Source organism: Drosophila erecta, unplaced genomic scaffold (genome assembly GCF_003286155.1).
Source record: "Drosophila erecta strain 14021-0224.00,06,07 unplaced genomic scaffold, DereRS2 tig00000021-arrow-pilon, whole genome shotgun sequence".
NCBI classification, from domain to species: domain Eukaryota; kingdom Metazoa; phylum Arthropoda; class Insecta; order Diptera; family Drosophilidae; genus Drosophila; species Drosophila erecta.
Window position 1 is genome coordinate 14,389,342 of NW_020825198.1, and position 240,187 is coordinate 14,629,528.

At 40.2% G+C, this 240,187-nt stretch overlaps 11 protein-coding genes across 28 annotated transcripts; 7 read left to right on the forward strand and 4 right to left on the reverse strand.

Moving 5' to 3' along the window:
- Positions 1-44,514: 44,514 nt before the first annotated feature.
- LOC6545700 (SOX domain-containing protein dichaete) lies at positions 44,515-46,288 on the reverse strand. Its single transcript, XM_001972677.3, has one exon. The coding sequence runs from the start codon at positions 45,987-45,989 to the stop codon at positions 44,841-44,843; it is 1,149 nt and encodes a 382-aa protein (XP_001972713.1). The 5' UTR covers positions 45,990-46,288; the 3' UTR covers positions 44,515-44,840.
- Positions 46,289-55,394: 9,106 nt separating this feature from the next.
- Positions 55,395-58,785, reverse strand: LOC6545701 (transient receptor potential cation channel subfamily V member 5). The gene is made up of 9 exons (XM_001972678.3): positions 58,166-58,785; positions 57,817-58,043; positions 57,459-57,738; positions 56,889-57,402; positions 56,603-56,829; positions 56,399-56,550; positions 56,225-56,333; positions 55,737-56,159; positions 55,395-55,683 (listed from the first exon to the last, which is right to left on the reverse strand). The coding sequence occupies exons 1-9, from the start codon at positions 58,562-58,564 to the stop codon at positions 55,510-55,512; spliced, it is 2,505 nt and encodes an 834-aa protein (XP_001972714.1). The 5' UTR covers positions 58,565-58,785; the 3' UTR covers positions 55,395-55,509.
- Positions 58,786-60,066: 1,281 nt separating this feature from the next.
- Positions 60,067-102,484, forward strand: LOC6545705 (rab11 family-interacting protein 3). Of its 17 annotated transcripts, XM_015158481.2 has the most exons (12): positions 60,067-60,800; positions 69,031-69,185; positions 69,248-69,530; positions 69,924-69,992; positions 71,119-71,163; positions 81,616-81,654; positions 82,500-82,614; positions 99,701-99,835; positions 99,899-100,355; positions 100,412-100,560; positions 100,827-100,865; positions 101,154-102,484. In XM_015158481.2, the coding sequence occupies exons 2-12, from the start codon at positions 69,053-69,055 to the stop codon at positions 101,280-101,282; spliced, it is 1,593 nt and encodes a 530-aa protein (XP_015013967.1). In that variant the 5' UTR covers positions 60,067-60,800; positions 69,031-69,052; the 3' UTR covers positions 101,283-102,484. The 17 variants fall into 17 exon arrangements, with proteins under 17 accessions (XP_015013967.1, XP_015013965.1, XP_015013972.1 ...); XM_015158479.2 differs by lacking the exon at positions 100,827-100,865; XM_015158486.2 differs by lacking the exon at positions 71,119-71,163.
- On the forward strand, positions 72,845-73,689 carry LOC6545703. Its single transcript, XM_001972680.3, has 2 exons — positions 72,845-73,128; positions 73,182-73,689. The coding sequence occupies exons 1-2, from the start codon at positions 72,910-72,912 to the stop codon at positions 73,608-73,610; spliced, it is 648 nt and encodes a 215-aa protein (XP_001972716.1). The 5' UTR covers positions 72,845-72,909; the 3' UTR covers positions 73,611-73,689.
- On the forward strand, positions 87,669-88,519 carry LOC6545704 (peptidyl-prolyl cis-trans isomerase). Of its 2 annotated transcripts, none has more exons than XM_015158476.2 (2): positions 87,669-87,817; positions 87,872-88,519. In XM_015158476.2, exon 2 carries the CDS (start codon positions 87,910-87,912, stop codon positions 88,402-88,404), a length of 495 nt encoding a protein of 164 aa, XP_015013962.1. In that variant the 5' UTR covers positions 87,669-87,817; positions 87,872-87,909; the 3' UTR covers positions 88,405-88,519. The 2 variants fall into 2 exon arrangements, with proteins under 2 accessions (XP_015013962.1, XP_001972717.2); XM_001972681.3 differs by having other exon boundaries at positions 87,671-87,817; positions 87,910-88,519.
- Positions 102,485-102,554: 70 nt separating the features above from the next.
- On the forward strand, positions 102,555-104,208 carry LOC6545706 (splicing factor, arginine/serine-rich 15). Its single transcript, XM_001972683.3, has 2 exons — positions 102,555-102,741; positions 102,803-104,208. Exons 1-2 carry the CDS (start codon positions 102,711-102,713, stop codon positions 103,855-103,857), a joined length of 1,086 nt encoding a protein of 361 aa, XP_001972719.1. The 5' UTR covers positions 102,555-102,710; the 3' UTR covers positions 103,858-104,208.
- A 430-nt stretch (positions 104,209-104,638) lies between these two features.
- LOC6545707 lies at positions 104,639-105,383 on the reverse strand. The gene is made up of 2 exons (XM_001972684.3): positions 105,054-105,383; positions 104,639-104,994 (listed from the first exon to the last, which is right to left on the reverse strand). The coding sequence occupies exons 1-2, from the start codon at positions 105,079-105,081 to the stop codon at positions 104,684-104,686; spliced, it is 339 nt and encodes a 112-aa protein (XP_001972720.1). The 5' UTR covers positions 105,082-105,383; the 3' UTR covers positions 104,639-104,683.
- Positions 105,384-106,082: 699 nt separating this feature from the next.
- Positions 106,083-107,718, forward strand: LOC6545870. Its single transcript, XM_001972685.2, has 3 exons — positions 106,083-106,237; positions 106,508-107,470; positions 107,529-107,718. Exons 1-3 carry the CDS (start codon positions 106,216-106,218, stop codon positions 107,594-107,596), a joined length of 1,053 nt encoding a protein of 350 aa, XP_001972721.1. The 5' UTR covers positions 106,083-106,215; the 3' UTR covers positions 107,597-107,718.
- Positions 107,719-138,215: 30,497 nt separating this feature from the next.
- LOC6545871 (frizzled) lies at positions 138,216-227,587 on the forward strand. The gene is made up of 5 exons (XM_001972686.3): positions 138,216-139,680; positions 168,902-169,021; positions 175,973-176,167; positions 176,407-176,632; positions 226,209-227,587. The coding sequence occupies exons 1-5, from the start codon at positions 139,009-139,011 to the stop codon at positions 226,739-226,741; spliced, it is 1,746 nt and encodes a 581-aa protein (XP_001972722.3). The 5' UTR covers positions 138,216-139,008; the 3' UTR covers positions 226,742-227,587.
- Positions 188,979-189,791, forward strand: LOC26526711 (histidine-rich glycoprotein). Its single transcript, XM_026976817.1, has one exon. The coding sequence runs from the start codon at positions 189,092-189,094 to the stop codon at positions 189,362-189,364; it is 273 nt and encodes a 90-aa protein (XP_026832618.1). The 5' UTR covers positions 188,979-189,091; the 3' UTR covers positions 189,365-189,791.
- A 929-nt stretch (positions 227,588-228,516) lies between the features above and the next one.
- On the reverse strand, positions 228,517-229,288 carry LOC6545872 (E3 ubiquitin-protein ligase RNF181). Its single transcript, XM_001972687.3, has one exon. The coding sequence runs from the start codon at positions 229,151-229,153 to the stop codon at positions 228,623-228,625; it is 531 nt and encodes a 176-aa protein (XP_001972723.1). The 5' UTR covers positions 229,154-229,288; the 3' UTR covers positions 228,517-228,622.
- Between the last annotated feature and the right edge of the window lie 10,899 nt (positions 229,289-240,187).

Consider the following 240,187-nt stretch of genomic DNA (forward strand, 5'->3'; position numbering starts at 1 on the left):
AGGTGCCACCATGGGGAGTGAGCTTTTCGGGAGTTTGTCGTTTATTTACCGCATTTGCTTAGAGACCAGCAAAGAGCGTCAGAAAAATAAAAAAAGAGCTGAAAAACAAACTATCGAAAGCAAAATCAACTAATCTTAATGGACATTTATTTCTGAATCGAGGTGAACTGTGCAGATCTGAGCCTGACATCTGGCCCGCAACTACGATTCGCCTTTGGCTAATTTCCAAGCTCAAAATGGTGGATATGTTGGCCAAGGTGGCCATAATACGAGCAGAACGCTTTGGAACACTTTATATTTCGGTTGTAGGTTCTAACACAGTTATAAACAATTCTGGACTTAAGAACTCTAGGAGACTGTTTTCATATTGTCCTATATAGACGTACTGCAGTACTTTTTCTTGTAAATATTTAAAATACAACTAAAATTACAACACACAATCGAGTGTTTTGACCCACACGAAATGTGTACCATTCCCATAACTTAATTTTTGTATACCTCTGCATAATTGCACCTGTCTTATATCACGGTTAGCATATATAGAAGTCCTGCAAAGTGCCTGCCATTGCATCGCATTTTTCATGTCGACATTATTGTTTTGTTAATTTGCTTTGGTGTTGGTGGAGTTGCCAGGACAACGGCTCGTAACTCCGGAGTTCCAACTCCACTCGCATTTGGTCGGGCTTTGTTCCAGGACTTTTTGTGTAATGGGTTTTGGGTGGGACAGGGCATTACGCAGGTGTTGCCATTGTTTCAGGGCGGTTTTTAGCGCATTTTGATTTCCATTCAGTCTGTCGTGTCGAGTTTTGTCGTCTGGCACTTGGGCTTCGTTTTAATTAACAACGAACTAATGACAAATGCAAACAGTGTGTACCTGCTATAAGATTTAACTACCTACGTACTAACACTCTAATATAATTTGACTCTAATGACCTAAGCCTTTCCTACATGGCAGATAGTGGAAAAGTCTGAGAAAAGAGGAGTACTTGCTGCCTTTTTGCCGATTGTCGGCAAACAATTGCAAGTTGGAAACAATGGTGCACATTTTTCCAGCCCCAACTTGACGAACTGAGTGGGTGACGAAGGGCGGACTGGCTGACTGGATGGATGGATGGATGGATGGTCTGCAACTGTTCCATTTACTTGGACCCGTTTCTGCCCTCTCTCTCGCTCTCGTCTTCTACCCCTCCTTATCGCACTCTATGTACTGGTTGTGTCCATTGTCTTTGGCTATGTCCCCTTCTCTTTCGCTGCGTCTGTCTCGCTTCCTCAGTTAGTCGGCCATTGTAATTATACACTGCACTCACCTGAATGCCTAAAATGGCTGTGCTGGCTATGGAATGGGGTTTGTCGGACATTGAAGCTAAATGGATAATTAGATTTTGCTTAAAGTATTATTTGTTGGTGTATACTTCTTAAGCTCGTATCAAGCTTTAATGCTATAATATATCTAAACACTTTTGGCACGGGCGTACTTCTAGGTATAACATTAAGTGATTTAAAATCTCTCTAGTGATAAAATATATTTTAAAACACCTGACAGACATAAGAAATGTATTTCTGATGAGGAACAGTAAGATTTCTCCTTCCATGTCGACCGTTTTCTATCCCTTTCCATCACCTTACCCCCTTTTTTCGCGGTGCATTTCCCCATTGTGAGTTTCTGTTTTCTGTTTGTCTATCTGGCCATTGTCTGTTTGTCATATTTATCATGGCAGTTGCTTTTGCATTTGCCATGGCATTCTCTGCACTTGCAAATAAATGTTAATGAGTAGTTAGACAAAAAGCGCTGACAATGCACCGACTGCAACTTAGATACAGAATAATGTGATGAGCACAGCCAGATGGGGGATTTGCCATCTTGTTGAGCCCGTCTTCAAGGCCCCAAACCAGGCAGAATGAAGCTCCACAATCGCAACGAAAAAGAAAATTTCAATAGAGCTCTAATGCCTAAATCGTTATTGTTGGGGATGGATAGGTTGCCGAGGTGGATGAGGCATCCACACACTCCTGACAAGCTCCTGTCGCGGTGAATGGGAGATTTTCTAAAGACCGGGACAACAATGGGGGCAGAGAAGCCGCCGTTGCCATGTAAATTTTTGCACTTTTTGTCGCTCATTAATGTTAATCAAAAAGCAAAAAGCACGAGGAAAATCATTCAAATTTTCGGTTGTGTTTGGCAACCGCTTGGGACTTCTAAAAGAAGCCCCTTTCCCCTTCCGCCATATACTTCAGCGTACGGATTTCGCTCTCCCCTCATAGATAAACATCGGATACAATTTCATAGGCCACAAGGCAAACAGATTTGGCTCAAAAACGATCGAAGCCCCGAAATCAGCATCGATCCATCGATGGCCAAACAATTGTCGCAAACAAATGAGATTGCCATCGTCGAGCCTGAGTGCGTTTAATCCTTGCGAAACCTTCCAGATACACATCCCAAACAAAGCCCAGATTTGCAGCAAATTGATAGACCAAAGGACGAAAAAAGACCGTACGGAAACTGACAAAACCAAATGCAGTTATGACACACCGATTGATAGGCCAGATAGCAGTTAAACAGGAACTCATATGGTTTCGGGGTTTGTTCTTGGGACATGTGGGGAATTTCGTAGGAAAACCACAAAAGGTACATGTACTTTTACATTCATGCTTCTAGAAAAAAACTGTTGATTAGAACTGAAGAGCAGCAGGAAAATTGGTCGAATATAAACTATCTGATACTAAAGCAAAAATGGCATTCTTTGTTCCAGATCAAAATGAAAAGAAATACTTACAATTCTAGTAAATATTCAATATTGTAGCTCAAAATTTTTAGGGGAAAACACATTGAACCATATCAATCCAGACTGCCTGTCGTGCTGACCAATTGATTAGCGGGGCTACCTTTTCCTCCTTTTTTCCTTCTGATTGTACAACGTATGCAATCAAAATGCTAAATCATGTTGTTCACAGGCCTTCAAAAACCAGTTGTTTAATGTCCCAGACATGCTTAAAAAATGGTATTGGAATGGTCTTTGCTAATGGACACGCAGTCTGGTAGTCTGGGGTAGTAGCCTTGGTCAGGACAGACTGTCCGTCGATCGATCGATTTGAATGCAGACGATTACGCGGCAAGAAAAGGACATGATGATATAGGAGCTGCAGGCATGGGAAAGATTGCGAGATATCTCTGGAACAGCAAAGGAATTGAAAGCTGCAGTTTCGCAATTCAGATTTCGAAATTCTTGAAATGGGAGTATAAGAGTATGAGATTCACTAAAAATTCAGTATCCAAAAAAAATCATTTGAACAAAATCTTACTTTTCTGGTTCGAAATTAAAATGTGTCTTCCATGTAAATAAGCACATTAAATATGTAAATAGTTCTAAGAATTGCATTATTTTTTAACATAAAAGTAACACAACTAACTAAACAACAATGCCATATAATCTTATTAAACTGACAGTTCTGGTGAACTCTGCGATTAGGATTCTAGCACAAAAAGTTTTAATCCGGTTTGTAAGCCTTTTGTAAGTCGTTTTGTAAATTAATTCAAAATTGTTTCAATGGCAGATGCGATGCATTTTAAATGTTTTATAGGCCTTGTATGCTTTCTTTGGCCACTGGGCCCTGGCCACTTGACCTTGCCTGCGTTGTTGGCCATAATGCAGGCGTCGGCTGGACTTTGTTAGCGTTTATTGGTGGCTCTTCTTGACGGCTTCCTGCGCCGAGTGCCTTTCACGGCACCCTGCCCTTCTTCTCCACGTATTAGTAGTTGCATCTAAGCCTGTCCTTTTCCCCTTTCGTGGCATTATCCTGTCGGCCATTCGTAACGCTCGCTGCCGTTGGCCCCCACCCGCTGGGCCATTGTCCTGTGAGCGGGCAGCGGGGGAGCGGGGAAGCGGGCTTAGAGACAATGACGCGGACAAAAAACACCTACGTGCCCGAATGAATCGAATGGCCAGAATGGTCAGAATGGCCAGAATGGCCAGAATGACTGGAATGGTCTGAATGGCAGGACGTTGTGCCGGTTGCCAAGACAATGGACATGCAGCAAATTGAAAATTCATTCATGTGAAACGAGGCAGGCAGGCAAGGTGGCTGTACTGTGCTGTGCTGACCACGTCCCGGGTTTTCGGGCATTAAAACACCTAAAAGCGGATTATAGGAATTTTGACACTTTTTCGGCGTATCCTTGGCCGAGAGTCGAGTGCACAGACGTTGCGCCATTGAGAGATTCGTTCGGGATCCTAAGGAAATAAGCAGCTGAAAAGAAGCGAACGGCATGGATGGGATGGATCTGCGGGTTCCCTTGGGTTCCGCCGCCAGTTTGTCTGGATGATGCTCAATGAATTGTCGCCTCCTTGGACTCTCTCCTCATGAATGGCTGAAAAATGCCGGGCACAAAAGTCAATTACATGCATTCTCCTGGCTGTTCGGTCAGGTATTATATTTTGTTATACTTGTATTTTTGTTATTTTCTGTCTTGTTGCGCTTTTCATCGGATTCTTTGAATTTCTATTCGATTTTTCTTTTATAATCTGCAAGTTGAAGGGTTTCTCTTGGTTCGTCTTTAATATGATTTGTCTGTCACTTGGTTTTCATATTCTTGGCGGAGGCGTTAACTGGTTGGCTCTGTGATATGTTGTTCTTTTTCAGGTGCTATATACTTTGTAGCTAGTTGAAGAGGGTTCTATCATGAATCGGTAGAGCTGATTTGGATTAAGCGAATTAGGCATTGAGTGCCAATTGTGCCCTTCAATGGCCTTGCAAAGGTGTCAGGAAAGTTGGACACATAATAATAGAATTAAGTGTAAGTAGAATTTACTAATCTATTTATTGTGCATTTTATGGCGAAATGTTTTTTACGCAGGCATAAGATCCTGTGGGAATCTATTCATTTATTGTTTTCAGATGTCAAGTTGTGATACGTTAAGATGGAAGGAAGTTTGGAAATTGGCTTACGGAAAAAGAAAACATTTTGAATCATTTAAAAAATATCTTATCATTGTGCACGGCAACAATATATACAATAGTTAATCCTATTGCTTATTTATACAAGTAAATATAGTAAATATATTACTTTATAATCCAGGATAGCCTTCTTTTCACCACAATGCTTTCATATGTAGATTAAAGGAAAACATAAAAACAATTAAATATAATTCAAAATTTGATTTAGTAAACTAAAAAAAAGTGTTTTACTTGTAGCCATTTAATAACAATCTTATTTGATTGTAATAATGTTAAGAGCTCTTTATACACCCCCTTTAAACCCCCTACTTACCAAAACGGCAAGAAGTAAACTTAGTTAACGTTTCAATCCTCGAAGCTCACAATGACTAGTCAGCAATTAGCGGGCACCATTGTGATCGGAACCACCGGGCAGCTGGCGGGCATTAAAAGGCCACTCGAGAGCCATGATCAAGATCGAGATCGGGAAAAGAGGAAGAAAGATATAGAGGTATAGAGGAGCAGGAGCAGGAGCAGGAGTAGCGGCAGGGGAAGGCGAGATCAAGTCAAGTAAATTAGCGCGCCCTCGGCCCTGGTCACGGATCCTTTTGATGATGATAATGATGATGATGAATTCGCTCTCGAAGAGTTACGCATCGTTTTGTGTCAAGAGTGTGTCGGCTTGATTGCTTCTGACAGCGCGCGAACCTTGGAAGGACTCGTCGCGAAAGGACAAGACACACGGATGAGATGAGGCTGACTCACCCCGGTAAAACTGCGAAATCAGCAGCTGCGCGCCACACCGCGATCATCTCGATGAAGATCCCGATCTCGATCTCGATCCCGATCCCAATCCCGCTGAAGATCTGGATGATCATCTCGCCGCCGCCGCCGCCGATTGCCGCAGAATGATGAACTGCCCAAGGCGACATAAGTGTAGCAACTCTTTGTTTATTTGTTTGTGTTGCAGGACCGAGGGTCAGCGCATCCATATGCAAATCATGGCGTATCCTCGAATGCTGATGAGCATTGATTGTTCCCAGTTGCAGGGCAAAAGTGACCGTGAGGAGCCTGAAGACCTGAATCAGACCCCTTGATTGAATACAAATTAAGTCTAAAACCATTCCAGTTGCTTTTATTTTCGCATTCTGGTTCTATTTCCATTTCCATTTCCATTTCCAGTTCTGTTTCGGTTTCTGTTTCTGTTTCTGCGCCCAATCTAGATCCGTTTTTTGGTTGTAACAAGTGTGAGTTGGCCAACGGTTCGCGTTATAGGGCTTCTAACATTTTTGGACAAGATTTGGCAATTATAATTTGACAAAAGCAGAAAACTTTCAAAGGGGCATGGCGAAATTTAATGGCCAAACTTTGTCATTATGAACACGCGGCCGAATACCAAAAAAAAAAAAAGGAACAGAATAAAAAGAAACCAAAGTTGTAACCGACATTTAACCCTTTATCAACCCCGCACTGTCCAAAAACACAACAATGAAATGCATTTCTCTATGAATCTATGGATCTCGGAAGGCGTTCCCTGGTAGCCCATTTAAAATTTGCCAATTTTCAAATTTCACAAATTTTTATTTCACGGCAACGCCCAGCGATTGACAAATGTCAAGAATCGAGTAAAATCTTTTAATGGCTTCATTAAACTGGTGACTCACCCCCCTCAGCCCCTGTCACCCCTTCCCCGCCCTGGATGCCCTTTCAACTGTAACCCCTTTGCTAATTCAATTTGCATTTGGTTATAACAAATATCGATTAATGGCCGTTACAAATGTTTTCCATTTGTCTGCGTGTGTCGCATTTTACTCGGCGCCTTTTTTTGCAAATTTATCATTGCTGGAAAATTTGCGTATCGATTTTGCTACGCCCTGCCATAATTTATGCGAATTTATGATACGCATCTAGGCAAAATGTAAAAATAGCAAACTTTCCATTGAAAGGCATTTAAAAGGAATACGAATTGAATGCGGCTTGTACCACATGCGAAAAAGAACAAACCCCATTTTCAAATTCGAGACATATGTCTAATGGTATATCATTGCTAAATCACCATGAAATCTGATCTAGATACAACACTGCGACCAATAGGAAACTTATACAATCGATTAAATCACGATGAAGATAGGGTAAGATAGGCTTATGAAGTTAGTACAATGAGATTGGTAAGAAAACTGTAAGGGTAGAATTGGATTAATTTCAGTCAATTTAAAATGTGTTAGGAAAAAGTTAAATGAAATTAATTGTACAATATAGTTGTTGCTTAAATGTTGACTAATCTAAACTCCGTATACAAATGGTTCAAATACTCGAAAATTTATTTTTCTTTCCCAATTTATTGATATGTATTCTAAGCCATATAAATGTATTTTAATGGATTGCCAAGATTATCAAATGTATTTGATTATCGATGTTGTTCAATTGGACTTGTCATATTTTTAATGCTGGTGTGAAACTTTAACTTTAAGTAACACCTTACCGCAAATATTTTAGGCAAACATAGTTTTGAACTTTAGTGGTAAACAAGTTATACTACAATATACATATATCCAGCCCTTACAATTTAATAAAAAAAACAAGATGGAATGCTAGAATGGAGTTCCCCGGCTATCAGAGAAGTTTCAACATTTTCTGGAATATCCGTAGAAATTGGGAAAAAGTAATAAAATTTAAAAAAAAAACTTAAAAATTGTTTAAAAGTGTGGGCGTGACAGTTTTGTGCAGTTTGTGACGGACATGTCCAGTTCGACTCGGGTATTGATCCTGATCAAGAATATATACACTTTATATGGTCGGAAACGTTTTCCTCTGCCTGTTACATACTTTTCAACGAACTTAGTATACCCTTTTAGTCTACGAATAACGGGTATAAAAATGTAACCCTTTTGAAACTTAGATTCTCAGAAACTGCGCTGTACTTATAGGACCATATCGGCGTTGATCTCCGAGTGAAGCTGACCAGTTTATATTGCCCAGCCCGTCGTCACGCATCCCGGATTCATTAAGTCTATCCTACGAGCTGTACGAGTTTGTTGTCGTCAACTTTTGAACCTATGAATTTAATTTAATTTAAACTTTGGCCCCGTGTCTGTCAATCGGCTGACGAACGGGGGCACAGAGTCTGACCCTCCTCATTGTTTTATACCTGACCTCGGTCGGGATGTGGTCCTTGTAAGTCCTGTGCAACCCCTTTGTCACCTAACCATTTGATGAACTCCTTTCGCACTTCCGGCCAGCCTCCGTAACCCTCGCCCCGCATCGCATCGCCTCATCTGGATCATCGGAGGGATCTCAGGACCTGATCTCGAACCGCTCTGCTGCCTTGTCAGTTTTGATTAGTTGAACCACTTCAAGTCGTCCCGATGTCCCGTGTGGGAATCCTTATATGTACATACGTACTTACCTTCCTACCTGGCGAGTTCTGATCGTTCTGCGATAACGCGATCGCTGCAATCTTGTGCAATTTTGTTACTCAAGTTTGTTTGCCTGCTTTCCATAATTTTCACATGACCAAAACAGCTTAAGATCAAGTTAGCCATCTAAGCTGACAGCTGGCAGTCCTCTCAAGATACCTGGCAAACAAAAAATAAATAAAAAATAACGGAGAAGCCAAGCCGTATTCGAAGAAAAAATTAAGCAAGATCGCTAATCCCGTCATACGGTAAGCTCCGAGTGCCATGTCCTATCCATTTCCACTTCCATTTCAATTTCATTTTCATTTGTTGTTTATTGCCCCTGGGTGGATTGTTTGCTGAAAAGTTTTCCCAAAACATTGCCTAGTTAATCTGCAGAACTTGTTCGTCATGCAAATGAAGACAATCCGAGATCCAGTCCAGTTCTGTACTCACTTCTCTTCGCGGCTGATGATCAATAATAATCATAATGACAGTCTTAAGTGGGTTACTCTTCCAGACAGACTTTCGAGCCCGAGAACGGCGAAATTTGCATTTGAAATCGATGCAGTGCCAGCCCTTGATGGATAGCTAGAGTTCTTACATCATCTTTGGCAAGAGCCATCAATCAGCTTAGCTTCGGCACAGCCGGGGCTTCATTACGATTAGGGGCATATTTAAATGGCAATTTTTGCGGCAAGATTGTCAGGCCGTAATCCCTCCCAAACCTCAAACTCCCTTTGTCCTGAATCTGTCTTTTTTGTGTGGTTTTCCCAATGCTCATTGTGCTTCTTTTCTCTGCCTGGATCTACCATTAATTCCTTTATAATTTGCGCCTGACTGACCAGCCAAAGGAGCTCCACCTACGCTCAACCTTCTCTACTTTGGGACAACAAATGGCAAAAATATGAAAGAAAATCTGCCACAAAGGGACGGGCTGGATAAAAAAGAAAACTCAAGTGCACATGAGTATTTGTCCAATTTTTTTGCAATGACCAGTTTTTTCTTTTTCACCGGGCTATCAAAGAAAGAAAGCCAAGATTTTGCGGGTGTCCAGTCTGGCGGGGTTTCCTTGGAGTGTTCTTCAGATACTCCTCACCGCAAATCGGATTAGCCCAAAAGCGATTTTGGCACTTGTCCCAATTCAATTAGGTTGCAGACTGGGAAACTGGGAAACGGATTCTGTGGGTGGTTGGGTTGGAAAATTACCTCCTTGTTCTTGGCTTCGTGGGACCCTTTTATCCAATCCTGCCATTTGCAGCCACTAATTGGCCACACCTTGAAAAAAAGGAGACAGTTTTCTGTCCCTTCTCCGTTCTCAGCCTCATAAATTACAAGTTTGCCAATGTTAAGAAGAAGTCAGAAGAAAAATCAAAAACAGGAAGGAAGGAGGTGCGAGGAGTCAAACGAAAATTTAGCGCATCCCATTGCGGTGCCTTCATAAATTTCCTTTCTTTTACCCTAATTTAATGATAATGACGATGCTACCCCAAGTCAAGGCCCATAAAATTTTCAACTTACAAGCTGAGAAAATGTGTTTTCCCTCGGTGGTTGCTGCCCAGCCCAGTTTTAGTTTCAAACCAGACAATAGCCAAACTGGCTGACTGACCCAAACGGCCCGTTGACATCTTTGCTAAAAAAAAAGGATATAAAGTGCAAAGGAAATTTGTAGCAATTTTATAGAGGCCTCAGTTGAAAGGGAGAGGAGCTGGAAAAGCAGTCCGTCCTGTAGCATAGCGAATTAAATATGTTTGTGATGAAATTGGAAAATGCTGTTTAAATTAGGAGTTCTTCAAAACGAGAGCAAATCTGAATGACAATTATTAAACTATTTAAAAGTTAATATTATCAACAGCACTTTAATAATATCATTAAACGGATTTGATAAAGTACTTACTGTTCCTTTGATTACGTGGCTTATAAGAACAAATGCATATTTGGCATTGCAATGTTGTTCTGATTGTAATGCGTCTTGCATTACAAGATTTCACATAAACAACTTACAATTACCTTGCGTTTTTACCAGTCAAAGAGTGCCGAAACTTACTGAATCAATGTAACAAGGGATATTTTCATTATTTGTAGGGCTTTTCTTTTATTTCACATTTTTCTTTCGTTTTCATTCTTTCCTGTATCTGTCGGCTTAAAGGCGTGAAGCACAACAAAAAACTCGTAAATATTTTGTTGGTTTTTTGTTTCTGGCTTTTGTATTGTTTTTTGGTCATTTTTTCATATGCAGCCTAAGTTGTTGTGATTGATGCGTACGAACGTGCTGAAAGATGCAGCGCGAAAGTGATTTGTATCTGTAAGATGCGCCCATATGGCCAGCGGGTTCGGTTTTGGGGGAGGGGAAAGGGTAGCGGATTTGCCTTGGTTGCTGCTGTGAATTAATAATTTCCATCTTTCACGCTGTTTCTGAGACAAAAAGCCAACTGAAGTGGGGTGGATCACGCGGTCAAGGTTTGACATCGGTCGTAGCTGTAAATAAAGTTACAAGCCAGACTGGTTCGAAAGCTTGGAATTTTTACTGTGTTCTAGTTATGAAACTTACATGGGAAAAAATATTTCCTTTGTTTAAGAAAAAACAATGGAATATGTGTTTTACTATATATTGTTTTCCTTGGCGAGTGTTACACACTTGTTCAGAGTGATACAAACATAAGTGGATAAGGCCATTTAATATAAATTAAATGAAATTAAAATAAGAAGACATAAAAGTAGACGTAAAAGGCCATAAAAAAGTATGCGCAAACCGGGAAAAGTTTTCCCACAGCTAAACATTTTTCCTACTTCTCAAGAACTCCGATCGGCATTGATAAATGAGCTTACCAATGCGATAGCAACAATGACAATTGGCTTTTTCCTTCGATATTAAGTTGCTTATAATTAAAATTTCCTAGTACAAACAAAGGCTAAAGAAAAACGACAGCCAGAAAAGGGGAGGCAGTCCGAATGGGAAAAGAAACGGCCCGAAAGAGTAGCGAAACGAAAGCCACAAAGGCCGCCAGAGAAAGGCAAGACAAAACAGCTACAGCAAGCCAATCGAGTGACAAAAGCCCCCAAATCGGATTGCGGCCCAGGGTAGCCTATTCATGCCGCTCAACAACCGCACAACAAATATTTGTCATTTTGCCCGGTAATGTGCCACCAAAAGCCCTGCTTAGAAACGAGCCAAAGAGCAGGGTATCTGTTATCTGGAGCCCCAAAAGCAACGGTCGCTCGGACGTGCAACAACTTTTGATTTCGACTGATTTTAAACGAGTTCCGTTCTTTATAGCGGTGATCTCCGAAAAGTTACTACTTCATCTTCATATTTGTTACAAATTGAGACAACTATGTATTTAAGTATAAACGATCTTCAGAACATTGGAAAATCAAATTAAAATAAAGAATAATTTTAATTTTGTGCAAAACACATATTTTCACAGCCTTCTGTTGCTAACTTGTTCACATTTCACTTGAACCTATCAACATGTAGTGCCTTTATTTAATAATATTCTTTTATGTACATTTCGTTTGGCAATCAATTCACACTATTGAATTGAATATAAGATTTCCTAGAAACTTTAATTCGACCTTTATGTTTTCCCATTATTTACTTAACTGCTATTTATAAATTAATTTATTTTAATCAGTAAAACCTCAAGAGTATCAAACTGTCAGTCTTCCCCTGAAACCCAGTTTAACTCTCCTATTATCGCGCTTTTGTGGCTGCTATTATAACTACTTGCTGTTCACTGTTGATTTTATTGAATTGTTTAATTATTAAGCAATATATGATTGATTGCGAATTTCGTGCCATTTGTTGTTATGTTTTCTTAAGCTTTCTCGTGCTGCTGCCACCGTTCGTGGTTAATGTTGTTACAGTTGTTATAAATGGTTATATGTGTTTTTCTCTATTTTTGTGTTATATCTATTGATCATTTTGTCGTTCGCTCTCATTATTGCTATTACTTTTCAATTATTATTTATTTTGTTCATTTATTTGCTTCTTTTTTTTTCAGTCATTATTGCGAACGCTTTTTGACCCAATTTCATGCAAACATTTGGCATTGAATGGCAATTTCCAAATACCTCAAACATGGTCTGATCAAAAAAATAAACGGCTGAAAGTTGACTTGGCTGAAAGGTTCTGTTCTGCATATCCCATTTTCTCGACGACCTCTTTGGTTATAAATTTTCAGCCATGACAATGTTGCCAACTGGCAACTGCTGGGCTCAGAATGAACTACCATATGAACTACAAATGGCCATTAAACGTTGGGGCTCGCAGTGTTTAAGGTGGAGTCGGGAAGGAAGCGTAAAAACATCCCAACAATTCTTACACATTTTTTCTAGCTATTTTTCCATTCGGGTTATGGTCGTTTGTATTGGCTGCGCATTTTTATTTTGTCGCACTTTGGATGAGGAGCGAAATGGCAATGCACAGTGGAACTGAATCGCTTAAAACGGACTTTATAAAATGTCAAAAGGCGATGTACATATTCTCAATTTAAAGAAAAAATGTTAAGAGGAAAAATTAACTCATAAGTATAGAGTGTAATGAATATATGAATATATTTTATTACTTAAAATATCGAAAAAAGGAAAAGTTATATGTGCTAAAACCAATTTTATATTTGTGGACGACAATTTCAGTATAGTGCTTATAGTGGGTCTGTTGACCCAGGGTTTCATCTGTGGCAGTCGTAATTCAGCCATTTCGCTTTCATTAGCTGCTCACCCATCCAGGCCGCCCAGATTTCAGTTGTTGTTGATGCTGCTGTTGTTCGTGTTGTTATTGCAGTCAGACATTATCCTTTTTGGCGCTGATAGGCGCAACATTTTTGGTTTTTCGCATTGATAAAGTGTGCCATAGCTTGGGGTTAATGTCGTGCCAATGATTTAGCACCTTGTTACAGAGCCCAGGGCCCAAAAAAACGCAGCCCAGAGCAGACCAGCCCAAATGCGACTAAAAGCCCAAGCTCAAGCTCAAGCCCAAACCCAAACCGAACCCGATCCGATCCGATTCGACTCTTAATTGCACTGATCGTGTGGACAGGCTTGTGGAGCCCTGAATTGTGGATCCCCAGGGGGATGAGAGGGGTGGCCCACCTTGGGCGCGTGTCGAATCGGTTTTGTGTGGGTGCTCGCACTGATTTGTTGTGATAAATAAGTGCCAGTCTATAGTTCTACGTACAGATATGAGGTTGGTGGAGATGCAAAGACATAGGGATTTATATCGTGAAGTAACAATCAGTTCAGTTCCATATTAGATTATAATTGAAAGAAATAGTTTTTAAAACCGACACATATAGTACCTTATTAAATCTATTAAGGCTATTAAATCTTAAATTTAGTTATTACCCATTTTACCGATGCTAAATATATTTTATAGCATATGCAATCGAACTTTTATACATTTCAAGATATTAAAATATACATATAACTTAGATTTCCTTCACTAGATTAGGTTTCATGTACATTAAAAATGTGATATGCCAGCCGTAATAAAAAGGTATTAGAGAGATGGTCCCAAGCTGCATAACTTCTCATCTCGCTGATGTGGATTTTCATTAACATTTTTAAGATTTTTGTGTAGCGGCCGCCTTCGCCTTTAATAAGAACAAACAGGCCGTTGAGTATGGACAATCGGTTGGCGCCCCATGGTGCCCCATATATAAATATATATGTGTACACCGGATTCTTTTCTTGGTTAATCCCCAGAAGAGCCCGCGAAAGTCATAAAATCTGATTATTTATGGATGGCACTGGGCCAGCATATCCTGCGGCCGTTCTTTTCATATTTCCCCATATGTTCATTGGCATTTATGACACGACCAAAAGATTCCAATTGTTTCTGCCGGCCTCCCGTTCTGCCTGTTAGTCTCCCCCTCTCCCTGTCTCCCTGTCTCCCTCTCGTCCCTTTTGCCGTCTCCCTCTCGGTGTCCAAGTGTTAAGGCATTGCTGGAATGGGCTTTGATTAACCTTAAGCGCATAAATAGTGGATTCAATCAGAGACAGCCGAGCACAAGCGGTCATGAGGTACAGTGGGATAATGTATTAAAAATGCACATACAATGCACAAACAAAAATCCGTTAGTTACTTTTTAAAATCGGAATGATTATGTATAGATATAATATGAAATAATATGAAAGACTAAAAGGTTAAGCTTATAAACAGATAAAAGATAAAAAATAGTACTCAATTCAATTGTTAAAAATGTTAAACAAAATGACTAAAGCAGCTCATATCATTAAGAAATATTTTATTAAAAAAATGTATCCGTTTCATTCCACTGCACTTTGCACAACCGGTCCGAGTCGATCGGTCTCCGAAGTGCTGCTCTCCAACTCATTAGGTTCGATTCTTCTTCTGGGGGCCTTCATAAGAAACTTTTTGCGGCAACGTCATTGTTATTGTTGTTGTATCTGGGAAGGAGTGACTCCGAGTGTGGTTGTTGTTGGCATTGTTTGTCCATACAGTGCCACGGATACAGTGAGGACTGTGTGCGCTTTTGTCATTTGTGTGGATGGATGCAAATGCATGAATATACATATGTAGATACATGTGCTGGATGGAAAAATGGAAATGTTGCTGCTCTATTGATTATTGGATATTGATTGCTGGTGCTGCCTTTTAATTCGAGGCAGGCAGCAACAAGCAGCCGAAAGAAAGAAAGAAATCATTTTCCCCCGTGAAAACATTCCAAGACAAGTGGTTGGTTGCCAGTGGATGGGTCGCCACTTGGTCTGGCCAAGACCAGACAGGCTGGAACCACCAGCTGCGTGCTGGTACTTTTCCCCCTTTCAAAGCACACAGAAAGAAATATTTTATCACAGAGGAGACTTTAAAAGGAGTACATTTTACCTATATACATGACATAATGTAAGCCAGCACGAGGGAATTATATGTTTATAATATCTTTAGGGCAAAACGTTGTTGATATCTTTATAGAATGGAACAATTTAGTCTTCTGTATCTCAATACAGCACTAGCTTTTTTCCTGTGCACCCCACTTTAATGCCATCGAAACGCATTTCATACAAAGTCATCGTGGTCGTTGTGGAAATGACAGTCGCCACTTTATGTGGGGCTGATCAATGGCTGGATCGCTTTGGTGTGGCTCTTGTCTTTGAGAAATGCATTTCCATATTGTTTTGATCTCGAAATTCGTTCGAATTTCCAACGCACGACAACAATTTTGACAGTTGCATTTGAAAATTCCGTGGAACTCGCCGGCGAGATAAAGTTAATTGAGTTATTTTGGCCCTGACAGTTGATTAGTTGGGGCACTGATCCCGAATACCCGGCCAAGACCCCGGCCAAGACACCCGTCCGGGCCTGGCTAAGTGGAAAATTATTATTCAAGTTGCCCCATTAGGCTGCTCCTTGGCATTGTGAAAAGAGAGAGACCCCCACGCATCCAACGCACACAGGGCAAATTTCATGCAAATTTATATGACTTTGTGGCATGCCCTTGTTGAAAGTGTTGTTATTAAGTTGGGAGGTTTTAAACGGGCGGAGGAGAATATCTGCGAGACCACAATGTTTAAATAAAGCTATCTAACAAAAAGCTGTTGTGTTCTTAGGATTTTTATTATATTTTTATGAGAAGGTTCAAGATGATAAATTTAAAATATACTGTACAAATAGATATTGTGTATAATAAAATATACCATATTTTTTATATTTTAAAAGATTCCGTTTTCAAATGGAAGTGCTCCTTTGTTTTGGCTAGATACAGTTCATGTAACTTCGTCTCTTAGCAACATAGGTTTCCTTTCAAATCATATGCAAAAGTTTCCCAGAGATCTTCAAGGCAGGATAAAAGATTCAATTACAGAGATCCGTGTGACTTTGGGTCCGTCGAGAAGGCACAACATGTAAACAAGCAAACACAAACGTTGCGCAAAATGCAAAAACCCATCAAAATGATGGATGACACTTTGATGGTGTGTTGCACTTCAGGAAACCGCAATTGGCAAACGCCAGCTGCCATGGCAAAAAATCAAAAAAATAAATTTAAAATCAACAAACAGTAGTCAAGACGATCGATGTCAATGAATTTGAGATGCATGCAAATGCCAATTGTCTTCGATTCGCATTCGCATTCCCTTTCGGATTCGCAAAAAGGAAAATAGCCTTCTTGGCTGCACATCGAGTTCAAATGTCACACGATCGATCCCCGATTGGAAACGAATGAAGCGAATGACGGGTGGTAGTTTTCCCCCCCATCCGAGATGATTTTCTTTCATTGATTTTCGCCACGGTTGCAATTCGCCTTTTGTTGTGCAATGAAACTGAATCTTTGAGTAAACTTCTCCAGCAACATTTGCATATAGATCGTTTTGCCAAGATCGCACACTCACACTTGATTGGTTTTGAATGGCCATAAAAATCCATGCAAATTCTGACTCCAGCCTGGGGGGTAAATTGATACTTTATTGAATTGTTAGTTAGCAATGCTCTTTTTTTTTGCGATACTTCGGTAGCGGCTCTGTGATCTTTAAGTAAAATGTCATCTGCCACATGGCCATTGCTCATTTTTGAGGGGGAAAAACCGCTAACGACAATTTAAGTGATCGCAAAAATGATTGCAATCAATCTGTGGCAGAGTTGAAATAGAGACCTTAAGTGGCCTCAAAGATTTTCAGTGCTCCATTGTATAATTGATAAGTTTGAGTGATGGCTGGGATTGATTATTTAATATTTATTATTTATAGGTTAACCATTGCCCATTTAAAAACTATAAACTTTCTAGAACATGAAGTTACTGATATAGATTGAATAATTTATTCACAGGGGCTTAATATCATTTCAAACACTTACCTTTCAAAAGTAAAATTAAATTAGTACATCAGTTTCTTGCAAAAGAAACTCAATTATAGTATTTTGAAATTTGTGCCATTCATAATTTGCATACATTTCTTGATCCTTATTTTGTTATACGTATAAAGCCAGGATCAGCCTAGAAAATCCCTTGAAATCCAATCATATTCATAACTCTTTTTATTATATTTCTCCTTTGGCGCCAAATTTCGAGAACAAAACGTAGTTTTTCTTATTTTTGCTTTGCATGTTATTGCAATTACGATTTCATTGTTCGCATTCGAATGCAAAAATCGAACCCTTGCCGATTCTCAGACTGATCTGCTCTACTTTAATGCCAGGCCAAGATCTGATGCCAATAAATAAACAACAAAGGAGTTAAATTCAAGTCTGCCGTCGACGGCGCGACCTTCCAAAAAAAATACAAAAAAAAAAACTGAGGAGAGAATTGACAATTACATGCTTGCAAATTTTTTGTTCGCAACCTTTCGAACTCAATTATTTTGCACCTTTTGATCCGATCGAAAGGGCAGGATCTTCGATCGAAGATCACCGAGCACTAAAACTCAATCAAGTCGAAAACCCATGACCTCGACCCCGCGAACCCAGCCCCTTCACTTCTTTATACTCCTTTTGCAAATGCAAAAAGGTGCGTGACCCTTTTTCATTTCCGATTTCAGTTTTGTCAACTGCTCAGGTGAGATCAACCTTCGCGAAGATCTTACGCAGGGTTAGATGAATCTAGGGCGCATCGATTTGATTTTCTGACGGCGAATACAAAAAAACCAATGCAAAAAAGGGGTTTGATATCCGCGACCTTTCCGTGACAATCGATTCCCTAACGAAGGCGAATTTCGCAATTTTCTTTAATTTCGTTTGACATTTTTGTCGGAGTTTTCTGGGTCATTGTGTTGGATCTGAAAATGGTTTTGAATTCGATTTGGATCTCATAAATCATTTTATTGAACTTTAACCCAATGCCGATGAAACTGAACTTTCATTTTGGTTATGAGAGTTTAGGAAATATTACGAAAATATTTAGTTCCCACATTTTGTGTGGCTATTCGTGGACCCTAAAGAATTTATGGTATATTATTTTTGCAAGACCAAAAATCACATTTTCGTTCTCTTTCCCCACACTTTATTCATCTTAGGTCACTCACCCAGTTTAATAAATGAATTATCAGCGTGTAAATAAGGTTTATATAGTATTATACTAACGCCCCTCCCCTCTGTACACCCACCCATTTGACGGTGAAAAATCGGTGGCTCAGTGAGGCAGAAATTCCCACAATTTGCATGCGGCTTCTAATTATACAAATCGCTGCTGAGCTGCGGTCATTTAAATCTGGCCATGGCTAACTAGCCAAGTCCGTTCGATCCTATCTGTGGGATCTGTCGTTTTGGGCTGATAAGTAAAAGCCGGCTTAGGGAGCGGCTTACTCCTTCCTGTCGCTCGATGGTTGTTCTTGTTTTTCCTGCAGAAACACCAGCTGGACTAAAATCGAGCCTGGGAAAGTCCGTTGTGTGCCGCCTCAGGTGTTTTTCCTCGTCGGTTGACTATGTCACCGAAGGACTGTACTCGTATGGAGGGCTCTACCTGTTCCACTGTTGGCATTGTCTTGGCTTTAACTACCTTTTATTTGGGAATTTCCCAAAACAAATGAAAATAAAGTGCAAGGCTCAACAAAAGTCAAATGGCCGCGGGGCACGGGCCCGAGAATCGGAATCGGAGAGATCGTAGAGTTAGGATCCGATCCGGGATCTGAACGAGATCAGTTACCACTGCTGAGTAGGAGGCCATTGTTTTGTATAGCGGTCCTTTTCTGTTAAGTGATCCTCTTGTGCAGTGCACATGGTTTTGTCCCGCTCTCATTGTGCGTGTTATTGTCGATCGCCTGCTACTTTTTGGTTCTTTCTTTTGTGGCTCCTCTTCTTCTTCTTTCTTCTGTTTCTTCTTCTTCGGAGTCTTCTTCTCTTTCTTCTGGCGACAGACTGTCTGGCGCGTCGGCGTCTGGGCTTCACCTTATGTGTGTACTTGATCTTTTATGTACCAGGAGTTTACATAAGCAAATGCTCCCGTCCCTTTCTTTCATTTCCATTTCTCGATCTGGCATCATTTATATTATGGGATTATTGATTCAGACTCGAGTGCGCACTCATAGATATCCATGAGAATTGTATTTCCCTAACATTTCTTTTGATCTGAATTGAGCAGGATTTGCTGCTTTGTACTTCGATTGTTAAATGAGGCAAGAGAAGTTTCAAACACCGCACAAATCTTCCCCAAATGAGCCTGTAATAAATGTTATTCTTAAAACTAATCCCTCTAAGCAAAACAGATTTTTTCGAAATGGGGTCGTTCTAAATTATTATTAATTGTATCTAAAAAGAAAGAGAACGAAAAAATACCAATGAGTATCAATGTATAAACTCGCAGATAATAAATAGACTTAGTTCTTAAGACTTAGTTCTTAACTTTAAGTTCTCGTTATAGTAGTTGAAGCAAAATAATTGTATCGTACTAAATATTTCTAGATAAAACTGATGTTTATAGAATTATCAAAATATTTGTTGTTCTTAAATTTTTCTTTATTGTTATAATTATAATAAAAAAACAAGTTTGGTTACCTGACCGTACTTTACAACGTAGTATAAAATATTCTCAGTCATTACTGCAAAGACTTCAAAGCAAAATCATATGGTTATACGACAATATTCCATATTAGTTTTCTATTATCATGGTTTCCCCTCAATCAGTGGCACTTTTAGCATGTCAACCTCGATAAAGTGAATGTCGTTTGAATTGTAACCATTTCCATTGTGATCAAACTGAATATTTCCTTTCACACTCTTTTAATGTGTCTGGTGGTATATAGTATATCTATAGGGCGATATAAAGCGGGGCGAAGTTCTACCCTAGCAATTTGGTTGGGCATTGATGGTGGATCCTTTTGTCTCTGGCCATCGCTATCAGACCAAATGACACTCCAATTTGGAGAGGCATTTCCACATTAATAAGCAGGCAAACACATTGGGCATAAAGGCAGCCAAATAAATACCTATAATGGATGAATATGAACATTAAGATGGGACAGGGAGGTGAACAGACAAATGCAGAGAAGTCGTTTCTTCCAGTGTCTTTTTGTGTTTTGTTCCACAGTTTGTTGCTCACTGTTCTACGAAAAGCGTGTGGCCAACAATGGGATCGGTTCGGATCGGATCGCATCCGTGGCAGACGCATAAACCAAGATCTGTGGACAATGGCCAGAGCCGCATGAACTTCCTTTCCTCCAGAAGGGAATGGGAATAGGAATAGGAACGGGAATGGGAATGGCAGTAGGAGTATCTACCTGCCACCCGATGGTTTATTGTTGGACGATCGCCGTCGCCAGCATGTCTGGCAAGATCAGCAGTTTCGGACCGACACACAATGGGCCCTGCTCTGTAGATTAGTGAAGAATTGCTGAGATCATTCTCAAAATTTCATTTCGTTTCATTTCATTCATGGTATAATCTATTTTCCTTTAAATGCTTTATATGCATTTTGTTTCTATTGCTGTTGCTGCATGGTTTCCATGTCCGTCTGAATGCTTCAATGAGCCCTGGAGTGGCGACAAACTGTCTGGCAGGATCTCGATGTCATGACCAACTGGTTCGAGCCACCTTGTGTGCGTCGTCTCATTCGGCTTGTTAGCCATCTTATGTCTTAGGACGATGACAATTCACTATACACTAAATGGATCACTTTCGAGGCCGTTCACTTGGAAGGAGAGGTCTCTCGGGTCACTCAGCTCAGGTGTCATCTGTAGATCAAAGCTTACCAATCCATTCTGACAGTTACATTTTGACGCATCACCCCGCTCACCCAATATTTTCAGTGAGACACCCTCCCCAAAGCGACCCTAAAATGTTAAACTCCTCTATGTAGGAAACAATCGACAGGACAACCCCTCTTCAATTGTTGAACAATGGCGAGTTTTAAATCCCCGAGCTTAGTATAATAAAAATTCAAACGAGCGTAAAACGCTAATCTCCGCCACAGAATATCTATGTATCTTCTGGCCTGCATCCATGAGTGCGTGTATCTATTCCATGTGCAAATTTGTTTATTGGTAAATCTGTGCAGCGATGCATTGATTGTCTACCAAATGTCAGATTAGATCAGCCTGGAACATGCTCCGGAACATCCGGTCATCGGCTGGAGAGTTTTTCACAGTGAGAAGTGGCATTGTTGAATGGGTGTGAGCCTCGATTGATTGGGTACAGTTATGCCTGCTTATCAGTGCACCGTAAGAATTTTAGTTAGGCTTCCTTATATTCAAATTATACAGTTTATACTGTTTTCTTCCTTGTAGCTTGTAATGCATTAGTAGTTAATAGTACGATTTTTAAAAATATTTATTATTACCTGTTTCAAATACACATTTTTACAATATTCCTTTCCAGTAAGTTTGCTGTTTTAAGACAACATTAATGAAATAATTATCATAAAATTAAATTAAATCGATTTTAAGAAAACGTTGGCTTTAAATTCAAAGTTCGATAATTTTTCTAAGTGCAATCTGGCTATAGTTGGGGTAGTCGCTCAATTAACCCATGGCAAATGCTGTCATAATGCGCACTTAGTTGTTGCTCCATATATAAAAAATAATGCTTTCCAATTCCCATTCAATATAAAGGAAATATCAGGGATAATAATGCCGAGGAATACAACAAATAAAGAACGCGAACAAAGCGGAAAAAAAACAACGTAACGATGACGCTAACTCTGATGCCCTCTCTGTCTAACCGTGCATCCCTGTCTCTTTCGCCCTCTCGCTGACTGAATAACACCCAGACAATAATGAAAGGCGGCAACAATAACGAAAAACAACAACAAAAGTTATACATATATTGCGCAGGATACACAAGGATATACATGAGGACTGGAGTGGAGGGGTTGGGGGATTTATGTTTCAACATTTTCAATTGTTTCCTAATGTTTTTGTATTGCGTTTTTACCTTTTGTATCCCGGATTGTCTAATATGTCAGGATATTTTATTCATCCGATGGGGTGTGGGGGGCTTTAGAGTTCGGAGATTACGCAATCAAGTATCAAATATCGGATACACTTAGCCATCTGTAGGTCGAGACATGGAAGCCAGGAGCCCAACCTTGATCCCCGCCCTCGCAAGGATGTGTGAATTTTCCATGGAATTTTCACAGTGAAGAAATCAGCTAGAAGAAGCGCTAATCGTTCGCCTTCTCGGAAGTTGGGATTGGGTTAATTTCGGAATTTCCTGCGTTCAATAAAACGGTCGCACTAATAAGGCCAAACAGCCAGAGGAACTGGCCGAGTGGAATTAGCATTAGCCGGACAATGGAATGGGCCAGGCATTTAGCTTTTGTCCCTGGACACGCGACCTTCCCACCCATCCGAAAAAATGGAAATACCCACAACAGATCGCGCGACTCTCGCGTCTGTTTCTACTTATACCTCTTGCTGATCTTAAGTCTGCGATCACCGAACGCGAATACGTTGAGTACTAATCCGTCATAAAAATCACACTCTTTGCCTAACAACTTTAGCTCACCGAAAACGCCTCGAAATCACTCCTACCCGAAGCACTGACTGCTGATCAAGGTCAACTGACCTGCAAGGGATCGGGGCTTTATGATGATCCTTCGCTAGTGGGAGGCAAAAGTGGGTGGGTTGTTTCAGCTTCTCATCATGGCAGCATTGAGTGGCAGAACTAATCGCAAATGTGCCTAGTTGTATAATCTACTAATGATAGCGATCAACATATCAAGAAAGAACTTTAAATGCCGTTATTACTGGCGATAAATAAAGATAATAAATGACCTAAGAAATGGCTATAAAAGATATTTATCAAAAATATATAAAACTTAGTTATTAAAAATTTTAAACATGTAACATAATAGGCAAAACCTTTTATAACTTGTCTAGCTATTAAACATCAATATACCTAGGTTAATAACAAAAAGTAAATAGAGAATTCACACTTTTAAATTAGCTTGAAGCTAAATCAATTTCAGCTCCCGTTCAAGGCATTTTTAATGCGAAAGTCTTTGGCCGCCCCCGCCACTGATATTAGCAAACCGACGCCCACCGCAAAAACCAACTTCCTGCAACTCAACGTCTCGCGTCCGATGCCAAAATAATAATATCTAAGCAAGAATATTTATGTATTTTTATTTATTTTTATGAACCCATTCTGTTTCAGGCACTTGGCGTTGGGGAGAAACAATGGGGAATGCTTTATTACCCAACGGAAAAAGCACGTGCAGCCTGTAAAGCGAACAAAAAGCTGGTGACCCCGACGGCCAAGATCATCGGGAATCGGAAAAATACGCAGGAGTACGGCTATATAGCCCCACAGAAAAAAGTAAAGAAGCGAAATGAAAAAAAGGGGAGAATACAAAAGGTGCTCGAGGAGATGCTTTTGGTGGCATTTTTGCACTGCTGCTAACAATATGAAAATTTATACGACAAGTCTGTCATATTTTTACCAACGTTATAAATCACACCTCGCAACAGTTACACTTGGATGGGTGATGGCGAGATGGTGAGATGGCGATGGTGATGGTCGAAGAACAAGGCAATGCAAATATTGCTGCAAGGCACGCGATTCTCAAGCTGGTTCACTTTTATTGCCCTGACTCTCGTCTCGTTGCAAGAGTTTTATGAGCCTCATTTTTGCCTTGCGGTGGGTCTCAGTTCCTCACTTTTCTTATGGCACCAGTTCTAGGGAATGAGTCGCAACGCAACTTGGTCGAAAATGCTAATTTTCAGGAAGACTCAACTCCACTCAACTGAACTGAACTGAACCCCGTACCGAGTTCCAAGCCAGGACAATTGTCATTGTCAATTGTTTGGTTGTTTGGTTGTCTTGTGTCGCGCGGTTCGCTTCAAAAGACACTGGAATAGAGACAGTGGATCGGCATTGGCAGGACAAAAAGGACAATTGCGTATTTAAAATTTTAATTTTGCGTTAAAGAATTGTGTCTTTGTCTAGAAGAAATTTACGGGGAGAAAGGAAGCGAAAGAGACCACATAAAGTCATATTGGGAGGTCCTTCGGTAGCAAAGAGACAAAGGCAGCGTTTAGTGGTAAGTGTCCATCAAAATAGAGCAGGGAGTGCCATCCTTTAAAAACCACTTGTGCACCGCAGTGCCCAGATGTTCGGTCCTCAGTTGTATTCACAAAATATTCATTATTATTATCAGTTAATAATGTCAGCAAAACGAAAGTATCAGTGGATTAAGCCAATTGTCTCTTTCGGGCACTGGACTTAGGGATTATGGAAATTAAATATAGGTTTGTTAAAGGGAATTTCATGATTTTTAGGGAGACAACGAAATATCTCTATTTAGTCCCATATATTTTATTCATTTTCATACTCACTTATTTATTAGAAAATGCGAAATAAGTTCAGCAAGAATCTAATAACCCCTTTTAGCAGCAGCAACTTGCAAATTTGCCTTAATTACATCCAACTGCTAATCCCCACCTCTTCGAATATGCAATTAAAATATTTCGCCACGATTTCCCTAAACAAAACCAATTCTTTAAGTGCCAGCCACCTAGGCAAGCCCAAATCGAAAACGGAATGGAGCCGAGAGCCCACCGAGCATTTAGAGCAATTAGAAGGCCTTGGCAACAGAATGTGGGCTGGGTAGCAAACAAAGCCATAAAAGTAGATATATCAGGAAGGCCCCACACACTCGCACAGTGGGTGCTGTAATTAATTTACGCCACTTGAGTTTTGAAAACGATTCGGCAACAGGAGAGATGCGAGTTGGCGCCAAGCGGAAACGGAAATGCCAAAGCATGTGGAAACATTTGCCAATGCTGGTTCGCATTCATAACCGTATGAATCCGACGTAATTAAGAGCTCCATCCAGCCAAGCCGGCGTTCAATGTGCTTTGGAGAGGATGGATCCTCCGGATTCCCATCCTCTTGTTTGACCTTTGTTCGTATTCCTGATGATGTTGTGGGGCTCAGAACGCGTTATTTTTACGCGTCACTCGGTCTGCTAATTGAACAATTGCCAGTTGGGCAGTCTATGCAATCCGATGCAATCAATCTGGACATTAGTTAATATCGAAACGCCATCGTTCATAGGCTTGCAACAGCAAATCCTAGAAACTTTATTTGAAAGTTAAAAAACATCAAATCGAAATATAACTTATAGGTGAAACAGTGAATATGTATGTATCAAGTCGTATGATGGCAAAAATGAAATTGTTTTCTTTTCCGTAAATCATAACCAGCCAAACATACACGATGTTTTCCCCCATTAGAAAAAGGAATCTCCCTACTCCCAAAACCGAACTTCCGGTTCCACCCCATAAACATAATAGAAGAGTAATTAACACGAAAATCCCAAATTATAACAATCCCGGCGACAACCCTCAACCAGCATAAAATCACAAAAAAAGTGAAGAAACTTTGATACTTTTTGCGATGTTTTCGTTGCTTCTACTGAACAACCATTTATCATAGGAACCCAACCAAGCCCAACCAAATGACTACCGATTTGCGACAGGAATAGAATTTGGCGATTCGCACAAAGGGCCAAAGTGGCCATATGATGGCATCCAGTTTGGCCGGGCAAAGTATCTCGTAGATACGCTTAATGTCATCGGGCTTTTCGTCTGAGAACGAGGGAAGTACGAGTATGTGCAACAATTTGACCGCAGTTGCGGCACATTTGAACCCAAATTACTTGAGATAAATGCGTACTTAATTTGCTAGACTTTTGAGTGGTGGTATCAAAATAATAATCAATGTTTCATTTATCCCCCTTGGCCAAAGCCCAGGCTCTTCGTTTCTGGGGACTGCGTGAAGATTATAAGCGACACGTCCCTTGTCTTCTCCCCTCCGCCTGCCAAATGCAAATTCCAGTCGAACCCGTTCCGTCTCGGATTTTTCTTGGGGGGTTGAGGCGAACCTTCGCCTGGGGCAAAAACTCGGGCTGTGCGAAAAGTTTGTCGGTGCGAAAATTTGGACATGTTATGTGTTTGCCAAAGTTAAATAGCTGCCGGCTAGAGGGCAAAGGTTAAACAAGGATTGCCCGTGTTTTCTTTAGGCCGTCTCATGAGCTCCCCTCTGCATTCGCATGATAAGGGGTTCGACTGGATTCTGATTGGTAAGGCTGTAGGGTACGGCAAGTTCGTACCTTTTCTGCAAAATACAATCTATGCCTGGGCATGAGTATATGCACAAGCTTTGCTCCACTTTAATAAATAACTGAACATTAAATAATATTTAAATGTGATTCCTATCAGTATAGTAAATCCTATTATAATATAAAAACCATGATATTGTAAGCAACGTGTTTATTTATTCAGATAAGCCAATCAACTTGTTCGTCTCCCATTTTAATAAACATGTAAAGCAAACATAAACCAAATCACACAGCTGTCATGGAAATGAACTCAACTAAAGAGATTTCGGTCAATCTTGAAGTTGTTCGGTCTTGACCAATCAAGTGTGCTCCTCTCGACCTTAACTAGAGAGATATTTTCCGACTTAATGCCTTATGTAAATCCAATGCGATCAAGACAGGTAGGCGTGTTAGGTTCACCAGCGATCAGATCGCATAAAATCAAGTTCGAACCACGTGAACAAAAGCAGACCGCGACATTAAAACAAAAGTAAATCAGAGCTTAGTGTCAAAGATGTTAATTTTATTGCCGGGTCGCTCGCTACCTTTTTCGGTTTGTAGATATATATTTTTTTGTTCCCAGAAATTTATGCAGCTGAAGGGGGCGTGGCAGGCACATAAAAATTTATTTCAAACGTTACAAATCGATCGATTTGGTTTCATTTTTTCATTCGATGTGATCTCTTAACGGTCAGTGGCTGTTGCCGCCCTTTCCCTTGCGTTTTTTCCCGCATCTAAAATTTTGTCAGATGTGGAAGAAAAGGAAATCAAATTAAATGGCAAAAAAACAGCGTCATTAGCATGGTTTCAATCAGTTTATTGATGATCTGACTACCAGCATTTAGTGAATGGTGACCAGGATTCGGAAATCTTCCACTGTCTTACAATTGCGGGTCAGTTGTTTGGCAGCTGTAATGACTTTGGCTAATCAATGCTAATGATTTTGGTACTATTTCGGGAAAAATGCTGCAATTCACATACCCATTGACAAACCACTGTTTAGGCGCTTAGCCAAGCTCCTTTGACCTTAATCTTTTCCCTTTGATTTGAGCTCTACGTATTAAAACTTTACGTACATAGGGCAACACTTTCAGGGCCCAATCAATCTAAAGCCATTCAGTTGCATTGTCACAGATTGTTATGTATATTATAAGATTGGTTTGTAAAGAAACCTTTCTCTAAACAAATGCGAGCAACGGTTTCACCGATCACAAAAGCACGTGCCACTTGAAGACACAAAAATACTCAAACAAAACACACAAGAGATATTCGGTGTCCGAGCTCAGAAACCTGGCTCACTTTTTAATTTGACGCAATTGTTATGGCATCGATCTGAAATGAATTTCGAATTGTCAAGGGCTAAGGAACGCACACAATTAATGTCAAAAGATATTCATATGCGCATGGATATTGGGGCCTTAAAGCGCTTTCAAATGTCACAGCGCATGTCACGGAACAAAATCGTAAAACCAAAATGGCCGCTCCAAAAAGCCAAAAAGAATGTATGAAACTATTTTTGCTACTGACCAGGCGGCTACCGAGCTGATCCCCAGATCCCCAAATCCCCAGATAATTCGCAGCGGGCGGTTCGGACTTTGAGAACTCGAAACGATCCGAAATGAGTTTGGGCCAAAGCTCTTATTTTGGCACGAAGACTATCCTTGATTCTTGAGTCATCGCAAGGGGAAGCTTAATGCTGGATTATCTTACTATTTAAGGAGAGTTCTTCACTTACTATTTAATACTTAAATATTAAATTAACCTATAAAACATACATATCATTCAATTTTGGTAAGGCTTAACTTTAATCATTGAAATTGACTTTTAAATTTGGTTTAAGTGAAACCTAGTTGAGCTAACCTTTAAGGTTTAACTTTCTGTTAATCGTTTTTTTAATTTAGCAAAAAGGTAGAGAGCATTCCAAATTCGACCTGCTACTGCTTCTAAATTTTCTGGCATTCAGGCGGAGCTTAAATTAAGTTTTTAATTGGCTTTTGTTAGGAACGCATTGTTGTTGCCTGGTTGGCCTCAAGTCGGGATTGTTTCTTTATTTCGGATTTCGCTGAGAACGAAAAGCAATTCATCATAATTCATTATACGATTTTTGACACTTTTTCGAGTGTCGGCTATGCAGTGTTGTGGAAACTAATAAAGATGTCATTGGCCATAGAAGAGAATCGGGCCTCGAGAGACAATCCTAAACGGGTAGATCGCAGCCTGTGTCAGCCATAAAAATGGTTTATATCCATGGTTACGCCGAGGGCAATTCATAATTTTCATAATTTACGCTTTGTTTGCCAAAACATTTGGCGCCTCCGAAGAAATTTTCCAGCAAATGGCAATGGAAAATGGGCTGGTAATAGGGTGTGTTTTCCTCTCCAGGAACCACAGAGGTTTCCTCTTCAATAAGTCAAATTTATGACTCCTCTACCTACGCCATAAATCATAGAAATGCCTTCGCCCAAGTGCAGTAGAATTTCAAAAATTCATAATTAATTTTTAATGCTTGACTGCCCTCGGTACTCACTTCCAATCCCCCACCCAACCTAACTCACTTTTACTCACTCTCTTTTTTTCCGCAATTTGATTTATAATTCTTTCGTTTTCCGTTTTTTATGCTCAACAACTCACTTGAAATGTTTTCGAGTGCATTTCGGGCACAGAGTTGAAGCCGTTTAATGCCCGCGCAATATTATATTGTAATTGCAAAGTGAAATGTCATTATGTATTGCATATTGTAGCCATTGAAGCAGCGTCAAGTGGTTCGGCCCGTTGCGGAACCGCAATGATGCACTAAGAGAAAAAGTGCGGCGCTTTATTATGACAATCGATATATGACTGCCATAAAAATACTTGTATAAACTAATGCTCATTTTATTGCAAGAGCTTCAAAGGGATGCTTAATATTCGGTTTATATCCAATTCCGCCTGATAGAAAAGAGTTTCTATTCATGATCCTATGAAAATAGTTATTACACGTTTGGTAAGTACTTTTTAAAGCAACCAATTGGTTTTGGAAATTACATTATTATGCTATATAAGTTGAAACGACTGAAGTAACTACGTGGGATATTGCAATTTATTGACTATTGTCTTAATTTCCTCAGTGCAGCTCTGAACTTGGTGCTCCTGTCGCAGTGCTCCTGCCGAAGGTTTCGAGCTCACTCTGCCAGCTGGTCGCCTGCCAAGTCAAGTGGGCGAAAATGGCAAACTCAACTCGACGAGCCGAACCTTCCAACTCCAGTGCAGATATTTCACCGCCGGCAACTCGAGTTAAGTGAAGTTGGGGGTTAAGTCGCGACCAACTCACATGTGTCAACTTTTGACGGTGACTGTGCTGTGGACCCACACCTTCCGTTGTTCTTTTCTTTGGCTAACTGTCAGCTGTGGCTAATTAAATGAAAGCCCCTCAAGTGCTGCAACTCTCGCTAGTTGACGTTATTTCTGTCCCTGGCTTTTCCTTTCGTCGTTTGGTGGCTGCTTTCCGCTTACAGGGGCGCATAATTATCAAAGGCTACAAAAGCCTTTGGCTAAAATGGATGTTTTGTGCTCGCATGTGTGTTTGTGGCCAACACCTAAGCATAATGCTTGTGTGCCAACTTTGGGTAGGTCATGTTTGTTTAAGCTTTGATTAGCATGTACAAAAACTATGTATTATTTCAAAATGAACACACCTTTGTCTAATGAGTTCCCTTTTCTTATGGAAAAATTATGTGAATAAAGGTAAGCATGCTCTTTAATTATTAGCAATAAACTGTGCAAAAGAAATATAATCCCCTTATTTTGAAATGATTTAAACATCCTCGAAAACAATTCAACTAACTATAAAAAGAACATCAATCTACCGGAAAAGCACTCATAATTTTGCTTTTCCATCAGCATAATTTTATGTAATAGGTACTTACTTACTTAACTACTTATGTACTTAACATACCTTACAACCATATTTGTCTTTATTACAACATGAAGACACTAAATCGTACGCAAATATAACCCTTAAATATATTATTTTCACATGGAACGGCTTTTAAAGCCTTTTTAGCGTTAATAAGCATTTATTTTTGATTCCCATTTTGCAACAATAACTCTTTGAGCATATTTTGTACATTGTAACCCCTAAATGCGATCCTAAAGCCTAACCGATTGAGTAAGCCCAATTGTCTGTCTAATTGTGCCCGCCACAGCTGGCCCCCTTCAAGTTTTCAAGGACTTTCGAGCCACAGTCCATGAACAAACATTATAGAATCTTTTGCTGAATTTCACATCCTGCACTTCACCCCCTTCCCCACTAATACAGCTGCATTGGAGTAACGTAAAAATACGCAAGTAGGAAATGAGAAAATTGTGTGTGCGTCAGTGGTGTAGGCAGCTTAAAAAAATATAAATATATATTTTTTTTCACCTATAATATTTCAAAATATTCCTAAAATAATATCTTAACAATAAGAAATATATAATTTGTTTCATGAGACTTCTTTTGCGCATCTAGCTGTTGAACAGTATTATTGAATCCCCCCGTTAAATCCTGCCTACGCCCCTGTGTTAAGTGCTCCTGTTTTCACAGGCCTCAACTGCGTTCAACCTCTCAATTATCGTTTTTCGGAAAATCTGACCCCGCCACGGTCTTGTACTTTTTTATGCGAACCGAAAAAATGGTGAGTTTCCTTTTGCTTTTTTGATAATTGTTATTTTTCGCGCACACTTGAGCCTAATGAATAAATAACATTAAACATGCTCTAATGGGCGAGCGATTTTTGATGCTGTAGAGCGGCGGAGAGGGTTTGGAAAAGGCGGGGTGGAAAATCCGGGGCAAAATATTTTCATTGTGCAAATACGGCTAAAGTGGACCGCAGACGACGCCGCCCACTTGAGTGCAGTGAGAATAGATTTTCCAACCGGATTGCCATTTTGGTATTTTCAGCAACCCAAGCACTGACCTCAAAGCTCAATGAAAAGCGCCCACAGGTGATAATAGCGCCCATTCTCGACTGGAAAATCGAAACTGATACACTTACCAAAAAAACACTTCGCACAATTATCTACTGGGTACAAAGGCGAATTGTCGCCATCGCATTTCTGGCCGAAACCAGTGCTAATTGGCAACGCAAATTGCGATCGTCATAGGCAAACACACTTAGACACAGCGATCGCCGACAATCATTGGCCAATATAATATGGAAAATTTTAAATGCCAGCTTCAACAGGGCTGCCAACTTTTTAAGAAAAAAGTTGCACAAATTCGAGGTCTGTAGAATCTACAAGCTTTATCTTAGCTTTTTGGCTAGTTCCGGAGATCTAGAAGTAACATACGGACAGACGGACGGACAGGCGGACATAACCAGTTTGGCTAGTGATCCTGATCTAGAATATATATACTAAGTATGATGGAAAATAATATCTTCTGGTATCCTTGTACTGTACGAATACCCGGGAAAAAAGTCAAATTTAAATCTCCAACAGTCCGCAGTAAAAATTGTTAAACACTGCTAAAAATAAATGTTAAGACAAAGAATGACATTAGCCCTGAATCTAAAGCAGCTCACAATGATTAAGGTAGTAAACAAATTCGTAGCTCGGTCTACATCAACAAAAGAATGTAGCCAGAAATTAGCGCTCTTGGTAACGGACTACAAAAGGCATCACACAAAAAGGGCAACAAAAATTATGGAAAATAAATTCAAATCCCCAAAATACATACAGAAATATGCGATTTTCTGAATGAAGAAAGAAGATGTTCAATGGGGCCTAACAGAATATTTTGGTTCATTCACTAAACCAGATCACCGATCAAATCAACAAGCCAAATTAGTCGTTTAAAAAACCAGCGAATGGCGGCGATAAACGCGTGTGAAAAGAATTTTACCAATTAGTGGGGAGTGGGATTAGGGCCATTATAAAGGGGACAAACCACCGCAAAAAGCTAAAACACACACACCGCCCCTTCGGTCATTGGATAATTTCGATAGCATCCCGCGATAAACATATGGAATTAGCTTGAGAAACCGAGCAACTGATGGTTCGGTTTAGATAAGTGCAGCTGAGGCCTGTGCCCTGTACTTTGCTCTTTCAAGTGGACGGCAATTAGGGGTTGCACTGTAGCTGCGGAAATCATCCTCGAACAAATGACTCGCGCCCCAAATGAAAAAGAAGGACAAAAAAAAAAAAAAAACGCAACAAAGTGTAAATAAATTTATTAAGGCTATACGCACTAGGGGTAAAAATAAAATCATAAAGAAGTGGAATACATAGAACTGAAAGCGCAGTTTTCGCACCATTTGAGCAATGGCACAACATCAAACTGAACAAATAAATAAATGAAACAAACACAAATAGCGATCGTAGATCAGACAATGCCAACTGCTTTTGTAATCGCAATTGTTTCGATTTAATTGTACTTCTTTTCTATTATTTATCTCGTTTTTTTGACCCGTCCAAATGCGTAACAGCAGCAACAGGCTAGGCTCAGAGATAAAAAATCCCCTATGACAACGAAATCGATCCGGGCTGTAAGATACATATGTATAGATACAGACACACCTGTGCAATCGCCAGTTGGTGCCCCACAGTACCATTCCAATCGAGTGACGCAGTTGCTGTTACCCATTTTTCTCTGTTTGTCCGCTCCATTGCGTAATCGTTGAACAGAAGCTGGAGCTACAGAAGTTAACCCAGTAACCGCCTTGAACCAGCTTGCTCGAGAACAACACTGCCATTCAATGTTTTTGCGCTAAATTTTGCAATTAAATTTCCACAAAGGACTCTTAAGAATAGAGAAAATAAAAATCGAAAGCTGTTTTAATAAGCTAGCAGAAAAATCCAAATCAATTTAATGGGCTTCGTAAGGCTAAGAGCTTTGGTAAACATGAAACACACTTCGGAATTTCCAAAGCGGTAATTCTTTCAAAATATGTATAATAGTTTTGTGTATCAATTGTCCGTATAGGAATTATCGTTTCTTAAAGTTCATATTTGCTTTTAACAAGAGACATCTGTTGATTATTAGAGACAATGTTGATTATTAACATATAACACATAAGCGAAATTATGATTGAATAGAAACCAGGTGGAAAAATAATAAAAAGTCTTGCTCCAGAGCCTAGTAATGATATATGGTTCACGTGAATAAATAATGCATTTCTTAAATCTGTACAATAAATAATCTTTTAAGACTTTAAGTCTACTGCGAATCGTCAACGTCTGCTGCTGGCGGTTATTACAGCCATAAAATTCGATTTGATTTCCGCGTGTGCAAAATATAATTTGCGTTATGTAACCTTTTGCCATAGTAACAATTTTGTCGGCTGCTAATTGGTTTACACGCCCCGATTGGCGACAATCCTTTATGCCACTCTCCCCGATTTTCCACACCCCCTTTTTTAGCCCATCGGCCCTTTTTTTTGGCGTCAGTAGCACCCATATTGCCATATTGCTTGTATTTTGTAGATGAATGCAGCGAAAAATGTCTCGTCAAAAGTTTGCATTTCTCTCAATTTTTTCGCATGGAACTCGCACTCGATTGAATGCGATGCCATCGAAGCCTTTTTTTTGGTGTGACAGCATTTTTGGAATGGCTGCTCCTTGCCAGGCTGCTGCTCCTTTTTGTGACAGTTTCGAGTCCTTTTGTGAAAGTTTTCCAGCAACTGGAAGATTCGGTGCACTTGAAAAAATGTACCTGGAATTATAGTTACATTTTAACAGCTATATGGTAGGTTTTCTAATATACAGATTGAATTTTCCGAGGTGTAGTCCATGTGCGTTTTAGTGGACATCAGTGAATCGGAGATCTTTTTGATGTTGTAACCGGAGACCGGACAAGCGTAATGTTTTGTCTAATAAATTCCGAAACACTACACTTCCGTCACATCATAAATCAAGCAAAAAAAATATATATTTTTGGAGAGGGAGGGATGGAGAGCCTATTGCGATATCGGATCCGATGCTACCCTCATGCCCGATGACGATGATGGGCACGGAGAATTAACGTAATTATGTTCGCAACAGAGTTTGCGCCATAGAATTTGCAATGGTATCGAGCGTAAACAAAAACAATATCAAACAATAAACAATAAACATGCCAAATCAAACGGAATGCAGCGGGAAGTATAGTAGAACACCTTTTCCCCTGGACATCGAACATAATGAACCCTAATGACATCGAACAGGGGCACCCAGGCAGCTGTCATGGAGTGTTGAGGGTTCTCCTCGAACTCGGACCATAGGTAGCCCTGATCGGGCACTGGCACTCGTGCTAAACAACAAAACCAATCGAGTGTTAAGCGGAGCTACGAATTACAAAGTCAAACTACAAATGGCCCAAAACAAACAGTTAGAAAACTACTCCCATTGTATGGGCTCATTTGAATATTAGAGCACAGAACCAGTAAATTGCATATGATTGCCTGGCGCGGCTATCAGATACCCGGTACTCATTGAATATGGCTCCTTAAAACTATTAAGCTATTTAAGGGCGATTTGTTATATATTGATGCGTATTTCCTAAGTACTTAACTCAAGGCCTCTTTTAGTTTCGTGATGGGCAGAAGAACTGCGTTTGTTCTGACACTGAAAACAATATACCCTTTCATATTTGGTATGCAAACTTTGAACTGCAGTTGCAAGATCCAGTTGACGCTTCCACAGCCGATTGGCAGCCAATCGGGCCTGTTGCTCCTCTGTTTGCCATCGTTTAGTGGCCAGCAGTCAAGTCAAACACTATAGCATATAGCGAACGGATCCGATCCACACAGTAGTTGGCCCTTGTAATAGTCGTGAGTTGGGTGCATCGCAAACTGTTGCTAATTGATTTGTACACACGTTGGCAGCGTTGTTCTCCTCTCGACTATTAACTGGAATTTGTCGCTTCGTTTTTTGTCTGCCGGTTCAGTTATTTCTGTAATTAACATTCGGCCAAGACCTCAAGGCTCGCCAGGATTCTCTGTCAATTGGCTTTGTCGCGACTTTGTTTGGCCTCTGGGGAGACAACTGGTGACGCTGGAGATTCTACCGATTCAATCCGATTCTCGGTAATCACGGGCTTCGCTGACAGAAGTGCAAAGATAATGGGTAACGCCAACACAGATTGTATAAATATTGGTATCCTTTTAACTAAGCAAGTCCTTCCACTGCTCATTTGAATTTTAAACATGTATTGTTCATCTCACATTTAATTGATTCTTAATTAGCAACTTACAATTATTGTCTTTGCTGCGAGTTTTCTTCGTTACTCCAGGCTTATTAGATCATTAAACAACATGTTACTACTATTTCAAAAACCAATTCAAGCGCAAGCCATATGTAATTTATTCATAGATTTCATTTAACATCTATTTAGCCAAGACAATATAAGCTTTTTGACTTTATTATAACTTCATTTGACTAACATTATATCTCCGAACGACTGAAAAGAAATTCGTTAGAATGCGTTTTGCAAGCCAAAACTTCTATTCATTGAAATCACTTGTTCGACATAAATGACCGAAAAATTGGGTCAATCACTGGCCGAACCTTTCGTTTTTGCTCTTTACATAATTATTGGAACGTAACATTTGTCACACAAACGGATAGATAATGGGATAATGGAGTCGGCTCGAAGCGAAAGTGTTTGGCCCAACCCAACAGAACCGGACAATCGCAAGCCCAAAAACCCAACCCAACAACCAACTAACCTGGGCCAAATAGCTTGGGTTTGCGTGCCAAAATGCAACCAGAAATGTTTATCTGCCGCCGCTCATTTTTCTGTTTTATAATTTGTAATGACAAAATGCAATTAATTGCTGGGATTGTCCGGACACAGATGAGTTCTGCCAGATTACAACTAATTACGCGTTGCCTTATTTCACAGATTTTGTGAACGATTTAGTTGAAGATCAGGCATTAGTACACAAAATAAAAGAACACGAAACGCGATGACTCCCCGCCGTTGTTTATTACTTCATTAAAACAGCATTAATACCGCTCTTCACTTGCTGTTCGATTTGTTTAAATCAATAATGAAAACAAGCAACAACAATGAGCTTTTCGGGCCAAGAAAAAGGCCAAATCAAAACACCAATTCGAACAAGCCCCAGCAGTAAGGTATAGTAAACCAATCCCATCCCATCCGAACCGATCGGTTCCAAAGCGAGAGGCTTCCACCAGACAATGCCGATAAATTAGAAAATAATGCGCACCCATTGTCCGCTGGCTTTGTTTCATTTAAGCGCTTTTGTTGTTTGCGTTTTGTTATTATTGCGGGGCCCCCAGCTCGCCGCCGATGACCCCCACCCCCTGTGACCCCACTCCCAGCCCCTGGCTCCTACCACAACAGCCAACAGTGTTGACTGGTGGGAAACATCGGTGTCTTGGCCTCCCGACTTATGAACAACTTTTGTGGGTGCCCGTGCTAAAATGAAGTTTAAAAATGCTCTTACTCGAAATATTTTAAAAGCTTGCGGTTAATGTTTTCCTAGCATTTCTAACTTTAATCAAGAATAAGCAGAACTCATTTAAAAACTAATATGCTATGATTTAAAATTATGATGATACGATCAAAATTAAATTGTTATTTTTCCAATTATGATGTTTTAAACGGTTTTTAGCTTAGAGATGTAAGAAAAACTTGTTAATTCACATTCCCAACTATTATAATTTGAAAAGACTGAAGAGTATTCAGATCCTTAACTTTTTAAAAAACATTTTTAAAATTCATTTTCGTTATTCCGCCTTTTGCTTCCTAGTTCCCCCCGTTCGTCTGTGTTTTTGCTACACGTTTCTCAACTCTTTTCAACTTTTGTTGAATGAAGCTGATTACTCAAATTTGGTTTTGTTTACGATTCGTCAAGGTGTTGATGAGTTGAGCAGTCCGCTTTCCCCTGCCCCCGCCCCAGCGCCCGCCAAACTGTTGCCAAAAAAATTGTTATTAAATGTGATTAGTGCCTAACAAAAAAGAGAGCACAATTCCGTTGCCCCCACTGGATTCTGTTTTTGGGCCTGGTCGAGGGCTACAGTTATAATCCTAAGCTATTGGCAGTTAACAGAGGAGGGGCTCCGCCAGCAGCTGGTGGCGTTTAACCCATTGAGCAGATCGGAATCCGACAATGGGCGAAATGCAGTTATCTATAAAGACGGCTTTTCTATTTTCAGTTTCTATTTATGTTGCCATTGCTGTTTCTCCACTCTTAGCCGATGTTTTGCTTTCTTTTCTGGCCTCGGCTTTCTTCTGGATCCTAAACGGTGTGTGTCGCATCGAATTCGGGCAGATGGCTGCTCTGGGATGTCCATTGTGAATGGACCTTTGTGCTACCCCGTACCCATACCCATCCCAATCCCCATCCCCATTCCCATTCCGATTTCAATTCCGAGTCCTGTAGCGTACGGGTTATTTGTTTGGCCAGGGCAGCCTGCATTTACGTTTGTTGTTTGCCAAAAATGTAAACAGTTTGCGTTTTGTGCGTAATCGGCTGCGTAATCCCCTCCGCCCTTTCGGCTAGTACGCGTTATGTAATCGCTTGTCGGGCCAATTCGAGGAGTTAATTATGTCATAATAGACCTGGTACCAAACTCGTTAGGTCCCTCGACTCATCTGTTTGCCTTGTGGCAGTTATTGGTTTTGTTCAGCCTCCCCCTTCTTATTATTCTCTTGCAGTTTTGGGGCCCTGCAACTCCTTTGTGTGAGGATGTCTGGCCTCGTGTCCTGGGACACGGACAAATCAGTGAGCTATCCAAGCAAAAATTAATCCACTTCCTTCCTAGAATTCAACCGGAATGGGGAATTGTTCGTGACTTTAGTGGGTTCCGCCATGTGTTGTAGGGATTTATTTGCTTTGCCGGAAACGAAATTCCATTTCAAAAGCTAACAAAGGTGTGCTTTGTTGAATCCGAATTGGCGGGCGAATTAAATATTTTAATCGGTCTTCGATTGCAAATCTAGTAAATTAAATAATAATTATTGCTCAACATATACCTCGCCGCTTAAAGTCCTTTGGAATGGAATTTTTTCAGTTTTACAAAATAATTCCCAAGTGCTCAGCTCTTCTAACTCAAGTGCCAAAATGTTCGCCGCCTGCCCTAAAAAATTTCCATTCGACTGCTCACTTTTATCATTCGGCGCCCATTTATCATAATCAGCTGCCATTGAGTGGCATCATGGCAGAAGTGACAAATTTTAAACAAATTAATAAAAAATTAAAAACCAAGCCATGAAAACGAAACGAAAGCAAACGGCATAGACACCCGCAACAGGCCGCAAATCAAAGCCATGAAAAAGGGGGAGTTTTTCATCTGCGGATGCGAGGGCCACGCAACATGCTAATAAAACCCAAATTGACGATAAAATTATTACAAATTTATGCAAATATTTGGCTGGCAGGGGAGGGCCAAAGTAGCTGCAATGGAACACCCTGGCCTCGGCAAATTAATGGGCTAGCACTCGAGTTTGAAGCCGACTGTGGGTGCTCCCTCCTAGTCCGAGATGCACCGGCGGCGTCACATGGGTCACATGGATCTGGGATCTGGGATCTGGGATCTCGAGTCTGGAATCTGGTATCTGGTAACTGGTAACTGGTGGTGGTTTCCGTACTCATCGCTGAGCCTTGATTCGGGCAATAATTTATACGCCAATGCGCACGCGAGGCGAAGTGCGATGTGCGATGTCCTGCTGCGCGTAAACAGGAAACAAATTACGCTCGAGAGCAGTTATGAAATGCCATAAAGAGTAAGACTCCCGGATCTGCTCCTTCTCCCGCTGGTGTTGTTGTCCTCGTCTCACTGGACAGGAACAATAATGCATTAGGCGGCCGCAACGATGCCGTGGATCGCTGCCAAGTACACTGGGAGAAACCTCTGTGGAGTCTACAACGGGATTGGTCAAGAATTAGTTAAAGTAAATATTGAGAACCAAAATGCATAGCATAGTACTTATAGTATTTATTTATTATTGAAAATAACTGGTTAACAGCAGCTCAAAAGGTTCACAAGGGCGTTCCAATATAACAAACTCAGTGAATGACAAGAAGTGCACACATTTGCTGCCAGTGCAGCAGACCACCCGAAGCAGAACGGAACTGAATAGACAATGTGGCGACGGGCCAGAGCTGCGGGTTTAAGTCCAATCCAATCCCTCCTCCGCTGCCCCCGCGCCAATATTTTCCGACACGTGGTGAGGAGCGGCCAGGAGCACGAAACGGAAGTTTTCCACTCGGCTCGCGTCATAAAAATCCTTTCATTTCGCTGGCCCATTGTCATGCGAACGCTGGACGCCCGCCAAGAGCCTCAAAATATAATGGAGTGCCCTGGGATCAATTGGTGAAATTTTAAAAAGTATAAATATGCGCCATCGCATTATTGCAAAAAATGAGAACTAAGCTCTATGGGCAACCGATACTCGATATGCGCAGTTTTGTGAGGTGAAAATTGGGGGTTTTCAATGGCAACAAATGCCAATTAAAGTATGCGTTGCCCTAAGCCTCTTTCACATCATTATTATGAGTTTTAACGTAATTATGGTTTATTTTTTACCCCACTTTACTCGTCAATTAACAGGGCTTTTCCTTGAAAAGTAAACGTGTTCAAGATTAGTTGCAGTATACGAGTATATACAGACAATTGTGTATATCAGTGGAAAATGGCTTTGAATTTGATTGATTATTTGAAAATATTCCAGCTGCAGACTCCAGACTAGGCAAGTTCAGTCACCTAATCCAGCATATTGGCTGATTTAGCTGCTCTGCCAGCCAATTTGCGCACTAATGACGATGATCCTTTGTCAGCTTTTCACCCTTTTCCGATTAAAAGCATGTGTGATTTTTCAATTCCCAGACGACGATCATCATCAACACATCAAACTCATATGCAGGGCGTAAGTGTTTTGGCACTCGACGTCGAGCGTCCAGCTCAGAAATCTGAATATCTGGCGTACTGAACAAAAAACTTCGAGCTCAGCTCATCAATCGCTGTCGCTTTGGGGAGGGAAGGGTTGGATGTGAAAAAGCGAGGCAAACCACTAATTTGTCGGCCAGGTCGGGGCGCACTATTCTCATATATTGCTTTGACAAATGTCTCGCACCTAATCAAATTTGATACAACTGAATGAGCCTCGAACGGCATACGTGTGTGTGTGTGCCATGTGTATGCAAATAGGTCCTGTTTTGTGGCAGGCACTCCTGTTCTCCTGCAATCAGTTGTCAAGTTGCGGCTGGTTGCAAATTTATCATCATTTAATTTCCATTTGGCGTTCGTGCCAAATGTTAATGACGCTGTTGAGTTGACAACAACTCAACTCGACTCTGCTCTTCTCTTCACAACTCGACTTCACTGGAGGCAAATCAGCGTTATCCTTGCACTTACGTCTGCAATTTCCTTGCTGCTTTGACGCCCTGTGCTCGCTGACAAATTATGTCCCAGTCGACATCGCGCATTCGCCCCGTGGGCCGTCCGCTTTTGCCGTCGCTGCTCATTTGCCTAAGTGCGCCGTGCTTTTTGTGCGGTGGAGGCTTTTAATTAATTGTTAGCCTGCGACTTATTGACGGTCTGGTTGGTTGGTTAGCATTGCGCAGCACCACTGCACTGCAGCCAAGCCAAAAAGGGCAGCAAAAAAAAATGTCAAACTAGCACTTAAAAAGCCGCCACGCTTTGCTACTTGTCAACCACGCGCCACAGTCGCACTGCCAGTCGCATAAATACGAGTACGAGTATCCCCAGCTATACCCACGACTATAGCCACCCTCGACAATATGCTGCACGTCCAGACGAAGCGGGGGTTGGGTGGGGTAGCTGCTCGAGGGGGTGGGGGCGTTTGTCGATTTTGAATGAAATATGAGACACGACACTGAGCTACCAAACATATTTACCACTATAGAAAGGTTTTGCTTAATTAACTATTAATAATATAATGCACAGCATTGATTTAAAGTAATAATTAAATACAAAGAGCACTAGCCATACATTAAATATTAATAATGTAGTAAAACAAGCACAGGTTTCAGTATTATTATTATTATTTATGAGCTCAGATATTAACACTTTTTAAAGGACATAAAGATTTCATTTAGGTAAGTACGACACACAAACTTTGCTTATCGCCTTTTTTGTTAAGGGTAGAAATTATATCTATAAATACTTACTGAGCTCGCAGATCCTCTTTTCCTTTTTAAAATATTTTTTTCCCCTAGCAAGTGCCCAGTTTTGTAGCCCAGTGTAGCGGCTAACAACCCCGTTAAGCAGTTGCAAATATGAAACAGTTTGACAAAAAGCCACCACCCACAAATTAGGCTGCATACCGAGTGACACAAAATGGGGAAAGGGGGCTTATGACAGACGACAGACATCGCCGCCATGTTTAGGATATACACTGCTATTGGGGAGAGATACTTAGATACACAGAAAACTACCAGGGTTACGAAACAGACAACAGCTTGACCCCTTCGCAGGACGATCTTGGTAGAGTCCCTATCCAGCCCGTTAATGTTTATGGCACCCAGAAACCGAACGAAGGACATAAACCGAACCTTCCGCGTAAGAAAGGCATATGGAAATTGCAAGGAAAATGTGGAAAATGAGAACAGACGAGGTCGTTGCAATGATTTCGCCGACAAATTGTATCAGCGTTATTAGCTAATCCGTCTGGTCCTTTGTCGCTAATCCCGCGGATTAGCGCGTGCATCTTTCGCCTAAAAAAGTGCACAAAACATACGGATTTTTGGGAAAACTTGATGGAAATCAATAGTGTGGCTAATCCGGGTCTAAAGTTACCGCAGGTAGCCAAAACACTGCACGAGAAGAGCAACAACAACCCAAACAGCCAGCACTAGAAGCATAAAAATCTCGCGACATTTCGCACACTCCTTTCTGCGGACCGGACGCTAATCCCAGCCATAAAGTCGTAAAAAATCGAAGCACCCGGGAGGCTGCAAATTATATTTGTATACAGACGTGACCAAATGGGACGAAAGGCGTGGCGTTTTGGGAGTGGGAGGCGTAGGAGAGATGGGTCGTAAAACGTTTTCGACCATCCTTAAAAACCCAACGAGTTCAAATGGAATTTCAATCATTCGTGCATCATTTTTTCGATGATATATACTGGGGAATTACGGATCAGGAAGGCGTGAGCGGGGTTATGTTTTAAGCTTGGCTTAGTCGGTGGGATGGATTAGGTCTTTCGCGAAAGTTAATCACTTCCGTTTGGGTTCGACAGAGGTAGCATGCGATATTAAATCATAGACTGATTATGGTTGTAAATAGTTTTATGACCAGCATGTTATGATGTGAAAATAATCATCAAATTTGTAAGATTCAATAAAGAACGTGTATTATGATCATTATGATATTATTACAATCATAAAACTCAATTTGTAAGTTTTGTAAGATTCAATATAGATATCTTGAGATATATATATCTTGCGTGCTACTTTAGCAGCGCGAATTCTTGAGCAGCTATCTGCAGGATGTCCATATAACATGCTAATTTTTAATGACCTAAGAAAATAGTTATAAAATCGAAATACTTTGGAAGCCCATTACCTTTTCAAAACAAATGTATTGCCTGAACCTTTCTGACGACTTATGCACTGTATACACAACGCTTTTCAAACCCGAAGCGAAACAATGTTCCAAAGAGCTAAACCAGAGGAATCCAATTTTTATATAATTTTTCAATATCACGTCAATGCTGGGTAAATATTTGTGAAATGTAGATATCGAATAAAGAACCGAGAGCAAACGGAGAATGGAGAATGGAGAAACAAGGCACGGAAAAAAGACCAACATCAACAATACGCATAATAACAACAATAATCAATATTTGATATTTTAACACATTTGACATACACTGTGGAAAACGGCGTGGAGCGGGGCCAAGGGTTTGAATTGACTCCAAAGACTTGAAAACGGCAATCGAAGTGCCAGAGTTCGGGGGTAGACAATGCAAGTGGATTTATTAATGACCGCAATTATTCTTATTATTATTATTAGGAGAAGAAGCCAAAAATCAAAACGGAAAAACACGCGTTGATTTCTTTCGCCAGGGTATTCAGTTACACTGAATAGTGAATAGTGAGGTCTTAGAGGGGCCAGGCCCCCCGTTGATCCCGAAAAAAAGAAACACAATGTGACCCCCATCCAAAAAGCGAAGAGGCGACCCTTTGTTCAAACTATCGAATTCTGGCTCGAAGGCGCAAAATAAACAGCGCATTAATCAATAGAAATTAATACACAACGGCAAATAGTTGTATAATGGCAAATCAAATTTTAGTTTTTTCATCTCCCAGCGGGTGTAAACTAACCAACAAAAACTCACACAAAAATGAGCGAATTAATGGTAAAGACACCCAGAGACAAGGTTAATTTGATCAGCAAAGTGATAGCAGTTTGATATTAAACGAATACTATCCATGACCAAAAAAAAAAACATAAAAATTCGTACCCATTATTAGGTGATGATGAAATGATTGTTTTTAAGCTTCAGCCGAATGACTCACTCAATACAGTTGAGAATATTATGTTAATGGTCTTATGAATATTTAAATTCGTAATTAATTTCGTTGATAATGTCGATCCGTGCTCAGAGCACGACCTTATATAATCTTAAACTTTATGAAAACGACATGGACACAAATTCGTATTTAAATATGATAATCCAATTATGGAGAAGGGAAAATAATCGGCCGAAAATTGAAATTGCACATAGCTTAGCCAAATATTTATAAGGTAAATATAAGAGAATGTGAAATGCATGCAATGAAAGGTTTAAATATATTTTTTAATTTTTAATAGAATTAAAGTAGTGATAACTTCTTCTGATTCAAGTCATTCAAATACAGAGAGCTCGACTAATGATCTTAAATGTGATCATAACTGGTATAAGATCCAGGTTTCATCAATCGGGGGATTTAATTTTAAAATAAATTACCAGTTTCCGAGCTGTAAATTATTTGAAATGAATAAAGCAGGTTTTCAAATTTGGTTTTCTTAAATCATTTTGTTTTTATTCATTTTTAAATGTCTTTGTTTTGTGTTGGCCTTCATGAACCATTATTCGCTTAGATGATAAATTTTACAATACAATTAATAATACAATAATACATTGATGTACGTTTCTGTCCTTGCATTTGGGCTACACTGAGACTATAACGAAATGTTGCAGGGATATTTACAATTTGAGAGGGTTAGACAATTAAAACTATAAGCTACATTTTAGGTAGGTGCTGATGCGAAATAAACAACAAGGAGGTGGCGCTCGCTCAATGCTTAAAACTAAATAAAATTAATTTACAATTACGTTTTTTCTTTCATTTTCCATTTTCTTTGCGGTGTAGTGAGTGCGCTAAATAAATTATAATTTATAGTTTGTGTATTGGCTAGGAATGTTTTGTGTGTGTGTTTGCCTTCCTTAGTCTCTAGATTTGAAGTGCGCGAAGATTGTACTAGAATTAAGCGGAGTGGTTTGGAGGATTGGCTTACTTAGAGCTTTTGAAGATTTAAAACCAGTGGATCACTTTGGGAATGCGTCAACAATTGTACTCTACTCTGTACTCTACCCTAAAACGCGGCTCTAATAGAGCACCGGAACCGGTCGCCTCAGGGCGCTGTCCATGGATCCGTCCATGCCATTTGGCGTGATGGTTCCGGGCGATGATCCCGGCGAGGAGGTGGACGAGGATGGGTAGAGTCCGGCGGCATTGGCGGAGTGTGCGGCGTACAGCGAGGGTGCCGAGATGCCGGAGTAAATGCCCGAGTAGAAGCTGCTCAGCGAGGTGGGCGGCAATTGGGGCGGGGCTTGTCCTTGCTGCTGACCCTGATTGTTGACCGCCGCCGCCGCCGCTGCCTGCGATTGATGCAATTTCGATAGGGCCAGTGGGTCAAATCCTCCAAAGTACGGCACTGGATAGCCCTGGTCCAGATGGTGTGAGGGTGCGAAGTATGGCGGCAGCTGATGGAAGGGATTGTAGCCCCCGGCTCCAGCGCCCGGTCCAGCGCCCAGCTTCTGTTGACCCATGCCGCCGGCCTGCATCTGCAGTCCACCCTGGGGTCCAGCGGTCAGTGGGTTCTTGGGCTTGCGGCGTGGCCGGTACTTGTAGTCCGGGTGCTCCTTCATGTGCAGGGCCCTCAAGCGCTTGGCCTCGTCGATGAATGGTCGCTTCTCGGACTCGGCCAGCAGCTTCCACTCGGCACCCAGGCGCTTGGAGATCTCGGAGTTGTGCATCTTGGGATTATCCTTGGCGATCTGACGACGCTGCAGGCGGGACCAGACCATGAACGCGTTCATCGGACGCTTGATGTGACCCTCCTGACCCGGCGATGTGGCCAGACTGTGCATGCCGGCGGACTGGTGTCCGGAACTGGAGTTCAGACCACTGCCATTGCTGCCCAGGCTGCTCTGGCTGCCCAGACTGCCGGCGGATCCGATGGAACTGTTGGGCGACAAGGTCTGTTGGGCGGAGACCGCCTGGTGCATGTGGTGCGGGGTCATGTGACTGGACATGTGGTGTCCCATGCCCGTGGATCCGTTCACACCCTGGCCGGCGGGTCCATTGGGCGATCCGCCCATGGCCGCCAGGCTTTGGGAGTAGTGCAGCACACGCTTGATATCCATGTCCATGCCGGGACTCAGCTGGAGCTGACTTTGCTGGGCGTAGTCCTCCAAGCCCTGGGCCTGGCCCAAATGGAAACCGTAATTGGGGTGCGTCGATAAGGTGGCCATTCCAGCTATTTTGAACACTTTGTTTAACTTTCGCTTCTTTCAAGATCAACACTTCACTTTCCAGAACACAATATGTCTGTATGTGGTTCAACTGTGATTTCTCAGATTTTTGTCTTTGTCTCTATGTCAATTACTGTCTTGCTTTTGCTTTTGCCTTTGCTTCTGCTTTGCTCTTGCTATGCTTCTGCTCGGATCGACTGCTTTTTTGTGACTGATTTCAGTAGTGTTCCAGTGCGGCGTACACGACTGCAACCAAATCCCGTTTCTCTCGGAAGAGAGTTAAACACGAAGTGCGAGCAACCCTCGCTTTGTTACCTTTACGTAAGCCAGGCGGGTGCGAACGGGACAGAGGCTGGGCTTCTTACCTGAGAGAGAGCTGCGCCGTCGTCGCGCTTTCACTCACACATAGCGCCTTCTCTCTTTCGTTTTGCGGACCATTGTTCCACCGGCTTTGTTCCATTGGCTCCTTTATATCGGTTATAGTTGTTCGCCCATTGAGGGGTGTGTTCAATAGAGGAGCTCAATAGAGCCAAAAGCCAGGCAGCTCTCGTGTTCGGCTGTGCTTCGTGTTATTCGATTTAGCGACCCCATTTCTGTGGGGCATGGTAGGGGGGGCTCAAGGTATAGAGAGAGAGAGAGAGCACATTGATTTTCGCACAGTGGGCACACAATTTCCGTTTTTGTTTGCACGGCGGCGTTGCACTTCCGCATCTCGTATGCAGCTAGAACGAGAGAGGGAGAGAGCGCAACTCTCTCCTCGTGTTTGTGTGTGTGTGCGTGTTTGTTGGGCCAATCACAATGGGTCTTTGGTGTGAATTTTTGTCCATTGTGGGTGTCTGTGTTCTGCTATATACCGTTCTCTATGTGTACTGTGTAGTCGGTACTATGTGTGTGTGTGAAAGGACTTTTTAGTTTGTGAAAAGGACATGGAAACACGCTTTCCATTCTCTCGCCCGCTCTCCATTCTCGCATTCTTTCATTTCGCTCGCCATTCTTCTCCATTCTTTTCCGTTCCCTTTTTGCCACTTCTTCCTGGCCGCTCCAGAAAGGATATTACTGCAATTATTTACTTATTTGGCCATAGAAAGAAGCCCACAAAGGAGCCAGTGGGAAGTACGGCAAATCTTCACCCAGATGCATGTAGAACGGTCCTCTGTGCTTTATTATAATAAAGATGTTTTAGCCAGCTTTTCTTTTTGGCCTGCTAAATAAGCAGCAGCATAAGCAAGGAAACCTTTTTTAAATTTGATTGAAAGGACAAGGGCAATCAAATAGTTCGCAATTAAATTGACTGCAAACTAACGTTTTTCCGGCATCTATCAGTTCTTTCGTCACTAAAAGGGTTTCTTAAGCCTTAACACAAAGTTTTCAAACTCCTTTTACCTTTCCAAACAGATATATTATTATCGGCTCTTGTGATACACAAGTTTTAAAAGTTGTACTTTGTTTTAACAACTGCATGTAGAATAAGTTTTGATTTTCTCGTACACTGTTAAAAAATCCACGGCCCAAAGTGAACCCATCACTTTTCCCCCCTTTGAGTGATCCCCCACCCTTTCTCTTTTCCTTTCTCCTGCACATGCACACGCACCCACACACCGATGCACCAAAGCTTAGTGCACTTTCCAATTGCATTTACAAAGCTCTTATACCTGGCCCATGGCGTAAGAGCATAAAAAGCTTTCAGCGCTCGCAACGTTTCCTTTGTGTCTGCTTTCCCCCAAAAAAGGAAGAAAGGACAACGAAGAACGGCAGCAACAACGAATCTCAAATAATAATGAAAGCAAAAAACTGTTGTACGTTGTGTAATGGAAAAAGTTTTGTCTGCGCCACATTTTTCTTTCCGAGTATTCAGCATTTCACTTAGCAGACGAGGACACTAAGTGAGTGATAATAGCACACAGTGTACGATGAATGCAGGATCCTGTTTCCTAAAATCGCTCCACTCACATGCGGTATAAAGAATTATTACATTTGCGATACAGTTTATGATGAATTCGTTATTCTTTCTAAAGAGTACTAAGACAAACCAAGATTTTGTAGCCCCCAGTTCGAATAGGTGGAAACTGGAAATATTTTTAAAAATATATTCATGTTTTATATATAGGCTCTAAATGTGGTCTTACAGCCAAATTAATAAATACTTATGCTCATGATAGCGTGCTTTCCTACCCAATTAAATAATTACTAAAGCTAATAATAGCTTTCTGTGTTACCCTTCTTCCATTGTTGTATTGCCATGCAAAGTGGAAAACATTTTTTAATCCAAATATCTCATCAAAATGTACAGGTGACAGTTGAAAATGTATGTAATGAATGTAAATTTAATTTGATCGCTCAATGGCAGGTGAGAGATGAGTCAAGTTGCGCCGTGATTACTATTATTCGAATACAATATTAACCATTATCCTGTCGCCAGAAATCACCCTCGCCGCTTAACCCATTCGGAATTCTCCGATTCTCGGCGGTGAAAGAGAAAAACTCGCGTTTTATTGTTTGCTCTTCAATTGTTGTTGCTTTCGATTGTTGCTGGTTGTTGTTTTCATTCAATTGTCATTTGGGGAGCGGGTTTCATTTTTATTTTTTGTATTCCGCAAATATAATTTTTGTCATTCATTCTTTTTTAATTAAATTCAGGAACAATGCCGCAAATGTGAGACTTGACAATGTCCAGAATGGATTCAATGATAATGGCAAAAATGAAACGAACATAAAAGCCAAATGAGGTTACGTTCCCATTATTGTTCAGTTGATTGAATCGTTCAATTATTGATACGGCATATATATCGTATACATTATAGTATCATTTTTGCAAGTTATACATGATTTTTCCCCTCATTTGGAGTGATATAATTCAGTTCGCCTCGCATCTGTCGTCGGCATATGGAAAAGGAATCGTTTTGACTGAATTTTCTCACGTTTTTGGTTGGGTCTTTGTTCACTTTGCATTTCCATTTCCATTTTCCACCCACTAGAGTTCTCCTTTGATTTTCTCTGGTTCCTGGCGTACGTGTCCATTTGATTGCCTCACAGATTTTGGCGCTTTTCACATGTCATTCCAGTTAAGAGCATTTTTGGCATGCTCACGAATTTCCCTTTCTCTACTTTGAATTTCTGGTGCCTGCATCGCTTCGCTTTGGTCTGGAAAAATGAAAAATTATAGCGCATTTATCGTTTGATGTTAATGGAATGTGGGAAATGGGGGAAAGGCAGGTCCTGCTGGGGATAATAAAACCATTTTCGTGGTAAAACTAGCATTAATCGAAGAGAAATATGTGAAATGCATACAACATTTGTTTCGGTGTAATAGTTAGGATAAAATTCTGGAAAATAATTGGAACAGAACGCTTTATTAAATGTGGTAAATACATTTTTCAACATATTAGATTTCTCTAGGTGTTCCTACAACAAAGCAATATAATGAATTATAATTTTGCACTTCCCATCATATCCGGTTATCCGGTGCGGGCGTGATTATGCGACAAGAAATGGCCAAACTGTCTCGGGAATTTCTCCTCTCGGCTCATCCCAAGCTCAGACCATCAGGGAAACAAAACGAGCCATTCATCGAAGGATACTATACTGTAGGAAGAAAAACCCTATAGCGGTGGAAGGACGCCCACATGTGCTGTCGACTTCCGTTTCGGCCTCACCTGATGCAAACCGGTTCCACTTCTGTCATGGATGTTGCACAATTCAAGCAACTTTTGTATCCGCCTTGTGCATCCTTTGTTTTGGCCCGTTTCTGGGGAACTCGGGGTAAACAGTCTAGCTGTTTGTATAGAAAACTATTTCCGGGGTCAGTTATTGTCATTAGTATTGTTCGCAAATCACTGATAATATTTCGCAATATCATCCCAGGAAAAACAATCGACAATCACTTTTTTTCCGAGCAACCGAACTGCGGTGTTTGCTAAAAAGGATAATTGGTGTGAAAAACATGTGTAAGCCCGCAGCGAGTTATTCTGCTCAGCTGTGGATGAATGTGTGGGAAAATGCGAGATGCAAATCCAATTGTCGGAGCTGTCAGAGCGTAGGTCTTCGATGGCCACTCATAATCCTTGCTCGATTTGAGTTCATTACGCTACCAGGTCCTAGATGTCATAACAGATTAACAGAGAAACCTTAACACATCTCCCCCACCACCTCCTCGGTCCGCATTGTTCTTAACCCTTCCACGCCGATTCCATCATCCAGCCACTTGGACTAAACGATGTTAATTTCTTAAACGGAGTTCGAGTGCCGGTCCGGTGGGGTTAACCTACGACTTGGTCCTGGGATCTCGTCTTGAGGCCTTTTTTCACTCGTTTGTAATCGAAACGAGCCACTTAAGGAACCGCCGCGATCCTTGAGTCAAATTTCTTTATGCCTCGTTTTCATATTTCATTTCATTTCTATTCTTTTTGCATATTTTCCTCCTGGCGAATTTAGGGGTTGACTTCTAGGGGAGTGGTGGTGTAGTGTTTGAAGTGCGCGGCTACACTGCGAACAAAAAGTAAGCTTTATGCAAAGGCAGGAGAAAAAAATGTATCTTAAAGGCAGCTTTGAGCATAGGTGTCCCACTGAATGGGGTAACTTGGATCTCTCTCCTCAAAGATTGGGTAAGTTAATAATTTATTCTCAATTCTTATAGTTCGTTTAGAACTACATATATGCCTATACTATAAGCTATATCTCTGAGCCCTAGATCTTTTGCCAGCTCGGTAATAGATTTTCCTTCTAATCCATTTTTTTTTTCAGTGTGTGCCTAATTTTTGTTGTCGCTCCTCTCCGAGCAAATCGTCGCCGTCAAAGTGCCCACTCGATGCGACTTTCGTTTGAAGTGGGTTCCGAGGCTCGGAACAGGCGGACGGAGTGGAGTACAGAGGATTCCGGAATCGAGTGGAGAAGAGGTGAGTTTCCTTCCTGACCGACGTGCCGAATCCCACGGTGTGTGTTTACGACCAACAAGCACAGTTGGAACGGATTCCTCAGTCCAATGTACAGCCTTCCAACGATTAGCTGCAGAAAACCCCGAAATTTGTGTCCAAATCTTGCGGCTGCGTTTTGTAGCCCGAGGGCCAAACACCATCGGTTTAATGGGCGGGTGGGCGTTTGGTCGTATGGGCGTGTCGCTGGGAAAACCGCTGCCAAATGAGGTCCACTCCACCTGACGGGCGGCTGTCAGAAGCAGTTTTCCAACCCCCCACAACTCGAATCGTGTTGACAACCTGCAATCTTCTGCACTCTTTAGCTTTAGCGCCGATTTATGACTTCATTAGCAGCCACAGCTCAAAATATTGAAATCAATTTTAAAGATACAAAACATACCTCCTACTGCTAGTGAAGGTTGTCGTTCTCCTGGTATTGTCTAATTAACTTGAACACACTATACGTACTATTTATCATCATATAAATCAAGCGAAAGTCTTTGAAGCATTTCAAAACCTTTCAAATTGCAGTATAGAAATTCGTGAGTTACTATTTTGTAAGATTGTACTTTAGTAGTCAAAATTAAAAAGTCAAAATTGTACTTTTGTGGTCACCATGAGTTTTCGGATGAAGGGCTTTTGTCAAGGCAGCAGTCGTTGCTTTTTTCATTTCCCATTTCAATTATCCTTTGGTGCTTGCTAGAGCTTTACTTTGATTTATATTCCTGCGGCTTCCTCGATTAATTAATTTCAGTCATTTGGCAAATGGTTTCGTCAAAGCCAAAGGGTTTGATTGAGCGCGTTTAATGCTGGCAGAGATCAAAGCGGTCTTTAAGCAATTGAAAGACACCTTGTGCCACCACCGCCCCTTTAGCCGCCTTACTTTGTGTTTACTTGTGTGTTTTCCTATTTATTTTCTTTGCCCGAATGCAACATTTTCACTCAAGTGATTTGATTTGGCGAATTGAATTTGCGCTCCAAGTGTGTATGCATATCTAGACCCAGGCAAGGCTCACATCCCCATCCATTCCACAAGCATTGCCATTCAATCGCCCCGTCAATCAGTCAGTCAGTCATTCAGTCAGTCATTCAGACTTGGCGGCGTCACCATCGACGTTTTTGTGGCTCTTGTTGTTGTTGATTGTTTGCTTAGCGTCCTCCCGCGAGACTCAAGTGGCAAAACATTATTTTGTTCAGGAAATTCAATTAAAACTTTGCGGTTTTTTTTTGTTAGAATTTGTTTTTATTTTCGCTTCCCTTCGCTTCTCAAGTGGTTTTCAATCAATTCGAGGCGCATTATTCAAGCGGCGTAGAAGACGTGAGATGGGAGACTAGAATCCGATCAATAAATTGAAGGTGCGCTTAGGACATTAAATTAGAAATATGTCTATAAAATATACTGGGTCCTAACATACAGAAATGTGTACAAACACAATTGTGTTTTAAAACACTTAAAAAGAAACAATTTAATTTCTTGAGTGTTATTACGCTTTTTTATTATTTTATAACAACTTAAAAATTCCTTTCGTATCGATTTCTTAACATGCCCCTCTAACGATCTGTTTACCACTGATTTATGGCCATTCTAAGCTCATCGCAAGCAACCCCGTTTCGTATCTATTTGAGCTCATAAAAGTTCCGCTTTATGAGTTGGCAAACAGAGGAAATTCGCGGCAAGTGGCGGCCATTTGAATTAAGCCAACGACTTTTATGGGACGCGTCTGGGCCAATAAAGATGGAGTCCAAATGGGGGAGGACGATTTGTCGGGGGGAGTGGACATACATCCGTTTATCGATTTGCACATCATGATAACGATTACGTAATTGCAATTGTAGCAGCAGCACAAAGACCCAAAGAAAAGACGAAGGTTGAGCACTGAGGCTGAAAAGAAAAGATACAGATACAGATACAGATTCGGATACAAAGGCCTGACACCTTGCATTGTTGTCCTGCTGGAGAGGTATATCAGAGTATCAGAGATGGACATCAATGGGATCGTTGCCGAATATGCGGAATGCGTGGGATCGCATCGGATCGGAAAACCTTTGGGATCCGCGCATCTTCGCAGCACCGGAAGCGTTTAGCAGCCGTCTTTGTTCGGGATCGGGCACAAAGGACAATGGAGCGGCATTCGCCCTCCATCCGAAAGTGTTAAGAGCAGGGATCACTCACAATCAGAGCTCTCTTTCGGGGCCGCAGCTTGACTTTAATTGAGTTTGAATAGAGCAATTTAGTGCCCGCTGCGATCGGGGCTTCATAACCGATTCGGTTATGGAACTGGAACGTTCGGTGCACAAAATGTTCTCAGACCGAGTACCGCTGGAAAAATTGTTTTCATTCGCCGTGGCGCTAATGATATGGTGTCTAAACCCCTTAAGGTCACAACAATAGGGGTTAGCTTAACCCCTCACCCTGCCCCCACAACCCCACAAACAGAGTCCGCCCCTTTTTGGGCGAACAATTACCATCTGAATGTGTCACAGTGTGGCCAAAAAGTATGTTCCCAGCTTTGGCGATTGGCTTTGCCATTGTGTCCTGGCCATGTAATTACACACCTTTTGATCCGGAGTCTGGCTCGGAGTTTTAGGTGTCGAGTTCGTTGCGTAATCATATGTTTTGGGTTCTGCTGCGCTGGCAGCTGTGAATGGTGCGGCCACGCCCACAGGCCAAATCAACGCCCACTTCCCCTAATGGCTGAATGTAAATGTATTTTTCTTGGTCTTCAGCTAAAAATTGAAAACTCTTTTTAGCTCTCACACAGAATTGAATGAAGCTTTGATTTGGAAATCATAAGCACTCATTAGTCAACTTTTTTGCAGACAATGGCACATGAGTAAAGAAATCATACACAAAGATTTCTGTAAAAATAAATACTTTAATCGAAATTAGTAAATAAAACATACGTTGTTTTTTTCTTAAAGAAAAATGACTTTAATCGATTTTGTATTTTATTTTTTGGTTTAAAGACGAGCTAAATGTTAAATCAAATTGTTGTGTTTCATTTGTTGGTTTATATATGAGGTAAAAGCTAAGTAGAATGTTAACTGCTGGCGGAAACAGCGCATAAATAAATGCATTCACCTATTCAGATACAGAAAATAAAGGTACACCTTAGATATGGATCTCGTTTGCCTCCCGACTTGTGAAATTTCCAGTCATAAAAAAGGCTGAGAAAGCTGTTTAATTACGCCCCTCGGCACATACAAACATTGTAAAACAATAACAATAAAAGCGCTTGAAGGTAATGGGCCAAGGGAAATGCAAAATGCTGTTGCGAACGGACAGTTTTTCACCTTCTAGGTGTTCCCGGAAAATCGGGCTGGTTTATGATCCTTAAGCAACATCGTTTATAGCGCAATTTCGGTGAGGGGCGTTTGCCAAATGACTTTTAAATGCCGTCTGTGATTTGGCCCTAACTATCGTAATTGTTTCGCTGGGCATGTACTTTTACAAAAATTGTAAAAAGAAACCAAAGAATTATAGCCAACTCAGGTTGAATCCTTTTGGGATTTGGCATTGCAAGGGAAGGGCCGAAATGGTTAAACAAGCATTCAAATAAGAATTATGGACCATTCCCGGGTGAACTGCCACTAGAAGTCAAAAAGAAAATTCGATTTTCCTCCGACTCCTTTTCCCCCTCACATTCGTCTGCCTTTTCTTGGCTGAACATTTCCTTACCTTCGTTCACCGATACTCAAGAGTTTGTTTAAAGTAAATTATTTATGCAAATCAAAGTGCAAAAGAAAGCAGAGTTTGCCATTTATTTTGCCGTTTTGGGGTCTTGAGTGTGAGGGTTGTCAAGGGTTGAGGGTTTGACCTTTGTTAACTCTGTTTGCATTTCAGCTTTCCTCTTTGATTTAAAACTGTCAACGCACACGAGTGCCGGAAAAATGTGCTACTCGTTGAGTTATGGTTATGGCACCCACCCACCCACATGCAAATGGAAAAGCATATTTACATGGGCCCATTGTTGAACATTTTTCTTCGTGTGAACTTCATAAGCACATTGATTTTGTTAAATGTTATTTTGAGTGAATTCGAATTCGAATTTGAGTTTGATATTTGTTTGTTTGGGCCAACTGTCATTCGCATGCATCGACACTTGTGCCACAGATTTTGCGTCGCTTGTCTAAATTAGTCATCGATTATGTGGCAATGTATGTGTAATGTTCTATATATCTCTATTTCTAGCTATGCTATATAATAGTTATTATGAATTATAATAAAAAGTAATAGAGTCATACAAATAATGATTTAGATCGTCGTATAATAAACAGAAGCAATAAAGATTTCAAAATTACTTATTCTGTGGTCAAAATTGATTTGTATATTAATATTTTGAGATGTTCTATATAATACTTATGTAAATTAGGATAATAAAAAAAGTAACAGGCTTATAAAAATAAACTTTTAAAGAGATTGCTTTAATCGTAACAATTAAAAGAAACAGTTTTGATTTGAAAACTACTTATTCTAACAAGTAAAAACGCTTTAACTCGAATCGTGAAGCGCAATGTAGTCTACATTTATTGCCCAAAAAGAACACATATCAACATGGCCCAATAAAACTTGAACTAAGTAAGTGACTCTGGTGTGTCCGAGTGGAGCTTCAATAGTTGTTATTGTCGGAACTTTCCGATTTGGGGGCGGTCCCGAAGAACTTCTCGTACTCCTGCTGACGTCGAAGGGCGCGGGCCTCGCGCTCCATTTGCCGCTTCTTGGCGAAGCGCTGATGGATGCGCTTCATCTCCTGCACCTCCTTCATCTCCTCCTTTTCCTCGTCCTGAAAGTAGCTATGTAATATCCTTACTTAAAGGTTAACTACTGTGCACCTACAGTCATGTTCAACCGGAGGACCAGGGCTCTTCTGCCGTCCGACATGGACTGACTGTACTGCATGAAGTTCTTCAGGCGCTCGGCGGGAGGAACACTCCGCTCCACGACGAGGACGATCCGGGCCCATTGGCGCTGCCACTCGTTCCGGATCTCGGCGATCTTCTGATAGGTGTTGCCCATCATGGCGATCAACATGTTCACCAGCAGCACACTCACGATCACCATGAACAGGAAGAACAGGATCTTCGCCTCGTACTCGTGCTGCGTGGACACCATGGCTCCATAGTAGTCGCCGAAATTTGTGAGCGACATGAGGAACATGGCCACAATCGATTCCATGGGCGAGGGCATTGGGTTGGACTCCGCGTCCTGATCCTCTGGCGACGATGGGTTGTCGAAGGTCAGAAAAATGATGTAAAACGCCTGGCAGAAAAAATAGGAGTCACAATGAGAATCCCGTCTTAAGTAAAATGAACATGTATCCATACCTGGGAGAAACCCATCACGAACACCAAATAGATGGAGACGAATCGGAGTAAGTCTCCCATGACCATGCGGTATATCATCACTACGAAGGGACCGACTGTTTTGAAGCCGCTGCCAAAATTACAAATTATATTTAAAAATGTGTATAAAATAGGTAGATAGATAGTCCATCCTACCGACAAAAGAATAGAAAATAGGGCGCAGTGGTTAGCATTATCACAACGGTGACGTGATCATCGATTTCGGTGAGACAGGAAGCCCTCAACCAAGGTATGGTCATCATCAAGGCACACGAAAACAGAAACATAACTCGCGAAGGTGCCGTCATCTAAGGATCAGATGTAATCAGTTATGAAAATTCAGTACACGAGTTTACTTGCCAAGTTCTCAATGAACATCTTAAGGCCCAGGAATCGAGCCTCTCGCAAGGCGACTAGCAGATACAGTATAGCACCCACAAAGTTCAACAGTTCTGCCATAATGCGAAGCTTGGCCAAGTCGGATTCGAGGTTCATCAGAGGACACTGAGCGTAGCTCTCCCACCAAGCGGGCAAGACCTCAACCTCCGACGGATCGTAGTAATCAGTAAAGTTGAGCCAAAAAGTTTCTGAAACAAAACAGTCTGTTAGAACACAGAATCAATCTGATTTTGCGACCACACTCAACTGTATTCGGTAGTCATTGTAGCCCTCTTGCCGTGCCGATGGTACGAGTCCGATCCATTTTGCCTGTACAGATCACTTTTAGCCATAGTGCTATTGGCGCCATCCTCGTCCTCGTCCTTGGCGTCCGGACCTGGTCGCAGGATGAAGCTGAACAGCGAGATGAGGAAGTAGAGGGCGAACATGTAAAACTGCTTGTAGAACCGCGACTTGCAGAACGTGTCCCATTTGGTCTTGAGCAGATCTATGACCACCCCATCGAGCAGCTCCAAGTGCTCCAATTTATCGCCAAATACCACGAAGTTCAGCACGGAGTCCTTGTTGATGTTGCCGGTTTCCTCATTAATGGTGTCTATCATCAAAAGCGGATATGCCGCACATGTGATGCTACCCAATTGCCAATAGATCTCCCGTTCGATGCTCATCACGTGGAAGAACATCTCGACTCTGCCCAACTTGGCGGCCAAAGTAAGGGGCGTGAGATTCTGAATGTTTTTTATGTGGATGTTTGTTCCGACCTGAGGAAATTACACTTTACATTAATTACCCATCCCTAAGTGGGAAATGGCTTTACCTCGTAGCCAACATCGAACATTTCGATCTTCTCGTAAATGACCAGCATGTGGAGAACGGTGTTTCCGTTGGTGTCCTGGAAGTCGGGATCGGCTCCTCTGGCCAAAACCAATCGGAAGCACTCCTCCTGCGACAGACAGGCGGCAAAACTCAGTGGGTATTCTCCCCAGTAAACATAGCCATCGTAGTTGGTCATGGGACAAAGGGCCACATACTCGTGATCCGGCGAGTCCGTCCGGGAAAACTTTGTGTCCTCTGCCGACATAAAAGCTCCGCAGCACCTAAATTTCCATGTTTGTTTTCAAGTTTTGAAATGTATGCTTTTGAATGATAAGTAGGTAATTAAAGCCAACTCTTACCGCTCTTGAACATCTGCGTTGGCGTCCAGCAGATACTTCACCATCGCGGGATCTTCGTTGACGATGGCAATGTGCAGGACACTCTCTCCATAGTACTCGTCACTCATGTAAATGTCCAGGATCAGTTTCGGGTAGAATTTTAGCAATCTCTTGGCGAGATCAGCGTGCAGCGAAGATGCATTTAGCAGGCACAAATGGAGAATGGTTTCGCCCACAGCGCCACGCATCTGAAAAGATCAGTATATTTCAAACTAATTAACCAAAGCCACAATTCTAAGCTTAAATTGATTATCCAACAAAGCAGTGATTCAAAAATATAGAAAGCATCGTTGCAAATATATCCACTCACATTCAGATCCCAGCAGACGAATCGATAGGCCGTGGGATTGGAGATATACTCGGCCTCCGAAACCTCGGGACAGTAGTCATGGATGTTGAAGTCGTCGTCGGGATTCTCGAGGGCTCGGATTTCGGGCAATTGGCGAGTGCGGGGGCGATCCCGATTGCGGAGCAGTACGAGCTTCGAGATGGGCAAGTACCGTCCTGCGCCCTTGTTGTACAGAAAGGGCTCCACCTTGGTCTTGATGGCGTGATCGATCTCAGCAAACTGCTTGGTTTGGCAGGCTCTTTTCATCATGTCCACGAGGAGGCCACCGCCCTTGAGATTCACGAACTTGTACAGAGCCTGGGTGGAGACTCCGGCCTGCTTCTTCACCCCGCTGGTTACATTGCTCTCCGTATTCCCCATTATCCGATCCGGAATACACTTTGCCCGTGGGTTTTTTCAATTTCTAAACGCTTTTGAACCGCGACATTGCTGGAGGAACTGTCTGCTCTTGGAATTTTCTATTTGTTATGGCGAGGTCCTTGTCCATTGGTGGCTATTGATAAAACATTTCCTTGCACGTCCGTTGCCAATGCAACAGCTGAACTTGGGCTCATTTGCATTGTTTACGCTGTGTTGCTACGACATCGTACCTGTTGCACCTGTTCAACAAGTCTCGTTGGCCTCTTCATTTGTTTTTGTTTGCTTGCCATGAATTTATCAACGACATGTAGGTTAGTCGTTGATTTCTTTAAATCTACCTGTTTCTTACATATATATGAATTTTACGTTTTAGGTTCAGTAACTGTTTTAAATAGGCGTTTTAAGGTGTGGCAAATTAAAAATATACTTCAAAAAATAATATGTAAAACTTGAAATACATCTTAACAATTTGAGCAATTTATTTTTGCATTATTCTTGTTTGGCAGAAAATACGTGCGTAAAAACTTATTTTGATTTCAAAAACTATTGACTCACTACATGTGGTGTGTGTCTTCGCTGTCTAATTTTAGCCGTGCCAATATTTTTGACATCTTATCTACATACATGCCTACGCAACAATATTTGTTACAAGGCGTTCACACCAGAGTTAGAAAACAGAAGTCGATATTGCTTATAATATCGATAAGTTTAAAGGTAACTAAAACTTAAAATCTAAATGAGAATTAGATCCCGAAGCCTAATCCCATTTTACTATCATTTATAAGCAGCCAGAATATTTTATTGGAATCTATGTATCTCACAAATAAACTACCAGAAAATAAGTGCTAGTGACTTTATAGAATATATATTGATATCCGATAATTACGTGACTAGAGGTGGCGGTTAGATGAGCATTCTTTGTATTCAATACAAAAACTATTAAATTTAAATATGTTAAAAACTATGTTATTTAAAAAGGTTTGGTAGTTGGATAGGCCTAGCGGGGACTTCGTCCGATAACGATTGTTCGTTATTGTCTACGAATGTCCAATCAGATAGTCGGCTTAAGCTGAAAATGGCTAAAATTCAGACTGGAAATTGACTGGAAATTCCTAAGGAAAAAAAAAAGAGGACAGCTATATAAAAATAGTTATATAACTATTAAAATGAGGAGATAATTAATAAAACATTAGATAAAACACAAAATATGATGATACACATTTTTAAATATACGTTAAGGCAACAGAATGTTGCAATAATCCGTTACTATGTTAAGATGTTATTTTGAAAATCTTAACATAGTAACGGATTTGCAATAATCCGTTACTATGTTAAGATGTTATTTTGAAAATCTTAACATAGTAACGGATTATTGCAACATTCTGTTGAGAGAGTTAACATTGCTAGAGAGAAATAGTGTGACCGTTTCTGTAGCAACGAAATAATCTGTTAGTGAGCAAACCTACGAAATGCAGTATATTTTGGCTTTCCGCGACTGGTCACACTTTGCAGTATATAACCAGATGCATACCGGAAACTGCGCGATTTCGGCCGTCGAATTCAGTGTGAGCGGACGTGTCGGCGGTGTGATTTCTCTCAAAAGTGCAGTTGCATTGTTTTAATACTTTTTGTTGTAACCAATAAAGAACGGTTGTTGCTGCGCGCGTGAAGTCGAATTCTATAAAAGTGGTGGTGCTTTATTCGCATTTGGCTTTGGCTTTTTGTAGATTTTACACATTTCCGATAGCGCGCGCGCGGTGAAATTTCCCACGTAAATCCACCAAATCACAACACAACTTGAAAAAGAAGCTAAAGACGTTGCCAACGTTACGCACGCGTACAAGTACAATTTACTCATAAAAATACAGCTAAATGTGTTTTCATACGGGAAGAATGCTGTTTTAATTGAAAGTGCAAGAAAATCGAATGAATTACAATAAATAAAGCCGAGTTTAGGCAATATTTGGTTCACCTACCTGTTCTGCAACAAATACATAGACAGCAACAACAACGAAATCTAACTGTTGCGCTCCGCCGGCTATCTCCGTCTCCCTCCCTCCTTGGACTGCGCGCGCGTGTGTGAGTGTGTGTGTTCCTGTATTTTCACCATTCAATTGTTGTTGCGGCTTTGCGCCAAGTGCAAATAATTCGTTTTTGTTTTTAACCAAATTCATGTTCAGCTAACGGTTAACGCCACTCGTCTGCTCCAATTGGATACGCAAATATATTTCAACAGGTGAGTTGCCCGAAGTAACTGTTTGCAAAACGGCTGCCAATTAGAAAATATTTAAATGTTTAAACTGTACTGCTATTCTGGTTCTGCAATAGAAGAAGAGGGAACAACCGAGATAACTGAATAGGTAAATAGATAAGGAGATCTAATGGGGCAATGATAACCAGTTTTGGGTGCAAAATCTGAAATTCTATAGTTCCAATCTCGAAAGTTGAGAATCTCACAGAATCTAACTTTAGGAAAAATAATAAATCGCAAATGATCTCATCTGATCTGATCTTTGGTTTATACTAAATGGGTACTCTCTAAAGTCAATAAACCAGCCAGAGTTATAAATATTTCGCGAGTTTAAAATCCTACCTGGTTTACTGTTTACTATGTAAATTAGGTTAAAGCACTATGTTGTTAAAACTCTTTAAACATAAACTTAAAAAAAAAAGTAATTTAATTTGTTATTTAACTCATTTATATCAACTGCGTGACTAGTATGACTGTCAAATGACGCACTTAATTGTTTCCCATTCTTTATCATTAATTTCTTTTTGTGAGTATCACGCATTCTCAACAATATTGATTCTCAAATAGGTAGTCATTTGAAACAGCTTATGAGAAGACACTTTGGTAGCGTCATTCTTTTGTTTTAGTAACATTGAGTATACGACTTTTACTCTATTATTTATTTGGCGAATGTGTTTGTGTGTGACAGTTTTAACATTTCCACGAATGCGAAAATTCGCAATTGTTTTTATTTGTTTGTTGATTTTCCCCCTGTTGATTCCCCTTGTAATTCTCCCTACGCTTTTGTCATTGTGGGTTTGAGCCAGGTTTTCGTGCCAGTCAGAGACATCGTAGACTTTTTGTTTAGCTAACTTGCTATTTTAGCTTTTGTTTCTCCCCCATACGCTCGCTTTTTCTGCGCTTTTGTGGTTTTTGGAGTTTGAGGAAGTTGTGCCACCGATTAATTAATTAAAGTGCCGATGCATTGTCAGCTACTTCCGGACCACCTGCCTTATCCTTATCTTATCCCGCAGGATGCAGTCCTACAAGTGGCTCATCTTGCACTCGAGTATCTTCTGAGTTTTCCCCAACGAAATTTGAGATCCACTCGGCCGAAGATGGAAAATCTTCAGGGGCAGCTGCTTCCTCTGCGGATTGCATCATGCTGCACAGTGTAATTTGATATTTTTTTTTCGTAAGTGCGTTCATTTCCTCTAAGTTCATTTTGGCCTCTGTTTGGCATGGTTTAGGGGTTCTCGTTTCACATTTGCACTTTGCAAAGTCTGCCAAAAAATAAAAACAATACTGGCCAACAAACACAAACAAAAGAGAAAAACAAGAAAGAAATACATTTTGCTGTTGGCTTGGAATATTTCGCCTTGGCACAGTTAAGCGGTTTTGGTCATGTTTTTTGCGCTTTTCAGTTTTTAATTTTCAACTTAGGTGTCCAGAAACAAATCGTATTATTTACAGAAATCCCCTTTCAAATTGTTTAGCCCTAACAAATCGAACAAATGGTAATTAATATTTAATTTAAGATAATGGAACCATTATGTAACATAGGTAAATTAAAGGTATTACTTTAGAATGCACTTCTTTAAAAAACAATTATAAATAATTTAAGGCCAGTTAATGTTCGCTTTAAGTTTTTAACCCCTTACCAAGAAGTCATTAGTATTTTAATTATTTTATTGAGCAGCATTTTTCAAAAACGAATTAAGCGAAATGCATAAAAATGCAAAAGCGAGAAAATTATAAAAAGTGTAGCTGAAATTGAGTGTAATTAATTGCTTGAACTTCAATTCGCGGCGATTCAAGGTAAACAAGTTGAAATAAAAAGATTTCGTATTTCTTTTAATTTTATTTTACGCCAGCTTTTTTTTTTGATTCTCTTGTTTATAAACAAGGCAATGACGAGGGAACTCGTGCCAGTTGTTGTTGTTATTGTGCCAAAATCTAAACAAAAATGAGGTGTAGAAATACGAAATAGTAGCCCAAATGAGGGGAGAAAAGGAATTCAATTGAGCCAGAAAAGCCTGCTTAGATGGGGTGAGAAAAGCTGTAAGAAGGGTTGGAATGAATGGCTGATTGGAGAGCCCGATGACGTCGCCAATTGACATTTAATTGGTTTAAACAACGAGCTGAAAAAACTCGTTGATCGAACGACCCACTGAGTGAGCGACTCAAATGGAAATGCATTCAAATGCCATTCCATCAAACTGGGTCAAATGCCGCTTCTTCAACTTCCTCTGCTTCCTCTTCTTCTACCTGTGCCGCCGGTTCAATGCACCGAAATGAAGAAGAAGAAGCCATCAATTAAGTTTCCTTTACTACAACTGTTTTACACTCTAACGTTAGTTTGATTTTTAAATAATTAAACCACCGTTTTAATGTTTAAGGTCTTTCAATTTAATTTCTCTAAAAAATATATTTTACTAAAGCACTTTAAGGCGAACACTTTACTAATAAATATAATAATGTAATAAAATATTTTTCACTGTGCAGTTTGTAAGAAAATCTTGATTATTTGTACCTTTTTGAAGAGCCCGCATCTAAGCAGAGTAAATAATTGCGGTAAATGAAATGCACTGCAAACACACGAAAAGAACTGAAAAGGTGGGCAAGGAGGTGGAGGTGAGGGTACGGTACAACTTTAAACAGGTGTCGCATTTTATGACAGTCTGTTTTGTTTCCCTGTGTTTTTTTTATTTCTTTATTGTCGTTCTGCCTTGTGGTGCAATGGGTGTGTTTCGCTATTCATCTTTGTTGTATTCGAGTGCATCTTGAGTGATACACATGTGTGCACTCATATGCACATATGTATATACCAGGCTTATATGTCTGCGATAGACTTCCGTATTTACCTTTCATTAAATACACTATGGCTAATACAACTAGGGCTTGTTTTCCATGCTTGAATTGTTTTTAGCCGCCGCAAAGGGAAGCTAACTGAATTATTGAAGCATAAACATGTTCAAATACATATTCTTCCGATAAAAAACTTACATCTTGTATAGAAATATATTTAATTATTATTTTATTAGTCACTGCAATCCTTGTCTAGATTTATACACAAAGTTCCAATAGGATTTTACAATAAGTTGCCATGAGTTTGTATAATTAGGCACTAAACTATGAAATGTTACAAAATGAAATATCTAAGTCTATTAAATACTTGTTATTAGACATTGGAGATGGTATCTTTTATATTTCATGAACTTACATATGTCTAATCTAATATTCGACGTGATAGTAACACGTCAACAAACTGCCAACAAACTTTTATTTATTTTTTAATCCGGTATTTTAATTAGACATTTAAAAATGTTGTGGGACTCAGTTGTTGAAATTATGAAAATATTTAATTCTATTAAATTGCTTTAAAAAAGGTTTCCTATTTGTTGTGAAGCATTGAAGCTGGCACTCCTTATATAGCCATCCCTCTAGCCAGAACTGTGTTTTCCGGGCTGATTTTCCTGACCTGCCTCAGTCTTCCCTTTCAGATTTCGCAGACAAGTCTACGAAATCTGCCGGCTTTTCTTCCGCCCCCCAGCCTTCGCCCTGCCCGCCCAACAAACAAGGAGTGGCACGCCTGCCCCATTATTCATTCAGCTAAGGCATCCACCAAAAACTTGACGTGGAATTTTCGCTCTTGTGGATTCTCAGTGGGCCTGCATGGGCTTCCGCTTTCCTCGGCCGCCCGGAGAATTCTCCGGAGAAAATCGGCGAGAGGGACACAAATTAGCGGGAACTGCCAGCGAGGCATTCGCCGGATCAGGAATAGAGTGCAAACTAGGGAACAAGATGCTCGGAGGGAGTTCCTCCATGGGTGTCGACAGTTCGAGGCATAAAAATAAATTCACTGAGCTAAAATAAAATATGTCAGTGTAGTCGCAAATGAGATTTGTCTCAAGAGTTGTTTCAGACGTGCTGTGGACCTACTAATTGATTTTAAAGTATACGGGGTGGAGTGAGATTATACAGTGCGTGTCAGCGTCATAAGGATTAAAAGATTTACTCGTAAAGCAAGGGGATTGGGAACTACAAGTATATTTATGTTATTATATACCACTCTTACTTTCCCATATTAGTATATTTTATGTGTGTATTGAAAATTGTATAAGTTAAATTTAAGAGCTGTAACTTGAGTTTTCAATTAGTTGTTTTCTTTTCCCCGGCTTTTGTCACTTTTCCTTCCTTATTAAGCACCATTATGTTCCCCTCCATTTCACTCCCTCCAATGACCCAATTTTTCCGATTCAAGTGTGGCAACAAATTTTCTTCTTTGTTTTTCCAGACTGTGTTTTGTATAATTCATCAATATTGCATCAACCTCTTGGTTTTCTGTCATTTTCCTTAATTGTTATTTCAGTGTGTCTGTTTTTTGTGGGCGTTTTTGTATTGTTTATCTGGGGCGTTCACTTTGGGTCTTTGGGGGCTATTTAGTAGATTAGCTTATTTGGCTGTTAAGTGAGAGATAAAAGTGGAGTTGGTGGAATACCACCAAAAATTCACAATATTTATACATTCACTAGCTGAAATCCAAGTGGAGAATGATTTAAAATGCAGAATTTTTTGTACATCGCATTGCCTTTGTTAGTTACTTTAACAATTGATTACTGCGTCGCTGAATATTCCACAGAAGCACGTATTATATTTGAAATGCATTGCGGCTAAACGAAGTTCTCGTTTCCAGGCATTAAACACGTTTGCCTCTTTTAATGCATTTTTCGAACAGATTTGGCAGAGTTAAATAAGCAAATACTCCTCACAAGAATGATTTGTTGAGTCAAGCAAAACTAATTGAAAAACAGCTGTTTCTGCTTATCGATGCATTGCGATCTTTCTCAAGCAGGTAGTTGAAAAGTATCTACGCATCTGTTGCCACTTGAGAGAAAAGGATCTGTTGAAATCTCCGCACTTTCCTCGTTTTAATTGGGGTTTTTCGTTGGAATTTTCGGAATTGTTCTCTTGAAATGTGCAATCCACTCTCTGAATCGTATCGAATTCAAACTCGCCCCTTTGCCACATGGCTCGGTGTCTTTAATGAGCTTCCTTGGGGTCTTGTATCTCCTATTTTGGTACGTGCGGTTTCATAATCCACAAGTATTATTGGGACAACCAAACGACATCTGCATAATTATTGAGTTGAATGGATAGATGGATGGATTACATGTGTGTCTGACAAAACAACTTGCTGGTAATTGAACAATGTAGGCGATATATCTCCCCTCTTTTCTTCCTCTGTTCTCATCGGTTCAATTTTTCAATTGTTTTCTCTCGCACAAGTTCAAGTTTATTAGTCATAAAGTGGATTGGGTCGAGGCGTCGGAGGAGGGCAACGGCAACCAGCTGGTCAAGTCTCGGATAACATCTAATAAAAATAAAACCCAAATTCAGTTGCATGCTGTCAGCGCACCGCCCCCCTCAATTCCCAACTTGTGCTATAATTATACAATTCCATATAGAGTCCACCAGACATGCACATATATGTACGTACATACGTGTGAGTTTTGTTCATTTTTTGGCGGGGGCGGAATCGGAATCGGGATCGGGTTTTTGATCTTTAGCATATGGCTAATGGTTCGGCCTTATGAACTGCAGTGCCTCATATTTATGCGCTCCATGGTGGCCGTTAATGAATTGAAAGTGGCCTGAGAAATGGTTCAAGGCTGGATTGGGTCACTTGGTTAATGGTAAACGGGAATTATGGGTGAGATTACAGTGCGAAATGAGATTTATCAAATTCAAATTGGAACATATGGGTGCACCATAAGTGCTGTACCAATAGCAACCGTATAAAATACGTAATAACTGTGCCAAATTACCATTTAGTCATAGTTTCATATTTTTTATTTATTTTTTAACTATTTCCCAATTAAGTGTAGATAGTTTTAGTGTGTAGTCAACTGCCAGCATCAGTTGCAATAAAGTTCCCAGTGTCCGCATTGCATGTTGGAAATCTGCGATCTTTGGTGGAAGCTCAGGCCAAGTTAACACGGCATTCTTTGCCTGGTTATTACACCTTGCATTCGTAGCTCTCTTTTGTTGATGAATTTCACACAATTCTTTATTCATTTATTTCTATTTCAAATGTTTCTGACTATGCTTTGCATATCAGGTAACGATAATTACAACGAAGCTAAACACAAAGGAAAACCGTTCATGGGAAATATATTTTCTAATCTCCGTGGGCAGAGGGGAAAACTCATGGGAAGCTCGGAAAAACTAAGGCCCCTCGAGCATCATCTGCAGTAACTGTAAACCGGGCGGCTTGGATCCTCTTCTAACTGCACTTCTTGCTCAGCTGGTTGTTGAGTTACTTTTATTTCTTGCCTTTTTGTGGCCAAAGCAGCTGGCAAAAAGACTGTCATTTGCATTAATACCGTGCCATAGATTATTATAGAAGGTAGAAAACTTAGGAAAACATAGTTTCCAAGCTAAATGTGCTATACATACTAAACAATGTATATTTAAAAAATTTTTAAACTATATGTATATATTGTATAAAAAATAAGCAAAATTGGCTTATTGTGAAAATAGTAATGTAACAATAATGAAAATGCTACATTGCAATGATTATAAAACAATATTTTCTTAATGGCTAGTTCACAATATTGCTGCTGCAACCGGAGTTAGCCAAGTTAGTCAAGTGTCATAGCTGCCAGCCATGGGAACCATCGGCATCGGGGGTGGCAACTCGCCCATAAAATCCCCACGCCCAGCTCCAAACCATTATGCAAAGCAACCGCAGCCAAAGAAACCATTGCATAAGGGAAAACACATTTTTGTGTGTGGTGATTTGGGTTTTGCTTTATTTTGAGTAACTTTCATCGATTTTTTCAGTGCACACTTGTTGTTGCTTTCGTGGGGTTCGTCCAAGGTTCGTTGCTCTTTTGCTTTTGCATTTTCCTCCAAGTCGCCTCCTCCTTTTGTGGGTTTGGTTCATTTGATTTGATTTTATTTGATTGTTCGGCTGGTTGTTTACTATTTGCTTTGCTTTCTTTTGAACTTCAGTCTACTCTGTGTAATCACACATTTATGTTCATTATTGCATATTATTCCAGCTAAAAGCGTTTTGCATCGAATTAACCAAGCAATCGATGTTTAATCACAAGTTTATGGTTAGTTTATTATGAAATTGATGGGTTGGCTATGATGGTTCATGTAATTTGGAGTAGCAAAAGTGAAATTCGCCAAAAAAAGGCAAGATAGTTAATTTTATATTTAAATAGCTTTAAATTAGTTACCAAGTGATTTTATAAATTCTTAAAACTGCCCAATAAATATTATTTCTAGTAAAACAATTATTATTAAATTATTATTGTATTTTTTGGATTGATTTGTGTTTTCTTTAGCCTTAATTTTTGCCCAAATATATTTATTTGTCACTATAATTTTCCCTAATCCCCAAAACAATAGTTGACCCAATTCGGCTTTCTACAACTAACGGCCCTGACATATCAATCAATCAGACATCACGGTATTTATAGGTTTTTGTACTTCAACTTATATTGCCCCAAAACACCCACCGATTCTTGGTGACAATGGCCAAAAGAAACGAAAGCGTGAAACTCGAAAAGGAAAATGTTGGCAAGGCAGAGCCACGACCAATTAAAAACGAAATATAGGTAATTACTCACGCTGAGATCGGGGTACTTCTATAAAAGTACTTATGAAAGTGCCTTAGTCATGCCTCGAAGTTTTGGGTAATTGAGGGGCAGGGAAAGCGGGGAGCTAATGCAAGTGACCAGGAAGGGAAGTAATGTCCGCTGAAAAAACCTCGACCCATTTAGCTAATGACGTTTTGGGCTGATAATTTTCATTTTCCTTTTTCCGGAAACGGACAAAACACACCTGTTGAAGGTTGTTTCTGAACAGACTTTTTGGTTAGAAGGGAAATGTAATTATTTGTTTAGCACTTCTTGTTACATTGAAGAGGAATAAAGTAGATTTGTATTGGTTTTTTTCAACGGGCTTTATTTCAATTTTCAATTTACTAAGTGCTCTGGGTAGTTTAGCACCAGCGTGCTTTCGCCTTAGAGTTTCAATCAATAAGTAATGTATTGATGGGCTCGTTTTTTGCGCTTTTGCTTAACTTTTTGCAATTGCATGTGTAACTTGGCTTGGCACTTTGACCTATTGACCTGCATGCCATGTCTGTCGTCAATTGAACATCTATATACATTTAGCAAGCAACAAACTTAATATCTTAAATTTTGTGTTCTTTTCGCAGTTGCTGTACGTTTTCCGGCAAAATGGCTCCAATGCCCCGAATTCAGTTGCCCAATGGCAATGCTTCCATAAAAGCTAACACAAATGATTTTCTGTTTGCGGAGACAATGTCCGGCGATAGTAGTCCCACCCCCAGCAGTCCGCCCTCCAGTACAGGTATGGATTGCATTTCATTCATCATAAATTCATTACTAACTAAATCATTTTTCAAACTTCAGCTGGCGTGGCCAAATCTCAGTGTTCCTCGCTCTCGGATGGCGAGTCCTTTGAGGGATATGGCGAAAATGAGTATCCCACCCAACTTCGAGAAGGCCGCAGCTCCATTTCCAATGGGAGCCACAACACCAGCAATCATATTAACAATAATCCAAATATCAGCGTGGGCAACAGCAGCGGACACAACCACAGTGGACACTCGAACGACGGAAATAACAATCTAAATGGCAGCACTGGCATCGAACTCGATTTGGCTCCACACGTCGGCTCATCGACACCTCAAGAGTAAGTGCTCGAAGCATTTATACAGTGCGTTTTAAAAGTGTCAGTTGAATCAGTTATGTATTAAACAAAAGTTATTTGAAATCTAATGGTTAGTTAGATAAATTATAAATATATATTTACATATGTATATACTTATAGTAACGTAGTTCTTCTGTAAACTGTTCGGCCAGCTGCAATGCACTCAACTGCATTTGCAATATACGATTGTGTTTTATTGAGTTTGCAATACCATATAACTCTTGTCGAGCAGAGAACATTAGACTCTTGAATTGCCTCCTCAGTACCTGAGTTCTGTCAATTAATCGCACAAACTATCTGACATTAAAACGCTTTGTATATTTCCATTGTCACAACTGATGAGCATTTTACTAACTCGATTTCATTGTTCCCCAGTGATGACGAACTGAACATAATGCCCCGGGACAATTGGGCCAGGCGCAGTCTGCGACGAACTCCCACCAGGTAATCTCGCCCATTTGTTTGGATCACCTACCAAAATGGCAATCGGAGCGAATGCGAATTTCCTCAGTTGGCCGGCATTTATAAGGTTGCGCACATAATCCGGCTGAATACGTAATAGCCGTAAACATAACATAAAGCTGACCAGAGACTTCGACTTCATCAATTCAAAAACTCTCAATTTGGCTGTCCGAGGCAGCATAAAAACGCGTATTTGAATAGTTAACCTTTTCTTTATGTAAACTTGTGGTAGTCGGTTTCGACGTATGTATATGTGTGAGTGTGTGTGTGTGGGACTGGAAAAATGCATACACAGACTGAAACCAGTTTTTTCTATGCTCTGACTTGGGCTCATGAATCGGAATCGCTTTGGGCCGTGATTCATGCGTGTCTTTGTTCAACAAGTTGCCATCGCCGTGGTGAATTCAGAATTCACCTGATCGCAAGAGAGTCCGAAAACTCTCTTAAATTGTACAGTGTTTCAGGTTCAATTGGTTAGCTAGAATACAAAAATTGCTTAAATATTTAAATACCAATTTTTTAAAGACAAATTATACAAAATTAAGTTTAAATTTCTTAATTATAATCGTTACTCGTAGATTATGAACTCGTCAGTATAAACGCCTCGATCTCAGGAACTACAAAAGCTAGAATGTTGAGATTGAGCATACAAGTTCCAGAGACCTAGACGCAGCACAAGTTTATTTCCAAATGTTTCCACCCCCACTCTAACGTCCACAAACCACAAAAAATTGCCACATTTTTTGTAAATGTTGTAATATTTTTTTACTTTTTTATTAGTCTTGTAAATTTCAATCGATTTGCCAAAAATAGTTTTGCCGCACCCACACCGTTGAACAATTTTTTTTTCTTCTCTTAATTTTATTCCCAATTTTTACCTATATTCCAGAAAATTATTAAATTTATTTTTCGCACTTTCACTAGCTGGGTAACGGGTATCTGATAGTCGGGGAACTCGACTTGTTTTCTTTATTTGTATTAGTTTATAGGAAGATTAGATGTTTCGAAACATTAACACATTCAATTAATACTATAGCTATTGGGGTTTCTTTTAAATTAATTTAAAAACATTATTAGTTCTCCCAATTGATACACATTTTTCTTGCAGCAATCCTGATAGTTTATCCCAGCGTCGTTGGGGATCCATGAGACAGTAAGCACCCTTGAATATACTCTTTTGGGGTTTCATGTAGAGCTTCATGTATATCATAACCCCCATTGTTGCCCCATTTCGGTTTTGGTTTTGTTCTTTGTACATAAACATATAACTAATTTATAAATACATTTATTGGTGCGCTGCTTTTTAATATAAGATAATTCCAAAATATATAATGTTAAAAAATACTACTTGATGTTTTCACAAGCGTTCCCATGACATCTTGTATCCAAGATTGTTAGTTTCAGCTATGAGTTGCCTTATGTTTTTCCCAATTTTCCATTAGTTGGCTTACTGAATTGCTGGTTTCTCGTCCGCCTAAATTAGTTATCAGCTTTTCCCATCTTTTTCGCCTGTTTCAATTGCTGTACAACTACATAGATATTCAATTGGGTAATTTTCAAGAGCTTTCCTACCGCTACCACCCCCAAAACCAAAATTTATGATTATTGCCTGCGGGCTGTCATAAAAGTTACAACCGAAAAAAATTGCTCTCTTTTCTGGGACTTAATTGCAACTGAAACCCAAACGAAAGTAAAATAAATATATCAGATTAACAGCATGAGATTTAGGTTATTACAATGAGAGCGCTAGATGGAATCTGCTACAATTTATATAACTTCCTTTGGCAGTTCTGCTTGTCAACTGGAGACCGTGCTTCCTGCTGCCATCTTCTTGAGCCAAAAGTAGTTTAGCCGCTTTTGTGAACTTTTCCCGGGGACCGAGCGAAAAGGTTGAAGGTAGAAGATGCGGGTCTTTTCTTGTCTCCCCTTCTTTTGGCCAGCTCCTTTCCTGTTGACTTGGCTTACAAGTTTGCTGACTCGCTGGGGTTGTCATGCTGTTGGAATTTATTTTTTCGCTCATGCGATCGGAGGAAGTGAAGTGAGAAGGTCCAGAAACAGGTTTAACTTGCGGCAATTGTTCACTCTTCAGAATTTAGGCCGGCACTTTTGTCAAGTCGCGAATAAAATTTGACCCAAAATGAAACTCGGTCTGCTGATGCTATCGATTTCGACACATTTATAACGTATCTTTGAGTAATTTTATATACTTTGATCGTTTGTTGGTCAACATACTAATTTTGTAATAGTTAAATCATTTATAGACTATTGATCTATACCAGTTTTCATTTCCGAGCATTTCATTTATTTAGTTAATTTGTTTAATGAAATATCTTTTGAAATAAGGTGAGAAATCTGCCAAATCTGCATTTAAGGTGTGTGCAAATCAGTTAACCCCCCCACGCAGGTTGTAAATTGTGGATGCTCCGTCAACTTTCCGGACCTTGGTGTTCCCATGGCTGCTCCTCTTTTCGAAGCAACTACAACTTGGGCCGACTTGAATTTGTCATGCAAATGCCTTTGTTTTTGCTCAGCTGCTGGGAACATGTTTTTCCCAGTATCTGCACTTGGCATTCAACAAAGCTGCGCTGGGATTTGGTGGGGGAAAATGCATTAAAGAACCGAGAACAATTAGGGGAAATTGTGGGAAGATGTTAAAGATTTTACTTGAAAACGGAAAGGGAATAAGGGAAATTATACAATTATGTTGTTTTAAAGAACGGAGTATTTATCCATATAGACACATTTTAAAGGTTGTCATATAAATGGGCTAGATGCTTTCCATCTAGCAACCCAAGAAATGCCTTTCATTTCACGTGTATAATAGCATAAAGCACCATTTTGTTATCCGTGTAATACAATCAAAATTCTTGAATCAAAGCAACATAAATTCAGTCCTAAAATGTGGGAATATAGCCAGAACATTGATTTGGAAACTTCGGTAAAGATATCACAGTACTGCTATTCGTGGCAATCGGTTTGTTGGTTCGCGCTCAAGGGCCTTGAATTGTGGAAAATTCTAGTATGGGACAGATCCCCAACTTACCTGGTGGTTTTAACGTTTTTGCTGATCGCACTCTTCTGGCTGATATTTAAAAGGCTCAAACGCAAGTGGAACGATGTAAGTTAAAAGCGGCACACCATTAGAGAGGGTTTAATAAGGTTATCCATTAGGTGCCTATGTCGGAGATTAGGTCACTGAGAGATCGTGTCCAGTTTGTAACCCAGGATATGGCCATGTTGCAAGATGCCCTAAATGCGACCACAATAACCAAGCCGCTGCCAGTGTTTCCTGATAGGATTGGCAACGCAAACGATGAAAAACTTATAGAATATACCGAAATCGAAGAACCTTTTCCAGTTCAGGATAAAAGTTTACCGGAGCCTGTGATTCCAGACCCCGAACCTGAAGAGGATTTTGTAGTGAAACCCATGGTGCGGTTTGATGCGAATATTCAGGGAAAACTAACCCCAGCCGTGAGCAAGGTCTTTAAAAAACCGAAATCCACGAAGATGGTATATGCAAAAAAATTGGACGTGGGGAAAAGAAATGTGCATAAACGGCCATCTGCATCAGTCGCGAAAATTGAATGGAAGATCTAGATATATTTGTCAGTTATTTTGATATTGGGGGAAAGTGAAATTGTAATGTAAGAATTTGTAATAAACCATTTTTAGTGACTCAAATTGCATTGCATAGAATAGCACGTTTTGATCCTATTTCATTATGGCCTACGCCAACCTTGACATCTTGCCTTCAAAGGCAGTTTGCTTTAAGTGATTTCCAATTGTCTTTCGTGGCAATTTTCACCAATGGCATTGTGTATCTCTATTTTCCCGTGCACAGTTCCCAAGTCTCCGCTGTTGGCCCTCAATTAGCCTTAAAGGTGGCCGGCTGCCTAATCGAGGCAGTTTCCAAGCCACTTTGCGGGGGCCCAACATTGTTGGCAGTTGGCAGTTGGCTTGCAACTCTTGGCTAATTGGCAGACTTGGCGACAATTTCCCCTTTTTTTCCTGCATGTATTTGAATTATTTGGCAGCTGAAAACCGCTTGAAAGTTCGTGTTTCGCCAATTTGGCTTCGGTTTTAGGTAGTTGGCATCTAATAGATACACGAAAATGTTTATTGTTGGCCAGATTTGTTTTGTTGATGTTGTATAGTTTTAGTTTTAAGTATCGCCTAACAACGTGTTGGCAGCAAACAAGTTGCGTGGGAAAAAGCAGTGCCAGACAAAATGAGAAAAACACTGCTATTATTAAAAACCTTTTGACATAGCAATGAGCCTATTTAGGTTGTCGAACACAAAATAATGCTAAAAGAAAGTCCTGAAGTGATGTCTTAAATTATAAATATATTTTTACATTTTGGATAATATTAAAATTAAATTATGCTAGACTATTAGTCATTAGACGAACATAAATAATCGGATACAAGTACAATTTCAAATACAAATACTATTGCAATACCTTATTTTTTGTTTTTATATTATCTTTAAACATTTCGGAAAATATTAAATTAAAATCCTGTTGATTTATGCGATCTTATTATTATGTACATCAGCTGTTCAAATCCAAATCATAAAATCTTTAAGAGAAGAGCACCAAATTTCGAATTTCAATTTAAAACAGAAAGAGAAACACATTTTTCGCTCTGCTTCTTCCCGCTTCGAACCAGTTTGTTGGTTTCGAACCCGTTTGTTGGCTTCTAGCCTGTTTGTTGGCCGTCTTTAGATCAGCAGGCGGCTAAAAAGTCGGAATGTGGTTTTTGGTTTTAGTTCGAACATCGCTGTAACTGCGTGCGGATGTCAGGAAATTTCTGTCGTCGTTTTGGCCCGATTTGATTATTTATTAATCGCCCGAGAGTCTGTGACTGGTGTTCCGGTGTAAAACCGAATAAAAATCATACAAAATTCCGCCGCATCCATTGAGAAAAGCAAAGTATGTGAAAGTGTCTGTGTATGGGCTTTGTTTATATCTGTGTAAATATAATTTTTGTGGGGGCCCCAGACAACGCGACGTATGCGAAACGTTTGTGCAAATAGATTTAATTGTGTTTTTTTTTGGTTTTCGGTTTTCGGTTTTGTTTTTGGCTATAAATTTCGCTTTCCACGGAATAGAAAACGGTTTTAATTCGAGCTGCGCGCTTTTATGAGATTTCGTACATAGTTTTGTGCTGTAGTTTACACTTTGGTAATTTACGGCGTCACGCCTTAATGACGTCCAACTACCATCATAATAGCCACAATAACAAGCGCAGTCTTTGGCCATATACTGCACATTCCCATACAAAATCGGAATCGGAGGTTCTTCGCCGACTTCTCGTGCGTTATCCTCTTACCCATCTTCGACATGTGTGTCTCGTCTCTTGCACGTGACTTTTCCCCGGGTTTCCACGGGCCCACGCCCTTTTGTGCTGCACTTTTCCCATGCATTCAGCCAAATTAAAGCCCCATTTATACACAGACTGGTGAGGGAATGGTGGGTAAGAATGCATCAAAACAAGTGTGTACTGTAGTTACACAGATATTCCACTTCAAATAGATTTTTATACGTTTTTGAAAGTGTTATATACACTATCATTTCACACAGATGTAAACTATTAACAATTCTTTGTTACATAGAAAAAGTATATTTTGAGAGTTTACCACCAAAAAGATAGCCATGTTTTTTCAATCCTCCAAGAACATGTTTGTATGAATATGATAATTCCTTAAGCATACTCAGAATTGATGCTACTTATATTAGGTAATTTGAATTGTAAATTCGGAGAAAGTTGTTAAAATGCTGCATACACAAGTAACAGTCTAGAGCTTTTAAGAAGCTGCGTTTTACATATTAAATAAAAAGATAAAAAGCATCCTAGGTATTTTGAACTGCGCTATTTAGATTTCTATAGATTTCTAGTAACGTTTGAGGAATGTTTCAATCATTTCCTTTAACATTACACACTCGTATCCCCACCTCTTATAGCCAGTAACGAAATGGCCAATCAACTGCATCTCTGTATTGCGTTTGTATCTGAAAGAGTAATCGACTTTTTAAAGCGGCCCTAAAGTGCGTTCGTTTCCAATTGCCACACTCACCGCATCTTCAACTCGGCTTAATGGCGTTTCAGCCCTTTTCTGCTCGCCCCGTGGAGAGGCATCAATCAAAATCGAATCAGTTTTATAGCCTTAATTATGCGGAGAGCAGCCATATAAATGCTGCCCCTCTGCGGCAACACGATTTCATTGCTAGTTGGTCGGTCAGTGCAGTCGAGAGTGCAGTTTTGCCGCGATTTTCTTTCTTTTCGATTTTTGATTTCGTTTTCGATTTCGCTGGCAGAGAGCGTTTAACGACGTTATCAGAGCGATTTCCAGCAGCGTGTTAGCTAAATATTAACCATCCCAAACGCTCATCGAGTGCAACAATTGCGGCTTGGCTTGGATGTTCGGCTTGAGGAGACTCGTAATGAAAAGTGAAGTGTGGCTGGCGGATCCGTCAATTGCGAAAGTGTGTCTAATTTGCCGATGATGAGTGCGAGTGCGTTTTCTCGGCTGAAATTTCCTTTTTGTGGCAAAAAACGAGCTTCCAATTTGCTGAACGGCTCATAAACCAAATCAAAAGTGAAGCTAATGGAGGTGCAAACATCTGGTGCACCAGTGTAAATAGACATACATCCTGAAATGTCTTAAAAATACGTTAAATTGATCAGTTGTTTCATCATTACATAGATACATATAGAAAGGTTCCTATTTGAATTACCAACTTTGTACTACCTTTACTCATAAAGAGCTGACGCAGTCAATAATGTTGTAACACACAAAGGAATTAGCCAACGAACTCAAGCCTTTAATCTTATCAAAAAGATAAAGAAGTATACGTTATCGTTTTGAATCAACAAATTAAAGTCAATGACGTTCACAATGCGGCCAATGGCACTAAAAACTGATAACCAAGTGAGCTAACCCAACGATCTAAGATAAACAACATAATAAACAATTAAGCAAAAGATAACAGATTCCACCTAAATGGAAGATGAATATTTTGAGTATTTCCCCTACGACCGCCGTCGCAGTCATTTGAGAGACATGTGCGTATTAAACCCTCACTAGAAATCATTCACCAACTTGTTGTTACTGTTGCACTTAGCCTAATTCATGTTGTTTGCCATGTATATCCATACTAAATTCTCAAGAAAGCTCACCAGACACGCCCACTGCAAGTTAGCCGGAGGCCCCCACGCCCACATGTCCATAAATACTTTCACTTGTCCGGCAACAAAAGACGATATTTCTACTTCATATTTTCTGTGACTCAAGGCATTATTTCTTTGGAAATCGCAACAATCGCGACATTACTTGACCCCCAGTAGTTTTTTGTACCGCTTCTCAAGAAAATAACTGAAGCACAGCGAAGTAGTTTGGGTAAAAGTTTTTTGTAAGTCGGCAAAACTATTTGGGCCGAGTTTTGGACTTCAACAATACTACCAAAGAATGTATTTCGATTTTTATTTATGAATGGTTTGAATAACCTTTATACTTCTTGGTATATTTATGACTAAAAAAAAATCTAAAAATCAAAACTATCATTGAAGAAAATAGCCATACCTACGCATAATTATATGGCTTTTTTTTTAACAATCTCCTCCCGAAATCTTTTTATATTGCCGCCCTTTCTCCGGCTTTCTGCAACTTTAATGAATACCTTACCGCTTCTTTCCATAATTTAATTATCCACAAAAATCTGAAAAGAAACCAGATACCCTCGTCGTAAGTAGACAAAAACCAGTCTGGGGTGCCCAAAAAATAGTTGTTTTTAATAGTTTCAATTAGCTGAACTTCCCAGGCGCCTAATGAGCGGTTTTCAGGCGGAGAGGCGGAGGGGCGTGGCCAGGTGAGTGGGCAAGGTGTGCTTCGCCCATTGGCAAGACTGCTGAAATAGTAACAGTGAGCCCGAATCACAAAAACACTGTGCATTGAGGCGTTTCGCCGTGAACAACGATTTCTGCAATAGAAAACTTGATTTGGGCAGGCCAAAAAAAAAAAATAGCTTCCGCCAGATTATGTAGGTCAATCTCACCTGACGGGGACAGGTGTTTGTCTAACTTATTTTTACCCTGTTTTTGTTTGCCTTTTCCTTCTTTATTTTTGCATAATCCGATCGTGATTGATTGACGTGCTCTGAGGATTGGCGCGAAAATATGAGACATAAATTGCACTAAAGAAAGGCAGGAAAAACAAAGCGAAATACTGAAAGTAGAAGAAACTCGAGGGGATAATGGAAATAAATACACAAAACTTGACAGTCATCCATTGCCTGTTTTCTGTTATTGTTTTGAATTTTTAGGTAGTGAAGTGAAGTTCAAGAAACTTTTGCCACCTTTACTTAGTTGATTATTTAATTTCGGAAGGCCCTCACACATGAGATCATTAAAGTTTGACTTTTACTTTAATTTGCGTCGAGCCTCGCAACAAGTATGGCAAACTGGTTGCCACTTTTGTGTAAAGAGTTAACTCGTTATGAGACGGGTCCCTTTGTCAGGTGCTTTTCCCTGCATTCAATTAACAATTTCTTGCTAAAAGGTGCAAGTGACGTAGCCAAAGGTAGTTAAGTGAATTTAACTGAATGGCTCTTTGCCACCATCGTGTGAGACGATCTGTCATCAACTCGAGATATATACGTACAAGATCAGTATTACTCGTTAATGCTTTTAGATACTTTTCCATTTACTTGTTTTATCATTTTAACAACTATACAAAAGTGTACAAAAATCACCCTTTTAAAATCTAATTTCTACGACAAGTACCATTTGTACAATCGAATTTAATTACATAACAAGTTTTCGTACAAAGTTAAGTTCACTTTATGAACTTTTAATAACATCTTAAACGTTAATCTATTTTGCACTGATTGTGCTATATGCGTGTGTTTTTATTAGTCAAATAGAGTTCGTGTTGAATAGAGCTTTTGTTCTATAGTATAGCCTTGTTACCATTACATTCCACTTGTTGCTGATTATACAATCTACATAGGCCAACAAATACCTGCGGAAAATTACATAAATAAATGTATACTTATATATGGTTATGCCTGCAAATCATTCTGAATAACAGTTGAAATACCTTTCCAAAGCTTCCACTCCGATTTTCGTGAATACCCCCCCCCACCCTATTTAGGTGACCCCTCGCAAAGGTCAACGAAGCGGAACGCATTGCGAAAGGGGTATAGAATAAGTGAGGGGTGGTGGGGATAGGGAAATGAGCATGCAACGAGTGGTAGTGGGTAAAAAAAGCGCTTTGTATTCAACAGGTGCTTGCTAAAATGCGTTGACCGTTTTTACCTAACCATAATTTCTTTAAACAATAATATTGTATCCTTTGATTTATTATCTTTGGAATCATGTAAAGAATCCTAAAGAGGCCCAAAAAAGATAAAGTTGAAGTTGAAATGAGTAAAGGGAAAACCGCTGCATGATTTCCGGTCAAAGTCTCGCATTTCATTAAAATATTCAAGAACTCCCTCTCCGAAATTCAAGGTTACCAAAATGCCGAAAACTGATTCAGTAATTCTGACTCCACTCCCCTTTGGACCCCTCCTGCGATCTACACTCCTCAAAATACTGCCAATGACCTTAATCATATTCAAACAGTTATTTTTTTTGTTGCTATGGAGATTACATGCCATTACCTTGATCGTTTTTTGTCTACAATTAACTGTCATTTTCGGATAGGTTATTTTCTTTTTCTGGTTCGTTTTATGTGGACTTTTCGTTGTGCCTAATGTGAGCAAACAAAAAATTAACAAAATAAAGTAGTTTGCGTTATACAAGTTAATTTTGTATTTGGAATACCTCAGTTTAATTGCGTTTTGCATAATAAAACAGACAGCCATATAGCAGTTGTCATATTTATAAACTGGTTTATATCAAGGTTATAATCAATGAAATCTGTTTTACAAATTCATGTATTCAATTCATCAGTTTTTCTTGATTTTGCAGATTAAGTACGCCTCTTAATTCTTCAGTTCGCATTTATTTTGAGTTTAATACAACTTATGAGCATGAATACCCTTTTTTTTACATAGACAAGTGCACAGTTGCAACTTTTTGGCTGCCGCTTAATGTCAACTTCAGTTTGCATCAATAAAATGCCAGCCGGACCAATGACTCATAAAATGCGGCTATCCAACTAACCGCAAATATTTTTTGTTGCATTTTCTGCTTCTGCTTTTTGGCTGCAAAAATTGCGCAACATTTTGCAGCAGGTCCCCTCAACACTTTTTGGCTCTGGTCAATTTGCAATAATTTGCTGGCTTGTTGTTGGATTTTTTCTACATTTTTTACGAGCACGCAACTTCAATTTGTATGTTGCTCTTTTACATAAAGTAAATTAAAACATAAAATAAAGTTGTGTTGGTACAGTGCCATAAACCCAGATGAGTTAGATATTTATGAATGTCTTTTGTTTTTGGTTTTCTTTTTAAGCTCAACTACACTCAAAAGTGGGCTAATGAGTTCAGTTGGGGCCGCAGTGAGACAGAAAGAGTCGAACAAAAAGTGGAATATCTAACGTTTTGTTTGCAAACTTTTCTGGCTTTGCGAATTTTGCTTAATTTCTTGTTTTCAATTTTCCAAAACGGAAACTATTTGTGGTTTTCATATCTACGTTTTTATGGCCTGTCTCACTGAAATCTAAACATTTTCCACGAATTTGCATGTGTGATCACCTCAGATAGAAACCGCAAAATGCTTGATAAATGGTCATAAAGAAAACAAAATACTAACAAATACAAGTGATGTTATAGTTTGATAAAAAAAAAAACCGCGGATAATTTTTCTACGTTATATTAATATATTTATTCTCTAAGTATAAAGTGTATTCTTTTATGTTCGCGCGTACTTCTTCGAAAGCAATTAGGCAACTTTATTTTTCTTACCGAACATTTGTTAAAAAAAAGTCTGCCCACAAAAGCAAACAAATAAATGAAGACACCTTTCCGGCAGTTTCTGTCTCCTTCATTTGGTTTCCATCAGTCGTAGTTGCAAAATGTCTCCCACCTTTGACCCATTTTCCCGATATGCACTTTAGACAAACACACATTTTCCCCCACTTTTCCACTTTTACTCGAAATTTAGTCGTCTACGTCTTTGTGTCGTTTGAGTCTCTTTATCTGTCTACATCTAACATCTTTCGCAATTATTTTGTCTTTGACGTTTCTTTGCTGCTACAATTTCTTGGCTGCATTTCGGCTTTTCCCATTTTTTTTTGTTTTTTTTTTTTTACCTGTTCGCGTGGGTGGCGCATTTTTGTTGTTTTTTGGCTGCTATTATAGGTAGTGTTCATTATCACGTGTTTGGTTTCTTTTTACTTTTGTTTGGCTGCCTGCGTTGCTATTCAAGGTGCCTTTTGTGGGTAATTTCTTCACTGTTGGCCATTCAATGCCAGCCAATTTATTTGCATTTCGAATTGCTGAAATTTCTTCCATTTTGAAGGGCTTCTATGGGTTGCGGTTCGTTTAGGCTTAGGGTTAAATTTGCATTTATCCATTCTTAGTGGTTTGGTGGTTTGTTGGTAGAGTACGAAATATACGTTTAGTTTACTAATCCATGCTGTATTTGTCTTTTTCAGTTCCGGCCGCAGACAGATTAGTTCAAATGCCTTAGCCAGGTGAGTTATAACATTTAATACTAAAACGTAACTTAATTTAATATTAAAACTTTTAAGTTGCATTTTTCATAAATTGTTATTTGGTAATTGTACATACTACATTTAACATTTTACATGCATAATTTTGTAATATTTAGTACATGGGCAGCACCGGTTTCGTTACTTTTAGCAGCACTGGTACTGTCTTATCAGTTGCCCATTCGCGCCGGAAAGTATGCCGCTTATTTTGAATTCGCCTACCGTGCTAACGTTCTCCTACAGTTTGAGATCCATTGTGCATTTGGTTAAAGTCTTTGCTAATGCTGTATAGCTCAATTAATTTACTTTACGAAATATAACATTCATTATTGTCTAAAAATAATATTAAAAAAAGATAATATTAAATTATTATACATTTAAATTCCTTTTAAAGATATAAATATCTTACTTTTCTCTTTGCTTTCTCATTGCTTAATTTTTTCGCTGCATTCTCGTACATGGTGGAAATATCCGTGAACTGTACCAATATTAAATATACATATAGTCGTGGTTAATGTTCCGGATAAGAAATTCTACATGACCATGTAAAAATAAATTTAAGCGAGGCGAATTTAAACAGATTTGAAGTGCAATCTTACGGCGAATTCGGTTAATATATTATTTTAATTATATACTTTTTTTGTTTGTATTAAAAATACTACAAAATAAAAATTAATTTGAAAGTATAAAAATATAGTCTATTTTTGTATAAAGATGTTAAGGCAACAGCTGATTTTAAAATCAATTGCATTTGACTTTAACTATTTATTTTATTTTAAGTCTAAACATAAATTGATTTAATTGGTTATAAATTCAACCCGTTTCAGCCAACTCTATAGATCATCGAGCTTTAACTCCTCGGGCCGTAGCTCCAACTGTGATACAACTGAAGACATGTACAGCGACATAAGCTTGGAGAATCGTCATGACTACGATTATAGGGTAAGTGCAACAATTACACAAAGCACGAATAATTATTATAATTAAATTAATCCCAAGTAGTAGTACTAAATTCACTTTTTTGCAAAAAAGGTATGTTTCGGATTGCTTAGCTCAGATAATTAGATATCGTTAAAACATCAATTCAAATAGTTTTCTCGGCTTTTAACACATTTCGCTTGCACAAAACGTTTTCAAAGTCTTCGCATTAGATGCCGAAAAATTACGGAATAGATAAATAAATAGATACCAATCGCATGAATAAGCAAAATATTGTCAATGTTTGGTATTTCATCAAAGAAATTGCTGATGAAGAGACATAATCTGCACTTGAACCTAATTCGCCAGCGCAAAATTTGTTTCCCAACATGTGTGTGAGCTTTAAAATTATTTTCATTGAGACGAAATTCCGAAAATGTTTTCCATGCTCGTTGGTGAAAAAAAACACCGAAATCCCTGGAAAAGTGAATTTGTGACTTTTCACTTGGGATCTTCGCGCGCAAAGAAATCAAACGTGTTTTCTTTCCCTCAATCGCTGTGGCAGTCACCTTTGCTGGTATTTTTCACTGGGAGTTCGTGGCTACTTGGCAGGTGAAATTCAGTGCTTTGGTTTTGTGTAGGTTGTCGTTGTCTATCGCGATCTCTGCGGATCCAATCCGAGTGTGCCTCGCCGACCATTATATAAAGCGAAAAAAGCAAAAGCATTTCAGCAGGCTCTCCGCAATTGACCATGGCCATTGGGGGAGTGCATTGGCGCCTCAAGGTCATTGAAATTCACTCAGCCTCCGCCAAATCACTGTCGATTAGATTTCCCACTGCCCATGTAAATGCTTATTTGATGGAGTGCCAAAGAGGTCGGGAAATCATTGCTGGCTGCAGGGTTTATTTTCGCTTTCCGTTGTGGGAAACGTCAGGAATATACAGGTATGAGGAAGAGTTCGTTACGTGTGTGGTTTTCGTGGGTTTCTGAAATGAATATGTGCATACTTGAGTTCAAAGTTCATGTATGTTTAATATGTTTAGTTTATGTTCGTTATTATATTTGCTTTTCTGCAGTTTATTAAATGAAGCTCGAAATAATTTGTTTACTTTTTGAATTGTTTCAATACCGATCCAACTTCTTTTTGTTAACAAAAGCTTTCTATCCTATCATTAAAAACATTAAGATTTCCTGAAAGAAAGCAAGCAAAATAAAACCAATTGCTAGAAGTGCACAAATATAATGGTGATACACACAGGTGTACAATTGCTTTCTGCATAATTGCTCAAAATAAACAAATAAAAGGAGAATGAACAAAGTAAAAGTCGCCAGCACAAAAGGAAAGGTGGAAAAGCGCACAGGAAAAAACAAAGGAGAAATAAAAACAAGGATTGAAAATGAGTTTGGCGAAAAATCTCACGTACGAATCAATTTTTAAACGCCCCTGTGCGATTGTTCTTTTATGCAACAGGCCAGCGGAAAACGGAAGTGGGATTTGTGGAAGAGGGAAGGGATTTTGGCCAGGTGAGAAACAGGTGGAGTTGGGCCAAGAGATCATTACCAGTCAAAGAAGTGCCTTGCATTTGGTTTGATTGTTGTGTGAAACTGGGCGCGGAATACGAAATGAGCTGCGAGTGGAAAGCAGATGGGTTTTTAAGAAAGAGCATGTTTTTGGCATCAACTGTACTCCTACATGGTATGAAACAATAAAATAATAGCAGTATAATAGCAGGTACCTCAACCCTTCTGCCTATCTTCTATCTTAACCTCTGTCTGAAAGTGGACTGTGAAAACTCAAGAAACTTTCCCCATCTCACCTTGGCCCGATGCCCAGGAAAGTGTTAAGCGTATCCAAAAAGATTTTCACTGCACCAAATACGATTTTCTACTTAATTCTTTTTTCACTACAGCTGACCCTAATTTCTGCACCCCGACCACCATTTTTTCAATGCTCCGTTGGCTTAATTAAGCTGAGGTCACTCATCGGACAATCTAATGCGGAAGAAAAGAATCGCATTGGATTGAACCGAAGGTGTTGCGTAAGGTTTCGGGATGCGGAGATCTTGACATGGTCTTCTCAGCTTTCCCAGTTTTCCCAGCGCTGTCAGAGGTTGATAAAATCTGCATTTGTCCCGGCCTCTCCGCAGCTGTTTTGCATCGTCGCACTTATGCAATTATAACTGTAGGCAGGCCCAAGACAATGCCACAATTGCAATTTGTTCAATTGTCAGAGTTGGCAAGCGATGTGGGGATGAAATCTGTTTTATTTTCTTGGCTTGATACATGCACAAGTGGAGTATCTGCTCTGACGACACCACTTGAAGTTGCCCAAGCAAAATGTTTAGGATTTGGTAATCACTCGAATTGAATATCTCTCCCCGCCTTTGGCTCTTCCAGTGGCAATATACACATGTGTATATATCTTCGCCATATGACGAAGGCGTCGACTGGAAACAGCCACCTACAAGGCATGGCGTATACGATAGACTTCCACTTCCACCAGGTGTCTGGCTAATAGAATGCATAAATATAGTAAATGGAATACAAATGAAGCTACAGTCAGCAGGAAGCGAAGAAATATATTCAAAGTGCGCGGGAAAGAAATCACCAATTGAATTTATTGAACAACGGCATGTTTATTTCTACTTCCCTCTGAGTTTAGTGAGTAGTTTTTCTAATGTTATAAATGTAATTATTATTAGATAATTTGAATCACATTTTACCGAACTTTGAGCACTGTTTCAAAACAACACAGTTACACTCCCATGATAAAATGACTAAGCAAGCCAACAATTTCTCTGTCATTCCGACCAATTAACCTCCCCCTTATGGACTTGCATCATCTATACAATCGCAGCAATTTCAACCGATTTGGGTTAAACGCTTTCGTAAATGCCTTTGAGTATTTAATTCCGTTTTTACTTTGGTATACTTTAAGGAGCATTTGCATTAATTATGATAATTGCAACGTTTATGCTTCAATTCGTTGTGTGTGTAGGTTTGTCTCTTTGTCTTTGGGATTTCGATGTTTTCTGGGTCAACGTCACATTTGGGTTAAAAATTGATTTTCGTTTATGGTTTTTACTCGTATTATTTCGTTTTTCGTATTATTTTTGTATTTTCCTTCCATATCTCATTCGGCTCGGCTTTATGCTTTTTATGTTGTGCCGGGCCTCGACTTCTGATGGTCTTAAAGGTGGGCGTCAAAGGTGCCAGCAAAATTGTTTAATCGATAAGACGACCCAAGCAGGTGGCGAATGGAACGAATGGCACGAACCGCTAGACAAAATCAATTTTCAGTGGTTTTTTTTTGAATAGAGTGTGGGTGCAGAAATCGTTTTTCCTTGCCGGTTTTCAGTTGATGGATCGATCGGCGTTAGCTGGGCAGTAGGAAAATATTTCTTAGTTTTCTGCTATTTTTCACACTAAAAATGGTAGCCAACGAGTAATATTTCTTGGATACTGACGTTAGTTGATCTCTGGGTTCTTGGTTATTCCCCATTTGTTTGCACTTGTATCTTCACATCCTCTGAAAAACAGTGCTTGACATTAAAATGGTTCTTGTGTTGACTTTACATTCACCTCGTTTCCATATCCATTATCTTGAATTTTGCTATTCCAAATCTAATAATAATTCGTTCTTTATTTTCCTCTACTTCCAGGTAAGCAAAACAATAGCCAAGCACAAACTACCTCGACCACTCTTATCTTACCAATTCCACTTGGTAAGTGCTAAAACGAACCCACAAAAGTGTTTCTTGTCTGCCTTTTATCTAACCTGAAAAATCGCCCGAAGAATTGGCCATAATGTGAATTTATGTTCCCACACACAAGTCCACAGGCGCCTCTTGCCTATTTCTGGGGGCGTGGCAGTGGGAGCAGTTGGCAAGTAGAAATCCTACGCTTTCCATTACGTCATGTTGGCTTTCCGTAAACTCGTATTACTTTTTGCACAAGGTTGTCCAAGGCGAACGGGGCGCTACATTAATGGGTAACTAGTCACAACGAATCGAATCGAATCGAATCGAGTGGAATGGAATCGAATCGGGTTCGGGTTCGAGTTCGAGTTCAGTTGGGGCTGCACTTGTCTTGGCCAACTATGGGTTGTATCTTTTCTTGTCTTCGCTATTTGGTCGCACTACAATTTATTATAAGTAATGAGACAGTGGAGAGTCGAGTTAACAATTACGGCCTACGTGCGAGTACGAGTTACCTTTCCTTGGGCACTTCTTTCTGAAATCATCTTGAACTTTTGGCATTTTGTGGTGAGGTAATCAAAGGGTTTTCAAGTAGCTTGTTTTTAAATGTTATTTATAAGCAGAAAATAGTTCAAAAATGGTTATCAAAGGGGAAGTCCTATTTATAATGCAAACTTACTTTCTTAGGCTGTGTTTACTACTTTCTTCGTTACTATCGTACCGCCTTTAGTTTCGCCTTGTAAGAATTCTTGTGTATATAGCAATTGTTGTCTTGGCAACTAACTTTGATATATACACAAAATGTGCTAAGCACAAACAAATCGCAATACAAGAGTTTTAAAGGAGTGCTATGCGTTCATATTGACAACAAACAATTGAATACATTTAAATGGAATAGCAACTTCTTTGAAGCTTGGATAATTCTCACAGTTTCCGCGCAATTCTCGTATTTGCTCTGGCAAATAAATATTGACTAAATTTTTGCCCAATTATGCAAACATACACTTATAAAGTTTGTACACAACTGCAAATGAAAGGTAAATAATGCCGGCTTTAAACGTATCTCGATCTGCGAGTTTTGCGTTGATTAAGGCGGCGGCTAAACAAATTAGAAGAGTAAATAAGGTCTGTAAGTTTACGTAGTGACACGGTTAAAGCAAAGACATTGAATATTATTATTCCATTATTATTACTGCTATTCTAGTGTGTTTGGTTAAATGTAGCTGAAAGTCAGTCTATGGGAGTGTACCACATCGAACTTATTTTAAGGATAATCTTACTTAAAATATCAAAATATTCCCATAATTTACAATGTTTTAAAAACAGTGGAAAGCCTGCTTTGATGGCTTTTATTTGTGTGCTCCTGAATTTCATGAAGCAGGCTGTGGAATGAATTTCAACTAGCCCTAAGTTCAGATCCCTGGCCAGCCCAGAAAATAGGTCAGTTCAGTTTCAGCTGTTCTACCGTAAGGTCCTCTTTAAAGGGTGTTTCATTTTTATCATCAAGCTGTCTCCACCAAGTTATCCGGTAAATATTTTTCTTGCTTTTGAACTAGGCATCGTTCGATTTTAAACCTAATAGACCTGGCTTTCCTACGTAAATTTTCGGCATCTGCGAAGATGTCGTTGCCGCGTGTTTATTTCGATATAGCCGCGGGAGGTGAAAAGATCGGAAGAATTGTGATGGAATTGCGTTCGGATGTGGTGCCCAAAACGGCGGAGAATTTCCGGGCCCTCTGCACCGGAGAGAAGGGGTACGGCTACAAGGGATCCCCATTTCACCGCGTGATCCCGAATTTTATGTGCCAGGGCGGTGATTTCACCAATCAAAACGGAACTGGAGGACGCTCCATCTACGGCAACAAGTTTCCCGATGAGAATTTCGAGCTCAAGCACACGGGAGCCGGTGTACTTTCGATGGCCAATGCTGGGGCCAATACCAATGGATCCCAGTTCTTCATTTGCACCGGGAAAACCACCTGGCTGGATAACAAGCATGTCGTGTTCGGCAAGGTCGTTGAGGGTATGGAAATCGTCCAGAAGGTTGAATCCTTCGGTTCACAAGATGGAAAGACCAGCAAGAAGGTTATCATCGAAGACTGCGGTGCCCTCTGATGGGAGCCAGTACATTGATGTACTGTCAATACTCTAACAACACATTTACAATAACACTAAAGATACAATTGGCAATATAAAAGGGGGCATAAATAAAGGGATCATGCTGCGTAATGTTTTCTTTTAGTCCAATTACTTACGCATTTTTTAAACCAATTGCTTGAATCATCTGGACAGCAGTTCCCTGACTCATTTTTCTTTGATTTTCCTTTCCATTACTTTTAATTGACTCAATTTAGTTCAAGAGATGCTCGCATATGTCGCTTTTGATTCTTGATTCTCATTCCGTCTCCCATTACCTTTCCCTCAAGCCTTTCTATCCACTTTACCCGATTGCACTTTGCAAACGTCTATAAAGTCACTTACACTGAAGAAAAAAATATTACGAGAAGCAAACTTAACCAACCAGCTGAAACTATATGTTTCATACATATACACGTTAGGTAAAGCTACTTTACCAAGTGAAATTTTAAAATAAAATATAACCGATTATTTTTCATACATACGTGTATAATGGAAAATCTGTTATATTTTACAAACCTACAAACACCTGTCCTACTATGTAACGTAAATAGTACTAAGCAGCCCAATTTATTTTTTCAAGTGCATGCAATACGAATTTCCAACACTGCTAAGTCGCATTAGTGGAATTTTTCTATTGCGTTCGTTTTGCTTTGGGGCTGCGTTTTGTTTTTTTTTTTTGCTTTTCTTTTCGTTATTTTTTTGGGCACCCAAAACAAGTCGCGGCTTCTGCCGCCGTCGACCGCGGCTGCGGCAGTGGCAGAGGAGAGACCGCGACTCGACGCTGGCTTTTCAGCGCTTTCCTCTCTCAGATTGCATTTAACTCTTGCCGCGTTCACAACACTAGAAAAGCGGAGCGAACGGGAACGGTCGCCCTGTCTCGCTCTCTCGCGCGGTTGTTTTGTTGTTGGGCAATGCAACTGCCAAGGAAAAGGAAAATGCTAAGGAAAATGCAGCTGCTGCCGCTGCGCTCCTGAAGCAAAATAGCCAAAAGGTTTAAAATTCAAGAAAATTAACCCAAAATTATCTCAATTCATGTGTGTGTTTTTTGTGTGTTACCTTTTATCGATCGAAATCGCTTATCAGCTGTGTCAGGTGCCTTTGGCTCATTAAACGCTTATTTAAGAAAAATTGTGAAATCAAAACAAATGCGCTAATGACAGGGTCTGTTGTGAAACCCCATAATCAAAGTAGACCTTATTCGTCTCATGTTTCTAATTTTCATACCCTCTGGCGAATATTGATTGGTTGATTGATCTTAAATTGAAAAGTGCGGTTGAATAAGTCTGTCAAGTGTTTTATCGAAAAATAAAAAATGGAAATCAAGTGTGGCATAAAATTGATAAATGATACAATAAATGGAACAAAATAAAAGAAACAAAGTAAAATAGCTTAAAACAGTTCAAAACAACTCTACGACATGGGGCATTTCAAATTGAAAAAGCCCTGACGGTAATTGATTAAGTAAAACAAAAGGGAGATAAAACGAAGCAATTCGCAAAACCGGCACAAAGTAAATTTATTGTGTCTTAAATTAAAAACTAAAAGTGTTAGGATCCTTTTTTATTATTAACAAGAGACAAGTTTAATATATATACGCTTTGCAAGTTTAGTACAGACAAGAAAAAACAAAAATTAAGTTTCTTTCTCTCTTTTTCGGTAGTTTCTCCATAAAAAGGGAATTAAATAAATCAGGGGCTCCCACCGACAATCACGCATCGCAGTCCCAAGTTCATTCAATCATACATAGCTCGTAGTTCTTAATTTCTTTTACTAGGCATTTTCCGTACCGTTAAGTTTGGTAGGAAAATATTCTTTCGTTAGCGATGGCTCGTCAATTAGTAGGCATATAAATCTAACGGCACAGTGCCCGAGGCAGCGCACGAAGAAGACAACTAACCGGAACTGAAAACTACCACTAAAAACCAATAAGTAAAAGGCCTAAGGTAGCAAAAACAACAAAAAGAACATAAAAGAAAGACCCTCTGATGGATGACATCAACAAAACGGCGGGGTGCGAAAGAGATGGGACGAGATGGGATGGGATGGATGGGGATTACCATCCAATCCCGCATGCGTCCCGTTACTCTTGCTTTTCGGTTCGTGTCTACGCTTGTTCACTTGCGCTTTTATTCAGTAATGAGTAAAACATATATGAATGTATGTATGAATGTTACATATGAGGGGGAGGCATTTGGGGAGCGGTTGGCTTTGGGTGAGCGTATAAAAATTCCAGATAATTATGCGCTGTCCCTGACTCAAAGACCATATGTTCAAAATAAAAGAGGCGGGTGGATACGACGAGAGAATCGCCCTCGTACATATGGCGAAAAACTTTTCCTTCGGGGGATCGGATCGCTCTCTTTCTTCGGTCCCTTGTCATTGCTCTTGTTTGTTGATTATTATTTTTCCTATTTATAAAGATTGCGCCTCCCCGAATTCGCTCTCCCAGTCTCTCATTTTTCTCACCATCACTGGCGACCGACTCGGTTTATTTTGCCCCTGAATTTCTGGTTCATTCAGTTTGCTTTTCGCGTTTCGCGTGCTTTAATCGAATTTTATTTTTCTCCCCCATTTGTGGCTGTAATAAACTACATAACACACCATTTTGAATAAGCGAAAAACGAGCTACTAACTTTTAAAATTGAAAACTATTCGTGAGAAAGTTTAGCAGCACAAGATCATAAAATCTAATATACTGTAAAGGATTACATCATTTGTTTTTGATTCTATTTGCTTTAGCAATCATAAGCATTTGCTTATGCTTAAAAAAAAATTTTTTTAATTCAAAAGGGCAATCGCATTAATTAAAAAAAAAGAAATGTGTTCAAGTTCAAAAGAATTGTACTTAATGGATCCGCATCAAGTCGATTGAGGGTCTTTCTTGGAAATCATGAATACTTTATGAAGTATTCGGCATTCCTGATCCAATTTCGCTAATCACTGTGTATTTTACAACCTTTTTTCTTGTCTCACTTTGTTGCATGAAAAGTGCACAGCAGCGGAATAAAATTTCCATTTAATGAGCTCCTCCTCGTTCGACTCATCCCCATTTTCACCCCTCCCTTCTCAGACCATTGTATGCAAATATTTTGATTTCAATTTTGCTGAAGAGTAGCTAATGATAATTTTCTTTTATGCTGGTTTTGATTACCGACAGGGCGAGGAAAAAATGGTTGAAAAGATTTGATATTCCAAAAATACTCAGCTGCCAAAAAGGAAAGTTTACTTCATTAACAATTTTGGTTTAGTTCATTTGGAATCAGTTTTTCTTTCGGGTATTTACTGTACATACATATGTAGAAGGAATTTAATTGTATTTTATTATGGGTTTCCTAATCTTTCCTCATTTACTTTATTGATTGTTTATTTCGTAAATAAACTTGGAATTGTGCTAAGCGAATGAGAAGTTCTCTTAATAGTAAAATCTTTATCAGTCATGCCCTGCTTTTAATTGGCCCTCATATTGACCTTTATTTAAATGTGTATGTGATAATGTGAAAATTAAGCTTTGACAAGGGCACCTTGCCTATAAAAGTCTTTGAACAATTTGATAAGACCAAGAATGATTCAGTTTACTACACTACAAAAGTAAACAGCACAAGAAAAATTCCAAGTAAAAGAAAAGCAAACTTAGCCAGCCATTGCATTTTCTGGTAATTAGAAACTAGACGGGTTTTCAAAACAATGAAAATAGGGTGAGGTTGGAAAATAGCTGTACGACGGACGAGGATATGTAAAATTGTCTAGAATTCGCCTCAAAGTCTGAAGAAAAATAATTTTACGGTCTGTTGGTTCTTAAAAGGAAGAAGAAATAAGAGAGGGTTGGCTTTTATAATGTATAGATAACTGACTAGCACACTTAATGCCAGAAAAAAGAATGCTTTTATCTGTGTAATCTTTTGATAACTTAAAATATCTTCTATACCAACGCAATTATAATGCAAGGTAAAAACAATTTGTGTTAGATCAGTTTGCGGCAGGAAACAGCTGTTGTATGTCGCCACTTTTGTCTCTTTCCCTCCGCCTGTAGCCCTCCTTGTCGTTTCTCCCCAGGCTGCGAAATGGGGTTAGCATGTTGTTTCAGTTTCACCTTTTAGTTCTTTGTCTTAGCGTGGGCGGTCGTCCGAAAGGTTTATTGCCATGTAAAATGCAACAACAGAAGAAATAATTGCGAATGCAAACTGCAACACCGGGCTAAGAAATCGAGGTTAGACGGGGTAATTGGCACGAATTCGGTTGTTGTCAAGTTGAAATATTGAAAGTTTTCTAGGGGTTCGTAGGAATACAAAGGTCCGAAAGCCAATAGCCACTTAAATGTAGATTAGAATAAATGATGAGGGTCCGAAAGTAACTACCCACTTAAATGTATATTAGCTTTTGTTCAACCAAAAATTTGTATTAGTAAACTCATCCCAATTTTGAAAGTTCAAGGGGTGTGTTTCTATATAAGAACACTTTCCCCAAGAATAAAGCAGCGTGAAGATTAATGTATGTGCTTAGAACAAATTAAACTGCTTGATTTGAAATTCCAAAATTATTTTCCCAAATCTATTTATATTGCACCCTATCCCAACTTAACCATGAAACGCTACCTCAGCTAATATCACCACAAATGTGAGCTATTTATGCTAAACAAGTCAGTCTTTATGGCTACGCATAAATGCATTATATGGGAACTCATAAACTCGAATAGTTCCCGAGCTAGCGCGTGTGCATCCATGATGCGATCCCCCATTTAAACTCAGATATTTCATCTGAACCCCAAACATTCCTTCAGTTCGAATTTCAGGCGTATGGCGATGAAAGATGCACCATAAAACGTGTCTGCTACTGCATAAAATTCCGAAAATATTGCAGTTGAAAATAGAAATTGTTGTTGAAGCGGCTATTTCACTTACTTTCAATTTTCATCATAAGTTTTCCAACGAAACGAAACAAGTTGCACAAGATTTGTATGACAGGGCCTGTTGCTGTTATTTTTTCAGTTGTTTACTAGACAAGTTTTGTTGGTGAAAGTTGTTGTTGTTGTTGATTTTGATGTTGGCCATGCTTCATTGACAAAATTGTCCGCAGATCAATGAGTCTTGCGGTCAAGTTGTTTTGGGCTTCTATTTTTGATCATTGAGGCATTTGTGGTTTTGGGCTTCAAAGCGATTTTTAAAAAGTGATATAAAAATGAATAATTCGTCCCGTTTCCGTTTTCCAACTAAAGAAATAGAATTTTGTATATGTGAATGAAATAGTTCTCATTTCTTAGCCGAGCAAGCAAGTAAAACAAATAAATTCTAATTTATTATGACAAGCCACTTAAACCCATTTGACATGGGCAAGTTTGCAGAATTGTATATTCTGCTCTCTTTCTTATTTTTATCTTAATTTGTATAATTCCCGTTTCTGTGCTCTTCTGAATCACACAATTTAATATAAACAATTTAGCGAAAGATGAGAGAACTCAAATTCATGACACATTTCCCCATGCCGTTTCTAGCGATGGATTGAATCATCGCTTGAGAAGAGACAGCAGAGAAGAGCGAAGACGGTCTCCGACTAGATTATGCAATTCTTTCAGTTACGCTAGAAGAATTGCATGCACCAACAGTTTCCCCCTCTTAGTCGCATCTATTCATTGCTTTGTTTTATCTACACGAAGTTCATCAATGCAACTAGGAAATTAAACTTAGCCAGAAGCCCAGAAGAAACCAAACCCAGTCGTGTAGAAAGAACGAGACTCTCTGTTCGAGAGAAGAGTGGCTTGCAGAGGGGGCAGGGAGAGGGAGAGTTGGGGAGACTGTCTTCGTGGATTCTCTTAGTTTGTTTATCTTTTTGCAAGCGCACATTTCCTGCATGAAATACAGAAAAATTCTTTATGGTTTTTCACCATTCTCCGCCTTTGTTTCCAGACAGTTTCTTGCTCTGCTTACTGCATCTCTACTCTCTGTATGCGACCCATCCAAATCCAAACAATTACCTTTCAATTTGTTAAGAATTGTGCTAAGGGCCATCGCGATACAAAAAAAAAATCATTTGCAAAGCTTTTTTTTCCAACTATAACCTTTCTGCATAATTCATTTAACTGCTAGGGGGAAAGAAAATTCTTTTGTTTACTCGGTGAACTTTGCTGGCAGTTCAAGAAACTCATTTTTGGAGATACAGAAGGAAATTCGTGGGGGACAATCTGTTGGATGAGATCAGCAGAAGAATTGCCTTGAATATAATTATGCAAGGAGAATTTCTTAATAAGACAGTCATTAGTCATTAGTTCATTAGTTTCAGAAAATGAAAAAATCGTAACACATAAAAACGAAGTTTTATTGAAAAAACACATTATTCACAGTTTTAGAAACAACCGTTATAAAACTATATATTCCAAAAAAAATAGTCCAACAAGTGTAACAAGTAAAATAGTCTGTTTCAATGCATTCAAATAAAATTTATGCAATTTGAATGCAACAACGATTTTCGAAACAGTAAAAAATAATAAATTATTTTGTACAGCCAGAGCCAAGCCTAAATATGCCCAGAAAAGTGCCTTAAAAATAAACGGAGAAATGAAAACAAAGCAACACAAAAATATCTGAATTATGTGCCTACAAAACTAAGATAAAACTGTCTTCCCAAACAAATGAAAAAAATTACAAAAAAAGAAATAAAACATCGCAGTGCGTAAATATATGAAAACAAAAGCATCAACCCAACGAGTGCCACGCCCCAGCAAAACAATTTAGACAAATAAGGAAAGAGATTACCCAAAACTAAAACAAAAAGTAAATCATGAGTAGTCAACCTGCCAGCCAGCCCGATAGCATCGATTTAGCCTATGATATGTGGGCGGGCCAATTCGAATTCGTAGGACCCACAAATCAGCAGAGCAACAAGAACAACAACAACAATAGCAATCTGAACAACAACAAGTGCAGGATAGGAGCGCAACAGAATCGAAAACTATCTACGGATAGTCTGGAGGATCTGAATCTGAGCTTCAACACGAGTGCCTCGCAAAATCCGCTGAGCAACGCCTACAGTTTGGGGGTCACTGGCGGTGCTGGTAGTGACTACAGTGCCTTTGGAAAACACCCGCCCATACTGATCGATCAGGAGACCTTTCTCAGCCTAAATCCAGCGGACTTTGAGGACATTGTGCCATCCAATTCGGAGCCCAATTCGCTGGTCTTCATCGAAAATAAGTTGGAGACTAACAACAACAGCCTCGAATCGAACAACAATCATATCAACAACAATAATAACAACAATAAGATCTACAATTTGGAGAACCTGACAAGTAAATTCAATAATAAAACGAATAATACAAATACAAACGGTTTCAAATTGGAGAACCTGAAGAATTTCAAGAACAAACTACTCTGTGATTTCGAGGATACCAACAGCGGGGGAGGAGGAGGTGGTGGCAGTGGAGGATCAGGACCTGTTGGCATGATGAACGGCGCCCTCAGCGCTGAGATTTGCGATAATCTCAATGAGCAAGTAAGCAGTGTACCACTAATTCCCCCGATTCCGGGCCAAATTCCATATAAAAGTTCAGGGTTCATTGGGGGTGGTGACACCCCCTGTTTTTAGTTCGCATGTCATGACATCTAAGTAGTATATAGTATATACACAGTCTGTCAATAATGTCCAGGCCATTCACTATAAATAAGCCGCAATTGAATGCAATTTGCTTCAGTCTAACTTTGAATTGCCTTAGTTCAACTGTTTTGTTTAGCTGTGGGAAATTTCAGTCCGTTTTGACTTCTTAATCAATTGCTACCTAAAGGGTTTGGCAGAAATAATATGCTGGAAACCAACGAAGTGAGTTGAAGTTTGAAATGGTATATAGAAATGCATAAAGGGTTTCCGGATTTTCAAAGAAAAAACAAGTATACTAAAAAAAAGTGAATTGTCTTTAAATAAGTATTTAACAATTTAACTGCCAGATTGAAAATGTGAATATTATCTTGTGCAATTGTTTATAAAATGTTTTAGAATTTTAACTAGTTTAAAAATTCCATGTGCTTCAACCCTTTAAAAAACGTTGTGCATCACAAACTTTGTTTACGATTTCCTTGACTTATTTACCTTTTTCAACGTCAAAACTGGGCCAAAAATAAGATTTCAAAGTCGAAGAACTTGTTGTGTTTGCCATATAATTTGCTAGACATCTGCTAACGATAAACATAGAAATCCTATATGCTGTGCCAAATGAGATCATCGGTGGCAAATAATCAGTGAGAAAAGAAAGGAAAATCGAAAAAGACATTTTGAGCAATCAGTTTACGGAGTCAAAAATTAATGATACAAAACTGTAACAAAATTGATGATTAGCCGTGAAAAGAAAATGTGTCAACGAAAGTAACAGAAGTGTGTGTGGATGGAAAGTAAAGTTAGAAAGACATATCGCGCATTAGTTTCTAAGGCGATCTTGTTTCAGGGCAGTGAAGTAAACTATATTTCGATAAGCTACTGATGCAACTCCCAGTACTCATCGCAATCAATTTAAAAGTTTATTCCCAGTTGTACCACGTACAAACCACTGCGCTGGAGGTCAGCTTTTTGCTTCTGAATGGCGATAAACCTCCGGCGGATGCTAGATTTGTTTACCATACTTGATCCACATCGACTAGTGGGGAAACTCATTTGATAAATGAAGCAATTGTAGGGCATTGTATTGCTGGAGGAGGAAATTGTGAGTTGTGAGTGTGTGTTGCAAGTCAAGATTTTCCATTTGGGGTCAAAGCTAATGCCGATTTTAATGTCCGAGTGCTTTCAGTTCTTTCCAATTGTGTTTTAATTTGTTATTTACAAGCTGTTGACGTGTAAAATGTTGCAAGGTAATATTCTTAGAACAAGGCAAAGTAAAAGTTCGGCTTCTAAAAAAAACAAAAACTGCATTTGCATTTGTATTACAAGAAAATCCACCATAATTTCGTTTAAAAAATATTTATTTTTACATATTTGCTTTTGTGGAGGCCTTGTTTGTTCTCAAGTTTATTTTCCCCAAATTTCCATATTTTCGAGCCAACTACACGGACCCCATACCATCTGTTCCGCATTTCCGCACTTGACATTACACATTTCCCATCGTTCAGTTGCACCTGTCGGTCCATCAACTTGCCGAAACTAAACTGGAAAAATCAAAGGCCCCCAAAAAAAGCCGAGGTACATTAATGACCTCGGGAACACCTCAGGTGAAAGAAAGAGGAAAGTGACGAGCCAGAAACCGTAGTCCACGACTTTTCTTATACCCAGTACTAAATAAGTAAATGTATTTAAAGGAAATACATTTCTTAAAAGATTTTTCTGAACAGCATAATAAAGATCATATTTCAATTCTTAAAAATTCAAATTTAATAATCATAAATATAAATTTAGTATCATACATTGTATTCAATTGATTTAGCAAGCCTCACCGATTCACTGGTGAACAGTATGTGTTTCTCTTAATATCTAAGTACAGGGTAATCTATAGTCGTTCTTACACGATTCTATGTACAACTCCTCGTCACTTGTTACTCAATTTGTCTTACACTTTTATCGTTTTTTCTTTGTGCCCCCAGCAACATTTGGTTTTTATTACTTTCTTTGCTTTGACCAAACGGTTTCTGAATGAGACGCTACTTCTGTTTTCGCGGCTATTTTTCTGCCTTTTGGCCTTTCCGTATTTTTTCTGAAGAATTCGGTAGACATTACATTTAAATTCTAGTTTCTATATAATATGCTCAGTTTTTTGGCATGGTTCATTGTACACATACCCATACCCAGCCCCTAATTAAGACCCCCATATCGTACTTTTTCGGTTGACTCAGCAGGCTTATTCTTCTCTCTATATATTGCCCACTCTCTGAATATTTCTCCATTTCTATGGCACTCTGTTGTTTGTTTTTGGTGGGGCCCTAGGCCCATTTTTCAGTACTTGCCGCGCCGCCTTTGACGTCGATTGTGTGTTGGTGTCCGTGTATCCATCGGTTTTCAGTGCTCTCATCTCCATCGAATATAAAGTGACACACTCTCTGTAAATCTAGCAAAAATTATCAACTGCGAATTGTTGCCAGAAAATTGCAGTTAATTAATCATAATTGAACCCTTTGCCTTTGCCGCACAGTTGAAGCGTCATTGGGTGCCGTCCCCAAATGAAAACCGCTTGTAGCCACTAATTGAACTTCTCAATTGACATTTCTGGGGTAGTACAATTGTGGGCTGTAGAAGGGGTGTTATTAGGGAAAGGTGACGGAATTAGTTTAGCAAGCGTCCCGCTTTGTCATTCAATTTTGCATGGATTTTTCATAGTTACACTCTAAAATCAGCGAGAAAACAAATGTTTGATATCAGGGCTTAAGTCAAAGATACGCTTGTAACGCATGCTTCAATTGTATTCCGAAAGTAATTGTTGAAAACGCAAAAATCACCCTGTTTCCGGCTGATTTGATAAGGCAGCTCTTGATCATCCTGCATTGCAGTCATCTTGCACATTTCTTATCAGGCAGCAAGTCAGGCAGGCAGGCAAGAGACTCATGTTCAAAACTTCTGTTTTTATTTTGCCTATATGTTTTTAAATTGCGCGGGCGGGCCATGAGTAATTGCACAAAAAATCAGTCGTCTGCAAATCTGTAATGGGGAAAACAGATTTTTGCACATGCCACCAAATAGTTGGCCAAAACTTGAATGCAAAATACAAGCGATATGTGTGTGCGTGTTTTTTTACGCCTTCAACTGAAGTGGCTGCCTATGGGGCGTATGCTTAATATTTATGAGATTCATATGGGCAAGGCATGCCAATAACACTGGGCAACCAAAGTGGCATGGCAGATGTGTAGGAAAAGCGTCGAAAGTGCTTCTCAAGTGGAATGTTTTCGTTGAAAACTTGTATTTTGAGGCACAAGTTTTGTTATCAACATTTTGTTTGCGTGTAGACTAGTGTAATTAACAGCACTTTCAGAGAGTTGTCGTTGTCGCTTTGAGAAAATATAAACGAACAGTCTGCTTTGGCCATCAAATGAGCAACGACTACGCGGCGATGCAGAAATAATTTGAATTTTCTTAAGCCTGCGAGCAAAGAGCATTCCTGAATAATGTGAAACGATATATCAGCAAATATATAATCATTTGCACACCATATAGATATAGGCAAATGTATGTGAAATATCCCATGGCTGATGTGCAGTTGGTGAACGATCTTCTCCTCGATCTGCGGCACATGAAAAACGATTGTGTTAGTCGATACCCGAACCCTTGTACTCGAATATAGACTTATAAGTTGTCTTTTTCTATATACTTACAGCTGGAATTGCTGCAGCGCAAGGTGGACGATCTGTCAGATACACAGAATATAGCTGAGGATCGGACGACCCGCACCAAGACCGAATATGCAGTCCTTCAGGCGCGATATCACATGCTCGAGGAGCAGTACCGAGAGGTTAGTACATAATATATCTTTCGAATTTTAGAAGAATTATTCCTTATATATTTTTTCTTGCAGTCGGAACTGCGTGCCGAGGAGCGTTTGGCTGAGGAGCAGAAGCGGCACCGCGAGATTCTGGCCCGAGTGGAGCGTGAAGCCTCGCTGCAGAACGAGAACTGCCAAATGAAGATCCGTGCCACCGAGATTGAGGCAACGGCGCTGCGGGAGGAGGCCGCTCGACTGCGTGTCCTGTGTGACAAGCAGGCCAATGATCTGCATCGCACCGAGGAGCAGTTGGAGCTGGCGCGCGACCAAATCGGAGTCCTGCAACAGGAGCACGAGGAGCAGGCACAGGCACTGCGCCGACACGAGCAGGAGAAGAAGTCCACCGAGGAACTGATGCTGGAGCTGGGCCGAGAACTGCAGCGTGCTCGCGAGGAGAGTGGAGCCCGGGCAATGCCGACCACATCGCCGGAGAGCATAAGACTGGAGGAGCTGCACCAGGAGCTCGAGGAGATGCGTCAGAAGAATCGAAGTATGTAAACACATTCAATCAAAAGCTGACTGCATTTAACACATTTTCTGTACTAGCCCTTGAGGAACAGAACGAGGAGCTGCAGGCCACGATGCTGACCAACCAGGCCACCATGCTGACGAATGGCGTGGAGCAGGGTCGCCATCTGCTGAACGGAACCCTCAACAGTTTGGCCCAGGAGCTGGAGGAGATGTCACAAGCCCAGGTGTGTACTTCGAGTCCATCTGTTACGTCGCCTGCTTCTGCTTTTAGTGTAGTCCAATCCATCATCCCCACACCCACAAAACCACAGTCTAGGAGCCAAGTCCAAAAGCACACGCACAGTCACCGCAAAAGAAAACAGATTAAAATGTTATTTTGGAACTATAGTTTGGAAGTGTCCTAGTGTCCGTATTGCCCTGCGCTTATTTTAAAAACCATATATCTTATCTGCCCACATGTGTATTTAAATTGACATTTATTGTATTACAGGATTCTGTGGATTCAGCCACATTAGCATCCTTAAGTCAGGTAATGCTTCAATCACGCAAAAGCCTCAAACAAAATGAACAATTAATAAAACACGGTTTTGGAGCCACTGTGCACGCAATGCAGCTTGACTTACACAAAATTTGACTTAAGACTAATATTGGTTCATGGTTTTCTAATTGAACAAACTCATTACGGACAATTTTTCACCTGGCTAACTACAATATTCATACATTTGTGTTTATAAACAATTAAATTCTTTTTCGTATCTATGTTTTTCGTGTCGACATTATATCTTTCTAAGTACTAATAAAAATATATGTTTTGCAGCTTCAACAGGCCTTCCAGGAAAAGGAGGATGAAAATGTTCGGCTCAAGCACTATATTGATACCATTCTACTCAACATCGTTGAGAACTATCCCCAATTGCTGGAAGTCAAGCCCATGGAGCGAAAGTAGTGCGGCCAACTGGAGGAACAAACCAACCCTAGGCACTCGACAGAGTGCCACAACCACCTAACATTACCTAAAATTAATAAACTAACTAAACCATACTCTATGTTAAATTTTTAAGCTACACTCTATACATGTATTTATGCCTAACTTAAGTGGTAATTTATTTTATAACAATTTAATGTAGTTTTTTAAACCAAAACAACGCAGAGAACACAAAGATTGCATGTCAAATGATGAAAAAGTCCTTAATTTGATTAGATAATGTTTTGTATAAAGAGAGTCTAAAATTGTGTAAAAGTTTATTTTCATTCGTTTCTAGTTTGCGTTTTGTATAGTGCGTGTTGTTGATCCATAAAGATATTACTTATAAATATTGTTAGATTTTAAGTCGAAAAGAATGTTCATTCATTAATCAAATGGAACCCAATAATTTATTGATAATTGCCGGAAAATCTGATTGTGAATGTATATAGCATAAAAAGAGATTTTATGTGCTGTTAATGCTTGACAGTAAATATTTTCAATTTCGTTACGGCAGCTAAGAAGGTTTTTGCTAGGACAAGTGCTCCATTTTTCAAATCTTTCCATCACAAAGATCTTGTCTCTACAACATGTATACTTTTTAACTCTTTCACTACTTTGTTTGCGCTCTCAAGAAAGATCTTCCTTGGTTTGCCTGTAACGTAGTTACAAAAATCTATGAAAAAATTTGCGTTTATGGTATGGACAATCCCAGGATACAAAGACGGAGTTTTAGTTTGACGTGAGTCTAAATGAGAGCAATTATCACGTGGAGTTATTCAATTCAGAAGTTATATCTTAATCAACTCACTTATGTCAATGTATAGCACAGTTAAAACTAATCTTACTCTGCATATATAACAACATTTAATGGACATAATGTGCAAACGTTTAGGGAAAGCACATGATAACTCCAAACGAAAGCGATCCCTAATAGTCTTAGCAACAGAACAACTCAAGCGGTCAACCCTAATTTAGCTATATTAATATCCAAGAAAACTCGTTAATCAAAATTTTATTGCCTTAAACGAATGTTTTAAAAAATGTACTAAGGCTTAGATAACTCTAACAAAAAAGTCCATAAGGTTTAATGACATGCTGAGAAATATGGAATTTTAAATGTAATTTACTAGATGCAAGTCGCTGAACTTATATCAAAATAAAAGGAGAATATTTTATAAACACGGGCCCGCCTTTTTTTGACGCCCTAAAATCAAAGCGATACTAATTGGCGAAACCCGTTTGAAGACAATGCACATAAATGTTTAATTTATTAAGGAAGCGTGAAGCGAAGAACAGGTTTGCTTCCTCAGGGAAGATTGCACAAGATCTTTTTGATTTTAACGCCTTATATAAGCCGGGTTCTGCAGCAGTCAAGGACAGAGAAGACATTGGAGTTAAAGTTACAAGATGTTTAAGCCACAATATCACTTGGCCGCAGGTGGGCAGCTGAATAGCATTTTCGATTGGACAGGATTGAGTTTGACTCTTGTGTTTTCCAGTGCTGCTGTGTTTCGTCTTCGCCACAGCGCAGGTTGTGCCAAATGCAGAAATCGGTCGGATTACTATCCAAGTGCCGTTGCTGTCCAATGGAAAGCCCGTGATCCTGGCCAACCAGGAACGGGAAGAGGTCGCCACCGTGGAGGAGATCAAGCCGGGAATGGTCCATGTTGTCCAGGAGGTAGTGGTGCCACCTACAGTGAAGTCTGATAATAAGATGCGGGTGGCACGATCAATTTCGGATTCTGGTATCCCTAACCATGGCATCCCAAATCCTGGCATCCCTAACCATGGAATACCGAATCGTGGAATCCCCAATGATGGAATCCCAAATCCTGGCATTCCCAATCATGGAATTCCCAATCCTGGAATCCCTAATCATGGAATTCCAAACCGCGGCATTCCTAATGATGGAATCCCGAATCCTGGCATTCCCAATCATGGAATTCCCAATCCTGGAATCCCTAATCATGGAATTCCAAACCGCGGCATTCCTAATGATGGAATCCCGAATCCTGGCATTCCCAATCATGGAATTCCCAATCCTGGAATCCCTAATCATGGAATTCCAAACCGCGGCATTCCTAATGATGGAATCCCGAATCCTGGCATCCCCAACCACGGAATTCCAAACCCTGGCATCCCCAACCATGGAACCCCCAATCCTGGCATTCCCCATCCCGATGCTTCCGAACTTATGCCAGTTGTTGTACCGCCCAGCAGTCGTACCACCAGTGCACCCGCCTCTACATCAATGCCCAAGCGAGTGCCAACCAGGAATTGTTTTCATCTGCTGATGGGAGGCATTGCCACCACATCGCCAGCGGATATAATGACGCCTCCCTCTACGGAAAACTGCGATGAGCTATGCACCAAGTTCGAGTACTCGCCCATTTGTGCCCACAATGGCATCTGCATCCATGAGTTCGCAAATCAGTGCGTGATGAACACCTTCAACTGCAAGCATCGGGATTTGTCTTTCCGCGCAGTGGACGAGGATGTATGCCGACTGGGAGTTTGCATGAGGCGATGCAAGGAAGACGAACTGACGCTTTGAATCGCCGACGTCTTGTGGTCTTAGTGTATATGAATACAACATCCCTTTAGTAAAAACATATTAAATCATTTAATTATATGCATACATTACAAAGAAAAAAGTGATTGTTTTAATAGTTATTTCATCTAAATAGTTATTTGTTCTAAAATTGTATATACAAGAATGTACGTAAGACAAGTGGACTGTCCTTGAGCTAGTAACTGATTTAAAACATTAAAGAAGTGTTCTTGAAACTATTTCGGTGTATTAAATAAAGCCTAACAAATTAAATAAGAATCAGGATTCAACAAGAAAGGTATCCAGCTTTGGAAAGCAGAAGCTTATAACCTTAAATTATATAATTTTTGGATTAATTTCATAGCAGCCATATTTAAAATGTATCGTTTTTTGGTATCATTTATTTATTTACTTATAAAATGTCTGTAATAAAAGTTAAAGTGTAAGTTAAAAGTAAAAGTTAAAGTTAAAAGTTAAATGTAAATTTCAAGTTGTAAATATGGTTTTATATCTAAGCAATTGTTGCTTATAATAGTTAGGCTGCCAGCTGGTTTTTTTTTGCTTTCTTCATATTCGAGAAAACCTAGTTGATGTTACAAATTGTCTTTCGGGTGAACCTTTCGTTTCCGACCATATAAAGTATACCATATATACCACATATATTTGTTGTATTTTTTCACTATTTTATATATCTTGTAAATTTCTATAGATTTGCAAAAAAATGTTTTTTTCGTTCCACGGGTATTCCAAAAAATGATGAAATTTCTCGTCGCATTGTATCTTGTTTTTATTTTATTTCTCTGCTCAACCTTTCAACTGAAAGCATCGCTCACAAGCCGAACTCCCTGAGATCTGACTCCATGCAAAGAGGCTGCCAGTCCTGCGTGCAACGATGGTCTTCCACGAGCTTAAACATTTTCTGCGGATTACGGCAGTTGTAGGCTGTCATGGCACAGCGACTCTCAAACTTCAGAAGGCATTGTCCATTGGTGGCGCACACCGAAGGATCCTTTTCGGGACAAAGATAGTCGCATTTATCCTCGGCCACATCCGCATAAACCCTTTTACCGTGCTGGTCAATGCTCAGGTGATTGCTAGTTGAAGTGGGAACCACTTTGGCGGTAGTATATGCCATATAGGCTGTAAAAATGCGTTATCTTTATAAATAATTGTTGTATTTTGTTGACAAAAGAACGAACCCAGGAAGAATAATGTCAGGAGCTTCATTGTTGGTTTATGATGAGGTCCTTCGGTTGAATATGTTGATGTTTATTTTTGGTGCGTATTACCTTGCTGTGTTCGCAGCAACTGTAAAACTGTTGATTTTGCCACCGACTGGACGCGTTTTTATATACTCATCAGATTTTTGCTGATGACAGCTTTTGGTTTCTGCTGCCGATGCTGCGGTCTGTCCTTCCTGATTCCCTACATAATCCCTTATTTTAACACCTGCCAGGGATATTAAATTGCATCATCATCGTTGCCATCAGCAGCTTTGCGTGTCATTTTTATTCTTATCTGCCTTGTAATTATACTGCCCAGACTGACTAAAAATAAAACTCCGAAATGCCAAATTTGCATATTTATTGTTAGCATTTTAATATGGATTTCACTGTAGCGGCCGCCGGAAAGTATGCTACGAAATGCGGCCATTTCGATTAAGTTGGGGAAAAATCCGAGTTCTCTTTGTGTTGGTGCTCATATCTTTGATAAGCATTATTATTAGTTAATGCAATATAAATTTATTTGTAATAAACAAAAATGTATTATATTTGCCCCTTCTTATTCAACCAGTGCAATAATTAATAGATTATTCATTAAGCGCTGGAAAACAGAAATATATAAAGGCATTTGTTTGATTTATATTTATTTAATTGATATTTATTAATAAAATGCATTCGATATGCAATTATTTTGTCGTATATTCCATATTCTGACACATTTGATAATTACAATTATAATTTATAATGATCTCCAGCAAAATGCCATATTTGATTTTATTAAGGAAGCGATTGAATCAGTATGTGAGAGATATGGAAAACAAGTGGACAGGTGGAAGACAAGTCTCCCCAATCCCCTATCCCCCATCCCCACCTCATCGACACCCTCCTTAGAATTGCGATTCTCAGCTCACTGGTCCGTTCAAGCGCGACCAAAAACCTGTTAGCATCTCGTGTGCTGAGAATTTACATAAAAACCAAATAATAACATGAACAAATATTATTAAGCAAATCGTTTGCAAGGCTGCTGACGTTTAAGGGAGCACCGAAAAGCCTTTATAAGGTGGATACATTTGGGGGAAGAGCCACAGAACGCCTTTGGGTGTCGCAAAGGAGCACAAGTGCGGATTAACTGAGTAACATGAAGACTATTTGGGTTTTAGGTAAGCTTAAACGTTTATTAATCAGTATATTTTTAAGAAACTAAGGAAAATGTAATATGTTATATTACTCATTAAGTTAATGTGCATATTATCGACATACTTAGTTGACGCAGAAAAATGTTTGTTTGAACATAATGATATATATCTATAACAACAGTTTGAGGAATATTATCGGGAACTTTTTATTTAACTCAAGAAGTCTTAAAGAATTTAATTGGGTTAAGAAACAAGAAAAAGAGAATTATAAAATAAACTCTTGGTATTCCCTAGCCATCCTGTCGCTGGCACAAGCCGCCGAGTTAGCCCAGACTACGGAAACCGCAACCACAGCCACAACGGGGAAACCCCAGCAAACGGAGCTCCCCATTCACATCCAGAACCTGATAACCAGCCACATCAATCATGTGCTGCAGCACATAAAGAACAAACCTCAGCTCTCGAACACATTGAGTGGACCGGTGGATTGGCATGGGAGTGGGAGTGGGAGTGGCAGTGGGAGTGGGGACGGAGCGCCAGTGGTCAAGCCCCATCCAGATCTCCTTCCACCAGTGGCACACTCTGGTCATGTCCTTGCCCCTACCCTTGCCGACGTCCCAGCGGCTGCACCTGCGTTGCAATCTGGCCTACAGTCGCTGCAAGCTGGCCATCCACCGGTGAAGGTGACCCAACATCAGGCAACCGGTACACTGATCCACCACGGAAGACCGGTGGTGCACAATAAGGTGGTGATGCCGCCCGTGGAGCATGTGGTGCACTCGCTTCCTGGTCAAGAACCAATCAACGTGGCCGAAAAGCTGCAAAAACTGCAACAGCATGTGGCCCAGGTGATGCAACAGGCCGAGAAACACATTCCTCTGGCCGTCAACCAGGCCATTAAGCAGAAGAGAGAACAAGAAGCTCAGAGAGCAAAGGAGCAGCTACAGAAGGATAATGAAATCAACAAGGGTGAGGATCGGGAGGATCCTGAACCATCCGAAACAGCACCCCAACCAAATGCATCCAAGGCTGGTCGGTCCCTGGTTATTCCCGATAAAGTGTCCAATACTGTCAACCAAGTTCACGCCCACATTCCGCAGCTAATTGCCCAGCATCGCGAGGAAATGAAACTGGGAAAATGCAGTTTCCAGTGTCCCAAAGCATCTCTATCCATTTGCGCCAGCAACGGCAAATGTGTGGTCAATTTTCCAGGCCAATGTGAGCTGAGTCAGTGGAACTGCTTCAACACCAAGAATGGTAAGGGTACTCAAATATTTTCGAATAGATTTGTATTAAGTGTGTTTACTTTTCGCAGTCTTCCACCAAGTGCACGATGCCGAATGCCAAAACACCATAACGTGCTATAAAAGGGACATGATGTAAGCTGTTCCTCTGGGAGGTGATTCAATTATTCAAACGAATTTACACAATATTCCATCGAAAATATATATAACTTTTAATATAATGCAAGACTTATAATGGCTTCAAAATATAAAGTAGATATTAAAACAGTTAATCAGTTAAACCATTTCCTATAAACCGATTTGAATGGTTAAGGCCCCATTTCATATGCTCATTACCATGCTCATTACCGCCACCAAATTTCCTCGACCAATGCGCAGTCAGATCCCATTTGGACGTCATTTTCCGTATCGGCCACGAAGTTGTTTGCTTGACATTTTATCTTCCCATTCGCCACACTTTCAGAATTGCCGGGAGCTCGCTGGGATGTCCCATCTGCTCCTGGCAGGCGAATGATTGCGCGGCAATCATCCAATTTGTCAAAATGGCTTATTAACGGATTTGGGTAAGAGCCGCACGACGGGCGTAGCGCAGTTGGCTCAAATAAATGCCATTATCATTGATTTGCCAATACAAATGCCACAAAAGCGACAGCGTCGAGGGGATGGGGCTTGGTTTTCGAGATTGGAGCTTGGCCAAATGCGGAATCGACAGCTGTGTGCCGACTTGGCCGACATTTTTGCTGCGGCTTATCACTGAAATGTTGCCACATGGCAATGTACAATGTAGCCGATGCTAGCCAGGATCCCCGAATGGAAACCTGAACCCGTTTCGAATGTCGGACCTCCGGGCGATAACTGCTGCAATTGGCCTATGCAAATTGCAGTTTGAACCAATTAAAAGGCACTTCTGGTCACCCAACTGAGTTCAAGGGAAGTTCACAAATGGCTTTGGTATTTTTTCTTTTGTTATCTAGGAAAAAGATTGCTATCTCATGGTGGGCAACTATCAATTGCTCCAGCCCATATTTTACGTATATCCAAGCATCTACATGGTAGGTTTTTGGCCAAATCCCCATCCTCAACTGTTAACTATTCGCTGTAGCTTGCGAAATCTACGACATCTATTCGCCTTTTGGGGCCCATAAATTTTCCCACTTTTTCAGCCGCAATTCCCCCGGGGAGATCTTAGATGTCCAGAGACCCCTTTTCGCTGGATTCTCCGCCGTGTTCTACAAATGTTTGACTTAGTTTCGCTCCATCTGGCCGCCTGCTGCGTGTCTGCTCTTCCTTGCTCTGTTTTTGGCCAGGTCCGCAGTGCCACGCATGCGTCTTGGCCATTATACCACCGAGTTCCCCGCCACTTGCAGCTGCCCCATACGAAAAAGGACCGTTAGCTCTGCCGCTCGCTTATCTCAGGCAAATGCTTTGGTTTGGCTTGGCTTAGTCGGAGTTACTTCTCCCAATTGCACTGAAAAAAATACTCTCGAGAAGATGCAAAATAACCATTTTGTAATGACAACCGAAATCGTTTTAACACGTCATATCATATGCTTATTTCCCTATTTTCCTATTTCCCTATTTTCAACAGCTGTTTGTTTTCAGTGCATGTAGGCTGTCTCTGGTTAATGCCAAATGCGTGAGCTGTGGGCCGTGCCGCAGTTGATGGCTTGGATAGCCTCGGCTCCCGCCCTCCAGCTTCTGCTCCTGCTGGTGCTTCTGCTCCTTTGGTTGGTTGGCTGCAGAGCAGAGCGGAAATGCAATTAACACTTTGGGCCGTAATTGCGTGCCAAATGCATTTCGTTGGCTTCGCTGGCAGTCCACATTGGCCATGGCCAGTGGAGATTCAGAGTTTTTTGTGGATTGGAGGGAGCAAACTGGACTACAGCCGCATCTACTGGCCGTCTTCTTTTGATTTGCTCGGCTCATTTGCAAGAAATGTGCCCATAAATCAATTTGGAAATGCTCGTTGACTACTGTCCGTTCGCAAATTTCTGTCTGTGTAGGAATTTTCTTTTGTGGAAGTGGCAGCTTTGGATGCTTCAAAGTTTCTAAAAGGTTAGATAAGCTTCTAATGAAACGGAATGCCATTTCTGGTGCTTTTATGAGGGAATTCTGGGTAACAATTTTGGCCAAGCAGTAAAGCCTTCTAACTCTTTAAATTTTACCAACAAACTGATACTTCAGATAGTAGCCATGGTAAACAAGAAAAAGTTGACATTTCATCAAGTAGGAATGCTGTTCAAAATATTTTTTTTAAGAAGCAGATAGTCTACCATTTTATTCTGTAATTTCTGATTTATATAATTACCCTTTCATTTAGCGCGCTACGAACCATGAATTGGCTTTTTAACTTGTTTTATTCTTGACCAATTATCTGCGATTTCCACACAAATGCCTACCAATTTGGTAATTCCTGGTGGGAATGACCGCAGCATTTCCTGTTTCCCGTTTCTCCCACATTAAATAGCTGCCTTAATTTTGTTTTTCGTTCAAGTGAAATTAATTGAGTAATTTGATGCGAAATGTTTGCGACACGCAGAGTAAAAGATGGAATAAGCGGGGAAAACTGCAAACAATTCCACAAACAGAACTCAAAAAGGGGCGGTGGGTGGAGGTTTGAGGGCAGACAGGAAAGTGCGGCAGATGCAGATTATAAAATGCCCGCCGGCCAGAGCAGTTGAACCGGACTGAAAAGGAGGCCAGGCAAAAGAATTTAATATAAAGCATATTAACTTTGATGGCAAATGACTGCGGGCCCAAATGGGCGGCAGGGGGATGGGTGGGGGCGGCCTCTGGAGGAGCCCAGTCCAACAACACATGTTTGATGATGATGCGCGCTCTTGAAGTCGCTGGCAGTTAGGCCCAAGTCCAACGTGGGTTCCAGCCGCCTGACAAGCGTTTAAAAAGGTTTTATTTACACCGTTGGCAGCGGGCACAGCGGGCAAAGCGGGACGCCACTACTCGGCCAGAGGGAGACAGGTAGCCAGAGAATCGGATCGGTCTTGGCCTGGTCCAATGTGCAGCGCAATTAAGTTGCCAACAACTTTGAAATTATGCAATTATGGGTATGAGAAATTGCCTGGAAATTACACGAGGGACTTGACGAACAGCAGCAGTCAAGAAGCGCAAGTGCACTGAGCAAAAAACCGAGCTTTTGGAAATCATAGCTTAAATATTTATTCGTAGCGTTAATTAATTTATCCAAGTGAAGTAAGCACAACGATTTTACAATATAGGTTGGGCCATTCTTAACTTAACAGTTTACTTACAGTTTAATGCCATAAATTTATGGATTGAAAGAATATACAATAAATATTCAGGCAAACCTTATAAAAGGAATGTCTTCCATTCCAAAGATCTGTTATAATTTTATAAATGCAAATTTCAAAATCATTAAATAATAACTTTAAAGTGACAATGGTAGTTCTGATATGGATTATTTCACATCACTAATGTCTTGCAGTTAAAGACTGTTTTTAGGCTACTTTTTTTCAGTGATGGAGCAGCAAAAGTGGAGCTCAAAACAGCTCAAGTGGAGCCCGTCTCCGGACTCAGAGCCTACTTGATTATTTATTAAAACGAAAGTTAAACAGCGAAAGGAAGCAATTTTCCATATAAAAGAAGCGGAGTTCGCTGCTGAGGAAGCCGGGATTCGCTGGGCCGTGTGTCTATGCAAGTTTTGTTTGGGCCCCCTCCAGAGCGTAATTGCCATGTTTAAAGTGTGATTAATTTGTAATCATCAAAAAGGCAAAAACAGCCATGTAGAGAACGACTCTGCAGCTCCGTGGAAGCTCGGCAAATGTTTGCATTTTAAGTTGCCGGGCAGAAAGGCAGAAACGAAACGAAGTCAGAGTAAAAGCTAAACCAAAAGGCAGGAATCGCCGCCTCAGGATGAAAATGGGCGGCAGGCGGAGCGGGGCGTGGCGGGGAAGAAGAAGTAGAAGTGCGGGACAACAGCGTGTTCTCTAAGTAATTGAGTTTGCTCGCCGAGGCGTTGAAAGTGGCCAAGAATCGGGGAAATCGGGCAAGTGGCGGCTGTTGAGATAATGAGCCACAAAGATATATGCATAAAGTTAAACACCACACATCTATGCTACGGTTTCGTAATTGGCCAACACAAAAGTAAGGAATATCATTATCTTTAAAAGTTTCCCATTCCAAAGATTGCCTTGTTACGACTTTGAAACTTTTAGGCGAAGTATATATTATATATATTAAAAATTGTATATATACTTATAGCCTGGACATATTTTATATGTTAATTGACAAGATTGCGCTGTTATTTTGAATATGACAAGTGTTTTTTTAAGGAAAAGATAGCTTACAATCGATCCATCTAATGCCTTTTATTTTGCCAACTCGTTCAATGCATTTCAGCGCTAATTATGGCCTTCTGAGCAGTGACCAAACATTCTTTATCAATCGTTTATCGATCAGCAGCCACGATTGCCACTTTTAATTAGCTGACAACTTTATTAGCACCTAAGAGAGAGTAAAGCGGATGGTTTTGGCCAAGACAGCGCAGTAAACACGATTCTCAGCTGGCCACGACTAATTACAGACACCGCCTGTTCGAATGCATCCAGTAGATACGCGTACGAGCCATAAAAGCCAATCGCGAAAGCATTGCCATTAATTAAGCCAAGTATAAGTCTCGCATTGCTCCGAAGCCGAAAACCAAACAACTCAGGAAGCTGCCAAAGTCATATAATTGGACCGCCTGCCGCGCATGCGCAGCCCAGAATGGCCATCAGTGTCCGCTTTCAGAGCAAAAAGGAGCTAGGAGAAAGGAACATTTAATTAAGTTGTAAACTTTACCGTACGCTTACCGAACGTTCTAAGTTTCTAATAAAACACAAATATTCATTAAATCCTTACGCTAACGTCCGCTTTTTCCAGTAGATCGAATAAGTTAACACAATCATATGTAAAAACCATTTTGCATCAACATTTTATTGGCCCCATTGCTCCATTTAGTTGTACTGCGAATAAAAAGGGAATACTCATATATATTGTTGGTTAATAATATTAGGATTCAGTCAACTATCTACTATGGTATTTAAATAACTTACGTTAGCAAGCTTCTTCAAGCGTTCTTAAAAAATGTGTTTTCTGTTCGATTGGCTGCATAACTAAACGGCTATCGGCTTTTGACCTTTTGAAAATAGCCAGATAAATTTTCCACAGCACTGATAGCCGTGGAGCGAACATAATGGGGAGGGGCCGGGAAAAGGAGGCAAAACTGCAGACCTGTCCAGCCCGACATTCCAAATAATTACAAGCTATAAAAATTTATGAGCGCCAGGGATTTTCTTTTGCCACCACCATCAAACGCGAATGCGTGTGTGCGCCTGGGGCTCTGGCCAAAGGAAGTATCTACGTATCTCCCAGATACAACGCGCTCGCCCATAAAACAGTCGCCCCAACTGCAGCCTGCTACCGGTTCCTCTGCCGGTTTTGGCAAGCCTTTTGTTCTGGTTTTGTGCATTGATTGAAAATTAAGTTGTGCCTATTGTGCCAATCATTCAATCATTCCGTCACGAAATGTGTTAAAATTCAATTAGAAATGCTACAAAAGGAGTGAGTTTTAAACACATTTTTTTGTACTGCATTTACTGTTCACTGTTTTCAACTATATTTTATTTATTCCTATTTTACGACTTTCCGTGGGGATCAGATTTAAAAAGAACGATTATTTTGTGTAGATATTATTAGTTTACAAGTGGTTTCTTGTTCCCAAAAAGTGTTAAAATTTACGCATTCAAACATTAATTATTAACTTTTAAGGCAACTTACCTTAAAAAGTACAAAAAAAAGGCACCAAGTGGTATTTATTTAAAGAGTTTTTTCCGTAGTGTTCTAAGCAGAGAATTTTTGTAACAAAGGCCAATAATAATATTTAATTAAATATGTAAATGTTTAATTAAAATGACTTTCCACCCACACCTGATGAATAAACTGGAAGTCTGCTTACTATCCGTCCTTTCTTTAAAGTTTGACTCCCATGTGACTTACCACCTTTGACCTTCTCTCATAGTTTATTGAATGTAGCCTCCCAGGTGACCGACGGTCAGAGCAGACATTCAATTTGAATCGTTGTCATATGAAGTCAACGCCATGCCGTCTACCTCCAAAAACCCAGTTTCAGCATCCTGAACCTGGAGCTCAAGTGATGGCTACATCATGCTCTTCCACTTGATTTACGTCTAACTGTAATCGAATAATATATCAGGCAAAAGGCTAGTGCCCAAGTTGCCAGGTAGCTTCAACTATCTCAGCCACAAAAACCAATTCAGGCTGCGGATACCCCTGCACCCGACCTTTTAACCGTGTGCACTCGGAAAATAAAAGACTATTTTCATATGACAAAATAATTAAATATTTAGAATGGATGTTTTTACATACATTTGAGGAAAATGTAACGTAAAATATTTAATGACTTCATTAAAGTATTGGAGTTAACATTCTTTGTAGATATAAAATAAAAACTGCACTTAGACTATATTAAAATTTAAGTACTTAATGTAAGACCTTAATTAATTCATTTTTTCTTGTGTGCCGCCGATTTGAGTGCCTGCTCTAGGCCAACTTATCCCCTCCGCTAAGTCCTCTCTCGACCAAACTGAACGGCACGACAACCTTAGTCAAAAGCTCAGGCATAAAATCAATTACATTGACAAATGAGCAGCTGACAAGCTGGGGGATGGGGCACGGGGGATGGGGTGGTGGAGCCTGCGGAGGGAGCATGTGTCAAAGCGTTCCAAAAGCCCCTTTTGCCCCGAGGCCAATAGATGCTACGCGGTTTTACCAGGTAAGCGGGCACAGTGGTACACTGTAAGCTCGAATTAAGCATATTTTATATATGTTAAAAATAAGAATAAAACTATCCTTAATTATTTAACATGCCCGCAAATTTCTGTAAGAGCTTCGTTCTTCTATTTTAATTCAAGCAATGCTATGTCTTTTAATATCTGTGTCAATTTGAAAATATAAAAGTAAATTTATTAATTAAAAAAGTTATAAAAGTAAATATAATAATTTTTAAAAAGTTACATTATATTGTTCAAAACGACAGTTTTCAATATGTAGGTTTTGGCTATCTTTAAACTTTCCACCTTCTAAGCAAGTTGGTAAGTTTGCCAGCCAATAAATTACTAAACATGAATGTCACTAATAAATTATAAAAAATGAGTTTACCTAAAACGGCAACATTGTAACCCGCTCTTGCTTTGGCATAGCTTTTCCAATTACAATTAATATTGGTAATTAAAAACCCACGGCCATGGTAACTTTGGCCAATGTACTTGTCCCACTGTATTAAAGTGGCGATGCAATCTCCATGCCAAACAAGTAATCCGGAGTTCGGGGGCAACGCGGTATATTCACATTCGCCAGAATCGGTATCTCCACGAAGAATACGTCTCCCTATCGCCATGTGGAACCTGGAACCCGACCAAGAGGCCCCCACCCATTCTCGACCCATGAATTATGTGACTTATTAAAACGTCATTCGAGCTGACAAGTTGCCTTTGCCACTGTCGCTTGTCCACTTGGCCTCAGATTACCCGTTCCCCCCCGACTCCATGGATGAGCAGGAAACTTCTAATTGTTATATACTGTCCATCCGTCTTGGGCCACGTCGATGGTCGTGTGTGTACTGTGAGGTGGGCCATTGTTTATGCTCCTTGGTATCCCGGTAATCAATGGGCTGCCAGCCCCACCGCCTTCGTCAATTTGCATTTATAATTTTCAGACTGATTGACTTTTCGGGCTTCGCCTCCGCTGCTGTTTGCACAAAATGGATAACCCTGTGTGATGACAGACAGGCTGCAATCGAAGTCCTTGCTGTGAACGTGAGGCAGTAATCCCATTTGTAGGAGGCAACACGACGGGCCAAAGAATGAAGTGATCAATTGGAAAAACAGCAAGTAAGTAATTGAATACTGCAAAGTGCAATAATACTACAGGAAAATATTGATACAACAAAGAAGTTCGTTTAAAGTGAAGGATGAGCTTGTCAACCATCTAAAATCTGTATTGTGGCCAATACACCATACAGTTTTTTTTGTATTATTATTTACACGTGTTTCAATTACGCTACCCAACTCATACGATGCGACAAATGTTACACATCATAAAACAAAGCCACCTCCTTTTGACGCCTGGTTTTATGCCCATTCATTCTGTGGTGGTATTATGTTTTGGCTTATATCGTGGTCGGGATTCTGCCGAATGCATTAATTAAATTTAATTAAAATGTGTCAACTGAGCTTGTCATAACAAATTCGCCTCACATTTGAATTACAGCCCACGACCTTCTTTTTAAGCCCCACATCCAAGTGAAATGCGACGGCAGGAACGTTGTCAACAGCAACAAAATGGCTCATTAAAAACTTTTATGCTGATGAGCTGGCGAGGGCTGTAAAAACTTGGCTAAGAAGTGTGGCCAGGATGAGTACGTATGTATGTGTGTCCATGCGTGTGTGTGCTCTAGTTAATTAGCGGCGTAATAATGCACATACACACTCCGTTTCTCCAGGTAATTGAAGCTCACCTGCCCAGGTGGCACGCACATCCCATTCGGTGTCACCTTCATTCGCCATATTTTCATCAACTGTTGCTCGTTCGTTTCACTCTCATAGGCGTTAAGTCGTGTGTAGAAGTATAGAAGGTCTACTTTCTTCTTTATGTGGTTATAATGTGCTAAGAAGTTGGCTAAGTAGTAACTAAGGGAAATGGGAATATCTTAGGAGTTGTAAGGGAGTTATTTAGCAACTTAGCTCAGTTGTGTATTACTGGATAGCTTGTTGAGATTTCAAAACTGTACCCAGCAAAAGCTGCCCCCCTTAAGCGACTTTGTTATTATATTCAGACTGTGAGATTTATAGGTATTCAAATAGGCTAATCGCGTTTGCCTTTGAATTAGACTCAACACAAACCCAATCGAGCTTGAGATGAAGCTCATTTAAACGTGACTTTCCACAGCCCTTTCACAGACTGTTGCACACTTGCTGCCGTAACCTATTTGCCCCATAACTCCCCTTGCCACAGAATGCCCCGCAGGATGACATCCTTCGGATAAACCTGCAACGGCACAAAAACACCCGTGGGTGTCGTTAATTGAAATTATTATACTTGTCTGTGGTATCATAAATGCGACTCGTTAAATTTGTATGTATGACACCCTACAGTCGGGGCGTGCATAATGCGTGAGTGGATATGTGAGGATATGTGCGGGGTATCCGCACTCACGCAGGAATATGTATCCGAGATATATGCAGCCTCATATCCTGCTCATTTCGCTCGTCCCTGCTGTGGGGGGGGGGGTTCCATAGAGTGTCTCTTATTTGCATGGCGTCGTCATCGCTTCAGCGACAAAATGGAAATTTGTTGCCGCATTGCTCATGGCGTTTCCACGCCCCCCACGACCACTCAACCTCCCCAAGCGCCCACTTCAAGGCCCCCCTTTTGGGCCAACCATGTGTGCGGCCGTTGTTGCTGTTTTAATGTGTCAAGTGTTTTATTTGCGCGTGTTACCTACTTTGATTTTATTTGCTCGCTCGCCAGGGAAACTGCACTGGAAGAAATCCTTACAGTTCGGAAAAGTCGCCTTTGCAATCTCCTGGGTGCGCTTCGTCACTAAGCGCAGTGATATGGTGGTATCTGGTGATTTTGCTGGAATGTAATAAACTATAGAAGAAAGTGAGTTCAACTTTTGTGTTCATATGTCATATATCAATCTTAAAGACCATTTTTAATATAGAACGGATTCCCACGTGCAGCTCCGGCGTATCCCCAACACCGTTGACTTCCCAGGAGGACAAATTGGAGGATGGGTGGTGCTAGGGCATTCCACTCGTGTATACCTCACTTGCTTTTATGTTTAATTCATGCGCAAATTGTCGCGGAAATCTGACGTCAAGTGTATTAAACGCCATGCTCTGCTTTTGATTTATGGACCCAGTTGGTGCCACTGCCATTTTGGGGCACTGGGGAGCCGGGATGAAAATGCGGATGGGGATGAAGGGCGCTGCCGCGGTGCCGGCCGTCAATTCCAATAGCGAAATGAAATTGTTGCTAATTTATGAGCGAGTAAGCCATGGCCTGTTCCAGACCTTGTCGCGGTCCAAAAATTCTTTGGATGCTTAATGAGCTGCGACAGTTGCGACAGTTTAAAATTCCGCTTTAAATTTGAACTGGCAGAGGGATTAACCGAATGGCGAGCAATAAATTGTTGATCAATGGGCGCATAATTACACGGCCTTGAAACTTGGGGCTAAACTTCAGCAATTTGTTAAGTGTAAGGAACATTAAAACAGAAACCTCGGCTGCACTGGTACCTGGAAATAATAATAAAGATAGTAAATCTTACCATCCAGAGAGCTCTCAAGCGACAATTTACTTATATTTACGAAGATAGATTAAACATTAGTTTTATATTTCTCATATGCAGTATTTAATCAATTGAATTCTTGAATAAATCGGCTTAATCCTATATAAGCCCATAAATTACATTTCCTTCGGGTAGGCCCACAGACTATTAAGATATTATCTAAGTACTTGCCGCCTCGAACTTCGAGATCTAGTTTTGCGTGTGGTTTTCTGCAGAAACGCTTTCAATTGAAGCCAATCTTGTGACTATCATGGCACCCATTCATCAACTCCTTGTGGTCAATCATCTAAGGAAGGATACATAAGGTGCCCATTTAAAATCAATTAACGCGACAATTTGGGGGAACACTCCCCGAACACGACAAACGCTAATTATGCAACTGGCAAACGAGCCGCTGAAGAATCTCGTAGATTGAAATCTGTTGTGCAACCGATGGAGGCAAGTGTGGCTGATGCCTAGGGCTTCAATGCTAATGGCACTGTAATTATGTGCCAATTATAAATGTATCAATCACGTGAGGAAGAATCATTTGGAGCACAAACTTCAAAACACCTTTCCTTTTCAATTAAAGCAAAACAGCATACGAGTGTATTTTTAAAGTTTGAGTTAGTCTTAGTTCTAACCGCTGAGATTGACATAAATTAGGGAGAGTTACATCTAGGGTTTCGAGGGTTTTATCTGCTGGAAATCAATCAACATCTAGCGAATTAATTGACGATCCTGCCACTTTGTCTTCCTTGTCTGCATATCAAGTTGCTGTCGCTGCAAGTCGACGCTTTCGAATGCCATGGATGGCTGCCAAGATGCTGGCTCCCAGATAACTGGTTGGAGGGGGGTCTCTTCCAGAGTCATCTGGGGCCATTCCAGACCAGCCAGGTGGGCTCGAGATCGATGCCAAGTCAGGAAGCCAAAGCGCAAGCCAGCAGCGGAAATCACTTGGGAATTGGAGGAAGAGGAGCTGAGATGCCAGCTTTGCCATTTTGCCATTTTGCAGCTATAGCTCGCCGTCTATAAATGTATAAAAACGTTGTTTTCTTTACTGCCACTATAGAAATCATTTATTCACAAGTTTACAGTCGAACCATATCTTTTGGAATATAATTTGCAAGCTAATGACTGGTTACTTAAGTAACCATGTTACTACTACCTGTTATTAAGCTAAATTTAATAGTTTTAGCCATATGCAAAGGTTCACAGCACTGCTGAGAAGACTGATCATTATGCAAGAGTCGCCGAGAAGAGCTTCTTCTGGTGCTGTTACTTGGTGTTGTCTTCTCTCACTGATTACGTAATCGCAGGTTGAGACGACTGCAGACTGGTGTAGACCGTTTTAATTGCCGCAAATTAAACTATCATTAAAATATGTAGAAAACCCGCTGGAAAGTGCCCCACCCCCCAAACCATCGCACTTTTCCTTCAGCCTTGTCGCAGCAATATCAATTTCGCATTACATATGACATCACAGCCCAGTGAGCCACAACAAAGTAAGAAAAAAAATACAGAAAATGTATATAGGAAAAAGGAAAAATTGCAAATTGATTAAAAGCCATTAACATGTTCTTTATCACTCAACACATATGGCTGACTGAAGTTGCCCGGGAAGAGCGCTCCCCTTTCAGTGGCTCCATGTGGGATTGGGTGTAGGCCCAACTCGTTCAAGACTCCACAGCTTGGCCTGGGGTCCAGTTGAAGCTATGGGCACCAATCTCCACTCGGGCGTAGTCTTTATCTTTGGGAGGAGTCGTCCAGCGGGGTGCTCAAATTTTATGAGCGTGCGTTGATGGGTGGCTTCAATGGGCAGGATATTGACATTCCGCAGACGTACATAAATATGTTCATGGTGATCACAGCAAGTAGAGTTGCGTATGATGCAACTGAACCAAAATCATAAAAAGCTTAAAACTTAAGAATTAGTAAACCAAAATGCATAAGCATTAGAACATACTCAGCTGCATATATCCCTTGCCAAACTCGAATGATTTTGCGCTGGCTTTCCCATTTCGTGTTAAATTATCGCTTCTGCTATCGCTGGACTTAATATTTCTGCTGTTTACCTAACCCAGTTCTATCTGCCACCGATAACAATCGGCGCTTCTCTGGCGGAAAAACTTTACCCAACCGAAACCGAACTTGACCACTGAGTATTCCCCCCAAAAAGTCCACAACCTAGCCCGTATTATGCGATTCATCAATTTTATTGCTTCCTCTCGCTTTGTTTTTGTGCGTTTTTTGCCATTAAAACTATTGCAATTCCAATTCAGCCACTTCCATTTCGGACCGCAACTAATTTCGACTTTATTATTTGAATTCGATTCAGGCGTTGGTCAAGCGGAGTTCGAGGCAATAAATCACTCATACGACAAGTGTGCCAGTGAAACTGATTGGAGTTTTGGGATTGCGATTCGGGCAAAGCAAAGGGAAATGTCGCCAAGTGTGGAGCAAATTTTCGTGGTTCAACGACTGTGCGAGGGTCTCGACTTTCGCCTGTCTTGGTCGCTTTCCTTTACTGTTGGCCAATTTCCCGCTTATTTACGCAGTTGACATGTGCAACACGTGCGCTGACAAATCATCGAAGGATGTATGTATGTACTGGGGGTTCAATAGCGCCTTAACCCCTTTCCCTCTGAGAGACACTTTACCACCTGAGCGAAAGCCAGGCTGAAATAATTTATTGACACATTTTGCCTGCCACACACTTGGCCACTTGGCTTTGATTTCACCCCTGCCAATTTCACGCGCAGGCGAGCAGAAGCACCCTGTATGTTGGGGTTCAAACGCCCCTGTGCCGCAAAAAAAAAAAAAAAATCGATTTAAATATAAAGGGGTTTATTGATTTTGTGTACCTTAACTCAAAAACATGTAACGCCGAGTTCTATATTCATATATAGTGTGACTATGATTTATTCCAAAAATATTTCCAAGCAGTTTCAAATTTGTTAGCCATTAAATCACTTTCACTTTTTGTTTCAGTGTGAAATAGAGTGGCTCCACTATCTGGAAGGCAATGTCCTCTGTTCCGATTTCGTTCCTGTTTTGTTTTATCGCTGCCTTAACACTTCACTGCGCTCAAATGGATGTGGATGTGGATGCTTTTGTCGCTTGTATTACACTCACTTAGGGCCAATTATGGCTAATGTCTCAATTAAGCGGCAGTTATGAAAATTATTGACTCGCGCACCGAGCTCGCCGGCTTACGGACTTAACCTTTTTTCCATCTTTCGTTGCACCTAGTTCATTGCTGCGGCAATTGCGGCTAATGGGTTAAGTGCAAGTCTCTGCCACAGCCTTGCCTTAGCCCCAAATGATTAGATAATGTTGCCCCCAGGTGCACTGACGGTCACTGTCCTTCTGATGGAACCGAGTGGAGTTCAGCTTGAATGCGCCAATCTGAGGTGGCACTTTAAAAATAAGTAGGGACCAGGCTGCGGGTTTGCATGGACTTTGGCGATGGGCTGGGCTGCATTAATGGAACTTTAATGGCGTCTTTCAGAATTTGCATAAGTGGCTTAACAAGCTCCAAAGTTGAGTGAAAAAAAATATGATTCCAGTATGAAATCAGCTAACATTATTGACATTAATCGTTTAAATAAACAGCAGCCAATATGTGAGAAGTTTATTTTATAAATATTTATTTTAAAATATAGCTGTCAGTTATATTTTTTTCACCGCAACGCAATATAGGTAGCAAACTTTCACAAATATAAGCAACTGCAATATATTCCTTTATATCCATTACTTTTGTTCTAGATATTTCAAATATTTCTTGGTATTTCAATTGCCGTGCAAGCACTACTTTTATGATAAAATTTCTTTGAAAATCTTCCATTGGTTCTTATCTATCTTGCCCCTCCGCTTTTCAATTCAATTTCTCAATCGATTTCAACTTTCCCTAATTTCCCCCCACCTAAAATCTTTACAGGCAAACAGCTTCATTTAACTGGCACTCAATTCGTGTTAACTCATTGTACATATGTTCCTCCGGCAGAACTCAGGGGATATATTTTTCAAAGAGAAATCAAGTTGTAAAATGCACAGGTTTCTGCTGCATCACGATGTGCTCCTCTCACCTCTTAACTCCAATCCGGCCGTAATGCTCGCGGTGATCTATTCAAATTTCATAACATGTGTCAAAGTCAAAGCGAGAGGCAGTTAAAGTTGCCTTGGCTACTTGGTAATATAATTCCCCACTCTTCTCTGCAGAGGTAATAAGATATGCTCAGTTGGGTCCTCTCGTGTGCACGGAAAACAAAAAGGGTGTTCTACTTCACAATGCTCAAAAGAGAGTAAACTTCGTTGCTTACAACTTTTAAATTATTATTTTTACCTTGAAGTTATGCTAAATGCTTTAAGAAATATGTAACAGTAGAACCCATATCACAATAATACACTTTAATGCACCAGGAAATGTACCATTATATTGTGTAAGTGTCCTGAAGCCCTTCTTTTTTTGCAGTGCATACTCGCCTGTTCTGCATCGCATACTCACTGATTGTGATTGGGATGCCTGCAGTGCGGACTTCGGCTACCGTTGGAGTCTCCAGTCCCAGGTTCTTTTTCTCCGCCAGCCTCGGTGAAAAATTTGCCTTAAATTTAATTTTTTATTCGCTTTTTGGTTAGGCAGCTCATTCATGCTGCCAAGTTGTCTCAAAAGCTCCGTTATGGTGTGGAAACCAGTTGTCCCAGTCCCCAAGTCGCCCGATATCTTGCCTCCCCAGCGATTCCAAGTCGTTCTCCCAGTTGGCAGCTTAAGGTGAGCTGAATAGTTGGGGAGATTACTTAATTATGAAGGAGGTCCGACAGTAATCGAGGGGAAAGGGATAAGGGAAAGGCGTTCTACCAGCGAAAAAAAGGCTTCTCCTTGAACTTCCTCTTTATTCTCGTGTTGGCAGAAAAACTTTGTCATTTGTGCCGTTTTCTTACAGTGAAAGGCATTGTGTTTAGCCCTAATGAGAATATTTATATTAAAAATATTAAAAATGAAGTAATTAATAGTTAGTATATTAATAGCTCTTAAAGTCCTTGTGTCAACAAGTACTCACCAGCTACCTTATATATTCGTTTGAATAAACCCAGCTTTTCATCTTAATAGTTTAAGTCAATGTAAAACAAATCCGACTTGATATCCTCACTTCACAAAAAGCGTATCCGATATTCAGCTTTTCCGGATGCCTTCATCATTTTTATATTCCATGTTATTTTTGCCTTCTCCTTTTGCACTTTGCGTTTGTTTTAAGCTTATCAACTAGTACAAGTATGAAAGCACCAAAAAACTGCTGTAAGCTTCGCAAAAAATATGACATTGACAGACACTTAAAGCTGCTTAGTGGCGTTTTCAGATAGCTGCAACAGAAAGTTCGTCCTTTGCATAATTTCACCCCCCGAACACACGAGTGGTGCAGAATTCGTAACTTTTCCTTTGTGGATTATTTGCATAGATTGCTTAAAGCCTGGTCTAAGCCTCAGCTGCTGACAGTGGCCAGGAATTCATGTTGCTTTAATTAGATAATTTGTGCGGCCCGGGCAGAGCTGCCATCTATTTTCCCGCTTCTAGTTCTTGGACGACCGTCCACACCTGAGGGCCCGCGAATTTGCATTGCTAAGCACTTGCAAACATTTCATTATGCAGCTTAGCGAAATATCCAATGCAGCCCAAGGGCACAGATGCAAAAAGAATCTTCGCCCCACTCCGAAAAAATATAAATATAATGTATAAAAGGAGAGGGCAGAGAGGTGGATCCTTAGCCAAAGTGGATTCAAGTGGGCCCTGGGTTATGAATTCCTTGGCAAGGTCTTGGGTAAAAATTGAAACTACCAGAAATTCCAAAGAAGTTTGGAGCTAAACCAAGTCAAGGCTAAATGCTCTTACAAGGGAGGAAATTTATTAAAGAAATCCAGGGGCTTTAGCCAAATATAAGCACTTTGGCAAACAGTTTAATAAACTATAATATAATAAAAAAGTTAAGCTAAACGATTAGCGTTAATCCGTTTTATAACAACTCTAATCAGTTTCGGATTGTGCAAAACCAGGCTGCTAATATGTGTTGTTTAAACTTTTGAGTCATATTAAATCACGGTTAAATAATGGCATTGCCCACATAAAATATTGACACTGACCAATCAAAGCAAAAGCTATTGAATTATTATTCCGTGTACACAATGCTGATTTCGACGTTAATTAGTGCATTATTGTTTATGCACTTAGTTATCTCGTTTTCATTAATTTGCCAACAGTTTGTGTTGTATTTTAGAAATAATGTGAAAAGAAAGGGTTTTAAGTACCTATTTGGCTGTTGTTAAATAATATAATGATTAAAGAAATACTTAGTTGTATCCCTATTGCAGTTGCACAAGCATCATTCTGCTTTAAAAACCTTGCATCTCCGCTTATTTTTTGCACTTCTTAACTCTAATTTCAACCGCATTTTCCATTCCCCAAAGACGCTTACATTGAAAAATTATAACGCAAAGTATTTTCAATTTAGAAAATAAGCAGAAAACGACATGCCATGCATTTTGCCAGCACTTTTCCCGCCTTTCTCCCCAATGACCATTTGATTTTGCCCCGCTCCTTCCATTCCCAGCGTTTTTGCTGCATTCTTTGCGCTACTTTCTTCGTTCTGTTGCCCTTCTCCGCTTTCAGCATTCTGTATTTTTATTTAAGTTGGCCTTAAAACAATTTTATGACACCATAAGTACAAAACAAATAAATTCCCTGGTCACAGCACGGACCGCACGCTCCTTCCTCTAATGCCCACTGCATTCATCATGCGACCCGTTGGCCCACTCCCACTCCCACTAGCGCCCTCGACCCGCCACGCCCCCGCGAATAAAAAAGCAAGAATATGATAAGTAAATGCACGGGTGGCGGGCAGAAAATGGGAAAACTGTTTCGCTACAATGCGAAGGATTCCAGGCAACATGCAGCAGCGAAAGTAGCAACAGCTGCCACTCCTCCACCCGCGCCAAGAACACAATCAGTAAAAACTGAAGAAAAAATATAATACAAATAATGGGCTAGTTGGGTCGCAGGCGATTGAATGCTCTTTAGGACATTCATTTACTCAGATATGAAAATGTGGTGCAGCTGCCATAATAGGTTGATATTTTAAAGCTATTCGGTAACTCAAGTAACTTTTTAGTATTTAGGAAGTGCAGGAGCTTATCTACACTAAAACTGATATTGAAAGCACATATATTTCTCACAAAACCTATAAACTTTTATATCAAACATTCCCGTTTTCGTTCTAACTTAATGTTCACTGCGAGTCTGTAAATATGCAGAAAGATATGCAAATTAGTTACACTACCCGCTTTTTTGGGCAGCACGAGCAATTACTTTTTCCCAGCAATCCCATGATCAGCATGCACATACAGGACTTAAAGTACCTCCGTTTGGCACAACAAACCGATCCTTAATACCCTAAGCCAGAGGACTCTGGGCAACAAAAAAGAAGCGCAACTCGGGACTTCATAGTACCGCAGAGCACCAAATAAGTGTGTGCGCTTTTGGGTTGATTTATATGGTCTGCAGCGAACGCGCCACGAAAACCCAAAGGATATATGCACATATAGTATATCTCTGTGCATCTGTAGCTTGCACTCGCGCGGTGCCAGATTTCGGTCCCTGTCCTGCGGTGGCTTTCCACATTTTCCTCCCGCGCGGAAAACTTTTATTATTACAACGCCCTGCGAAAATGCGTCCACCGATTTCGTGATCTCCTCCCCTTCGCTTCCCTTGGAGCTGCCGCTTCTGCTGCTGCTGCTTCTGTTTTTCCTTTTTTTTTCTTTTTTTTTTTGCTTTTTTAATAAAACACGCAGCAATAAAATTCCAGCTGTGTTTACGTGATTGGAAAACGATTTTCCATAGCGGCGAGCATGAAAAATTGTTCCCCGAAAAAAGAAACCTACAAGAAAATCGTCGAAATTTGTTTTTTAAGTTCTGCACAAAATGGTGTGAAAATTGCAGCGGACAAAAAATATATAAAAACATTTTCATTTTTTCATACATTTTTACTGCTCAGATTAAGGAGATATTGCGGCCTTCGACCAGTTCGACCAGCGGGGAGGAGGCTATATAGTATATATATATAAAAAAAACCAACCCACCTCCCCCCAGTCTTGCATTCTTAATGACCTTGTAAGTTTTATGAGCACGCTGAGAGCGAGCAGTCAATAAATTTTCATTACCTTAATTCATGTTTTATGCACGCAGAAGTTGGAGTAGCAGTCGAAGTTGCTTTGAGCTGCCCTCAATCTGCAGTTTTTCATATATTTTATATATACGAATTTATATACGTTGCTGGTCGGTGGTCAGCTCTCCAAACTCGGAATGCTCGGACTGCTCGGACTGCTCGGACTGCTCCTCACATGGTAAATCCCAAAATTTATGATGCTGTGGTCAATTTGGAGCATATGGCTGCCACTGTTCCTCGTGCATCGGACTCCTTTTCTTCTAGCTTGTTGGCAGCTTTTAGCCATAAATTGGTGTGCTGGGGTCCGGAAAAAAGATGCGGAAAAAGGGTTACAAGTGGCTGCTTTTTGGGGTTGTATTTGAGGCATTTTTATGGAAAAAGTTCTCGTTGATTGGGTTTGCCAATGAGAACAACAGCTGCCAAGCAAATTATGGAAATCAAATCAAATTTGCAGAACTAATAAGATTTTCGTAAGTCAGCTAAACTCAATGTCACGCAATAGTGGAAAATTTAATATGTACCCATATATTATTTATATAAAACGAAACATCTTTAAACTGTATTCAAGTTAATTAGCTCAACAGCGGTGTTTCCATCGCACTCAAGGATGATCACCTGTGTTCTAGGGCACTTAAGTCAAATGCTAAAGTACCCAAAACCCAGGTAGATTCTGTCCAAAACTCTCACATATTATATGTATCATATGTCAGACACCGAACAAAATTTATGATGCCCAAGGACACTGAACGAGGTGGAGGCAGAATGTTGGATGCCGTGCCTGTGTGGATGTCATTTATCATGTTTAATGCTTTTGAGTGATTATGGCAGAAGCTACCTGAATGTGTCCGACTAATATTTTAGCATCGGTCTCAAGCTGTGCCTATAACTCAGGCTATATGAATTATTCACGCTCAGCCGGGAATTTTCCGGGGCCTGTGGAAAGCGAGTGAAAGGATGGAAACGAATGACAGCAGCTCGGAAAAATCCAAATGTGCCGTAAGCTGTCTGACATGTGTAACTATAGTATTCTTAGCATCGCTTTTCATGATTTCGCAAGGAATTTTGGGGCTTATTGAATTATCCGATTTGCGCATCAAATTGCCTGTCTAATGTGAAAATAGATTGAAAGCAAAAAGTTACCAGCTGCAGCTCGCAGTACAAATGCAAATGCAATCAACTGATTTAACTAGGAACTCACCTGACGCAGACAAAAGTTTATGGTCCAACTTTGGCAATGCCTCTCAAATCAATCGATAAATGAAATGTAATCCCCATGCGGATGCAACTGCAGATGCATTCGTGTTTTGTATGAATTTTAATGCACCTCCCCTGCTCCCTCCCCCCTCCCCCCGCCCAAAAAAAAACACATTCTCCGTGCAGCAAATGCATGCCCCAATGCTGAAAACTTTTAGCCATCCATTCAGTGGGTAGAATTTGTGCTACACGCCAAAACTTTTGCTTACATGGATCTAAAAACACGAGAGATATAGGGCAATTTAGCTTTTTCGATGCATGGAAATAGGGAGTTCTTAAATGTAAATTCAGCATCGTCCAAAATGTTTAATGCTAAACAAATTTCTGGTCAATATATGTGAGATTTGGCAAAAGAAAAACTAGTACATTCCAGACTAGCCGGATCGATCTAGCCAAGTCCATGCTTTCGAAGAAATTATCATATTTTGCTGTGTTTTGCAGGACAATGCATATAATTCCTTTTAGAATATAATACTATATAATATATTCTGTCACGAAGCCTTTCCCTATTCCACTGCCTTTAGAGAACCAAGAAAAATATACATATAGGAAAACAGTAGTAGCAGAACGGAAAATACAAATCGAGTCGAGCAAAAATTGTTAGGTAGCAAATGCGGCACGTGACAACTGCAACTGCGAAAGTTTCTGCCGCCCACTGCCGCCACTTCACCCGCATCGCGTATACGACGTGTGGCACAGTGGGAAATCCCTCGTCGCTGAGCCAAGCCATCCGATCTCCTCCGCCTCGAAAGTCACATTTTGGCCTTCTGCTGGCTGTTGTCTATTGAGCAATATGTTTTATTTTTATCGCAAATTGGTTGAGTTGCAGGCCGAAAGGGAATTCTCTGGCTGAAAGCCGGGGTGAAAGTCTTGGTTTTTATGTGCATTTAGTGTGTATTTTGGCACGAGGGTTGAGCCTTTGGTTCAATGACAAAGTAGTCAGGCCTAAAAAGCGTCAAATGCTCGACTTGAGGCAACGTCTTTTATTTAGCCAGAGGCCATTGGCACGCACGGTGTAAAAAGAATTTGTCACTTGGGGGCTGAGAAGTAGGGGTTGTCTTTTACACTTAAAGTGGATTACCAAGGGAGTGTGTTGTATACACGTCTGGGTATCTAGGTAGAATTTGTTGGCTCTCAGATAGTTCCAGCTCGTCGAGTTACTTTGCGTTCCAGCCAAGTGTGAGTTGATATGGAAAATTCGAAGGAAGTCCGTTCAGGGTGTCAGCATTTCACCTCTGCTTTTGGGTCTCATGTCTATGACTTCGCTTTGAATTAAATATTTAATAATGCTAGAAATAAATTCTGTTTGTAGAGGGCACTAACATATTTTAAAACCATATTTCTGTTTTAGTTGTTATTAACCTCTTATAACTCGATAAGTGTGCAACATTGACCAGCTAAACGGTTTCCCAAACACAATAAGCTGCTATGTTGACTATCATGTATATTCTCGAATACGCATTACCTCGGTCTGGTTTTTATTATGCTCATCAACAATTGTGCTCGAGGCATGCCCATCTAAACTGACTAGCACGCACACTGTTTTATTCGCCAATATAGACGGAGATAAGGCCTCAATACCCTCGATTCAAACTGCCAGGCATTTGGCTACCCACTTTCAATATGCTCAGTCCTCGAATATTGGATCGTTGTGGGGGGACGAGATGTCAGTGCTAGTTATAGCCAAGAATCGCAGTCGCAATCGCAGTTGTCGTATTCTCAGCCTGTTTATATATATTGTACACATGAAAATACATACATATATGGGGAATTTTTCCAATTTTGCTGATGGCATTTAGGCGACACGGAGGAAAGGGATCCTCGGCCTCGGCGGAGCATTGTAAGGAGCAGCCATCTTCTGGGCTGTCTCCTTGTTTTTTACAACCAGCCCGGGGTTCCATGATGTGATAGGCATCAGACAGTGGGCAAGGGAAGTCGGCTGAGCGGGTAAAAATTGATGGCACATTAAATTGGGCCACCAGAACATGACAACGTGGGAGTCTATCAATGCAACATGGCAACAGACACATGGCCATGTCGATGGCTCAATATGGAATGGGCTTTTTATTGTCCCTCAAGCAGCCGAAAGGGGGCGAGTGTCAAGTAGTTACTTTTTTACCCTGGCCAGGGAGAAGCTCAATTTTCTGGCTCATAAATATTGCTTTAAACTCAAGCTTTGATTCACTTTTTGGACCTTCATCAAAATTTGTTTACAATTTTTTTGCAGCCACTCCTTTTTGCTCATTGCCGAATATCCTGCACAATTTTATGGAGCCAGCCATAGAGTTTTTATGCTCCCGTTTATTGATTTATAATGTTTGCAAAATATAAAAATACTTTGCATATTTTTTCGCTCTCAGATATTTGCACTCGTTTCGTTTCCCTTTGAGTTGGAATTGGATTGGTTTGATTGATGGGCTGCGTATTAACATATGTATTTCGTTATTTTATTTGTCATGTGTGCTTCTTTTTGCAGCTTCGTTTATTATTAAATATTGTTTATTCACGTTATTTGCAAATGGCTCCTCCTGACATTGTTTTTATTTCGACAAGTCAATTGGGCCAATAGGGAATATTTATGTATGCAATTAAATGCAATTCATTTTCAATGACTGAATTATGGTTGGTTAATAGTTGAGCTCACCTACTTACTGCGGTGGAAAATATCAATCGTGATATGGCAATCAATTCAGATTACAGGTTGTTTTGGATAATCACAGTACGTTACATTTTGGCCGTGCAAAAGGACATGAATATAACATTATTATATGGAAGGAAAGCTGTTTTTAAATAGTTGATAAATAGTTGATAAACTCTTATTATTTAAGTTACTTATAAAATGCTTTGAGACTTTGGCTATTCAGTTTAATGTGTTGTAAAGTGTATTCATTACAAGTTTCGGAGCTATTATCGTCTCACAAATCCACTTTCTTATCTGTTTTCCTTTCGCATCTGCCTGTTTCTGCAAAGTTTTTCGTGGCCAATTAATGCCCACTTTTGGACAAATTCGCCAATAGATTTGTAGCAATTTCCTTACTTACTCACTCCAGCAAGGAACTAATTTGGTTGAGGGAAAATTGCATTGTTTACTTCGAATGTGGCTTTTGCGATGGGCGGAAAGACTGGGAATACATTTCCCCAGCCAGCTTAACATTTCCTTAGAATTTTGTTGTATTTTTTCCTACATTTTGGTTTTGTTTCTCGTTGACTGTTTGCTGTTGGCGAGAACTGAAAATCCCCAAACAAGCCAAAATCATTAGCAACAAAATTGCAGTCCCCTCGTCTCCGTCTCCATCTCCATCCCTCCTGACTTAACATTTTAATTTAATTTCGCACAACAAAAAATCGTACAATTTTTTCATCTGAGTCTCTGTTGACATTTGTTCGTTGTTTTTCCTCCAGAGATTGGTGGGCGGTTTTCGGTGTGTTCTCGTTTGCATATTCCTTTGTTTTCCACTCCACTCGCTGGCATTTCTCCGGCTTTTTTGGATTGCATGTCTCGTCCTGTGGCAAATCCTTTTTTGCCCGTTGTCACAATCAGGAAAAGGTACAACAAATACAATGGGTGGAGAAGAAAGGAAAAAGGTGGGAAAATCGGCGACGTGGGGAAAATTCCTTTTCCCGCGCTGCTCTTAATGCGCATTTGACATGCAAATTTATTTAATTTTCTGCTCCAAATGTTATGGCTACCTATCCTGTACATACGTATATATGTATATAACTGTATATATATATTTATATCACCCGTGGTTGACGCCGCAATCTCCTTGTTGCGCTTTTAATTACGCTACAAATTCCTAGATAGCCAAGCCACGCCCCCGCCTCCCACAGCCGCCCCTTTTCTGGTTTTTTCGAGTTAAAGCTCACGCAAGGAAAAGTTTAAACAGAAATCAATAATAATTTTTTGAGAACACAAACTGATCGCACTTATGCTGGGATTGTAAATAAATAAAATTGTTGGTTTTATTGTTTAGTAGATAAAGAAGAAGTTTAAGAAGATATTATGCTAAATTTGAGTTAACTTGAAAGTCCAGTAATTTTTTCAGGTGTAGCCGGAAAATGCCGGAACATCGAAGCCCCCCTGCCTCATTTGCCCCGCACTCCTCCCCTCGCACGGCATTTCACCCCTCGATTATGTTTAGGTATTTCGCCGCACACACATAAGGAAACTTTCCGGCGGAAGCGGAAGTGTGTTTATGCTTGTGTGCGTGTGCGTGTGCGAGTGTCTGCGGCTGCTTTGCATCGCCTCCTTAACTCACCTCAATACCATTTTTTGCACCCTTAACCCGCTGCAGCCGCACAGCGAAAGTTGCCAGACGCCAAAGCCAGACTGGAAAAGCGAAACGAACCCAAACAACGTCTCTTATTGCAGGGCTACCCCAGGAATATTTGAGCTTGTTATGATTATGCCCTAACCAGTGCTGGGACCTCCAGAGTCCTTCGGGAATTCGCAAAGGACTTGTCCTGCCTAGCCGACAAAAAAGGTAAACTTCTTGAGCATAGGAATTTGTTCCTTGATTTGGGGGTGACTCTGGTATGCCTTGAATTTATGGTTATTGTTTTATAATTAATGGACGCAGCAGGGCATTCGTACATATACGAAAATATTTTGATTTATTCATTTCGATGCGGTCTTAGGTTTTCTTTTTGCCAATTTTGGCAGATTGAAGAGGTGGCTTTTACGGTCAAAAGAAAAGTCTTCTTTTCTATCGACCTAACAGACTTATCGACCTAATTGCATGTTAATTGATTTACGCAAATGTAAAAGTTAGAATTTTCTTCCATCCTTTATGAAACTACCAATTGTCTGGGAATAAAATGAAATAAATGGGCTTTTCATCAGTTTTAATAAAGAGTATTTATTTGTCAGACATTTGACTTAACCTCAACTGTTTTCGCTCTTCATGAGGCTGACTGCTTCCGCTTAGGAGCAGCCTGTGCCTGGAATTTTCGGGGTGTGCCCCATCGCATTTCCCGAGTCGCTGTTTTGATGTTTTCCTGGGCCACGTGGCGTATGCGCAACGCAACCCTTGGCCAAAGTCTGACCCCTTTGTTTGACTCTTTCCACACGTTTCGGCCATCAGGTGGCGTTAATTTCGCAGTCAGCACACGTCCTGACCCTTTGGCAAAAGTTCCTGCCTTTTTTGCCTGCCTCTGTTGCTAGTTTGTGTTTTGGTCTGCCATTTTTCCAGACGATATGTTGCCGCCGCCATATTTAATTTGTTGCAACTTGCTGGTGGCTCAAGTGGGGGTTACACTTTCGCATGAAGGGCTGGCCGCCTGGCTTCCGTTTTACAATGTTACCTTTTATTTTTTGATAATTTTTTGGATTTTTTTGGTGCCATCAGATGTGGCTTTGCCCCTTTTTCGAGGTGGCAAATGCATCACAACAACGAAATCTCTTTCGGCCATAAATTAGGCGTGTGGCAAATTCTCAACAGAGGGCCATAAAAAATCTGAAGGGAGAACTGAGGGCAGTTTCTGTTTACGAGGCAAATGAATTTAATCTAATTGAAGTGGCTCAGCTCAGGTTCGGGTTAGGCATTTGGGTTTTTTGGGTCCGGTTAGAGAATCAACGTGGGTCAGTTGTGTTAATTGGTCAAGGGAACGCTAATCAAATTTGCTCAGAGTGTATCTAAATTGGGAAAGTATTTCACAGTCCCTGAGGAGTGCTAGCACTTTGTTAGATATGGAAATAGAGTTGAAACAATATTCGTAGATTATTTGTCAGTTTGAGTATTTTTACAGATTTGTCTAATTTGTTAAAGTTATGCTATCAGTTTCTGAAACAAAACCATATAAGCTAGGTATTGGGAAGACCGCGTACTTGCATACCATTCCAAACCTTTTGAAGCACTGAAGCCATTGTTAGTCCAACCAGACCGAACCTGAGAACCCAACCAGCCAAAAAGTCTGTAACGCCCAATTAACCAGCTTGTCGACAACTTTGCACAGCTTCCAACTCCGCCTGAACTCCACTCCATTTTGCCTGTCATATGGTGCCGCTGTTCCCATGAATTCGCCACCCTCTCCAAATCATCGAGGATGGGCTTGCATTGCATGTAAATCAAATGCAGTTCAAAGTTGAAAATGCGCCGACGAACCAACAAGCGAAAAATCTTTGACTCCCACAGCAAAAGTTGATCAAATCTTGGCCGCAACTAGCCCGTTCGCCTCTCTCCACGTTTCCCCCCATGAAAAGCCGGCAAAAGTCGTAAGCCAAATCGCATAAATAACGCCCTCGGCCAGAACCAAGCCCCTCTTTCCACGATTTTCCACACCGCCCCTGTTGGTCGGTTCTTCGTTGGCGGAGAGGAGCACGCGTAGGTGGCAACAGCACACACATTTCCGCAGCTCTTCACTGTACACTGAAATAAATAGTAATGTTAATTACTTATTCCAAAGGCGTGGTGGAGATTAGTAAAAAATAAACCATTTTAGAGAAACTTTCTGTTTTAAATATTACATTTCAAGCACTGGACTAGAATTTTCATAACTGAAAATGCCACAAAAGTGTTCGAATGACACAGGCTTTTATAATGGTTTTGCAGGCTTACATTCATTTATCACCATTTATTTAGATTAAGACGAACGAAATCCTGGGACAATATATACAAATGTATCTCCGAAAAGCGCATTTGTGTCAAGGCTCGAATTCAAATTATTCTGGTGTACTATTCCCTAGTTTCAGTTTCAGTACCTAGAATCTGTTGAGTGCATCAATCGCTCCGCCTGCACCGGGGCACATTTATCACGCATACGCAGCGTATGCTGGTTTGCCAGATTTTCCCCCTGGGGGGAAAACGGGAAAATGGGCGATATTGCATTGCCTGCGCCCAGCGAATTGCAAATTTCCGCCGCCCAAAAGCCAAGCCAACGAGGCAGTCAAGGGGCAGCCTTAACCAAATAGAACCACAGCCACAACTCCGGTATTCGTGACCTTTGGCCCCGCGGGGGAAGTGGGCGTCGGTCGGTGGGCGGGGTGTGCAATTAATTATGCGCGTGGTCGGAGAGGTCATAAAGTTGGTGGAGCTCTGAAATCTACTTCTGAGGCTTGGAGGTGGGCAACTGCCCATAAGAATGGCGCTATAATTCATGCCAGGCAAATCAAATGTGGCAGGAAGTGTTTATTGGTAGTTTGGGGTGGCATTTAAAGCGAGTTTCTAGGTGTAAAAATTAATTCAATGTTTTCTAGGAGATTTAAGTTCATCTATTTTCTAGAAGATTTAATTTCGTGTATTTTCTTGGAGATTTTATTTCATGTATTTTCCAGGAGTTTTTATTTCATGTATTTTCTAGGAGTTTTAATTTCATGTATTTTCTTGGAATATATCTTTATCTTTATATCTTTATATAATCCGATATGACGCTGTGTGAGTATTTTCCTTTAAAGCCATTTCCACAACAACTGCTTGGCTTTTCAATTTTGATAAAAATATAATATGCTTTATGATGCTCTGATGGACCTGCAGAGTCTCCAGAAATCCAGCCATGTCATTCAACAGTTGGTGGGCGAACTTAATGAGATTCCGTTTCTCATTTTGATTGATTGCCCCAAACGATGCTTGACCAACGTCCAGTTGGAAAAGCCTCGCTCTTATTTACCCCGCCCTTTTCCCTTTTTCCACGAATGTGTATGCTCGCAATTTTTCAAAAAATTTAATTGAGCTTTCCGCCGTCGGCTGTTTTTAAGTAAATAAATGTTTTATTTATGAGAACAGACGGGATGGCCATTGGAAAAAAAGAGGACAAAATGGGGGAGTTGCTGAATTTCGCTGCAGGCGCTTGTGATTGCCCAACAAATGGCAACAAATGATCTGTGAAAATGCCAGGCCAAAAACCAAACCAAATACTGTAAACTTTTAATCAAGAGATACCCTTGAGGGGCTTTCCGAGAGCTCTTACATCTAATTAGAGGGTAGTGAGCTCACAAGGGCATGCAGAGGTAGGTGGTTGGGGTTGTTGGGGTTCAGTGATGGGCATTGTACTACTTTCTTTAGCTAGTATGGTACAAACTGAACTTGCAAAACAAGAGGTCAGAGTGAAGGACTAATATTTCAAACTAAACTTCAGCAAGGATATATAATTTTCTATCGAAAGGACACTTGTTCGAATAAGTATTGCATACTTATGGGCGCCGCTAAAGTATCTGCTGAGTACTTTTTAGTAGGTAGCATTGCTAATGGGAAAATGTACCTAGATACTTTCCAGCACAATTTGGGGGCTCTATGCCGGAGTTGACATTCACTTGGGCTTCTGTGTGCCTGTGTGGTTTCTTGGCCAAGTTTTTGACTGCCACGTGACCTTTGCGGGGTTTCCACTAATGTGACTCGAGACGCCCACTCAACTCGAAGGGGCTGTGGTTCTCAGCGGGTCAAACGAAAAGTAAATACTTGTATTTTTCTATGTAAGTAACTGGAAACCCTTTTTATGGCTTAGGGCCAAGTCCCTTTTGCATTAGCCCACATGTGCGTCCGTGGGGTTGTTGTTTATTTTTTGGCTTTCCATGCGAAACATGACTGAACTGGTGCGGATTGATTTGTTTATCCCTCGTATTTTGTTGGCTACAAATGAGTTGGGTTACCCTTTTTCTCTTTGCCTCCAAAGTCACCATAATCACAGGCTTGAGAGGTTACATAGGAAGGGCTAACAAGGGCCACTCTAATCAGCCTAAGTGGGGAGGAAAATCAGCGAGGAATATCAGCGACGCTTTCGTAATGCCAAATTAGCCACAATACAATGTTAAAAATCTGCACTCAGAAAAATATGTTTTCTCATGATCCCATTAATATTTCAAAATGTTTTTAAACACTTTCGTTATAATTGTTTTGAATTCAATGAGTTTGAATATAAAACATACGATTTATTTGATAATTTTTGTTGGAACGCGTTTTGCACTAAGAAGTTTTTAGTGAAGGCTAATTAGTCTTACTTTCCAGTTTTAATTTCCATAAACAGCATGCTTTCTAAAACCTTTATTAACTGCCATCAAAAGCAATTATTCCCTAAACAGCGCAAATTAAAATAGACAAGAAAGAAGTGGCTAATTCAATTTTCCTTTCGCTTATCTAATGAAGTTCATCTGCATTCGGGGTGTTATTTTTACCCTTTATTCCATTTTAATTACATTAAATTACATATTCCAAAAACAGACACGGCAGAATGACAACAACAAGAGAATCACTTTCCAACAAAGGAGTGGGAGCGGAAGAGCAGCACAGACAGACGAGAAAGAGAGGCACAGAGCAAAACGTCAAAGTTCGTTCACTTGTAAACATAAAATGAGCGGCAACTGCAAAACAGCAGCACGACCAACAACAAGCGGCAAACGGAAACCGACTGAACAACAACAACAGACCCAGAAGCCAAGACATACATGCACTGCAAAAAACAATATCAATATGTGCTATATCAATATTAATATCAATATGATATGTAAGCAAACGTACTGAAAATCTACTCATAACATTGATTGGAACTTGCACCTTATATAAAAGATATAAGAAGTATTATTTACCATATCTTAATTTGTATGTGATATGCTTTCAGTGTATCTAGTGATAGTAAGGGGGAGACCGAGAAAAAGAGCCTTTTTATGCGGCGCAACTTTGGCGCTTTTTATTAAACAAGCCGACGAAGTGTAGAAGCGAAGAGGGGGTGGCGGTGGCGATGAAGGAGCCAAGAAGAGAGCGGATAAAAAGAGCAAAGCATAAAATGAACTTTGCCGGCTAAACCGGTAACACTTGTTTAACGCACAAGAGAGTGCGGGAGAGAGAGCGGCAGAGACAGAGAACGCCAGATCGGAGAAAAGGGTTCCACAGGTGACAAAGACTGGAAGACTGCTCAAATGTCATCATTATTGTCAATATAACAAGTTTATTGACTGGCTGCAGATGCCTAGCCCCCCACAGTCCCCTTGGCGACCCACCGCGGGGTCATTAGAGAAATTCCCGCGATAAGTTCTGTTCACTCATGCTAAGGCGCAGATTAAGCGCAAGTTAATGACTTAATCAACAGCCGGGCAAAAAGCGAGCAAATAAACAAACGACTGCAAAAACTAAAGATAAAGATAAATGGTAAATGCAAGTGCGCAGAGAAATGGTAGACGATAAAAATTGTCGCAGGAATCGAGGAAATTAACGCGTGCAAATATGTATTTTCGCGGAGAAAGAAAGCCGGGAAGAGTAATCATCGTACACATGTCTATTCAAGTTCCAGTGGAGGGCTAATGTCTTCTAACGGCACTTGCAGCAGCTGAAGATAACCGCAGCACAATGGGAAGTGTAACGGGCAACGACGGATTGATATAAAAAGATAAGACAGCGCGATGACCCAAGCATTGTGACATTTTGGAAACTCGAAAATATTTTGCTGATATGAAATGTAGCTCTATTACCATTCGTAACTCATTTTAGCAAGTATTTTAATGGCAAAATGTTACTTTTCCATTTATTTCGGTTTGCTCTCAATGCAATACTTAGATGCATTTGCTTCTAAATAAATAAAAAAATAAATTTAAATTAGGACCTAAAAGTACAAAATGAATGCCGGATAGGCTCGAACATTTTCCATTGCATGGGACCAACACCTAAAGCGAACATGGCTTCCGCCCTTTATTTTCTATTAGCCCTGTCGATAGCACAATTATCTTATATTCTAATTAATTAAATGGTCCCTATTTAGCTGTTTGTTGATGTTTTCTTTTTCCTGTCGGCTAATCAACAGGAGGCCAAGAAGTTGAGAGCAGACGGAGTGCGAGCGGGACAGCATCCAAACAAATGGCATAACAGCCCTGTCTTTCACTTCGCTCTGTCCGACTCTCACCGACGACGCCTCTCACGGAGAGTGTCAAATTCAAGGTCGCCCCCAGTGCTATATAACACAACGCATAGCTGAATAAACGCTCTCCTCTCCAAACGAGCAATGAGCGAAAGAGCGCATATTCAGCGGGAGAGCGGCTTGAAGAAGAGTCCCATGCATTCAGTTCCTCAGTTTGTCAGCGTATGCCCTGCCATGCGGACGTGCTCGCGGATTAATTTCGATTCGAACCCCGGCTCCGTTTTCGTCTTTTAACGTAAGTCCCGTTCGAGTGAAGTGGAATTCGACTCCGGTTGTTCGGTTATTTTTTGCGCGTTTTTCGAAGAAGTGAAGGAAGTAACGAAATTCAAAAAGCGGGGGAGGCATAAATGATACACAGGTATTACGGTATTTATGCGCAAACAGAGTGATAAAAATGTGGCTGCTAGAAAAGTGAAGCCCGGTACTTTTCCAGATAAAAGCCAACGCCAATAAGTCCTAAAGAGCCCCAAAAGTTTAATTTTGACACAATAATATTTTGGCAACAACAAATAGAAAAGTCGCGCATTCAAACGGTTAAACAAATTGAAAGCCTGCAAAGAAGCCAAATTAATTTTTTCTAAACAAAATACAAGGCAAAAGCAAACGCAAACGCAAATAAGAGAATAGAGAAAAATATTTATTATTTGCTCAAAAGCCGAAACTAAATATTTGCCGACGGCAAATGTTTAAAAGGTGTTAAGTGTTTCGTGGGAGTGAAGTTTTTAAACAGGGAAAATAAATCAAATAAATATTCAATGGTCTACCAGTGAGTGCTCAAAGTTGAGCAACATGTGTGTGTTTTAAAAGCGTTTCAAGAAATCGAGTGAGAAAAACCCCAAAAGTTTGTTGCCAGCAATATCGAAAAATTCCAAAATGTGGCGTCAGATCCTGTTTATTCTACCCACCCTAATACAGGGTGTCCAGCGGTACGATCAGAGTCCCCTCGATGCAAGTCCATACTATCGCAGCGGCGGGGGATTGATGTCCAGTTCTGGCAGCGAACTGGATGGACTGCCCCATCACAATCGCTGCGAACCCATCACCATATCGATATGCAAGAACATACCCTATAACATGACCATTATGCCCAATCTTATTGGCCACACCAAGCAGGAGGAAGCGGGCCTGGAGGTCCATCAGTTCGCTCCGCTCGTGAAGATCGGCTGCAGCGATGACCTCCAGTTGTTCCTCTGCTCCCTCTACGTTCCGGTCTGCACGATTTTGGAGCGACCCATTCCGCCCTGTCGATCTTTGTGCGAATCGGCGCGGGTTTGTGAAAAGCTGATGAAAACCTACAACTTCAACTGGCCGGAAAATCTGGAGTGCTCCAAGTTTCCCATCCACGGCGGCGAGGACTTGTGCGTGGCGGAGAATACCACATCGTCGGCCTCCACGGCGGCCACGCCCACCAGGAGTGTGGCCAAGGTCACCACCCGCAAACACCAGACGGGCGTGGAAAGTCCGCACCGAAACATCGGATTCGTCTGCCCCGTGCAACTGAAAACGCCGCTGGGCATGGGCTACGAACTTAAAGTTGGCGGAAAGGTAAGTCCCTCAGTTAAAATAAATCTATTTAAGTGCACCGAAAATAGGGCGTCATCAAAAAATAGGAGGTCATAAGGTGGAAATTGCATATGGTACTTTAGTTATTTACTTTTTTTTCTGTGGAATGCTGTAGTTGGGTTTACCGTTTTTAGTTATATACATTTCTTCAGCTTTTCCATTTAATAATATGATTTAAAATCATTATAAAAGTTAAAATGACGTTAAATTATCACCCGTCGGCTTTTTAAAATTAATCAGCCAGAACTTTTGACCATGTCCCAACTTAAAACGAATTTGCATTGCACTATTTTTTTTATCGGTTTCTGTACTAAATGAATGCTTTAAATCACACAACCCCTTTAGCTAGTATTTCGTTTATTCCTAGTCGTTAATATGCCACATTTTCGTTGGCCCCATGTAGGTCAATGATTTTTTATGTCTTCATTTGAACTCCAGACTCAATTTGTAGAGCAGCGTAGAAGTGGGGAAGAAATGCATATCCTGTTGCGCCGAGAAAACAATTTCCAACCACCAGGGAAAACAGCAGGAGGTCCTTAGCAGGGCAGGAATAACAAAAAGAAGGAGAGCAGACCGACCAGCCCGCATTCTACCTGCCCGCAGCTCACAAAAGATGGTTAACAGCGGCAGGTAGATCGTTTTTTTGGCTTCGGCCGAGGAAAGGTAAACCAGTTCTTTTTGGAGCTGTGTAATTTGTAATGCCTGCTTAAGAGTATTCCCGAAAAGAAGTAAAAAAATGTAACATGAACCAAAGAATGTTTAATAACTTGAACTGAGGGTCAGCCTGTTGCATTTTCACGTTCCTTAATTAATTTTCCACCCGTTTCCTTTGGCAGCTTTTTTCGGGTTCTTAAGCCGCTCAGCAGACTGATTTTCCACGATTTATTTTCTGTTTGTTTTGGATGAGTGATGATCATCATCTATGGGTTTCCAATGTGTTTTTCTTATGCTATTTTTAGCCGTCACTCTGTTGTTGCCGGCTGCCATAAGTAAAGCGCATTAAATACTTCGAGGCAGGATAATTCACACTTGCCTCGGTGTCTGGATATCTGCCGGATACATGTGTATCTGTTAGCTACTTTAGCATTGCGGTTCCTCGGTGTTTTTTCTCCATTCCTCTCACTCGCTTTTTCTTGATTGGTCTCGTTTTTCCTTGGCTGTGTGTCATCAGTTCCTCTTGGCCTTGCTGCCTTCTTTCCATCCCCATATCATCATGGCTGTCAGCATCTTTGGTATAGCCGTAGTCCCCAGACCCCGTGCTTAAATGCCTTTTGAGAGCTGCGTGCGAAATTTAGCAGCTTGTTTGCCTGGATTGCATTTGGCCCACATCACGATTGTCTGTAAGAGTATCTGCAAATGAATCCGTATCTGTATCTCTGTGTGTTTTGGCCCTGTTTGCCGTGCCTTTTGAGCTAGATACGTCTCTTTGTCTGCTAATGATAATGGCGCCGTGTTGAAGCGTGAATTAATGCTTATTGGATAGATAATGATCCGACTATATAAACATATAATTGCCATGTTAGAAACTAGGGCCATTTAAACTCGCTTTATAAGGGCTCTAATGATAATGGCTGAAAGTTATCAACTATATCATTAAAAGACTAAGAGGTATATTTGTATTCATAAATATTGGGTTGATTATTTATCAGATTATTGATATGAGTAAGTCCAGTAAAATCAGTTTGCTGACTTTCCTAATAATAATTGTTGTATTGCAGTACTACTAAATAAAATAAATAATTTTCCGATTAGCTATTTCATTTCGAATGTCTAAAATAACATTATGGCCCGACACCTTTGGACGATTTAACCAACGGCAACTCCTAACATTTCCCTTTAAGTCAGCAGAGTATATTAAATATTAATTTCAGTCATCAAGTATAATTTTTCAATTTTCCTCTTTGAAATTTCCCGATTGGCTTGTCAGTCAGACCTTTTTGACTAAATTAACCAGTCACTCTCGTTGAATTCGTGCAAACAAAAATCTGGCATACAAAATATGTAATTTCGCAAATCAATTACCCAAACCAAAGGGCAAAACACGGCCGGATGAATTAGAGTGAGAAATGCCGAATGGAATTAGTTGAAAATTCCCTCAGTCTGGGCTGAAATAATCATAGGCGAAAACCCGTAGGGCATGACACAACTCAACCCTTTTTGCCGCTTTTCACAGCCCTTTTTCTTGGCCTTTTCTTGCCCCGAATCCATTATGCAAAGGCTTCGGTGCGTGGAAGGAAAATCTGTTTTCCTTCTGAAAGGAAACTGAGTGGAAAGCCAGCAGTCATAAGAGGGCACAATCAATTACGGATTCGTCCACAATTAAAAGTCCTGGTCGGGGGCGAGTCTCCTCTCCGGATGAATCAATTTAGGGCCTACAAATAATCCCCAAATCGGACTGATTCTCTTTCACTTCGCCCCTCTAAATGTGTCGAAAGCGTTCTAAATGAGGCTTTTAATGGATTTACGATTTCCTAAACAACCAAACTGAAATCCTTCCCGCCTTTCCGCAAACTAAACTGTTGTCCTTTCGCGCTCTTTGATTAATTTATTTTCGGCTGCCATGGTTTAGATGGTGTTCGCAATCGGGACTCGGGCATTCTGGCTTAGAGTGGGAGGTGGGCGGTGGGCGGTATGTGGCGAGCGTCTGGTTACCCAGTTGTCTACACATGTAGCCATCAATCGGACATTGCCCCACGGTAATCTGTTTGCTCTGAAAAGGTTTTGACGTCATCTAATGGTATACGTTTCGGTGGAATTCGAGTCGGAAAAGGGATAATGATGCCCGGAAGAAAATGGGAAGCTCAGTATAGCTCAGGATATTGAACACATGAGCACAAATACCAGCCAGTTTCTGTTGGGAAAATATAGACACTCAAACAGCTGAGCTGAATAGTAAATTCAAAAGAATTGGCGGAATGAATCAAAATCTAATGGATCATTGAAGTCCTTATCTCCATAGTAACATATTACTTTAGAAAAATTGATATAATACGAAACGGTAGAATGCGATTTTAGAAACAACAGCAGTTTGTAAAAACAATTTGTTTTCCAATTGATTACTTTTTTATTGGTCAGCTTATTTGCTTGCAGTCGTACGTCAGTTTTACATTAAAGAACTTTTTTTCAGAACTTGTATAAAAAGCGAACCATTTTCTTTATAAGAAGAGGATTAACGAAATACATCAATAATCCCTAAACTACTCCACTTGTTTTTATTGTCCGGACCACTTTCGTACTCTGGCAGTTATCGACATCATTACCAGCAGCTCATCAGCAACAATTCACAGTTAAGCCGCGGGATAATCTCTCATTGGGTTTTCCACGCAACCTTCTTGTATTTCCTTCTGCTATCTGTGCAATTTATCCCTTAATTTGGCCTTAATATATGTACCAAACTATGGAAGAGGCTTTTGTTGTTTTTGCCATGTCGATTTTTCTCCATTAAAACTATAATCCACTTTATATTTCACGCTTGAGCTGTTCAATTTATAACCAATAAATGTTAAGCCGATGACGATTATTTATTTATTTTTACACGTATCTCATTTTACCCCAACGATGCGTGGAGGAATTGCAACAAAAGCGTTTTCAACTCAATTAATTTGACGGGGGAGAGGAAAATCTACTTCCGGCTACTTAAACACAGATAAACAATGATACGGAAAGTGGGTGGCAGGAAGCTAGCGTGTCCCCTGTAAATCCATAAAAATGACCAGGGAATCGGCAAGCAATTTATACCCACACGCTCTTCTGTCCGCCACATCTTTTGTTAGCTGGCCTGGTCCAAAGCGATAAGGACAACAAAATCGTTTTGTCTAACGCAAGCCAATGTCCTGCAGGACATTGTAACTGTATGCGATGACAAGGCGAATTCCAGTTAGCCCAGTGACAACCCAGGACGAAAGTAAAAGCTCAAAAATAAAATATTTACCAAGAAACTACAAATATTTTCATTCATTCGTACACTTGAGACTGCAGTCCCACACAGAAATCGCTTTGGAGCTGAAGTTACAAATCGTAGATTGACAACAGTCCCCGTGCTCCAATTTTATGACACAACTTTTGGGCCGCCCACAGAAGTGGATTTTGTTTTGACATATATTTTCATGCTCCATCCATTGAGTTTGAGTTGGAACTGCTAACGATATGCTAATGCTTGGCTTTGACTTTCGGCTGACAGCGGACCAGTAAAAATGTTTAAATATTTAATTACTGCTAGCCGTTTAATGACAGTCCATTTGGCGGGCAGCACAAGCCATTTACCATTTGCTTTAATAACTCTGGCTAGCCGCACCCCAAAAATGCAATTCACAATTCAGTTGTCACCTTTCACGGCTCCCCGAAATATAATTTTTTGTTTTTATTTTTATTTTCATTTTTATTCTGCGTTTACTAAAACTAAACGTGGAGCAGTTGCCATTTTTTATGTTTTTCTGTTGCAATTTAAATGCAACACAAAAAGTAGCTTGGATATCTATCACCAAAATGTTGAGTTTTTATTTCTGGTTTATTTTAAGGAGAGGCAAAAAATACAAATTTGTATATGTTTCAATATATTATGAGTTAGTTGCTTTAGTTGGTTTTTGTGAAATTAGTTTAACAACTGATATATTAAAAAGAGTTTTTGGCTTGCTCGTTTTTATATCTCTTCATAACATCATTCAAAAGAAAATCCTATCTATGTATGTGTAATATGTATACAATGTTTCCTCCGAAAAAACTTGTATTTGGTTTTTAATTTTCGCAAAACTTTTCTGTTTCACATAGAGCGGTTTCCGCTTTTGTCGGACGAACTAGAGCATGAAACTAAAACACATATTCGCCCATATTGTTTGTCCCTTTTAATCAGAGAACTAACGCCCCGTGTGCTGAACTAAGCCCCCACAAAAGCCCCTCAATGCGAACCTACATCGGTGCCATTCACATCTTTTTGTTAGACTCTTGCCACAGGATTCTTTCAATGAAGTGGCTTTCATTTGCACCTATGTGCACCGCAGTGCTCCACTTTGCGAAAAGTCCACCCTCTTCAGGCCATACAAAATTTGACACAATTAAAAACAAAAGGAGAACGAACACAAATGTCAACCTCAGACGGAGTTTTTTTTTCTCCTCTTCTGTTGTTTGCTGTCTGCTTTGCTGTTTTGCATTGTTCTGTGAAGCGCTGCGCCATTTTGCGATGGCAAAAGGCATCTTACAGATACTTCAGATACCCCCAGATTCAGATCCAGATACATTATGCAGGACTGGGGTCCGCCGTATGTAAGCCAGTCTGTCTGATGAATTTATAATGCCCATTGTCTGTTTAGGCCCAGACAATGGGCAAACAAAAGTAAAACCGAAGGAGCCATAAATTCTTTGAAAATAAACTGAAATATTTGGGTCCCGCCAAAGATGGCTGACTGACATACTAAGTGGACCCTTTTCCGGAGGCCAATAAACCTCAATACTTTTAGATTGGAAATGGAACTCCTTGGAGCTACAAATTGGCTTCGTCTGTTGGAAGTCAGTTAACACCTCGCATACCCGACACAAGACTTAATTAAAAACTCAACCGAAATGGGCAAAAAAAAAAAGGAAGCCACGCAGGCGCTCAAAGTCCACAAATGGAAAGGCTGAAAACGAGTTTGTTGGGGACAAAAATAAAACGGGCAAACCCAAAAGGCAAATCATAAATTTTATGCTCCAACTGAGTGAGGAAAGGAGGAGCAGTCACACAGACCCGTCCTGTTTGCATGTAGGTTGAATTGTACTTATACATAAGGCATTTGAGGAGAAAAAAAGAGTGGTTATATGTCTGCGGTGCATCGTATATGGACTGGATTTCATTTCGGATGATCAAAGTGGGATTCATTAGGAAGGATTGCATGTTCCGAGATATAAAGATAATGTTCTGCTGTAATCCTTTGAGGAATGGCTAAAAACATTCATAAAATGCGCCAATAAAGTGGAAATGGCTTTAGACAGGATGTATACATTAAAAGACTGCAGTAAAATTAAGATCTGCGTTATTTTGATCACCTTTCGAAACCAAATGAGTTTAAGCAGATTTATTTCATCTAATCAAGTTTGTGACTTTAGTTTTGATGGTGGTCTTTTACACTGCCTTTAATAAAATATCTTTTGAAAACATAATATCATATGTATTAGATGTTTCTATTGATCAATATCAATTAAGAAATAAATATCCCAGCCTACGTGGCTCACGTAACAAAGCCCGCACATCAACACGCGATTAACGATAATCATCTGAAATTCCCCACTTTTTCCGAGTTGCGTAGCACTCCTCGCTGAAAAACTTGCCACAACCAAATAGAGAAAGTTCTGTGCAACATACTGCAGGCATGTAGGAAGAAAAAAGTAAAACGATTCTGGAATCTTAAGCAAGCAAAAATCATTCAATTAACGTTAGACCCGCTCCCGCCACCAAAAACTCACATGGCAGTCTGTTGGAAAACTACGCAAACAGCCATTAGTTAGATATAATTCAGCTCTGTAGTTATGGCCATAATGCAGCTACTTAAATGCAACTCAAATCTGTGGGGCAGTGCGGGGGCTCTTGGCGGATGCTTTACTCAAAAATGCTGACAGTGGCTATTAATTAAAGTGCAGACACACCACGGAACTGTGTGTGGAGATCCAGATGAGCAGCTGAAGACCGGGGACAACTACAAATGGATAACGATCGGGGATTTCCGCGGGGGAGAGGGGTCTTCAGCAGCCATAACAAGGCATCTGTAATCATCTTCAATCATAACACAGACATTCAGGCACGCACACAGCCATTTGAAGTAATGTATCTGTGTGTGCCACTAATGAACCAACTTAAAATTGTCATAACTGTAAATCATCTCGGACTTGTGGAGCGTGCATACATATGTGGAGCAATCAGTTAAGACCCTGAAGAAGACGTCGTAGGCGTGGGGTAGTACCCAATCAAAACTAATGGAAAAATTCGTTATTTTATGTAATCTAGGTTTAATTATAGGGAACAGTTGTCTTACATCAGTTTTCTGGGAAATAAATATAATCTACCAGTGGTGTAAGTGTAAATGGTAAGCTAATGGTAAAACTGGCTAGCGAAGCAGAGAAAATATCTGCTGTGATCAAGCCAAATTGGCATTGGCCAAGGGCTAAGATCCCTATCTTATATAGCCAATATGATGTATTTGTAAAGCTGCGTGATGGCCAGCTGAAAGCCAAGAGTCCAGTTGGCCCAACGGAAAAGGCCAAATGGTGGGCAGCTTTGCATTTGGCCATTGGACATCTGATTTCTGACTGATGTTCGGATCAATCATGCGACATTTGGCGACTCAAATGGGATTGTCGCGTTAATTACAATGGGGGAATCGGAATGGGAATAGGCCAAGGATGATGGGCATTCATCGTGATTTCCCCTTATGACGAATCGCATTGCCTGCAATGATTTGTGATGACTCGCCTGGATATATGTTTACGCCAGAGCAAAATTGCGTTTACGGAGATAATCTGCTGCTTTTCTTATTCACCCCCCTGGGCTTCCTGACATTACGTCAAATGAAATTTTCCTTTTTTGACAAGTGGAAATTGTTTTCGTTTTTTGACTCCATTTTCATGGGAATGTGCGTTGCTATCGAGATTTGCGTGACGCGTCACAAAACTTCGATTGTTCCGAATGGCATGGGAAGGTCTCTTTTGATTTATGTCGGAGCCATAAAAACTAGTTCCCATTTTGCCGGGGAACGAGGGCTTGGGGATGCGGAGCTGTGGAGATGGGGCGTTGTTCACATTACAGTGAGAAATTCGGTGTAATTTGGCGCATGTTTTTAGCTAAACGCTTCTTATCAGGCAAATTGGTTGATTGGCTGCGTGGCAGGAGAAAATAGAGCTTTGCATGTTGATGAATTTTTGGCGTGTGCGTCGTCTAAATCGTGACCAAATTGTGTTGGGTTTACGAGCCCGGTCTATGGAGTCACATTTGTGCATGCTTTGTCGGATAAAATACCCCAAGACACGATAGATTCACTTTTTTTGGGAGTGGGCGAACAAGTCAAATGTTTTGCGAGCCCCATGAAATGTGAAAAGGTTATTTATGTGCTGAAATGAAAGTGAAGAGTAAATGGTGATATGGGTCAGGACTAAGGGGAAAATTGGGTGGATAAGTCAGGTCAAATGCGAAGGTTCTTGGCGTGGATTTTGAATGACTTTATTATGAAAAAGAAGGGGATCACCTTTTACTTTCATGGGAAATATACAATTTGGTTTTTGGAAATTATTTGAATAGCTGCATGTTCTATTGCTGCTGATTTTTCTCACTGCAATCTTACACTGGTTGTTTGCCTTGGCAAGGCAAACCAATTGAAATATTCACATCCACACGGGCCTCAAAAACTCAATCTCTGGCAATCAATTAGGGCCTCTTCCTCTGGCAAAGCACGAGAAGAGCAAGAAAAAGAAATCATTTTTCATGCAATTAAAACCGAAGCTTTAATTGAATAACACAAGCAAGAACAGAATGGCAGCAGCACACAAAAAAATTGTCGTAAAAATCGTACGGCCCAGCCCATCGAGAGATGTCGATAGCACGAGATGCCGGCCAGTCCGTCTGACACGTGTCTCAAAGTAAAGTTTAATTTAATTAAAATCTCTGTATTCACTTCGAGGGAGATTGGCACAGGGACCCAGTCCCCCTGCAGATCATCTGCAGCACGCATGCCGGACAAGCAAACACAATCAGAGCACCTGCAGATACTGGTTGAAGTTGCAGCCTCAGCATCCAACTGACTCTGTATCTGGATCTGGGAAGTCGGGCTGAGTGTCCCATCTCGGGCTTAAAAATACTTAAAGTGCGGTGTGATAAAAAAAGAAACTAGCCCGCATGACAGCTTTTAAGGGTCTTTTGACTGGTTCTTCAGGTTGTGAGGTGGGAAAATTCGATGTTGGCGCTCTTTGATTGAAGGCAGTTGCACAGCACATAGGACCGATTGTCTTGTGGGACAACCAACATACATCCAGTAACAAAAAATATAATTTTTTAAGAACGAAAATATATTCGTTCCAATTAAATAATTAATATTAAATTCAAATGAATTAAATGTAATTTTCCTGATGCAATTACCCAATTTTGTATTGCATCATGTACTTTACATGTGTTATGCATGTTTTTATATCTTGCATATTTTGTCATAACCCAGGGTATTTAAAACTGAACATCTGTTTGCAATCAAGCGTTTCTTATTCAAAACTCTCGATACCCTAGAACCCTAGCTCAGTCAGTCCAGCACACATTTACTCACTTCCCTTTCGCTGGCATAGCAGGTGAGCAAACAATCAAGCAGAATGCTGATTTTTTCCAACATCCGTTGCAGACTGGACATATTTTTGTGGTCAGCTTTGGGTATATACATATACATGTGTGTGTGTACCCCACCTGCTCTCACCTGGGCTCCCCGCACCTGGCTAAATGCAACGGCAGCTCCTTGGGCTTATGCATAACCAGCATTGCATGTTGGCCACCTGTCAATGCATCGAGTGAAAATTGCTGGCCATGTCAGGGAGCCGAGGACCTTATATGGCTGGCCGGCATAACGCCTATGGCCATCGAACTATTACCAGAGCATTATTATAATGCCGAGCCAAAAGCAAGCCAAGCCGATTCGAGCCATTAATAGCTGTGGTCTATATGGTGTGCCACTTTTTGTGCGAAAAGATTTACAATTAAAGTTGGCGATTAAATTGTTGCGATAGCCTTGCCTCGATTACAAATATGCCTTGCATCGATTATATTATTTGCAGAGTGAAAGCCCCCGACTCGAATTCAAACTCAATCGATGGCTATCTGAGCCGATAGATCGATCTGAGCACATTTATCTTGGGCATTTGCTCGTAAGTGTAACTTTTAGTGCGTAATTTATGGCCATTGCTCTGTCTGTGAGTTTATCTTGAAAGGAAATTTGCTCGGCGATAAAACGATAAACGATAGGCGCGCTGACTGCTTTTGGTGTGTCCGAAGTGGGCGGTTAGGTGGCGGAATGGCCACCAAATCAATTTGCCACGGCTAATATGGGTTAAATGCCTTGATTTCTATTTTTTGCGATACCGAATTACAACACTAGCAGTTATTTAGCACATTTATGTGCCGTTTTAATGGCACGACTCAAAATATGGGTATCCGCTTTGAAGGTGAAATGAATGCAAATTGCCACTTTAATAGCTCCTGATGGTTGAAAATTGCTTTTTAGCATCGACTGGCACTTAGTTTTAGGTGTTTAGGCGCTTTTATTTTGGTTTAGAAATTATTGTTAAGAAATAATGGCCTAAGGTTGTAGTAAAGTCTTTTCAGAAGTTGCTTACCTTTTTTTTGGATGCCGATTCGGGTACCGCTTAAATTAAGAAACTGTTTTAAAACATGTTTTTTTTTTTTTTAATTTTCAATTACCATTATTAAGGAATAAAGAGATTTTCTGCTGCAACTGCAGTTAAAGTGATTTTAATAAATTATACACCAGCAGCAGAATACTTCTAGTTTATACTTCCGCGGTACAGTTCTCCTTTCTTGACACCCAGATTAGGTACACTTAAGTACTGACTTGGGGGCCTGGCTAGCAGTCACTAGTCCACTCCTATGAGCCGTTGGCCCCACGGAAAGCCAGCCCCATCATTTATAACTGTCAACAGTTTTTCTGGCCCAAGCGGGCCAAGTAAATGCAGAAAAAGAGCAAACTGCACATATCTAATATTTAAGCCATCAGCGTAGTCGGCAATTGCCACTCGACTTCAGCGATGACCACCCCTTCACCTCATCCTGGCCACGTTAGCTAGACAAACAAATTATGGCTACTGTCAATAGACGAGAGTTTCTAAGCCCAGACAGTGGAAAAACAACAGCCAAACATGTTCAACAGGAAGGGGGCCGAAAGGAGGTGCGAGATGCACCCACAGTTGCTGCAGTTGGACATTTGACTGATGTCTGGAAAAGAAAAGAGGCGATTTCGGATGCAGTTTTTCTTCTTTCTTACCATTCTCCACTGCCTCTTGACAAACTGTGCAAATTGCCAGCGGGCAGTTTGGGGCGGCAGCCAAAAAGCAACAGGCAACTGGCAACTTGTAACAGCAAATCAGCGGCTGTGCAACATGTTGAACTTCTCGCCAAATTGCAAATTCTAAGCCAACTCGATAATTGCCATACCAAAACAAAATAGAAAAATAACCAAATGGCCTGCGTTTTTCTTTTCCTTTTTCCGAAATGTATTTTATTTTTGCACATTTTTTATTGTTCAGTTTATTGCTTCAGGACAATTTACAGAGAGATATTCAGGCCAAGCCAACAAGTTTGTTCGGATTTTATTTTTAGTTTTCATATCCTGCAGCAATTTTTGTGTTCTCGCTAAATTATTTTACTGTATTTTTCATATCTATTTTCCCTGTTTGTTGCTAAATATTCGTCTATTCTTTATTGTTTTGCAGACAAAGCTCGTGGCAAGAAAATTTACAGTGCTTTAAAATGGCTTAAAATTGTAGAGAAATTTAGATCTTTAGGTATTTTTTTTAGTAAGCTCGAGGCTATGAGGAGCCTTATAGCTTGCTTGCTAAATAAATACTAAATCCATAAGTACTTTAAAGTGCTTAAAACAAATGGAAACTAAAAGTGTTATGACATATAAATGAGAACTTAACAGCATTTGCGTATTTTATAAATATTGTATAGAAACTATTAACTCTTAAAAACTTACTACATTGTATTGGAAAAATGTTAACTAAAATGGTACTTCCTGATGAAAAGCCTCTGCAGACTAAATTTAAACCATAATGATTTATTTCGGTACCATTTAACAGATCTATTATTCCTCGATGTTTAAATTTACATACAATTTCTGTTGTTTTCCTGTCGACAAAACTGCAATTTGCATTTGACGAATGGCCAGACAATGAAAAAGCTGACTGGAGTTAAGTGGAAATCGCAGTCTGCCGCTTGGAGCGTATCACCGAAAATAAAGGGCGCCGGCCCCCAAGACACGCCCACAGCTCCACCCGCCCCTTTTGACTCCTGGAATAGCGCGCAGTATTCCATTCGCCGGCATAATTAAAAACGTGCTAAGCGTTTTAACGATTCTTGGACACTGATGGCCCATCTACTGTCCCTTTCTCGCCCCCTACTTTTGTCTCCTTCCTTTCACATGCCCCGTCTCTTTCTTTAGCCCCGACTTTTGTCTATAGCCCACGATGATATGCTGGTTTCAAGTGCTTCATACACACCATGAGAGCCAGCAGGGCATAGAATAAATGTTCAATTCAGTGCTGACCTCTCTGTCTGTTTTGTTGTTCCATCTCTTTCACGCTGTTCCATCTTTCTTACATTTTTTGTTTATTTATTTTCCATTCTATTCATTTTTTTCGCTCTTCAATGGTTTAAAAAACAGAATTTCCAGCTTCAGATTTGTTAATTTTTACACTGAAAGAATCGGGTAAAATGGTATAGTATAATAAATGTTGAGTGAAGTTTGTTTTTCATATTTTCGATCATAAGATACATCATATTCAGCATTTAAGAAGGGCATTAAGTTGAAAAGTATTTTTGCAATGTGGATATTTTTGTTGGCCTCAAGTGTTTATGCCACCGTTAAATGGGCGGGGAAGGGCCATGATGAGGCAGCCTGCAGCCACTACGGGAAGTGCTCTAATGAGATGAGACTCGGACTCTGGCCCTGCGAATGCCCCCAAGGCAGCTGTATTGCATGGCTTATATTTTTTTTAATTACGAAAATTGGATTTTTATGTTGACGGTAGGATGGGGAAATGCGAAACACACAGGAGGGGCTGCGGCTAAAAACACTTGACATGCTTGGTGACGATGAGTGGCCACCAGGTTCACAACCACATCCACATGCAGCATTCAATTCTCCGCTCCCATTTCACATTTCCCATTCAACTGCAAATGAGAGTGTTGAGGTCTGCAGCCAGCATAGTGGTCCATTTGATTTTTTATCTCCAGCTTAATTGAGTTGGTGGTGACCGGGGAGCCAGCACCATCCCCTCCGGCATCCCTCTAATGAAATTAGGTTAAAGCGGTTGTAAATAGGTGAGCATAAGAAAAACAGATGCCAGGGAAACGAACTCACGCTTTATTTTTTCTCCACCGCCTGAATAAGTGATTTGGTTCAGCGATATCAGCATGTGTACAAAATTACAGTCGACTCGGTTGGAGTGTCCACTTCATGCCCCCAAGCACTAGCAGTGGGTTAAGACCTGGGTGAAAGCATCGAGAATGCTTCACCACAATTGCCGGTCATCTGGATTGGGGGGCGGTCTGGCTGAACGAGCTGGTTAAAATGCTAATGATAGGATAGGTTTCTGGATCCGCGAAGGAAAGTCGGTTGTTTAACAGATCGTAACTCTGAGAGCTCTAGATTTCGTGCTGAAGTTTTGTATGCCTTTGCTTAAGCATAAGATTGCCATATGAAATCTGGGTACATTCTTTTGTACATATTTTAATGTTTTTCTGATGAAACCGTAAAATTTCATTAACACCTTGGAAGTTTTCAGAAGGTGTATATGTGCTTTAGCTGTACGTAATCTTTTGGTTTATTACGTTTTCCATATTTATGAGCCTATAAATATTAATGCAAAAAAAAAAAAAATTAAACAAAATTCCTCCGTAAAAAAGTGCATAAATATACAGTGGGGTTTATTGCCATTATGGCTAATCCCATTTCATCAGCACACTTATCACCCTATTCGTCACCTCTTTAAATCACACACAAATCGAACCGCTTAATTATGTGGAAACTTAAAACTTGTCACGCTGAGCTGCTTCCTGTTTCGAAATCAAAAGGGATTACCGGCCAATTGTTGCCACCTCAAACCCGCCCTCCTCCACTCCCTACACCACAAAATAAAAAAAAAATAATTAAAACAAGAACAATGTGAACTTGGTGTATGGCGGTTTATTTACCGCATATCATATCATGTTTCGCAACCGGCAAGCTCGACCACAATGTGTGCCATGATGAACGTGGCTCTCCACTTCTCAGATTTTCTCCCTTCGGTTAGTTGTCACCCTGGCAATGACAACCACATTCAGCTCCTGGTGCTGCAGCTCATCATCTTAGCCCTGTTAGCAAATGGCGCCCAACGTGGGACCCGGCTCCCTGTGCCAGCAGATACGCCACCACTACTTCTACTTTGCAGATCCATCTTCATAATGAAACGTGTCAATTTACATGAAAATGATTTTTCTCCTCTCCCTAGCAAAGTGGCAACGTGTTCTTAAGCAACCCATTAGGGGCATTTCAAACGCCTCACTTCCCCCACTTCCCCACCTCTGATTCAGCTCCTTTAAGTGTTTTTTACGGCACGCTCAAACTTTTTATGGCAGCCTGCATTTTGTGATGACTCTCACGGACTGCGAGGAGAATTCTCCTCTTGTTTATTATTTAAAGCAAATTATCAAAATGCTTTTGCATATCGTAAAAAAGGATTTTTATGTTGTACATCATTAAGCATAATAATCTTGCCACTGACGTAGGACCCTCCATCGAGGGAGGAGTGAGTTCTTTTTATGGCTACTAATTTTTAAGCTGATTAAAAGCCATCAAAATGAAATCAGGAATCTTTTTGAGTGATTGTATCTCTTGCTCAAGGTGCACGGAATTCTGATGAGCCAACAGGTTCCCTTGATTGTATAATCGTAAAATATTTAATGCTTTTTCAAGGAGAGATAAACAGCAATGGATAGTTCATTAAGTATACCGCCAGCTGTGTAAAAAACTTGAAGTGCAACCCTAAGGAATTATTTGTTTGAATTAAATGAATTTAAAATATGCATGTGTGGCCTTTATAACCAAATACCGAACTAATTTATATTTTACTCTGTTTCTTTTAGGTAAGTCTTCATATCCTGAGTTTTGGACTTTAAGCCCAAAGTGCACGCTTGGAAGCCTTAGCATTCATCGAGTGTGAGTAACAAAATTATTTCAAAACCTATGGGAGGTACACTAACTCAAACCCAATTCTGAGCACCAAGCCCTGGGCATCAGAACTGCCAAAAACTTTCGCCCAAAGCCAATTGCCGAAAAGTTTTCTCCAGAGGGTTTGGACCTAAGTAGAGTGGAGATCAGAGCCCGAAAAAGGGTCAGCCATAAATACGCAAATAATTCGACGAGCCAAGTGTCGCACTCAGTTAGTTGGAATCCCAATAAAAAGTTTTATGGAGTCTTACCTGTAAGTCCTTTAACTTAACCCCTGTCAGGTGATTTTGAGAGTGAACCCTGTGGCAAAAGTTTTTGGTTTCCATTATCTGCAATGAGCCAGACGCACAATTGGTATTTTTATTTTGGTTAGCAATTACCAAAAACCAAAATTCACTTCGAGTTGTCAAAAGTTTGGCTTCCCGTATATATGCATGTTGTCAGATAGCAAAGGTTTTTTCATCTGTTCGGGATTGTCTTCGGTTGAACAAATTTGAAACAAACATTTTCTTGATTCTTTGTCGGAACTTCCGCAGCCCTATTTCATTTTTTTATTTCGACTAGCCATTGTGGCAGGTGATGCGCGGTTCTAGTTTCGGGAATTTTGGTGGGATTCGCCAAAAATATCCATTTTCGTCTCTTCTAATTTTCCTTTTTTTTCGCTGGAATGGCTTAATTTACTTTTCATGGAACGGAATATCCACAAAACAAACAAAATTCAGAGTATCGTTTTTTTTTTATTTTCCTGTGCTTTGTTATGCGAACCATTGACTTTTATATCCAGAGATGTGGAGAACCCGAACCTCATCGAAAAAGAGCCGAATTGAAGTTTTTCTACGGCCATTTTGTGTGTCGTACTTTTGGCTGGCACTGTTCACGCTCAAGTGAAGCGATGTTGTTTTTAGCTATTGCCTATAAATTTTCCTGTGGTCGTCGGTCTACGGGGAATGAATGGGATTTCGGGTTGAGTTAGTGTTTGCAGGGGAAGGCGTGTTTGGGGTTTCGGTATCGGTATTTTTGGTGCCATTTTTGGAGCAGCCATCCGTTCATCCATTCTTCTCCTGCTTTTTTTTCCACCCCTGCCTTCTCCGTTCACTCCGTTCCTGTATAGGTGCGTTGGCCAACGCATTTTTGCATGCTCCATCCGCCACGCCCCAAGAACACCTACCACGCCCCCATCCATCCCACGATCCTATGTGTTGACAAATGGCTTAAAGTTTTCGGTCATGGGTCGCGTCGAGGGTAAGCTGCCTTTAATTTGAGGCAATTTGGGGGACCAGAGAAGATAGCATGGAAAGGAGAGCCGAGGAAAACTAATGTCTCTAGTAGAAAAGTGAAGAGCAAGTGAGTCATGCACTGAAATATGTGTCTTAACTAGAGTCATTTTCTTATACAGTGTTCTATGAAAAACAAATTATAAATACATACAACTATTTTGTTATTTTAAAGAAATTTAAATAAAATATAAATTGTCCTTTAATCATAATTTCTTATCATACTCAAGCCTCATCAATTAATTTATGTGGTAGACAGATGAGGCAATTAATCAAACCTCAAACACGCAAGCTTCAGATTTGTTTAAACCCTCGCCTGACATACTTGAGGTCCCCCTGGCCATCCCATCGTTATTTTCAGGCCACTTTATTCATCGCCTATCAGTACTCTATCTTATTGAAAAGCAGAACCTTTAAGCCCCGCAAGCGATGACTGATAAATGTGGCCTGCGAGCGGCATTCACAATGGATTCAATGCCAAATGCTGAATCACTTCCCCAGGAACTCTATTCCGAATCCCGTTCCCCGATGCCCAGCAGCATTTCCCGGATCAGGAGCAGGGCTCCCAGGGCTTGAAAAGCGTTTCCTGTCCGAGCGGCAGGTTGGGCCTTCATTAGCAGATAGTTTTCCACGGACGCAAAGCATTTTCCAGCAATTGAATATGCAGAGAGCCACACAAAGCATTTGAATGTTGGTTGGTCGGCATATCGACGTTTTTTATTTTTCCTTTTTATTCACTGTTGTGCTGTTCAAGCGGAAATTAATGAGACTGACAGGCTTTTGACGCAATTTGACGCAGTTTCTGTATTTCATTTTGTGTTCCCTTTTTATATAGAATAATATTGAAATCATTTATCAGCCGGGACAAAGGAAATTGAGGAATGAGGCATGGGTCACTGAGCGATATGCGAAATCAATGGGAGATTGTGTTTTACTTTATTTTGTCTGTTTTCCTCCCAGTCCCATGTGGCCATGTTATCACAGTGCAAAAAACACACTCCTATAATAAATGAAAATAAATGCTGCAAAAAAAGTCGGCGGCTTTATCTTAGTTTGGTGCTCTCGCCACGGGTGCCACAGTCATTGTCCGGTAACGCGGTAAAAAGAATGGAGAACTTTTGTACAAAACAACTTTTCCATGGTAGTCGTATTACCAATGCGATTATATAAAGTCCGAAAATTAATCAAAGCATTTCGTATTAACTGCGGATCGCATTCACTAAATTGAATCGGCTTAAACTGTTCGAGGTACTCAAACAGATGCTGAACGGCAGCCTCTGAAAAACAGTTGGTAGTTCAATTGCGAAATTGGGTGTAGGGCGCGAATATCCTTTCACGGAATGAAAATTGATTGTAAAAAAGTTCAAGATGAAAAATAATGTCAATCGGATTTAAAAACAAACGGAAATATAGCTTTTAATTGCCTACACGTTGTATGTTAAAGAAATTTGAATGGCTTAAGCTGCTTTGAAATTTCTATTGCATAACAAGTTTATATTTTATAAAGTAAGCAAATATTCGCATCCATATCTATTCTGACAGAAATGCTCTTGCAAATTAGGCTGCATAAAAAATAATGTAATATTAGTTTGAGCAAATGAATAAGCAGCAGCAGCAGTTGATCTGATTGCCCAGAAACACAAGGAACACAAGGCCTAATGAAATTCAGTTTCAGGATTCCAACTAGTGAGCACTGAATCTATCGTACATCAATGCATTGCCCCTAAGCTCATCAATTACGGACTTTTGTACCATGGATAGTCATGTTCAAATGCTGGAACCGAGCAAGCCCGCATAGATAATTAGGCTAACCTCACCAGAAATTTGCAAAAGCGAGCAGGGCGAGGGGAAAATTGGTAGGGAGTCAGAGCGGCAGACCCTCTTGATCCAGAGAATTCTGCTGGGCTGTCATCGATCCGAACACGGTTGAAATAAATACGAAATCATTTGTATATTTCCCGGAGTTTCGTAGTCTGTGTTTGCCATGCTGAAACATTTATCGCTGTCGCTGGGTTAGACAGTCTGGGGAAAAGGGCCAGGGACCTGGACAATGCGGATGCGGACATGGCAAATGGTCCGGCAGGAGAGATGAGTCCGATGATTCCGATGAGCCTGCCGCTGAGCAGCTAAAAACTTCCCCACGGGCCAGTCGGTTTTGTTTAGACTGCAAACTGTGAGATAAATTGTGGCGTATATCTGTATCTGTATCCAAGCGAGGCATCTGCAGTAAAATGCAGAGCCGTGCACTGAAAAAAGCCGCCTTGATCGCCTTATAATTTAAAAAGAAGAGGATCTCATATATAACCACAAACTAGTTACGGTTCATAGTTTGTGATATAAGAAAAACTTTCAAGAAAAACACTTAATTAAATTGAGATAGATTTTAATACCATGCATATATACAACGTTTAGCAACACACCGTAATGATATCATTCATTTGATTTTGTCGATTTAAAAATATATGAATATATTCGAAGATTCACTAAAACGTTTTTATTAGAGCCATCCCAGCTTTTCAAATAATTTGCAAAGTGTGCAGAGTCAAAAACGCTCACTCCACGGTTGATTATAAAGCGTTGGGCAGCGTACTGAGAAATGGAAATGCACTGTTGCATCCACGAATCCTCTATAGCCCATCGGTATAACCCATCTAGCCCATCCTCATGCCCCAATCCCCTTCCCGTCTAAACGTCATCGTTTAAAGTGTTAAAATAAAAGCAAAAAAAGCACTGGACCCTGTTCATCTGGCTGGGGTTTTGTGTGAAAAATTATGGCAGCTGACTGTGAAAAATTGTTGCAAATAGTTTTCCGTAAATGTTTTTTATTTCGCTCCTCCTCTGTCGATAGTGGCGGCTTTTAGTTAATGCGCACTCGGCTTAGAGCATCCAACGTCAAGTGGTTTTGGTTTATCGGGACTGGAATGAGGAATATGGGGATTTCAGTTGGAGTGCAGAGATTATGCAGCTAGCATCGATGGGATCGATGTCAGTAGATGAGAAGTGCACAAGTGCCTGGCATTCGCGTTTCGAGTGCGAAGATTTTTGTATCTGACAGTTTGCAGTGCGCGCTGGGAAGCATTCAGTATTCTCAATTTGTACGTGATATGATAACTGCAAGTTATCTATACTGTAAAATGTTGGCTGCAGGGAGCCACCTAGCCATGTTGATTGATTGTTTTCACCAATCACAGAACACGAAGCTTGAGATAGCTTATAGAAATTGAATAAAGTCGAAATGAAATTGGCAAGAGCAAGGAACGCTGAATTGAAGACTATTTCAAATGAAAAAGGGTGAATATATTCATATATGTATATGATGCAAATAAACAAAAAATAGGGGAAGTTCTAACGTATATGTACGTCAGTTGAAACAAACAGCTTTCGTGCCAAAATCATAGGGATTTCAGAGCCGGCTCCGTTTAAACAGGGGATTTCTTTAAGTTAAATCATTTTAAACAAAATAAAATTATTGGTCTGCTCTGTAGTTTCTCAAGAATTAGTCTGGTTAAGTTGGGACCAAAACGGTCGCTTCGCATCCGCTCCATTCGCCTCCAGCTCGCTATTGGAACATCTATTCAGCCATAAATGCTTCCATGAAATTGCCAATAATTAAGGAACTAATTCATGCACTAAGTATATGGCTGAGGAAATACCCCACTTTGATTCGCTATGAGCAATGACATCTGTTCTCTCCCTTTTCGCGGAAATCGCACACAATGCGATTTGATTTTGCCAGCCCACCTGAAGAAACTCCAATCACAGTTTGATCTTTCATTTCCTAGACGTTTTGTCTCGGCACGAGTATTTCGTTGATGTAATTTGATGCGTTATTATTAAAATGATATATAATTTCCAGCATTAAATCCCGGCTGACAGGCCGGGTTGGTCTTTGTTCATATTTCGCTGGTTTGGTTTTCATGGATCCCTGGCACCTGCCATAACTTGTTGTTCTTGTAATTATAATGGTACAACCCGGTGTCCAGGAGCGAAGAAACCGGCTCTACAAACGCCTTCGTCTAACTGTACGTGTAGCCTGGCATCTCGACCCGATCCGATCCCATACTATCCCCGGTATATACAACACCCCCCACCTTCCACTTTCCCATTCCCCGTTCCCCATTTCCATCTCCATTCCATCTTTGATGTACGTGCATGTACTTCAAGAGCGTCCAGCGCACACTTTTCGCCGTTAGCCGCGTGGCTTGTGGCGTATCTGTATCTCGGATGTTGCATGCCACAGACGCCATCGCCGTCCCATCGCTGTTGGAATCGCCGTCGTCTCGAAATCGTAACAGTAACAGGCTTTATGCAAATTGTTGTAATATTTTGTGTGTTCTATGTTGATTTCTCTACACTGCGACAAACCACAAATGGAATTATGATACGGCACAAATATAGTCATAGGCTTATACAAGCCATACACCTAAAGCTAATAGTTTAATTTGCTAAATATAAAAATTACTTTCATGAAGTCTTCATATCGATAACCATAAATCATTAGTTAAGCTATTTGTATAGAATTAGGCAACATTTTTTGTCCGTGTACACATAATACCCATGATTTTGTTCCTATTGCGTGTAACCAAAGATAGGAGCTGGGGGGTTGGTGTGGTGACTGGTGTGGCGTGGGGACGAGACTTCAAATGGACCGTTGGATGTTATGGGCTTATAGGCGACACTCCATGAAGCCAAATTACCGTTTTGGTAGTTTGAATCTGACAAAGCTCATTGGGCATCTCACTTTATTGCTGCGACTTTCTGCGCTGTACGGAGGTCTATTTACAGTCTACTTTGATATGTGGTTAATGATCGCAGTTAAGCTTGGGCTTAGTCACAGATGGGAATCTATGGGGGAGGAGCTCTTACAAATGTAAATGATCGGGCAAGGTGCGGCTGGTTATTAGTAACTGGTAAAAAAAATTTTTTTTTCTGTACAAGAGTTTCAACTTATTTCATAAATTCCACAGCACTTAGGTCAAAGTCGAAAAGTTTGAATAAATCATTTGAAAACTGTGATAAATGTTTCACAATTTCATGGACAAATTCTTTGTGATATTCCTAAGCCTTGTCGTAAGTAACATCATGAAAGTGCCCCCAACTCTCCCCTCCATCGGCACCAGTCACGCCCACTTTAACAGAGGGTCCCCGCTATAAGCCACCCCTCAGAAACGCCCTGGGATATTACAGGCATATAAATTTCAAGAGCAGGGCCACCACAAATTTGTGGCCAGCAAACACGTTCCTCTCTATTAAATTTCATAAATTTATTAAATTATGCCCCAACCATCGAAGCTCAACGCCAGAAAAACGAAGACAAAACAGAATACCCGATGAAGTCGCTTAAATATAGAATAATATGTACACTTACAAAAAGTATTTTTACTTGCGGTATGAGATTTTTGTATGACAGCACCAATTTCTTAACATTCCTCTCAGTTATTTATGTTATTGCCTGATTCTGTAAAATTATATTCTTCTTAAATTCCATGACCTTAAATTTAGTACAATGACAATGACAATTTGATATAATGACAAAACATGTTTTTTTTGTGTGTATATTAAAACCAAGCGAAAAGTGCCACCAACTGAGACGGTGCAATGGGTTAGAGAACAAAAAGTCAACTCAACAGGGGGGAATACGTCTAAAAGGAGTTTTAGTGAGGCTACGAAAAGTGGGAGTTGGGAAAAGTCGATGGTTTTTCTTTTCTGCCTGCTCTGCTCATTAGTTGTTGTCATTCAGAGGCCTGACAACCAACTAAAAATTAATATGTCAAATTATGCAGCAGTCGGGAATGGAAATTGCCGGTGGAAAATGGGGGGAAAACCGAACTGAAGCGTGTCGAGACAGCATGCAAAGATGTGCCTAACCTCCCTCTTTCACTTTAGTGTTTTTCCAGAGTCCTACCCGCACTTTTGCCCCTTGTGCAATTAGAAAGAAGCGGCTGAAACGACTGCCAAAATGTCAAACCAAAAATTTGCTGCGTTTGCTGCTGTCTGGATGTCAATGTCAAGAAAGAGATAGCGCGCGGAGAGGAGAAAGAGACGGTCATACTTGGCCAGGTACAGGTTTCGGTAGAAAGTGGGAATGTTCTCCCTCTCTCTCTGCCCACTTATGTCTATCTCTCTCAGGCTGCACCTGCTAGTCCCACTTGAAATTTAGCAGCAAGAGCTCCTCAGAAACCGTTAGCCACCAATTTGGCCAATATCTATTGAGTAGCTTTTTTAGCAATTAGAAATTTTTAACATCTGTGCCTTAGAACACCAAGCTGGCACTACAAATTTGCGTTCACCGGGAAGTTAAATAATTTAGAATATGTTTTAATTAAAAACTTTATATATAGTTTATGTATCAAAGAAACTTAAGCGATTACGAATAGTTAGTGTATTTGTTCTCCCCACCTAGATCGTATGGAAAACTTTCTTGTCTGCCAGCTTTTCCGCATTTTCCGAGCTCACAAACATTCCCGGCAGCATATTTGCAACTGTTTTCCCAACAAATGCTTCAATTTGCATTTGACTTAATGCCCCGTGATGCTGAATGATGTGTCTGCAGATCAGCCACGCCCAGCCGCCCCCATTCCCCACATTGCGAGTACATGTACGAGTATATATCGGTTAGCATGGTTAACGTGTATCCGAGGCCGTCAGCTGGTCAATGAGTGTCAGTGTCACGTTGTCATCCCCTCTCCATTTTCCGCCAGCAATCCGCTTTCCCATACTCTACACTCCACTCGGAACTACGTGATGTGCATGGCCGATAAATATTTGCTATATACTCAAATCGGGGGCGTTGTATATCTATGTATATGCGTAAAAGTTTTGTGTGGGAAAAGCTTTAACTCGGGCTTAAGTTGGTTTTAAGTTGTAAGCATTTAGTTGACATTAACTGGGATTTGTGTTCTCGAGGGGGAGAGAAACTTGACTGGGATTGTATATCGCCGATGATAACGGGGGCTAAAATATGTATTTGCCTGCAGCGAAATGGGAATAATATGATAGATGGAATGTTTGTTAAATTGTTTAGGAACGAACCCCATAATACAGGCAAATGTAGATAGATGCCTATAATAATTCGGTTTGATCAAAGATATGATTGAATTGCGTTGGCAATGAGTTGCAGTGCGAAATAATATTGTGACTATTATTATTATGAATGGACTGATTATTATGAATATTATTATTAAAGAGCCTAAAGAAAATCATGATAATGTATAACGAGTAATGGCGATGCTTTTTTCGCGAGCTATGACAACCTTTAATGCATTTTAATTTAATGATGAATATTTGAAGTAATTAGTGAAGAGTCATGGCGGACAGCCACTCAGCTCAACGGCCCTAATTCATATGCAGAACCCTTTTTTCAACAGCTAATTACGTAGGTTCCGAGGGAGGAGAGGGTAGCTGCGGAAGGACTACCCACCTGTGGTCCTTTATAAATATTATATTCATATGAGCGACGCAACGTAAAAAATTCCCCCAGCTTAACACCTTGCATGTTATGTCGTTTTTGTTCCTGCACGTACCTTAACCCAACTCTGGCCCCTAAAAATGACCCGACAACAATTCACATATCCCCGGGCCTTGGACCTTGTGCTGTGTCACCTTTTCAGCCGGGAAAATGGAAGAGGAACGCAAAGAAGTACAAATTTAAAACAGATGCTCATTATAAATATCCATTAAAATTACATGGACGGTAATCAAGGGGTGGACGCAGTCTGCGACAGGCTTTAAGGAGATGCCAATGCCAGTTAACCCACCTCACTCGTCCTTCAGCCCATCGACCACGCCTCCTGTTACTCGGGTTTCTCTTTTGTGCTTTCGCTTTGGGCATAATTTGCATGTAGTCAAGTGTAGACCTTAACAGCAATTTCTGTTTGTCTCTTTGTGCCCTTATTTTGGCCCTGAAAGGGTTAAACGCAGCGCCGCCGACAACAAAGAGGAGGCGTTAACCCAAATGGGTAAAAAAAGGAAATCGCGCCAAAAGTTGTTGGGCCTCCGGTTCCTAAAACGCCCGGTTCTTCCTCTTTCCATAAACACAACCAACATATGGACGGGTCGACATTTTATAGCCTCCGGATCGGTTTCATTCTTTTTTTTTTGGCAGACCGCAAGCCCCAAAAAATGTTGAGCTGAAAATCCTCCAATATCGAATCAAAGTCCTTAAACCCTTTTTTTCTCATGGCTTTTAATAAAGTGTCGACATGTGTAATTTGTGAGGGGCTATGCGAGATTTTCTTGGGGGGCCAACTTGGCTGACCCCCAACCAATAATATTAATAAATTATGAGCAGGCATTTTTTCGGCGTCTTCTTTTGTGTTGCGGTCAGCAAAGTAAAACGTGTGACTCGCTTTTATTTGTTTGGGATATTTCGTGTCTGACTCTTTGACTCCTTTTTAATATAATTCCGGGTATTTCTGACCATTTGAACTCTTGACCTGAGTGGAAACCTGCTTGGCTTCTTCTTTTTGCCGCTTCCTTATTGAATTCAAATTGTTGTTCCTGTCCGTCTGCATGGCTTTTTCAGCCTGTTTGGCTCGCAAAGATAAAAACAGCAAGGCGAAGGACCAAGAGTTCACTACCGTTCCTCGGGGACACCATCGTTCTGCCTATATCTTCCTGTTCGAATCCTGCTCGAATCCTGTTCGAATTCTGTTCGAGTCCTGTTCGAGTCCTGTTCGAATCCACCCCCAGGACATCGAAACCCTCTGTCTCATTTTCTTGTCTGTTTGCTCTCTTTCCTGCTGTCTGTTGCTCTGTCTATTTTGACTTTAACAACGTCAGCAACACCCCCGAAATGTGCACACAGGCTAACATATCCCGTCTATATGGCCAGAGTCATCATTAACGCTGTCCGAGGGTTGGCTGAAAAGTCCTAGGAGGGGAATTAATGTGAGCAGTAGGAACGGGGTTGTGGAAGTCTGGACACAAGACTCTGATCTGAGGTACGTTCTAAGAAAGTTTTCGAACTCTAGCCGCACAGTGGCATGGAAATAGATTTTGAGGGGACATCGGTGGTAAACTATGGGTGGGTACTATATGAGGGTGAAAAGTTTGGCAAAGTAGTTGGGAGTTAAGTATAAATAACAAACCGTAAAAACTATCGCATTCTTTGCGAAGAATTGATTATATTTGTATTTCAATATTTTCAGTCCTATGTTCTTTAAAATGTAGCCTTATGTATACTATTTTACCTTATTCTCGTTATCTTATTTGATATTTCGTATTTAAATATGGCAAACTCATTACGCGCATCAATATTTTACCCACTGTTTCCTGCGGGATGACTTTGCCCGTCCGTCGGTTGCCTCATCTCTTCGAATCGTAATAATTTGCAGCTTCCACCATCATCATCAACACGCCCCCAACTAAAACACGAAGTGAGGGCAGCTGGAATATTCCCTTAGCTCTGTCCAAGCCCCATCCCCGCCGACCCTTTAGCACCACATAACTCGCGACGGCATAAAATTTATCTATAATAAATTAAAAACTCCTTAAATGTTGGCAAAACTTGGTTTATGGCTCCGGCTCTCCTGCACTCGGAAACCCTTGCCCATTCTTAATTCCTTGCCCACCTCTTATTTCTTGTGCTTTATTTGTTGCCTGTGGCGCAACTACAACTACAACGAAATTTGCTATATTGTTTCGGTCCTGTAGTTGCCACTTTTAGCCAACACAAAGAAGAGAGTATCTTAAACTGCTTAGCACGATTAGGTTAAGTAGAATACTATAAAGTACGGAAAAAGTATGAGATATAAATTATCAATCAGTTTCGTACTGAAATGTCTAGATATTGTGAGTTGATTTTCGAAATTGTTAGTCCAAGACTTTTAATCTTTTATAGTTGAGCCACATAAAAGGAGTCTAATGTATAAGAGTATTAAATTGTTTTATAGCCACTTTTTATTTTCTGTGCACATGGCAAATGTGGAATTCAAGGAGGAGGTGGGCGGATAAGTCGGACTATAGTCACTACACTATAGTGACTCTTGCAGGGCAGTTTAGTCGCTGTCCGGTTCTTGTTTTACTGTTTCCACAGCTTTTAGCTGCTGCTGATGGTCGGATGCTCACGCGGCCGGCATGAAAACTTATGTCGGCGGCCTTTGGGCGCAATTATTTATACATGCCTCATAAAAATCGCAAGACAATGGGACCCTGGCCTGGGACCCAGACCAAAAAATATGTATGTATATAGAAGGGACTAACAATGCAAGTCTCTCGACTCCTTTCGTTGTGGTCAATGTTGCAACCAGTTGTTGTTGCCGGTTGCTCGGGGGGCACTTTATTCGTAAAGGTACAAGAAAAGAGGAGGGGGCTACAATTACCCATAGAAAAGGCAGTCTGTTTGATTTTGGTTCGGTAATAAAGATAGATCGATGGATCGGCGGATAGATCTTTCGGCCAGAGAGACAGGAAGCGATTGCTGATAGAGCCAAGATATAAAATGTTAAGTGGAACGAGCCTGATAAATGTTATGATGGTATAGAGCAGATGCCAAGATTAGGCGAACAATTTAATTATATTTTTGTGCTTGGAATAATTTGCCTATTACGAAAATTGGGTGAGAAAAACATGAAATTTTGAGCAGATGAATTCAAGCTCAGTATTTATAATATTTATATAATAATATTTATTATTTATAATATTATCAAATGAAAAAAAGAATAACAACAAATGTTTTTAATTATATCACAAAAAATTATATATTTTAGTCCCATAATACTTTTGAAAAAGGTCTCTTAAATGTTTAATCTAGCTTCGTTTGCCATTTCCGCTTTTTTCAGCCCTTATAAAGTCTCATTTTCTACCGCTGGCCAATTCGAATCCCTCAAAATTAGTTCATTAAAATTTAAATTTAAATTTTCATAGCTTTCGCGGCTTGAACTGGCTTAAGAGCTCGGAGAATAATTTCAGATAAATATGGCTGGACAGACAAACTGAAGGCAATTTAGCGGAGTCGCCCCCCATTTCCCTCAAGAACCCGCGGATCTGGTGCTTTATGTTATTGTTGCGGATCCGTATCCTTATGCGCCCCAAATATGCGTAAATATTGCCCCAGTCAACAGTTCTGTGCTCTCCATCTCTCTCTGTCTGCACTTGCTTATCGCCAGCATCGATGCCCCCAAATCTCTCCCTTTTTGCTGCTCCCCAAAAGCAGCAGAAAAACGCAATTTGCGCCGCTAACCTAACGATGATTGCCAAAAACGTTGAAAAGCCAGGGGCTGCTGTGTTCGGGGGAGGATTTTAAATTTTTAATGGGAATTTGAAATAAAGCACAGACAGAGACAGATACAGATACAGAGGCAGAGACAGAGACAGTCGCTGGGACAGGGACACTCAACACTTTCTTGGGAATTTGCCCTTTGACAGAGAAGCTGACGACTAGCTGCAGCTTTAGATCCGTTTTTCCCCGTTTTTCCCTGTTCCAAAGGGTTTTGCACTGGAAAATATATTTGGTGCCATTTAGCATTGCACTCCGAACCTGTTGATTATAAGTTTCACTCTTCGTAAAGATTTACCAGATATTGAAACCATATTTTTACCATATTTTTGTATAATATCTGAAAGTTTTCTAACTTAAAAGTTTGCATTGACTACAAAGTAATTGATAGTTCCTTAGTTCAAGCGAATCTTTATAATAATACTTCGACCGATCCGATTCGATTCAAATTGGAACACCTTTTTTCAGTGTGCTGTATGCTTTATGGTGCGAGAAAGGGGGACAAAGAGTATCGCTGCAGTCCGGAGCTCTTCTCCGTCTCCAAGCCGATTTTTGAGCTCACTTTGAGAGACTCTTTGCGGCGAAGCCATGCAACAATATTTTTCGTAGCACTCCCAGCCCCTTCCCCTCCCCCCTTCCATCCTTTACTTTCTGCCGCCCTCGGGGTTTTTGTTTGAGTGTGTTATGTGCGTGCGTGTTATGCTATCTAAAATTCAAATCTCTTGTGGTTTACAATGCGCCAGAACTCCGAACTTCATTCCATCTGTCCCGCGCTGGGGAATCACCTTGGACTGCATGATGTCGGGTACAGTCAATAATGCCTATCGCGAACAGAAGCCAAATGATTTCTTAAGATATTTACATTATCTATAGTTTCATTGAAACTGCGAAAATGGTATAGATGTTAAAAGTCATAGTTAAAGTTAAACAATCTGAATTGGTACTCGAGGCAAATAAGGTGCATCTTCAGGAGGCACTACTGTTCATGCCCTTAAGTGTTCTTGTGTGTGAGTGCGTTTGCATTGTTGCCACACTTCGTAATGCAATTGTTTCTGCGGGGGTTGATTTCGCCTCCACTTTTTTGAGTTCAAGGTTGAGTTGGGGTACAGATTGAGTTCGGATCTGTGTACCGGGAAATCTCATTAAAGTGCAGTTATTGTTTGAGTCCGGAGTTTGGACTGGGATGTGCAGAGTTGTCAACCCGATGAGACTTTTGAAAATGGGGGTTGTACCTTGTTTGGGACTCTTATGTCATTTATGTGATTCGGCCACCCTGAAAGCATTTTGCTAATTTATGCTAATCTGACCTCTTGCAGATATAACCAATTAAAGTGTAGTTTGTAATTAAAAAAGCAAATGCAGTATATGTAGTTTATACTTTATAGTTTCTATTAATGAGCAGAAAATAGGCGAAAATATGAAAGCGAACTGTCATTTAGGTTAAAGACAATGTAAATTCATGTATATGAAATTGCAGATTTTTAATTAGCCACTTATAATACGATTTAGGTATTTTATTTATCAATCCGTCTGTAACTTAAGCTCACAATGCCTTTCTGCTTACATTAATTTGTGTGCTTTCTCTATAAGCCTCCTCCGGTAATCCACTTTAATTACAACTCTCAATCCAATTTGGGCAGCATTTAATTTAAGCCATATTAATTAATCTCTGCCTGCAAATGAATTTCCTCCTTTGAAGGCCTGCCCCCACTCTTTCCCGCATCACTTCACAATTTACTTACTCGCCTCTGTTCGTTGTTCCTTTGCAGGATCTCCATGACTGCGGAGCCCCATGTCATGCTATGTTCTTCCCGGAAAGAGAAAGGACTGTTCTTCGATACTGGGTTGGATCCTGGGCAGCGGTCTGCGTTGCCAGCTGCTTGTTTACGGTAAGTGTTAAATACTTTAATTGTTGTTAGAATTGCAAGTGGGCGCAAATTAACAACTTTAAATAGTTGTATTAAGCCCCCAAAAAAAGGGCTCAAAGTTCGGTTCATGGTTCGGTTCGGTTCGACATAAATAGTTTCGTTTAATGTTCATGAGTAAGTTGTCTCAAAGTGAGCTTAAAAACATACATATATGGTTCGTTATTGGTTCCCCTACCATTTTCGCTTACCATGAGTGCCTGAGTGCTGCCATATTTTCTTTAGAGCTGAAAGTAAACATCTTTTATGGAGGCCAAACGAGTGAACTCCGCTCCTTCAGCAGGTCTATTATTGCGAGGAAAGGGGAACTACCTATAAGGCAGGATGCCAGGACGAAGGCGTTGGCACTTTAGCAAATCCCACGCATTGACATATTACCTGTCAGCGCATATTTTTCAATAAACTTGGCAAAACATATGCAGAAGCCATACTCTCAAGGATGCACACCAACCCCCACCTGCCCACCAAAAGCCCCAAGGCCTTCTTGGCTAGCTGGATGCCTTTGATGGGGTAGGGATATTGTTGGCATGTCGGATATACCCATATACCCATATAGGGGAATAAAGGGACAAGAAAGCTCCTCTGCGCGCCTTGGCATGTGGCATGTGTGAATGCGGCTGTGGGAGGACAAATGGCAGAACAAAAGTGAATTTCAAATATTATTAGAATTGCCCTTTGATATTTCGGAATGTCCTGGGCATACCATGTCCTCTGCTCCTTTTGATTCGAGTATATTCGAATGCCTGGGGATGGATCAGCTCTGAACTAATATTGGAAATAGTTTTCGCATTGTATACCTTGCCAGTCTGGGAGCAGGGAGGTTGAGATGGTAAACGTATTTAAAGAGTTAAAGGTTACAGGTCAACATAGTGGAATGGTCAATATAAATATGACAGAAATGTGGAAGGGAAATATTTATGCCTGTTTGCAGATAAGGTCAGAGAGAATAAATGAACTGAAGTCAAATCAGTAGGATGATAAAAGGAGAAAGGGTAATTTGTGACCTAAATAATGAAAACAAATATTTTAAAAATATATGCTCTTGTATATGTTAAAATATTTGTTGTTTTGGCTGTCAATATTTAAATTAAAATGCAAGACTTAAATTCCCTTTTATTTCCAATACCACTTATCCCACTTCGCTTGAATATGTCCCATGACAATAAATCAATCAACTGACTTGTCTAATTATCTCATCTCCTTGGAACTATTCATCATGTGAAAGGACTTGTAAGGGATGCTCTCTGCCAATGTCTCACTCCGCTTCCTCCATCACTTTCACATATGGAAATCGACTTGTTAGTCGGGCATTTTCCTTCCATCGGATAATGTGTTCGCTTTTTATGCGCTTTGTTTGCTTTTGCTCGTATCCATCAAGTGAAGAAACTGACAAAATTTGAATAAAAAATCAATTTAGGTGCTCTGGCCCGAGCTCATGACAGGCACTAATCAACAGGAAAAACAAAAAGTAAATATGATAACCGTGCTTATAATTCCCAAGCAATCAAGCGGGCGAAAACACAAAGTAGGTATACGAGTATATGAAGGATAGGCGACCCGAAAAGCACATCTATCAAAACTGGAGAGGTTCTGACTGACTAGCACACACACACACCCATCATAAAGTTGCGCTACATCTATCAGCCCCAGAGAAATAAAGCATCTTTTTTTGGGGGATGGGGGCTCTGTTATCTGGGGGTGAAATTCACCCCTTGAGAACATTGTCACTCATATGGGGACATGTTTTGCATGGCGTCTCCTCCTACTCTTCCCTCCGTGTGTGTGAAAAATTTTTGCCATTGCATATAATTTGTCGCCCATTGTCAGTGCCAGATATTGCCGTCCTTGGTGGGCGTGGCATATCAGTGCAACTCATAATAGCAAAACAACAACAAATTATATGCAAATTCCGAAATTGTTTTTTCAGGGCCAACGAAGAAGACTTTCATTTGGGAGCTCATTCTACTTACTTTTTACGATTATTATTATGTTCTCTGAGTGCTTTCCATCTCATTTTCATTTTCATTCGTTGGATTTTTGCATTTTCCACGCATTCATCAGTTCCAGTTCATGCAAATTTCGCTCCTATGTTTTGTTATTTAGTCAAGTGCAACATTTTCCCGATGATGATGATGGGAATATTCCCATTCCATTACATCAGTTTATTTTATGGAATTCTCTGATTGAATCCAATGCATGAAGATCATTTAATTGGAATTGATTGGATTTTACACTTACATATATGTATATTTTTAGTGCACTAAAAGGTGCTGAAATGTATTTTTTGCTCTAATACTCTACTGCTAAAATGTAATTTATTCATGAATTTTATAAATGTTTTACAATTTTTGTGTACTTTGGGACATCAATGCAAGAGAAGCTTTCAAATTTAAGCAGTTGTGTGAAGACTTTTGCCCATTTTCGGTTGTTTTTAAAAAGTTAACCCAAATAAGCCATCATAAACCCTGGAAAACGTTCTTCCTCTAGCACACCACACATTAAATATTTGAATGGCTTTTTATTTGGCTTCCTCTTGCGTTTGCTATTTTCCCCTGTTTATGTGAGGATGCGAATAGTGCTCAATACATCTCAATAAATTCCCCATGAAATGTGGGTTATGTTTGTTTGAACTTTTTGTTGCTTTTAATAAACTTTCTCTTTCACTCCATATATGTAGTGTGTGTGCTTGTGTGTGGGGATAAAAAATTGAGCATAGAAATATGTCAACGAAAATGGGAGCAGAAAAAAAAATTATATACGAGAGCATTCCAAAATTTCAGTTTATCCTTTGGTCTAGATGAGCAGGGTAAAAAATACATATCAACAAATATTTGTCGAACGATGAATGTTTGGCTTTGAGCTTGAAATGCTTCTAATTTTTATGGACTTTGTTGTGACATTCAGGCGAGGTTCGGTATTAAATAAAAAAAGTTCTCAGCTACTTGATTGAAATGAAAACAAATGTGTCAAGGAAAATATGGAAAATGTGGTCGATAGAAAAAGTAATGAAAACACTTGAATATTTTAACAGAAATTTTTGTAGAACGACATACTCGTAAAAGTTTAAGGTGTAACGTGAATTATCTAAGAAATAAAATGGTCCGCAGGACATTTTTCAGATAAGGTACAATTATTTTAATATCTTGTGTGAGAACGTAAACTTCAAGCCAAGTTAAAGTTACTGAAGGAAAGTAATGTTAACTTTTTCCCCAACCAATTTCCTACGACAGTCCAACTTTTACTAACCTGGGAAAACCTTTGGGGCTTTTCATTTCAAGTATCAAGCGAAATTATAAACAAGCACATTTTATTTCAATTTGCGCGAACTAAAGCAAATATTTTTGCACCCACAAAAAGTTTTCCTTGTGCGACAGGTGAAATTGTTAGAGGAATTTTCACAGAAGTAAACTTATGGGTGGAAAATGAGAAATGTGAAATGGGGGATTCTGTGTGTCACGTCAACTGTCAACAATCAACACCTTTTTCATTAAGCGCATTAGATGAGATGAGACAATGAGTGAGCTTTTCCCCTGCCTGACATGTGTTTTCCAATGAAAAGCGAAAAGAGGAAATGACATTGTGTGTTTGCCGAAAGAGCAAATAATCGTCTAGTCGTTGACTTTGATGACGTTTTCTTAATTACAAGACCTGATGTGAAAAACCCAAAAAAAGGAGGAAATCGAAAACCAGAAACTGAAAGTTCAGTGAGGCGCATATCTCGATAGTTGCGACTGAAGAAGATGTGAGCAAATATGACAGCTCATGGTGACTGCATCCAAAAACCAGCGAACGTGAACCCTTTACTGCTTTTTTCCTTTCTGATAAAGTTTTTGGCTCGTCTGTTTTGACAGCTGGCTTTTTTTTTGGATTTGGCTTATGGCATATCTACAATGTTATTAATAGTTGTTAAATATGCACCAAATATTTAATCATTGATATGCATAAAAAACACATGTCATAAACATCAAATGTCAAAAACAGCAAATATAAAACTTCGCCGCAAACATTTGCCGCAAAATTTATGCCGCAATCTCTGTCCAACCTGACTAAAATGTTTATGTTAATAGTTAGTTATTCTAATGGACGATCCACCCTCCAAAAAAAGCGAGCCATTGTTGTTGCTTCCCTATGCAAATTTATACCATTTTTGAACGAGTTTTTTTGTTAGTTTGTTAGTTGTGAGTTAAATCTAATTTATGCAAAATTCAAAACTGCCAACCGCTGGCGAAGCTCTCAAAGCTTTTCTGCGGCTTTTAGTTTTCAACACTCCAGCGAAGAAGAGGGGGTGGTGCGGTTTTTGGGAGGTTAGGTGGGTGTAACCACTTTAGTTTTTGGGCTGATTTTAATGACCCGACTCCACGAAATTTATGAGCGCTAAAAATTGAAATTACTTTTTTAAGTGACCATGAAAGGCGCGGCGGCGCGAGTTAAATAATTTATTTGGTTTTCGTTGATGGTATGTTTGTAAGAAGTTTAATTAAAGAAATGGGCATATTGGAAATGGGAAATCCATTAATGTTGTTTCTTTTTGCAAATTATTTAAAAGCAATTTATAATTCATTAATCAATTGTTTCAAATTAGCGGTTGCTTATAAATTTCTGAGAAAATTCGAATTTTACAAAGGCGCAATTTCATTATATTTATTTTCTTCTTTTGATTGCTTGCTCCTATTAAAACGGCGCTAAGACTTTCTAGAAGAATTTGGTCTGAGATATCAAAACAATTTTCCTGCTATATTTCCATTTACGAGTGCCACTCAAACAAAGCTCTTCTCCGAACCGAATTTCCTCACAACTTCGTGTGGGTGTTGCCCAAAAAACGCAGCATGCTATTTGCCAAGTTGGGAAAACTTCCGCCCCCGATGACGCATAATTTGTGGGCGTGTCAACTTGGGCGAATGCGGCAGAGGTACAGAAGATTTTGGTGGAGTCTGTGCTGTGTGCCAAATGTTTCAGCATTTGCAGCTTATTTCGTTTCATTTGTACCTAGTCACACCTACTCGAATCTCCCCCCATTTTGCACCCATCATGCGTGGCATAACAAATTGCTACGGGAAGTTGAAGGAGATGGGGTGGAAACACCCTTTTTCTTGTTGTTTTTGGCATAAATAAACAATTCTATTCAATTTCTCAGCTTGTTTCTTCTGCAGTGGAGCGTAGTCAACAAAAGGAGTTACAAACTGACTCACTTCCTCTATCCTCTTCTCCTCCCCGCCCCTGCTGCTTGCACGAATATATTTTGCATTTAAATGAGTATGGAAGGCAAGGGTGGAGCAGAAAAGACAATGCGTAGGTGGGAATTAGATGAAAGCCTGGCTAAGAGAACTATGATTTCCAGGAAAAACGAATAAAATCGAACAGCTTGAACCTCAAGTTGTATTGTAAAGAAATCCATAAGAAATGGTATTACCTATTTTAATGTCAGAATCAACTGGAATTGAATGAACATGTCTAAAAGGGAAAGTGGGGAAATTGCTTAATTAAAATTTATAAAATTCACCTAATTTATATAGCCAATCTAAAGAGGCATTTTGCTCAGTGCAGCTTTGTGATTTTCTAATGGACCAATGTTAGCCACGACTCAGAGCCGAGAAGTGCGTTCTGCATCTATGAATAATTCAGAGGTTTCGTCGTGGCAACAATAATACTCGGCACATTAATGCAATGCGAACAACTCAAACGCAAACACAGCCCACACACAGATACTCTCATGGACACACACATGCTAGCACGCCACCCACACCAACCTAACTGCCAGCTAACTGTTTCTCTCTGATAGTTTTGTAATGATCAAATTAAATGACTTTGCTTGGGTTTGGGTTTGGTCGGGTTTTCTGGTTCGGGGCTTCTGGCTTAGACAAAAGACTCCTTGGCCTGGCTTAGTGGGAATGATAATGAATTTATTTAAATGGCGCGTAATCAGACAGGCAACAGAGAAATTTAGAGAAGGGTGGTGAAGTTAAATGTGTGAGTTTGCGGTTGGGGATAAGCAGTGAAAACAGTATCTGTGTGTGGATTGTAATTGCTTTTAGAGCTTTGAGGAATTGTCAACCATTATGCTGGCCTTATCTACGGTTTTATATTTGCCCATATATATGTATGTATGTATTCGTCCTATTGGGCCCTCTGGCAAACCGGAAGTTGTGTCCGTCTAAGGAGAACCCCTTATTGCTGGCTAACCAAACTGGCAATTGTTGGTAAAATGAGTTAATATACTCGACGTCTCAATTAAGGCACGATAGATATCTATCGATTTCCATCCATTTCTGCAAGTGATCACACTGCGTATGGGTAATAAAATTAAAGCGACATCATTTACCTCCTGAAATGAAGGGAATATTATATTTATTTCTGCTCTGTATACACATTAAATGGATGAAATTATAAGCCAACGTAAATTAACTAAAATTATGTTTGATAATTGCAATTTTTATTCACTTCAATTACGACTAGTAAATAAAATAATTTCTCAGAAGTAATTGTTCGGAAAATAAAGTTTTATTTATTATTAACTTAAATGATTAAATATTAAAGCGATTAAGGTCTCACCGCCCTTTCTTGCATTTGTCTTAGCTCTCTTACCAAAAGCAATTCCAGTTAAGGACATTTCAGCCATATTCATTAAGGCCAACTGGCCGAGGGAAAAGAAGAAACCTTGCGAATTAAATGGCCCTCGGCCTTTAGAGTAAATGGCACAACAATCACAATCAGCTAATGTGTAGAGCCTAATGACCAAAACGCGCGGAGTTGGGGGATATCCTAATAGGTTCTCCTCTCCTTTGATGTCCCCGCACTGATATAAACACTAATGCAGTTTTAAGGGAACATCAAAGCATAGTTGGGGTTAATTAAGGCGAACGTAATTAAATTTAAATTTATTTTTAATATCCATTCCCCTTTTATAACTCGTTGCAGGTGCTCACCTTCTTGATTGACTCGTCGCGTTTTCGTTACCCGGAGAGGGCCATCGTCTTCTTGGCCGTCTGCTACTTGGTAGTTGGATGTGCCTACGTGGCGGGACTGGGGGCGGGTGACTCCGTGTCGTGCCGGGAACCATTTCCGCCGCCCGTCAAACTCGGCCGTCTGCAGATGATGTCCACCATCACCCAGGTGAGTTGACCCAGGAGAGCGCCACTGCAGTGACTGGGAAACCTGTCCTCAATTATTTTTAATGCAGCCGAATAGGCAAATTTTAGTCGCTGATGCTGTGCATCCACTTGAAAGCACTTTTGATTATAGAAATTAAAAATATATTCTTTCTCAGCATGAGTACCTAAAGCCTTGACCTACCACTGTGCTTCAAGTTAATTGTTATTTTATTGACCGAGTTTTCTTCTTTCCTCCTACAGGGCCACCGGCAAACCACGTCCTGCACGGTTTTATTCATGGCCCTCTACTTCTGCTGCATGGCGGCCTTCGCATGGTGGTCGTGTTTGGCATTCGCCTGGTTTTTGGCCGCCGGCCTCAAATGGGGCCACGAGGCGATTGAGAACAAGTCGCACTTATTCCACCTGGTTGCCTGGGCGGTGCCCGCCCTTCAGACCATCTCCGTTCTGGCCCTGGCTAAAGTTGAAGGTAAGTGCTATCGAAATCCCGGCTGGATTATTATCGATTATCAGCCACCAAAGCGACCTTGATCCGGTGGCTCATTAATCTACCCGAATCCACATCAATTTCTATCACACACTCCACCCCAAAACTTTACTCAGCCATCGCTGCGGTTTCGGCAATTTCAACGCGTAAGTCGAAACCGTCATTAGACATCATTTGCGGCATTAACTATATCTATTTCTCGTGGCTGTGGCCCGGTTGCTGCCAGTCAGAAAGAGCTACAAAAACTTGGGAAAACCAACAAAAAATTAAAAATGAAAAAGGAAACACAGTGGGACTGGGAGCTTGTAGAAATGCCCAGAAATAAACTTATTAATCTAAGAGTACAACTATTTTTTATATAATTTTCCCCTTCTTCCTATGATTCTAGACCTTCTGTTACTAGAAAAGTATTTCAAATATTCCTGCTGCCAGAGATATAGAACTTTTTCACCCACTTTCAACTAGTCTGCACCACTGTACAGATTCTTGCGCCACCCGTTTGTCAGTCATTTTGTGGTTCATTTGAGAATGGGGTCTTGGGCTGGGCTCGGCAATTTGGGTCTGGATACTGAGATACTTTTGGAATCTTCTAATTCGGTTGTCCGCGATTTCTAAACAATTTAATGACCTACGTGGTCGCGGACAGACACGAAATAAATCTTGTCGGCCAACCAAAAATGTAGAACTCGGAGGGGCAAAAAGGAGGTAGCCTGAAAACGGTCACGTTAAAGTGCCGTAAAAATTTGTGGACTTCAGATGAGTTGCCTGCCGTTTTTTTTGGGGGTTCCAAGTCAAAGAACAAGACCAAAACTAATTCGCTTAACGCGCAGCCACTAAGCCAACTTAGAGGCCTTCTCTTTGTTGCCCATTCCTGGGCTCATTTCACATTTTTGGGCTTAATTAGATTGCGGCTTAATGACTCAATTGTGTTTGCCGGCCAAGCTCCTGTGCTCCGTCCCTCTTGCCCAATATCCATGCCTCTCTTTCTATAGCCCGGACAATTTCCAATACGACCAGACGGTAGTAATTAAATACAGCAGCACATGATTATGGCTTGTTAGGCAAATCGAATGAAAGTCATAGACAATTTGGAGTGGCTACCGAGTGGGGGGTGGAGCATGCCCGTTGATGGGCACTTATAGACCCGGCATTAACTGGCTCTACTTGATGCCCCGGTTACGTAATTTCAGGGGGTGAGCGAGGTTAGGTAGGTGCCAGCTTAACACTGGATTACTGCTGCATTGTGGTAAACGGGGCTGCGAATTAGACGACTTGCCAGAATATCCTGGCAAGTGTCAGGACGTGAGTTATAGGATTTGGCCATCAGTGCTGTGAAACATTATGATAAATCAATAGTTAGATATAGTTTCTCAGATTGCGATAATATTTCATTAGTATATTGCCAAATACTTAATTCTATAGTAAAAATTGCAGTGTTTATCTCTTTAAGTGTACAATTCGGCGACATTCATTCCTTTCCAGCAATGAACAAATTTTCAATTGCTTAATAAATATAATCAACATTATTTCACTCTAGCCTAAGCACACACAAACTCGAGAGGCACTCGCTAATGCATGCAAAATGCCAAAAGCCATAAAAAACATATTTTCCCCTCATCGCATCTTATATAAATACATTAAAATCTCAGGCAAAGGAAAAACGATTTATGGGAAAAGTCTCCGAAAAAAATTAAAATAAAATGATGACTTAATGCACTGCAAGCGCTGTGGTTGTAAGGGGCACTCCTTGAGATGCTTCGCCAAGAAAATAACAGTAAATGGAAAGGAACAGGCGCAGCCGGCTCATACACTGTGATCAAATACTTGACATTTGAAATAGTAGTGAAAACCTAGAAACAGCGTTTAAAGAATACTTACCACACAAAAGACATTTCAAGTTCCAGTTCTTAAGCGAGGATGCTAAGCACATTTTACAGCCGAAAAAGCCCTTCCTTTTCTCGCTGTGCTGCAGCCCATTCAGAAACCATTCAGCGGCAATTAATGTTAAATTTAAAAATACATTATTTTAATGTGTCGTCAGTTTGAGTGCGCCGGCAAAGGAGAGATAGACAGTTGTTGCTTGGGCGTTGATGATGGCGGTAGACTTCTACAACAACTACCCACCGAGGCAGCAACAATACACAACATCGACTGCTTTTGGGTAAACAAAGTCTGAATCGCTCGAGGCGGGAAGCTTGGAAGCTTGGAAGCTTTGGCCGCCGGCTACGTGCATTGAATCCGTAATTTGCGCACGTTCGTTGCAAACATTGAATAATGCTCACAGATATACCCCCAGAAAATCCGTCTCCCCTTCACCCAACCAACCAGCAAACCAACCAGGCAGTGGCACTCCCCTTTAAACACTTCTGGCCAAGTAAATGCCAGGGAGGCTCCACTGTAGAGGGAGCCAAAAAGGGGAAGCTAACAATTTGTATTGACTCCACAACGCGTTGGCAGCTCATTTGATGGATTTTCCCCCTCTTCCGCAGACAGGAATTCAGAGTGGAATATGGGGAAAGAGACCTATGAATCACCTGAACCTGTGCTGTCCACCTGCAAATGTCCAGTTCCGAGGGATTTCATTTGCTTTGTGCTGGGAATATTAAACGGGCGAAATGCGTCTGCATTTTGATTTTTGATTTTTGGTCCAGACAAACATGAGCTGCTAGATTACTTTCTAAAATTTAACAAAATTTAAAGTATGTATTAAAGAGTACTTATAATTGAGCGGTTTTTTAGTTTACTTATTACAATATTAGATCAAAAGGCTTTTAACAGTACAGCACAGCGTTACTATTCAGCATGATTTTTAGATTACAATGCTCATTCTTGTTCAACTCACGAAAATCTTAAGTATACCCCTAAATAGAAGACCAAGCCAAAGGCAACAATTTGCTTTACTTGTCTAGAATTTATTACCATTTTGTAGACACGCTCAACAATTATTTTTCATTTATAAGAACGCAAAAAACGAACCAACGAAGAAAATATGCAAATTAACATAAACCGAAAGAGACGCAGAGCAAAGGAAAATTAACAATTTGTTGCGCTTTTGCGAAATTATATGCCTGGCAGTCGTAAGTCCGTTGAAGAGACTTCTCTGCCCGCCTTTTTCTTTTCTTCATTTGTCAAGTTATTAAAGAGCAAAGTGGAGTGGAGCAGGCGGGATGGAACTAAATTAACATAATTTATCCAAGGCGGACTTATTTTTGCTTACAAGAGCATGAGCTTCAAATGGAGAAAAACCTTTGTACAGTGGCTATTACTCAAAAATTTATAAAAAGTGAATTCTTGTGTGTAATGAACATATAAAATGTTGTAAAGTTTGAGATGAAGAATTGGAATATTTTAGGCAGATACACAAGCTAGTCTAGTTTTAGAAATTATACGTAAAAAATAGAATGTTGCAAAGACAAGATGAAAGACGAGCATATACCATTGATTACTAGATACATCATTTAAAGATCACAGAATAATCTTCAATAAGTTGCTTGCTGGCTTGAACCACTGTCCATTGAAAGGGATTCTCGAAAAGAAAAATAAGCAATCGGAAGCCACTTATCGAATGGCATAAAAATACTGGCGCATGAATGATTTATGAAACAAAGTGGTTTTGAAGGAAAAGCGGAAAACGGGGGTTTTCAGTGGGGGAAATGCACTTTGAAATGCATTTGTCAGTCAGGTGGAAGGCAGTTGGAAATGTTATGCAAGTGCTGGCGGACTTTTATTCAAGGATCATACTAAAAGAGTTGGCTCGCTCTTTGACCTAACGTTCTGTCTCTTTCCACTGCGTCCCACCCATCCCTTTCACTCTTCTCAAGTGGCCTCGCATAATCGAATAATGCGCCTTGGCATTTGCAATTTCCATGGCAATCGTGCCAAACATAACCCACACAGCAACCAAATGAAATGAACGCCGCAGAATTAGAGTGAGTAGCAGCAAATGAAATGCTAAAGTCGATTCACGGAATGGAGCACTTTTCTTGCATGCAAGTCACATATTCAGACGAAGACAATCGACGGACGTAGCCTCTGAGAAAAAGAAAGAGACGGAGCTTGTGCTAGAAACAGAGACGGAAAGTATGCAGCTCTGGGGACAAAAGCGTAGTCTTTAAAGAATTCACAAACAGTGGGAATCGATAAATTCAATACAAGTCTTGAAGAAATACTCTATAAAGAAGTACTTATCTAGGCTCAGCATAAATGGATTGAATATCTAAGCTTGCCAAAAATTGACTTAAAGTTTCCGAGTAATGCTTATTATTTTATCGTATTGAGATCAAATACAATTATCAATTAAATGATAACCAAAATCAATTGAATTTTTTGCAACCATTTCGATGTCATGTGACATGTTTTTAAAGGCATTAGCTGCTATAATCCCACGGTCCATAAAATCCTTATTTAATAATGGGAAAATAACTCTTAAATTTGATTCGTGTTAGCTGTCCTAAGCCGATAGCTCCCAAGTTTATATACCCCTTGAAATGATTGAAAGTCAATCCATATGAAGAAGTTCCATAGCTGTTGACCGCAGCAGCAGCAGCAACAACTGCAGCAACAGCAGCAGCAACAGCAGCAGCAACAGCAACATGCAGCATAGCAACACGAACAATGTGCGTTGAATGGCATGTGGCAAAAGTTATGGAGACTTTGGCGCGTAAAACCGGTAGCTAATATGGTCGAAACAACGCAAGGGGAATGGTGTTTTGGGGGGATCGGCACGAAGTGGTCTTCACAGACGCGATGAAGACAACAGCAAAAAGCGTGAAACGTGTGCGTGAGTCGCAGCAGCAGCAGCGGCAGCAACAACAGCAGCAGCAACATTGGCGACAGCAGAAACTGATACGCAGTTTGAGATACCGCGATGTTGTTGCTACATTGGCAACACGACTACAAGTTGCTATTACCCTGGCCATATCCAAACGGCATCGGGCCTCAACTTCACTTGGTATTGCTGTTCGTTGTCATGGCTACTGAAATGGCATCGCAATAGCTTTCAGAAATAAGAGGAAAGGTGGGACAGGTGGGTTGAGAGCCTTTTTCTGTCATCCGTTTGATTAGATTTACAATCTGAGCAGTCTGCGATACCCTAACAAAGATTACAAAAACCCCAAGGCATTGAAGGAATGGATTCTATCGCATGCAGTTTAGTCCAGAGCTAAAGAACGCCAAGCAGATAGCTATATATTATTTAGATTATCAGGTACATTAAAGCAGCTAAGCTGTTTATAACAAAAAACCAAAATTCGGTATGCTGTAGATACCATTACAGAATTCATTGCGGGGTATGAGAAGTGCCAAACAATTGAGCAGCACAAGGTTTTACTTTTTTTTTTCGCTTCGCGCTTCATTTGTGCGGCTTCTGTTTCTTGTACCCTGACTCGGAGATTATTTGTTTGATTTCATTTTTATATTTTGTTTATATGAAAGCTTTTGGCATCATTTATCTTGGCGGGATTCAGTACGTGCTCCATTTGGCTAATGTCATTTTTATGAGTTTTTATTCCGTTTTGTGCCATAATTTGATTGTCATGTCTGGCCCTTCTTTTTGTGGATTTTCCTATTAGATGATTGGGCATCAAAGTGTTTGCCAAAACTCAATGAGGGTTATTTTCGCATTTAGCTGGCGACCAGAGTTCGGAATGAATTATCGTATAATTATATAGAACTTGTAACGGCTCAGATCATTATAAAGTCATAAGGCTTTTGTCGGCTCCGGTGGTCCAGCGTGGCCACTAATTTGCGGCAATTAAAATCATTAATTCAAATTAATATGATTCGAAAAGCATTAAAGCCGAGTTAGGCATCTTGTTGCCCGAGGGCAAAAATAAAAATGAGCGAACTGTTAAAGGAGAAGAAGCGGCACAAGGGCCAATGACCAGAAGGGAACAATGGAAACCGTACAAAATGACTGGGCTAAGTGTGAAGACGGCCAAGTTAATGAATCTGAAACAGGCAAAAAGATACTAATGAATGAAGAGTAGAGGTTGACTTACAGTCTTCAGGCCAAAATTAAAGGTAGTCGAAAATATTCCTTGAATTAGAGGAGAATAATCCGCATTGGCTTAACACAGTTAGTTTAATGAAAATCATTATCGTTTTGAAAGGTATTTTGGAAATGGTTTGGATTTGATTTGAAGCTCATTATATTCATGCATCATAAATACATAGTCGTTCCATGTATTCTTTTAAAGTGAATATGAAAAATATTCGTTTTGAATCGATTAAATTAATTGAATATATTCCACTTCAAAATACTTTTAAGATAAGTTGAGTTATGGAAATTAGAACTTCAGCCTTGGGAAATTTCATAATTTTTTTTAATTTCTACACAATACATCAAAAAAATTAGAAAAAAATTAAAAAAAAAAATAGATATCTAAATTTTAATGCAGATCTGTAGAGATTTGTGCCATAAACATTTAGAGGTATGCTACTTTCAAATCCGATTAAGATAAGTTGAGTTATGAGGTTAAGAACTTCAGCCGGTTCAATTTTTTTAGGCTGATTTTCAATTTTATAAAATAAAATTAAAGATAATGTGTCCCAAGGAGCACCCCAAAATGTTGATGACTTTCCATCGATCTGCTGCAGCTAAGAAAGTGTGAAACTCTATCACCTCCGTCGAATTGATTCGATGCCCACAAAAATGCCAGCCATATACCCTGAATAAGTTCACCAGGAGTACCTCCCTTACGGGTGGCATCCTGCTGTTCTGTTTATTTCTAATATCCTGTCAGTTGCTTTTTTTTTGGGACGCTAAATGCGAGGGAAAAGCGGCAATAAACACGCCCACACGAAATTTGCGGACGAAATTGTCTTTTGCGGGTGCCATAAAGCGCAGCCGATGTCATTAAAATCTCTTTTCGGCACGAAAATTCGCACTCCGCTATATCGATGGGATATCCCTCAGCCAGGGGGCAATTCAAATGCTTCCTGCGGTGCTTGCCAACACCTTTGACCTGCTGGGCTAACACCACGCTTTTCGCCAAAATTTCTCCCTTTTGTCTAATTTGATAAGCGAAAGGAGGAAATCTTTCGGCGTGTAAATTGCTTTTGCCCTCAGTTTTTTTGTTGGGTTCTTTTTTTTTTGGTTGGTGTGGGTTAAAGTGCTTAAATCGCTGGTGGGCAACAGATTTCCGTGCCCAGCCCCTCTGATTTTACTCGATTTCAATTGTGCGGCAGCAAAAGTTTTCTTAATTACGCTCAGTCATAATTTTTCGGGTATTTTCGAAACTTTTTTTTGTTGTTTTCTTGTCACGTGCAGAGAGCTGTCGCTTAACCCCACAGTGGTACCGCACAATTTATTGGCACAACTTCAAAAAAGTTTTCCACATTTTTGGGTTTTCTTTCTATTTTCCACTTAGTATTTCTGCCCTGCCTTTGTTCTAGACCAACACCTTTAACATGTTTTTGGCAGCGCCAGAAAATAAAAAAGTGCAAAAACTTTCACACTCTATCATTGCCACTCCCTCTCGCTCGCTCTCTATCCATCTCTCTTGCTCCCGGCCTGCATGACGCGTTGAATAGTTTTCGCAGTTTTTTGTTTGTTTTCATGTGCCAGGTGCACGGTAATGGGTTAATTAGCCCTCAGTCTGGACCACCAAGGGTTAATTAAGTGGCCGGAAATTTGGAAGAAAAAAATCACTGGCCAAATTGATTAAAACAAGAAATACTAAAATTGACATCCACATTTTAGGCATATATGTAAATTCATTTTTCGGTTTTATGAAAGAGTTGCTTAAAGCTAAGGGGTGCGTTTGAGAACTCGTTTAAATAAGTTAAGTTGAATTATTATTCAGTCAAATAAGGTTAATAATGTTTTTCAAATGATTAAAAAGTATAATATAAATGAAATAGAAAGGTGAATCGCATTAACATTTTTGTTTCTATATAGAATGATACCATACTATTTTATTAAGCTCAAATAAAGTTAGTGATCTTAGGAATCACTTTTCTTCTTAAGTTCCTCAATATAATATTTTTCTGAGGGTGACTTTCGAGCACTTTATACATCAAATAGATTGCCTCCCCTTAAGTTTCAATTACTTGAAGTACAATAACTCAATCCAAGATGCATAAACCCCGAAGATGACTCAGTAACCCACACTTGATAAGATTCGAAGAAAATTTCGGAGTAACCTATAAAAACATCCCTTAAAAATCTCAAGCTCCCTTTCAAATATTTACTTTATGAAGCTTACAAGTTCGTGGAAAAAATATTTTTGGGGGAGTCGAAGAATGCATTAAAATTCGTTGAAAGGAAGGAAAAATATAAAACCGAAACACAAAGGAACTAACAAGCGATTCCACCTACTCCGCCCCATCAGCAAACTCTTCTAAGTGATTTCAACCCGGAAATGCCCATAAATCGATTGGATCTTGGGGCGCATAAGGGGTAAGACAAGTTTTCAGTGTGTCCCACTACACAGTGCGAAAATGCTGATACATATAAACCAGCCAACCGTCACAAACATATATTAAAGTGTACAATAACTTGAAATGTGGGTACATGTATTTATATATACGTATTATTTTTAAAAAAAAGTGTCATAAAGGTGTGTTTTGGGAAACATACACAAAAATCTATCTAAACGAATACATTTTTTTATTTAGTATCTTAGGTTTTTTTTAGTATCTTAGGTTACAGCAAGAAAATGATTTTGAGTGTAATAAGATATAAAATGCAATGTTTTTATCGCTGTGTACGGGTTTCTTTGGCTGCGGATGCATCTGGCTTTATGGGCTAAATGAATGAATTGAAATGGGTGCGGACGAGTGTGTGTGGTTTGTATCGACTTGTGGCACACTTGTCTGGATTTTCCAACCCCAACCCCATCCCCTCCTCCTTGGGCAACACCCCCTCATGTGGGGTACAATGCAAATAAAAGTTCATTACAAGCTCAGGCCAAGGCGCTTAAAAAAACTGTTGTAACCGAGGCTTTTGTTATATTCTCCGGTCTGCCCCACTTTGTATTGTGTATTCTGCCTCTTTTATGGTCAACGGCCCCTTTCTGGCTCTTTAGATCGTGGGTGGGAAACGGAGAAGTCGCCTGGCCGGAAATGCCACATCCGTGTACGAGTCCATAAAGTCAATAAGGGAAAAATTGTAGAAAAAGCGGCGAAAGCGAAGGAAATTTTGAAAAGCCAAAGGGAAATGAATTAAGAATAAGCAATGATTTACCAACTTTGCCATACTCACATTTATGATATGGATGTCCGGTTGGGCGTCCTCAGATTATCCTTTTCATCGTAAAATCTCTTTAAATTATAAGACTTTTATGAGCGATAACTATTGGCGGAATAAAATACGACATGAGTTTACGACACGGCACGCATTAAAAAATCTAAAACCAGCATTGGTCATTAAGTTATGGGATTTTTATATATGACAACTGTTGAAAGACCTCCTCTTCGAATTAATTGAAAATGTCACAGATCCGAGGCAATTATCGTAAATTATGCACACGCGCCCGAATCCAAATATTATTATTATTTTTATTACGTGCGTAGGCAAAACAAAATCAAGAATTTCGAGCCACCCTCTAAATTTTGATATCGTCTTCAGGGTGAGTTGTTCATAATGAAATGTCAACAAATGTGAGCCAAAAAGGGGAAGTTGGCGAAAGTATAAAATAGGGCCAGAACATGTTCTTTGTTTCAGCGGTGGTTGCTCGACTTCCCTCGAGTCTTTGAAGTTGACTTGCGGAAATTGAAAACTTAATTGGCAGAGCTGTCTTATGATTGAAAGGAGAAAGAACAACAATAATAGGGGGATATCTAGAATATCTAGTCTCTTTAAAACTTAAAAAATACATAATTTGTACAAAATACAAGAATTTCTATGCATTCAATATTTATAAAAGGCATATAAGCGTTATAAATCTTGTTGACTGTATAAATTGAATATAATTTTGCTGGACCACGTCCTGAAAATCTGTATCCCGTGCAGAAATCTCCATCGGTGACTCACGAGCAGACATAACAAATAAATTCCCCAGAAAATCAGAACCAGCCAAATCCCGTAAATCGCAAATTTTCTATGCATTTTACCCGTTTGCAGACTCAGATGTGGAAAAAAATGAACCAAAGCAACCCCAGACAGTAGAATATATATATAAAACGAAACCATAAAAAATGCAACAGACCATAATAATTTCAACGTATATTTTTTTGAACATTTTCTGCTTTTGTCGCAATCTTCCAAAGGATACCCCCCTCCCCGCCCACCAGAACCCCCTTTCGTCCATCGAATTCAGGGTCTGACTATGCAAAAATGCAGCAGCCAAAAAGCACATAAAATTATTATGTGACGAGGAACGTGGGGAGTGAAAATCGGGGGTCGTGGGGAAGGGGGGTAGGACAATGCTCAAAGGCATTTCGGACTCGGCCAAAAATCAGACTCAGCATGTGCGCATAAAGCTCAAATAAACTCAAGTTGTTGACAAAGGGGTTAAAGGCCATAATTGTGGCCGTCGGCAGAGCGGGTTAATATGAAAGGGGTGGCCTAACCCCTCTCTCTCTCTCCCCCTCCCTCTCCCTCTCCCACTTCCTCTCCCTCTCCCACTTCCTCTCCATGGGGAACCTTCCAAACGTGCCAGACTGAAAGTGGAATTTTCATTGGATGTGTAAACAAAACCAGCGGGGGAAAATGAGCCAGATGATCTAGTCGGAAAAGCTAAAGTGAGTTTTAAAAAGGATATTCCCTGCCTTATGGCCGTGCTAAATTATCCATTTTTTGAAAATGTATAATCAGATTTTAGGAATATAAGTAATTTGTATCTAAGGGCATGTTATTTTGTTATGATTTACTTTTGATTTACTTAAAATCTCTTAAACTTCTTGAGCTTTCTATAATGAGTTGCCAATAAACGCAATTTATTGTTCCAATTATTTTAATAAACTTCCAAGTTTCTAAAACTTTCACAAATATCCCTTCTTACTTACTTTCCTCCAAACTCGCCTTATCTCCCACGAAAAGGTTTCTTTACAAAGCTAATAAAATGTATTATCAAACTTTTGCAGAAGTTCTTTGAAAAGCAACTCCATAAAATCAAATATATGTATTACCTGCATTGCCCCCCTCCACTTGCCTTCCCCAACTTTCCAGCTCCTTCTTTTTTTTACTCATTTCCTATATCGTTTTTGCTCCCCGAACTGCAGGAGGACAAAAGCTCTGGTCGCACTTTAAATAAGCATTAAATTGATACAGCATAAAGTTGTGTTCCTCTCTCTACCCGCCTGTGCACCCATCTCTTTCTCCCATGACGCACTCCAGACACACTCTAATCGCTTTATAACTTCTAACGCAGTTTATCAGAGTCCGCAGCCCACAGCCCCTCTTCCCTTAATTCCAGCACCCCCAAAAGTCATCCTTCCCGTGCCATTAAGGCGGCTCAAAGGCAAAAGTTATTGTCACGCACTGAAGTCGCTTCATGTGGAGTTATGTGGTGCACTGAAAAAAAAGCTCCTTTGTGAGTTACGTACGAAAAATAATAACACGAATACAACCAACAATTGTTCTAAGAAGATAAGGTTAAAAAAACCACTCTAATCTAACAACTTAATGGAAAGTTGACGTGTATATCAGCATAAGTTTACAGGGAATCCCCAAACAACATGCACTTAATAAATAAGTCATACTCAATACACTCAGTACAAGTTTTGATAAGCAGAAATGATAACAAGAGACTGTTTCTTTCTGTGCTTTTTTTGTATTGGAATGGTCGAAAGGGAAAATATACAAACACCTCCATCCATGCTTCATGCAAAAGCTTTCTGGTTATTGCCTTCCTGCTCGCACTTTCGCTGAGCTTGGCTTGGCTCTCTTTAGTGTCTTTTTGGTTCACCTCGCTTTTCTTCTTTCGTACTGTATTTTCTTTTTTTTTGTTTGGCACTACGTCTGGCAAACAAGGCGGAAATTATTGTTGGCGGTTTTTTTTTCAGTATTTTTTAGTCTTTTACATTTTTGATTTTCACCCATCATCTGCTTACAAGTGCTATATTTTTTTGCAATAACAAATAGTTATTATGTCTGACAAATACTATTGTTTTTCTTATATCTGCTTTAACTGTCGTTGCATTCGTTGAGAACGGAAAAAAGAAAAGCACTTTAAATTGATAGGTTTAGTCCGGTGAGTAATTCTCGTTCCATGATTGCACAAAAGTATTGCTATCTTTATAGCCCTATTTAAGCATTAGCAATAGAATCGAAGTAAACCCCCAGTGAGTCAGTTCAATACACAACCCTTTCGATAAGAAAAACCCACACAAAACGATCCTATCTGAAATGTCTTTCTTTTCAAGAGGAAAACGTATATAAATTGGTCATATCAGCAGCTGGGAAGCCAGTTCGCATTCAGCAAGCAACGCGAGAAGTTCTCGAAAGGAATATATCAATTTGAAAAGTTTTAAAAGGATTTAATAAATAACTTCAAAATGCCGCATCCCGAAGATCGTCTGTTTGGAATCCACTTTGGCCTGAATTTGGGTGGAGGTGGACATCATCACCACCATCACACGCCGCCTCCGGTGCACCACCATCACCACCACGGACCTCCAATGCACCATTACGGACCCCCGCCGCACCATCACCACCACTACGGACCCCCACCACCGCCGCCCCACTACGACCATCATTATCATCACCACGGCAGCCACTTTGACCATCATCATGGTCCTGCCCATGGACATCATCACCACCATTGCTAGTCCAAACCGGAAGGCAGGGTTTAAAAACCACAGCACTCTGGCGGAGAAATGGCGAAAATAGTTATAAACGAATTTAATTTATTACAAAACTAAAAAAAAGTATTAAAAATACAAAAAATATATATGTAAGTGCTTTCTGCACACCAAAAATATCTATACTGCGCACTTTGTTAACAAATGACGATACGATAAAGTTTAAAATAAGAACTTATCTTATCTTGATTGACATGACACAAAGAATTCAGAAAAACATATAATACGTATAAAGCTATTTATGAAATACGTATTTCAAAGCCAAAAGGAATGAGGAATCATTTTAGAACTTAATAATTCAAGAAATTCTAAGCCAATAAGAAGATTAATTGCAACCACAAACACGAAACAATACCACCCACGAAAACAATTTGGTAAGCCGATATAAATACAAATGAAATTAAATATAATTTTAGTACGGCTGTGGATTCGTTTCGGGTGGGTCAAACAAAATGTTTGCCAATTACAAACCCATTTCGAAGTGTTTTTATTTTTCTGCGGTTGTCACAAAACGCTAATTAGACAGCAGCTACCATATAAAGTGGGTCTCTCAATACCCGCATATATTTGTCTGTGGGTTATGGCCTGTCATAAAATGTAAAATGCTGCCCCCGGCGTGGGTCGTATGGATATCGACACCTGGAAAATATTGGTAATTAAAATTTGCCGGTTGTCGACCAGAAATCCGAAAAAACCGCTTCCATTTTGGCCTGTCTAATAATGTTGTAAAACATGTTGCCATTAAGTCAAGCGACAGACGCCGAAACGCCCCAAAGGTAAAAACTGAAAAACAGGAAAAATAAGGAAAATGATTAAATGGTATAAAAATACCCTACACATCTTTTACAGGCTAAAAAATAAACTTTAAAAAAATGCAATGTTATATATGATTTATTTCTAGTAATTTAAAAATGTTTCAAAAGCTTCTCGACTATCATCAAACTATTAAACTATGTAAATTCCCTTAATATTTAAATATAAAATATACTAAGATTCTTTAGCAAGGTACGGACTCCAATTTATTTGTAGGATACCTTGGCGTATACTATAGATCTTTCATTGACATGTAGCGCTAATGGAATTGGTAGCAGTAAGTGGCACTCGAGCACTCTCTTCAGGTTTTTGGTCCAAGACTGTCAATTAAATATGGACATTTTCGGGGTCTGGCTATCAACGATTTTTTGACAATTTCATGGGACAGCTCGAAAATTGATAGAGTAAAGAGTAAAGAGTAAAGTGCCCGTCCCCCTGAAAATGTCTAGATGACAATTAACGTCTCAATTCATAAATGTTGCGTCGGAAAAATCATTCCTCAAACCGCGAGGCTTGCTTTTAATTAAAAAACTTAAATTATGCCCGAGGCCTAGCCTGATGCATACTTTAGCCGCAAATGGAGCTGCCTGGCAACTTCGTATATCTTAATTGTTATTTGTATTTAATTATATGGCAAGTCGACTTTAGTTTGCCGCAAAAGTTGAAAATGTTGGAAAAACAGCATCCCAGCAAGTGGGTGAGAAAAAGAAGTCGAGTCAAAGTTTCTTCGCTTTTTCCGTAATTAAAATGTTTACTTTACATTGTTGGCCAAGTGTTTTCGCTCTACCGGAAAAAAGTGAGTTCAGAGATGAGGGAAAACAATAGAAATAGGAGTTGCTTGGGCATCCGTCAGATACTTTCAGTGCTTATGCAAGAGGAGTGCTTATGTGACTCAATCACAATGACAATTACCCTGTTTAATTTTTTTTGAACAAGCTTGTTGCATTTGTTGCAAATGAGTTGAAATATTCTTCTTTTTAGGGGTTATTACTGATTGAAACCTTATGCTAAATATGACCTTAGTTTAAGACTCATGAAGTCTGAACAATTGCTCCTGTCGTGTCTTACACTACATAAATCTCCAAATAATAATGCACACACCAACAGACATTTCTTGGATAATCAGAGTACTAATTTCCCAATTTCCTCTTCTTTCAGGTATGTACTTATGGCAGTTCCACACCATAAACTAGAATTATACAGAGTGTAAGTAATGAAATGTTCATACACTGATCACCAATTCGACCTGATGGCCCATTAATGAGTTTACTCAACTAAAGTACAAGCCAATAACGTGGAGCCACAAGGAACGACTCGCATAGAGCGCAATCAAATCGCAAGAATAAACCCATTACCGTACTCACAGCCCATCGTGTAATCATAAGCCCATACTCATAACAATCAAAGGCAATTTCTGGAATTCAGTTCGCAGGATTACTTCTAATAATTTAATAAACCCATGAAAAGTCCAAAATACGATAAGTACGGTGGGACAACGGGGTTATGGCCTCCTTCCGCACGGTGCTATAAAAATTCCGCACCAAAACTTCTCATTAAATAAACATACCCGAACCGAAGACAAAGGCCATTCCATATCGAGTACGCATTCCGAAAAACTAGTCCCAAACTAAGGCCGCGTAATGTCGCTTGTTAGTACTAATGATGGGCTGGACCAGTGTTCCTCTGCCATATCCTCTTGAAGCCTCCCCGCCCCTGGGAAAACGCAAAAATAAATTTGTACATCTGCGATAGAAGCCGCGATATGGGAGCCAAGACCATGGCCAAGACCTCGGAAGGCCAAGAATGAAAGAGCGTTGCCCATTTCGCCTGCTTGTCATAAATTGCCATGGAGCGCCAACAACAATTTTCCTTCGACTTGGAGCCTTTTAGGTCCCTTTCTGTTTCTAGGGATGGTTGCGTGATCTTAAGCATAAGAAAGTTTCTTAACGGCTTATCAATGGCTCAAACAGATGCTGTAAACTATATAAGTACGAGTACTTCTAAATATATTTCAAAGTACATAAGACCAATGTACTTTTATTGGTAAATAGTCGACCTTATACCTTATTGAAAATAGTCCTTAATTCAAAAGCTTCAAATAACTATATTTCCGTACTCCAAACTGTTTAGAAACCATCTCTAACTTTTTGTCAAGACCCCCAGGCCTGAGTAAAAAAAACCGACTGGGCCACAGTCCATTGGATCCCAACCGTCGCGTCCAGGCTGTAAAAATTAATAGCCAACATAATAAGCGGCATTTTATGACAAGCGTGCACCTCAGCACACTTACACACAGACACGCTCTCACGGACATGGCCACGCCCCCTAGACAGCGCCTCTTCTGTTTTTTCTTTTCGGCACTTGGGCTTTTGGGCAAACATTTCTCATAGACTCACACGGCAAAAGTCATTGGGTGAGGGATCAGTTGGCCACGCTTCTTCATCGTCGTCACTTTGAAAATTACGCAAATTGAAAGTTACATCGTTATGTTGCCGGCAAATGGGGAAAATCAGGAGGAAAACGACGCAACACCCCCTCCAGTAAGCTCCAAGCCAACCGACGAGTTATGGGCATCGTATTGGCTCTGCAAGATTCCGCTTTATGATAATTACATGCAGCGTTCAGATTTGTTTTTATACGACTTTGTCCAGGAAAATTGAAAAACTTTTCGTAGGCTTCGCTGTTTGTGTGCTGTGCCAGGAAAATAGATGGTCGATTATGTAAGAGGTGATATGGGAGGCTTATTTATATAAACAAGCTAATGGATTTTGTGGCTTTTAATTGGAAGAGAGCCACTTGCGAGATGATGAAGTGGCCATAAGTCATGACTTCATGCCGGTTAGGCTCAAGTATTAAACGGGAAATGATCTCCTAAGACTCATATATATAGTTTACTACACCGAATCAAAATAGATTCTACTTCGATCTATACCACTCTAAATACTTCATGTCATAAACAGAACCTGCCACAAAAATCATTAGCCTGAAGCTTAAAAAACCATAAAACTCAAAAGATCTCGGCGGTAAATCGTTTAGTTAAAGCCTGACTATTAATGTCCCACTTTTGACCAGAAGAAACCAAGAAAATAAAAATACGAATACATAAAAACTAAGCACAAAGTAACCAAGTTGAATCATAAAGTGAATTCTGACTTCACTTTTTATTGTCTTTATACGCTTCGAGTCACAATCAAATTGATTGAGTGATAACTTCAAACGGTAATGACAAGAAACCAAATTTATGATGCTAATTAGCTTTGAATAAAGACTTGACTGAAGACAAAATATTTTAGCCCACGCCAGCCGTTTTTCTAATAAATCTTTCAACAAAACCCATCCGAAGACGAATTACACAAAATGAGATTTGTCTAAATCTTTCGAAAGCCCAACGAACTCTTCTGGCATATAAAATGCAAATTAGCTACAAAATGGGTTATCTCTCAGATTCCGAAACCCTCCATCCATTATTCGGTTTTCCCCATTCCCCATCCACCACATTATATTTTCTTATCTCCCTCGAAATGCATTTTCTTGTGTGCGTTTTTTATTTATTTTTCCATATTCTTTCGGCTTGTGGCTTGCATTTTTATTACTTGTCAAAATACAATAAAATTTATGGCAAGTTGGCAATATTTTTAACGCCAAATGCACAGCATTGGGTGCTGAGGGGATCAAAGGGTAGGGAAACTGTAGACAGAGGGCGAAAAAAATTCAAAGAAATCCCCCCATAAATCATGCAAGTGAAGTCTGGCCAAAAACAAAAGAAAATCTGCAAGGAAAAGAGAGAAAACAGTAAAACGCAAGAGCGGAGCGCATTAAAGTCATAAAAATAAAATTAGCCAAAGTGGGTGAAACCCTGGCAGGGGGAGGGGGAAATGCGTGAAAAATAAAAAAATTCAATTGTCGATATTAATGGGCATGCAAGTGAAATGCCAGTCAACGCATTATTGTTCAAAATATACCATAGTTATATGAATAATCTTACATCAAACACCTTTATTAAATTTTTGTTTTAGTTTTATCACTACCATTTAAAACATTTAACAATGAACGCACTTTGTTCATATTTTTTTCGATTTTCGCAGGGTACTCTAAGTGCCAATGATAAAAATGCATACATTTGGAAAATATTTCATTGGCTTACAGATTACATACACCCAGATTCATTAATTCGAATCGGGTGCATTTCCCTGAGAGCTCCGAGTCTAATAATTAATGCGTACACATTTTTCTTTGCCCTTACCTGCGGCTCATGATTTTCGCATATTTCTCAAGAGCTTCGAATACCCGCCTCATTTTCCCTTCTCAACGCTTTGCTAATAATGTGAAAAATAAGAAAATGAAAGGCATTTTTGTCTAATGAATTTCCACGTGCCATCACCATTTCCCCTGACTCTTTCAACTGGAAGGCTGCCTTCATTTTTGTATGCGGTACGTGCCTGTGTGAAAAGCGTATTTAAATGCGGTTGTGGCAAATTAGTTAATAAATCACATGTGGAAAATTGATGAGATGCCATTTTCCTCCTTTGGTTGCGAGCTGGAGGGATGGGCATTTCATTTGATTATTTGCCATTTGTTTGGAAAATTATTTTCCTTTTTCTGTTTGGTTAGGAGGAAGCGGAACTCCCCATAGGCCCTGTCTCTAATTAAGGAGAGTTGCGTTACTCAATTGAATACCAAATACGGATTATGATTTTGAGCACGAATTCAAAAGGGCAATAAACCAGCAGACAATTGCTGAAAATTAGCAATTGATGGAAGGCAAGAAGACGTACAAAGCTAACTGAAAAGTTCATGGAATCAAGACTTACCTTAAAATGTAGACAAAAGCAAAAAAGCCTAAATGAACTCATTGCCATTGTGCGAGCAGTGTTCCCAATATCTCATTGTCATGTAGCTCAAATCGCTCCAACAGTCAGCAAACTACAACAACCGGCAATCAGCAACTACAACAACCAACAACGACAACTTCAACCAATAGGAAACAGCACAAACAACACTTTGCATGTGTAGCCGAGGTTCCCCAAACCCAGAACACTGCCACACAAACAACCGGAGTAGCAACAAACAAACAACCCAGAAAAATCAGAGGGAGGCGAAGAAGACAAAAGCTATCCAAACAAGTAGAACTTGTCTAGGCCTAAATCCAGAGGCGGAGATTCCGAAAAGGGGATCTAGACTTATCTACCTTTAATAATATCATTACGTCTTAGAGTGTACCATATTACACTGTTTACATTCCCCACATATTTTATTACTATCTTAAATTACATTTTGTATTTATTCCTACCTCTTTTATGGACTTTTTCCAGGAGGAGTAACCCTTCTAAACCTGATTTCAGCTCCACCACTGATCATTTCTTGCACGACCAACAAATGTTTCTCTGGGGATTTCTTTGTATAGGTTTCTAGAAATAAGGAGACTCCAGCTTTGGCTTTATGCCCACAGGCCATTTAAATGACTTTTCTTTGGCTTTATTTGCCAGTTCAGTTTCGCTTAGCCTTATTTTATTTTTTTAATTTTGTTTTCCTTATGCACTGTGCTCTTTTCTGGCCCAACTCTGATGTCTAAAGTCAAGATCACAAACGTGATTTGTTGTTGCCGTGGCTTAAGCTTTTTGCTCATTTTGGCAAATGTTCGAGCGACTGTGGAAGATCGTGATCTTTAAACTAAGCAACTCCGTGGCTCTAAGGCTTTGTCTTTGCATTGTTCTCTTAGTTTCCTTGGTTTTTTTTTCTATTTTTTAGTGCTGTTGCTGACTCGATCAGTCGTCACTTTGGTACAGAGGAAAACAGTACAGGAGACTTGCTTTAAACAAAACTTTGAAGTTTCTTGTGGTTTGTTGTGGTGTTACCCGATTTATGTTGTTCATTTATTTTGACAAAGCCTTTGGCTCTTTTTCGACCCAAACAACATTGTGTGGGTGTTCCAATGGCTGTCTCCTTTTAAACCAGCATATATCCGTCTCTTTTTAACTGTTTGTGCGGCGCCGCCTCAGAAAAAGATTTGTGTATTTATGTTGCAGGAAAATCCCCTGCCCCCCATTTTTTATTCAGTCCCAGCACACTCTGATTGATGTGGGCCACATTAATCAAGCCATTGAAGCGGCCGTCCGTTTGATGTTGGTCCGATTTTTGATCAAGCGATCTTGTGCCACTCATAACATCCCCCTTCCCAATCTCCTGCTCCCTATATACGTACGTATATAGTATGACCAGGTCTGTAATCGAAGCGATCGCCAAGTGATTTTGGTTTCGTTTACCGATCGCACGCTCGTTTCTCACTTGACTATCGTTTTACTTTTCGTTTGTTTTTCGGCCAACTTAATGGGCAATTTGTTTTCAATTAATTGGCTTGTTGTGTTAACTGCCTACTGATTACCCAAGTGCTAGGGGCTTCCGTTGAATCGGAATGTTCGATCTCACCAGCGATCTCCGCTCATTTTCGTTTTCACTTGCACTTTTTCCCAAGTTGCTGGTCATAAATTTCGATTGAATGAGATGCAAACATTGCTGTCCATTAAAAAAGATCAAAGTAATCGTGATGGACAGTGGGATCTGTAAGGGAAATGGAAGAAAGAACTTTTCGAACTACATAAGCAAATTCACTTTCCAGGAACTCAATGGGAATGTCAGTGGGAACAATTGAGAAAGCCTCTTTATAAGGGATTTTATTACTTTTCTACAAAATATTTGAAATTTCAATTGCTAAAAAATTTTTATATCTAATTGCATTACATTTTCTAATTGACCAATGTGTCTAGTGATATTAAGCCATGTATATAATTAATTTTTTTTATTAAAAAATCCGATCTATTCTCGTTAAAATTATTTTTTTTATTAAAGAGTTACCACTAATACACACTAAGCACATGTTAAGCTAATGATTTTGGTTTAGGACGCCCACTGTTTTCTAATGAATCCCAGACAAGCGATGACACAACCGCCGTTCATTCATCTTTCCGTCCATCCAACTATTTGCTATCCTCATCAGACCATGCAAAATACATTTTATGCCACATTAACAAATGAGAGCAAAAATTTGAAGTGGTGGGGGGATGGGAGGAGCCCCAGGTTAGTCTGGTCTGCCCTTTTTGATATGCCGCCATCGTCTCGGCTTTTCTTAGAAATTGTTTAGGGGCAAATGAGGAAATACTGAAGGTATAGCTCATGCATGGAACTAAGAACATTCGAAATGGAAATGATCGCGGACAGCTCTGGAAACTGAGAGATGAAGATGAATGGCAGATGGTCTGTGATGTGTCTTTGAAGTTGAAGTGCTTTTTGTTCATTAGCTCGTTGCCACTAATTTGGTTTCGGGGCACAATTTGCATACACATATAACAGCTCTGAGAAGTCTTAATTGTTCGTTTGAAGTTTCGTGATGTAGATTGAGAAAGATCACTTCTGACTAGTCAAGAAAATTGCTTGGGAAATGTATATGGTTGATGAGCTCTGCTGATGCCTTGAACATTTAATGAAGTCTCAAATTATTGCGAAGACAATACCAAAATAGATACTTTCTGGGAAGATCCTAGAAGAAACATAAGAATTAAATCGAAATCGAAAATTCGTATCTATAGTTAAGCAGTGCAGTTTTAAACAATTTTTATACTTTAAATAAATACATACGAAGCTTAAGTTTTAGTTCCCGTTCAGTTTCCATCCCATTAGCCCACTTTTCCAATCGCAACTTAACCTTATGACCACATTTTCCGACCCAAAGATAATATCATATTTCCAAGTCGAAGCCGCATAACCAAAAAGTCAAACACACCTTTGTTGGATGTTGGCATCTTAGAAATTTAGTTACACCCAAGTATAACCAACCTAGAAAAGTGTCTAAGTAACTCATACAGTTAACCACTTGAAGGTGTTCGCTTACACCTCTTTGTTGTTTTTGCTTTGCTTTGGCTTTTTCGTTCTTTTGCTCTTTTTTAGCACCCCCCTCACACCTTTTCCCAGCCCCCTGTAAAATGCCTTGGGGCCGGGAAAGTGTGAAAAGACATAAGAAATGCCGCGCGCTTAAGCAAAATCTATACATAAAAGCCAACTTTCTGCACTATAAAAAAACCTCTCTTACATGACATGACACAATTTGTTGGCAGTGTCGCCTTGTTATTGTTGTTGCTTAGGTTGCTGTTGTTGTCGGTCGGCCACTTCGACATGTTTGTCTGAGGTTCAACTTCAGGTAAACCAAACTGCGCTGTTTTAACTGCACTGAAAGAAAATTACCATTTACAGTTTGGTTTTTAAAGCTATGGCTTTATCCAATCAATGTAACTAACATAAATAAATTTATAAATTAAATTAAATTACTTCAAAGCACTTTTTAATATTCTGACTAACGAAGCATTTCGCGTGCAAAAGAATACATAAATAGCGCCCAAAAAAATTAAAAAAATCTTTATGAGATACGTAGAGAAAAAGATTACAAATGTTCCAAGTCATCATCCCCCTATTTTTCGCAGTGAACTGTGCTGCCTGATACTCTCCTTATTTTCTGCTGCTGCTCTAGTGATATTTTGGCCGGTTTACCTCAGCGCTGTTTGCTCTGCCACCCGGCGTCCTCTTCATCGCAATCGCTTTGTTTATCGCGTGTGAAAATATTTTTTGCACTTTTAGTTTTAGCGAAAAGTTTTCGGCACACATAAAAATGTTTAAGTTTTTGGCAACAAGAAGAAGAAGCGGATTTGCTGAGGAAACTGCATACGAAATTGTTCAAACGAAACGTCGTCTTTTCTTATGTGATGTATACATACCTAAGATGCTTTGCTGTGGGGAATAAAATAGTTTATTTTATCGGACGGGTGAAATGTTTTAATTAAAAGTGCAGAAAGAAGAGGATGCATTTTGGTGTGTTCTTAGCTGCGATTGAATGAAAACATGAATAAAATCAAGTCGAGAAGACTATGGGTTTAAAATCCCCTGACAACTATACATTATTAAATATAAATATGTTTTGTGTGCATTTAAAGCGCAAATATTTAATTGAAATAATTGTAAAATAATGTTGTTGACTTTTGATTGAATAAACTGTTTTCATTCGAAAAAAATATTTTTTTTAAGGAAAGTGCAACAGTAATCAAAACAGAATAATAAACAGAAAAATGCAATCCGTGCATTGAGTTAATAATGACGAAGAATGTATTGGGATTTAATCAAAGTTTATTAATAAATCATGAACGAAAATTGATCCAAAGCAGTTGAATGCATTCGATTGCTTGTTAATTAACATATCGGCAAAGTTCAATTAATTGGCAATCAATCATTTTTAATGAAACAACAACGGCAACAAGTCGGAGACTTGTTAGCGAAGAAACCCCGAAGAATCGGGCGACATTATCGGCCCACAGCGATCTTGAACTCTGTGCGGAAAAGGCTTAGAAAACAGAGAGAAGGAAAATGGTAAAAAATAGAAAACGTGCCTGGAGCGGGGAGATGCAGAAATAATGCTGCAATTCTATTGAGCAGCCAGCCAGCAACAGCGAAACGTGCCACACGATTGACAAGCGGTTTTGGCCTGGCCCGGGGACTCTAGGCCCCTCTTCAACACCCCACTCTTGTTTTAGCCAACTCTTTCAGCCTGTGGCAGAGTGGCCTGCAGCTGCAGCAACTACGACTCCAACGGCAAAAGCTGCCAGCCAACCTGGCCAACGAGCAGCTCAGTTGCGGGTGCCACTGCATTTGGCATTAACACCCCCACGCCCCTGGCAAAAAGCATCCCATCATGGCCGAGATCCAGGGATCCGGCGATGCCTCTGGAAACTGCGACTTTTCCGAGGCAAAGTGTTTTTCCGGACTAGGGGGATGGTGGAATTTGTGGGAATAGTTTAAAAAGTCAGCGGAAAAACGTTGTGGGAAAGGCAGTTACTTAGTTGCAGAACTCCCAAAGGTGGCAGGGAAAAGGCTCAGGGATGAGGTAAACTTTAATCAAAGTTTAACAAAACTAATTATTTTATAGCACACAAATATTTTGCTGACAACTGGGTAGAGTTTTCTAGAAATAAGTAAGGGCTATGTAGTAACAAAGCCCCAACAAAGCACTTTCAAGTATAGTATTAAATACAACATAATTGTTTTCATGGAAGATAATCGTTTACCATAAACATTTTGATTCATTTAATACTTATAACTTCAATACTATTAACTTTATAGTCATCTTTATATAATGAAATTTATCACTTTTTATAATAGCATAATCATCATATGAAAGGAACATTTCAAATATGCCCGTTTCGGATCGCTTATAGTGCTTCCGTCCCTCGATTTCTCGATAACTGTAATCTAAGCAACTCACTGAACGCCGCGAAACAAGATACAAGCTATTAAACTTCTCATTTGGCTAAGAGAACAGCTCGCGGAACCCTCGCTTGAAAACTCCTCTAACATATTTCAAACAAATTTATTTGCGCCTGCAATTTACGAGGCTCTTCCATCTTGAAAGAAAGAGACGGGAAGGAGGCGGCAGAAAGAGGTAGAACCACTCGAGACGGAGTGCAACAGAATCTACAGCAACAACTAACGGCCAGGCATAATTAAAATGTTACAACAGCATCAGGCAAATGAGGAAGCCAACTGGGAAATCTAGGGGCTTGAGGGAGTGAGACGGGGCATAGAAGGCCCTCCCTTTTACCGGCGTATCATGCAACTGCAACACTCAACATTCAGATTTTGCAGACAAGTTGCGCATGCGCCCAATGCAAATTAATTTGCAGCATTTTCCTCTGCACCTCAGCTTCTTACATAAAGTAGACAGTGAAAAACTACAACTAACAGATCTTGTAGTGGTTGTTAAATTTAAAAAATTAATACCATTCCGAATATATAAATGAACAATATAAAAGCTAAGAAGTTGCATGCCAAAGCGAGATAATAATAATTGATCTTAAAAACGATTTTTTCTGTGCAACTACAAAGCCACCTTTCAAGCTAATTTCCTGCCATTTTTTTTGCCGCTCACGTTGACTTTTGACGAATTGTAAATTTGTTGGCCATGCTGGGAGCACTTGGAGGATGCCACAAACACAAAGTTGCTAAGCAATATCCTCCGCCTCTGAATTTGCCAATCAACTTGTTAAACTTTTGCTCTCTCGAAATTGCTCATGTGTGAAATGAAATGCACGAACATGAGAACAGCGAAGAGGGAAAGGCCACGCACGCGCTTTTTCACTTAGTTTTCATGTAAGTGTGTGGGAAATTTGTTGATTAAACTTGTGCAGAACTTTTTAATTGCCTCGATGTAGTTGCAGACGACGGTGAATATTTGAGTTGGCCGGAGGTGAACAAAATATGCAAAAAAAGAGAGACAGCAACGTCGGTGAAGAGAGAGAGGGGTAGATTTATGAGTAGTGGGTGGGGACAGTTTCCTGACAAGCTTACACGATTTTTGTGGGTCCTGTGATATATGCAAAAAATGTTTTTGCAAACCCCTACATAACCAAATTTAAGCTCCAAAACAATTATTACTTGTCCAAATATCCCATCTGTTACAAATATCAAGCAACTAAAATGCCTGCCATTCCAAAAGTTTTCAGCTTATTAATACACGTGTCAGTTTTAAATTGCCTTTGAAAATCAAGCATGAAACCATTTCGGGTCGGTCGTTGTCATATTTGACCTTTTGTCAAAGGACGGCTCAAATAAAGTTTAATATTTAATAATCCGCTTCACTGCACAGAGGGAATTATCTACCCCAGTTCCCCACACTTTCGGGTTCTCCAAGGTGCAGGCCTCCTATACGATTTAGTTCCAGCCGTGTAATGATCTATGGCGCCTTAAGTCAAGATTTATGCCCTCAGCTTCGACTATTGGTATACTATACGTACATGGAAAGAGGCAGCGGATTTGGGTTTGGAAGGAGTATAAAAAAATACAGAAGGAGCAACAACCGAGAAGCCATAAAGCCAAAGAGGCGAAAAGTTTTATGCAGAAGTCGAGCGCCTTTTTTATACAATAAAATAAATAAAACAGACAGAGCGCGAGAGTGGAGGAGGCATAAAATTGTATAAATTTATGAGGAGACCCAGTTTGGTAGTCCTAACTGCCATCGATGTTAGCTTCTTGTTTTTGGCGCTCTTTTTTTTTTAGAATTTAATTGGACATTATATCGCATATTCTTATATAGGCAAAATCAATGCCTTACCATATATCAAAAAGCGAAAAGTACCAGGGAAGTGAGAAAAAAAGCAAGAGACATCCAACGGTAATGGCCAAAAAAGCTTTGCCATTGTCTGGGTTAGTTTCAGCTGGTTCAGCTTCGATTGTTGCTCTGGGCATTATTTATGGTTACTTAGCCGACTGCCGACTGCGGAGTACCGCCAGAAAGCCCCTCCCATTTCTCCTCCGATCTCGGCGATGTGTGAACAAAAAGTTATATCTTTCACCCTGGGAACGGGACCATCTGGGTATGGGAAATCGCACAAAAGCGCGGACAACTTCCTTCTCTGCCTAATCACTTGACTTCTTCCTCCTGCGGACTTACAAAAGGAAAACAGATTTTACATTGATGTGAAAACATTCATTCAAAGGTAATAATCGGATAAAATTACTCCAACATATTCTGCCCGTTTTCGATAAAGCACTTAAAGGAAAACATATTCATTGTGAAATACTCCCCTAATAATTTCAACACTTCAAGAACTTTTTCAGAAGATTACCGCCTATACACGAAAGCGCATATTTTAAAATTCAATTTAAATATTAAATAAATATAAGAAAATAAATTTAGTCGATATAGTAACAACGTCGACTTGCACATGAAGAGAATTGGTATCTTTTCTCTGTGTGTAGACATATCTTCATCTGTCCAGTTGGGCAAAAAGCTGTCGCATCTAAAGCGCCTTATCTTTTCTCTATTGTGCTTGTGAGCCGTGATGCAAGCCAATGCCACGCCCACTCCTGTGTCGTCTGAACGCCCACGGTCGACTTAACTGGCGCCACTTTTTAAATCGGCTTAAATTATGAATGGCTATGGAAGAATGGGATGGGGACTGATGTGGAATGAGCAAAAATTGTCTTTTCATTATTATTATTAAGCTGTTTACTTTTGGGACTAACGAAGAACTGGGCTTTAATTTGCCTAAGACTTGAGCAGAGTGTATACTTAACATATAACTCGCTAGGTTACACAATCAAGTCAGTTAAAAAGCAAAAGTGCGTTTGAAGTTTAGTTTAATAAAAATATTATTGTTTCTCAACTATTGCCAAAGGCTAAAATATCTTCCGCCCAAGTTGCCGTAAACATTTAATGGAAAGGAAATTAGGAAAGGCATACTTAACAGATGAATACCAAAAAAAAAGGTTGTCAAAACAAATCCTTCCCAATTTAGTTGATTGGCCCTTTGACTCATTCCATTTACGAAAAATATTCCGAACGCTAAACATCTTAATTGCTCTGTCCCCAAACTGACCTGTTTTGGAGTCATATGTTTATCTGGACCCTGGACATTATGAGCCGGCATTAGCTGCGAATAATGCCGGACCCTAATTAAGGTTGACATGGGATATGTATCTGCACTCCTCCATTATTATTCCTTAAGCTTTTATGTCCACTGTCCCCAGCTGGAAGTATGGCAGCCAGGTCAAAAAGAGGAATAAAATACAAATCTGCTAGATTAGTGCGTTAACAAGGGGTCATCAGCTGGACCGCACAGGTCAGGGCCAAAGAAATGTCTACCCTCGTCTTTATTTGCAGATTATCAGTCGGCGTAATGGATAAATTTTATTTCGTACCATTTTCCTTATTGCACTGTAAATTGCCAACCTTTAACCTCAGAAACAGGTTTTGTGCTTCCTTTTTGTTTTTTCGGTTATAATTAATTTCGAATGTCAAATTACAGCACGACGCCTCTGACAGGATGACAAGTGGAACTTTATACACATAATTAAATAATTTTCTTTTCACGTTCTTTTTCTGTCACTTTTTCGCCAGTTCTGGGTGGAAATAAAAGTTAAGCTGCAAAGTCTGAGGGCTTCACCTGGTTGGCAACTTTACTTGCATAATTTACAATTCTTTGCTTTTGCTGTCGCTGTTGCTCTTTTGGCTCTCATAAATTAAGATGAATCATGAAATAATAAAAAGTGAAAATGCGTCAATTAATTAAAATGCCTTGGTCATGTAGAAAAAAAGAAATATGTGAAACAAAAGGTGAGAGTTAAAGGCCAGAGACAAGATGACATCGAATTGAATGTGTTTAATGTGAGGAAAATTGCTAATGTGCGTCAGCATGATTTTCATAAATTACTTTTTATGCAGAAAATTAATTATTGAAACCTTGTTTATGCTACATGTAAAACTTTTAAGTATTTGTTGAAATGGTTAAAGAAGGGCTTATTGTTAACAGGAATCTAGGACGATATCGAAGCTCATTAATTTTCCATTCCCACCAGTCTGCAGAATCCTGACAAAAGGCCCATTAATGATATTTCTTTGTAAGCGCATTTTCCACGAATTAATTGAAATATTGCCTGGGCGATGGTGCGCCGATTGAAAGGGAAAATTTGTTGCGGCTACGCGAAAGCATTGTAATCGCCAGAACAAAGGACACATAAATCTGCTGGCCGCCAAGGAATGCGCCGTATTCTTTTCAGTTTTGGTTCTGGTTTTGGTCATTTAAATTGCCCCCCAGCTTTGGGGACTTGGCGACTTTGGGCCCCAGCTTTAACTATGCCGCCTTCTTGTTGCGCCTTGTTAACTCGACCAAGAAGAGCCACAGAAAATGCCAACCGACCAACGAGGCCAAAAAGAAGTACAACAATTCAACCGAACACTGTTTGGTTGAAAAGATGGGGAAATGTGGAGTCCAGAGTCCATAGTCCAGAGCACTTTGCATACAAGTCTCGTTCGGCTGCTGTTTCACGTTCCTTCTGCACTCCACTTAAAAAATCGTTAAGCATAAAAACAATAAAAATAAATACCTATAAACACTTAAAATGGCACAGCTCCTCACCGGTGAGTCGACTGAGTACATCAGGCAGTAAATACCCAATGCGAGTTGGCCAACTTGGCCAGTTGTAAATGTCAAGCAAATTTGGCTCGCTGCATTTTTCGTTGTTCTCCCCAACTTTAACCCCACTGTCCAGCTTACACGGCTTAACCCCCCACCGGTTTGGGGGGTTTTTCTCTGACCATGAAGAATCGGCATTTAGAAAAAAGACTGTGACACAGAAGTGGAAAATTAACACACTCGAAGTGAACATTATACTTTACTTATTAATATTGATAAACTAAAAACACCAACGACATGTTTTTCTAATTCTTTTCTAATTCTTTTCATTCCAGGTATGTAAATTCCATCAGCTATCCGTTGATTGACCCCTATGTGCCCGAACGAGTGAGCAGGGCTACTCCTCCCAGGGGACCCGCATTGATTTATGGCACTACTCCGGCTAATTTGCCATAATTAGACACGATAAACACACAAACTCTGCCAGTAGAGGGTACTAAATATTTATACATGTATATATATATTTACTGCCCAGATTACCAACATCGATTTGCACTCGAGTTCCTCTCAGCCGGCACTCACTTGACATCGCACATGGCACATGGGACCACAAATGGTGGCAATTAGGCCCGCTCTCGAGGTCTCGACTTCGGTCAGATTTATGAATTAGTTTAAAGTGCAATTGGGGACTCAGAAGCTCACTTTGTTTTCCCTACAATTATGGCATGAAGTTAATTTTACTTTGATTTTGCTGGACAGCCGCTGGCCCTGCTGCTATAACTATATAAATTTAATCATAGATATTTAGCAGCTCGAGAGGATCTTCTGGTGAACGAAACCGGTTAGGTGTGTTCACTGCAAGAAATGGCATATGCCCAAGTCTTGGGATTAAAAACAAGGACAGAGGTTAATATTTTTATGGATTTTTAATACCCATAAGAAGGAAGCAATCATCAAATATATATCTATATATATCTGCATGTACATATAGGGATGCGCAATCATAAGTTGTAATAACTTATCTAGCATAACATATCATCATATAATATCTTTTTTTATTAGCAATATTTTTTCGCAGTGCTTGTATCATCCTCGGCTTCTGAGCAATATCAATCTCGGCTCGGTTTGAGTTTCAGTTCCATTTGCGGACTGTGGGCATCTGAAGTACGGCGCTTGCCAATGGGAATATCTCCCGATGGCTCAGCACAAGACCAGAGCTCCTCCTGATCCCTGGTCATGTCCCTCCTGTGGCATTCCCCTGATTCTCGCCACTCCTCCGCTGCCCACTTGAGCTGGTATTCTAACGCACTCGAGACTGGTTTCTCAAAAAGCCACTCGAGCTGCCCGTCAAGTGTCTCTGTGTGGCTGGGCTGTCAATAGACATCTTGCCATGACTTGTGTAAAATATATATCCACAAAAAATATATGCAACACTATATTGACGCGTATATACGGGCTGTATGTTTAGTTGCTTGTGCACAGTGCACACTTGAAGAAATCATAATTATTGCCAGTCAACTTTTTTGAGTGGTCCCAGACTGGTTCATAAATTTACATAAAAGATAAGCACTGGCACCACTGAAATGATTGTGTGTATGAAATAAAAGGCCACTCTGTGTGTGAGCTGAATTTGGTGATCCGAAGAGATCTGAAATGATCTTGGCGCTCCATTAGTCATATTGAATTGGCTTCGGACACACATAAATTGCCTGATGGGATCGCTTGCCGATTCAGTACTTTATTTATGTTGCCCTGTCGAGCGGATAGTATTTACTTGTGTTAAATTTGTGTAGTCATGTAGAACAGAAATCTTTAGAATCAATTTATCTATTAGAATGCCATTCTCAAACCAAAAATATATTCATTCTAAGACACGTCATAGCAACGTGATTAGTAAAACATTAAGTTAAAAGCCATTAACAATAGATGCAGTTGTTCAGTTAAATTATGGAAAATAATTCACACAACTTTATCAATAGGCCATTTATGGGCCAAACAAAGCCGTCCATTAAGACGCCTATTCAAATAAATCATAAATATTTTGTTGCATTTGTTTTTGTGGTTTTGAAAGTGCGTTTCGCATTACCGGGCCAAACTGAAATCGAGACTTCATGGCACACATGGCGCAACATGTGGCTAGGTGGCGACCAATTAAGCGACTACCCACCTAGACTGTGGACTCTAGTCTAGTCCGTAGACCTGGGACTAACCCAACCCATTACGAATCCCAATCCGAATCCAATCCCAACTTCAACCCAACCCAAACTGCAGCTGTAAATCAACTTTGCAGCTCTCGAGAGCTCAAAAGACATGCGTGGCAAGAAAGCCAAGTGAAACATACATAAATTAACATCAATAAAGCAGCAGCACAAACTAAACTCGGCTTATGAATACTGGATATATGCATACGTACGATTCATTTTTTGCGCTGCCGCATATAAATCATTTTTAATGGCCAGATGCAGTTGAGTTGAGGGCCCCTGATTGCCTCCCTTTCACACTGATACTGTGCATGTTAAACATGTGTAGGGTTACGATATGGCAGGACCATCCTAAGGACCTCCTTTTAGGATCCGGTTCGGTGTGCAGCCGGGAAGTCATCTGTCCGATGCTTCGAAACACAGTTGATTTGCAAATTTAGATAAGTTTTCCACTGCAGTTAAAAAATATGTGCATGACATCGTTTTGCCTTTTTGGCAAAGTGTTTTTCTACCCCAATATGTTTTGGCAGCACTTGCAAAAACTGCTAAAACAACTTGTAGTTGGTGCGTGGCTGTGTCTGAGTGTCTGAGTACCGTTAACTGCAACGCTAAGATACAAATGCCGAGATAACAAATCGTTGTACAACGCAGCGCGTACAAAGTTTCGCCGCTTTCCTTATTTTCCAGATTTCGTGTTTTCTTCTATTTTTTTGGTGTGTGTGAAAAATTGGCCAATCCCAGGCTTGGCTTACTCCATTTGTTTTCTCCGTTCCGATCTACTAAGCCATTTTTCCCCCAGCAAGCTGCACTGAAATCAAAAGTACCCATTCGGCCACAAATCGTAAACTGAACCATATTTTTTTATAGTATCCAAATCAAAAGCAATTCGAAAATAACCCGTTTTCATTCCAATATTTTATATTCAGTGTTTCTGTGGTATTTTATTTTCAGTGATAAAAGTTAGTATCTTTATCTGCAGGGCTGCCATCTTTCCATCTGCATCTGCAGTTGTCTATCACTTGTCCCTCTTACTCGTTCGCCGGGATGCGGTTATCCCGCTCTAGCCATCTCCCTCCCATTTTTGTGAGCGACATTTTGACGCGGCCATTTCAAGTGCAATTCGGCGCTGGCTTTTGAGTTTGGCTTTTGACGTGGCCAAGATGGCGAAGTGGCCAGGGAGCCGTAACAGTTATACGCTCACTTTGGCCCACCTGTCAACCTGTCAAAAGGTAACCGGCCCACCTGACAACGGGAAAAGCTCGCTGATTAACTGCATTTTGCAATTGTCACTTACCTCGAGGCTGTTAAAATGTTTCATAAAGATAAACGAGGTTTTAATTGTCATTGAAATACGGTGTCAACTTTTAAAAGTATTACTGCTATTCGAAAATAAAATCATTTAGCTAAATTTAATCATTCTAGATATCTCTAAAACGGGCTTAAGTTACAAAAGTATTCTGTGTAAACTAGTTAACTTAATGTTCGATTATTTATTAACTTTGCACAATGTTTTCTTAAGATTCCTCGGATATACTCCGAAAATTCTTGCCGTAAGAAGCAGCAATCTTTTAATCAAACTTAAAAGTTATGCATAATTAAGCCGACCTTTCTTGTCCACAACATTAGGGTCCAAATAATTTTCAATTATCCCCACCCTCCCAGAGGACCTTTGTGAATTACCAAAGGACTCCTGGCTGGCTCTGGAAAATCTTACTCTGGATGGCATCAATCGCCCCTCGCCTATCTGGCTCAACTTGCTGCCAACTTCCGCAGCGCTTCATTAATTTTGCAAGCACATTAACAGTTTCATTATTGCTTCTGTCTGAATTTAAAGGATAGCCAACTCCCCTGCCCATTCCTTTAACAATTTTTCCCAACGGAGCAAGCTCTGGCCAAAACTAATCATTTTTAATAACCAATAATTTATTTTTAATCAAATTTTAATGAAAACTTTTCCGCCCCAAAAGGGGGCGGTCGGCAAAGAGCAACGCATGAAAAATTCAACAAAACATGGAAAGCAGGAGACTCAATACGCCAATGACCAAGCACATGGAGGAACTGAGGAGCGCCAAACATTTTGGTCAAAAGACTTTTGTGGGCCTTGTCATGCATAAAAATTAGAGTAGAACAGAAGCCACTTCATGGCTGGGGCCTCAATTCCGAAGTCTAAGGCGTGGACCAAGATTGAGCTGAAGATTTATTGGGTCCGAGATTGAAGGAGTCTGAGATGTGAGACTCGCGATAGCCCCAAACGAAGGTCGTGCAGAAATCAAACAACCCACCCGACAACGCCATCAACTTGCACTTCCAGTTTCGAATGCAGGTGGAAAAATAATGCTCCGTTTTTACAAAAATATTTGAAACCAGATAGTATAGATAGAAAACTAATAGAATATTAATATCAAATATCGAATATTAAATTTAAATGTTTACAAAACATTTTGTTCTTCGAGCACCAAATTTAGCTGAAATCACATCAAACAGTGTGACCTATTTTTTTTCGGTGTCGGTGCGAGCAACGTCAAGTGCGACGCCTCAATCGCTCGGCCCCTTGCCTTAATTAATTTTCCTTTTGCCGCCTCTTGGCTGGACCAAAAGGGTTACACAGCTCATTATTTCTGCCCCGTCCACCTCCCCGACATCGAAATCCATCTTGAGCTGGTTCAGCTTCTCCCGTTGTCATCTCATCGCTTCAGTTGCTTTATTCTACTCCGCTGCCAGCGACACTTGCAATTGGGATCTGAATCAGGATGGGATTGGGAATCAGATGGGATTCGCGTTGAGTTGGGGCTCTGCAATTGCTTTGATTGCCCACAACACACCGCCGAGGACTGGACAACTAGAAAACTGTGGGCGCAGTCCAGTGGGGAGCTAAGTCAGGGGCGTAGTCAAAGCATTACAGCTGCAAAAGGGAAGTATAGTTATGAATATAGTTGCAAAAGATGTATAGTTATATCGCTGCAAAAGGAAAGTTATCATAGCTGCGATAAACTCAGTCATTTTACAATCTCTTTTGCAACACTGATACACAAATAGTATTACAAACTGTTACTGAAGCTGTTTTACAACTATTGTCAATCGCATTCCACTTAACACGAACGCAGAGCCCCCGAATCCGGAATCCCGATGCCTCCGCCACTGGCCAGCACTTTTACCCATGTTTGGTCATTCTTTTTGCGCCTCTCCCGGTTTTACTTAGCCCACTGCAAGTCGCAGCGATTTGCCATTTAGTTGCCTGTTCTTGGAGGCTTTTGCCTTCGCTGCGGCATCTCAAAAATGTCGCTGGTTAACTTGCTTTCAGTTTACTTTGCTTTTCTTTCCTGCGGTTCTGTCATGGACTTTGATTGTCGTCTTGCAGTTGGATCTGTAACGTGGACTGGGGATCTGGAAAGGAGCCGCCCACTTGCCGCTGACCAGAAGATGAAGATGATGATGATGACAATTATTGCCACTGCAGAGGCTTCCTGGCCGGCGCAGTCTCCTGCCATTGTTATGGGATATCTCAGCCTTCGCCTTCCCTTTTTTTTTTCACTTCCCCTTTTCGAACAGAAGTGTCGTCTGGCTGGGGCACTTTTTATGGCTTTTCATTCGAGACTCTGACGCTGGGGATAAAATCGGGGAAAAAGAGGGCGGTAGAACCGCAGACTAACCGCCACTTATAACTATTATGTTATATTAAGCAACGTGCAGCGATGAGGCAACAATTATTTTTCAACGGCCTTTCGCTGATGCAGACAAAAAAAAACAAACAAGCACAGACAGTTAAAAAAAAAATTACTTATATACTTTTTCACTTTAGTGATGGCCAACAAATATACTCAACAAATAGCTCAAGAATTATATTGGTCAGGCATCTTCTGGTATTGTCATTTCAAATTTAGTTTATGCTAAACTAAAACTATACCTTGACTTTAATAAATCAAAATTATTTTATTATATTATAATAAGTCTTAAGCTTCGTATTGTGCAACGGCGATTTCCTTCACTGATAATACACAAGAGTGGTGTGGTACCATATTTTCCATTTTCTCCCTATAGAACGAGAGTTCCATTTAATTTCGCGCTCTATTTCCCTTTTGGTTGGACTATCGTGACGAGCAATTAATTAAAAAATTAAAGACCGCCGTGGTTAGCTAAGCAATCTGCCGGTTAATTTCCGTTCCATCAGGCGAACAAACCGACGTGGATGTCATTCGCAGACCGCAAATATCTTTTTTTCTCCGCTTTTGTTTGGTCAAGTTGATAATTTGCCAATGAGGCACATGGGAAATGGCCAAAACATGGCCAAGTCGAGTATGTTTGGGCACTTATTAGGTTGGCCATTAGGCCATAGCCATATAGAGCACCAATCAGCCAGAAAGAGTGAGAGAGATGGGGGGCTAGAAAGAGAGGTACTCGGTGACAGCTGTTTGAAGATGACGGACGACATTCGCAGTGGACAGTGTTTTGCGATGTCGTCGTTGTCGTCTGTAACTAATTTTGTGGAAAGATAAAACAAACAAGCCAGCTGCTGTTGCTATTTTTGCCCATACTTGATGTACTTCACGGTAGTGGAAAGAGATGGCACTAGAGCAATGGAAAAAGAGGCAACTACTTGCTGAGTAGTAACTTATTACAGACAACTAAGTGAGCCAGGCATATGCTAAATTGTTTTCATGATGACTTCGTATCAGAGAGGCAAGAAGTGGAGGAAGCAGATTTTTGGGGGTGAGAAAGAGATGTCCACATAAGCTTCAAACAAGACCCAACAAAATTTCCAATGAAACGAGACAGAACTGGCAAAAAGCAAACATATGGCGGGCAAAAGGGGTGTAGGAAGGCGGTTGGGGGAACCCAGAGTTAGTAGCAAACAGCCATAATGGATGCAGGCAACAACAGCAAACAACTTCTGCAGCAACAAACGTACGAACGTTGACAACATGGCTCAAATGTCAGGCAATGGTCAACGGCTGTTCACTGAGTTATACCCCGTAAAACCTCCCCCCCCGAAATCGCCCGATACAGCTCCTCCAAGCGATCCCTCCTGCCCCTCAGCCAGCTCTTGTATCTATTGTCTGTGCTTTTTTCCCCATACCGTTTTGGCCATATGTGTCTGACTCTGCCTGCGACTCTGGGTCTGATGTGAATGTTTAGTCAGTCAGGGCTGGCCATTTTACATGTGTGCACTTCGGCCCTGTTAGTCCCCTCCTGTGAACGAACACCTCCTCTTGGACCCCCGTAGGCCCCACAAAACTGTCAGCTTCCGCCTGCCAAAACGTAACATTTTTCGGAGAGTTCGGTGCATTGATGAGGGGGCGTCTCACGAATGCAAAGATGTCCCTCGACAAAGAGGCGAACAGCAGCGGTCAAAAAACTATAAACACTCGAAATAGTTGCTCCTATATAATATATATTATTAAAGATTCTTATTCAAGATATTACGTTCTCTGGCTATAGGATAAACTAAATTAATTAAAGTAACATGTAAATCAGACGATTGTAATTAATGAGGTGGGTCTATACAAAATATGTAAGCCATTTGATGTTAGCATGTTGTACATTAAAACGCAGTCAGATAACTTTTTCAATTCCCAGATCATATCTGCCTTACTTACTAATATTCTTACGATCATCTGAACAAACACTACACACTATGTTTTTCATTCTTAAGCGACAAAAAGGTATAGGCGTTGCTAGTATCTTGACCAGAGGTATTCAGTCATAAATGCAAGTTTGCCAGTAGTCAGGTAGGGGTCATAACTTCTCCATAGAAGGGCATTACGGCTTGATTGGGAAAGGGGGCTCGAAGGCATGGTAGGGAAAACAGCAGCAGTCCGAGAAATTTGCATGCAAGGACAACGTCATCAGCTAGTAAGATGAGAGGAGCGATCTGAGGCTCGGAGGTGGGAAACTCAAGTAGCATCTGCACTGGACGCTGATGGGGGATGTATAACAGTGTGTATAACAGCAGGCAATGGGAAAATTTGTTGTCTTTGGGCAGAGTTTTGGGCGGTTTCCTGTTCAGGACGGACACAGACATCCTACAGGTGAAAAGCTGTCTATGACAGTTAAATGCAACATTATGGAACATCGGTGTGAATAAGTAATGTGGGAAGCAATGTTGGCAGTTTCTATCCCTGGACATATTAAAAAATATGTGGCTGTGCCAACAACAGTTTGGTTCCTCTAAATAAAACTCAAAAAGACGTAATAATTTTTAAAAATTTTACAAAACGTATTTAAGGCAACGTTTACATTGCTTCTTACCATTTGTTTTTTAGCAGCTTGTTATGGCAGTTTGGCACGTTTGTTAAACAGTCCGTAAAATGCTTTAAATTCGAAAGCATAAATTCACAAGCTATCGGTTGGCACAAACGCCAACACAAAATAGCTCCCCCGATTTCCACATATAAAAGCCCGGCTCCGACAGACATTAAGTCCTCATATTTATGTGCTTAATGCTCAGTTCCCTTGTCACCCTCGGTCTTAACCTGGTTACATGTTAGTTGGCTTTATGTGTTGGAATTTTTATGTCTAATGCATGCAGAGGGCTGACTTTTCCCCCTTCATTTTTTATCCCCTCATACAGGGGCCTGTTTATTAGCAGTTGCCCACCCACTGCAAAACCACAGACACGTAAAAAAATAATCGCATTTTAAAGTTGCACTTATGCAATTACCAGATCAAACATAATAAGTCATTTCTTTCTTACCCAGATATAAGTGATAGGTACTTTAGTTTGCACACTCCCGTTTCAATATTATATATCTTCAAAAAACCCATTGAAGAGAAAATGTTTCTGTGCACTCACAAATATAAATACGAGGCTTTTCAACTGCGGTTTGCTATTTTTCTTGAGCATTTTTATTATTTTTTCCTTCCTTCGCTTTGGGTTGTCATAATTTTTGTTTATTTTCTTTGCCACCCGCCGTCACTCGTCGTTTGTTTGTTGAGAAAACAAAGCTAATAGAGGGGGTTTTTGGGGACGGAGCTTATGTGGGATATATCTTCAGACCCTGCACAGCTGTTATACTCTTCCTCATGTCGAATGCCTTTGTGCGATTTGCTCATCTCGCCAAACTAACAATGCCCGACAATTTCCATTGTTTGCTGGGTAAACTTTTCAAAACTGTTTGTTTGGTCAACATTTTATATAAATTTTCTATGTATTTATCCTGCTTTTCAGCCGCTCTGTCTGCCACTTAAGTTAATTTTCTACCCGCATGGAGATTTCAGCTGGAAAAGTCGAAACACACAAATTGATTAAACTGTCAACTGACTTTCTAACTGACAGACAGTCAGACAGACGGAGGGACAGAGTTGACATTTCGATTATTAATCATTTGCCAATCGGGAAGCCAACATAACATAAGGGGATGTGAGGGGTGTAGTAGGCGTGGCAGGTCGGTGACACAGCGACTATCTCGCTCATCAATGCGGGCTAAAGTCGTCTTTTGACAGTGAGACAAATTGCATAATCAACTTAAGCTCACTGGGAGAAAGCCCAAAGATTTTTCAGAAAGTAATTGGAAAATGAATAAAATTATAAGAATAGAATATGGTTCGTCTCTAAGATTTTTCGTAATGTCGTTCAACTCATTTAGGTCTGTTAATATAATGTTTTAATATAAAGTGAATTTACTATTATTCCCAAAATGTAAGAACACACCCTCATAATTAAGAGTATAGCTTACGAGAGACTTTCAATTCTGACTTTTCCCTTTTCTCCCTCTTGATAACTTTTACGCAAATGAGCTAAAAACTTTTGTGTCAAACTATCGACAAAATGGAAGAGGAACAGCACCTGTTGGTAATAGTGAGATAGAAAAGTAGGGTGAAAGTTGAAAATGTGTCAGGCACTAAGTCGCTCGGTTAGTTTTACAGCTTTGAACTTTTGTGTCTGCCAATTGTGTTAAGTGCATTTTGATAGTCCATAGAATAGGTGGAAATAGAATAAATGCAGTTGGCCCGGGGGCTTAAAGGAGTTTGAAATGTGGGAAGGAGTTCAGCAAAAATTCGTAAGCTAAAGATTTGATTTCATTCTTGAAATATTGATAGCGCAATTAAATAAACCATAACTAAGCAAAAACAGAACTGAGTCAGTGCAAGCTAAAATTGTTCACTATGATTCGGGCTCAGCCTTAAAAGTTTAATTTCAAAAACTAATGCTTCTAAACTGAAGTGGCGAACTGCAAACATGGAGCCCCTCGAAAGCCTGTCAAAGGAAAAGCGTCTCCCCCGGCACTCAAAACTCCTTCAAATGGCAACAATTTCCTCTTTGTCCCTCCCCCATTTCTCCAGCCCGCTTTTCACCATTCAGACAAAGCAGAACAACAAACACTTCAGATGTTAATTACACGTTACAGGAACAACTCACAAAAGCGTGAAGGCGAAAAGGACGTGCGACAGGGACGGAAGCCGAATGCGAAAGAGAGGGGGCTAGCGCCGCTTGAGCCGGGCTTCACTTGAACTTAATGAGCTCAGCTGCCCGACTAGAGCGATTTCCCCCACAATTTTCCTTTCTTTTTCCGTGATTTTCCCCGTTTGTGCTGTCCGGTCTTGGAATGCTACCCTATAATGATGCCCCAATGAAAAACAAGAAACGGAAAACCCAAAAATACTATGAAATCACGTAAAAAACAAAAGAGCACAACCCAAACTTGCAAGGAGATTTTCGGAAGGCTGTGGGCGGTCAAGAAGAGAAACTTTTTGCCCTGCGGAACGGTTTATAGTTACGACAAAAGCTGCTTAGAATTTGGCAGGATTCCCCACCAGCCATTGTAGGAACTTTGTTTACCTTTGTCTTAGTACTGGTGTATGTGTGTGTGTTGCCACGCTACCACGTTAGTTGCACATTTTGCATTTTCTGCCTTTTTTGGCCCGACTTTTGGGTTCCTTTCACCCGTTTTTGCCCCACAACCGACTTGGCATTGTCTTGGCGCCCCCTGGCGGGCGTTTCACCCATCAATATTGCTTATTTGCAACACGGCTTTTTTCTCGGTTATTGTTGTTTGGCAGTTATTGTACTTGCTGATGCTACCGCTTTTAACTATTACACTGAAAGGCATGGGGAAAGAAAGTGCATAGTATTAATGGTATACAAATTTAAAAAAAATACAAATAATTTTCACAAACTTTGCTGCCTATTATTTTGTACAGTGCAGTGCCGCTTCTTCCTCTCTTTGTCATGCATTCGGGGGAAGTCCCGCAGTACAAATTGCATTCACTTGTTGCGGCGCTTCTTCTTTCCCGTATCCTGCACTGCTTGGCCGCACTGCTTCGCCCCCAGTGCATCTTCTTCATGTGTCGCTGCTTGCTTCCCCCACCGTTTGTTATTGTTCCTTTGTGCGTTGATTTATGGTCTATGCGGCATGCAATGCATGTGTGTGGGTGGTGACTGGGTGCACTTGGTGGTTCATGAGTTGCAGTCTCTCCCCTCCCCCTGCGCATCACATTTACCACTTTGCCCTTGCCGAGCATACAAATTGGTTTTAGTTATTAATGGTGTGTATAATTAAGCGAGCTGCCTTTTGTTGCCAACTTTGCCTGCAGTTTGCTAGAATGTTTCTTAATAATTTGTGCTGCCCATCCCTACAGAATCAGGAGTGGGATGGCCTTAACAACAAGAAGCAGAGCAACTAATTTCAGGGGAACGAGTTTTAAATGGGCAATAGAGCAATAATTGAAAACAGGAAATGGTTATGAGAAGACCGTTTATTTTGAATGCCGAGTTAGTCAGAAGCTTTAAGATTGTTTATATACCCTCGTTAATATTCCTTAATTTCAAGGTCCACAAAATAGGATTAGATTGGTTAATAAATCAATGCAAAAAAAAGGGAGTAATATCAAAGAATAGGTCTAAGCCTCCCAAATTTGTTTGCAATCAATCAGAGTTGTGGCCTTCCGGCCAAAACAAATTTACTGCGTTTGATACCCAAAACCTTTTTTTAACCAGTGGAAAAGTCTCATTACAAATGCAGGAGCCATACAATGTTTTTGTTCAGTCAGGAAACAGAAAACAAATTGGTGGTTTGTGCTTTGACCTTTCCACATTATTTGCTTTCATTTGAATTTATTTCTATTTATGTTTACGCATCTGACGCCTTCATAAACTTTGATTTCCCCTTCGCTTTTTTTTGACACTAAATGGTAAACAAATGTTGCCCAAGCAACTTTTAATTGAATGTATACAAGAGTCCTTGTTCTTCGGAGCCCTGATAAAATATTAATAAATTTCCTATACAGATTTTCTGTGTGGATGGGCAAAAGTTTTGTCTGCGCTTCTGTGAGAGGCGAGAGCAAACTGGAACTTTTCTAATTTATTTTCCATATGCGTCTTGCCTGTGTTAATACATATTACATAATACTTGATATTTTTCTTTGGGCCTGGCCTGCGTTGCGCTTTTCTTTCCGCACTTCGGGAATTTCGGCTCCTTTTGTTCTAAGACCAGCTCAGGATGTGGCGGCAAATGTAAGCAAAACTCTTGGGGAAAACTCCCGGAAAGTTTCCCAACTGTTTTCCAAGCGGAGGGCTGTGAAAAGCGTAAGACACCGCTTACCTAGATGGGTTGGTTGGTTGGTTCCTCGTGGGTCTCAACACCGCTGGTGTTGACTGCTGTGGCTAAAGGAAAGCATTTCTCCGGAGATATGTTGCCTGCTTGAGGGCCTCTTTTTGTGACCCGCCTACTTTGCGGTATAGAGGTTAAGGAGAAAATCAGATTAAGACAAGAAGTTTTTATACTTCTACTAATATGTGTACAGTTGAATGTTATTATTAAAATAAAATTTATTTAAGGTAACTAGTAAATCTGCAAATGCTTATCCAAGTTACCCGACCAATCTGCATACATTTTCCGTTGCCTCAGTTGCACATTTTCCTCAACCTAACAATAATCGTTACAATATTCTCTCTACAGCATCACCTTAAAAATCACATTTAGCATTTTCAGCACTCAAGTTGAATGAGGGAGCCAAGTGCTAGTACCTCCAACTGAGTAAACTGGAGCCCAAAACAATTTCGTTAAATGGAATTTCCCCTAATGAACATTTTTCTGCTGCTCTTCTGCGCTGCTTGATTTTTTATGCGTGGTCGTGTCGCTGGATAATTGAGCTGAAGCTCACAGCCAGCACGCGACAGTCGGCACGAAAGGGTTAAGGTTTGTTTGGGGGCAAGCGTGGGGGGTTAAGGATGCGGAAAAGGGTTTTATGGGTCAGCCGCAGGAACCGCACGCGAACGTGGGCCAGTAATAAGAAAACGAGCGAGGAGATTTATTTTGCCCTGTTTTCTTGTCCGGAAAATGGAAAGCAAAGAATTAAAACGCCAAGGAGAGTAAAGAAAATAAATCTGCAGAAGGTGGAGAAATAAAAAGGATATTTAGGAGTTATTTCAGGGACAACAATCTGCAAAGGATTCTGGTATCACTTTCCTGTCTCAGGAGCATTCCAATTAAAAACTGGGATTTTTGATTCCTCTTGACTTCCGTTTTACTTTTCCATACCAAATATTATCTGCATGATTTTATTTCATTTAAATTCTAGAATATTTATGTGTGGAAATAGGACCCATAACTCAAAATTGAATTTAAGTAAAAAAGATTAAGGGATTCCAGTTACCTTGTATGAAAAGAACTTGATAAAAAAATCGCCCATATTTCACGATTTATGTCAAATGACTCCCACTTTTTTAAGCCATTCCCTTATTTATGGATCACACATCTTGAGCTTACCACAATGTTAACCCACAAGCACGTTCCAATTCTATTTCCCCTCCGACCGACCGCAAATACCAAAAACCGAAGCAATTTCATAAATTTTAATCCTTTTTTATTGCACAGGTAGCACGGAGTAGAAGAAGACGCGGAAAATGGAAAGTGAAATACACAAAACTCATTTCCGCAGCACGTGCGCCTGGAAAATGGGAAAAGGGGGCTTTAAAGGGGACACTCTTCTGCTGAAAGGGGAATGAAAAGCTGTGCTTAAGCCCTCAAAAAATGTACACAGGGGAAACACTATTAACACTTTGCCAAAATTTTAGAATATATTTCTATTTAGAAATTTAAATTTAAAAATCGCATTTTTAAAACGTAGTTAATATTGTCAAAAGTTAAAGCATGAAAGAACTGTACGCAGGCCATTTAGAATTTTCGAATGCTCAAAGTATTAAATTCATTTCCGTAAGCTAACATTTTTTGTATTGTGTACAACAAGTGCATGACCACGTCCACAATTACTGGAGTAGACTGTAGATGGAGGGGCTTGGCTAGAGGGGATGGGAAAGTAGAGCTCTTTCGGCTGCTCACTAATTACTTTGCCACCTTCAGCGCATTATGAGAATGCGAGTGCTCGCCGACAGAGGGCGCCACACTTAATGTCAAGCATATGCCCCGAGCTCACTGCTTGCGGTTATCTCTATCTGTCTCTATCTAAGCCTTGTCTCCTCTTTCTTTCACGCCAGCAGATCTCCTTCTTGTTCTAACCTGCTCGCTTTCATTTAAATATGACGCAAAAAAAAAAAACGATATAAAGGAATGCCAAAACACAAAACGGATGGGATGATATGACGCGAGTGTGAGATTAGGTGTCAGTCTGCTCATGGCGTTGAAAAGCGCCGTCAGTGCGAATGAGCGAGGTATAGGTGCAGAATCTGCACACTGAACGAAAATAAGTATTACGTATCCACGTATTACGGAGCAGCGTTCAAACGGTCAGAGGAAAAATTTGGGAAAAACTATTATCTATATTTAACTCAAATCTGTAACTTATCTTTCTACAAAAATAATTTTAACGATGTGAACATTCGCACTTAGTTTTCTTTGTGCATAAATATTACATGATTTCAGATGGAGGATAAGTTGTACGTGAAAAAGGAGGGTGCCCCTACAAAAGGCAAAACTTTTCTTTTATTGCTCCTAAGTGCAATTTAAAGAATGAAAACCGAGGACAACGAATGGCGAAGTACGTTTTCTACTGTGAGATGAAAAGATAAAGATCCGAGTGATGGCAGGTTGAAGGGTTGCCGAGCTGCAGCATTTCTGTACGCAATTATAAGTCTCCACCCCACTTGAACCACTACAATTCCCTCTCTTAACACGACTAACAAAACATGTTCATTCAACAATCAGCAACATTCCATATGTTGCATGCCACACAAACTAGCGCAGAACTTGGTCCACTTCAGAGCACTTCATACCCACAGTGAAACCAGCATAACACAAACCTTCTACCAGTCAATTAATAACTAAAGCTGCTCGCACTGAACAAAATAGGTATGGTGACTTTGTTAAAACTATGGAAATTTAAATATTCTTTCTAAATATTTTATTATTGCCTTTCACAGATATACATTTCTTAGACCTTAGAACATCCAAATTAGGTTAGGTTGTGTGTAGTTTCAATGATCCCACCGAGCTTTTCCTCTAACTTTGGGAGGCTCCACGGCCATCTCCGCCCACTTCGAGCATACTTGCTTACAACTTTGAACTTTCGACATCCAATTGTGCTGGTGTGTGAGCTTGTACAAGTAGTCGTGTTGGGGGCTTCCTCTACATGCAAATTGAAATTGTTTGCCTTGTCTCAGTGTGTGAACCGAATTGAACCTTGGCCAATGTTGCTGCCGCCAGCTGTTGTTGTTCCTAATTGTCGCTGTTGTTGGTGGTTTAGTTGTTGATGGTGTCGCCGGTGTCGACACGTTATATAAATTCCCAACGAATTTTGGGACAAACATTTATTCTACCCCTTCCCGGCCCCTCAATGTTTCGCATTCAAATATTTGCAGCAACTATAAATGTGAAACACCAAACAGAAACAACACCACTTAATGTAACTCAAGGAACGTCCATCTACACAAAGGAAATAATATTTTAATCAAATTAAAAAAATATAAATTAAATTGATTTTTTAAAAATAAATGTACTCATGTTTCAATCCGTCAATAGTAGGAAAATTACTATCTATAATAATATTTCAACACTTCGAAATTCGCGATAGTATCTATGTCAGCAGCAAATTTTATTTTTATATATTTTTTTACGTGTAACCATTTTGCGGTTGCCTCAGTAACTTTTACTAAATAAAATTTTCGACCAAATAACATAAAATTGTTTAAAAAAATAATAGTTTATGTCCTTGGGCATAATGCTAATGACACTTGTCGCGTGTGCGGATTTTATGTTCCTGCTGTTTTTACTCTGCATTTTCTCGCTTTTTCCATTTTGTGTGTTTCGCTTCTCCGTTGCACATTTCCATATTTAATTGCGCATCTTGATAAGAGTGGCTCCCCCCTTCCCCACTGCCTCGTTTTCCAACAACAACGTTTTGCTGTTGACATTTTCAATGCGAAATTATGCGACACGGCAACTCTTTTTCCTTCTTGTCCCAATTGCTGTTTTTTCTTTTTTTTCGCCAGTTAGCGTTTTCTTTGTTATTCATTAGCTGCCTTTGCTGTTGACCTCAATTTTTATTGCCTGCCACGTTTTTAATGTCGCGTGTCGCAGGTTTTAGTTGTTTTCTTTACGTTTTTCTGCGTCTTGGTTACGAGTTTTTTCTTCAATTTAGCAGTTGTGCAACAGGTTGTTGAACTTATATTTTTGGCAAGGGTTTATTCTTGTGCTTCGCAGAAATATTTCATCCAAATGTGCATTACGTGAAGGATTTTTTAAATAGAGAATCACCATTTTTAATTTATTGAATTTAAAATTGTGTATTCTTTTTGTGCATAGCTTCAAGTTTTTTTGACAAGAGGAATTGTTAAATGTTTTGAGTTCCACATATATATACTTTAACGTTATTGGTCTATAATGGATATAAAAACTTCTAAGTCCACTGTTTAAAAACCCCTATTTAAGTTCTCAAATTAAACGCGATAGTAAGAATACAAATTGCATAATAGACAGCTTTTCCCTTAACCCCCCAAAGTGGGGTCACTACTACCCATGGCAATTTTATGACTTTGTTGTCAAAATGTTTATCTAACACTTGAGTAGTAGTGTCCATAAAATGATGAAAGAAAACGCATTAAGAGAGCAAATAAACTTTTATTGAGATAGAACTCTCGTTACTAAAACAGATGTGCCCCAGCTTTATCCCCCCCATCTGCACCCCTGGAGCCCCACAACCCCCCGACGAATGGGTCATCGCTCACAAAGAACAAATAGCACACGAACGATCATGACGGCGAGGGGTGGGAGGGGGCGGAATATACTCATCTATAGGGAGTGTAAGGGAACCCACATAGCAGCTCGACAATTGTTTTATAATTATTCTATCATGAACAATGGAGAAAGAAATAAGTGAAATGAAAGCATGAGTAACACAAAAATACACTGCAGATATACTTTGAAATAATAGTATGCTAAATAAATGCTACCATACATGAGAGATTGAATGATAATTCATGTATATGTGTATATGCATAACTATTAATGACTATTGTGGTATCCTTGCCAAATTACCAAAATTAAAAAAGGACAAAGAGTTAAAGCACAGGAAAATAGAAATACAGCAAATGAAAGTTACGATAAGCAAGCTAACACTTTGCCCGTTGAGTTTTCCAGCATGCCCGAGCAGTTGGCCACCGAGTAGCGGGTAGCATAAAAGGAAAATTGCTTAATTTATGTGTCATTTATCTAAATGGAGCAGCCGAGCAAAAGCAATGAAAGCAAAGAGCCAATGACGCCTGCTCCGTCTCCCCTTTATTATTTTTATAAAGCTCCGCGATAAGCAACTGTCAGTCGGTGCAATGGGGGCCAAGGGCGGAGAAGGGGTGGAAGGGGGGGCCAAGGGCTGTGGTGCCAGAGTAATTAAAAATCTTCAACTCTCGTTGTTTCTGCTGTCTTCTGCTGGCGACAATAATCGCCGACTGTGTGTGGAAAAGGGGCACACAAAGGGGCGCAGGGGGAAGGGGACGGGGACGGGGACGGGGTAGACAGAACATGCGATTAAAATTTTAAATGACAGTTGACAGTTTCATCATCAGCATGTGTACAAGAGTTTTACATAGATATGCGGCAGATAGTGCCTTTCAGGGAGTTCCGGGCCGACGGCGACAGGAACTGGTGAGCAGGTGAAATGTCATATGGGATCGTCTTTGCTGCGCAAACTGAAAACCAGAAAGAAGACACCTGATGAGAGGAAGGGCAAAATATGCAAAGGCTTCTCAGTTACCTGTATCTCGGCTTGTATGAATATTAGTTGGCTTTTCTGGAAAAATGTATATCAATATATATCCGGTAACATAAACTACACAAAAAGTTCCCTTAGAGATGAAGCACAATTTGCTGAAATCCTTTAAAACAAGCTCTTCAATTGTGTGTGACAATATATTGAAGAAGTACTTGGACAAAGCTATAGCTTTGTTGGTGCTTGAATGCCTGTATTGGGCCAGCATATTAACACCTTTTGTGATTATTGTCTGGCCAAAGCCAAAGTGTATTATCAGCCAGAACAATGGCAACCAATTCAGCTTCTCATGATGAAATGCAATGTGGCATTGGCTAAAAATGGAATTCTGTTGCATGCACTTCATCAAGAGAAGCAAAAGGAGATGCGGGAGAAGAATCCCTGACTGACTGGCTGACAGCTGAAAAAGTCACCTCACTGCCCTCTTTCCCCGCAGGAACCCGTTTCTCTCAGTGCAACATGCATTCCTCATGCCATACAAAACAATTGACATGCATTGTTGCTGCTGCTGCTGCTGGCATGTTGCTCTTGCTGCTGGGATGTTGCAGCATCTCTCAGTTCCTGGCAGCCTCTCAACTGCAGAGCCCCAGAAATTGTCACAGCGACTTGTGCCGCGTACAATTTTCCAAAATGAAGCTGAATTAAGTGAAAAAATACAAAACTGGTTTCCCAAGATGCAGACAGAAAAAACACATCTAATAGGGAGTCAAGACCGAAATCAAAACATAATAATCCAACATACTTGTAACTTCTTCTTGAAATAACAATTAGATCATCGATTAGCATAACTGTTTGTAAATAATTGATGGTCGGGATCTGTGTATTTTCTCTCAGTGATACTTTAGCAATAAGGACACGAATAGAACTGGTTCCTTGTATAGGCCCTGCTCTTCATTTATCAATACCTGATCGGAGACCGAAAGTCCGGTTTCCCTGGTTGCTGCATTTCGTTTGATTTTATTCCATTCGGATTGCAAACCATTCTCAGGCTCAGATATAAATTAAGATCCATATCGGAAGGGAAACTGGAACTGCGATTGAGTTGGTGGAAATCGAAGGAAGCCAACGGCAGGTGGCATTTCGTATCGGAGTTTGGGATATGATACCGATTCATATCCAGACCCCGAATTGTGATTTATATTCAATAGTTGTATACGTGGGCTAAGCTCGTTTATTTCATTTGGTTCAATTTTCACTTGCGAAGAATTCTTCTCCGTAAATTCTTTACCACAGAGGATGTTGCCGACTGCCTGCTGTTATTTATTGTATTCGTTTATCGCCGTTTTCCCGGTTTTCAACTCGCTTAATTTGCCCGGTCCAGTCTCAAGTATCCCTCTCCCCTTCTATTTAGCTATTTTCTCTCTTTCCAGCAAAGGCTGGCTCTTGGTTTGTCAGCATGACATGACTTTTATGGTATAAAGTTATATTTCAGGCTTCCATTCGTAGATAACTTCAAAGGCTGGCGATTTGTTAAGGCGCCATCTGGCGTTGAGAATGCGAATTCAATGGCTATAAATGTCAGACCATCGATGGGTTAAGGATTTATGCTAAAGGCGGTACCATTAAATCGGGATTATAATGTTGGGGGCTTGGGAAACGATTCCATGCCACGAAATCGGCTTAGAAAAGTTAAACAACGAATTAAAAAAAAGACTATTAAATTTGTTTTAAATATTTTAGAGATCTATTTTTTATATTAGAACATCTATTTTTTATATTAATTCCCCTCAAAAGCTCAAAAACGTTGGATGACTTATTTCCAATGCCAAATCACAGCTAAAACGAAAGTGGAACGAGACGCATTAATTGAAAGTATTTACAACGCAACGAAGCGTGGCAAATTTCCCAGCGCAACAGCCTGGAAAAGCGCGACCAGTTTTCACAGGGAAACCGAAATTAACATGTCACCTATAAGGAGAAAAAGAGCGAAAGGCAGAAGCTTCGAACGAGGGGCTAATCGATAATTTATGAGCGGAAATATGGCACGCCGAACGAATGATGGATTAATTTGGGGTACGGGAATCGGGGGCAGGTGTGAGCTGGGTACATTGTAACATGTTTATAAATAACGCTAATGAGCGGGGGAGGAGGTGGAGGAGGTGGAGGAGGTGGAGGAGGTGGAGGAGGTGGTGCAACCTAACCGCTCGTAAAATGTTTAAACAAGCGGCGCACTGACTTTGAACTAAAAAAAGGGGTGGGGTGGGGAGGGCCCCACAGACGCTGCTGTTTGGGGTTATCGTTGGGTAAATATTTACCCTGAAAGAGGTACATGAAATGGTAAAATTAAACATTGTTTATCTCCCGCTTTCCCCTTTTGCAATCAACGGGTATTTCCAACTCATATCCCTCGCAATTGTTGACATTAATTAATGTTTAGTTTAAAAGGTCAATGGGTTTTGTTGGCAGTGTCCCAATAACAGGGTTTACCTGTTGTCTTAACAAATGATGAAATGTCACTTTGGATTAACACTTTTGCAGACGTGGCACTGAAAAAAATACAAAGTTTTGAGTGCCGGAATATATGAACAAATCAAGTTGACTTACAATGAATTAGCCCAAGGCACCTCTTAATGATGACTACTTAACGTTTAATAATTTTTAATGCAACACCTTAAAATACAATACCTCTATTTAGATACATATTTTTGTAAGTGCAAATATTCAAATACATATTGTCTTTTTTGCCACTTTCAGGTGACATTCTTTCTGGCGTCTGCTTCGTGGGTCAGCTGGACACACACTCCCTGGGCGCGTTTCTGATCCTTCCGCTCTGCATTTATCTCTCGATCGGAGCACTATTCCTGCTGGCCGGATTTATTTCGCTTTTCCGGATCCGCACAGTCATGAAAACGGACGGAAAGCGGACAGACAAACTGGAGCGCCTGATGCTGCGAATAGGTTTCTTCTCTGGACTTTTCATACTGCCCGCCGTGGGACTACTGGGCTGCTTGTTCTACGAGTACTACAACTTCGACGAGTGGATGATCCAGTGGCACAGGGACATCTGCAAGCCCTTCTCAATTCCGTGCCCGGCAGCCAGGGCGCCGGGATCCCCAGAAGCCCGCCCCATCTTTCAGATCTTTATGGTCAAGTACCTCTGCTCCATGCTGGTGGGGGTCACTTCCAGCGTTTGGCTGTATTCCAGCAAGACGATGGTCAGCTGGCGGAACTTTGTGGAGCGGTTACAGGGCAAGGAGCCCCGGACCCGGGCGCAGGCGTACGTCTAGTATGAGACGGGACCGGCGGGCGGGGCCAAGTCCACGCCCCTTACTCCCGATCCGGAGGCGGCCAACGAGAGTTACTTAGAGTTTAGCACATAGACGGTCCCCTAACTCCCCCTAACAATTTAAAACGCAGTCGTAGTTCTTAGTGGCTTTGTATAAAGTTCATCATCCACATATGTCCCCAAAAAAAGAGAAAATCAAAAGTTGACCCTAGGCTATTGTTTGAATTACAAGTACATTAGTTGATACGAAAGCAAGCTTGTTGAACCAAAACTACGCGTATAAGTTGAGACTCTAGCTATAAGTCGAGTTGTATTCTGTAGGATTTCATTGCTTTCGTGGTATACGAACCTTTAGCATCTATGATATTTCAGTTTTGACGCAAGTTTTAAGTTAGGTTCCGATTTTTTGAAAGCTTTAAATGTGCCCTACACTTAATGAACATGTAGCTATAAATTAGGGATTACGAATACGAATATATATGTTAGGCATTAACAGGATGTGAGCCTGGGCTGTTCTGCAGTAGATTTTATAAAGGCTACCAAGCTTCAAATTTCATTCATTAGTCACAGAAGAAATTATTTTCCACCCAAACACAATAATTATGCATATATAGCACACAATTCGTACATAAAACAATGCAGTTTGGTGCTCACATCTATGCTTCATTTATGTATAAACAAAAAGGAAACCATAAACTATATAAATGTATTATGTAGCAATAAATGTCCTCCATGTGCTAAACTTAATGCAAATACGATTATTATAATTTTAACTATAACTCTAACTGTATTTGTAATTCTAACTGTAATTGTATATTTGTTGAACTAATTAATTCTAAACGCGTAATGGAATGATTTTTAATTCAATTTTTAAATGACGTTGTAGTCATAGCACTTAAGCGAACAAACAAAACCAACACACAAACAAAACACGCAAAAATTTTGTTGCCACTTTATGGAAATTTTTCCCTTCACCCCAACTAAATAAGAGTTGAAACTGCCATTTAAATATTTGTAGACACATGAAAAATCACAGAAATGAAGAAAGGAAACACTGCGATGTTTGCCAACTGTTGAGCATTTGTTTTCAGCGCATTTAATTGAGTTCTCAATTTAAATTGGCACTAGTAATACGTGAAATTATGTCCAAGCCAGATTTGTGTAGCATTTAAGCTGATGGAAATGCATATTAATTATAGCAATTATCGATAGTCGGTGTAACATAGCGAATGCCCAGTGGCAAGCGAACAATTATAAGTGTATAAAACAAATATAAACATGCAGAACATCATTGAAGCACTCAATGGCAAACACAAACGGAAAATGCAAAAATAAAACTTTATTTTATTGTTAAAGACTGAAATATAAAGACAGTGTTTTTAATTTGACTGGAAAACAATGCTATTTAATTGCTCGTGTTTACCAGCACATTTTTCGGCACTTTTTCAATTACTTAAGGATAATGGGTTGCCAGCTTTTCATAGACTGGATAGATCTCTTTTGACTTCATTTTTAAGGGATAGAAATTTTCATATTTTAAATATAAATTTATAGAACTTTTATTTGTCTCTTGCTATGTAAAAATCATGCACCTTACTGCATTTTGAATTTATTTATTTGTGAAAATACTATAATTTTTTTTGTTGCTTTAAGCGAATACAAGTTACAAAAATCGTAAGTAGCATTCCGATAGAATGGGGATTCCTTAATGTGAGTCCCTCATCAGGACTTTTTATTACAGCTATTTGTTTAAAAAGTATTTGAAAGCCACTGAATTTGAAAATATTCTGCGAATAGATATTCCTACTTCCTAATAGATTCCTACACAAGTGCAGCAAGCGGGAACGGTAATCATTGAAATAGAACGCAATGCTTTCTGGTGTTACTGGATTAATCGTCGACTGAAGATCCTGCGCACATCACCGTGTAGAGCCCTACGCCTGCAGATCGGACACCGATGGGATCTGCGGATGGCGATTCTTATGCAGTTATTCCCGAACAGGTGTCCACATCGCAGTGAGACCACGCGGTGTGTGCCATGAGAAGTCCATGGTGAAAGGCAGATGGGACAGTTGATGTCCTCTTGCATACTGTTCAGCCTCAAGTTGAGTCCGTTGAGTCCCTCGCGCAGCTCGTACACATGCCGGCTCGTATCCATCGCCATGCGCTGCTCCACCGAAATCTGAGTGAATATTTTCACCTGCAACTGGTCCAGGATACGTGTACGCTCGGAGTTGAACCACTTCATCTGGCTGTGGAGGACCTCCAGTCTGCGGACACGTTCTTCTATGCTGACCTCGGAATCCAGCAACTGCTGCGCACTCAGGAAAAGGTGTTCGGTGACTTGCATTAAGATCATCCTGCCCACAAGGGACTTTATATCGCTCAGGGACTCATTGCTCCTCGACGACATTGTGTATTGTGACAGATATCTTGCTTGATAGCTATATTATTAGGTTATTAGTTCTTAATGTTTATCAGTGTGACTTGAAGCATTTATTCGAGCGTTTGAATTTATAGAATATGCGATAACTAAGTTGTTTGTAAAATCTTGAAGTGAATTTCCAAACACAACAATTTGGAAAACTTTTTAAGCATTCCTTACAAGTTTGTAGTGATGTATAGTAGCTCTTCGGCAATTTTTTTAAGCCAAGCCTTCAGGTTTCAGCAACCAAAGCATTTTCCGAAAGTTACCAACCACACAATCCACCTCTAAGAGCTCTCTAAAAATCCCGATTCTTCTCACCTCCATTTTGTTGGCTAAAACTTTTCCCATTAGACGCAACTACACATGTAGGCGGGCAGACAAACCATGGCCACAAAAGCAGCTCGAAATTCAATCATAACTTGCCAACACCCGCTGGCCAAGTTGCAGTACTTTTTCTACGCCTCCCACCAGCAAACACTTGAAACACATGGCCGAAAGCCTTGAAATTTACGAGTCGCAACGAGAAATCCACGCCCATATAATTTTGATTACACTTGTTTTCTAAATACTCTACCATAGAAACCGCAAAACGCAGCATGAAAAACATCGAAAAAAGGAAAACTCACAGACGAAAACAAAAGCATTCGAAACACATGTGTACGGGGAAAAGGCCAAAATAAAATCTAAACCAAAGACTATACTTTCTGGGGGGATGCAACACAGCAAAAAAATATTAGAAGCTTGAAAATAAAGGAAACATGGTATTTAATTAAAGTGAATACCATTTACAGTGTAATATTTTGCGTATGTCACAGAAACATTCAATCATTAAATTGAAGATTAACGTACTATATTTTTAAATAATATTTTCATTTCATATTAAACTTCATTATCCTTTTAATATTTTTTATTATATTTGTGTATATTATTATATTTATTCTGCGTGCATTTTTTTCGATTAAATATATTTTGACAAAATGTAAAATGTTTTCCGGAGTAGACTACAGAGCACATAGACGCTAAGCTCCTTGGCAACAAATTGCAGTTAAAAATTGGGAAAGTAGGGGTGGGGAAATCACTCTGGACGCCCACGCAGGGGGACAAGTATTAAAGGATATGAAGGATATGGCAATGTTGTACAAAACACGTGTGCGATTTAACAACTACAACAGCCACACAGAAAACTTTAGCAGCACGGCGAAAAAGAACTGAAAACTGCACACGAAAATGGAATCCAATGTTCGGCGGTGAGTTTTGTTACGTTTTTATGCGACCACCATAAAAAAGTTATTAATGTGTGGCTTTCGCGAATGTGTGTAAGTGTGTTAGCGTGCGGGGCGGGAAAAGCCGAATGAAGGGAATAGGAAAAGCTAGCTGCACACGGCCACAAAATGGCGCGGGCGTGTGCAGGCGTTAATGTGGCAAAAAATGTTTCTGAAACAGGACGATTTCTTTGCTGGCCAACTGGGATACACTGGAATCGTGATAAAATATTAAAGTATAATGACTACTTTTTGTATGCTTAACTTTGTCTTATTTTCAGAGACGAACAAATATTCTCTTTGCTATATTACATAAACTTTGTTATAAACGAAAATGTCGTTATTTTAAAATAATTCTTAAAGAGATGAAATACTATGTCGTATATGTTAAAAAAGCAACAACAATTATTTTTAGGCCTTTTTGAATATTTATTGAGGTATTTATTATTTCCCCAGTGAGCAGTGTATGCGCTCTTCGCTATTGGTTTTAAGTTCCGGTTCATCCGACTTTTGTTATTTGCAGTGCAGTTGTTACCGCAGAATGCGGGCGTGAAAATCATAAAGCAAAACATATGAGTAGATGTGAAGTCAGTAAAAAAAAGTTAATAAAAAAGAATTGCTCTGCTGGAAATGTCGAAATGCGATATAGTACATTTATGCATCCGCACGCTTAGAACATTTTGTATGGAGCCAAGCAATAGAGACTAGAAATTCTCATCTTTCATAGAAGTCGAATTAATCAATCGGCGTCTGTCTGTCATTTCAGCACAGATCATTTTGAATTCGATTCCAGTAGTTTCACAATCATCATGCAGGCAACCGGACGTGAAATAGAATTCTGGCTTTACGTTGCCCTATTAGCCGTTTTGGTATTACATGTTTATATTCAAAGTCCAATGACTTTTGATGTTGAGGTGACGGTAAACAACACCAAGGAATATCTGAAAAGAATTTCGACGCTTTTATTGGAATGGTCAAGAATAAAGTTGAGGTGACTATTGCAGAAGTAAAGAAATTGAGCATGCGGGCCAAAATCGAACATGGAGGCAACATGGAATTGATCTGTCCGTAAGAATGTTATATTCTGTTCAATTAATGGTGGCGAAGTTAGTTGCACCAAATCCACACTGCTTTTAAAGAGACTGAACAGAAGTTACACTTAATTAGTTGCCAAATTCGTTGCGACACAAACGGGGACGAAAAAAATTGGCCCGAACGGAAGCCGCTTTGTGAACGCCTGGGGAAGTTTGCAATTTAATTGCAATTTTCAATTAGGCAACTGGACGAATGAACGAACGAAGAATACGCTGGAGGGCGGAGTATAGTTTACTTAATTAATGTTTTGCTGGCGAGGGCCTAAGGGAATTCCCCGACTTGGGCGACACCAAAGAGACCCGAAAAGTATGCAATGGAATTGGTTCGACAGGAAGCTGATGCAATCGGATTTAAATACAAGAACAGGCTTAAAAAGACGATCAAGCAAGATCAAAAACTACCTACCATTAATTAATACAAGATTTTCAATCAATACATTGCCTACTACAAGCTTTATTTGTACTTTTTTATGTATAAAAGATCATTTGTATAAAGGATAGACGTGGTAAATGAATGAATGCAAAAAACTAAGGAAACCGCTTGATAACATTTTGGAGTAAGTTTTTCAAACTAAGATATATTTAATTTGTTATTATCTGAGGAAAGTAAATATTTCTCTGAACATTAATTATATTTTAGCCCTAGAAATTTAGTGGCTTTCAGTTCGTTGCAGCACACACACCAATCTATTTTCAAATGCCTAACAAAAATTTCGACAGCTGCGCTCAACTAGCAATGAAATTTTATTGCCAAACGGGGGATCTAGCCCCCAAAATCCCCCATTGCCAACTAACCGACGCCATTTCCGACTAGCTGAAATCACACAAAAGGCTGCAAGTCCACCGCAAACAAAAGAAAGTTAATTGCCAGGCCAAATAACAAGTCTGCACCCTCCTTGCCGCACAAATCTGGGCCAAAAAAGGCTGGAACGGGGGGTGTTGGTTCAATATTTGCCTTAGTTATGCGCCGAATTGGAAATGGGGCCATGAAGTAGCTGCTAATTTTTCGCCGGGAAAAGTCAATTAAATTTCCAAAGGGATGGCAAGCAAGGCTGTAAAACTTTTCGGCGCCGAAAATGAATAAATGATAGAGCATGAATGTCAATCAAAGTTAAGCACTGCAAAATGAAGACAAACAATCGACAGGGATCGAAGCTGGGAGAAACGTGGATGGAAGCCGGAATTAAACCAAAATCGAGATGAGTCATTGGGGCGGTAAAACCAGCTTTCATTAGTTCCAGGGGGTGGCATACATTATGCCGCAGCCACACCCACAAATTGATAAAGCTTCCCCGTTTCGCACACCCCGCAAACCCCGCCCACCTCACAATCGGCTAATCCAACAATGCCTAATGACAGTTGTCGAAAAGTTTTGGCCGAAAATCGATTCTAATGGCATCGCAAATAATCGAATCGAGTTGTTTATCAGAATGAATAGTTTTGCGCATTGGTTGGGGGTGGACCAAAAAGTTGTCAGATTTTATAGTTTTTTGGGGGTGGCTGCGAATTCGAAAACATTTCTGTCCGATAAAACCCTTTTTGGCCAACTTTTGTGTGGCTTATTGATAAAGTTCCCCCTATTGGTGGCTCTTCTGTCTCCTCTCCTCCTTTGGCCATAAATCAGTTTGGGCCAAGAACTCCTGCTGAGTGGCGGCAGGGAGGTGCATCCAATGGGACATAAACTATGCAGCAGGTGGGCCTCTTAAGGCTTTTCCTTTGAGTAATTAAAGCAATTGCGACAAAAGAGCCACAAATACCGAAGCAGCATGTGGCCAGGAAGATAGTGGGGGATTTCCAATCAGATACACACTGTGGCAGCCTTAATTGTCATAATTTCTTTTTCGCGCCTTCCAAATGTGACAAATTCATGGTACATGAAGGCAGAGGGAAGAAGAGTTGCCCAATTAGGAACTTTTAAATGTATAAGCACGTCACAAAAAATAGCATTAGGCGGTTAAGAAAAAAAACACAAAAGTCTAATGTTTTAAATGATAAATTCAGGGAAAGGATTTCTAGCAAATATCTTTATAAGCCGTTAATAGCCTCAACTACATTAAATGAACTATAAAATCCATACAAGTTGTAACATTAAATACTGCTGAAGGGGTCAATTAGCAAAAACATTAGCTTTTGTGGCATGACCTGCAGCATTCATTTATTTTAAAGGCTCACGAAAAGCAGCACATTGCGGCCAAATAATTAAATGCCTTTCGCTCCACGTACTCCGCAGAGATCCCTCGTCGGTCTCCGCCCAATCGCCCAATCTGACCAAAAAACCTAATGAAAACCCATTGAGCTGAGTGATCTCATGTCGAAGCCAGCTGTCAGAGGTCGCCACCAATCGAGTTGATCGCCCAAACAATGGAGACTCATTAACGATCTTAAGAATATAGAAATACCTCTCCTGCCCGCCAGAATTATGCGCGGCCAGCGCAAATAAATAATAAAAGGGGGTGGAGGAGTAAAATATGAAAATAATTTCCAAAGCAGGTTGGGGGCTGAGGGGGGCGAAGACGCCATCGCGAACGAACAGTAAGGGTCGTGAGCATAAATTTCAAAATTGTTTCTTGGCCTCGACGCGCGGCATTGATGAAGTACATGGCGATGGGCGGGGAGCAGAACTGGGGAGCCTCATATGCCACAGGGCAACTTATGGCCAAGAAAGGTGCAGATTGGAGTGCCACAGTGAAATGGAGTCGGGGAGAGTGGGCACTGGGAGAAAAAGGGGCTGGCCAATGGGAACTAATAGCTGCGCCTAGGAAGTATCTCAGTGTCTCTGATTTAATGATTTTAATGCAAGCTGATACCTGCGACTTATATTATTATGATTATGTTTGAGATTATGAAGCAACTGCGACTTTTTTTGAGTGCAAAAGGAAGCGACGCCAAAGACGCAGACCAGGAAACCATTGTGCTCGACTGTTCCCTTGGCCATTCTTGATGGTCGATGCTGTGCGGGTGATAAGTAACATGAATCACGTTTTATTTTGCCTTTGGACTTTAACGATGCAGTGGAGCGTCGGGCAGGGCAAGTCAACTCCAGACTGGCTCAATGGCTGACTGACTTCGTCTTCGAGTTGGCTGAAAGGTCAGAGCCGAGAGTCTAGAGTCGAGAGTCGAGGTTTCCTGCAATTTTTATTTACCTTTTGTGTATGAGAACAACTTGGTTCTATTCTTCTGGCGATTTTACCCCCCACCCATCCCTCAGCCTTTGCTGTATTTTGTAGAATATGCTTGCAGGGATTTTCGTTTCTCGCTGCTTTTCCATTTGCCTTGGAACGTGAGAATTTAATATTTCTTTTCATTAGCCACGCTCGACTCCAGTTCGAGCTTAGGGTCTCTAACTGCTAAAATGGAGCTGGGACTTCGCAAGAGGCTGGCCGGCAGTTCTGGCGACACTTACAAATTTCATGGTTTCATTCTGAGGAGGTCAGCAGCAACAGAAATAAATTATGTCGAACGGACCGACTGCTAAATTCATAGTTAAGAGCAGACAGGCGAAAATGAGTCCGCAGTGGCGATGGCTGGAAAAGAAAATAGTGCGGCAAGAAGCCAGAAAATGTGGAAAAGGGGCCTCCTGTCAATAGGGCATTTGGCAAATGCGAGCCGCAACTAATTGGATTTTTCAAACAAATCTTCCTTGATACGATAAAGCGTTACAGCTAAAACCGTCAGGACTAAAGCCATACCTAATTAGGCTCGATTCAAGGTATGCTGACAAAAATTACATTTTTTGTAGCTGTCTGTAGTTCTGTACTTGCTAAATGTGTGCGTTCACTTGATTTAATTCACCAACGATTTCACTTAAATATCTCCCAAAACTCCGTATGCACATACATTTATGTCCGCCGATCTTCATCGTTCCACCTTCAATGTGTCGAGACTTCAATGTGTCCATTGCAGCCACAAAAGTTTTTCCACCTCAATTCCAATGCTATCCCCTTGCAGCAATCCGCTCCTTTGGACCACTAACATTGCTAAGACCCTTGTCAAAACTTTCGTTGCTGGAAAACAGAAGTTAAACCGAAACTATTTGCCAGTCACGTTCGTCTTGATAACTTGTCGCCAGCTGGAAATCTGCGGAGCATGCGAGAGACATTGTCGCCAAATCCGCGGCCAAGTGTTGCGACTGGCAACACGAGGTAACAATGTTGCATCCACTCAGCCATCGCCGCCTGTGGATCCTCTAAGCCACTCGGTTCTGCCATTTCTGCGGCATCCCGAAGTCGCCGGCGACCAAGTTGGCAAATATCAGCCACCAACAGCCATCAAACGCAGCTTAGGCGGGAAATCCGTCCGCTAAACCCCTTCTTGGCCACGACCGCGTCCGCCCCTTTGGGCCACCCGGCTTATTTTGCATGTGTCGCACTATTGCTGGCCAAATTTTGGTTGCCACTCGGCTTCACGACTTCCCATCTCACGCTGGAGGCTACAAAAAGCAGCAAGCCCGAAACTTGGATGTTCCAGGGAAACAGTTTGTGCACTCAGAATAAAAATCACACTATAACCAGAGTGGCCCAAGCTGGAACATACACTTGGCAAATTCGGTAGAGCGCTGTATGCAGTTCAGCTATAAATATTTAGCACTACAATGAATGCGTTACCATCCGTCTTGTATTTCCACATTTGCCAACGCGCTCTTTCTACATTAGCTTAAAATAACTTGCAACTTTAAGCGCTTCTTGTGCTGTACGGCTTGGCTCAAAGAACCTGGGAAAACGACCCCGTTTGGCCATCAGCTTTTTACTAGCATGATATTCGTGTCCCGCAAGCATTTAGCATAGCATCATCAAGTCGGTGCCCCTAAACTGCCCTCCCGTTTCTGCTTTTGGCGTAACTAATTTTTCTCCTGTGCTTTCTTGGCTTTTTCTACGGCTCTTTTCGGCTGTTTTGCCTTTGCATTATGCATCCTTCTGGGCAGAAATGGGCGGGGCGGGGCGGGGGCGGGTATTTCACCATTGTTCCCCAGTGCCGAGCAATGTTTACGCTTGCCACATTTACTTTGCATGGCAATCCGCCCCATGCCGCCCGCAAACCCCGTCCTCTGAGTGGGCATGCCAATTTGGTGCACTCCACTTGCTCCTCTCGGATGGCTCGCAGGCGTTGGCTTCTACGGATGCCTCTCCTCGCTTTTCGCCTCGGTTTGGTTTTGGTTTTGCTTGGTTTGATAACACCACCGGCACTGAAAAAAAAGGATCGCCCATATCTATATTTACTGGAAGAAACATATAATATACAACGTAATGATTATAAACATGTATTAATCTTATCAGTGATGTATTTTTATAGTATTTCCTACATTTACAGATTTTAACTCCACTTGTTTCCTTCAAATAAATCTAATCAGCAAAAAGAAACTGTCATTTCATAAGAAATTATAAATGGCAAGATTCAATTAGAAATATTTTGTACAAGGGTGTTACCAACAAAAACAAAACTTTTAATTATAATTTTTAAAAATATTCCAACCAATTTGGAAGTATCAACAGTTTTGCAAGTGCCTGCCCCTTAAAAACACAACTTCCTCTGCGTGGAACTTTCGACAAGCTGAGTTAACTTCATAGTTTTGTGCCCCTAAGCAAATTGAGTGATTATCAGTTTGGCTTACCTGAAGATTTTCTCGACGAGAAGACCGGTCTCCTAGGGGGATTTCTCCCTGCAAGTGCGTGTGGTAAATTTTCTTGGCTACGCTTTAATTATTGAATCGCTGGTCTGGCTGGAATGGACTGAAGTCCACTTTGCTGGCTGTCCAGCTTCTATTTTTTGACAAACTCACTTTGCATATTAATTGAATTCGTTATAGTTTTGGCTATCAGACTTTCTACTGGGAGCCAGAGATGACAAGAGAAGATAAATGGATTTGAGGGCGAAGGTCAAATCCCAATGAAGAAGGCTAATTAAAAAGAAAAAAATTAAATGAAGACGAAAAAAATATTGCCTTAATATATGTAAGGTTGTAATTATTTTGCATATTTTTTTTTTTTAAGGAAATCCAAAGATACCTGCACCAATTTTCTATCTCAAGCCAATAATTAAAACAAATTATTTATACAGTTTTGGTATATATTTTAGAGCAAATAAACTGCCTTAAACTCTCCTAGTAGCCAAATAATTTGCTAACAAATCACTGTATCAAAAGCAAACATGCTAAATCCATTCACTCAACTCCCCTTCTTCAGCCGTTTTGATATTATATATTTATTTCAAATTCATACAAGCGACCACAACATAAACAAAACAAATTTGTTATTTTATGAAGTGCAAGGAGCGAACCTCAAGGAAGCAGCACAAACTCGATGAGTTGTTCAGGCTAACCTCAAAATGAAATACGAGTTCCGAACAAGAAAAGCCTGGCAAATAACTGAAGACATTCAAGCCATGCACGAGCACAAATTAAAACCATAAAATATTTGCAATCACAACGAAAGGACAACAGCCAGCGAAAGGGCAAATAACTAAATGGAAAACCCAGCAAAATAAATTCCCAATGGAGCAGAGTGGATGGCAAAAAGCTGGAGTGCACCGCAATATCAAGCAAAGTACGGCTGCATTAAAGAAATTAAAGTGCCTGGCCAGGAAGTTTTTATTTGGATGGGGCTGAGTCCGGGCCTTGGCCCTTCGGGTTCGTCCTGAGCAGGCTCCTTTCTGTCGATCCTTTGGCCACTTTCAATGCCGCTCCCAACAACTTAACAACTTCTGCCCCAAGGAAAGTCGAGGAGAAAGAATTACACGAACGGAGTTATATTTATGTTTTCATGGCTCAAGGGCGGACTTCGAGTTTCAGTTAGCGGCGAATGAGTTCGCCAGCTTCTTTACATTACCTGGATTTATTGTGCCTGTACAGCAAGGTGTTTTCCAGTCATTCGACTTTATCTTTTATAGTTTCTCAAACGGATACTGTACAAATGTTTTGATCCGACCTTGTGAAAATTCTAGACCCTCTATCTTTGCAATTTATTTGACTTTAAAAGAGCACTCCTTGTTTTTGTGGCTAAGCAGAATGGCATGTTATTATACCAAACTTTGAGAGCGTTTTTGCCACTTTTAGCTTAGCAGAAAACCTCCAGAACCCACAAAAGAGAATCTAATAATTCCATAGCGGGTATCTGCAAGTCGCAAACCGCGCTCACATGTTTTTAGCCCGTTTCCTAGCTTTTTGTCAATTCCACATGCAAGACGTTTTCATTGCCAACTGCAGACTGGAATTACTCCTGCGGGGCGAATATAGGCGGGAATGTAGCTAGGAACGTGCACAAGGATCCGGGATCCGGGATCCGCCGGGATGGACGGATTGCAAATGCATCCTGCATGCGACAGTGGGGACCGGATAAAAGGAGCGATACACGAGCAAACACGGAGACCAAACAAAAACAAACAAGCCGCAGAAGAGATATTCAATGGAGCGGGGAAAAGGGAAAAGGATGTGCGGTGGGTGGGGAAAGGACTCCCAACAAAAACAGCTAATAAGGCCAGAAACCTATATGTATATAAATGTATATATGTATGCTTGAAAGAGTATTCTAGCTATAGATTCTCGATTGAAGGCAAGAGACAATCAGATATGAGCAATAACGCAAGATTTGTTCAAGTGTATGATCCCCAGGCGCTCACTTCACGCTTTCATCTCGAACTGCTGCTATCCGGCATGCGCCTCACATGAAAACTGGAGCCAGTCATCAGAATTCATAGGTTGTCTTTTTTGTATATGTTGCAGAAAACCCCCCGCTGACGCCACTATTTTCAGTGCTGCACGGTTGCAATTGCAAGTTGCTGCTGCGTCAAATGCAAAATGTGATTTAATGCCCTTTGGTGTCGCATGCTAATGAGGCAAGGAAAAGTTACTTCTTTCTGGCTGCGTTGGCAACTTTTTCCTGGCACGTGCCTGGATCCAAGTCCGATTTTAGGTCCAACTTGGCTTCCAAATGCGGGTCACTCTGGTGGCTCAGAACTAGGCACTGTGACGGGAATATATTTAAAATATGTAGTAACATGCTAAATAGTTTCCCCTTCGACTTGAGTTATGAACCCTCCTCCATTTGCTAATTGTGTGGCCTAAAAACTGCAAAGTGGAGCCAAGTAGGGTCAGTGAAGTTTTGGGGCGGGGGTAGAGGAAGGGGAAAACTCACTCGACGTGACTGGAAATGCATATGGAAAAGTTCTCCAGTAAAGAGTTAAATTTTGTGGCACATGTTAAAGTTTTCCATAATGATATTCGCACATAGCTTATCTCTGTCATTGGATTTCATTTCTTGGAATTGACCCAAAATCAACTACAACAATGTTCCTATTCCTCTTGCTGGCATTAAAAAGCTCTCTTCTAAACACTTAATCCACCCAGTTTACTACTTCCGCAGAAGTAGTCTTCCTCTTAGCCCCTTTTTCCAATTGAAGCGAACTTTTCCTTTAATTGCTCCAACAGACTGGGAAAACTGTGCGGGAAAAACTGCCGCTTATCGTTTGATTTTCATTGCGAGTGCTCGGAACTCGGAACTTGGCCGTTGGAGTTTAAGGTTTTGTTGCAAACAATACGAGCGGTGCCTCAGATCTCCGCAAACTTATCTGTAGGATGCACTCAAAACAAAATCACAATATTTCGATGCACAAATCCCAAATCTTAGCCCAAAACATTTTTGAATATGTCTAACTAAACAGCTAAAGATAAA

Excerpts from the sequence above, each read along its gene's own strand:
- LOC6545700 (XM_001972677.3), bottom strand. The coding sequence starts at position 45,989 with ATGGCCACCTTATCGACGCACCCCAATTACGGTTTCCATTTGGGCCAG.
- LOC6545701 (XM_001972678.3), bottom strand. The coding sequence starts at position 58,564 with ATGGGGAATACGGAGAGCAATGTAACCAGCGGGGTGAAGAAGCAGGCC. Across the intron at positions 56,160-56,224 it reads TCGTGATGGGTTTCTCCCAG|GCGTTTTACATCATTTTTCT; the intron begins GTATGGATACAT and ends TTTTTCTGCCAG. Across the intron at positions 55,684-55,736 it reads TCCTCCGGTTGAACATGACT|GACGAGGAAAAGGAGGAGAT; the intron begins GTAGGTGCACAG and ends AGCTACTTTCAG.
- LOC6545703 (XM_001972680.3), top strand. The coding sequence starts at position 72,910 with ATGTGGGAATATAGCCAGAACATTGATTTGGAAACTTCGGTAAAGATA. Across the intron at positions 73,129-73,181 it reads TCAAACGCAAGTGGAACGAT|GTGCCTATGTCGGAGATTAG; the intron begins GTAAGTTAAAAG and ends GTTATCCATTAG.
- LOC6545704 (XM_015158476.2), top strand. The coding sequence starts at position 87,910 with ATGTCGTTGCCGCGTGTTTATTTCGATATAGCCGCGGGAGGTGAAAAG.
- LOC6545705 (XM_026977745.1), top strand. The coding sequence starts at position 95,200 with ATGAGTAGTCAACCTGCCAGCCAGCCCGATAGCATCGATTTAGCCTAT. Across the intron at positions 95,911-99,700 it reads GCGATAATCTCAATGAGCAA|CTGGAATTGCTGCAGCGCAA; the intron begins GTAAGCAGTGTA and ends ATATACTTACAG. Across the intron at positions 99,836-99,898 it reads TCGAGGAGCAGTACCGAGAG|TCGGAACTGCGTGCCGAGGA; the intron begins GTTAGTACATAA and ends TTTTTCTTGCAG.
- LOC6545706 (XM_001972683.3), top strand. The coding sequence starts at position 102,711 with ATGTTTAAGCCACAATATCACTTGGCCGCAG. Across the intron at positions 102,742-102,802 it reads ACAATATCACTTGGCCGCAG|TGCTGCTGTGTTTCGTCTTC; the intron begins GTGGGCAGCTGA and ends TGTGTTTTCCAG.
- LOC6545707 (XM_001972684.3), bottom strand. The coding sequence starts at position 105,081 with ATGAAGCTCCTGACATTATTCTTCCTGG. Across the intron at positions 104,995-105,053 it reads CCTGACATTATTCTTCCTGG|CCTATATGGCATATACTACC; the intron begins GTTCGTTCTTTT and ends GCATTTTTACAG.
- LOC6545870 (XM_001972685.2), top strand. The coding sequence starts at position 106,216 with ATGAAGACTATTTGGGTTTTAG. Across the intron at positions 106,238-106,507 it reads GAAGACTATTTGGGTTTTAG|CCATCCTGTCGCTGGCACAA; the intron begins GTAAGCTTAAAC and ends GGTATTCCCTAG. Across the intron at positions 107,471-107,528 it reads CTGCTTCAACACCAAGAATG|TCTTCCACCAAGTGCACGAT; the intron begins GTAAGGGTACTC and ends TACTTTTCGCAG.
- LOC6545871 (XM_001972686.3), top strand. The coding sequence starts at position 139,009 with ATGTGGCGTCAGATCCTGTTTATTCTACCCACCCTAATACAGGGTGTC. Across the intron at positions 139,681-168,901 it reads AACTTAAAGTTGGCGGAAAG|GATCTCCATGACTGCGGAGC; the intron begins GTAAGTCCCTCA and ends GTTCCTTTGCAG. Across the intron at positions 169,022-175,972 it reads TTGCCAGCTGCTTGTTTACG|GTGCTCACCTTCTTGATTGA; the intron begins GTAAGTGTTAAA and ends AACTCGTTGCAG.
- LOC26526711 (XM_026976817.1), top strand. The coding sequence starts at position 189,092 with ATGCCGCATCCCGAAGATCGTCTGTTTGGAATCCACTTTGGCCTGAAT.
- LOC6545872 (XM_001972687.3), bottom strand. The coding sequence starts at position 229,153 with ATGTCGTCGAGGAGCAATGAGTCCCTGAGCGATATAAAGTCCCTTGTG.